This window comes from Salarias fasciatus, chromosome 13, assembly GCF_902148845.1.
Source record: "Salarias fasciatus chromosome 13, fSalaFa1.1, whole genome shotgun sequence".
NCBI lineage: Eukaryota > Metazoa > Chordata > Actinopteri > Blenniiformes > Blenniidae > Salarias > Salarias fasciatus.
Window position 1 is genome coordinate 9,013,344 of NC_043757.1, and position 238,388 is coordinate 9,251,731.

Here is a 238,388-nt window from a genome sequence, read left to right on the forward strand (position 1 = left end):
CAGCACATCCATCCATCTTCATCCAGCTGGATCCAAGTTAAAGGACATTACATCCTGGATATTTCACAGGTCAGGAGAGATAAAAAAATAAGGTTATTTGATTTGACAGTGATAATTATTCATATTTTATGGAAAACTCACAAAGGATATTTCTAGTTTGTGACAAATACTATTGTATTTCTAACAGTATATTTAGAGTTACGGGGTCAGATTTATTTCTCAAGCTGGCGAGCATTAGCTCTGTTTAAAGAGGAGAAAATAATAGTGAGAACAAATTTCTGCTTTACTGGAGAGCGCACGAGACAGAGATAAAGCTTTAAAATGTCTGGAAAAGATCTCAGACTTTTATCTTCAGGCTGCTGCTGAATTACAGGCCAGTACTTCAGTACTTGAGTATTTCAAGAAACTGTGCAGGACATAAGTTCAAAGGAGGCTTTCAAAGAAGCCAGATCCAGATTTCCCAGCATGCACAGCCTGTCAGATAAAAAGATTATGTGATGTAATTTGGGAGGGCAAACAAAAATGAAGCAAAGCAGCTGTTTATCTCGAGCACAGTGAACAGTGAGATGACTGGACCATTAAAGTCCCACATGCTGAATCTTTCCCGTTAACGCCCGGAGCTCTGACTGTACATCTAAGGCAAAAACAAGATATCAAGATAACACACTTCATACATTTAGTAAATCAGGCCTTCAATCTTGACTGTCAACATTATTTCAAGGTACTTAAAAAAAGCTACTAACCGACCAGAAGCAGACTGACCAAAAACTAAAGTGAATCACTGGATTTTGGACTGTGGATTTTCGGAAATGCATTTTAAAGTTACGGCACGATCACGATGCTGCGAGCAACACTTACCGGTTCGACGCGTTCAGCTCACGTCAAGAAACAGCAGATTAATGATCAATACACTCATCCTCACACTTTTAAGGCAGCACTGCCTGTAAAATCTGTATCGCTGACGGACGTTCGTTTTCCAAATTAAAGGATTAGATTTTGTGTGCAAACCACTTATTTTATATAAAAGAAATCATTCCTTCAATTTTCATCTTGTACATTATTTTAGCATAAAAAGTACTTTAGAAATTAGGGTTAAGATTACAAAGATAAGAAAATTAAGTACATTTTTCTATTTTTTGCTATATTTTTTTGTAAAGATTTCCACTCATTAAAGGCGTGATATGAAATCTGACCCTTTTTATGAATGCATGATTAAAGTTTTACATCAACGGATGAATGCTAGGGTTAGGTTAGTCTGCCCTATTTTAAAAATCGAAACAGCAACATTCATGATATCAATTTAACAAGCAAATATTTGCTTTACTGTCATAAAATGAAGTGACCGCAGACACAAAATCCCTCCAGATCATCAAGTATTGCTTGTATATTTTATTTTATGTACAGTACACGTAAAAAAAGAAAACAAAAAAAGTAGCCAATAACATTGACCGACTGCGGGCAACAGTAGATAGCCAAGTTGCTCATATGCGGAGAGCGAGGGAGGAAAAAATAAAACAAAATTTAAAAAAAAAAACTGGAGCACTCAAACACACTTAGGACTCACTTCCACAGTTTGTTGTGTGTTAGAAAGAAAAAAAAAAAAAAAGTGGGAGGAGTGCATCGACCTGCTTCTTCGGTTGGCTGAGCGTGATCTTCATTTGAAAAAAAAAAAAAAAAAAGTCTCCGTTCCCCCCTTCCACCTGCATCCAACAGCTTTCACCACAAAGGTCACCAACGGTTGGAGTCGCTCGCCGACGTCTCGATGGAGCTTCTTTTTTTTTTTTCTTCCACTCCCTCAGCAGTTGGATTCACAGTATTCGTACAGCGTTTGTTTCCTGGTAAAGCTTTAACTGATGATGCATAGGGGAGCGTCGACACATTGCTCCGCTTCCCGGTCCTCCAGTGGAAATGTCTGACGTGGCGTGTGTGTGTGTGTGTGTCTGTGTGTGTGGACAGAAACGTGTTCAGTGTTGAAGCCGTCTCCACCATCCAAGAAAATAAAGCATCCCTCCCCCCTGCTGCCTGTCAGGGCTGCATCTCGCAAATAGTGTTTCAGACAAGTGAGCGTACAGCAGGCCACCGAGGTACAGATAAAGTGCTTCTTTTTTTTTTCCTCCTAAACGATTTAAATAATACAACTAAAAAGAAAAAAAAAATCTGGAAGGGTGGGGGGGGGGATAAAATGACAGGTTGGAGGTAGAGGAGGAGGAGGGGGGGGGGGTTATGTAGACTAGTGAAATCCAAACTAAGTGAAAAGGAAGATGGAAGGGAAAAACATGATTCAGTATAAATACGAACACGAACTACACTCGCAAAGGATGGAACGATTTTGGAAAAAAAAAAACAACAAAAAAACTGCGATCGCTTCGTGGAGAGTCTCTGGATGGAGCCGTTCACATTTTCAGAGGAGGATTGTGGGTAAGACTTTTGTCAGGAGGAGGAGGAGCCTGTTTGCTCCGCCCCCTCCGCACCGTGATGATGGACAGCAGCAGACAAGGAGGTTTTTGTTTTTTTCCTTCTCTTTGTTTGTTTTTTTTTTTGCCACAGCCTGAAGTCAGAAAGGTTGCAGGTAGGTAATAAACAGACAATAAATACATTCTGGTCCTTGTAGTGTTGTTATGCGGCTCTATTTGAAATATGATTAAACCTAAAAGATAAAATAACAAAAAATAACGAGGAACAGTTCAGTCAGTGAGATGCCTGGCGTCTGTTTTGTTTTTTTTTCCTTTACTTTTTTGCTCCCTTATTCAGTCTCTGCAACGCTCCACCTTGGCGGCCATGTTCCACCAGCCTTGTGAAAAAAAAAGTTAAAAAAAAAAAAAAAAAAAAAAGCATATAAATAGTAGCTGTGGCAACCGCACGTACTCCCTCCTGGGCCTTGATGACAGAGTGAGAATCCAGAAAAAAAAAAAAAAAAAAAACCTTGGAGATCTCTTCAGTCGTCAGCTTCTGGAGGAGAGAGAGAGAGAGAGAGCAGAGTTAGGATGAGGAGCAGACATGGGGCAGGTACAGCGTCCCGGGCAGCGAGCTGCTTTCTGGCCCTTCCTTTATGAGGTCTGGAAAAAACACCAAATATAGGCTGCTCTTAACCCCTGGCTGTTTATTCTGAGCTGCCACCGGCCTCCTCTCGCCCTGCTGGGCAAACACCGGGCCTGGAAACCGCCCGTCTGCCTGCTACTTACACGTTAAAGACAATATTTAACATCAGTGAGGAGGGGCGATGCTACGAGAGGTCAACGCTCTCGGGAACAGAGACGAGGTCATGTAAAGACCATGTCAAGGCAATAAAGTTTCAATATTTTCATTTCAGAATAGTTTCACTTTGGTGTGGCGGTGGTTTGTAAAGGTTTGTTCACATAGAAACACCGAAAATGTGCAGTTAGTAAGGATTCAAAAGTTGTGTTTAGCAAGTCCAAATCTCCCTAATGCTGCTTTGACGTCTGGTTCCAGTCCCGCATTATGATTCCTCAGGACACGAGGTAAGTAGAGACGCTGGATTTCAGCCTCGTTTTGTTATGCAAACTCGTAGAAGTACAAAAATGCAGGAAGCTAGCCGGGAGCTGAGAAGCCGCTGCAGCACATGCAGAGGGGTTGAGAGACAGAAGTTCAAAATGCCACCAGCTTCATATAAATCTCTGGTGTGGGTTTCACCGTTTGAAAATGTTGCTTCAAACACATCTCACACGTTAGAGCAAACACATGCAGTATCAGCATGCGCCTCCAGTGTAAGCGCTCCAATGTATCGCTTTCTGACAGGACCTGACAGCTAAAACTTACCAAAACTGTGGCCCAAAAACCGAGGTCCAGACAGAACTGTGGGTGACCAGTCCCGCTGCACCTCTAAGTAGGTAGCACGTGTGCCACAAATGGGCTCTGTTGGTTTTTGTAAAGAAACTAGACACACGTGCACAGAAAAAATGAAGGGTGAAAACACGGCCATTCGCATGAACAGCCGACAAAGTGGGATCACCAGTAAAGGTGAGTCGACTCTTAAACCGAGTCAGACCTTTGATTCTAAAAGTTGCACTTTCCCTTTTTCATGAAGATGGAGTCGAAGTGTTTTCAGAAAGTTTCAGCCTAGTCTTTTCAAAAAGTCGCGCTGTCAGTGGCTGTAAAAGTGGAGAGGAAAACAGGGCCTCAATGTTACAGTTTGAAGTTCGTACTTGGGATGTTCCTGGTGACTACATTTTTTTTTTTAAATGATTCATATTAAATGAAATAATTCCCGACTGTATCGGATTTTAAATGCCGCTGAGGTATGAGACACTGTGTCGAGGTCAGCATTTAGCATCCAAGATCGGCTGGTTCAGACTGAAGTCGATTAAAGCTTCAAAGTTGGAAAACTAGTTCTCACTGCTGGCAGCAGCAGTCACTACTCGGTGCAGCTGAAGAACAACTGAGTCGACGCGGCTTTGCTTCTGTCCGTTTGTTCCTGATATAAATAACCTTATTCTATTTTTCAGATGATCCTTCCATAAGGTCACATGAAAAAAACTTCACAGTTCATCTTTTAGATAGTCAAGTTTAGTTTCACGACACAACATGAAATCATTTCCAACATAAGGTTCACATAAAAATCTAATTTAATGGCGTAGCCGCGCTGAGAGGTTCATCGGGTTTGTACACAGTTTGAACTGCCAGTGCTTGTGATGGATACAAACAAACACAAACAGCTTTGTGGATATGGGCCGTTTGAAGGGTAAAATAGAATGAATAAGCTTAGATATCTGGGAGCATGGAGCCATATTAATGAGTAATTGTGTAAGAGTCTTTTCCTGGTTGTACATTTGTTGTGCTGCCTGTCAGGTGGAAAAAAAAGGCACCGTTCTTAAACAGCTTTTACACCATTTAGATTTTTGTGTTTCAAACTTAAAGCAGAAATGAACTTTTCAATCACTCCCAGCTTCTTAAGATACAGCTCCTTTTTATCAGTCCCACATGACAAAACCCAAAAGAACTGCTGATTGCGGACTGCTGATTGGGATAAAATGACTCACTTTAGGCTCTATGTTTGGGACAGGATGCCATTTTGAAAAGAAAAACGGCTCTTCACTGACAGCCTGATTACAGACATTAGTTGCAGAATTTGCTGAAACTAATGACTATTTACTCCAATTCTGATAAATGCTGTCTTGAATATATTTATTTAATTACAGCAAATCAATGAATTAGCCTTCTCTGATTTCCCCAAAGCTTTCCTTGATTTTAGCTAATGCAGAAGGACAGAAAAAGATATTCAAAAATGTGAAATCTTCAATTTGTTTAAATTCCAGGACACAAACTAAAAAGATATGATGGGCAGAAAAAGATTAAAAAAAAAAAGGCTCTTTCTGATGAGCGGTTCCTTTCTTCAAGCTTCTAATCACTGCAGCTCTGAAGCACATTCACATGACCGTCCTGGCATTTGTACCTTGTGCTAGTTTTACTCATCTTCTCTGCAGCAGCGAACCCCCTCCCCCCCTCTGCCAACCCGCTGACTCACACCGCTCGGTCAAAGTTAATCACACGGCTGAAAATCACAGCTGAGACATTGATGAGTCAACTTTTGGATATTTGGATGAGCCCAGACAAAATGACAGGATGTGACTGACACTGGCTGGCGAGTTGGGATTCAGTTCGCCTCAACACTGAAAGTAAAAATGCATCGATGAGCCTGAATCCAATGAGTGGATCATTAGTAATACCTGCAGAGGCTCGATTATAACGAATTTATTTGAATCAGGCATGTTTGAAAATGAAAAATGTTTTTCTCCATGACCTAGATTGAAAGAAAACATGCTAACTGTGATGATTTGAGCAATGCAGAGGATTGAGCATTACCGTAGAACAATATGTACTTATAGAAATCAGACATGCCACAGCGGCGATCAGATGTGATGCTTGCAGACTGACCTACGTGTCGCAGTGGGAAAGCAGTGACGTGATCTCTGGGCCCATGTGACCGACGGCCTTGGCCGCCTCAAGGATGGCTCTGCGGTACATCCCTTTCTTCTTGCGGTTGAAACGAGACCTGAAGAACTCCCTGAATGGCGACAGTTTGGCGACGGACAGCTGGGAGGTGGTGGGCGAGCCGAACCACGCCACCTTGGCCTGCGGCCACTGGGCCTCGCAGCTGGGCGTCTCCTGCTTGCGGGTACCGCTGATGCTGAGGACCCGCGCGGGCCACCAGGGGAAGCCGTGGATCTTCCCCCACACGATGTCGCCCACCGCCACGGCGTGGCCCTCCTCCGTCACACACTTTGTCATGCTGCGGGTGTGCAGTCGCACCGTGAGCGGCGGCACCGTTTTGCAGTCGTCCCGTGAGGGCACGGAGGATGAAGTAACGGAGAGGTCCTCGCCGGGCGCCAGGTCGCACATCTCGGGGGACGTGCCGTCGGAGCTGAAGGATTTGGACTCGTCCAGGCTGTCGCTGCTGCAAACGGACAGGCTAGACGAGTCCGCCTTGCGCTTACGGAAATTGATGAGAAGGGTGAGGTCGCTGTGGCTGCGCTCCGCTTCCTCCCCAGAACTCCCGGACCAGAGGTCCAGAGAGTTCTTGCCTTCTACTGAGTCCTCCGAGTGGGAGAGGCACGGCCCAGGCGCCCGCGGGCTTCGTCGCCGGGCGTCCCCTACGAGTTCTGCCTCATACTCCACCACACTCTCCTCGCCCTCCCTCTGAGGAGGTTTCAAGCGTATCTTTGGAGAAGGAGAGTCCTGAGCCACGTTTGTAAAAGGCCTGGTTAGTTTGAGTTTGGGAATGGACACAGTGAGGCCAGACCTCGTGGCGTCAAGTATGTGCCGCTGCTCCTTGGTGGGATTAGAAGGCGCCTTTCCATTTTCTCCCACGCCGTTCTGCACCAGCTGTTTGGGGCAGAATGGCTTGACCGACCCATGGACGCGAGAGGGGATCTTCATGACCTCCCCTTTGCCCTGTGGAGTGCTGTAGGAGATCTTAATAACAGGACTATGGGGGATAACGTCACCGACAGGGTACTTCTCCACATCAGACTCAGCCCTTTTATCCTTTCGTAGGCGTTTGCTGTCGAGGCTGGTGCCGTTTTCTCGTCTCTTAGTGTCCTTGCTTGCAACTATGTCCTCTTTTCTCGACAGCTTAGAAGGCAGGTCCTTCTCGTCGCCGTCCTCGTCGCTCTGTAGTGTGTTCTCTTTTCTAGAAGTCTTGGTGTTGCTCATGCCATCTTTGCTGTCCTCGTCGCTGTTCAGTGTGTTCTTGCATTTTTCACACAGCACCTGCCTCGGCCGTAGACGGATAGTGCTCATGGTCATACGGCCGGGTTCTCGCGTCCGCCTCTTCTTCCTCTTGATTGGTCGCGGCGGGGGTTGAGGTACCCATTGGCTATATGTGTGGCGCACCCACAAAGGTTGAGGAAAGGGGGCTCCTTCAAAATAAGGAGGATAAGGAGTCTGTCCAGCGGGCACCGGCGTGGGCACGGGGCCAGGCTGCGGGGCAGGGGGCATGCTGCCTTCAGGGAGAGTGTTTTCATCCTTTGGTCTGTGCGAAGCCTGGCTGGGAGATTTGGAAACCGGCTCCTCACTCAGAACTGCCGCGACTTCACAGGCAGGCATAGGTATCGGACAGTCCCCAAGTTTCGCCGTGAAGTCTGGGAGACAAAAGAGTCCAGTCCTGAAAAGGAAAAACAAAAAACAAGAACAGTACATTATTAACTGGATCAGTTATAGAAAACAGTTAAATGTCACAAGCATTTCCTGCTTAAGCAATTTCCTCATCACGAATGATAGCATGATGCTTCCACTTCTCCATGTCAAATAACTTGTGATCAGTTAGGAGCATTAAATGTGTTCTTGGGGGAAATCGCAAAAAGATTAGTGTCTCTACAATGACTCATTTTCTAAACTTTTGATTTATTCAATTCAATTCAGCTTTATTTTTGTAGTTCCTGCTATTTCTGTTGGGATGAAGGGAATTTATTTGTGGGATTATACACTGAACTTTTCTGAACTGTGGATGCAGGACAGCTAACAAAAAAAAAAAAAAAAAAAAAAAAAAAAAAAAAAAAAAATCGAATGTGATCTACAATCCTTTTTGAGCCCAAAGTTAATTAGGACAGTATTCTAAATTTAACCTAAAATGATTAAGAACCTTCTCTAACTAGCATTTCATGCTGAATTACTGTAGTTGTTGTTTTTTTTTTATATTTTTAAACAAGTAAGCCTCAACCTTAAGTAAACCCTTTGGGATCAGATCAAGCTTTCTTTGTTTTTACACACGTAACTGCAGTATTTTTGTACTGAGCTCCTCTAAAATGCAGTGCACTTCAAGCCATGTCTTTTCCTGCTAATGTCACAATGAATGACACAAAAACTTAACTGGTTTACTTTTTCTTTTACAGGCTGTGAAAACAAAACACTGTAATTAAAGGAAAGACTTTGATTTCATCTACCTTCGGGGTACTTCTGTGAAATTCCTTGTTGGTTCCATTTCTACTTGATGACCAAACTCTGTGGTTCTTCTTGTTTTCTGCATTGTTGCGCCCTGCAGGACCCTGAGCCTCATCTACATCCGTTATAGATGCATTTTTAGATACCTTATAATGGTGAGATTGTGCTGTCCTGCACAAAAATTGATATGGAAATGTACCCCAGACAATCTGAGCATGTTTTTTTGAATGCAAATAATGGAAGTAAGCAAATAAAACCTACGCTATGCATTTAGTAAAAGGGCGGCTGAAGCTTTTGGGAGGTGCTTAAAGCCCTGCGCACAGCAATAAACAAACAGAAGCAGATTAAATGCCAAAGAATCTGCATTTGTTGCAACTCAGTTCAAAACTGATGATGATGTGATACAAATTGAACACAGCAATAACAGTTGAAATGATGTAAATTTGATATTCCTGTCTGGACATTTTAATGGCAGGTGTAAACGGGGTCATTGGGACAGCAATAAAACAAAAAAAAACAAACACGTGTTGCCAATTCAGTGTGGAAAAAAGTCAGGTATATAATTTCCTGAATCTGAAATACTTTAGCCGTTTGTGGACACACTGGAGCCACTCCCGCGTCACCTGTGTGCCGAAAGTTCATAAAAACGTGGGGGTGGGGGTCTGCCAGAGGCAGCAACAGTATCGGTGACTTTCCTCTGAGCTATTTTATTTGTTCTTTTTCCTAGGATCAGCAAACACATCCAGTGAAGGCCCAGCTGCCAAGAAGTCTTAAAGAGAGGTGGCTGGCAGGCAACAGTAACATGGCTGTGCTGCTTTAGTCAGGAGACAGCAGACAAAGAGACTACAGGATGCCCAGGATCTCTCCCTCTCTCTCTCCCTCTTTCTCCCCCTCCCTCCTTCTCTCCCCAACATCTGACTGAACAAAAACAATCCCATGAATCACTCGGGATTCAGAGGTGTGGGGAAGGAGCCAGGAGATTTCAGTTTGTTTTTGCATCCACGTCTACTTGGTGCTTATGTGTGGTGAGATTATTAATTAGCGCACATTTGGGGAGCCCGATTTCCGCCCCAAGAGGAGTAGCTGGCAGGCGTCTCCGAGTAATAGTCTCAGGGTGAGGTTTGCTCCTCTCACCTTTCGTGCGTGTGCTACCTCCCCCTTAAAAACTGCCCAGTATTAGCCGTCCCTGTGACTGACGGGGCACGAGCAGATCCGCCCGTGACGGGGAACAGATAGTGCTAGTTAGGCACAGTACAAGGACACAGCCATGATTCACTGCGCTGTTGCCATTTCACATTGTGTACAGTGTAACTATGAGGTGGAGATCTGCCTGAGTGATAGGAGCAAATGATGACATTAAGAGAGGGAAGAAAAAAAAAGCTGCAGAAGACAATGGCAGGATATGTATTTCCATGAGCTGAAAAGGAAGAAGAAGTCAAATTTTGTCAGTGACAAGGCCTGAAATATAGGCCTATTTTAAGTGATTCCAAGGCCAGCCTTTTCCCATCAGGGTGGGTTATTTTCAGGACAGCTCAGACTCTCGCAATGAAAAACCATCTAAGCATACTGAGGGGCAAAGCTGGTCAGATTCTGATTCTGCTCATCTATAAATAGTCTTAAAGCCAGTAGCTTTTAAGGTGCAGGAGCAACACAAGGCTTACACATGTGACACCAACAGCAAGAGGGCAAAGATAAGACATGTCACTGATACATGGCAATGATACTTTGATGCTATGGAAAAGGCTTGTGATTTCAGGCTGGAAAAGACAAATCAGGGTGAATCACACATCCAACCCAAAGCAAAACTACGTTTGCAAATAAACCAGCAAAAGTTGTGGGGCATTTATTTTCATTAGTGTCTTTTTCTATTGTTTCTACAGGTCAAAAGTGAGTGCTATCAGAGGGTCTGCTTCCCAATACACAGCCATGTAGCATCACTGTTTCAGGGAATCATGACACTTTAAGGTTATTGCACATCCGTTTGAGCATGAGGATATGATACATTTTATATAATAATATAAAGCATAGTGTTCAGTGAAGGCCTGGCTGGTTTCAGCTACTTGATTAGGCTAACAATAAGCTAGGGATGAACCCATTGACAGCAGCTATTGTTTAGTATAAGTCACTAACAATCTCTGTAGATCAAACTAATATCTTCACACGCAGTCTTCCAACACAGTGAAATAATGTATTTAATCCTCTCTTTGTGCTATAAAATGATATCGGGGAGTTAGCACGGAGCCTCCCTGTCAGCTCAGCTCTTTTATATGAGGGCCCAGTGCGCTAGCGGCTAGCTTCGTGCTAGCTCCCGTTAGCATCAAATGGTAGATTAGCTGCTAGCAGAGTTTAGCAAATTCATTTTTAAACTAAATTTAATGGAAGAAATAAAAGAAACGACACTCACTTTTTGCCGCAGTCGAGCAATATCCCCGTGTAGCTCCTTTCTCGATAGGTCAGCGTCACCACCAGTGTGTCGTTAACTATTTGATCGATAGTGACAGGTACCCGAGAGCCGGCCCGCAGCTCCGCGGCCGCAGCCTCCATGTTTCCCGGGGTGAGTTGTCCGGCTCGGCGGTGCTCGATCCCGGCCAAGGGAGCCACGGTCGCTTCGGCCAGAGATCCGTCTCGCCTTCGCTATTGGAGCAGGAGGCTACACCAGGGCATAAAATGACGCCATCGCCCCCTCCGAGTCAATTACAACAGCCCTGCCACCGCTGACATCACGCTGTCGGAGCTCCGGGAGTGAAACATCTCCGCAGACCAGGCCGAGCCTTCCTCTGCCTCACAGCCCGCTCTCAACTCACAGCCACCGACTTTATCTCGGAAATGCCTCGTTTTCTTCCGAGCTGCACACTCATGGCGTGCGGACGGTGGACATGACAGAGACGGACATGATGGTTTTCAGTCAGAGCTGAGAATAAACGACACCCCTGTTAAACAGAACAATGGAAAAATAATACTAATAAAATTAAAGAAATAAATTACATTTATTTCGACAGAATGTGCCAGAACATGACTGCTTAGCTGCAAATGTAAGCTCAAGCAGTTACATTTCAATAACACTATTATATCAAGCCAAAAACAAATAATTTGTCTTTATTTTTGATTATTTGTGTCAGTGATGTCAAACATAAGGCCTGTGAGCCAAAACCGGCCCACCAAATCATAAAGCATGATGGTAAATATATGAAAGAAAACTGGTTAAAGCAGTGCTTGTTTTTTCACCTGATTTTTGGCTTTTTCAATCAGAAATATCCCATAATGTGGATGAGCAGACAGATGGCCCTCTAAAGATTTAAGGATTCTGATTGACTAACATGGCTTCATGCTTCCTGCTGTTGAAATCAGCGTGAAAAATGTTATTTTTGAAACAGAGAGGGGGAATTATGTTTTTGTAAATACCCCGCTATGTGTATATGCAGCCTGAGATATAGTGATCCTGCCAGGAAATACAGCTACCTTGTTGCTATGAAACTAACCTCAAAGCCACACAGTCAGGGTGAGTTTGTAAAAACAGCTATAATGCAACCGTGACAGAAGTATTCTGGACATTTCACTGCATTTTGCATCATAAGCTTTCATTAAACTGGAGTATGCTAAGATCGTATATATTTCTGTCGTAAAGATAACTATTTTCATCACTGTATGTGGATCCTGAGCTAAAATGAGTTTGACACCAGCCATTAGGTTTTATAGCTGAGAGGAAACCCAAACACGATTCTCGACGTTAACACTGTAAATATGCATCGGTATCGGGTTTATTTTGTGCATACAGAGCTACTAAATGTCAGTAAGTCTGGGTAAATGCCAAACGTAAGTAGTTTGTGTTAGAGGGAGAGGAGAAGCAGATAGAAAAAGGTTGAACCACACATGGGTAAACATTTATTTTTCAGATAAGAACATTACAGAGGTCTTTCATGAGAAAATATGTGTTTTCAGTTGATTCAGGATATGAATCCAACACCACAGAGCTCAAACAGCAGGTGTGTCTGTGTGTGTGTTTCCTGTCACTTATCAGTCAAGTCTGACCAGGTGTCTGTATTGAAGATAGTGAAGGTTTTTTCAAGCTCCTTCCCGAGATTTCTCTTCCTCTCCAGAACCAGAGTTTGTAATTTCGTCATCTGTCAGTCAGAAGAGGGGAGAATAAAAGGATCAATCAGACTCGGATTGCAGTTGCAATGCGAGCTGAATGGGTGTAGTTAATCGGGACCTGTCTGACGTCGTCCTCTGCTGCTGCGACCTGCTCGGTGCCGGGGCCTTTCGGGTTACTGCGTCTCTCCTGCATCTTCTCCACGTGTGTGCGGATCTGTCGCTGCAGCTCTGAGGCTGACCTGCAGGAGGTTAGACTTCAGCACATTAAAGGAGGGGAGACTTCCCCCCATAACGTGCCGGCCTGCGGCCTGCGGCCTTGAAGCCTTTCAGGATAAAAGGCCTGACGACAGATCACAAAACGCTGTGCGTCTGACTGATCGCTTGCTCCTTTTGCTGCCATGATAGCAGAAGGGAATAACACCTCCAGTGTAATCTGGTTTGGGTGCTTTTCTAAACACATAAGCTGGCATCAGAAGAACAAAGGGGAAGTTTCCGCCTGCCGTGTGCAGCCTCTCTTTGTCCACTAGATGTCAGGGAGGATGTATTGTGTAATCATCATGACACAGATGAGATGGATACACCGTGATAACATATAAAATTCATATTCATAAAGGATTCAGGCTGACTCAGCTCGCTTCCTATCAGGCTGAGTCATATTTCAGGATCAGTGCTGCTTTTTATAGGGCAATATTCACACTGTTTGTCACTCAGACGTCCGCCTCACCTGTTCTCTTCCACAGACGGAGCACAGTCGCCGCGCTCCAAACCAGATTTAGAGGCTTCTTCCTGCAACAGAGCCAGCGGAGGGGAGATTATATCACTAACACTGACTTTTCTTCTCGACTGCAGAGTTTACACATGTGTAAAGGCTTACACAGCTGCTGTGATGAGTCGTAAAAGCTACAATCTACACGCAGCTGCAGAATTCAGGTTTTTTTCAGTGTATATTTGGGTTGTGTATAAACACAATGGTCTCCCTTTCCGCTCTGTCTGCATGTCTGTGACCAGAGGCAGATCTGAACTGCTGCTGCTGCAGCTCCACCTGGAAACCCCATTCACTTGCATGAAAAGTGACTGATCTCATTCAAATGCATCTCTATTGTTTAAGTCCTCTGGGCCGTGCCACCCCGGTAAGTGATACTCTGCTGCCCCCCGGTGGTCAGAGGGCTGAGAGGCGCGCAAGCATCCACCTCCTCCTGCTTCCTTTGTCTCTCCAGCTTCTTTTTCTTCAGCTCAAACGCTCTCCTCTCCTGGGCCAGTTTGGCTTTGGTGCGCCACTTCTGCAGAGCCTCTCTGCTTCTGTGGGAGAGTCAGACAACAGTGCTTCAGATCCACCTCAAAACATCCAGGGTTATTGTTTCTCAACGGTCACCTGGGGCCCAGTAAACATCGACTGATCCTCGTACTTTTACATTTCATTGATTTTTCAGTGGCCCCATTTGGCCCAGCCGTTTATGAGTCAACATGCTGTCAGAGCGGCGGTATTACAGTTAATCTCATCCAATCTGATGGTTAAAAAACACAGCGGTCCAGGTAATAGAAGACATTATTTGCCCCCATGAAGTTTCAAGATTATTAGTTTTCTTTGAAAAGCATTCATCATTTCTGTCTGGAAACACTTTGAGGGTTAAGCTTTTCAGCCCTCTTAGTAACTAACCTCTCTATTGAGGCATTTTGCAGACCATGTGCTTTAACGTTCACGCTCAGAGGTTTTTAAACTCCAGCTACCACAGTATGAAACAAGTTCGTGAAGGCAAAAGCTGTGAGTTGAGAAAATATCGACACGTTTGATGTGTGCTGAAAGGCAATATCGAGAAAGTTGTGTTTTTTTGGTGAGACATAAAACTTAAACTCTTCACTCATTTTGATGTTTCTAATGTTTGAGAAAGAGGCGTTCAAAGAGGAACACGGTGGGGGGAATCATGAAGTCTTTATTTGTTTCACAATATGGCTCAAGACTCTCTTGAGAAATATCACTACAATACTCTCGAAAGTTTTGATGACTGAGTGAAACGCACAGATCCTGTCATGTCATAAAATCTGAAGGAGCTTCAGTGATTCTGGGATCTGGGGGGTCGCTGGTTGGAATACTATTGCTCGCAGTGGGTCACTCAGTGAGGACCACACTCATCCAGACTAAAACCTGTGCCAAATCAAACATGGAGATCACTTATTCCCAATGCACGAAAGCAGCTAAAATACACCAGAATCCTGTTTCGGGGCGGCACAGCGGTGCAGTGGTTAGACCTCAGCTGGATTCCAGGCTTGTATTCTTGTGTGTTCACAAATGTCTCGCCTCCTCTTCATTGCTCCCATTGTACTGTTTGTATATAAGTATTTCTTGAGCTTATCTAACACTACTTTTTGTCTACATATTGTACATAGTGTACATGGCATTCTCTGTGGACAGCAGAGAAAGATTCCACTGTTCGAAACACTTCAGGACCCCAGTGGGCCTAACATGGTGAAAAGAGACGGACGGATGAATAAGCTTCTGTGTACGAAGTGAAGTAACGTAAGCATGTAAAACAGAAGTCAAATGTTTGTAGAAAAACTTTAAAATGATCAAAGTTTTTCATGGGGGATGAATCATTTGGCTGAATCTTTGTATTGTGCACACAGGAGAGGTGAAGTTAAGGTCAGCTTACTTTCTTCTTTGTTCCAGGACGGCCTGTTTCTCCTTCTCCGCCCGCCTCCTCTCCTCCGGCCTCTCCCCGCTCTCAGTATCAAACAGCGGGAGCTTGGGGATTACTCCCGCCTCTGTGGTTGTCTTTTTCCTGACAAATAAATCGAAACAAAATGATTTCTAATTCCCTCCGGAGCCTCAGCCGAGGCAGGCCGGGGGGATCTTTTTCCTTTTTTCCCCCCTCATCACTCGGTGGAGAATGTCATTAAAAAGTGTTTCGCCATCATTTTCCCAGGCACGGTGCCACGTATCCCTGCCCTCTGCCACAAGTCCAGACCTCAGCAGTAAAGTTAGCTGCCGCAACAAAAAACAATCATCTGATCTTTCAGAGTATAACCTTTTTACTGCGTTAGAGAGAGACGAGTGGGGAGATCTGGTGGATGTGCTCTGCTGAGGCGAAGCTTTCTGCTGCTGTGAACGGGGTCCGCTCATCTCTCGGGAGCCAGAAGAGCCGCAAATTAATGCACACAGTTGTTCTGCATGATCACCTTCATTCTCAGAAGAAACATGTCTGGACTGAAATCACTGAGTGGCCTGATGCGCTTGGAGATGATGCAGACCATAAGCTATTCATTAATCATAATTACTCAGTATAACTGCAGGGACCAACTGCGTTGGTGTACAACAGCGGCCTAAAGCGCTGTTATTAAAATATCAAATGTAATATAAAAAGTCGCCCTGAAGATTTCCACTGACCGATTGAGTGAAGCTCTTGAACCTTTTTTCCCCAGTCATCTCAAATTTGTACTTTTTTCAAAAAGGCCACCAGTTAGCCTTTCCAAACTAAATGGATGGAAAAAGACCACAAAAGAAGACCCGTGTGTCCACATCAAGCACGAGAAGACAAAAACACTGCAGGAGGCAGTACCAGATGTGAAAAACCAGAGAAAAAAAAAAGCACACACTACTTATTTTGTCCTATTTAGTTGCAGCAAGAACAAACATTGGCCTGAACTTCCTTGTCCTCATTAAAGGTACTTGGCATTTAAAAAAAACAACAACTTTTTTTGAAACCAATTTCGCATTTTTTCCATTAGATATGAAGAAAAATTTTTAATGCAGGACAAAGTCTTCACGGAGCAGTGAAGTCAAGCTCCAGTCAGACCACGTGAGGCTCAGCAGCTAACATGCTGAACTTTGCTGTTTCCATCTGTCATCAAAGACGAGTTGCTCTTATATGGGGCATAATGTGCGACTGTCTCCAGGCAAAGACCAGCGAAGACCGCAGGAAGTTACTATTCTCAGCCAAGAGATAATACAGAATAAATAAGCAGGAAAGAATTAATTAGTTCGCTTTCGAGGTGGTGGAAGAGCCGACATTTCATGATCTCGGCCCCTCCTCTCTATTTCCTGCCTTTTTGCACAGTTAATCTCTCTCCCGGCTGCTCACACATCACATTCATTTCCTCCTCATGGAACTCCGGAGAAAACATCAATCTGACCCAACAATCGGCTTATTTGTGCTTCAAAGAAGAAGCCCTTCCTGGTCTCCTCAGCACCTCTTTTGGACTCACCTCCTGTTCGTGGGGAGGGTTTGTGAGTTGGATCTGTTCCGGCCCTGAGCGACGGAGGCCAGCTCGGACCGGTCCAGCAGGGTCAGCCTCTCCTTCAGCTCCCTGAACCTCTGCAGGTCGTCCTCGTCCACCGAGTCCTCCTGCTCGTCCAGCTCCGACAGCTGGAGCTTCTCCAGCGCTGGCAGCTCTGAAACAGCGATCAGGGGCAACACCATCGTCTGAATGCGGCTCACGGAGGCACGGTGATTCCTGGATGACCGGCGGGAAAGACTGATAAGACTAAGGGCTTGTTTGGAAACCGCAGCCCAGATTTATCACCACTTTGAAGGGAGTTTTAGTGCTAACGTTTTATAAGATTCTAATTTTAATGATTTATGTGGACTTGCAGAGGAGAATATGTGATCAGCAAGATTTTATTGAATTATTAGAATTAATGTCTTGGTAAAACTTTCACCCACTGTGGGATAATTAGACTCGCACAGGCCAAATATTCCATTTTTATCAGGGCTGAGAAAGGTTGATGACAGTGCGCTATGTAAATGAACGGCACGCATTCTATCGGATCTACTCGACTCCCACTCCAATTAAAGGAGAGGAGATTTCCCTTCTGAGGACCCGGAGCCCTGTCTTTGTTAATAACCTTGTAGGCGGGCAGATAAATGGCTTGATTGAGGGGGTCTGGCGGCGCTCGCCGTGCGGCGGCGGCCTCTCCCGTGGAGGGCCGTCCTCGGCTCCTCGCAGTGATTACCTCCAGACAGCGCCGGGTGACAGACAGAGCTCCCGTTTAGAGCGCGCAGGTTATCGATCACTTCCATCATCCGGCTAAAAATATTACAGAGCTGGAGACGGGCGGGAGTGAGGACAGGAGTTTAAAAAAGAGAAAGTCATCCGAGTGGCACGCGCTGCCTCCGAGGGAACAGCAGTCACACCAGTGAAGCGGCACCAGGGCAGGGAGCTATTTTTGTGTCCGGCCGTCCTATCTGTGACAAAAAGAGCAGATGGCTGCGATGCACGTGCTCGTGGCGCACTTGGCTGCTGTGGGTTTTTTCTTTTTTTTTTTTCCATGCTCAAAGTTAAGGTGCCTTTCACTCACCTGGAGGGGTTTTGCTGGTGATGACTGGCCGCTGAGCCAGAGCGGTCCTCAGGTACTGGAGGATGACCTGCAGGCCCTGGTGCAGGATGTGCTGCGGGGGGAAACGGACGGGGCAGTCCCTCAGGTTCAGGCCACTCAGGGAAATCACATTTCCTGAAGAACAAAAAAAGATTGTTGTTTCTAACAGCTGAGTTTGTTATTCCCATTAAATTACACCGAAAAATTACAATCTCTGCAGACACTTATGAAGCACTGAAACCAAGCAGTGGGATCATTTCTTCATGTGTCAAGTGATGATGGTTTCTTGTTGCTCCCTCACACCTCGAGGCCTGGACTCCACAGGACCTCTGAAGGTGTGATGTGGTATCTGGCACCAAGACGCTAGCAGCACATTCCTATAGTCCCTCCAGGTGTGTGTGTGTGTGTGTGCGTTGTGGTGGTCGCCATCTAGGACCCTGACGCCTGTTTGCCACCTTTCCTCTGTTGGACCAGTTTCAATGGAGCCTGACCACGACACCGTCTCTTAGTCCACTCGTTGGTGGTGATGGGAGGTCCAAGAAGGCCCAACTCCCACGCACGTTTCAACAAGGATCAAATCTTGTCAGGCTCCCTCAAATCAGGCTCCATTTTCCCTCAACCGATGATTAATTTCTTTAAAAATGCTGCTTGTTGTGGTTTCTGCAGCCTTCAGAACTGTGTTCTCTTCACTTTGCTGCAGTCGGCTAGTGAGTTTTAGACATAGCGATGCAAACACGAGCGCTTTAACGTGTGGGAATGTGGTGTGGCAGCTCGAAAACCCGAGGCCACGTCCGAGCGTGGACAGGTGTGAGGAGGTCAGCAGGCTCTACGGCTTGGAGTGGAGCTCAGGCCGTGTTTAAAAGCAGAAGGTTAACGAGGGAACGAGCCGAGCAAGGGCTGTGGATTTGGGGATGTGAGGAACAGTGACGCTCACAAATCACGACGGGCACAAGTCAGGCCAGAGAGTCGCTTCAAATAATGAGAAACGGTTCTGCGATTTTCAGTGGAAATGAATTCATGGCTCTGCGTGGAAACAATGGCAGCGGATAAATGAGAAGCACAGCATCTTTCCTGCTGCCGCTGTTAATTCCACAAACTGTCTCTGCAGATTTAATTTTTCTTTTTTTGTATAAATAACACAGAGACTTGTGGAGAAGCTGTTTTTGCCTCTGTAAACAGGACATGTTTGAAATGAGAACTTATAACAAGTCAAACTTGGTGTTAAGTCTGTCTTTAAAAAAAACCTTAAAGATCGAAACACAAGGAAACATCGCTGAGAAGTCATGACAAAAAAATCTCATACAATATTTCTCTTTGGGATATGAGAAACAATATAAAATAATTAGTGCTGTCAGTTTTAATCACATTGATCGCAATGAATCGTGATTAATTCATGGAGAACTGTCAACAGTTAACTTTTTTAAAGTTGAGATTAATCGCAATGAAGAATCTAATCCTCATAAATCAGTCCCAATGTTGGGAAAAAGACTATTATCCTCTAGTTCTTTTCTTTAACCCAATTGGCAGACCTCAATGGATTAATCGTGATTAAAACTGACAGCACTAAAAATAATCTAAGATTTCCAGATATAAATTTAATGTTCTCTTCATGAAGCTTTACCTTTTCTCATGTTTCATTGCATTCCATATGTTAAGGAGTTATTTCCATGTTTTCTTGAAACATATGTAATTTTCCAGACATATAGCAGCATTAGCTTCTAATATCTTCAATGAGAAAAGAATTAATAAAATATTGTTTCTTTTGGAATGTGTTTCTCTTGGAAGAATAAGAGCTTTTTAAAAATTCCTTATACATTTCTTTATAAATAAAGTGTTTTCATCTACTAGAAAAACTGGCAATAAATTATAAGAAACCTCAACTGATTCATAGAGATGGATCCTGTGAAATCCCACTTCGTTTTTCATTTGACTAGAAAATGTTGACTAAAGTCGAGCAGGAAGTTAAAGGTCAAAAGTAACCATGTGGATTGGTTCACGACACAAAACAGCAGCTTCAGTCCTTCAGGTTATTGGTCGAGTGAAAGCAGAAGAACGCAGAAAGAAGCACACTTACATGCACTTTGTTATTCAAATATACATGAAAATGATGCGAGACATCCTGTGATTGTCCGTACACGACTCACCAAGCTCAGGGGGAAGTTCTGAGATCGGGTTTCCTTCAAGAAGAAGTGTTTTCAGACACCTGCGGGAATTAAATCGCAGCTGTGAGATTTGGATGTTTGATAAAGGCTGAAAGAGCTGAAATAAACACTTGAAAAGGGTCCAAAGGTTTACTGCATAAAACCCCCAAAGCGCCTGACATTAAAATGTATCTGAAAGAAAGCGTCTGACTCTGTTGAAAGGAATCGCCACAGTGAGTATTTGTAACTTGCGCTGGAGACGAGTTTTTTTTGTTAATGTCAGATGACCTTCTGGCCTCAATTGGGATTCAAACCCAGATTCACTACAACTGAAGGTCAAGACCTAACCGATGCACCACCCGGGGCGAGATCAGGGAGTCTGGAGAACTGTATCTAACCTCGCATCTGTTGCACAGAAGGAGACCTGAGCAGCCAAAGAATTGCTTCAGTTTCAGTCTATTGAAAGAAACGAAGTCGGGCTGCCACTTCACCGGCACCTCAGCTGTCCATCAACCACTTGACAATGCCTTACATTCACCTTTGTTTTTTCTTTTGGGCAAACGTGGATCACGGGCCAACAATGGCCCACAACACAGTCCAATCCAGCCAACATGATGACACGACACAGACTAACAACTGCAATCAAAGCATTATATGTTTTTTTCAGTTACAGTCTGTAAAATCAAACAATTGAATGCAAAAAGGTCCTGGTGAAGCTACATTAGCAGTAGGAGTCAGGAGGAGGAATCAGAGTCAAACACATTTCAGTTTATGGTCATACATGCAGCCCAATTTCACCTCAAGTGTTCCGGACTGGTAAAATAATGCCATATTAACCTTTAAAATCAATTTTTAAAGTTCTGCTTTGTTGTGTTGCAGAGTATATGTTAGGAAAATATCTATATTGTCCCAAAATCAAACAATCAAATACCAAAAATTTCTACAGTTTCAGCAAATAGCAATCTTGGTGATACCCACTGGTGCAAAACTCGGTTGCAAGTTGCATGACTTTATAATCTCAAGCTGGACAGCGTAGCTTTGAGGCTGATGCTATAGTTTCTCAGCTGGACTTTGTGTTGTATTGAGTCTGCTACTCTTCAGAGAAAAAAAAATTATGTGTTTTCTTAGAATTTTTATACAATTTACTTGGTGGTTTGGTGAATCAGATTGGAGCCTCTTGAGGGTCAAATTTGGCCCACGGGCCTTATGTTTGACACCCCTGCTGCAAAACATGCATGCTCAAGAAATTTTGCTTGAGATTGCACATTTTGTCAAAAGACATTTCTAATTATCCAATAAACTCCTGTGGTGGAACCTGGGGTTAAGTCCTGACTTGGAGTGTGTGGGGACCGCGGTTTGAATCATGGTTGCTGCATTCAATGCAAAAAGCTGTTCAACAATGGAAGCTGTAATGTGGAACTGTATGTGGTGACCCTGAGTAAGAAGCAGCTCAACAGAAATGTATTCTATCAGAGGCACACGATCAATATAATGGTGACAACGGCGTATTGATTTCCCCACAGGTATGTGACTTTATGCACAGAGTGTGTGTTTTCTGTGGGGTTTATAAAGTGTTTGTGTTTTGTTAAATCCAGCAGCTGGAGACCTGTCTACTCAGGAAGAATGTGATGACTCCTCTTCAGTAGATTACACTCTGTCTGAAATCAGTGAATATTTTATTTATTACGAACCTGTGTGAGCCGATTTCAGGCGGGAGCGATGTAATTTGGTTTTTTCTCAGGTCCAGCCACAGCAGTTTGGGCAGGCTGATGAACATGGACTCTGGGATACTGGATATGAGGTTCCCTTCCAGACACAAATACTGAAGACAAAACCACAAGCGAGTAAGAAATAAAATACAATGCAGGAGGACTGATGTCATTGGAGTTTCAAACTCTTACAGCCAGCTCAAGATGATTAATTTGACATTTAGGTTAAATATTGTTAGTATAGTGAACAACTAAATGTGTTTAAATGAATTCAAGAGAGAGAGAAATGATCCAATTTAGAGAATTTTTAGAGATATAAATGGTAAATTGAGACTTATTTTGGTGACTTTGACTATCCTCAACACATTTAGTTCCATGCAGCATGTGCATGTACATATATTTACACTATCTTAGCTATCTGAGATTACAATTACAATCAATTACCGGGTATTTTGGCAGGTGCCCTGTGAAGGGTTCAAGTGCTCAGATCCTTATTGTAATAACTGAATACATTACTGCATATTGCATGTTCACCTGATACTGTGCAACAGCGGTGTGATTGTGTCTACATGATGGCCTGGAGATCTGTGGAGACTTGTGTTGAAGCACAGCAGCATGGCCGCGTGCAGCTGGCTCGTATAATAAAGTGAAAGATCAAACTGACCGTCAGGGAGGAGCTCTCCAGGACACTGTCTGGGATCCGTTCCAGCTGAGATCTCCTCAGACTCAAGGTCTCTGCTGGGTGATGCTGTGGCGGTGAGAGGGGGGTCTGCCGGGTGACAGCACAGCCCGCAAACACACAGCTCGCCCCGGGATGACCCCCCTCTCTGTCCGGGGAGCTCATTGCAGCGCCACTGCAGGTGACGACGGAAAACTTTGTTTCTTACACGAGTTACAGCATCTTCTATTTACTTTATTTACATCAACGAGTGATTTAACCACCCCGTACTCACCGCCTTTTTCAGGAAACATCCGTATAAAAGCCTCGAAAGAAGACAAAACGCGGAGCCGAATCATGTCACGTTCATGCTGTACGTCGTTACCATGGCGACGTGTCCCATACAAATGACGTCACGGCTCACATGTCAACAGAATGAAATGGAGCTTATCTTTTAATTTTAACAAGAACATTTTAGGAGAAAAAATCTATTTGTTTATGATTTAACTCAGATTACAAGCGAATTAGGGCCACCTAAAAAAACTGACATTAATTAAAATTTAAAAAATTTAAAGAAAAAAAAAGATCTCTGCTTAACCATCAAAGGGGTTCTGCTGATCACACTAAAACAATTGACAATGAAATATGAATAAAATCAATTGAAGTATTTTTGAATATTTAAATTTAACAAGAAAACGATCATAACAACAAGAAAACTTTTTTCATCAGGGTAAAAATGTGTCAAAATAATGATAAATGTTTTCCCAACAAAAGCCAAAAGCAGAGCAATATATTCCTTCACTGTAGTAGTTCTACGTTTCCATTACAAAATAGATCATATGTTTAGAATAAGGTCTTAATGTAATCTCAAATATAATTCCATTATAGTGAGAATAACAACTGTTTTGTTTAAAATAAAGTTGAGGAGAATGATTATGCAATCAAGGCTTTCCTATACTATTCACATAATCACAACCAAAATGCTCTTCTTGTTTTCTTTCCCTGTCCCCCTTAAATGTCACTTCAACAATAATTTAATTGCATTTGCACTTCATTCTGAATGTACATTCACTTTTTTTGTTAACTACTTTTTATAATGATGTGGCTCTCATCCTGTAAATCTCATGAAAAACTCCAATTCCGACTCAACCAAACCTTGACTTTATTCCATGCAGAACAGCACATGAACCTAAATGTGCATATTGTGGACAAAGTGTTAATCCCTCTGTGATCTGGCTCCACCCAGCCATCATCTGATGAGATTAGGGAGTAATTCAAGGTTCATTTGGGCTCAGATGAATGGTGTGTGTGTGTGTGTGTGTGTGTGTGTGTGTGTGTGTGTGTGTGTGTGTGTGTGTGTGTGTGTGTGTGTGTGTGTGTGTGTGTGTGTGTGTGTGTGTGTCTCTCACTGGAGAGGAACTCATACTCCGCTCACACACACACCTGTCCAGCTCCTCGTAACACTGCAAGAGGACTTCCTCTTTCTCCTTTCAAAATAAAAACACTTCTTTTCAAACAGGAACAAAAAATGACAACAATTTACTTTTTTTTTTATTCCACGCTAAGAAGATTTTTTCATACTCCGAGGCTTTTGTAGGTGAGGAATCTATGACCCATTACAGCTACAAGACAATTCAAAGAGCTTTATATGGACAGACAAGGGTATATGAAAGAAAAATGGATCGAAACAAGGTAATGAAAAATTACAGTTGAAATACAAAAGGCAGTTTAATAGGTGAAAAATATCTCTGATTTAACTTCTGTGTGAAGCCTGTATGTTCTCACTGTGTGTGGGTTTTCTCCAAGCACACTGCTGTTCTTGAACAATCCATCAAATCATGACTGTTCGGTGAATTGGTGACTCGAAGTGTGTGTGTGTGTGTGTGCTTGTGTGTGTGTGTGTGTGTGTGTGTGTGTGTGTGTGTGTGTGTGTGTGTGTTTCATGATGGATTGTGTGTCGCGCATTCACCCATAACTTATCTGGAATTGGCTACAGTGAACTGGTGGTTGGTGTAAAAAGTTAAAATTGCTGATGTTGTACATCAGAGTACGTAAGTCATTACATTGATTTGTTACAATGTTCATAATTAGTGTTGTACAAAATATATAGCTTTTTTTTTTTTTTTTTACTATTTCTAAAATTATAATCCAGCCAGGCTTTTCTTTGTGGAGAGTGCAGATTCTCCCTATGGAACAGTTTTCTCTGGGTCCATCAGTTTCCTTCTGTCCAAAATTACGCATGTGACATTAAAACGCTTAAATGCTTAAATTTTGTCCTGTGATGGACAGGAGACCTGTGAAGATCAAGCCATAAAGAAGATGGATGGATGGGAAGCAGGTGTCTCAACACTAAAATGTGGTGAAATGTGATGAAAACAAAGGTTACCACTGATGTCTCCCTTTATGATTCTCATTGCCAAGTGGAAGCAAACTTGTTCAGTTTATGTATTTATCTTATAGGGGCAAAAGAATCCAGAGATTTAACCATTTTAACAACATGTGGCATTGGGTCACCGCACAGTTGTGCAGTGGTTAAGTGCTCGCAGTGAGAAGGTTTTTTTTATATTCTTTAAAGTTCCCAGCCTTCAAGAGGTTCCATTCCAGCTCAGGAAAGGACCAAGCTGTAAAAATTACAAAGAAACTATCAACTTCGTAACACATTTCTGAAGAGGAGCAGACACAACACTAACACACCTGACTGAGTTTGTAAAAAAACACGCACAATACAACAGTTACACAAGAAGATTTTTGGACATTTCCATTAGACTGGAAAAAATGCAAACCACTTGTTTAGGTAAGGTTCATTGTTTTGTGCACATCGTTTTGCGTACAGTTGTATAAAGGTGTTTTATACATCTTGCTACAGTTGTTATTGTAGATTTGTGTAGTGTAAATGGCATGAACAAAAACGTGTTCGAGCTCCCTGATCTACAGGATGTCAGATCAGTTTTACAGTTATACCAGAGGCGTGGCAGCTTCACGGAATGATTGATATGGCTTTTAACCAATGAGAATTGAGGCGGGACATGGCTCGACCAATCAGATCGCACCAGTAACATATTGGCTCCGCCCCTTAGATTTCCTTCTTCTTATGCGCCTTGTTAATTTCCCACAGAGAAGTGTTTTCCCCCAGATTGTAATATTTACAGCCCCTCTGAGAGATACACTTAGAAAAACAACTTTGCAGCTGATCTCTCGCTCTGATTCGTTACACTTTCCACTAAATCGAAATCCTCGCTGCTTTTATTTCTCTGACGTCCCGCTCGGCTTCATCCGCGCGCGCGTCTGGCTTGACGCAGCCCCGACTCCCAGCCCCGACTAAACACACAAGTCGGTCGGTGTGGCCGCGGAAGACAGCTGAAGGCGATCCGCGGCGACCGAGCGCCCCGGAGCTCGCAACTTTACCGAGCCGCGTCCCGCGTGCACGGCCGGCCGCGGCTCCGTCCGTCAACGCGCCCCCGACGCGCTCCCGCTCCTCCGCCGCCTGGCTCTCCGGCACACTTCAAGACGCGCTGCCTCACGCTGATCGGCCCGGTTTTTTAGTGGGGAGGATAAGAAAAAAAAAGAAAAGAAAAGAAAAAAAAGAAAGGAAATAAACGGGGAGGAGAGTGAAATGGTCTTTTTCTTGAGGATGGTGCCCAAAGCAGAGCTGTAGTTTCTCTTCCAGAGGCGAGGAATGCAAGCTGAGCATCAATGTTTCACTGGGGCAAGTGGAAGAAGAGGATGGGAGCCAATAGTTCTTCAAAGAGACCAGTTTTCGACGAAAAAGAAGATGGTAAGTTGTGGGGAATGTCTCATTAACTTTGGGAGCCGCTGCTGTTCGGGTTTGACAGCTTGCAAAGCCAAGCTGTCAAAGTTTTCAGTGAGAAATTTCATTATCAGCTGAGAAGCTCAGGCTGCAAACACTGTGTCTGTCTGGGGAATAGAGTCCATCTCAGCCAGAGGCGATGAGAAAAGAAGCAAAGCAACCTTGAATCTTTACTTTACCGACATTTCAATGCACTGCATGGAGCACACAAAGTTTCTATACAGATTTGTTTTTTTATATATATTGTTAAAAGCCTGAATGAATGTCTTTTGAAATGTGGGCTGGAGACAGTGCAAATTGTATAATTAGGATCAGATTAGTTTCATGCATGGAGGTAATGGTAATTCACAGATATCATGTCACGTGTATGGGAGGAAATGGCCAATTTAACTGAATCCAGTGTCTTCCAGTGCTTTCATGAAAAATGCACTGACCAAGTTTCAGGAAAAATTTGACTAAATGAGGTCAATTCACTGCAGGGACTTGGTCATATGAGCTGTGGTTGTGCGTGCGTGTGTGCGCGTGCGTGTGTTTAGTACACCTTCCTCCATACAGGGGTAACCCAATTAAGCCTCCTGCTTTTTGCCCTCAGGGAAAGTGTTCAGCTTGAGATTGAAAAAGAAAGAGGTGAGGAAGATTAGATTTTACAGGTATTTGGATGAAAACCCCTCATGGTCATAAGTTGATAGAGTAATGCTGCAATGTGATGCACACACATATGCATTTTTTTATTCTTGTGCAACTGATTTTGTTCCTGTAATATTTGAAAAAGTTTTTCTTATAGCACAATACATCAACATACAGTACATTTTTAATATATGCAAGGTTAATAAAAAACAATCAAAAATGTGTATTTAGTCTTCTCCCACCAAGAAATGACATGGCACAGGTGAACACACAGGTTGTTCATGTTACCTGTGTACCATAAACCGACTTGTGCTTTATCCATTTCATTTCTCCCCTTTATGATTTCAAACCAAAATCAGCCCAGACGTCTGTTTTTAAAAATAAGGGTGTTCTTGATATTTTCCCCGGCATTCAATGCAATCTCTCACTTCCCTTCCTGTTTGAAAAGGAAACTGTCAGAGTGGTATTGATATTGTGATCTGAAATGTAGATATCTTGTAGTTTTTAAAACTATCAATACGTATTGAAGTATCGATAGTTTTGCTCCACGATGTCTTCACCAATTCCCACAAATATAAATGTTATTGATCTATCCAGAGCAGTCTTCCACCATTTACCAAATAATTAGCTTTATGTAAAAAAAAGTCATAAAATTACTCACAAAAGTGCAAAAAAAAAAAACCTCAATCCTTTCCCAGTTTAAACTATAAATCCTGTCTTCAACAACCAACCATTACATCTTTTATGTTTAAACTTTTTTTTTAACTCTAGTTCTGATCTCCCCCTCCATCACATGCATTTCATGACAGTAGCGGTGATTCACTCCTCAGTTTCCAGGGCGATGTACCTCCCATTGAACGTTTTTTTTGCATCCACTTCTCAAATCTACCTTGTCCTCACATCTGGTTGCAATGTTTGCATGTAGTCTTGAGCGCTCTCTCTTCACAGTGAGAAAGTTCTGTGTTTGAGTCTGAGCTTTTTTTGTTTGCATGTTCTCCCTGTGTTTGCATTTGGTGCTTCCATTTCCTCCCACAGTCTCATGAAAACTTCACCATTTCCAGAACGTTGCTGTTTACACGTGGAGTGTTTCTGAAACGGTGCATTTCCACGTGAAACGTTGTCGTGTAAACGGCCCTGAATTTGCTGTTGGTATGAATATGAGTGTGTTCCTCAGTTTGCTCTGCGATGACCTGTTGATAGTCATTAGCTCCCCAAGAATTGAGTGTGATGAAGCGGTCTGGAAGGTGGATCAAATATGGACAGTTTACTGTTAAATCGGATTGTTGAAATTGGTATTGAAAGCCAGACCTTTCCAGTGGATGACAGACACTTTGATATTAGTGTGCGCGCAAGCATTTTTACAGCTGTCATAAGAACTCAAATCTGATCGGACAAAACTCGGCGCATTGAAGTTTGAAACACGATGTCATTGCTCTCGTAATCCCGTGGAAACAGGGTGATTTGATGGAACGGACTGTGCCCTCTCTGAGTGTTATAAGCGCTCTGCTTTCTTTCTCTCATCAAAACCGAAGCCGGAGTCTTTGTGCTCAGAGTTTCCAGAGATGTCCTCGGCCGGTCCGCACAGATTTCACTTGCTTTTGCTGCTCTTTGTGATTAAAAGAGGAACCTTGAGGCTCAGCGCTGAACCTCTCAAGGTTGAGGTCCTGTGCTCCTCGTTTTGTCTGCGGTCAATGTGAAGAGTGTTACAGAGAGAGAGAGAGAGAGAGAGAGAGAGAGAGAATTCACCATTTTCATTACAAGAACGAGTCCTTCTGCGGTATCGTCTGATCACTGCTGGCTCTCCACCACTTACATGTGACCCACAAAACTCTAATAACATCTGCTTTAATTTCAATTTCCGCCGGCGGGGGCAGGAGTCGGTGCCGTTGCATCATCAGCATCATTGCCGCCCTAATCGCCACCTTTGTCATAACTGTCATTACGTGCATGGGTGCGCAGATTGAGGCTGTTCTCTGGGACAACGGGGGGAAAAAAAAAAAAAAGAAAGAAAAGGTCCATTTGATGTAATTACATCGAGGTGTTACTGCATGGATGTGCTCTGGAAAGCCCGCAGTGAGCAGTGTGTGGAGTAAGGCTGGAGGAGGAGGAGGACACAGTAAAGACGACCGTTCGTGTCAGACTGATCACCTTGAACGCTGGCGAAACAGCCGTTCTGCTCAAGTTGAAAAACAGCACCTTGAATAATCGCTCTTCCTCTTCTCTTCGCCTGTCGGTGGTCTGAGAGGCCCCGATGGCGGCGGCACGCCGTGCTGTGGACGCTGACCCGGGCGGTGGACGTCTCCTCCTCCTCCCGCTGCCTGTCATGTCTCTCAGAAACCGAATCCCCCCGGCTTCTTGGAACACGGCGTATGGCCTACATTAGGCAGTAATATTAGAGCGGCGTTTGGCTGGAGAGGCGGCAAACATAATCAGGCGGTCAGGTTGATGTCCAAGCATGGCTGCCAGGCTCCAGGGCCTTTTTTTTTTTTTTTTCTTGTTGGCAGATAGTTTGATTAGCTGTGGAACTGATGGAGGTGCACATCCTGCTGTTTCACCGACTGACTGCAGCGTTCAGGCTGGGAAAGACGTCAAGTTGGTGGTTAGAGAGATCGGGATTAAACGTGTGTGGTCCATCACTCTCTCTTTAATGTGGGAGCGTTGTGTTTTTCTCAGTCGTCACTGAAGATAACTTGTTGGATTTCAAAAGCTGCCACATCCTGTATCACTGATCCCCAGCCTGCCTGTGAAACCCAAACTCTTTGTTTTCTGTTTCGATTTGAATGGATTGTGTGTTCACTCACTTCACTTTTTGACGTGAGAAAAAAGTGTTTAATCCTTCATCGGGCGAATCAAACCTAATTCTTCACTGTGAAATCATTTAATGAGACGGTAGTTAACTTCCTGTCTGGATGGGAGATTTTCAGTGTTGGGAGACGCTCAGCCCGTCCATCACACACCAAGTGCTCCCAACCAGGAAAACTCTTGCAACTGTTAACTATTCTTTATTTTTAACGATTATTCTCTCTTAAACCATTAAATCAGAGTCACCTCCTCTACACATCTGTAGACAGATCCTTAATTTAATAGTCATTTTTTGTTCAGAATACAACTTTAACCGAACATTACAGCAGATTAAATAAAAATGGAGAAATTAAAGAGAAGCCATTAGCCATTCATTCAGAAAATACAGAAAGCCATTTGGTAGCAAATGATGATGATGAAAAGAGACAAAACAGAGAGGGGAATTAAAGCACGGTGACAGAACTCAGCAATAAAACCCTTCTGGATGAATTACAGTCAGCTGATATTAATTTCTCGCTCCAATTTTAAGAGACTCGCAGCAAGAATTCAGTTCAATCGAAAACAAATTAAAGTCGGTTTCTGAGTTTGAACATTTCGTCTCACGGATTTAAAAACCTTCAAAGCAGGATGAATAGGTGATCAGGACAATCTGAAGCCCGTGCTTTCATAATAAGTAATGTATTTCTATAAAATGCCGAAAACCTTGCAGCCGAGCTCTTTCTGAAAAGAAAAACACATACCGCAGTCTCGCCAAGTAACGTCTCAATAGAGGAGGGATGGATGGTATGCAAGGTTTTTAAGGTGGAATTCTTTCAACTCTCATTCGAAATGCATAGTTTCAAGACGGCACGCGACACGCGCGCAGAGAAAAACACGTGCTGAACATGTAGCGACGGTGAGCAGATGTCCGTATGGACGAAAGAGATTTCCTTCAAGCTTTTCAAAGAGATTTTAAGAATTTAATTTATTGTTGAACTCACCATTTTTCATTGACACACAGGAAAGACGTCCTGCTGAAAGGGACCTAGAATGAATGTTTACCCCAAAACATGGCCCCTTTCGGTTCATTCAGAGTGAAAACATGTCTGTCATGGCGGTATAAATGTGTGATTTTTGACTCTCCGAGTCAGTTATTAAAGCTTATCTTAAATCCTGGCAAAGGAAGGCGAACCGCCCTCTTGGACCCGAATCCGGGCAGTAAAATCTGCCCCACCGGCACCTCTTGAAGCTAAAGTGTGAAAAAGTGAGAATTTGCGGCTCTGTTCTGTTCTGGACGGGAGCTTTTTAACCCCCTGTGTCATTTTTACACTCTGTTTTTGTTGGGATGAAACAAACATGACAAAATGTGCCAATTAGTCAGAATCCAAATGCTACGATTATAATTAGTCACGGCGCAGACGAGTAAAGCAACATCTTCAATGGAAGACTGGAAGTACAAGACGGTATCAAAGACATGCTCACATCTGGCAGGGATCTCTTTATATTTTTTTTTTATATTGACATTTTATGAGCCAAATCATTAAAAATCCCACTGCCATGAAGAGAGAGTGAATTAGTAAAAGCATCTTCTGACTGCCTGAATGAGTTGTCGGACTGACTGAGCAGATTTGAGCCGTTCGCTGTGCTTCAGACAAAAAAGAGCACTTTGCTCTCTCCAAGTCCTCGTGTGAACTTGGAACAGCACGAGCGTGTTATTTATTTATCTTTTGAGGGGGGGTTTTTTCGCTGGGAACATTGTGACAAATGCCTCCTTCATCTCAGCGCCGGCGCAGATTTTAATGAAGCTATTAGCTTGTCTCCTCCAAAACGGGCTGCAAAAATATTAAAAACGACGCAAGCGGCGATGAAGACGGTGTTAATTGCGTTGCCTGTTTGCGATGTTGGCTTGTTCGCACCCTTTGATCATCCTTGTCCAGCCAACGGCAGATTTCCACTTCTGTGGACAATCTACTCCTGTTCCTCCGCGTGTGTGTGTGAGAATGTCTGAGTGTGTGCGTGACTTACTCTTCCCATCATGGATAACTGTATGAGGCAGGGAAAGCAGATTTGGTGGAAGATAAAGATAGATGCAGAGGGAGCGAGATGGCTGATTACTCGCGCTGAATACCGAGGCACTCGCTTTCTTTCATCTCCGTTACAGACTCGCCATTTCTCTCGCTGGCTTTATTCAGCTCAACTTCACGGCTGCCTGCAGCGACTGGCCTCCCGTCACAGTGGCAGTCGGACTGTAATTGGCCTTAGCGGTGACTCAAGAGGTGGGAAGGCTGCCCTGCCTGCGTCTCCATGTGGCCTCTGCTCAGTGCGGCACTTGGGTTGAAAATGATCCTCCCGATTGGCAATAATCACGTATTTTGCCAACAGTGGGAAAAATATCGACCGTGAAACGAAACGGACTGTTTTTAGTTTGTGGCGATTTTCTCTCATTTATTCGAGATCACTTAGAACTGGAAAAGACTTCATTTGATATGCTTACAAGTTGAACTGAAGGTGGTGTTTAAAATCACTGAAGATGTTGAAATGGCAGCTTCGGTGTAAATACTGATCTGAGATTAGAGTGTTTCTTAAAATATTATTCAGTCCTCTAAGTGTGGAAAACAGCTGAAGCGCAAGTAGTAACAGAGCTGAATCATTGAGTTCTGAGCACGATAATATGTTGATTTTGTATCATATTTGTTGTCAATGAGTGTATGTCAGGGGTGTCAAACATAAGTCCTGTGAGCCAAAACAGGCCCGCAAGAGGCTCCAACCAGGCCCACCAAGGAAATGATAATAACTTCGATGAAAACATTGATTTTTTTTTTTTAAATTTATTTAGAGAAACAGACAACCTATCAAACAAGCCTTACAGCCATGCTGTCAGAGTGAGTTTGTAAAAACATGCAGAATGCAACAACTATAGGAGACGATTTATGGACATTTCACTGAATGCTGCACCAATTTGAATTTACTTTTTTATGAAGATTGTTTGGCAAAAATCTTGACATTTTCATCATGAATACTCTGAACCACCACAAATAAAGTCTTTACAATTTAAATTTCAATTTGAATGGTATATTATTGCACTATTTTGCTGGTCCAGCCCACTCAAGATTGATCCGCACGTGGCCCCTGAAATGAAATGTGTCCCGAACAGTCGGTCCGATTGGATTTCTGAGTGAGCGGGACTCGTAAAATGACAGGATAAGAATCTATAAATAACTGTAAATTAGTCCAGCTTCATTAAAAGTCAAATCAGTATTTCATAAAGAAGTTCTAAGGATGCCTCCTTTTGCAAAATACTGAAAAAAGTCAAAATATCAGGTTGGAGTTCTTCTCATTAAAGTTTGTTGCAACTAACAAAAAAAAAAAAAAAAAAAAAAGACTTAATTTGTCCATTTTTGGATGTCTAAATCTGTGGAAAGTTTTCTTTAAAAGACTAACTGAAGCTTACAAGTTAACAAACCATCCTTCTGCTATTGTCTTTTAAAGCCACTCTTACCAAAAGCTGCTGTATCGAGTTTGTTCTCGCTCATTAAGAGGAACAATCTCTACAGCCCGGTCTCCGATATCTTGCAATCGCCACTTCCAACTTTCTCCTGGGAGGACATCGTTTAATTAATAGAAAGAAAGCAAAACCGAGCAGCTGTGGCTCTGTTGAAGCCTCTTTAATTTTCTTCAACTTGGTTTCCTTGGAAAACAAACCAAAACTGACAAAGCTTAGCCGGTTAATGTGAAGAGAAAAGACTTTTGGTTTATTACCTCTGGTGGCTGCAATTGGACTGTCGTAGTGAAAGTATTCACATTTGTTCTTTATGTAATGGGAGACACTGTTGAATTTAGAGAGAGGTTTTTAATTCACTGCTTGGCACACACGTTAAAAACCATGCTATGTAGCCTCAACACTGCCACCCATGGCACAAAGTGGTATCGCAAGATGAGAGCTAAATGTGAAAAATCTGAAGCGGAAGCAGTGCAGCCTTCATTTTAGAGCAATGGTTTCCGCAGTGTTGTGAAGCTTGAGAGGGATTCTTCTTCCCAAAACAAACATTTCCCATTTGAGAGTGTTCATATTACAAGAAAAGATCAGTGGCTCTTCATGAAATTCAGCATATAAACAGCAAAAACTGCTGTCAAACCAATGCACGGTTGGATTCTTGCTTGTATAATCCGTACGTTAGACTACTGACCGGCGATGGAGGTTATTTTGGATTACAACTTCAGGAAATGCAGGTCCTCAGATAATTGCACAACATGCTGTTGTGCTTAGTGACGCTATTACCTTCTGGGAGTTTTAGGAAAGTTCCCGCTTTCCCAGTGGGAAGTTCCCAGTTTGGCAAGATTCCACTGCATTCCCACTTCATCAGACTCACAGTTGCAGCGTTCTCTCACCAGGTATTTCAAATTGAAATCATCTAAACAAGCAGGACGAGCTACGCTGTTTTTTTTACTTTACATGCCAGAATCTATTAAGTGTTGAAGTTCATGGAAACTCCCGGTTATCGGGTGAGTGGCTGAGCCTGCTCGCGGCACCGATGGCGGATTGCTTGTAAGTGTCATTTAGCGACGTTTTTACATCTGGCTGACGGAGCCTGCTGTTCTCCTGACAGCGATGCTTCAGCCTTCCTTCACGGCGGACAGTTCGACTCGTCTTCGTGGGGAAATCACAGGTGTTACTACTCGCGTCAACAAACGGCTCTGTTCTATTTAGATGCGTGAGTGAGCGGTGGCGTTCGTGCGCGGCGAGCCCAATAACACCAGCAGCTAAATGGAATCCTGCCGTCGCTCGTTGTATTATTTACACCTCCTGCTCATCCTGCCGTCAGAGCGGCGCCGCCATCATTCATATTGTAAAGGGCCGATATCGCCTTTTCCCAGTCGGCTGCTTTTTTTCATTATGGATTAAAGCTGGCGCTCCACGCAGGATGTAGTATCCCACAAAAAGCCCCCATGTGTACATTTTGTCCGTCTCAGCGGTCTTATGTAATCTTGTTTGCCGCAGGTGATGTGTAGGTGATGACAGTTGCCGCGGCTCTGGAGCCTTCAAAGAGATGAGCTCAGCTTGGCGCTGAGGTGACAACTGAGGGAAGAAAGGTCGCTGTCGCTCGCTGAGGTGTGTGCGTCTGGAAGGATGAGGACGATGGCGGGGGAGGGGGGTTTGTGCGTTTGATGTGGACTTTATGGGGCGAAGGGCTGTCGGCGTGGTTCCTCTTGCTCCCCTCGAATAGTTCTCCTTCGCTTTCTTGACCCTGTCAGATTGCAGCGAGCACGCCGGGCTGGAACGTCGGCCGTGCATCCGCTTTGTCGTTGTCACTCGGAAATGAAACCGGCTCATAAAACAAGCGGCGGCGTTTCCTCTGAGCAGCCTCGCAGTTCCGCTCAATACTTGGCTGTGTTGGTATTGCTGCTTTGGGCCTGCGTTCGGCTCGCTCCCCCGGTTTCCATTGCTGAACTAGATTCATGGATAAGAGTAGAGAAGCCGCTGCCGTCTGGAAAGCTCCTGCGGGAAACCTGAATCAAACTGTGAGTACATCTCGGCCGGGTTCGTGCTCGGGCAGCCTCGCAGCAAATGAGAAGGATCGGAGGCGATAAAAACGCGAACGGCAAATCACAGAGTCAACAGGAGCTGCTTGACAGGCTGACTGATGTGAACTCTCAGTAGTTTGTAATCCCATTCATTACTGAAGCGGTGCATGTCGGTGCGTGCGCGTGCACGTGCACGTGCACTCTCTGAGCTGTGTGCACTGCGGTGAGACCAACTCCAGGCTCCAGTGTTTCATTTAGCAGCGAGCAGAGACATTATTGCCCAAGGAAACCAATTAAACCCAGTTTTCAGATGATCTTGGTATCCCGGCATTGTTTCCATGTCAAATATATGCTCACTTTTTTCTTCTGACTAGTTGGCTTCAAGCACAGAAGTGTCTCAGCTTCACCTTATTGGTTTAAAATATTCAGATGTTTCATGAAGGTTCCGAGTGTTAAAGCACACAATTAAACTCAATAATACTCCTTCATGATGAATTTTTTTTAAAGCACGAATTTGTGCGTTTTCTTAGAAAAGATACTCTTCCTTCAGTCCTCAATCCCAGTTTCATCTCAGACATGAGTGATCATGAAAATGTCTGTTTTGCTTAAAATCTGTGGCCTCGTGTCGTTCAGTGAGACGGGTTTACAGGCAGGCGAAGTCATGGTCTTATGATTACCGACAGCCTGGGATGACTCTCTGACAGAAATTTTGTATCGGCAGACTCGATATCTGCACAGCTGCCAACTTCAAATGATCTCAATGTTGCAGAACGTGATGCAACAATCAATGCAGTGATCGACAGCTTTCTTTGCAGAATTTGACGTCCTTAGTTGTTTTTTTCTTTCCCCCAAGTCCTGACCGCTTCCAGAGTCTTTGCCTCCTCTCGTCTGCGTTTTGTCGGTATCAGTGCATGTTTTCTTTGACCTGACGGCTCAAGCAGGGAACGGTGATGACGTCCACACGGACGCACAGTGCAGTCTGTGTCATCCTTCGTCATTGCATATTGTCAAGTAATGAACTTATCAGACTTACTGTTCAGGAAGTATCATTAAGTCATTAAGCTACTTTAATTTTGAGGCCCAGCCCAGGATCCTGCTGATGCTATCACAGTTAGCATTGACTGGATGGCAGCTGAAACCAGCGGTACAGTGTTCTGTGTTGCGGGTGTTGCCTTTGGACCTCGGGGTACTGAGGACTGTGTTGTGAACGGTTTAGTCTTTGTTCTGTTGGTGTGACAGCTGTGTTCGTGAACTTGGCGTCAGAGCAGACCTGAGTAGGGTGGATACTGGACTTTGCCAAACCAGAGGTCAGAAGAGACGATTGTATGGAAGTCACAGAAAGGTCGTTTCTTTTTTTTTTTTTTTGACTGATGATATCGTCTGTTTGGCTAATGCTCTGAGTCCGGGAGTTTCACCTCGCCATGTCGAGGAAAGATCCTCTATTCTTGGACATCTTGAGTTCTAACTTATGATCGCAGTATTCATTGAGATCAGCTGATGAGTGGAACAAAAAGGCAGACTAGAAATTATTAAACTGGACTGTTGTGATGAGGAGGGAAGCAAAAAGTTAGCCTTTACTTTTTTATGATGTTTGAGTTGTCGCTATAAGAATGACTGAGCGTCTACAACCAGACCAGATGAGTTCTATTCAGTGTGTTTGGACTGAATTGCTAATTCCTGGAATAACTTGCTGTGTGAGGAGTAACAAACAAACAATTGTGTATTCTCGATATTATCGTTCAAACATAGTGAGTAAAAATGATTTTTCATGAGAATTTACAGACACTTTAGATCTCATTACAGTTCATAGGCCACATGCAGCCTGGGTTATTAAAACTATTTGTTTTGCTCAAAGTATTAAATACCCATATTTTTGAAAGTGATGCTTTAGATGTGCAGCACAGTCAATTTACCCAAACCATGTCCTCTCTGTGATCATATTTTTTCTTTTGATTTTGTAGCATCCAAAAGGCAAAAATAAAATTTATTTTATGTTTTAAAAGGCACCAGGAATCAGAGATCCTAAATTGTGTCTACTACAGTGTTTCTTTTCAGACGTCTTCTTTAAAAGCTCATTATTTCTTCTCAGCATAAGTTTTCACTAATCCTCTCACAATGTAACTTTGATGGGAATGCTGCATGGTTTACCAGAGAAGCAGCTGGACTTCATTGATCTTTTGCAATTCTAGATTCTGAATTTGTTCCTGATTTTAGGAACTGTTTACATGCATACATGCAACAGAAGTTGTGAAAACTGTTTACTGTGGCCGTGGCATGCATGCGCAGTCGCAGAGTTTCACAAAAGTTGTGTTTTCCTCAGTGTGCACAGAGACACAGTTGGAGGGTTTTTTTTTTTGTCTCATTTTCAGTGCCTTCTTGCTCTGTTGTCATGTAAACAGACAATGAACTTCTCTGTTTCCACTTTAAAACATTGTCATTTAAACAAGGCTTCATACTTTCCAAGATCATTTGAAGAACCTGACAGACTCCTCTGGGCTGCTTTTGGACTGCGGGCCTTATGTTTGACACCTCTGCTTTAGTTTCATCGTGAAACTGGTGGGACAAACAATCCTTGTTATCACAGTCTATAGAAATAACGGGGAAGCGCCACACTGAGGATCGGTGTGTTTGTGATTTTTCCAGATCTGCCTTTCTGCTGTTAAAAGGTTTCAAAGCTTATTTTGCTTGTTGTTGAACACAAACATGATTTCCTGTGGACGGGGGTCAGCGTTTCTTGCTGGCAGAGATCGGGTTTTGTTTGTTACTGAGCGACGGAGGTCAGTGGAAGGTGACTCTGTTCTTCGTACCTTCGCATCAGGACGGGACGACCGACCTTCCTGCCAGCCTCTGATGTCGGGAAACCACACCGCCCACCTCCTCCGTACCACTTCATGAGGCACTTTGAGCTCATTCGTTGCCGGAGGGCTTTGTCACCCTTGCTCTGTTTATATACACACACACACACACACACACACACACACACACACACACACACACACACCCACAAGAACGGGAGAAGGGCAGGAAACCAGAGGACATGTTGGAGTGTGTAAAACCCAGGTTTACATGGAGTCCAGCAGTAATCACATTTCACTCCTGCTCGCAGGATTGTTTTTAACCGAGGGCTTTGAATTTAATTATTTTGGACACTCGGATGCTCCGCTACACATAATAATCTTCGCTTTCATCCAGCTGCATAAAGCAACGCTCTCCCTGTCTTAAGTCCGTCACGCTAAGTGCTCCTGTGAAAGCTTGCCAAGAAACCCAGTTATTTACATGATGTTTAAGAAAGCCGATTACACTGTGGGGTGATCATGTGCACGTGCACTGACCCGCTCGTGACACACACACGTACACACACACACACCCACACCCACACATACACACATCTATACTGTCATTCTTGAAATACTCTGAATGGACAGTGAAATGTGACACTATTAAATGTGACAGGCTCCTCCCTTCCAGCTGCCCGTGATCCCCCTGAGGGGAGTGTGTATGCAAACAAACCTGCTTTGCTCCATGAATCACCGCTCTATAAAAACAGAACAGGCTCGCTGCTGCTTACAGGTGTCCAAAGAGACGCGCCGCCGTCAGGATGAGAGGCTTAACGCTGTTCGGGGGGGGGGGGGGGGGGGGGGGGGTTGTTTGTAAACTGTTGTTGGGCTGTTGCGTTGGGAGAACACGCCTGACTGCTCTGTCTGGGTTACATGATGCGTCCTGCCTCCACCGCACATCACAGAGGTTAAAGACAAAGAAAATGCTGGTTTTAACTGATGCACGTATCAAATTGGTGTTAATGGAGGCGAGTATTAAACAGCTCCTGCAATCAACACCCTCCCACCGAAGCACATGTGGTCATGTGAAGACAGCTGGTATCAGATCAAAGATGCATTATTCAGTCCTGTGTTCTTATTCGCTGCCGCTCCATACCTCACTACCTGAAGGGTGATACACGCACACACACTGGACATTGGGATTATTTACAGTACACCATCACAATTGTTCTTTTTTTCTTGTGGGCTCTCTGTGACTGCTCTTCCTCGTCTTCCATCCCTGTGCCGCATTCCCTCCCACCGCCTCCCACCGCGCTCTAAATAGATCCCTAATGTTTCCGTTTGTGAACAGTCGAAAGGTTCGCATGGCGTTTTAACCCCGGAGCGTGGTCCGTCTCTTCGCCGCAGTGTGTCCCCGGCACGGCGGTTTGTGAAGCCGGACATGGGTTGCATGTGGCTGCAGTCGCCAGCGGTGGCTCCTAATTGAAGGAACTGGATTGAAATCCACAGGAAGCGTGGAGCAGCTGTCAACAGAGCTGCTTATGGAGGAGGAGGCGGCGTCTGTGTGTACTGCGGAGAATATAGGGATGTTGTGGCTGCTCTCTGAAAGTCCGTTGTCGAACATCACTGTTATCCTGTTGCTTTGTGTGGTGAAGTTGTAGAAGCGTAAAGTGTAAAGCTGAAATCCGATTTATTTGAAACCAGCCATGCAGCAGTTCAATAAGACATTATTCCTGATTTACTGAATCAATGAAACACTTACATGTCAGTTGGGCTTGTGGACCACAGGAGTCAATTGGATGCAGCTCTGCTCTAAATTTAGCCGTTGGTTTCTAATTTGGTGAACTAACGACCCATATATTTCAGCCTCTGTCCGGCTGCCTCAGCTGGAAACTCCTACGTGAGGTCTAGCAAGTCGCCTGCGTTTCTCTGTTCAAAGCAGGTTTTTTATTTCGTGCCACTGTGAAATCAGCCCCAACACTTCATGACATCCTGACATTATGGATGGATTCAGGTTGCTTGGTTTGATAAATACTCTGATCATTTTAAAGTCACTGCATTACTGAGCTTAAAATATCAAATTCACTTATGATGATTTCAATTAGAGAAATAGTTCTATTTTTTCGTGACTTTACCTGCCAGAACTCTATGAAGCATCGTGATAAATCTGCTCAGTGACAGTTGGTGGTGAGGATGTATCAGAGTTGCTCATCTCTGTAGGAAAAAGCATGAATATTGGAAAAAGTGTGTCAGAGCATCTTCAAAAGTGCAGCTCCTGTGTGATGTTTCCTCTGTGGAGTGGTCAATATCCATCAAAAGTGGTTTAGGAGGGTAAAACTCTAATGGATGGTGGGTTGATTGTTAACCAGGACTTATTGCTGCAGGTTAGGATTTGATGGTGATTCAACAGGCGAGATCCCTGCTGTTGGATGAAAACTCAAAAATTGATGCTAATGCTGAGCTCACTGTACCTCAGTCATCCCTGTAAAATTCCCCACAGCGTAAGTACAATAGATTTTGTTGCAGATTTTAGAGTTTTATAGTTTAGCTACTTGCAATATCCAATTTCTGAAAGTGAGCTGTTTGCCAAAGCCTTTATTAAAGTTATGTAGTCATGGAAATATGTGCTGATGCAAAACTGGGCAAACAGAATCAGTATTAATGTGAGGATTTCCATGACTGACGTGGCTTTTTGTCTGCTCAACAATTCAAAAAGCACAGAAGTGATTTAAGATCTGAGACAAAATATGAGACGTGCCCAGATTTCGTGAGATGCTGTGACGCTCGTGTCTGACTCAATTACATGCCTTTGTTGTTTCTTACAATAGACTGATTGTTTCAGCTTTGTAAGAGCAGTGATGCTCGTGTGCTCCCTTCACCTCCGCCAGCGGCTTCCTTGGTTTCATTGTTCTGGTTTTGGTTGATGACCTTTTGTGGAGTGAGGCTGAGCAGGCCAATAAATCCATTGCTTTTTCACAGCGGAAACCTGAAACCACTCTGCAGGAGAACCCTACACCGACGCTGGCTGTCTGTTGACGATCTATACGTTCTGCCTCACCCCTCGTAAGGCCGGTCGGTCCCCGTCTGTCCGCCGCAGTGACTTTTGATGTGCGTCACTGGCAAACCGAACTTGTGAACCACGGGGAATTAATTATCCCAATGAGGAGGCTGGGTGATGCGGCGGCGCTGTGGCGTGGCGCACAAAGAGAAGCACGCACACGCCAAACACTGTCTCACACACACACACACACACACGCAAAGGGATGCGTTGCCATGGAAACCTCCGAAGTTTTCACACGGTCCAGATGATGTTTCTTTGTGACAGAACTGTGCATGCGAGAGCAGAGTGATCCTCTGAAGTGCTCTCGTCTTGCTCCCCGTTGGGCTCGACAGGCTGTAGATGCTCGCCGCGGCGTCCAGTGGTGATTTCTCAGAGCAGGGCCCCAGTTTCACATCTCCTCTCTTCACTCTCTGCTTGTTTGTCGGGATTTACTGGGCGCCTGTGCAGCTGTTTCATGTCTCATTCAACTTTATCAGCGTGAGTACAGACAGTATTCTGAGTTGTAAAGTTTACGGCTGGAGACTTGGAATCATGATGTGATTGCTGTTATTGTCCATCTACTCACCTTTACCTCGGCTGTGGATGTGCACGTTGATTTAATGACATGTTTTTTTTAATAACCCTTTTTCCCTTCAATCCGATTCATCTCATTGTCACCTGGCGGGATTGGTAATGCCCAAAGCCATCTGGGATATTCGATTCTGAGGTAATTCACAAACCAGTGAAAAATGAAGTGGACTTATGCAAAAGACAAAGGAAAAATGTTCAAGGCGGAGGAAATTATGGTTCAGTTTTTCCAGTTTAAAGATGCAGTGTCCATTGAAGACAGATTTGTGAGTGACGGATGTTTGCAGAAGGAGAAAAACAACAGCCTCCATTGGTGGCGAATGCAGCACCTGATAAAACTTTGACAGTTGATGCGAGCATCCCTGATCCGTGTCCTCTATTGATTTTTTTTTTTTTTTTTTCCCTTCAGTCATCAGCCTGCCGATCAGGCTCATTTTAATTTGATGAGTAACCTTAGCAACAAGGTGCGGTGTATAAATCTCACGCCCCGCTGCGTGTTTTCCAAAGGGGCCTCATCACATTAGCGAGGCTCACAAACACGGCCTGAGGGTGGGGGGAAAAAAAGCAAAGACTTAATGGCTGTTTTAATTTTCCAGCAGTGTGGCTCTTTTGTGTTGTTATAAAAGCCGCCCAGCATACGAAGTTAATAAATAGAGAAGAAAAGCATATATTCTTGAGGTAATTAATGCACATGTGAGGAGACTGGGATATTTCACCATGTTCCTCCCTCAGGGAGTGTCGGCCTTCTGCTGGAATTCATGGCGGCGTTGCACCGGCACACCCTCCGTATGAAGCCCCCCCACCCCACACCCCGCCCAATTATCAGATGAGATTCATAGCTGGAATTGTTACGGCTGCAAAGACAATGAGCTCTGTAGTGCCGGTGAATATTCATGAGGTGCTCTGTTTAGAGAGCCTCCAATTAGACTGTATTAGCGCCGGAGTGTACAAGGAGAAAATGATGATGATGGCTGCTCGGCGATGATAGTGATTTAGGTAAACAGATTCATGAAACGTGGCCCTCGGCGTGCCGCAGAGGAACTCTCGTGTCGCGACAGTGTGAGATTTTGAATGGCAAGTCATTAATAAAGTTTTGATGCAAGCGAGTCTTCAAAGTAAACAAGGAAGCACTGCGGGTTTGTCTCTGCTCTGGAACTCTTGGAAAACTTTTTAATGAGTTTGGCAATGTGCTGAAAACTGGCATTTTTAGCCTCTGTTCAACCCCTGGATTCTTCTGCTTGTGGGTTTCTATCTGCTCTTGAAGCAGTGGTTCCCAAACTCTTTCTTAAGGGACCCAAATGTTACCATTTTAAACTCAAAGCAACCCCTCCCCCGCTTTCTTTTCTGAGAAGATCCAAAATGCTCCCAAACTAAATGTGGGACATAAACTCTACAGGTTAGTGTGGTTATCATGTTTATTCCGGCAGCCATGTTTCTCCCCGCGTTGCCACATGCAGCCTTCCCTGCGCTGATCGAAGGAGCGCGAGCCTCTGCAGCGTGCCGTCATAACGAGAGCGCCGTCAATACAGATCAAAGATGATCAGCGCAAGGTCAAGATCGGGACCGCTAAGCGGCCAAATGGACTGAACGGTGCAGCGTCTCTTCCTGCCGCTGCCTTGTTTCAAAGACTTCAGCGCGTCCCAGCAGCATCTCCACTACTACTGCCCATGAAATATGGCTTACTACTGCCATAAAATATTCAGCAATCACGTGGGAGGAGATGCAGCTGTAAAGCAAACAGCGTTTTTTTTCTTTTTTCTTTTTTTTTTTTTTTTTCTTTCTCCCCGAGCAGGTCCCACTGTGAAGTGAGTTTCTCTGTGTAGTGACTCTGATCCTCCTGCCAGCGTCTGTGCGGAGACGCTAAACTGCCGCCGCCAGAACTCGAGCGAAGCACACGGCTGTAAAGCACGGCTCCGCAAAGCCGCCCGACGTGCGGCGCAGGCGCGGCCACGCACGCCGCATATCCAAATAGAAACTTGTCAGCAAAAAAAAAAAAAAAAAAATTAATATATAAATAAGAGGAGTGATCTCGGAGGTGCGCCAGTAACACGGAGCGGAGGGAGCCAGCGCGGGATTGGATTAGAAGCAGAGGCGTATTTTCCAAAGACAGAACAGGAAGGGATCGATGCTAGGAGGTTTTTTGATCCGGGTCCAATGGGCTCCTGCAGTCACTCAGTGTGATTTGATGGCTGGGCTGGATTGTAAATGTGCTCTGCATTAACATTTCAGAGTTCAGTGTCGAGCTGCTTTACATTTTAAAGGGATGAAGCCCCGCGCTGTGGTGTTTGTTCATTACACTTGACTGATATCGTGATCGTCATTCTGCCATCGTTAGACTGAGTGATTAGTGTAGATTTACGGTTCGGATCATTACTTGAAGTGGGTTCTATTAATGAATCATGGATATTCCTAATGCAGCGCTCCCTGAAGGTCAGGACTTCCAGACCTCTGGTTTGAGAATCTAACCTTAAATACATAATATCATCAACATCTTTACATTTTTACACTTAACAGCATTTTCCTGTAATGAGACCATGACTCTTTCAATACTGTTTTCAGAAGGATGAATCTCTACAAATCTTGACTTGTGAGTCTCTGCCTCTCTGAAACGCTCCTTTTACACCTGGTGTTGTGATTCGTCTTGTTAAAGCTTTACTGGGGAAGTGAACTGACCAACAGAATCCAGTTATTGGTAAAATATTTCAGTGAATGTCCTGTGAGTTAAGGAAAACATCACAGTGACAATGTCAACAAGGCTCTCTGCAGTGTGACAAAAGCAATCTTAGTCGCAAGTGTATCAAGAAAAACGGCGAAATCAAGGGTCAGCTCTGAACGCCAATTTTGCTGTGACAAATCACAGAACAGAGTGATCACAGTGTACTTTAACAACACGCACGCACACACACACACACACACACACACACACACACACACACACACACACACACACACAAACTAAACACATCAACTCCGGGGACCAAGGTGAACAATGTCGTCAGCTTTTTATAAATAAAAAGTGACTTGACTTTTTCAAATCTGCAATCTAAAATAAAAAGTTAGTTTCTCTCTACACGAAAACAGTCATTTGTTTCACTGTACCAGAAAGGTTTTTCACCAGTCATCAGGTGGATTTTGTACCGATCAAAACGTTAGCCAGGAAGAGCGAGGAGCTGAGGATGCTGTCTGTCTGTCTGTCTGTCTGTAAAGCATAGCCTCCATGTTTCAGGTCATTTTGTCAGACTTCGGACTGTGGTTCACTGGAACAGAAGATGATGGATGGCAGTTTTTAGAACATGGGAAGAGACTGCAGTTTAACAGGAAAAAAATCTGCACACAAATGTGGAAAATATACAAATTCCAAACATTAAGGCCTCAAAGTCCAAGATTGAACTGTTAAACATCTCATTATGATCTAATTGTGGCGATGCGAACATACTGACCTCTCCACCGCCGTGTCACCCTGCTTCATTACCATCACATTCAAAATAGTCTAAAATTTGTCATGATAAAGTAAAATCTGAACTTTAAACACCTCATATCATCAGTCTCATGAAGTATATTAAAACATTTTATTTCTAAGAATAAAAAAAAACAGAATGAATGGTGTTGAAAACAACATAATGTAATCCAGGCCGAAATAACATGATCTGTTCCAACTAATGGTGCTGTAAATCATTGGTTCCTATTTTTAATTTACACATTGATCACAGCTTCTTTGTATTGTACAGGGTGTGTGTTTATAATTACTATTGGAGCAATCCTGTAATGGTCCAAGCAGGCCATCAATAATCCAAATAAGGAGCATCTCTGTGTGCTCGGGGTCGTTTTGCAGCTTCATCGAAAGCTTTTAAATGGAAGCACATTTGGAGCGAGGCAGTAAATAAGAGAAGTCACTGGAATCCACCGTCTGTGTGTAATTAAAGAACCGTGGTAAATCAAATTCTGGATGAGGCCGATTGACATCTGTATCTATAGCAAAAATTAGAAGTCCAGCTTTAGAGCTTTCCTCAACGGTGATTCCTGTGGGACATTTCCCATCAGCAGAGATTCAAGTGTTTACTCTTCTAATAACGAGAGGACCTTAAGAATCTGTACTTGACTATTTTTAGTTTAAAAGCCTGTGATGCTTTTGAATGGACTCCAAGAACAGAAAAGAGCTATTAGAAAGGTGATTCAAAAACCTGCTTTCATTTTGTTTGAGTAAAGTTGGAAGCCGGCACTTTGAGTTTAATTTGCTCCTTTTCATCTTGAACAGAAAACCCTTTCTTTTCCTTTCAGAGATGTTCGTGGGTTACACTTCTGAGAAGGCCTCGTAAAAACAGCTAAAACTTCTCAAACTGTAAATACAAAACACATTGATCTCAATTTGGATGACTGTGGTCACCCGTGGTTTGAGCAGTAACCCATGGTGAACCCATTACTTTTACGAAACTAGTTGTGCAGAAGTTTCAGTACTTCAGTAAATCTCGTGACGATAAACGTTCATGTCAAATTCTCTGACATCGTTGTTTAATGTTGTTTGAGCAGTCTTGACCGTTGCCTCGAAACTATCGCTGCCATGAGCCACAGTTGGGCATGATCAATAGAAATGTAGCAGAAAATAACGCAGCTGTCACCAGATCACTAGTTTGAAGGTTTTTGAGGAGGTAAAGCGCTGAACCATGTCCATGTTCTCCATTTACATTCATTTTTCCCTGCATATAAATACTAGACCAACATCTGGATTCACTTTACTTTGATTGCTTAATATTGTCCTCTGTGTTAAAAGCTGTTCATTTAGTGGTTCGTTTTGCCGTCACGCAGAGTTTATGAAATCCAGTGGAGCAGCCAATAAACACAAAGACCGCTGAAGTCTTTAGAAGCATTTTCTGGGTAAAAGAGAGCAGCAGAGTTGCCTCATTGTGTCCTGTTTACTGCACTATTACACTATTTTCAGCATTTTCAGGAGCGTTGTTACTATTTACAAGAGGAAATGCCTCATTTATCAGGCACCGACACCATCATCCTGACTTTAAGTGAAATTAGTGACATTATTCACCGATTAGTTTTTGATTATAACTGGGACAACAGCATATTAGGTTAACGTTCATTAAAATGGTTTAGTTAATCACCTATTTTAAAATGATAATATAATTACACTTTCATATTTAAAATTCTGTCCATCTGAATTTGCAGAGCATACATGCACAGTGCATGCACACATCATTTATCACAGTTTATTCATTGTTTCTGGATATGTGCTTTTATATTGCACATAATGATATCATGGCACTGATAAATTCTCAATATTTTGTGCAGAGCTATTTGGAAGGGCCTGAAGTTTCTCGATTTCTCTTGTTATAAAAAAATTGTTTTCTTTCAAGAAGTTCTAGCAGGTGCAGCATTTTCCTTCCTCTCCATTACAGATGTAATTGATGACACTCAAATAAAGACTTTTAGTTTAGCAGTTAATTAGTTACCTTTAATTCCTAGCAAAAGCGAGTTTAATCTGTTACCTTGATTGCATTCTTCAGGAGATTACACAACACGGGGGAATCACACTTCTAAAAAGACAGATTTTGCAGTTTGAACATCTGAGCGAAACAGTTTGAATCCGAGCGCTCCTGTTCTCCCTCTTGACCGACGACACCGCGGTGTGACGCCACGTGATGCAGAGCAGTGATGGAAATCAACCAAGTGAGAGAGGCCAGCCAGCGACGGTGTGGCAGAAAGCTTCTCGCTGAAAGCTTGCATGAAGAAAAAAACCTTGAGGGCAAACTCCTGTGTACCGACCCAGTCTGCTGTACTGTGTTATCGCAGCAGCTCATTTCGAACACCTGATTTAGTGTCAACCAGTCCGAGAGCGTGGACATAAACCACAGAGGGATCTTGACCGGGCTCGCATGCGTGTGAAATTCATTGGTCGCACGTGCTGGCAGGGCTTCGCTGTCGACGCAGCACTGTGAGGCTTGAGCTTTCGGTGAAACGGTATTTCATAGATCAGTGTGTTGAAGCTCTCCTGACATCAAAGGCGTTGGGTTGCCTCCCCATTAGGATGGCGCTCTGCCTCTTCCACAGTAGGTCGGTGTTCCCGCTCTGGATCCTTTTCAGGCGACAGTATCATTGGTTGGGTTTATTGATTCTCGGTGGAACCCACAGTGAAATTGGATGCCACATAGTAGAAAGAGAGGCGTTGCGGAGGGTGTTTTGATTCATTGAGGACTGTATCAGCGCTTCATTGTTCTCTTTTCCAGTGGTTTTCCATTTAATCCATTTAAAGTTTGGCCATTTTCCCAGGTGAATAATCGCTCTGTCTTTTTAAGCTTGTCGTGAAAATTGCACGACATAATGCCTGTTCAGGCATCTGTCTCCAGTTTTCTCCATTTAAAAAAAAAAACCCAAAACAAACAAGAAACCCATGAATGAGCCAGCTGGGATTTGCATTTGTGTGGATGGCACTGCGGCCACGATAACGAGCTGACATTTCCGGGGCAGGTGACGTCGCATGAATAACATTAACTCACGGCGTTCACTGCCAAGCATCTGTTTGTATGGAATCACAGCATAACTCTCCAAGCTGCAGGTATATGCAGCGTGTACGAGTCCAACACATAATTCATGGCTGCTGATCGATTGCCCCCCCCCACTCACCAGCCCTCTTTCTGCCGGGAGCGGTGACTGCGATGGTGATTAATAAAGAACGTCTCATGAAATATATATCGTCCTCGGATTCATAATTGATGCCAAAATAAGACAACGGACACTCTGCGCCACACAACAAATCACTCAATTAATAAAAATATTAGCACGTAATCTTATTGTTTGTGGGCTTGGTGTTAAAAACAGGGTTCATTAAAGTTACCCAGTTGAAGATAAACCGCTTCAGAAGGTTGGGTTTTTTTTTTTTCAGACCCCAAAACTCTTTAATTCAGTATTTCCAAGGGTGTAATTAGCGCTAAGTGTGAGTTAATGATCTCACTGTTGAATTTTTTTTTTTTTTTTTTTTTTTTTTTGTGGTCTTGACGGTGTCCTCCACATGTTCACCTCATCTGGCCGCCCTCCCTGTTTTCTCTTTAATCTTCCCCTCGATTACAGTTGATTAGGTGCAATTGTTATTGAGACGAGTTGAGCTTCAGATGAATATGTATGAAGATCTCTGTTTTAAAGCACCAAGGTTATTGAATGGAAGTTATTTCTCTCAATGCTGATGCCCACCAGCTCTCTTTATATTGTGCAGGAGAACTATTTACTATCGCCATATGGGCAGTACAGCATTTTTAAAAAGCTGTGTTTCCAAGGAGACTGCTTGAATTTCAGTGACTCCGAGAACTGCTTTTGTTTAAACATACCCAAAACCCAAGAAAAGTTTTCTATTTTCACTTGAAAGCATCATCGTTTCAGCGAGGCTTCAGTCAACAAGTCAGGTTGTCGGTCAAAAAGCGTTCAAAACCCATTTGGCTTCCAAACTATGATCAAGCAGAACGTCCAGTGCCCGACCTGAAGCACCTTGTCTGCTTTGGTTAAGATGAAAACAAAGTCATTAGCAGCTTTATTAAAGAAAAAGAAACACTGTGGCGAGCTGAGCGTACAGTTTATGTACATTTAAAGACTCACAGGATGCATATGGGTGAGAAACATCCATTAACAAAGGTTAACGTTCTAGCAGCTGTGGTGTGTAGCGGCGGGTGAAAGTTTATGTTGTTGTGAGAAGTGAAATTAAAGTAAAATTGTCTGCAGCTTGAATCAATTCACTCTGGTATTCTGGGCGAGTGTGGAATGAATTCATTAAATATGACCTTGCATTATACTCTCAGCTGCAGCACTGAAGTATTTACTACATCTGGCTTCCAAAGCAGCAGCAAGGACTTTACAGAAAAATAAAATTGATGTAAAATTGTGTCCTCATTGCGTGAACCTAGTGTCTGCTTTATGGATCTCGATCAAACTGTTTGGAAGACATCTGTTTCTCTTTTGAAGCTGCACAGTAGATGTCATTGGAAGGAAAATAGCAATGGGAGAAAAGTGCGACTGATCTCTGTTTCAATAGTGTCTTCTAGTGAGAACTCAGGAATGACTTCTACTGTGGTTTTCGGGACATGAAGACCCAGCCACACAGACTTGGACCATCTGAAACAGTCTCCATGGCCTCCTCGACATGGGCTTTCTGCCAAGGCCAGCCGCTCCGCAGGAGCCGGACACCCATGGAGGAGCGCCTGTGGAGCCGGCTCAGCATGGCCATCCTGGTGTGTCGGCAGCTCGCTGCCCTGACAGAGGAAGGAGACGTTTTCATTCTCCCGTTGTCTTCTACCGATGTCTTTTCTCTTCTCCTCTGCCCTGGCCCCCTCCCCGTTTAATCTCACTGGCTGCTGTGGACTACCAATTGACACAAGACAAATGAGAAAGACAGAACATTGATTTCAACATAATCTTTGTCGTAAGAAGTGCAAATGAAGGTAATAGAGGTCCTTCTTACTCTGCATAGACGTAGCGTAAAGAGTTTCCCTTTGCTGTGTAAAGAATCGATGCCCCGTGTCCTTTCATCATCTGGTTCTGCACCTGCTGCTGCAGCCGTGTAGAAGTCTAGCACTCGAAGCCAAGAAAGAACAGCTGAAACGTCTGCAGGAGATTATTCTTTGAAATCCACCCGAATAGGCAGTCGTACAGGATTTGTTAAGTGTTTGTCTTTACCTGTCAAATACATTAAGCTCAGATGAAGTTTGTCAAGGCCGCTATTGTACAATAAAGCATTTGAACCCAGCTTTTGAGTGAAGTGTGAACGCTTCACCTCAGGTGTTTGATTCCGCAGCTCAGCTGGCGCGGAGACAGTCCACACTTTGTTGAGATTTTAAGTCGGTGTAGAGCCTGTCTGACATAAAAGACCTGCACTGCCTCCCACATAAATAATTCCTGCTCTCAGCATGTGGATGCCAGTGTGGTGCATGGAGGACCGCTTACAGGAAACCATATGTTTGCACTAATCATCCCCTTAGCATGGAACAAGGCCTGAATCTGTGTTGGCCCTTAATCTGAGGAGCAGCTCCTTTCACCACGCTGGTTCAAAGAGAATCATCAAGAGCGGCGGTATTCAAAGTCTGGAGTGCGTCTTCCCCGGGGACGGCGCAGAGCTCCAGATGAGACGGAATGATGCGAGAGGGTCGGGGGAATGCCGTTTCCCAGCATAACTGATACGTATTCTTTTGAGAAAATGATGCCAAGCATGGCGTATCGAGAGCAGCGATTCTCAACTAGTGGGTGGCAGCACAAAGGTGGGCCGTGAAGCTGTTCTCAGTGGGCTGCAGATGTTTCTCTGGAGAAAATAAAACAACCGATTTAGGCCTCACTGATGTGACAACAGTTCAAATGTTTTTGCGTTTCAATTAAGAAAAGTTTTGCATTTACATGAAAACGTTTTGAAAATGATGTCTCTTTTACACAGAAATGGGAAAATGCAGCAATTGATGTAACTATTTATGATATGTGCGCTAGCAGCGTTTTCCAAAAGTTGTGTTTCCCCTGTTTTCACAGAGATAGAGTTGGAGCATTTTCAAAAAGTTGCAGTTTTTTGGAGTCAAAAAGTTATTTCCAAGCACTGCCATTGTGGAAATGGACACTTGAAAATGCCGTTGTGTAATCGAAGCCTTAAGGCCTCAGTATGCTTCCCCGTCGCAGCGACGTCGTTCCTCCGCCGGCAACCCTACGCCGGCAACCCTACGCCGGCAACCCTACGCCGCCACTGAACATATCTTGCTTCTACGTCAAGGGAATGCCCTCCTCTGCAATTTCACCGCCAAGCCGCTAGGCGGGCGTGGCGGTGTCTTTGTTTCAAAATCGGCAGTCACAACATCAATGCGGCTTCCGTAGCTCTGGCTTTACCTAGACATAGATATCTAGACACGCGTGCACTTACCGAACATATATCTGCATATATGACATATCTGGCGACACCGGGCTGTCGTGGAGGAGAGGCCTGAGCAGACCATGATGAAATATTGGTGAAACTGAGTTTTTGGACGATTAAAGCTGTTTTAGGAGCGGCTATACACATAGCCCCGTCTGCTAACAGTATAGGGATGTGCGCCGCTCAATTTTGGATCTAAATTTCTCCCGAAGCACTGTTCGGATCAGAAAAGCATTTGGAGTTAGTTCTGCTTCATTCTATAAACAACGCGAAAGCGGACCAATCACAGCCCTCGACGTTCACGCACCACGCGTCGCCTCGACGCGAAGTCAGGATTTTTGGGAGGTGCGCGTGAAGTCCTGGCATAGCCCAACGTAGGGCTACGGCGTAGACGTCGTAGGAACGACGTCGTGGCGACGGGGAAGCATACTGAGGCCTTTAATCTCATCCACTCACACTCACTCACAGTAGGTCTCGATAATGAACTTTATTGTGTTTTGAAAACTGTCGTTTCACATTGCAGAAGAAGATTTGCCAGGTTTTTAGTTTACAATTTACCCACTGTAATGGAAGATGCAGGTACGACACAGAACGTCGGTGCTATCACTGAGGTAAATCTCTGTGTGTGAATCACGTCTTTGGTTCAGCTGAAGATCCACAAACTCTGAAGTCTGAGCAACATTTGCAAGTTCTTGCAATTCCACTTTTATACAGAATGTAACAAAAAGTACTTTCTAGAGAAGAAAGTTTGGGTCAAGGTCTTTGTGCTCATTGAACCTCACCAACCTCACTTCTCTCCACAAACCACTGTTTTTTTTTATACAAAATCAAAATAACACAAGTAATCCCCAGTTCTATAAAAGGCTCCATGCAGGAAACTACTGCTGTTTATATCCACTACAGACCGATTCCAAGAAGTTACTGGGATGAGTTTCTGTTCATGCTGCACATCCATGTGTTCAAACCTCTGACTCTGCCTTTCTCAGTAATAGGATATCTCTCAAAGGTATCCCAGGGCTCAAAGGTCTCAAATCATTTTCATCCCGTTTCTGTCTCTCTCAGATGAGTGGATTAAGTGCTGGTGTTCGTTACAGAGGAAACATGCCTGGTCCAGTTTTTTAAGCTGTATATTTCAGGAAAGCATGAATGTTTTATGGTTCAGAAGAGTCATCCCTCCATTGTTGGGATATAATTGGCCCAGTGTCAGTAACAATAATTCAATATTGCTGTTAAAATAAAATATTGATATTGGCCCAAAATGGACATTAGAGCTGATATGAATCTTCCAGACAGTCAAACATAACATGCAAGGGAGCATTGATTTTTCTGAGTAAAAACAAAGGAAATGCAGAACTGCTGTAAAATCCTGCTTGAAAGGGACTAGAACAACATCATCCTCATCTTTAAACAGATCACTTGAACTTTAGGAGGCGCCACACTGTATTTTTCTCTCCATATCTTGGCTTTATCCCCTCTAATACCTCTGGGAGAGTTGTGTTGGTGGCTCAGTGCGTGGCGACCGGGGTGCAGTCGGAGCCCTGCCATATGAGAGGATTAGCCGTGTACAGAAGCCTGAGAGGGGAGAATCCTGCTTGGATTAGGCCGCTGACGTCCAGACCAAACACAGAAAGCACACCTTTCCTTTGTAGGGGAGCACATATCATTGTGTACTTTTTTTTACCCCCCCCCCCCTGCTGCTACCGGGTCGGTCTTCTGCTTTCTTCTCTCCTGATTGCTCCTCTGGCTTCGACAGTGACGTGGGGGCGGGGGGTGCGCACGGATCAGGATGTGAGCTTCAGTGGCTGACTGACTTTTTAAAGGAGGAGCTGCATGAGTTAGCATCATGCCTGCTGTGCCCACATCTGCCTGGGGCACTGACACACACACACACACACACACACACACACACACACACACACACACACACGGAAGCCGGAGTAAGTCTCAATCAGTAACCCACATGACCGGGACGAGGTCAGTCAGAGGAAATCTTCATCAGCCCACATTTTCCACATCGCCGTACGTGCAGCACATAGTGATGACATGCTTAAATCAATAAGGCCTGTAAGTCCGAAGCTTTCACATCCATCAGCTAAAACAATATTAACCCGACCTGAATATTTTTTATTTTAAGTTACTAAAACGGTCTGAAGCAGAAGCAAGTCAAGGTTACCTGTTGGCTGTAATATCTCATTACAGTGATTTATGGAAGTTGCTCTTTGGTTAATAGGCTCTCTGAATACAAACATCATCTCAAGGAGAAACTCCCATCTAAATTTTTATTTGTTTTCAAACATAAAAATTCATCAATGTCGCATTCTTATTTGGAAAGCATCAATGCCAGCAAACATATGTAGCTAATTAGCTTTATAGTCCTATAAATTTTAGGCAGACGGAGGGTAAAGTTGTTGTAAAGTTGTGAATCTGCCGTTATTCCATATACTGTTACCTCTTGTCTCAGGGTTGCTTCTGTGTTAACGTAGCTATCTACAGTGAAGCAACATCACGAAGCAAAAGACTGAGACGTTAAACCCTTTGAATAGCTGTTTCAATGTGAATACTCATACGTAATTTAACTGCATGTTCACCAGAGTGCATTTTGCTAACTTCAGTCTGACTGACATATTTTAACAGACAGACAACAGACACTTCTGTGATGATCTTTCGTTAGATCATGTTTGGTTTTTGTTGTTGCCAAACTCACTGACTTTAACTCACTCTGTTTTTCTTTTCCTTCACAGTAAACTTTGACCACTTCCAGATATTGCGTGCCATTGGAAAGGGGAGCTTTGGAAAGGTAAGGCAGCTTTTATTTTGATAGTTTAGACTTGATGAACATGTTCGATTGAACAGAAAAGCTACTGAAACTCAGACTTTTGGAGAAGGTAATGCTGTTTCTGTTCAGTCGGCGTCAGAATACACAGTTTGTTGTGAATAGTGTGTTAAGGATCTCCACATTGACCCTAAAAACAGGAATAATGGAGATGCCAGAAGACCTGGTCTAATGAATATGAATCACATAATCTTAAAGAACACAACTATAATGTGTTTATAATGTTAAATTTTCCAGGATTTCAAGACAAGGTGCAAAAGATGCAAAAGAGGGTTCAATATGCATGATTTTATCAGTATTATACATTTATTAGCTGACGTTTTGTGCAATGTGGAATTCATAAACTGAGCTACAAAAGCATATTTGAAGCCACAAGGTCTGCCTCTGTCCTTAATGTGACATTTGCTGCCATCTGTCAGAATAGCATTAACATGAGCTCCACATCATGGCCTAATGGACTAAATGCTTCAGAAAAGCTGCGTCCTCATAATAAAACAACAGTCAGAAGAGGAACAATGTAGGGTTCAGTTTGCATTTTTATTCCTAGAGAAATTCTGAGAAACATTTATGATATGTGAACATTTCCATCCTGACTTTAAGGATCTTTTCTGACTTCTCAGTGCCAAATACAGCAACACACCCTCAGAGGTCTTCATGTCTTGATGCATCACAGCTGTTTTATTAGCAAGAGGAGACTCATGTGGTCATAATGTTATGGCTAACAAGTGTGTTTCGCCCCCGACCCATCCAAGACATAATTTGTGAATGAACCGGTGCGTGCGAGGGGGAACAGTCCAGGAGAAAGTACCTTCCGCTTCCTCATCATGCGATGTTCACGAGTCATTTTTCTATTTTAATAGCTGTTATAAATGCAGGTTGTGTAATTCTTTGCATAAAGTCACTTAGAGGAGAGCCAATTTCCTTCTCGTGGAATGCCAGCTGACCTGTTGGGAGATTTTGACCCCGCGTCTCCATTTAATTACTGCACGGCACAACGCTGCGCCTGCATTTGTCATCATGCTCGCTGGCTCGGACGCAGCGGGGAGGGAAAGCAGAATTTGGCACGTCGGAGCGCGCGCCTCCATATTGCGAAACCAAATTACCGCAGTTCCTCTCAGCCACGTCTCAGGTGCCAATATCTCCATCGGCGGCCATTGTTGATAAAACAGACATTTTGGATTAACTTGTGGGCTGTTTGTTTGCGAGCGAATTCCTTTGTGCTCGCGTTGAATGCCTGGATGAGACTTCAAGTAATGAATTCCGAGCGCTCGTGTGTGTGTGTGTGTGTGTGTGTGTGTGTGTGTCTGTGTGTGCTTTTTTTCGTCGACACACGCAAATGAGACTCGTGAGATTGGAACAGTTTATCTTCATTTTGAATCCCAAATATCTCCGCTAATATTTGTTCATTACACTGGTGTCTCTGCGAGTTCTCCCTGCTCTGCTCTTCTCAAAACAACCTTCTTTCTTTCTTTCTTTTTTTTTTTTTTTGTTAAAAAACATGTCCCTCTGTTACAGGGAAGTCATCGCCCGATGCTGAATACATTACCATGTGAATTTATGTAAATTTTTTCCTTATTGCTTTGTTCCCTCAAGCTGCTGTCACCTCCCTTATGATACTGACGGGAATCTGCAGAAAGCCGAGAAGAGGGTAACCCGCGTATTCTGAATCGGCTAAATGAGCACAGCATTCATTCATGGTTGGGTTTTTTTTTTTTTTTGTTGGGTGTGAGTTTCATATGCAAACTGAGATTTTTTTGGCTGAGACGGACGCCTGAAGAAGAAAATTACACGGGTATGACACAAATGGTGTGTCTTCTTTTGGCTGAGGGGCGAGAGGGAAAAACCAGCCAACTGCTTCATCCAGGAGGCCGGGAACACAAAGGGGGGGCTCGTCTGCGAGCTGGCTTCTTCATGTGTTATATCTCTGCTCAGTCATGTTCACAGCCATTTCCTGTGGACACACACACACACACACACACACACACACACACACACACACACACACACACACACACACACCGAGCAGTCAGACAGATGCTCACAGAGACATCCAGATAAAGTTTGTCCTTGTCTGAGGTCGGCTCGTCTCTTGATTTTATTTTTTTTCATCCTGTTTTGTTTTGTTTTTTTTTTTTTGTTGTTTTTTTTTTGGCCACAATCTGTTTTCCTGCTGCTTCTGAGCCCCTAACAGTTCCAGCCTTTAGCCTCCCATAGAGCATGCTGAAACTGTGGGAGCTGTAGTTGGGAATAAATGAGGCGTTTGGACCGTGACAATCACTCAGTATTCATTACAAGACAAAGCCAACGCCAGAGTGGAAAATTATATCTTCACAATCTGATCAGTTCCTGTATTTTTTTAAACCTAAAATATTATATTATCACATATCAGTAATGTCATATATTGTAGAGGTCAGTGACATAATGTATTAAGGTCCTATATTTAATATTTTTAGCTTTAAAATGATCGTTTTAATGTTAGAATACATGGAGTTTAATGACTTCTACATGTTTGTCAGCAGATGTTGGCAACCTGATGAAGTATCCCTGCTTGTAATACCACTTTCTCCCACATGGTGGTACAGTGAGTCACTGTCTTCCAGTTAAAAGCAGCAGGATGGTTTTTAGACCTACTGCTTTGTTCATTCATACATTATCTGTTGAGATGCTTCCATTCAACAGGATGTTCCGTCACAAGGTGTTTCTGGCTCAGCTTTTAGATCGGGTCGCATTCTAATCTAAGGTTGGCAGTTCGATTCCACATTACACCCAGTCCGTGTTTGTTGCTCTGAGTGGAGGTTGAACCCTTTCTATGGCAGCCATATTGATTGATGTGTGTGTGGATAAGAGTGTATCGTGCTGAGACTGCTCAAGCAGTGGAGAAATGCATTCCAAGCTCAGATCATCGTTTCACTACATGGAATCTGTTTCCTAAATTCTGTTTTGAATTGAAATGTTTTGTCATTGTGTGTTTTGCCGTGAGTTGTACGTTTTGAGGTTTAAAATCTGAACTGGAATATTTTTGTCCAGTCACTGAGGTACCTGATGGCCTCTTGTGAGTTACTGCTGCTGCTCGTTCAGTGTTTCATGACACCAGAATAATCGAACTATACGCTCAACAGGCCACTTCATGAGGCACGCCTTGCTCGTACAAAGTTTTCATCGAAAAACGGTTGCAGATTTTGGTCCATACTGACCTGTTGCACCACACAAATTGCTGCAGATTTTTCAGCAGCACATGATGCAAAAAGTTCTCCTGACTGTAGAGCTTCAAGGACAGAGGTGATCTTCTGGTGATTGACTGATTACCAATATACATAAAGAATCGCTGTTTGATTTGTTCTAGTGGACTGGAGTTCACCTCCGCAGACAGTCTTCATCTGAGCATGTACGAAAACTCACCAGTGCTCTGCTGTATACCAAGCAAGTGAACTGTGGTCCTCCTTGAATTGTAGGACTCGGTTCACTTGTACGTTTTGCGTAAGAACTGTTCAGCAGTAGTAGTTTTTTGCTTCTTTGTGCTTTTTTAATTTGAGCTTTTCTGTCTTATTTTGCTGTTCATAGCCTGGGAATTAGACCACGTGATGCCCAAGAGCTGGCGTTTATTTCCTGATTCCATCGACGCAGATGGAATGAGTGATCTTTATGATACGAATTGTGATTTTATCCTTATAATTATAAAGTTTTCATGAGCGTGTTGTAAAGAACAGAAGTCTAAAGTATCAAGAACTAAACTGTATTATTATGAAATCTGTATATGTTGCAGCTTGTGTAGGAGAAAGTGGGTTCATTGGCGTGTGTGTGTGTGTGTGTGCGTGTGTGTGTGTGGGGGGGGGGGTTGCTGTGAGGTGGGTTGGAGCCTTTATGCTTGCGAGAAAATACAATCCCACGTTTTCTAGACTGCTCACAGTACAAAACGAAACGCGAAGCAAAGTGCAAAACCATTTATCACACCGTGTGAGTTAAGCTGTCCCGGATTGACACTCGGCAGTTGCATTAGAGACTCGGTGAAACCTTGAGTCCTCGGTTTGCGCTACGTTTCCAGACACGTCCCCCGGCAGCCAATTAAGAGTATTGGCAGCCAAAGGCTCTGCGTCAAAACCCTCCTAATGTAACTGCTGCTGCACCTGCTGCTTCCTAATGCAGACTGATGCTACAGCTGGCGGCACAATGACTCCGCAGGCCGGACCTGCAAACTGTACGGGGGAAGAGCCTCCGTCCATCGGAAGCTCCTGGGTATCCTAAAAGAACCACACAGTGGAAAGCAGGCACTTTGTTTAAAATGCGGTTATCAAGTTCCCCAAAAAGCTTCTAATGTGTTGTGAAACGTCTTTTGTTGCCATGCCAACTTGCAGCTTAATCCACGCACGCTCAGGGTTTCTCCCTCTAACATCCATAGATTTATGGGCAAAGCTGCTGTGGCGCACTCAACAACTCTTTAAAACTGTGAGCCGTGTTAAACTTACTTTTCTTTCTTCCTTTCTTCTTGTTCTCCTTGATAGTTTGAACCACAAAGCGTTGTCCCCGTCAGCCTTGAGATAAATGACATCCAAACGCGTTTCTCGGGATTTTGCTCTCTGGCATCGTTCCATTGGCACTCTAAAAATTTCTTTAAAAAGGTCCCTTCTTCTTGATGAGCATCTCAGTCGGCATTTCGGTCTCCAGCACAAACCTTTTGAGCTGCATTCTATAGAAATTGTACTTATTTAGTTTAAAATCCTTTGCTTTCTCATATCTATCAATGTGGGCTTTTTTCATGTTTGTCAAAGTTCCGTAGGAAGATTCTTTGGCTCACAAAAGTACAAGGTAAAATACAAAGATCTCATCTAAACACACTTCTCAGTCAAGACTCTGGTCTCCAGTGTGAACTATTTCAGCTTCTTTTCCTTTTGTAGTTTAAATCCATTGCTGTGCTGCACAGGCTTGAAACCACTTATGTGAACTCTTATAATCTAAGAAAGAATAGAGCTTATAAGAGGTTTGCATTTCATCCTGAGATCTGCATTTATCGATTACCGTGTCTGTGGTCATGATTTGATGAAATCTATGTGAAGACAAGCCGGTTACCTTGATAACAAAAGAGCACTGGCATTAGCTCAAAATGAAATATTAGAAATGCAATGAATATTATTGAAAACTTTGCACACTACTTTTTTTTTCTCCTTGACATTCAAAATGCAAATGACCCAAAGTCATGAATGCCTGCTCACTTGATATTCAAATGACCGGGAATAGTTTTTACAGATCGTATCTGTTGTTAAAAAAAAGAAAAAGAAAACACACCTTTTCCATGAAACAAATGACTCCTGCTTCAAATGAACCATAATGAAAGTTGCATCGGGATCGTTATACGATCTACTTTTGATGAATCGGCGCAGGTCCCTTTCCCCCCTCCCACTCTCTGATACAATAAACCTACTTTCTGCCTCCATCTCTCCTCACTTCGCTCACAATTTAATTCAAGAGTGTTTCAGGGACATACCGGCGAGGAATCAATACAGTATTATTAAAGATAAAATATGGCATTAATATGGTGTGAATTCCCACCTCGAACACTGCCTGTCTTCACCTCTGCCTCTGATGTTTGGGAGCATCTGTCCTCCAGCAGACGGCGACCGGAGCGAGGGGAGCTGGTGTGATTATTTCCACAGCGGTGCAGGATAGAGCTCATTTGTAACATGACTGCTACGGGGGCTTGGAAGGCCATCCTCTACCTCAGAGTGAGGATAATTGCCTGCTCCCCCCGTTTCTTTCCTTTCTTACCTTTCTCGCGCCACCCCGTCCTCTTTGTCACTCCATCTTTTGAGCCGCGGCTGCAGAGGATCCGGCGTTTCCACCGCCGGCTCATTAGAGCCCGATCCTGCGGGGTGGGGGTGGGGGGGGGGGGGGGGTGGGGGGGGGGGGGGGGGGTGGGGGGGGTGGGGGGGGGGCTGACAGCAGTTTAGTGACAGCTCCTCTAACGCCAGCGTCACGCGGACAGGTACACCTCTAAATAAAGACAGTAGAGGCGGACGGAGGGAGAGGAAGTGTAGGAGGAGGAGTGGGGGGGGGGGGGGGGGGGGGGGGGTTAAAGGTAGCTGAGGCGCTCAGCTGGTGGTCACCACAGCTTCACCCCCCCCCCTCCCACACTCCCCCGGGGATAAACTCTCATTAGGACAGGAGAGAAACAGGGACAGGCACTGGAAATACAGTGGGAGTGCAGCAGAGATGAGTTGGAAAAGGACATTTAGAGAGTGCCGGCTCATCGTATCAGGAGGAAGGTGCCTGAAAGGTCAGGAGAAGATGAAGCGTCTCCTCTGCAGGTCGTCCGGGCGCCGCGCTCACAGCTCTCCTGCTTCTGAAGGGCCAGATAGCGAAGCTTGAACTTCCTTATTAGTAGTTTCTTCCTCTTTCACTGCGGAGCCGCAGGTGTGAGGACGAGAGGCGTTTCAGCTCGCTGCAGCATCGCCCCCGGCAACCTATTAGCCTAGAAATGTACGCTCTTCCATTACACGGCGTCTCTATAGGTCTCAAGGAACAAAGCGCCACTTCAAAGACGCTAAAAGGAAGCGCAGGCCTGAAAGCATTACCCTAAAAGCCTACCTCCACTCTGATCAAGAGCTTGTTTTAAAAGATAACATTTCAGGGACTATTTTGAATCCTGCAGTGAAAATCGTTCAGAGACGTCAATATTTAACGTTCTTGATCTGGAAAGCTGTCGGATATGTTTGCCTGTGTTCACAAACATACACATTAATGAGCTATGCGTCCTGGGCATTGTAATGTTTCCACTAATAGCAGGGCAAAATTCTTGCTTGTATTCATTACCATTCCAACCATCCGTCCCCTGAGAGGAGCACAAATATCAGCCTTTGCGCGTTCGCCATCATTATTCAGCTTTACTGAGCCAGAAACAGGAGGGAAAGTTTTGCTCCACCTCCACATTGTTTGATATCTGTACCGCTGCATGGAGAATGAATTGCAGAGACTGTGACAGTCGCTGGCATTTCTCGTCGGATAAGGTTACGTTTTCTGATTAAAATCAGATGCGTCTTTGTGATAAAATGACTCTCATTTGGCTTTAAAAGTTCAGATAAGAATTCCATCAACCCACTGAAGTCGGTGTCCTTTCATCATCCGTGCTGCTGCCCCAGGCTGGACTTCAGGGTAGATGAAAGACTTTAAGATATTTATATCTTTATTGCCTTTGAAGATACTATAAATTGACATTATTTTAGATGCAAGGGCCTTCGATTGGCAGGGACTGAAAAACCAGGGAACATTGACTGTGACACGGTGTATTGGTGGGAATCAGGGTGTGTGTTTCACATCTGAGGAGCGAAGAGAAGAGTTACACAACATTTCATCACAATATTAGATTTGGTAGAAGTTGTTGTCTTTCCGTTCCCCCGTCATCAACCTTCCAGATGTTGAAGTGTTCTTCACCGCTGGTGTGCTGGCCAACGGATGATTGTGACGAACAATTTTAACAAATTTAGAAGTGCAGTTTGTCTATGCGATATGCTGGTCGAGAGCGAAGTGTAAAATGACGCTCTGGCAGAGAGACAGGAAGCTGCAAGTACGACAGTATTCAGGTCTGTGTTTCCCCCTTGGAAGTGGTATCATTCCCACTTCCCACTCCCCTCCCCACAATTGCACATCTTCTTTCTTGGTTGTGTAAATACTCTGGAGGACCTTGGAGAATGTCTTTGGCACAGATGTTGGATTGTATTCAAGAATGGACAGATTAGATCACGGGTGTCAGATGTATTTAAATTCAAGGGCCACAAACAGCCCAGTCGTATCCCAGCAGGCCTGGAGCAGAAAGATTCAGTCATGCTGACCAAAGAAAAGAATTCAATTAGAGATGTGATTTTTAAGATGTACAACCATATTTTTCTAAAATCTGTTTTTCTCCAAACTGTTGACTGTTTGTTGTTTTCACTGCGGCAAGCTTTTTCTTAATTAAACTTCAGGCATTACCTTCATGTCTGTTCAACTGTCGGTCTCAGTGATTAAATAAGGAGCAGCAGTTATTGATTATTAGTCGATTGATCAGCAGAGTCCTGGAATCAGTACACATTAAGGCTTTACACGACTCCTCATGACAACCTTTTCAGGTGAAATCACAAAGCTTTTGTTTTTTTTTTTCTGTTTTAAGCTCCATTTAAACGAGGGAAATCTCAACTTTTGGAAAACGCTCCTGCTCCGTCTCTGTGCAGAAGGCAGAAAGCACAGCTGTTTTGAAAGGCCACGACTGTGCATGTGCACTAAGAGTGAATAGTCCTTCTGCAGACACGTTAGATGGACAGTAGCCAATTGAAACTCGAAACTTTGGAACTGAAATGCAAAACGACGTGTTTCCCCTGAGAGGTCGTCCAAACGGGGCCTAAAAGCAGATTACAACTTTGATGCAAAGTTCAACAAAGTTTGCAAAATGCAGCCTTCATATGAGCCTGCATAATCCAATCTGCAAACATTTGACAGAACAATAATAATAATAAAAAGAAAAGAAGAGTACCTGTAAGAACTTGAGGTAGAAAGTCCTTGAAACCTCTTCTTAAACTGCATTTGTACAGAACGGTAGCGGGACTCAAGAAGCCAATCAATCATGTGTGTGAAAGCTAAAGTGCCGGTACATCAGCGCTGTGGCGGGTCCCTCAAGGATGCTAACGGTGAGCTGAGTGACGCTTCCTTTAACAGAGAGCTCTATAAACCAGGGACTGGAGCCGCGAGCCGCCTGACACGTGAGCTGACATTGTTGTAGCTAACGAGGCGTGGATCGAGGTGACGAATCAGCGCGGCGGTCACTTCACCTCCTGACTGACTTTCATTTTAACGGAGGCCGTGCTGCACTGAGGTGTTGAGATCTCAAACGTCTATTTCTGTCACGATGTTCGAGCAAATTGTGACATGTTGATGAATATGGATGACCTGTTGGGTCCTTAACGAAACGCCGCGCTACACCTCAAGTACCTTCAGCGAACCTACGGAGAACACACTCCAGATCAGCCTCCGGGGCCTTCTCCTGCGTCTGTAGCTTCCTCTGCATTCTTTGATGCATGTAATCCTCATTATGCCGTGCCTATATTTTCCCCCACCTTCACACACGAGTGGCTTCAAAGTCTTTCTGTGTATTTAGTATAAATTGGACGTAAGTACAGACTCCAGGCTGGCTTGTTTGTACATTTGCGCTTTGAGAGCAATTTTCTGCCATTTGGTGCCTTTTCCCAGGAGGTGTTTTGGGGATTTTTTTTCTCATGTGAGTTAAATCATGTTTATTTAAAGTTTTTCGTCAGTTCTACACATGCAGCACAGGAGGCTTTTTTACCTCTTTATTGTTCGATTCTTAGTCCCTCGGCATTTCTATTGCCAGATTGTTTGGACCACGTTAGTGATCTGGGAAACAATGATGGCTCTTTGACAGCACTTCTCTTTTTCTAATTCTACCTTTTATCATATTTTTCATAAGCTGCAGCAACCGACTGATATATTTAGACAGCAATTAGTCAGTTAAGTCTTGTTTCTCAAGAATCTACACTTGGTCTCTTTAAAAAAGAAAAACTAAAAAACTAAATGAGCCAATATTATTTTCTATAGTGAAAGGTGAAGGTGCTAAACTGTTCAGGACAGAAGGCCATAAAAGCTGGAAAAACCAGTAATAAGATGGTAAAAACAGTGATAAAAAGGACGCGCGTGTTGTGAGAGAAATGCCAATTTGAATAATTGAGTCTTGAATTGCTTTTTAATCGTCCCCAGTAGAGTCCACAGGTCATAAATCAAGGAGAAGAGTGTTCCACTGTATCAGAGCCACTGTTTTAAAGGCAGCAGTAAGCCCTGCTTCAAAGACGTGCCGCTTTTTTAAATCATGGAGCAGCTACAGGCCACACTGGAGCAGAGCAAGCAGAGCTTATTTTTTTCGGAAATAGAAACAGAAACTGGATGTGAAATACAACATGATGACCAAAGAAACAGCACTGATGGACTAAAAAACCTCTAAAAACATTTTAACCTCTTACAGTTTCGGGATGACTGACTGCTTTTCGCTGTTTGTCTGATTTGAAGACTGATATTACGACTTTAAGGTCACCTTTTTGCTGTTGATTTGCGGAAAGATAAATCTGATCTTTTGCGGTCACGCCATCCAGACACTGACGGCATTACCTTGTATTCTGGGAAACAGTATCAACTGCGTCATTCCAGCTGTCTGCTAACAAAAAGTTACCCTGCAATGGATTGAAGCCTACAAAGGAAATCTGTTGCAGCTGCTCTCTGTGCAGTCTTGGGCTTCATTCTAACATAAACAGCTCCGATGAGGTCCACCTTGTGACTTTTATAGATTTTATGTGAGAGGAAACAGAACTTTGGAATCTGGCAGACACAGATAGCATCTCAAATAGTATGAAGAGAGACAAGACATATTGATTCACCTTTCACTATTGCTCATTTTTTATTCCCAACTCGGAACAACAGCAAAAAAAAACTGTTTTAATTTCTTAAAGGTGAGAAATCCCAGTATAACGTCCAATGAATGCAGCTGACAGAATAATGGATGTTTCTGTATGAAAGTGTCCTTTCGAGTCTAATCCACTCATTCTGCTGGTGTAAACAGAAACATTGTTACTCTGTGTGTTTATCTGCACTCCAGATGAGATTATGAGCAGAAAGCAGCACAAGCCTTCATTCTGCCCGGCTCAGTTTCAGAAGTCCAATCCACGACGGTGCTGATTAACGGTCCTGCCTCCTGTAATAGTGCATCCTGGAGCTCGGCAAATGGACGGCCGAGCTCAGTAAACACTTTCATTTCCTGCAGGCTGACAGCAGCCGCTGCGGAGCGGGAGACATCCAGCGGAATGAACCAAATGAAAGTGCAAATTATTCCTCCTTCTCCCTGGATGACATGTTTATCAGACCCGGAAAGTGTGTGTTTGCCTCACTCGCCTCGCTCAAAGCAGCTCTCTTCCAAAATGAGAGGGAGTGTGCACATGTGTGTGTGTGTGTGTGTGTGTGTGTGTGTGTGTGTGTGTGTGTGTGTGTGAGAGAGAGAGAGCATGGCGGTGTTCACACGCTCTGAGCTCGTTCAGCACTTCATCAACCGGGACTCGCTAACGACGAGCGCTAAGGAAGTTAACCTGAGGGGACTGATGGATGCCGTCGCCTAATGCACAGTGATTCTGCTGAAGCTAAGTGGGAAGACATAAGGTGCTCTCTTCCCCCCCTCCCCTCCCCTCCCCTCCCCTCCCCCCCCAGGCTGTGGTCTTATATCCGTGCTTGTTTTCCCCGTGTGTCTCAGTCGGAGGCTTCTGGCCGAGTTGGCACTTACCTGACCTAGAAAACAGAAAATGTGCTGCTTCCTGAATGCGTCCAGTGAATTTACCGACCAACCTTTTTCTCCTTGCTGCAAGCCCGGCGGTCCCCAGAGCTTCAGACCTTCTGGCCATAACTGATAGGACAGCGGACTGTCGGAGAAACACGGAATGTGAATGAGGAGACGGCGGCCGTCCTGTGGAATCAACAGTGATGCTCCACTTAGATATACAACATGCAGCTTTTTATATTTCAATGAGAAACACTCATAAAAAAGACATTTTGTTTTTCAAGAAACATCTTGTTAAGACCCAATAGAGGGAGTCCTGTCGAGTCAGAGAGGACATGGAGGTTGATACATGAGGCTGATCACCATTTTCTGATTAACTTTAAAAAAGTTTCAGAGTCGTAAAAAGAGGAATAACTTATTTTTCTAGGTTGAGATTCCTTCCTAAAGGTTGGGCAGACAAGGACGCAGACAGTAGCTATCGGTCAGTTTGCTCTGAAACTGTATCGGACCACAGCTCCCAAAGATAACTTTCTACCTGACACTTCATGAAGGTTGAACATTGGTAAGAGAGTCCGTCCCAAGACTTTGACCTTATCTCTGCTTTATCAGCATTGAAATTGGTTTTCTTGTGCCATCTCTGGACATCGTATTCTTCACTTGTTACTTGTTAAATGACGATGAGAGTTGATCGGTTAATGAAAGCTGAAATAGCATCTAAGCGGGAGTTACAAACATAGAGACTCTAGAATCGCTCGTCAACTCAACCCATGAAGGGATTTAAACTGTTAATCCAGAATGGAAGGTTTTGGTCCAGGATGTCTTCCCCCGGTTGGATTTGTTTTTGCTGAATCAATTCTAATATATACAGACCTAAAAAGGGGTATATTTAGTTTTCCTCTTATCACAATTCTTTCTCCTCCAGCTCTGCTCGCTGCTGTATTTTGCCGGCTAATCTGCATTTTGTCCTCCTCAGATAAAACCCATTATCCAGCGTCTGAAGTCACTTCTCAGACTTTGATATTTCCATCTGGATTTAAGTGGAAACAGCATGAAAGCAGCAACAGTATGTGTTCGTATGAACAGAGTGTACAAATGCTCCTGAATTATGGAGAGTAGACCTGTTTTTGTTTCTGTTTTCAGTTGTTGACACATGATTACAGAATCGGTTATCCCTTCATTTATTCAAGCAGTCACAGCCTCACCTTAAGCCACCATTGAGAGAAAACCCAACAATTTACACACTGGATCAATTTTGGGTCCTACTTTCAATTTAAAAAATAAATAAATAAAAGTTTCACCCCAACACATTTTACTGATCACAAAAAGAAGTCCCTAAACTCCACATGGCATCTGCTGGTTTCTCAGGAATGTGACTGGCAGACTGGCATTTTGGCATTTCTTGGATTTTGGAGGTTAAATTAGAACACACTTTAGCATGTAATGTACTTCTGAAAAGATTGAGGTGTTGCTCATTCTTAAAGTGTTTTTTTTTTTCTCTCCACGTTTATGTGTCCTCATTTAATTATTCTTTTTAGAATTATCTCAGTATATTTTGCAGAGAGAGGCACAGACTCCCCCGGATGACGCCGCTGCTTTGAACATTGGATTCGGGCACCGGTGTTATTTATTTTCATCCTAGTTTCAGAGAAGCCCTCCATAATGATCCATTTCAGTTATATTAAAAGTTAAAAAAGGGGGGTTAATTTATATTTGTTTTGCAATAATATTTTGTCTCATTTTTCTCGAGTCAGAAGATGTGGTGTGTAACAGTCAGCTGGTGGCGTCAAAGTTTTTTTTAACATCTCAGCGACGTCAATGATGCAAACTGTAGTGAACTGCAGCCTGACTCAAGTTGCATGATGGGAAGTGTTGGAGCCAATGCGTATGGTGTGCAGCACACATGCACACACACAAACACACACACACACACACACAGTCTGAAGTTTCATGGTACTTTTTTTTAAATGACTGGATGGTCTGATGTTGAGCTTTTCTTTCACTCTTCTTCCTTTCATGATGATTGAGACTCCTCAGATCTCTATCCTATACATGTGTGTCTAGCAAGCACCCGGGCTTCATAAGCATGTAATAAACGACAAACTGTTTATACTCCCAGATAGGGAACGTTTTAGACTTCACCGTCATCATCATGTGGACCAGAACCATCACAACCTGCAGGTTGACTTGACTGGAATTTGCATCTTCTGTCTTCTAGATGAAAGAATATTTGTTCTGCATTTCAGTGAGTCAAGTCCAGGTTGGACCTCTCCCTTTACCGCTCGTTAGCTTGGATTGATCCCTGATCCTGTACATTAAGGAGATTCTTTGTGCACCTTCTTTGAAGGTGTTTATATTTTGAATGGAGCACAGCATCCTTGAGGAATTCTCAGAGACGGATAGATGAAAGACGGATGACGTTGATTTGTCTCTTGCAAGTCTCATAAACGTAAACGGCTTCAGAACGGCTTCCAGTGTAGCAAATGAATCTGTAACCGTTTGTTGGCCTTTTTGAGTGATTCGTGTCTGTTAGTGCACAGTTTAACACTGACCACAACACACACACACACTCGGGATGACAAAAAGGTAGAATTTTAATGGCAGATAGCCAGAAAACTAAAACTTCCTCTGCCAAATGGTATTCAGCCGTCATTCCGTTTGCAATTATTTACTTTATTGCTCGCCTTCCTTTGGTTCCAGCTACGTTTGTCCATATTCTCGGCACTAATGAGGACGTCCTCCTTTGGATTATCAGCTGGGTTTAGCGCCAGATCCTTGGAACATTGTTAATTTGTACTTCTCGCTGAGGGAGACTGCTAATTTGCATTTTGCTGTGTCATCTATACCATCGGCTTTAAAAAGCACTGAACCATGCGTCTGTTATATTTACATAATGTATGTACGGATTGTAGGGAATGATCGCCTTGGCTAAGGTGCTGGTGAAATAGGAAAGCCACAGACAGGCCGTATCAAACCACGCGGCGGGATTTTATTGTCAGAGAGACTGACTGAGACTCTTGAGACATACATTTGCATTTGAGCATCTGGATGAGTGATTACAGTGAATAGTTTGTGTAATTATGGTGTACTCTACTAATTCAGCAGTCCCAGTAAACTTTACAGAATCAATCACATTCATCTATTCATTCATGCGATCACCAATGCTGATAGATCCAAGGTGTTCGGAACATTTTCCAGCAGTTCGCTGGACTCAAAAGGCCGTTGGCTACTGTACAGTCGTAGTCAATCGTTTGTGTTTTCCGAACCAAGACTCTGAGCGATTGGCCGCTCTGCTCTGAAGTCCTGCGGCGGCGTGTTTCACACCACTGCATCCTGCTCCCGGAATTAAGATGTTAGCTGTGAGTGCAGCCGCTCAGGCATGTGAGCTCACGCCGTGAAGCTCCCAGCTCTAAGTTTTAGTGCCTACATTAATGCAGGAGTAGGTTTCAGGCTGCATTTATTGAGTCAGTGGAGGTATTGGCGACTTTTACCTGAGCGCCGGCTGACCTCGCTCTGGCACTCTGTGTTGCTTCGGCTTCTAAGCTCAGCTGATGGTGAACATGTAGGAGGAAATAAATGACTTTTTGCCTCCTGTTGCTGACCTATGGTGGATTTCAATGAGCTCTTCACAGCAAGGTCTGTTTAGGCAGCCTACATGGGGCACAGCTTGATCTCATACCGGCTGAATGAAACTCCTGATTTCCATGATTAACAGCTGAAGACCAACACTTAAATTGGCATATCGTGCCTCATTGTGACAACCCACAACCTTTACATACTCCACTCTCCTTTAATGTGAGGCTACGTAGCCTCGCTGTGTTATTACACGCCATTAATCACTTTGTAACGCCTTGGCAAACATCATTCACTCCGGAGGGCGCTGGTGCCAAGGTTTACAGCCACTGCCATTAGATTCAATGGCTGCTGTGCGTCAGGCGTCCTTCAGATGGACTCGGCGCTCTGACCCGTCGGTTTCTCACACAAAGCGCCGCCTTGCTGGTGCCGTGAATGTCTGAGGCGTGCATGCGGTTAAGGGCCTGACTAAGAGAGTGCTGCTCTGTAGGGCGTAATCTCTCCCCGGTGATGGATGAAACATGTTATTAAAGGGTAGTAATGAACTCTGCGCTTTCCTATTTTAGTTCCAGGCTCTCGCCTCCGGGCCCGTCAGTCTCAACCCCCCCCCCCCAAATTCATAACTGTGGATTCAGGTAAGAGGTTCAGCCCTCAAAGCGTCGTTCGTCATGAAGTTACTTCACATGGAGCTTATCTTCTTATTGTGTTGTGACCTGTGGGCGCCCCGAGTCCAGGTGAAGTTTTAATGAAACTGAAACAGGAAACGGCCCCTGGGTTTAATTAAACCCGGCAAAAAGAATTACCTGCATGAGAATGCAGAGGCTGGACGCATGCTGGTGACATTCAGAAACATTTTCTCCCTCCCCACCCGGATCGGATGCTTTCTGGTGGAGAGACTGAATCTTGTCCTTTATTTCTTTCTTTTGTTCTTCTTCTTTTTTTTTTTTTTAAATTGCAAATTCTCCAACGCCCCGTGAAATCATTATCCAGTGACCCTCTGAATTAACATCCTCCACTCCTGCAGCGGCCGGGTAAAAACAGTTGGAGTTATGGCCGCGCGCATGATCTCAGTGGAAGATATAATTAGTCTCTGCAGTGGAGGGGTCACACTGGCACACGGGTCAAACGGAGACTCGGGGGATTGCTTTGTTCTCTCCAAATGTATGTTATTTTATGGTTTCTGAGCAGAGTTTGCATGTTCTCCCTGTGTGTGGGTTTTCCCCCATTGTTCAAAAACTGTGCAATATTTGGAGCATAAACCATACAAGAAGGGCCTTGAAATGAGGAAAATCTCTACTTTAGATGTTTATTTAAGGAAGAAAATGGAAAAGGGCTGAAACTAAATGCCAAGGGAAAAAAAGGAAGTTATTTGATTTTGCATGTTTTCACAAAAATGCCTTTTAGTTCACGCATAATTATGTTGGTTCATATAACAGTAATTGAATAAATACTGCTCGGTTTGCAAGTCTCTCTACATCTGTGTGTGAATCTACATGTACTTATGGATTTTTGACAGTCCTCTGGTGGGATTTGATCCATAAATGCAACTTGGAGTCTGGAGCCAATTGGCCGGTATTGTTTCGCTTGAAGATAAATTGGTTTACTTGAGAAATTCTCCAATGTCAGTGAATGCAAGGGTTGCAAAATTGCAGTGCACAGTGTGATCAAATGGACACAAGACATCAGTTTTGGTTTAGTGTTTTGTTGAAGTTTGTTTCCCTTCCCTTTGTTTACAGTCAATGGGTGGCACGCCCTCGAATGGGAAACTTACTTCAAGAAAAAAAAAAAGTCTGAATTTAGATCATATGAAGAGCATCAGAGATCATAGGAAGAAATTAAATGAACTCTTGAGCAAACAGAACAAATTTGCCCTCTGACCAGTTTTCGGCGCCTGTGCCTGATGTTCTGATGAGTACGGATCGTTGAATTATTAATCAGTCACCGTTGGGTTACTGCTGGTTTTGCCGGCCTGATCACTGTTATCGTGTAATTGCTGCCTGTATTGCCTCATTAGGGATCCTTAAAAAGTTTCCAGGAGATATCGGTGAGTAACTGCAGACTGCTTCAGACTGGCGGGTGTTTCAGCGTGTTGTTCAGTGGTGGAACGGTGTCCGTGTGGCTGCGCAGCTCCTGGTCGATACTGAGATCCCCCAAGATCAAAATATCAGCAGTTTGATCAATTTGAATGTAACGAAGTCAAACAATGTTGCAGCTATGACATTTTAAGTCTCTTTTTGTTCAGCTTTTACAAGTTTTATTAAGTTCATTTACCTTTTCTCTTCCGTCTCTTCCTGTTAAACATTTGTGATTCCAGTAGTAATAAAAATATATATGACAAGACCGTCATGTAAATAAGCAGCCCATGATGGCAGATGGTCTTATTGGCTATATTACATCTAAAATGTTTAATTAAATGACTTTTTTTGTTCATTCTAGCAGTATTAGTTTCCACAGTGAGCCTCAGAGGCTGATCAGGCGGGCCCTGTGTGTTGACAGGTGCTCTCATCCGTGACTTCAGGTGCCTTCATCCTTGCCTTTAAACACATCTGTACTTCCAACACCGCCTCCCCGCCAATCAGCAGCTCCCACCTTCATGTTTAATGCGGCTGTGTGTCTGACCACCCCGGAAAAAGCTCTCTTCTGGAGAGATAAACAGGTGCGGCGTGCAGCTGGTGGTCAGAGATTACAGCCAAACGCTGTGACAGCATCTCGCCCCCGAGCCAAGCGCTGTCGTCCGGAGACGTGCGATCCAGAGCGGAGCGTCAGCCCTGGACCCGGCTCGGGTTTTTTCCCTCCGATTGTGTTTGCTCATTAACCGCAACGCCATTCAAGTTCTGTGGTGCATGAGAAAAGAGCCGACTGTTAGCAGCGGCGCTGAATTCATTGCCACCTGGCCTGGAACAGCCAGCATCGCTCACGGGCTGTATGTAAATACAGAGGCCGGAAAACACAGCCAGGCACTCAGAGCGGCGCTGGAACGGGTTCCCTTAAAGCCTCAGACCGCAAAAATATGACAGAGATCTGTGGAAATGAAGCTGAAACAAAGTAGAAGTGGTGCTTTCATAGAATATCCCACATGAAAAGCACGGTTTCAAAAAGAGAGTCAAACAGTCCTGTCCTGATAAAACAGAAGTCTTATCAAACAAGATCATAAAGTAAAAGACCAAATACACCAAAGTTTAATGACAATAGGGTTAGAACATTTAAAAAAGCACATTTTATTGAAAATGTTCAACAGTTAAAGGTGCTGTAGGCAGGATTCGGCATCTAGATGGCGATTCGAAACCCAGCACAGCCAGTCCTGTCCTGTTTTCCTCGACATCACCCTTACGCAAGTTAAGCCCCTCCCACAAGAACGTGCGACGAACGCCCCTCGACCAATCACGGTTAGAGCCTCAGGGGCTCTTCTGATTGGTCAAAGATACCGGGAGCAGTTGAGATTCCTTTTCAGCTCAGAACAGAGACAGATGGAAACGCTGCGCCCTCGCGGTAGTGCAGTTATACTACACTCCTAAAGGATTATCAATGGATACTCTAACATTTAATCCAAAGAAAACACAGAAAAAGTAGCATTGACTAGCAAAATCCTGCCTACAGCAGCTTTAAATACTTTTCACAAAACCTAACACAAATTACCTGGGATTTCTTTAAAAAAGATACTAATGGTTTGTCAAAGTGAGTCTCTTCAGACTTCCTGTAGAAAAATAAATACATAAAAGAAAATAAATGATTAAAGATAACAGAAAGCACAAAAGCACTGAAGTAAAAATTAGGAATTTATTTAAAGCGATACAATAAATACAGTACATAAAAGTAAGTGTCATACATCTCCAAGAGGCGCTTTAATGGAAGTTACTGTTATTGCCCGTCTACTCCCTCTGGTACAGCTGTGTAATCACAGTGTTTCAGAAAAGTAGTGTTTTCAAAAAGTTGCTCCATTGCACTGTTGTTATGTAACCGAACACCTGTAACGCAGTGAAAGTTTTTCGTCATTTGAAAACGTCCTGGTGTAAAGACATCCCTCTTTATGCAAAGTGACTGAAAACCAAACAAATAAAGGTGAATTAAGATGTAAGTGAAGCAGAGCTGCGGCCGTATGGTCGCTAATCACAGTGGAGATTATCAAGCTTTTTCTGCGGTTGGATCTTGTTTTGTTTACCAGCATCGTGCCTTTTGTTATTTTTATTTTCTCCTGCTGGATGACTCACGCTGTCTTCAGGCTGGTGAATCCAGAGTCGGATCTGGTCAGCGTGCCAGTGCGTCAGCCGGCTCTTTCTCCAGATGCACAGACCGTCAGCTGGGCCGGCGACTTGGCGCCAGCATCAGACTCGCCTTTCAGCTCCCGCCCTGCCAGCTAGAAAACAAAATGACCTTTATCTCGGACAAATATCCAAAGATGATCTGAACAGCAGGTGGTCCTAAATTAGAATTTAACAGGAAAAGCCTCCTGTGTGTGTGTGTGTGTGTGAGTGTATGGACGTTGGACTGGGCTGGCCCATTAACATTTTGGAGATAATGTTACAGAATTAATTAGTGACACTTTAGCGTCCAAGAGAAACGTTCTCCGAAGGTATCGCTGTCTGTGCGTCTCCGCAGCGCGCCTGCACGTCACGGTACGGCCTTCCCATCGCCTCTGATTTCAATCTAGGTGAGAACGTCTCCATTCACATGCAAATAGCTCTCCAAACACTCGGTCTCACACCTCTCGCCTCAAAATTGTTGCTTTTTCCCCGCCCTGTACTAAACTGCTCTAATGCATTGAATTGCTAATATACTCTATGAATAAATGAATAAATCCTTTTTAAAAGTCATCATTTCGCGGCGCTGACGGGCTCCTGAGGATTCCAGATAAAGCCGGGGCGAGAGGGGAAGATGACAGACATGTGAGATGTGATTGTCTGGGAAGATGCAGTGTTTTACACTCCTCCCACCGACCGCACCGCCGGCAACAAAGAAAATATGAAAATACTGCCAAACGTCCCCACAGCAGCAGCAGAACCGACACAGGACAGTGAAGCAACACGAAATCAGAGTCACAGAATGACACAGGTTAAGTGTTTTATAGTCAGTTTTACTTGAGATACTGTATTTGAACTTGGAAAAGTAAATGTATTACTTTTTTTGACATATATTCAAGTGCAACTTAAAGCCTGTTTAAGATTCTTGAGTTCTTGGGTTTTGGATGTTAACGTGTTTGAGCTTTGGGACTGAAATGACAACGCTCCTGAACTTTCTCCCCTCAGAAACAAATCAACAGGTTTATGGTCATTCTTGTCTTGCTTTTTTTAAGCATTTGGACTTCTTGCCCCGCCCCTTCGTTGTGTGTGGTTTGGTGGACTTTGTTTAGCCTGAGCTGGACGTGTTCGATATCAAAACCATGAAAAATGACTTCGCTGAGTGAAAATGACTTTGATTCCAACGCGATTCGGAGCATTTTGAATCGGTGTTTGACAGGCTATCACAACTGATTAATGAGCACAAATTAAAAACTTGTTTCACAGATTGAAGGACAGCAAAGGAATGAGGTGTGGCGTTAAAAGACACGACTTATTGAATGAGGACACATATCAAGACATAGATATTTATATTCAGAGTGAGGAGAGAGCACGTAATGACCGCTGCTTCCAAAACCACAACCTGAGATTTTTTATATTTTAATCTTGTTTTCTGCATTCCTGTTATTAGATTTCATCCATTTTTCATTCTGTGGTGTGAATCTTGCTTTTAATACCAAGTGTCATCCACTTCAGTGAACATTCTGCGTTTGATAAAGAAGTCATTACAGTCGGATCGTGACGGAGTCGAGTGCAGGGACCATTTTTCTGAAACACTCCCTTATTCAGCTGAACAGGCCACATCTCCCTGAAAAGTGTGTTTGATGCCGTTAATAGGAAACTGTTTCACCGCCGCTGGATTCCACTGATCGGGACACGGCTGGCTTTCATGCGTCACTCAAGCGATTCACACAGCTAAGTCGCATTTGTCTTAATAGCGGGAGGATTGTTTGGAAGAGTCTCTTTTTAGGATGTATTTACCTTCCAGCGCTGTGCAGATGGCTCAGGCTGGCCTGGCGGAGAGAAACTGGGTCTGTTCGGAGCTCAGTGATGGAAAAAGGGAGGGCCCGGAGCTGCACGCCATCCTGCCCAGGGCTCATAAAAAGAGGCTGAAAGCGAGATATGAGGTTTGTTTGAAGTGAGACTTGAAATACGATAACAAGGCGTGTGGATCTAACCTGGTAAAAGCCAATATATATTTTTTTTCCGTCTGGAATTCAGGCTTTTTTTTAAACTGGCGAATGTTTGTATCGAACATTTAGTTTGGGTTTTATCTCCTTGGTGTCATAATAATAGGAGTTTTTATTGTGTGGCATGAATACCAATGGACAGCAGTGAGTGACGGTGGCAATAATGTGGAGAATATCACACACAGCAGGCACAGTTATGGACAAAACCATAATCGTCATCATTTTAATCAGCATTGACATCACGACCATTATGCATTGATCACACAGTAACTTCTGGGAAAACATTATTTTCAAAATGGTATTTTAGTTGCAGTTCTCAGTTGATCCAGGTCATTAAATTAAAATGAGATGCAGTTTAAATCCAAGATAGTCCAAGTCAGTACCACACTATGCCAGCAACACATTTAAAAAAACAATCAGGCTGCAGAGAGAAATATTGCCTTCATGCTTAATTATCTGCTTTTTGAAAAAAACAAACTAACTAACCCAAAACACAGGAATCAGTGCAGTACAGCGTCCGGCTGAGATCTGAGATCTGCATGGCAGAATCCTAAAGCGGCGCGTGAGAAAAAGCTTCCATGAGGTCTGAACCAGGTTTTCTGGTGATAGCTGCAGTTTGAAAAGCGAAGGGAACACACCGTGAAGAGAGAAATCTGAGTTATCAGCACAAAGTGTGCATGTCCAGCCTTTAAAACCCTCCAGCTTATCCGGAAAGGTCAGCGGGGCTGGGAGGCTGGGAGGCCGGTCGGCGTGGGAGGCCTCCGCCGCCGCCGCCGCCGCCGCCGCCTCCATCAGGACCGTCTGACGCTCGGTGAGGCAGAAGGAGCTGATCTGATGAGCTTCACTCCTGATGAGCTAATGAAAGTGACAGAAGCAAGGGGAAATCTGAACTTGGATCCGATCCAGACGGGAGAAATAAGAGAAGCAGGCGCGTCACTGCTGGCACACTCCGCCGCTCCGTGCTGCAGGGGAAACCATGAGCACAATTAAAGAGCCGCTGTTTTACACAGTAACGGCTTTCCTCCTGTCACCACTCACCTAATGTCTGCTTTAGCACCTCATTTGACTCGCTGTTGTTTCTGAAAACCTTTTTTTTTCTTCCCTTTAAATCAAGTGGAGGGGGGGAAACGAACTTGCTGCAAAGGAGACTCTTCTGGAACATTTGTAATTTAAACGTTGGTTTCAGAGAGGCTCATTTTCTTGAGAAATGTCAAAGCTGGCATCTGCACAGCGGCACAAACATCCATCTGGAGGGAGACGAGGGAGGAACACTATTGGCAATTTTATAGAAAATACAAAGTCAAAAATCAGAAAATGACTATCGGAGACGTTTTTTTTTTTTGTTTTGTTTTTTTGTGGTGCGTTAGCACTGGAGTAAAGCAGCCATCTGTCTGAATGTAACGACAAACCTGCAAGAGAAGCTTCTGTGGATGCTTCAGCTGAGCAAATATACCACAATACCAGGTGAATGTGTAATGATGTTTTAAAAAAAAACTAATTATTCTAAAGTTATTCCATTTGTATATTGGTGATTTCTGGCATGAGGCCTTTTATATCCGTGGAGGCTGTGAGAGATTGCTGTTTTCTCTGCTGCTGTTTAAATGAGATTTTCACATTTCAACGGAAACTCGGTGGACATGACTTGTACTCTGTGATATAGCTGCTACAATAATGAGCTAAATGCCACATAATTACACTATTGTAGGGTGTTATTTACAGGTAACATTCACTTAAAGTCAATAAAACTCACGAGTCAAAGCAGCAGCAGGGATTCCTCCGTCAGTTACCGGCTTTATGAAAGGACACAGTGTTCGTTTGTTTGGTTTTTGCTGCTTTCAGACTTCAATCAAACTGCATCGAATTTCTTTTGCAAATGGACTGAGAGCTCGTTTTCCTCCTCAGGGTGACGTCTTCCACCTGTTTGGTTTGCACCGTAGTGAGTGTGGAAACACTTGGTGTGTTACTGATGAACTGTTCCATTAATCTTGGAGCAGCGTTGGAAATAAAGGTTATTATAAAGCAATTAGAAAGCAGTAGATCCATCCATCCATCTTCTCTGCAGCTTCGTGCAGCTCAGATCAGCTCTGCAGGCCGCTGGATTCGTTTCCAGCTGACTGTGAGCGAAGGCAGGATCCAGCTTGGACAGAGCAAACACACACACACACGCACACACACACTCACACACATACAGGCAATAAACCTCAAATGTATGTTTTTGGACTGTGGAAGGAAATCCATGCATGTACAGGATGAACATGCAAACTCCACTCAGAGAGGCGCAGGACTCTGACACACATGTGCAGCATTGACACAGCCACTGTTACTAGTTCACTAAACTCCTGTTTGAAAGCGAAAGGGTGCTGATCCCGACTTAAATCTACCTTGAGTGCCTTTAATGACGAACTAGTATCTCTTTAGAAATTATTAAAGTAACTCTCGAGTGAGACAAGCAGCTCTCTGGGTGATCCAGTCAGACCCTTCATATTTTTAGTTTTTCACTGCTGTTCCTTTAACTGCTTTTTCTTTTTTTTTTCAACGTCTGCTACACTGTAGTTCATATTAAAAGAAACTGGAGACACTTAGTATTTTCTCCTTCCATTTGGATCCTCTGATATCAAGCAGGGCCGCATGCTTGACACTGTTCTCCATGACAACTGCAGGCATCCAGCCGGCGGCTCTACAACCAACTCCAACTTCTAATAACGGTGAATCGGCAGACGTGCGAGGCTGGGCCGAAGGGCCGGACCGGCTCCGCGTCGAGCGATCGCGCAGTCGCTGTCGTCTGCTGAGGGTTTCAGAGCGGTCATGTTTTTTCATGCTCTCTGGATGTCAGGTTATTGGGGAGAAAAAAAAAAATCAAATTAAGGAGGGGAAAAAGCAGTGCACGCTTGTAAAATGCAGGTGGTCTGTAATCAGATTCCACCCTGACCCCCAACCGGAGCGCCCAACCACAGCAGGCGTTTTTTAAATCCATTACAAGGATGAGTAATGATGTTCCTGCTGGCACTGCGATGCTCTTCCTGTCTCAAGTGTTTGAAAAAATAAATAAATAAAAGGAAATAAACACGAACTTCCAGCTGACAGACAAAGCAGCCGCCTCCATTAGAAATCCAGACGAGCGTCCACGTTTCTCTAAATCCCAGATTATGAAAGCCGGTCTTGCTGCTGCCATGAAGTATTATTGAACATGTATGTTGTGTGGGAGTTTCTCCTGCGGCTCCACAGTCCTGAAAAACCAAACCTCAGCATCTTCTAGAGGCCGCGGAGACAGATTATAGCAGAGATTCATGGCTATATTAAAAATGCACGTGCCATGTGTGGTATTGATTCCATATCCATTCCCTCTTTGTGCAGAGGCCCTGAAGCGATGCTGTGGAGATTTATAGTGAGATATGATGCACTTGGTGAAAAGCCTGATTCCAATGCAGCAGAATATAACTGCATGAATGGATGGATGAAGCCTTAGACTGGATTACACTGGGGAGAAAAAAAAAAAAAACCCTTAGTTTTTAAAGACGGATCAATAAAACCAAGAGAATTTAAACTGTTCAGCCATAACATTATGAACACCTGCTAAAATCATGCAGCATTTCTAAAAACTGCAAAAACAGAGAAAAGGTTTCGTTCTGATCTGAAAACCACATTTTATTACTGAAATACCCACCTGTTGCAGGGATGGTTTGACTGATTACAGCAGATAACATCTTGAATCCACTCTTACTCTGTTTCTCTTTTTTAAATTGACATTTCTTCTCAAGCAGAAAAGAGGATAACAAGCACGTTTGTCAAACAAAAATTAGATTCTGACTCACGTTTCAAGAATTTCCCGCTGGGATTATTCAAGTGTTTCTATTGTAGTGCATTTCTGTTATTTGTTTACCTGATAAACCTGTGTAATAGTGAGACAGGTCAAGATTTATAATCTAAGTTACACCATGTTACAGATGCTCATGAGTCTCAGCTGTGATTGGACGGTCGCTCTGCAGAGGTACTGTAATGAACGATAAACTTTCTCTGCTTTCTGGCAGTTTGTGCAACCTGGACCATCACACACACAGATGCACACACACACACACGGATAACAGTACTTTCCCCTCATGTCCACGTCTTTGTGTTGTTAAAGAAACCTGACGTCCAAACTTCACAGAGAAAAGTTCTCAAACCCAAATGGGAGTTTTCTAACCGTCGGTGTAGAGCGCAACAGCACAGAAAAAAAATCTAACCTGTCTGTGAGTTTTGACTGGAAAATATCCATTTTGGCTGTTTAGTGAACCTAATGACTGCAGACGCCGGCGTTGCGGTGCTGACTGCGTCCTCTCAGGCTCCTGACCTTTCGCAGCCACTTCCTGACCAAACAAAGCAAGCAAACCAAAAAAAAAAAAAAAAAAGAAAAACCCCACAAACAGTGTTACTCAATAAATAATGAGGTGATTTGTTCACCACAAACTTCTGTGTTATAGACCAAAGTTCATTAGCGCTGTGGGGCGCGTCAGCACTTTACGCGTCGGTAAAGGCGATCCATCCCCGCGGCGGCATTAAATCAACAGCTGAAAGATGCTGAGGGCTATTTTGAAAACATGTTTTTATTCGCTGGCCAGCATGGCCTCGTTTCTGAAGCCTGAAGCTTGGCTCAGCCGTCCGAGCGGTGACGCAGCGCTCCATCCCTCGCCTCTTCGTAACTCTGTTTATTGTCATTTCTGACAAAATTGCGTCCAAATCGGATGTGCAAAGTGTATAAATATGTTTTTTTTTTTTTTCTTGCACTAATGCGTTTCCTCTCTGCCCCCCCTCCCTCTCTGTTCTGTAATTGTTTCCTGCAGGTATGCATCGTGCAAAAGAGGGACACAGAGAAGATGTACGCCATGAAGTACATGAACAAACAGCAGTGCATAGAGAGAGATGAGGTCCGAAACGTCTTTAGAGAGCTTGAGATCCTTCAGGAAATTGAACATGTTTTTTTAGTAAATCTCTGGTGACTATCCTATGTTTTTACACTTTCTGTGTGGCCTGATGTGTGTCGTGCTGCTTTTCGTGCGTGTGTGCGCTCACCTTTTCGACGGGGGTGCATGCCTGCCGGCCTCCCGACTGGCTTCATGTGCTTTGTGTGAATATCCTGTCTGTTGTTGTGCATGTACTTCATTCATTGCATTCAGCACAAAGAAATTTAAGAAAAGCTATTTTCAGGGCTGCATGTTATGTCGCAGATTTATCAAAATCATTGCCAAAAAAAAAGACTTGATTGCTTTAAATTGTGTTTCCCTGCTTGATGCTCTGCAAAAGGCATCTTACATATGATGCAAAAGTGTTAATAATCACAATTTATTCCCTGAAGATTAACTCACTTCATGCCTGCTGACCACATTGCAGAAATCAGAAGCACAAAAATCAAGAGTGTCGATAAATTGCTACACTTCTGAAACGCTGCTCATGGATGGTGTAAAAAAATGGAGAAGGAGCCGTTGTTTTGGTAGAACAAACATTCCGTGAGATATTCATTCATTGTGAACCATGTTGCTGCAGTGCTCACTGTTATCATGCAGCCTTTGATATCCTTTATAAAGCTACAGTCAAAGACACAATCTGATGACCTTTAGCAGTCACGACAGTTGTGTAGGATTATCTCCTGACATTGACAAGTTAATCAGTTGACCCGGGACTCAGCGATTGGCCTCTCGGTGCTGTGAGAGAACAGGTTATCATGTTTTCATGCACGCTAAATACAACAGTACTGTAACTGCAGCTCCCTGCAACGTGTTAGGAAGTGAGTTTTAACACCTTGGACCTTTGAACCCCCTAATAATACATCACACTCCGTTAATTTAAAAGCTGATTTCTAACAACCAACTCGCTGAGCTCTGACACCACTGTGAGTTTGTCGGCAGATGCTGAATGATTATCAATGTTTCTCCACAGCAGCGGCGTGTTGATCAAAACCATGGCAATGAAACTGTAAATGTCTGTTTACGGCTCAGTTTTCAACCTGAAATATGTGTTTTTAGATGAACTCGAGCTTTTTCATACAAAGTTAAGTCAGAAGCATCATTTAATCTGTGTTTAGTTAGTAAGAAAAAAACGATTAGCGTAGCACCTTGGCAGAGTGATAAAAACAGAAATGAAATCAGTATAAAAATAGAAGCATCATGTAGTAAAACTGATAAAATGGGAGCAATAGCCAAGACACAGAGCAGTGAAAACACACACAAAAACAATAAGCGGAATACGTAAAATTCAGCAGCTACAGGTCAAGCAAAGGCCTGTCTGAATAGAAGTGTTTTCAACTGGCTCATAAAAGTTTCACAAGACTCGACTGATCTCAGCTGTAGAGGAAGAGCATTCCACAGCTTGAAAGGCACAGTCACCACGGGATTTGTACTTGGTTTGAGACCGCAAGTAGTTTTTCAAGGGCAGACCTGAGAGCTCTTTTTGAGGCTTCAGAGTGAAGGAGGTTGGTTTATATACCAGGGTGTTTGATCATGCAAGGACCTGAAGATTAGCACCAGGGGATTGGACAGGGGTCATGTGGGATCTCCGGTTTATTTCTGTGCAAAAGGTGAGCCGCTGCATTTTGGACTGTTTGAAGGTGGTTAAGAGGCGACTGACGTAAAAATTGACGTCATATTAATCGAAATGAGAAGAGACAAAAGAAGCATGGAAGATCATCTCCAGTTCTACCGTAGATTCTGAGTGATGTTACACATATGGAAAAATCAGGACCACGAGGCCGTATAATGACAGACTGGTTAAAAGACGCATCAACATTAAAGAGGCAAAATAGATTTATTTGTCATCAGCACACAAATTATATGATTTCCATAAAAATGGCTAATTGTCTGATCTAGAGGCAACAAATACAATGAAAACCGTATTGTACCCAGGACAGAACCCTGAAGGACACCAGAAGACCGAGGGACTGTGTTGGATATCAGTGACCCACCAAAATAGACAACTTCCCTATGACAGAGTTCGGATGAGAACCAGTTCAAACCTGAGATACTAACAGCGTCAAAAGCAGAGCCGAGGTCACAAAATACCAATAATGAGCATTCCCCATCGTCTGCCGCCGCCATCAGAAGATCCTCAGTGACTTTAGTGAGAGCTGATTCTGTTGAATGCTGTTTATGGCAGCCAGACTGGACTGGGTCATACCTGCCATGTACATCTAGAGCAGCTTGTACCACTGAACCACAGAGGCTGAAACTCCAGATCCATGTGTTCAGGTGACGGCTGGCTGATAAAACAGTTTGAAGTTGAAAATTTGTGTTTTAAATGCTTTGTTTCAACACATAAGCTGAGGGTAAGAGTTAGGGTTAAACACGTCAGGCTGTTGCACCGATACCAGCTGTGGAGCGTGCCGTACATGTTCTTCTGATATCTCTTGAAGTACGATAGTTTTTTCGGAAGGCTTCATCCTGAGTTGGATAAAACTGGAAAGACAATAAGAAAAGATAGTAACTCCATGGATCCTGTTCAATTTTGATTCAGATCTTTATTCTAAAGTGTTCCAGAGATCTGTTTACATGACAATGTTTCAGCTAAAAATGACTGTTTTTTTGCATTTTTTTGTTTCAGAAAAGTTTTGAAAATGATGTCCGTTTGCACTGAAGTTGGAAATTATGTAGTTTTCATGTCAGATTTCTGAAAAGCTCCACTTTGGAAGTTGTTTTCCAAAGTTGCATTTGCAGTGGATTCGGCTAAAGTTGAGTAAACAGAACTTTTGTTTTTTTGCAGTAAATAGGGGGAAAGAACAAAAACAGAGGTACAAGGTCATGAAAACATTTTCCTGATTCTTGTTTTTGTGTACCATACCAAGATTTTCTCAGAGCTCAGACGTTATCTCACATAAAGATGCCAGTGACCCACTGCTGCCATCTATTGCTCAACAGCAGTACTACATCAATCTAAAATATCGTATCTTGAAACAAATTCCTCTCAAGAAACAAACCTCTATTGCCCCTTAAGAAACAATTTGTACAGGAGAGCTATTTCTGGATATTAATTTAGACTGGGGGCCCACGGAGCACACATTTGATAATTACTGCGGTTTGAAATGACCTGACTCTTCCCTTGAGTCTGATATGTGGAATGGAGGCTGCGTTCATTATTCAACACTCATCTCCAGGCGGGACACATTTTCTAAATGTAATTGGGGACCTGGCACGCCATTCACGGCATATTACACAAAGCACTTTACTCCCCCCCCCCCCCCCCCCCCCCCCCCCCCCCCCCCGCCCCCCGTAATTGGTGGAATGAGCCTATGAGTGCATGTGCCTATCTGCTCGGAGCGATCGCCGCCAGAATTTTGTTATTCACAGTTTCCGTGGCGAACTGATTAAGTGTGGAGGGCGGGCGGACGAACCGAGGCAGCCGGGTCCCGGGGTTTTTGAATGGTTTAGGTTCAGTCTGCAGGATGTTTTCACCTCATGAAGAAGACACTCCACCAGAACAAACTGAGGGCTTTTTAATGAGCGTACAGTAGTAGCTGTGTGTATTTTTTATAATTCCCTGCAGGAGCGCAGCACTGCCAAAGCCTTCTGTGTTCTAGTTTTCCGTGTGCTGTGCCGCTCCGCTCTCTTCCTCTCACACTCTGGATCCAGCACTTTTTCTCGATGCCCATTAGTGATAAAAGCGCTCATTGGCGGCTGTGTGGGAACAGGAATCTTCACACCTCCTCTTTTTGTTTTAAGAAGCTCCAGAAAGTGCCTGTCTGTCTTACAGAGAGGACATAGCAACCGCATACTCATCCAGATTTCCTCTTTTTAAACTCATTAAGTGGAAATAAATTTTAACCAGATCTGGAATAGCTTGTGAGGAATTAATGAAGATTACACAAAGAACTGACCGTTTCACCTGAGTCAAGTCTTGCTTGAGGTTTACACAGAACCGGTTTGTCATCAGATTCTGTTTTTATGTGATCGCAGCGAGACTTTCTAGTTTTCTGTCGATGTGACTGACAAGAGTCCCTTCAAAACATCTGCCAACATTAGTCTGTAATCTGTCAGGTTGAAGGACGGCTGTGCAATTTTTCTGTCAACAGTCAATCACGGGAATTATTCGGCTAAAAACCTCTGCAAAGCCAGGTTTGAGACTGTCCACATTAGAATGCTGGTGGGAATGCGTTGAGACTGGATTGTGGTCAAAAAGTAGTCGTGTCTGTTTTGCAATGATAATGAGCAATTTGACACAAACTGAAGTCATTCACCTTTCGGTTATTCTCATGAATCTCAGTTCTCCAGGCGTTTAGATAGCTGCTGTTTCTACCCGTCCCTGAAAAGGTGGTCTTCCGGTCTTCCGTCCGGACTGGGTTCGTAGCATCTGTTGCAGAACTCCTCCTCCTCCTTCTTTAAGACTCTGGCTGTGCGTTGGGGGTCATTGTCTTTGGAATGAATTCGGCTGCGATGTGACACTTTCTCTTCAGCTTGGTTTCTGCCTGTGGGCGTTTGAGCCGCGCAAACAAATGTGTTGATTAAACCTCCACCTAAAAACGAAGAACACTAAAGCCTTATTCAGCAGTGCTCTTGGCTGGCGGATTGCTTCATTCTGAATTGCGTGGGGTGCTTGGACTTGCTTTCCTTCTTGTACGTCTTGTTTTCTGTAACTGGGAATGAACCAGACCTTTAAGGACAGAAATATATCTGTGTCTGCTTTACATCAGTCGATTGAATAGAAAATCTAATTTGTCTCAGTGGTTTAGCGGTCCCGAGTCCTCACCAGACCTCAGTGCTGTGCAGCTTTTGTTAAAGCTATCATGGTAGAAATCAGGTGGCTTTGTGAAACGGCAGCATCTCATTGCGATCCCTCCTGCTTCTGGTTGGGTAGCGCTCTTAAAAAGTGCAGGCTGATCGCTGTCAAATCTGTAGGAAAAATAAAGGCTCACAGTGAGGGATGCAGGAGGCGTTATCAACAGGCTGCTACCGCCTGCTGCCAAGCTGTGTGACAAGTGTGATATGCCAGGTAAAACCAGCTGTTATCTGAGCCGGATGCAGCTGCAGTGGTCTGAGAGCTTGAACTGTGTGTGTGTGTGTGTGTGTGTGTGTGTGTGTGTGTGTGTGTGTGTGTGTGTGTGTGTGTGTTTCAGATTATTCCAATGAGCTGAGATGTGTCTCAAACCACCAGAGAGAGGTCAAAACAATCTCAAAATCACTTTTTTTTTTTGTCTCTTGCCACTTGTTGTTTGTGACATTTAAATCTTTTATCTCCTTAGAAATGAAAGACACAGTTTAATGCTTTCTACTAATGCTGTGTGAAGAGCGCAGAAAAGCTTGATGTGTGTGTTTAAACTTGAAATGTATTTATGGTGGGTCTTTATCTGAGCACATCTCGTCCTCTGATATGATCATCCTGAGGTTCCCGTCATGTGTGATGTATTGATACAGCTGTGTCAGCATCGCTAATCTCATGTGGAAGGAGAAGTTACACAAACTTGCTAGAAATAGGATTGAAATAAGATAAAGTTGATGGAAAAACAACAGGTGATGCTTTGACCCTACTTCAATCCACATATGCAGATGATATGAGCTTCTGCAAACCACCTCCAGCCTGATCCAGATGCTCGGGATGCAGTTTATTGGACAAATGTGCACTTTATTGGAGAAGCGCTGTTAAGTTCCATAGTGAACCAGACACACCGGCCAGGGGCCTGTGGTGCCGTCCAAAATCCTTCACATGCCTCTGATAATATGGAAGACACCGTTCAGGAAGCGAGTGTGTTGCTCACCGCTACAGTCTGCAGACTTAGCACCTGAAGTAAACGTTCATCTCGCTACTCTCAATCTTTGTGCCAAATTATGACCGAAAAATAAACACTACCAAGGAGTTTCATGTGGTTTTACACATTATGCTGGTGAACTACTTTGTGTACAAGCTCGATCCAGGGATGAAGTGACGGGGCCGAGGCTTCCAATAAAACAGGGACCAACATATATGTTTGTTAGAATACTGTATTTTTGCTCAATAAAGCCGATGTGCTGTCAGAATGTGACCAGATACACAGTTTAAATTACTCACATCCTCATTAAATAAGCTCTGGGTATCGTCTTCGGGGACTGAAGTCTGGTTATGATGAGTGCGCTCTCTGGAAAAAAAAAAAAAAAGCTTCAGAAGAAAAGAAATTTTTTTTCTGCCTTTTAATGCTGGATAGAGGAGAACACAGAGACATAAAGAAAATCGATTTCTAGCTGAAGTCTATAGTAAGTTTTGTTATTTCTGCCCCAGTTTTTGAAATACTGTGCGGGCATGTGTGCGTGACGGCGGCAGCGCAGGTTATTTGTTTTCCACACCTGCATACATCTCACAAGCCGCGTGCTTCATTTATCTGCTCCTTGAGACGCCTCGGCCGGGCGGCTAATGAGATAGGACTGATGAGAACGCTTGCTTCATCTTGCCGTCGTAGCTCGTGCCGTATAACCACTCAGAAAATAATTGGTTGGCTGGATGGGCGCGCTGTGCAACCAGTACACCCCCACATCCCACAGTATTCATGGGCTCGCCGGGCGCTGTGATTCTCAGCACTTGGCCTTCGAATACTTTGGGTATTATTAATGGATGTGGAGTGGACCAAATGGGATTGTTGGGAATTACCTATTTCCAGATGCAAACGAGAGAAAATAGAGAGAAAAAAAAGAAACCCATGAGACGTATCAGCTTTGATGAAGCTTCAGAGGAGCGATTTTATTGATATGGAGCCAGAAAGGAGCTGAAGAGAGAGGCGGCCGGAGTCGAGAGAGGAGGAAGAAGAATCCACCGAACGGCTGTCAAAGGAATCGCACAGAGAGAGGAGGATTCATGGAGTCAAGAGGAGGGGTGCGCAGGACGGCACCAAGAAAGTATTTGGCACTGGTTTGTTTTGTGAAGGAAGAGATATGCAGACTAAGAGGATTAAAGTTTTCTTCAGCCTCTACCTACACACACCAGGTTGCTTTTCACTGAGACCTGCCGAGTTTCCAACAGCTCCCTCTGCGCTGCGAGAAAAAATTCATTACAAACCACACTGTTAAAGCCCACACTGAGTCCCAACATCGAGGAGCTGGGGAAAAAAACCAGTAGTGAGCTGGGCGGATGTCAAGCTAGCAGCACAGTGACACACCTGAGTGACGTATAGAAATGCAGGATTGAGTGAATGGATTACCCCAAGATGAAGCAAAAATTACCCATCATCTGCTCTGCACGACAAATCCACATCAGTCCTCATCAGGACTTGTGGCACGGACCTCTTTTTCCCTCGGGATGTTTGAAACCCCTGAAGCACGGGGCTGACCTCGGCTCGCCCAGCAGGCCGGGCATGGCGGCGGATCGGGTCTCTTGCTCCATAGAGTATATTACATCATTATGAGAGCATGTTTCTGCCTTAAGCGGTACATCACAACAGATCACTCTCAAGCAGCGTCGTTCGTTCTCCCCGAGGGCCCCGAGACGCACCAGTAAATCACCGCCAAATGGACGCCGCCGCAGCGCCGTTGGAAACTGTTGAAGAATGGCGGCGATGGCTGCGGCGGGCGTTGTTGTCTCGGCTGTCGTGAAAGACTTAGAGCCCTCCCAGTCCCCCTCGGGATCGTCTTAAAGGATTTCAAAGGTTGCAGAACCAAAACAGGGGTGAGTCATGTGGAAGGAGAGCGTAGTGCCTGCATGGCGTGGTCCGTTCCTCCGTCAGAAAGCGAGTGAGCAGAGTGGCGGGGATGGATGTGGCCCATCCTGTTCAGCCTCCATTAGGGATATTGATTTCGGACCTGAATGGAGCAAGGCCTTGGGAGACCGTGGAGCAAATTAGCGTCCATACCCCCAGTCAGCAGTTATAACAAGGAGGCGGGGGGGCTTGCCTTTTAAAGGTGAAATATGGAATTATTAGCAGAGTTTCTCCGGTAAATAATTATTTTACCTTCGACTTGCAACCTTGAAGGACTTTGAGTAAACTGACCCACAAACTGCTTTTAAAGAAGAACTTTTTAGTAGGACAAGGCTTTCAGAGTGTACCTTGTGAAAGCAGGCCAGCGGAGGTGTCTTCAGGCGAGCGGCCGGACGCCGCTGTGAGGAGAGGCAGCGCTCACTCACACAGTTGTTGTTGAAATCCTCGGAGGAGGAGCACGCGAGCCGTCTCGTGACTGAGTCACGTAGCCGACTCCAGCCAGTCATCGACTTTATGTAGGCCAGTGAAACTTTGCAGACCGGCTCAGGCCAACACGATCACAAACTCCTCTTTCCTTTTTTTTTTCCCTCGCACACCGTCCCTCTTTTTGCTCCTTCCCTCCCGGCCTCCCTGGACTCATTTGTCACTGTGGCCTGATTGTTTCAGCCTCACACCTTGTTCTCCTTTACTGCCAGCTAACCTTCCTTTTTCCGAGCTTCTGTGACTGCCGCAGATTGGTCCTGTCCTGGACGTCTCCATATTGCCCTCCTCGTGGTTTTTTTGACAGCACCGGCTCTCACTTGACCTTAAAAAAACTCCCATTTTCCCCGCCATACGTTTGAACATCTGTTTCTTTGTCCTCATTATGTTGCTCAAAGTGCAGCTGAGGTGCTCACGGAATCTGATTGCATTCTTAACCATATTTGTGTCTCCATCTTGAGCACAGATGAAGCATTTTTGAAGAGTCACTGTTTGGTCTTAATCCACCCCAAGCTTCCACACAATCTTATCCTAAAATACTACATCAGCAACATGCACTGGGCAATTCCACTCCCTACAATCAGTAAAATTGAAACGGTCTTCAGCACAGTTGGCTTAAATGAGGAATTGAGTTGCACACCTTATTACCTAATAGTATTAAATAGCTGGACTCTTCAAACTGAGTACTTTCTGTTGACCATTCAAGACTTCCTCACAGAGTAAATCCTGCGTTTTAATCACTGTTTTGAATGAGGTTTTTTTCACATGGAGCATCAGTGATTCTTCTTATTGAAACCAGAGAATGCCCGATTTCTTTGGTAAGGTGAAAATCCTGAACAGTTTTGCTACCTCAGTGAAATACGAACCATCATTTGGTAAATTAAATAATTGTCTGGTACACTGCCCATAACAAATTTGATGTTGGCTTTATACCCTCATGCACTGTCACCAAAATACCAAAATATCCACTAATTGTAGTTTGTAGTTAAAAAATAAGTACGGCTTAAATTTCCAGACACATTTCCAGCGTTTTGCTAAATGCTGACCAAAACATCAGCTTTTGAATATAAATCACAAACCGACAAGCTTCATCTGTCTTTCTCTAAATCCACCCCTTGTGAATTCCGTCCTCTCAGAGCAGCACTGCCCTTGAATACTAGCAGGGTTTTTCGATGTTGTTGAAACCTTCAGTCACAAAGTCATCCAGAAAGAGACCGTGTGGGGGGTTTTAAAAAAAGGTTTTTGCTTCAGTTTTGGCATCTCATTCTGATTTCAGGGCACTTTCCCGCAAAAGCATTCTAGGATGAGACTCAGGGGAAGAGCAATGCATGCTGGATAAATTGTACATAGTTTAAAGTAAAGAATACCTCGGAGTGTTTGAAGAAAACACTTTAGGAACTGGCCAGAAGGTGGAGGTGGGCTTGAGCTACTTTACTTGAATCTAAAAACGTGCATGACCTGCTTTTGACCACACTGTCTGGAAAAACATCCTAGTTTCACTCATAAGAAGAATGGTCAGTTTCTTGAAGAGGGGAAATAAAGGATATGGGGGAGTAGCTTCTGCACCCGAGTAAAACACACACTGGATGAAAAGTTGCAATCACTGTCGGACAATCGTTTTGGCTGAAGCACTCTGCCTCCACGGCCTGCTGCTGCTGTAACTGAGACTGAAGCAAAAGCCAGAAAACAAATGGTGAGATGACTGCCTTCAAATACCTTTCAGCAAATAGACCTCGCTTGTTTCTCCACGCTCCCTGCACCGGTGTTCCCTCCCCCTCCTGGACCTCGGGACGTCTTTTATTTGATGTTTTGGACTGTCAGATCTGCAGTCGTCACATTTGGAAGATTTGGGACTAAATGTTCCTGAATATGTCGGGGAATAAAGTAGTTTGTGTTCCCCCCCAAAACCCTGTACTTTGGCAAGAGTCTCAAAGGTGACATGGCTTGTCAGCACCGGAGCTCTCATATGCTGCAGTTGTCGACCTGTATCTGACATCTCCTTGTCACCTGGGTGAAGGCGGGGAAGGAAGTGACAACCGGACCCGAGTCGCTGCTTCTCTCTCTCTCTCTCTCTCTCCTCCTTTTTAAGCACTCGAACTGGGGAGACCGTTTTGTGGAGCGCTGAGATAGCGGGGGCGGCCTCAGAGGAAGCTCATCTGTCAACCAGATAGTAGGTATCAGACTGTGACAATGAGGTGATAAAAAGGTGACAGTGTGGAATCCCTGCCAAAGGCAGACAGCATCCCGCGGCTGGCCATCTGCTGAGGCCGTGCTGTTTTAATAGCCGAGCTGATCTTTAACGGGTCGTGGCAGGTTAGTTTACAGTCTGATGAAGGTGGACTTTGCTGTCACTTTCTATTGAGTGCGAGCAGCACGTCGAGGAAGGAGCGAGTGATTCATGACTCAGCTTAGCTGCTGAGAAGCTGAATCATGGCGCAAGCTTGGTGTTATCTAATGTGTAATTAAAGCTTTTAGTGCATCTGTCCACCATCAGCTGCATGCCTGTTCTGCTGTGATTTCAACTTAAACATCTCTGGCAAAATTTCCAAAATGATTTGTGGAGGTTTCTTCAAATTCAGCTCAGATAATCACAGATGTGGAACAGTTTATTTTTAATATCTATATTCAATACAAGGTTCACCTGATATTGGGTTGAGCTTTTCAGATATTCAATGTAAATACCTAATAAGCCAATCGATCCCTCATTGATGAAGATAAGATGCTGAAGTTCAAACCTGACATGATAATGAGGAAGAAAGATGATTGAATTCATTTTGATTCTGGCGTGGTTGTCGGTTCCAGAGAGTATTTCACAAACTGCTGATCTGCTCGACACAACCATTTCTAGGGTTTATAGAGACGAGTCTGAAAGAGTGAAAATATCCAGTGAGCGGCAGTTCTCCGGGTGAAAATGCCTCACTGATGCCACAGGTCAGAGGAAAATGGACAGACTGATTCGTGACGATAGGGAGGCAACAGGAACTCAAAGGTTCTCTTGTTACAGCTAAATTATGCAAAAGGGCGTCTCTGACGCACTTCACATGTTCGCCTATTAAAGTTAATTTAGTCCGTTTAAAGAATTTATTTTTTGATTCGCTGTTTGTCATGATGGTCGAAGGTAAAGAATAATGTCGTGAAAATCAATTTCAACTTAAACGTGATGATCACAGTGCAGTCACGTCTTTTCAAAGGACACATTATTTCTACAACATTTATATTTTACATGTACCGTTCAAACCTTTCACTCTTCACTGTATCATTTCCTTTCAATATTGCTACATTATGTTTGTTGATCAGTGCTTATTTGTTTTTCCACACTAGTGGTAGTATATTTAGTTAATGGTGTCATTTGTTTTCTGAAAGGCTGTGAAACAAAAAGACAATTCCACTGATCTGAATGCACAAATGTATGTTTTTGGGTCATTTCACTTTGGCTTTGTTCAGATTTTGATAAAAACAGACGCATGGCATATGACTGTATACTATATTGAATTTTCACTCTGGTTTCGTGATATGTGCCATAACACAAAGCTCTCACCAACTCACAACAGAAGCTGCTTCAGTGGTTTTTAGAGAATCGCTCTGGAAAGACGTTAATGTGGACATTTCACCGGTTGGTAAAGGCACACAGCCACAGCCTGGACACGGTAGTTTTATTCTCCGACTTCGTGATAAAGTTCTTAATCCATCGCATTTTTTTGAAAAAGCTGCGTTATTTATTGTGTTGCCTGAATCGCGGTGCGTCTCTCCGCCCGTTATCTGTCCTGTCACCTGAAAGGCCAGGCGGTTTCATCCATTAATCTACGCCACGTTTCAGAAGAGCAAAAAGCAGTCAACACTCCAGCAAATGGGTTTTTTTTTCTTCTCAGGCAGAACCTCCATTCTGCGGATGAGATGTGAATGATTTTCACTCTGTGCCAAACACAGGGGCCCCTGTTCTCACTTATAGAGTGGAAGGAAATTGCGGCTGAATGAGACCAATCAGAAACCCCCCCTGAGTCTTCAGGGCCAAGCTTGGAGACGCAAAAGGAACCTGCAGCTATAAAAAGAAGTAATACCGAGACAGTATCAGTGCTTCTATAATGGAGGAAAACAAAGAATTGGCTCGGTAGCAGGTACATTAAGCTGGGTTTGATAGAAGATATCGCCAAGGCTTTGTTTGTTTTCCCTCCTTTGCAGCGAGTTGACTTGGAGGGACTATTAAGATATCATTCTTCCATAAGAAAGTGCATCTGCTCCTGCAAAAACTGTTTGCTCATTTGTGCAGCGTCTTGTATTTTTGCTCAGCATCTGGGACAGAATTGTGGAGTGGAGTGTTACAAATCTCCACCCCGATCACTGAGAGGCTGTGTTTTAATTTGATGTGCATGATTAGTAAGCCTGATTGACAAAAATGTTTAGTGGACCACAATCGGCCCTCAATTAGGTCACATCGAGCAAAGACGAGCTTCAATCTCATCCTCTCTGTTTGCATGGCCTTTAAAAATGCTGCATGCTGTTTGGCTAATAGTGCATGTTACTCTGACTGAAATGTGCACATTCAGACACAAGCCAGCTCAAGCATGCACCGACATGGGTAGATATGCATTATGCATCAGTCGTAACTCATCCATGTGTTTGTTTTGGTAAGAGTCTATAAAAAAAAAACATGTACAGCATGCTGTCTTCTGATTCTGCACAGATATTACTGATGACCCTGTTTGTCCATGTGTGGCTTCTGCATCAGTTGCGCTCATGCATTGCACTGTGTGTGTGTGTGCATGCAAGTGCATGTTCTGTCTGTGTTCGCTGCGCCTGTGCAAAGTTTTTGCATTTGTCGGTGCAGCTTGAGTTCCCTCCCTGTGCCGCACCTCGACTGAAGGTCTCTGTGTCGCCCCGCTGGCCCCAGGTACTCCTTCCAGGATGAGGAGGACATGTTCATGGTGGTGGATCTCCTGCTGGGAGGAGACCTGCGCTACCACCTGCAGCAGAACGTCCAGTTCAGCGAGGACGCCGTCAAACTCTACCTGTGTGAGATGACGCTGGCGCTGGACTACCTGCAGAGCCAGCACATCATCCACAGGTACGGCTCTTTCAGCACCGGTCGAGCTCTTTAACGGCTGCCTACTTCAAAGAGACAAACATAACTGTCTAACAAGGAGCAGGACATCTCTAAAAACACCATTGAAATTGCATATTTTATACCTTTTTGTGAATAAGTTTAATGTTTGTATAATTTCATATATTTTCAAATTGATGTAATTTTTATAAAACGACTTTCCACCTAGAAAGAGCTGTAGGTCATCTGGTGGGAGACAAAGCGCGGTGTGAGAATCATCATATAGATTGGGATTATCACAGTTCTTCACTGAAATTTAAAAGTTATGAGACTGTAGAACAATAAAGCAGCAATGAAGGTGTCGATTTGAGGAAAACGTCTGTGATCAATGCTAGATTCTAAACATTTGTCAGTAAAAGGAAATGTAGAACGAGGACTCTCCATTTATCTCAGAACTCTGGATTACGGGCTTATTTCAGAGATGTGACAGGAGAACTTAACATGGATGCATACAGCATGACAGTGCTTTAAAGATGTTTTCATAGTACTTGCTATTGTGTTTTTTGTAATAATTTCCAATGACTTGTGCATGTAGTTCTGTCATGGTGGGGCCATTACAATGTTCTTGTGAATGATATATAGTTGTATAACAGCTTTGGATATATCCATACTCTCCTCCACCTGTCTCCAATGAGACCTTCGCCTCTCCAGGTCCGTTTTTAGAATACAGTGTCATCTGCAAACGTGGTGATCCGACTTCCTGGCCTCACCTGTTATCTGCTCCTCAACTTCTACAAACGAGAAAGGTCTCAGAGCTGCTCCTTGATGTTACTTTACCTTTACCCTGAATTTAGCTACAAAACGTTGCAGAGGAGGATCACATGCCCTCCCATTGTATTCATCACAGAGATTCATAAAGCAACGGACAGGCTGAATCCCGAAATAGATCCATTAAAAAGTTATCATCCTCTGCACTCACCTATGAAATACACCAGTGTCGTCCCGTTGCATCATTGCTACACTTCAAAGCCTACATCTTTTTTCTGTAACAGAAAAAAAAAAAACACTGAAGATCAGCTCAAGGTTTGTAAGTTTTTTATAAAAAGTTGTGCTTCTTGTTGCTCTTCCTCTCCAACCTGAAATTCTCATTGGTTACTTGTGTCTTCCGTCATCTGCAATTCTCGACAGAACTCAACCACCAGGAAGACTTTAAGTGTTTCCTTGCTTCCAGATTTGCACAAGTGCGTTATCTCTGTTTGGTACCAGGGGGAATATGGCAGTAATCTGGTGTTTTCTTGTTGTGTAAGCATTCTATTAGGCCCACAAAGTCAGCGTGTCTTTCTAACTGGTGTTACATGCAGTTCTTCAGACCAGAAACATGACTCAAGTGTCTGAGTGTGGCCTTTTCCTCTTGCCCTCACCTCCATCACGTCCTGTTGACTAATCTCACCTACTTCCACTTTGACCTCCCGCTTTAGTCCTGTCAGCTGACACCACATTATTCTTCCAGAGGAGCAGTGTGTCCTACAGCTCCCCGAAGAGGACAGTGGAAACAGTTTCACTGTGGAGTACAATTTACGCTTCACATATATCAGCCATAGCATGAATACCTGATATTGTGTTGTTGACACCAAGAGGTTATCAGCAGATTATTTGTGAAGTAGAGGATTTTTCAAAATAGTTGGGACAGGGACATGTTTGCTGCTGTACTTCCAACAGCTCTGCTTAAGCAGTTGAAAGCTGAAAACCGAAGGTGTGTCAAATCTCTCCAATCATTGACCGGTCTGGATGTCACACAGGTCAGGTTTGGTACATTGACTCTTTTATGCTAAATATTTGCAGAATGACCTGCAGGTAAAAAACAAGTAGTATAGTCTGGATGGAGGCACATTATACCTCCAAACTTGCATTTTTCAGTATTAAGGTATCATTTGCAGATGCACGAGTACTTTAATGCTTGGTGCAGCATGCTGGTTTTTAAAATTACAGATGAAAACAAGCTGCATGACTCCGCTTTCCTTCGGAATTGAAGATACTTTAAGCACCATTTCACCAAAAATGTTCTAATTTGATTTTATCGGACTGTGGGATCATTTTATTTGCCTCCTCTATTTCAGATGTGCCTCTTTTTCAAAAGGAGGACATTTCTTCATCTTGTTTAGAGGAGAATGTGTTTGTATTTTCTTTGCACAAGCTGAGTTTCAACACATTGTTGCACACAGTGTTGCACTATGTTTACAGAGGACAGTGAAGTCCTGCTTTTTTAAAGCAATGCTGCCTGTGGACCTTCCATGGTTACCGTATAACAAATCTTTTTTTTTTTTTTTTTGTCCCCTGCGTCTCTCTAGTCTGTGTCTCATGATATTCTGCAGTCACCATGATGAAATGTTTAAGTTCTTGACAATTCTATCACATTAAATCATTGCTTCATTTCACAAAATGACAAACGCATATGATTGGTTTTGCCAGTCACCACATAAACTCAAGCTTTACTTTTGTCAGCGTCGTTTATCTTAAAAATCTTAAAGTCACATTGATGTTCCTTTGTGTCTTCAGAGGCCTCGGAGAATTACTTCACACAAACAATTTCACGCCCTTGTTTTCAGTGACAATTACTTTACATATCTAATACAGCACACACACACACACACGCAGGTTTTCCCATTATTGTTCCCATCCATCATCTTCTAGCAGGGTGGACTCTCTGTCCGAGGCGCTTTGTCCAAACCTGCTGAGCGCAGCAGGAAGTGTGTGTGCAGTCCAGAGTAAAGTGAGAGAGCTGGGTCCCTGCAGACTGCAGATTTAGTGCCACAGATGGCTGAAAAACTGTTTGAACCTCGTTCAGAAACCTTATTTGGGTTACCTTCCAGCCTTCAAACAGCAGTGTGTGTGTGTGTTTTGAGTATGTTGCGGGGACCATACCTTTGTTTTGCAGACATATTATGAGGACCTGCTGCAAAAACAGGTTTTGACTGTAGGAAACTTTACATTTTGTTACAGATGTTTGGATAAGATTGGGGTGATTATTGAATGTTTTTGATGTAGTGGAAACATAATAGTCTTCTGTTTGTCCTGCCATGCTGATAGAAAATGATTTATACAATTTCAATTCAATTCAAAATTTTCAGCACCACGGACAGCGACAGACAATTGAAAGGAATCGATGCAGACGCTGTGAGAAAGGACGGACAAAATAAGATGTAGCTCCAAACAGGATATTACCTTTTCTTTTTTCTTATCTCTGTTTGGTCTGCTCTGATTTTTAATTACATATGTTGTGTCTATTATGAAAAAAATGATAAAATCAGAAAAGCTAAAGTGGAAAAAACGTGTTATTTACATGGAATTCATAATTCATAATCTTTTGGGGTAGATTCTAAGTGGATAAGTTGTGCAGAAGCACAAAAGAGGCTCATTACTCCTGAAAATGTGTCAGACATTATGAATGGGAGCAGATCAGGGATAATGACACAAAGAGTCTGGCAAGAGGTACACTGCTTTAAACTCCTCACTGTTATTTCCAGTTGACTCTATATATAAAATGAAATATCGATCTGAAACATTTTATCTAGACCGGCGGTGAGCAATGAATTAGGATTATTAGGAATGTTGTTATGGACTGTATTGCTCTGCATTGATCGAGTTGTATCTGTTTGCATGTTTCACTGATGAAGGTCAGTGAAAATGAAATCTTTCAACATAGTTAAAGACATAATGTAGCAACTCATAATGTGATCATTTCCAATACCATTATCATTCAGTTCATTTTGAATGTAAAGAAGTAAAGCAATGTATTAATTTGCTAATAATGTAATACAAAAAGGCAAAAAATCTTCAATGAATGAGGATTTTTTTTGCACAAGACCCACAACAAATATTTTATTTGCTAGAAATGCAGTCATAATTATGTAATATTGGCTGCTTCGGTTACATTTTAAAAGAATAATATCTTTTAATGTAATATAATATAATAATAGAATTAGAATATAATGTAATTACAATAATCACTCAAATATTCTAATACACTATTAGCAAGTTTAGTACATTTTAAATGAACAAAGTTACAACATTCATTGCTATTAAACGTGCCAACAACTATTCTCTGAAACAAAAAAGCTGCAGAGCTGGCACTTTCTTGCATTATGCTAACTTTTTTTTTTTTTTTGAGTTTCATGGTTCGATATCCACACAATATTTCCCCTGGATTACAGAAGTCAGGCATCGACTTCAGTTGAGTCACTGCCGTTCAGATCTCATACCAGCCAAGCAAAGTCTGTATTTTACGACCTCTCAGCACCTTCCAGTGGAGCTGATGTGTTCAGTCTGCGCCTGCTGCCCACACACACCGGTAACACACACTACAAACCTCATGGTTGAAGCAGCAGCCTGACTCTTTCACAAATCTGCTGACTTGCAATTTTATCGAGACTTAAGCATCCTTTCTCACGTTGGTGCATCGAATCGAACGAAGCCCAGCCCGGAGTTCGGAGGAGATAACTTTTGCACAGGGAATCAGCTGCTCTGGCTCCTTCCCGGGCTTAAACCTCCACCTACCGAGCACCTCCATCCTTCAGACACCCTAATCTGCTCAAAACCACGGGATTAAAAAACATGCACAAGTAGCATTTTTGCGGCTCGCTTTCTCTCCTGGCTGCGCGGTGAAAGCCAGAGATCGCACGAGAGGCTGGGAGATGATGACCGCAGCCTTACTGATGTGTATCTGCTGCTATTTTTAGGCACATGTGGGGAATCTGCATATGAGCACAACGACACCTCGGAGTGGAGTCTGACAGTAACAACAGACAAGAACCCAAGTGAAAAAAAAAAAAAAAAAAAAAAAAACAATTAAAATGTCTTACACTTTTACAGATAAAAATAGATTTCCATTCTACAAACATACACACAGATAGATGTGCATCTGCGTGTCTTGCTCTGCAGATTTCCAGATTCTCCTGACGGGTAATTTCATTGTGTCACTCCTTCGCTTTACAACATGACAGGTAGCTTTATTTTTTCCCTCTTTCCTCCTTCATCTCCTCCTCTACATGACAGAGACGTCCACATTTCCAAACCGCTGTTAGAAACAGGTGACAGATGCTCCCTCCTCTTGACTCTGGGGTTTTTTTTGTTTTTTTTTTCTCCTCTGACATGTGTGTGTCTGCTCCCGGAGCCATAATCCAATCCCCGGGTATCCGCCGCCTCCCCCAGCGCCACCATTTTTATTCCACCCTATAAGTTTTTGACAGGAGAATACTATACAATTATTTTGTTGCACCAACTGAAAGACGAAGGGTCTCCGGTCTCCTAGCAACAGTAAGCTGCCACCGTGCCCGAGGAGGTAAAATTAGTCCTGTGAGTAGAAGACGAAGAAGGGGAAGTACAACCGAAGAGTCCCTTTTCTTCCCCCCTCTTTTCTCTCCTCTTCCTCATTTCCTCCTCCTCCTCCTCCTCCTCCTCGCACCACGTCGCTTCATTTATCTTCTGGTGTGAAAGACTCAGCTTGTTAGATCACCCCACGCCACGCTGCAGAATAAGACTCCACTCTACGTGCAGTTTTCATGTCAGACTGCTGCTTCTCGTGCTTCCCGCAAAACAAATTAAGCGAGTTCTTCCCTTCAAACGACGTCGCCGTGCGGCGGCCGGTTCTCCTCCTGTGAACATCCATGTGTGTTTTGTACTACTGGGTAAATCCTCACCTCCTCCTCCTCCTCCTCATCATCATCATCTTCCTCCTCCACACTCCACCAAGAGTTTTGGCAGATGATATTAGCATCAAGTTAACGTTGCGTAGCCGCAGCGAGGGCAGGCGTCCTGCGGGGCGTGTCGACGCTCTCTGCGGGCCGCGAGTGTTCTCCACACCAGTGTGATGTGCAGCGTAATTAAATAAGCTGTGTGCGCTCTGCTAATTGCCTGTGGAGCGCTGGAAGAGATGGGAACTGTTGTGTGTGTGTGTGTGTGTGTGTGTGTGTGTGTGTCCATGCCCGGTGTAATGAGCATGTGCAGACAAAACCTTGTGGTGGACTTCAGGGACGAACCTGCAGAAGCCTCCTGGGAAGGTCGACCGGCTGCGCTCACCATGTGAAATACAGGGGAGAAGGGAGATACCACCTGCTTGTTCTCTCCAAAACACACACACACACACGCACCAACGTGCAATTCACACATGCCCCAGTCTTCAGAAACCACAGGTTTTTCACATTTACACACACTGAGCACCAAACCACCAAATACCAACGCAGAGAAAATCATCACATCCAATGTGTGAGCTTTTCAAAGTGTGTCGGAGAACCAGCCGGAAACACATCTGTCCTCCCTCCTCTCACTCTGCACATCGTCTTGGCTCATTGAAAGTAGAGATGTTTGGTTAAATGCCATATTTCCCTCAAAGTAACGGCTGTTTTTATTCATATCTGATGCTTCTTTGTAGACGCTGTGCAAACGTCATGATTGCTTTTTTTTCCTGTATTTGTCACCATGAGAATGTGTTTTAATGTTTTGCGTCTTGTATGTTGGTCCTATCATGGACTGGTGTCTTGTTTAGGCTGAATGCTTGCAATCACCCATAAATGGCTGGGATCTACACTAGTTTGTTTCAACAGAAAAAAAAAAAAGAAGAAAATGCACAAAATGTTTATTTTAAGATTTGGTATGAGACTCTTTTCTCCAATGCATGTCTCTTTTTTGTCTTTTTTAGAGATGTCAAGCCTGACAACATCTTATTGGATGAGCAAGGTGAGGAGATGAGCCAGTGACTCTTTATGTATCTGAATATACAGTTCATGAAACACATGGGCTGATCCAGCAGAGCTCAGATTGTCTCATCCCTGCTGTTCAGTGACAGAAACCGTCTTACCATCAAAATGCTTTCATGCTGGAACCGTAATGAGGCTGATTTCACGGACGCAGGACAAAAACGACACAACTGTTTGAAAAGTGTGGCAATTAAAGCTTTAGAAACAAAGTAAACATTGTGACAAATGCGAGACACAAAAAAATGACCCTTTTGGGCGACTAATGAGTCACGACAGGACGCAGGTGAGCGGGCGCAGGAATGTTTGACTGACACATGAAATAATGAGGCCACATCGATCCGGTGCACCCAAACACTCCCCACAAAGGCGTGTGTTTGAAAAGTTTTGATGGATTCCTTTGTCTGAAAGTTCATTTTGTGTTTCTTAGGTCACGCTCACCTGACGGACTTCAACATAGCAACGATAATAAAGGACGGGGAACGAGCAACAGCCTTGGCTGGAACAAAGCCCTACATGGGTAACTTTGCTTTTCACAGGAGAAGTGACATCTGGCTTTATTTCAAACTGTGCTGAAAACCTGAGAATCATACTGATACTCTGGGTTATCTTATTATCGAGCTAAAACACAAAATGATATGTAGCTCTTCCAGTTAAATCCCAAATGTCATAGGATAATGGCCTCTGTTGAGGTTTATGAGTAGTGGATTTAAACAGTTATGGCGTCTGGTAGGCCAAATTCTGTACTTTGCTAAATCAGTGAAAGTGAAAACTAACTTATGAGTGAAATTATTGGATTAACACACGTTTCATTAAGAGCGTTTACTCTTGTCCTGGCTTTCCTGCTGTGTGTTGGAGTTTCATTTGTATGGCATTGTCTGAGTCCGGTTCTCTCCAGGATTCGATCACTTCCTTCCTCTGACCGAAACTCCATTGAGTTTCATTAAAAGTTCTGACTCTGCACTCCCGTTCTTCACTGACATCCGATGAGTTTCATGTTATATGAAAGAACCAGCTTCTAAATGTAACTTGTCGTTCGTCACACACTGCTCCATCAAACTCTAAAAAGAATCCAGATTGTCAGTTTTCATTCATCCGGCTGACAGACGAGACACCAACACACTCTCCAGTCTGATCATTAAGCATCTAAACTCTTCGGCTGTCTGTTTCGTTATCTTAAATGTTTAAATTTGCCTCGAGCAGAGGCGTTTTAGTTGATTTGAGCAAACATTCTCTGGCATTGTTGTCGAAAACAACTTTCGGCGAGATGTAACAAAGCGCCCAGAATTAATCGCGAGCGTGTGAAAACCTTCGAGTGGGGAAGCGATCCAAATGAGATGATGAAGGTGCCAGACTTGGATATGTGCTCGCTTTTCTGAATACTCTTGTGAGAATGAAATCACGGAAATGACAGATGTTATGTTTATTTGTGAAAATGCGAAGCGAATGTCCCTTTGTGTTTTGTGATTAGGAAGTGAAAACGAGCCGTTTTTTGCTGGCATTCAGCAGAAAAAGGTTCCTTTACTCTCTCACTCAGCTTCCAGAGGCTGTAGTTAGAAAAGCTTTTCATGCTCCACAGAGTGTGTGTGTGTGTGTGTGTGTGTGTGTGTGTGTGTCTTGCTGTGCTTTCAGCCCCAGAGATCTTCCAGTCTTTTGTAAGTGGAGGGACGGGCTACGCCTTTGAAGTGGACTGGTGGTCACTTGGGGTGACGGTCTTCGAAGTGCTGCGCGGATGGGTGAGGCGGGACGGCGGCTCCCTCTTATTTAATTCTTCCTCGTCTCTTTCTCGCGTTCACCCGAAGCCGCCGTTCTTCTTTTTTCTTTCTTTTGTTGTGTCACTCCAGAGGCCCTACGACATCCACGCCAGCAACTCGGTGGAGTCCCTGATTCAGCTCTTCAGTACGGTCAGTGTCCAGTACAGCCCCGCCTGGCCCAAGGACCTGGTCGCCCTCATGAGGAAGGTGAGCCGCACACAACCCGATGTCGAACAGCCCCGGTTTATCCACCAGAATACAGGAGAAGGAAACACACGTTTACAAATAAACAAAGGAGAAACAAATAACAGTTTTCATCATTAACAGGACGCTCATGAATCATCATAATCGGGTGTTTTATGGACGTTCCCTTGACAAAGTCAGTAATTGCTCCACTTTTTCCAAACATTGCATGAAAACTTCAGCGCTAAGCTTAACAGAGAAAGTTATTTTCACATGAATCCAATCACTCACAGGCAGTGCAGATGAGTCATCCGTCTTTTTGTCAAAGTTTTATTATTCCTTCCAGTAATGTACCCATATACATACCTTTGAGTTGTGGAGGAATAAATCCCAGGCACTGAAGGTTTTTATGTGTTGAAAATGCTTTTTATGCTTTCTGTATTTCTATTCAATGGTTTTATAAGCTTTGGTATTCAACCTCAGAGGCTCCAACTGTATTTATTCACTGTTTTTACACCCAGTGCCTTCTTTCATACGAGCCATTAAATTTATTTGGTTTGTTCGATGTTTGCAAGATGGTCAAATTAGAAATTCTCTACTTTTCAAGTGGAAATTATTAACTGTTTAATTGACCACAGATGGACAGAAAACCTTCAAATGTATTTTTTTAACTGTTCAGAATTAAGAGGCAGCCAGTTTAAAAGCACAACATAGATATGAAACTACTCAAGGAGACGAAACCATCTGCAGGAAAGATTTATTTTACATGTAAATAGGTAAGTTTAATTCCTAATTGGCTCCCAGTGGGTTCGGTAGAGCTCCAAAGATTCACCAGAGGTCGCAAAGCCTTGATTTTAAGGAGCATAATCATTTTCATAATGAACAGGCGAGTCAGCATTAAATCCATTTATATCACAAAACTGCTCATCGGGCCATCAGGCATTGAAACTTGTTGAAGTTCTCAGGTGAAATACAATCTGTCTTCAACACAACATGACCAGATTACCGGATTAACACTTCCTTTTACGTCTCAGCTTCCTGTTTGGCCCGATCTTCTCTGCCAACTGGACGTAGCTTCTGTGAATGGCAGAGATATTGTCAACGGTGCAGAACAGATGGAATGACGAACATTGTCTTGGATCAGTGAATTGAATCTGATCAGGAATGACTGTGATCCCCCTCTCCCCCCCAAAGCTCCATCTGAGGTGACTTCGGGTTTAACCAGGAGTTCTTTTTCATCTAGATTCTATCTCCAGTCTTCTTTTTCCTGTCAGAACGCTCACGACGTTCTGTCGACACACTCTGGCCTCAGTCATTCAGATCTACTTCTGGACCTCCACAGATCTGGTTTGGCTGAATATGCTGGCATGAATCCACGTGTTGATATCACGCTGACGATAAAACTACGATTCACTGTGCAACTCTAGAAAGTTTTTTGGACTGACTGACTCACAGCTTATTGGGAAAGAATTTAATGCAGATTCTTGGATCGTGGTTTATTTTCAACTTTGACTTCAGGTGAAGTCAGTCTCCAGCTCTGTTTTGAGGTAAAAAGTGAGCGAAGCGGCACGAAGACAGGTCGTAATGGAAGGGCAGGTGGGATCAGATCCTCGGGCTTCAGGAGGGGAAGACGTGACAGATGGGAATCTGAAGGACGAAGCACGGAAACAGAGAAAGTTTGTGAGAGCAGAGAGATTTTGGAGGTGTGTGTGTGTGTGTGTCTGTGTTCTTATAATCATCCGAACAAGTAATTCAGCCTACTATGGAGGCATGAAATACTTTTCTTTTCTTCCAAGTGAAAATGTCGCCAGTTGGATGAGATAATTCCCGTCGAATAGCAAAAAAAATAAATCTTCAGGGCATCGTTCTTGAATCAGGTTCATTTTGCCTGAAATAAGGACGCCGTGCGTGACGTTGCCTTCAGAACAAGTCAAACTGTGCTGGGAAGAAGTTATCTTGTCCCTGCTGGCAGGATTGAGTGAGCGAGCGCAAAGCAAAACAGAAGCTGCAGCTCGTTCGGCAGGGATTTTTTTGGGGCGGCGTTTGCAGACAGAGACAGGCGGTCTGAGCGTGAGTGCGTGCATGTGCTCGGTGTCTGAGTGACTGAGCGCTCTGGACTCAGCGATGGTCTCTTCCGCTCCGCTGCTGATCGATTACCGCGTCTGGACTCCGCCGAGGCAGACCTAGCCCTGCAGGAGGAAACTGAATCAGCCCGTTACTGAGAAATGAAAAGGAATCGCAGGAAGAGAGCCAACGTGGCGACAGAGGCCACATCCTGCTATCTTCTCTAACCATCAGTGAAGAATGGGGCCGATTGTAATCCATTAAAACTGTGTCGGAACCGGCCTTCATCTATTCTGCTCTGAAATAAATGACACTTTGGTGACTGGTTTGATAAAAGAGCGCCCCCTGTTGGATGCTGCACTAAAAAGAGCTTCAGATGAGGAATAAAATGCATTTAAAGTCAATAAACTGACCCAAATCCCATAAAGTTTCCATTTCTATCTTGGAAATAATCTGTAAGTTGACATTTGTTTGCATTATTAATATAGCATATGGTTTATTATGTGTGAATATGATTTACTATTGGTTAAAAAGGTCCGTTTGAACAGCTTTAATCGGCAGAAGTTCAGTTCTGACTTTCTCCACTCAGTCCCCAAGTCAGTGAATGCAACACCAATACCACTACCACTACACACTCACACACACACCTGTTTCAGATGAGTCAGGCCTTATCAGGCCGCCGCAGAGCTTGTTAACAATCCCTTGATGTGATACCTGTGTGTTCCTTTGAATAATTTTGTTAATTCAGTCATTGTTTGGAGTCAGACTCACCCCTGAAACTACACAAAACATTTCAAATGTGACGGTTTTAGACCGACACGTTTAACCCACGAATGACATTCATGTTGAATTCAGCCTTGCTCCACACTGAGTGGGCACGCATTATTCATTGTTGAGGGATTATTTGGAATTCAGTAGTGAAACGGAAAGACGCTGTCACATCAAATTTCATTTTTTCCACCTAGAATTTCTCAAGTTTCCTTCACCTCCCAGGGAGAGGAGAGAGGAGGGCCGGGCTGTGAGTGAGGAGTAGTGACGGTGTTGTCAATGGTGTGTGTGCGTGCGTGTGTGTGTGTGTGTGTGTGTGTGTGTGTGCGTGTTCCTTCCAGCTGCTGACGGTGAACCCAGAGCATCGATTCTCGGGACTGTCTGACATGCAGACGTCTCCGTACCTCGCTGACGTCAACTGGGATGCTGTGTTTGAGAAGAAGACTGAGGCTGGATTTGTTCCGAATGTTAGTATGAAGCCATCAGATAACACACACACACACACACACACACACACACACACACACACACACACAATAAACATTAAAAAGTACACACAGGCCCTCCCTCGTGTTTGCAGATCATAATGACCGTGTGTGGTCTCCTAATCAACTGGATGCAGCTGCTTTCCTGCACCTCACTGCAGTGTGTGTGTGTGTGTGTGTGTGTGTGTGTGTGTGTGTGTGTGTGTGTGTGTGTGTGTGTGTGTGTGTGTGTGTGTGTGTGTGTGTGTGTGTGTGTGTGTGATTTGTGATGCTGTGCGCCTGTGTTTGTGCCTCTAATTATCTCCGGCGTCTCTCCCTCCTGCAGAAAGGTCGGCTCCACTGCGACCCCACCTTCGAGCTGGAGGAGATGATCCTGGAGTCACGTCCGCTCCACAAGAAGAAGAAGCGGCTGGCCAAGAACCGCTCTCGAGACAACAGCAAGGATTCGCAGTCGGTGAGCGACGAGCGCGGAGGCCAGGCTCAGCCCGTAGACGTGTTAGCTGTTCCACCAGAAGCCTTTTGTAATCACTGTTTGTTTATCATATGTTCCACCACAACTCCAATTACGAAGGACTGATCTCCCGTTAATGATCTTAACACTCCTGAGACTTTCAAACGTCGTCGTGTGTCCCTGCCTTCGTCTTGCCATGCGTCCCTTTTCAGTTTGTACGGTTGTTAAGCAACGCCTCCGGTCGACAGCCGTGCACTTTAAAATAATGTGACGTAGAAGAACCATCCCACAAACTGTATTTTATAGCTTCTTTGTCCTGATATACACATGCATTGTCTTCATGTTTCCATCGTCTTCTTTGTTCCTTTTGCCGGCTGCACATGCGCTACAGTGATCAACACTCCCCCTACTGGTCATCAGGGGTACTTCTGCGTCCAGAAATTTACCTAAAAAACACGATTAATGATCACAGAACATGGACTGAAGGCTTTATCTGCCTGTCTGCATCTTAATATCACGCAACATAGAGACTGAAGTGGTGATTGGAGTCGTTAAGGAAAGTGTTCTGCATGCAGGCACGTTTCTAACAGCAACGCTGAGAAAATGGAGACACCGAAAAGGAAGACTGCAGCTGCGGTTCAGGATGATGACATGAGTGAAGTATAATATCTGCTAACATGCAGATACTCATCTTAACTTAGCAGGAACATTTATATAACTTGATTGAAAAGCCTTGTTCGGAGTAGATTGATGTCGTCCATCTTTGCAACAGTCCCTGAAGGGAATTTGACATAAAAGATGCATTACATGCGAGTATTGTGTTGAGAGGTCCACTGGCGTATCGCCCACATATACAGTATGAATGTTAATTTTCCAGCATAGCTGCAGTGAAAAACAGCTATTATACCCTTAAAATGATGAGAACACTGTTCATAAAGTTCTATATGGAGCAGGAAAACTGTATCTTATGTTCGATTTATGGAAACTTACGATACTTTTTTAACTGCTGTTACTTTTCAATCCTCTCTCGTAATTTTTTGCCTTTTTTAAGCCATTTTTTTCCTTCCAATTTTTCGAGTTAATTTGATCATTTTAGCTGTTCTAGCTGCTGCCTCTTTTATTGTTAGTTATATTCAACATATAATTACCGTGAGGTTTCTTTTTTTGCGTCGAGACAGGAAGAAGCACCTCAAGGATCCAGCTGAGCGACAACAATTCATAAATACAGTGATTTAACAAAAAATTCAAAATAATAAAGACAAATACCACTTTAAATTATAAAATTGTGAAGTTATGTTAATATCACCTTTGTTGCAGACGGTAAATAGATTCCAGCAGATTGCCACTGATGCTGATCACTGTCTTCCCTTTCTGTGATCCCGCCGTGACGCCTCTGACCACTAAAGATCCACCGCAAAAGCATGAAGGCGCTAATGAGAAAAAGACAAGCTTCCACCTCTGTTATGAACTAATTTGTCCTTCACATTTCGTATTTCCATCCGACAGATAAAAAGCTTCATCAAATCTGCATTAAAAGCTTTGAGGATGAAGGTGTAATTCAAAATGCATCTGTTAAAAAGCCTTTTTTTTTCCACTTTGAATGGTCCAATTTAGGGCTTTTTTTCCCCTCTCTGTGGAGTGCTGCAGTTTACAAATTATCCAGCAGATTAGTGTGATTCTCGGCATGAATGTGCTAAAAGCAGGAGTGACGGTGTGTGTAGTAAAGAGCCGTGGCTGGTGGGGGGATCACAATGCAGCTCAGGTTTACCTTGGTCTTCGTTCTGTCAGCTCCTGTCAAAACTGCATATTTTTAGATTGGCTCGGAGCCAAATCCCACAATCCCTTTTTTTTCCCTCTCCCCTCAGCTGTTGAGAATTACCTCTATTCTCGGCTCAGCAGACAAAACGAATAACTCTGTGCTCTGCTGCTGACAACAACAAAAACCTGACTCTTACTGTACAAGTGTGCTAACTGCAGGCATCTTGCATATACTTTATGTACTTTATGTGCTTTTTTTTCTGTCCTAAATATTCCCTAATAGGCAATAATGGCTCCCTTGGTGGCGCACATCGCATATTTTACAACTCCTCAATAATCAATTAAACTGCTGACAGTCTTTGAAAAACTCTCTCTCCCTATCAGTGGTTAATCACAAACACATACAACTCAAAACAACCCTCAAAGTCATTTTACAGAGGATTTTGAGAAATTAGAGCACATTTGAGCTGCTAATGTCAGCAAACGTTCTTCAGGATGGATGGATGGATAGCATGATCCAAATGTCTAAAACAATGACATGATATAAAAAGATAATGTATTTTTCTGGATATCGTCTTCCTGTTCACTGATAAGATTATGAACCACTGCAAACTATAGTTTCACAACTTTTAGATTGTACAAGCTGACCCAAAGAAGTGATCGGGGAGAGTGTGCAAGTGTGCAAATTGTGCCTTTAAGAAGGATTAGCGGCAGCTGGTTGAGCAGATTACTCGTCGGTTGCAGCTTCATAAATCTGTGTTTGCTATCCTCATTAGGATTTTTAGGAAGTGGATGGGCTATTTGTCTCAAGGATTAATTGTTTAATCAAGATAATGATTAAGAGATTAGGCAATTGTTAGAATATCAGTGCTGATAATTTTGCTTCACTGAGAAAAATTGATTATAATATCATTATTATGGGCTTAGCGCAGATAAAATGATTACAGTAAAACAGAAGGGTTTAGGAGGAGCAGCAACACGAAATATCCCCTTCGTTTGATAATGTAATTAATGTATGATAACGCCTGAGCTCCTGATTGGTTTGAGAAGGCAGGAGCGGAGTCTCTCTGTCTCATCCGTCTCGGCCTCACGTTTGATTGAGACATTATTTACCGCAGACAGGAGATTTCCTCTCTGATGGGAACAGGCCGGCTCTCATAAATACAGACAGTCATCATGACATCAGTGTTATCAGCGTCAGCCGGTGTGCGTGCGTGCGTGCGTGCGTGCGTGCGTGCGTGCGTGCGTGCGTGCGTGCGTGTGTGTGTGTGTGTGTGCACGTCACGTGTCGTCGCAGCTGATCAGCGCGTGCAAAACACCGCACACGTCTAACAATAGCAGGTTTGACACGTTTTGTGTGTATGTGTATGTGTGTGTGTGTGTGTGTGTGTGTGTGTGTGTGTGTGTGTGTGTGTGTGTGTGTTTCGCTTGTGTGCGCTCACACTGCGTTATTACAGAGATTATTAAATTATGAAGCCTCCAGTGCTGTTGTCATGCCCCCGAGTGCTTTCGGAAATATGAGCTTCTATTTTTGTCTCGGGCCAAACATCCAATTTGAGGAGGGCTCACAAACAATTCATGACTTGTTTAAAAAGAGCAACGGAGAGGAAGAAAGAAAAAGAAACAGACGTTTCCACCTCGGAGGTCCCCATCTGACTGATTGAAGCTGACGTTAAGTATTTTCTGAGGTTCGTGATGAGGCTGATGTGCAGCATGACGATGACGGTGACGATGATGACGATGATGTTTTGTGTGCTGATTGCCTCCAGGAGAATGACTACCTACAGGAGTGCCTTGAAGTGGTGCAGCAGGAGTTCATGATCTTCAACCGGGAGAGGTAAGGCGGCACGGGAGCAGCAGACCAGCGATAACGTGAGCTAAAAGCAGAGTTTCCTCTCCGCTCGTCCCGGAGCCGCTGCGGGAAACCTCGTCCTCACAGGACAAAAATAATCATCTCACCACATTTAACCTGAAGGAAACACACTCAGTCCAAGATTTTAACGTCTCTTTTCTCCGACGCTCCAGTCACACTGAAGGAAAAAGTGGCTCAAAGCAACTTTTTTGACCACATTTGACCCGAATCAGTTGTTTTTTTAATGGCAGCTCCCTTTTTTTTTTTTCAATCCAACACAGATCACTTTCAGAGGTGCTCTTCTTTCTATATCTGAAATATTTTATGATTCCGTTTCTGTCTGGATGACACCTTCACATTTTGTCAGCATGATAATTCTGAAGCAGAAGTTATAGATGTTTAGAAATAGACCAGAAACATTGTAGAAGCAGACTCTGGAGATATGTAAAAATGAAGATCTTAAACATGTAGAACTAATCCATATGTAGACCGTGAACATAAGAACAGTATAGACATATGTCAGTAGACTGTGTACATTTAGAAGTAGCTCTTTGTAATGTGAAAACGTTGAACCAGGGATGTCAAACATAAGGTTTGTGGGCCAAAACTGGCCAACAAAAGGCTCGAATACAGCCCACCAAACCACCAAGCAAAGTGTAAAAATTTACAAAGAAAACATTTTTTTTGACTGACACTCCGCGGATTATGAGCATCTGTGGTTTTCATAGGGTCAAAGGTCATTATGCTGTCGCGTTACTCCAGATCGAACAGGACTGGAATGAGTCTGAGTCGATCATCAATCGGGAGAATTGACGAGCAGTGATATTTTGTTTCGTTATCAATCAAGTCGTGTTTGTCTCGGTTTTGTTTTTGGGAAAAGCAGTGCCTCCCCCCGTGGGGTTTGTTTGAAGCCCGTCTGATCACCTGCCTCTGCCTGTTACCCTCGCCGTCACACGTCGGCGCGGAGCTATCAGCGTTTTCCTCCCAGCTGTCGAAAACAAACTGGGAGCTCCACTTTTCATCCCAGCAAGCGCGGGATTTGATGGGACGACGGCATGAAAATAAACCTCCGTCTCTTTTGAAAAAACAAAACTGCACTTCAAAGGGAGGCTTGAAGAAAGCCCTCGCTGTCACCTGAGCTTAAGCCGTGACGGCGTGAAAGCCGGCGCCGGAAATACCCCCGGAAGAACGCCGAGGGGACGCCGTCAGGAGATGAGCGAAGCCGAAAACTCTCCGGGTGAAAAGGCAACAGCAAATACTAATGTCGGCCGGGCTGTAACACAGAAGCGGAGAGCGTGCAGCGAGTCTGATGGACTGACGCGTCGCGCTAACAGCACTTTCCATCGCTTCATTTTTCTAACCTGTGACAGTCAGGCCTCCTTAATGAAATGTCTTGTTTATGCAAATCAGACATGACAGAAGGCTTTTTAAGACCCTACAGAGCCCCGGCTCAATGAGATGCATCTAATCTTTCGCATATGTCAGTGGAATATGCGCGGCTCATCACAAGAATCGGCTGTAAAGCTTTAAATCAGAGCCAGTATTCTCTGCGATGCAAAGGGAGGGACGTCGGCTCACTGCTGCTCTGAATTATTGCCTCATTTATTATTGACCAGGTCCCGCTACTGCAGTGTTACTGAAATCCCGCTCCATGGCAAATGTCTTATTATGTCCCATTGCTTTAATTAATGGCAATCGACTTCTATTTATAAAGGAGGACATGGTGTGTGGAGTTATGCACAGCGGGGACAAACAGTGAAACCCTCTCGTGATGTTTAAATGCTGGTTTCAATATGCTGCACAGAGGTTTTATTTTATTTTATTTGAGTTGCAAAGGCCAAATGTGCCCATAAAGATGGAAATATTAAATGAAGCTTACATTGTGTCTACAGTTACCTTGAATTTTGTTGTTGAATTTCAGAGCAGTAGATAGATTTGCAGATATATATTAGCAAATCTAAACAACCCCTGAGCAAACGTATGGCCTGACTCCTCTGGTCCGGTCCGCTGATACATCCTGATTACACAGGAGCAGGTTTACGCCACAAGCTCTCCCTCATTTACAACATTGTTCCTTCTTCTCTGTCAAGAAAATTCAATTATCCCCCTTCAGAGAGTCGCGCTCGATCACAGCTGACCTCCGCTGAACCCAGCGTGACTCATTTTACTGCATTGAAAATGGTTAAAACACAGCAGAGTGTCAGCGAGCGACACCAACATAGAAGGAGCCGTTAGCGTTTAAAACCTGGGGTGAAACACCCGAAGACTTCAAACATCCCAGCTCAACAGCACTCAGACGAGCCAGCTTAGGAAGGGAATGTCGTGAACCGACGAAGCCATTTGGAAAAGGAACAAAACGTCTTCTGAGACATAGAAAAGTTAGCCTTCTGAAATTATAATTGTATTTATATATTTATGTATTTATATATTTTTTTTGTCTCTCAATCCAACACAAACGTAGAAATCATCCATTTCTAAATGATCTGCTGAAAGAAAAATTAACGGACCAAAATCAGCCCTATTTCATCTCCTCAACATACACAAGACCGCCACAAGAATGGAAACAGAACTAAAGAATGGAGTAGAGAAAGATGAATGGGGACAAGGGAGCATTCATACTGTCACACGCCTTGAGCAGTGTCCCATCAGACAGCAGGGGTCGAGGCCAGTCTGACAAACATGACTGGTCGGTCACACGCCACCACAAGATGGCGTTTCTGACACCAGAGCAGTTACTAAAATCTACTTTCCTGTAAAGAAGAAAGCAAAATACTTTTTGGGCATTTTTGTCTTGAATTTTTAGTGTCATTTGATTGAGGCGCCCATTATTGCAGTTTGATTTAGTTACAATTCACACAGCGTACCGACTTCCCCGAAGCAGCAAATCATGTGGTTGAAACTGAGATGAAATTGTACTTCCGTGTCTGTCTTGTCCGCCTGTCTCAGGTTGAAAAAGCGTCCGGACGAGGGTCAGTCGGAGGCCGGGGCCGACGACGCCAGCGGAGACGGCGAAACGGAGACGGGCGTCACCGACGAGGAGGCCACTGTGCCGGCGGCAGAACCGGATCCGGATCCGGAGCCGGAGCCCGAGTCCTCCTCCAAACTGAGCATGTGCGGATCGGTCTGCTCCTCCCCCGGAAGCTGCTAACGCCACCGTCGCCCTGACAGTGACGATGGCAGGCCCCCCTCTCTCTCTCTCTCTCTCTCTCTCTCTCTCTCTCTCTCTCTCTCTCGCTCTCTCTCTCTCCCCTCCCCGACCCGCTGTAGTGTTTGTGCCATGCCAATAAGATACGTTCACACCTCCGTCCTCCGTCGTCGCCTGCAGCGGAGGAATCGCACAGCGGAGCGACTTAAGACGCACAGCACGACCCAAAAACGGCTCCCACCAGTCCCCGCCCCCTCTTTCTTCCCTCGTTTCCTGTAGCATCCTTCTGGTAAGGCATGAATGAAACAGAGAGCCCCTGCCTACTGTACCCGTCCACCCTAGAGTAAGCTCTAACTTCTATGCAATGTTACAGTATAGCATGAATTTTAAGGTATCCCTGACTAGGAATCGTCGTCGGTACGCAGAAGAAAAAAAAAATAAAATAAAAGCTCCACGAGCATGATGACATCCCCGGTAATAGCAGTACACAGTGTTAACGGGGGTTCGTTGGGTTTTTTTTGGCGGAGGCGCCTCCCGTTTCTCCTCAGACTCCCTCGTTTCCAAATCTGACGGGGGACAGCTGAATTATTCAAGGCGCCGCGAAGGCACTCAGTTTGTGTTATTGCCTGCATCTTCAGTTCGCTCTTCCCTTCAGCTTGTTTCATCTAGCGTCTGCCCCAGTTCAGTACAATAGCCCTTCATCCTGCTCCAACACCTTTCCAGTCAGTGTTGAGGTTTTCCGCTTCTGACCGGCCAGCGTCGGATTGGTCGACGCGCTGAAAGGCGCGCCTGTCGATGATAATCAGTATTTGTCAGTCGCACTACAGCCATTGATGCATTATAGATCTCAACGTTGGTCTTTAAATGCTAGCCACTTCCTCTTTTACCCAGTCTTCTTGCTTCTTGAAGATGATAAGATACTGTAATTTATGGAAAATCCGTACAGCAATCAGAGGGAAAGGTTACGCTTGTCACGGTGGGTAATGGCTACAAAGACGTAGTGTTTTAGCTCTGACTCAACGAGCAATCCCAACCTGAGCTGCGGGAGATTAATGCCGCTCACATTTAAGAACCTATTAGAAAACTTTATTTGTTTCATCATCTGGATAAGTGCTTGTTTAGAGTAAAGATCGTCCCTCCCGTAGAGCTCGGTTTGGGGGGTGGGGGTTGTACATTAAGGCGACGGTCGCGGTGATAGCGCTACGTGTGAGGTGGCACCATGAACTCCCGGGAATATGTAGCAAAAGACCACCTTTAAAAACCCTGAGGCCTAACACAAGGACAAATAGTGTAAATAACGTTCAGTGTAGGGAATTAAACTCACCACAGTTTTATGTGGGACTGCGAAGTCGACGCGTAAACTTCAGGAAGAGCCGCGTGAAGCCGCCCGCCGCTTCATTCGACTCTTCCTCCCAAGTGTGCGGGCACAACTTGTAGGCAAAATATGCCAAAGCTTTTCTACCATTTGCATAATCATTTCTAAGAAACTTGTGAGTGTATGAATGTATGTCTCTTTTTCCTGTATAACATAGTCAGCCCCCGCCCAAATGTAATTTGTACAAGCATAATGGGATTATGTAAACTATCTATTTCAGGTAATGGGGGAACCCTAAAGTAAGCAACGCCTTGGGAAATATGCCTACTTGCTGTTTTAAGGAGAGTCTAACAAAATTCCCCTCTTGCACTCTTGTAATAAATGGACCCTTGGCTTCATGGTCACTGTTACTTTGTTCTCTGACAGCTCTGTTGATAGATTATTATTAGCTTAGCACATAGCCTGGTGGTGCAGTGAGGCTGGTACGTACAGCAAGATGGCTTCCCATCCTAACGCCATCCATTCAAGTCAAAATGAGGATTTCAGACGTCTTCATTATCCTTCTGATGACAAATGATTTCACGGTTTCCGCTTCGCTGTGTGTGAGGCTTCTCATCACAGCTTCCGCCTAGTCGGAGCTGTAACTGAGGACGTCTGAAGCTGCGCTTTGACTTGGCAGAAATTCAGTAACTGTCACAGATATCTTCCACTTTCAGACGTCACTGACTGGAACGCTGACCAGTTACAGAGAAGCTGGTTGTCTTGTAAAATAATTTCGTGTTGACAGTTTATTTGCAGGCATGTGATTTGTGGATGCTTCTTCCCACACTTCACAAAGCAGCAAAGTGAAACTTTAGCTGCCTTTTCCATCAGGCCTTATCTGCTTAAAGTTTGCACTTATAAAGTGAATAGATGAATTGATCTTGGTTCAGTAAGCATTACAATATGAATCCACAACATGCAGTGTTTTTGCTGTGTCCGTTTTTGAAAAGCAGATGAGAATCAGCTCAGCTTTCAGCAGAGATGCTGCTGTTATAGTAGAGAATAATTTCCCCACTTGGCTCACCACGACTTTTATTAGTGGACTTTATTTCAGGATTTTGTCTGTACCCCTTCTTATGTCTTTCAGTCTGCAACCTGTCACTTTATGTTTTACAGGTTTCTCCATCAATCACAGAGCTAAAGTAATGAGCACGCAGTTAATGAATCAGTCCCACCACAGCTGTAAAGGACAGCATTGAACTGGAGGTCTGATCATTCAATTATGACTTTTATGAGTCTGATCGATGTTAGCGGATGTTGTGAATATTAACACAGACGAACAAGCAGACGTAAGCTCTATAATTATGTGAACATTGCCCGAGTTTCTACCAAAAGACGCTTAAATTGCTCTTTTTCCATATTTGCTGCTTGCGGTTGTTTGCTGATTTTCAGGAATGTCATCACCACAGCAGATTTACGGCCCCGATGAAGCTTTTTATAATTCATATTTAAGAATTCTACCCCTTTCCTTTTGAGAGGTTTTTGTGTTATCTTGTTGTTTGACACCAGCCTCATTGTCGACTAATGTACTCAAATCAGTTTAAGTCACATGACTGTAAGAAGTGTGAAGTCTTGAATTTCTACTTGTAGCAGTTTCTTCAACATGTGGTCAATTTTATTTTGTTCACAGTTAATATGAACCTTGAATAATGGATCAAGTCATTTCACAGGTAAAATAAAGCTCCATTAACTGGCTGTTAGTTCGACCTGCAGAATAGCTGTCGAGCAAATCTCCTCTTCCTTAAAAAAAAAGCAAATATGCGTATTTCCCTTAAAGTGTATTTCTTTGAATTGTATACATAATGATTAGATTAAGAAGCTTAAGTTGAAGCCAAATCTGCCAAGATATCTGATGACTTTATAGTCTTTGGTTTTTATTTCCTGCATGTACATTTCCAGTATAAGCCTGTTTTTGCCAAAGCCTGGAGCTTGAGCCTCACCGGCTGATTCGTGCATGCACAAGCTTTCCGGTGATCGCATTACCTCGACTCTCACCCGATGATCCACGCAGCCCACAGTCAGGGTACAATCGGCCTGCGCGACTCTTCCCGGACATTTATTTTCCTTTTTTCTTTTTTTTTTTTGTAAACTTTGAAACTGTACAAACCGTATAATCCCAGTGTTAAATGGACGGCATGGTATCTCTTTACTTTTCGGTGATATGCAGTACCTTCTCGACATCCTGTAGGTCGTCTTAAAAAAACGCTTCGTTCCAGTGTAACAGGCTCGTACCGTGGTGAATGAGTGGATTCTGTGTTGCATTATTGTCTGAGCAGCAGAGGAAAGATATTTTGAACTGGGGCAAGTTTTCACTTCAGCCCTGAACAGAAAATGCTGCATTATTGAAAAAAGAAAATACGATTATTGATATTGATTCGAACAATAAATTTGAATGTGTTCGTGAAAAAGAAGGTTCTGGTTACTTCAGCCTCATTGCAGCAGTTGTCCCAGCATTGGAAGAGTGTGTAATTACATGTTAGCCACTTGTAATTGGATGATAATTGAGTTAGTTTAAGTGTAGCTTCTCTTACAGTGCTGATCTGCGACTTTGGTGACCTTTCCTGATTGGACCGTGCTTGCACAACCTTCCTGACATGTTTCTCTATGTGTTTTAATGTTCTGGATGCTGTTAGGTGTTTTTTAAAAAGACAAAAAAAGGCTACATAGAAAAAAAAAGGCATTGTGCTTGTGTTTGACCAGCAACCAGCATGTCTCCTGTGGGATTCTCCTCGGAAAGCTAACGATCCATCGCCACTTTGTTTTTCCTTTTCCGTGGTCCTCTTTTGCTCCTCTTGTGCTGCAGGATTTTTACAGGGAGTCGGTGAAAAAGCCTTGTTACCGTTCCAACTGGAAACCGCTCTGTGTGTGTTCAAGAGAGGAAAAAAAACAAACATGCTGCTTTAACTGCTTTGATAAAGAAATAAAACTCCTTCCAGTAATTTACCTTCTCTGTGTGTGTTTTTCAGTGAAGGACAATCTTTGTTTCTGCCAACTCAACTGTGATAAATCTTTGACCTTACCAGAAGAATTCTTTGAATATCATTAATGTTTCTGTTTTCGACAGTTCAGTATAAATCGTGATGCTTGATCAGTGCAAACATTAAAACTTACTGAACAAGACAGAATCTCAGTGTTTATTTTTATGGTTAATTAATCTTTCAGATTTAAATATTTTCATTATATGACAAGACTGGTGAACATCAGCTGGAGAGCCGAGACACAACTGGTTTCCCTGTTACTGAAACCAGAAAATAAAGTCAGGATAATAAAGTATTTGTTTTTTTTAAACTAATATTTTCCTTTTCTGCAGTATTACATGATGACTTGTTTCTTTTTCCACTGCTGACTGCAGACAGGAACACATAATGTATTTTCAGGGCTATTAGTGGCACCTAAAGTTAAATCTGTGAAAAACCACAGAGTGTATCTATTACCTTCTTTCTTCAGTGGAATTTCCATACGTATTCAGTTTCATTTAGCTGGTTTGGCATTAAAATTTAATTGTTTTTGGTTTGTCAGTTTTTTATTGAAAAAAAATCACTAAATAAAAAAAAAATTCTTAAGGATTCTGTTTTTGCTCACACATCTATCTATCTAGTTATCACACTACATTCTTGGCTAAGCTGTTGTTTTAATTTGGTAAAATCCTCCAACACTCCCACATCACTTTTTACTTATTATTTCACGTCGTTATTTTGTCTGTAGTTGTTTTTCCATGAGGGTTTTTTTCTCTCTTTTTTTTTTTTCATGGTCCTTTTTGTTCCTCCACAAAACGGCTCACAGTTGTGGTTTTTCAATCGAATGCAGAGAGGAACATCAGCGAGTAAATGCAAATGATAAAACAGACCTCAGTTATGAGAAATATTACCATAAATTAATGTAGCACATTTCTTCAGGGTAAAACGTTCATTTCAGAGCTGTTTGTAGCACCTGGATAGACAGACTTGACGACCCCTGTTGGGACCATCAGGATGTCTTTTCTAACAAGTGAATGGGGGATAAAACAGTCTTTGAAGGCAGTGATTCCCAGCTTTTTTCTTGAGGAACCCAGATTTCACCATTGTAAACTCAGATCACCCTGCACAAACCAAAAAAATCTCATAACACAGTACATCTTCTTGTCCTCTCCTCCTTATGTCTGATTGCTGCCCTGATGTGTTTCACCTGTGCCTGAGTGTGCGACTGGCGTCACCTGGTGGTTTGGCTATTTAATGGCTTTGTCTGATTTGCTCTGTTCTGGTTGTCAGTCCGTCTGTGTATCTCTGTCTTTGACCTCTTTCCGTTCGTTTCTGGTCACGCTCCCTAAATCTTGAAGACCTTTGTAGAATTTTGGTTTCACCTGTTTGCTGTTAAAACGGGTTTCTCCACAGCCGTGTCTGGATTCAACATCCCAACATCCTCGTGATCTTTTAAAACTTTCTGATATTCAAAAAAAATAAATGAATCCATGTTTTCCGGTATACATTGATCAAATGCCAACTTACCCATTTTTTAAACCTTTAAAAGTTATACTGCTTAAATCAAAGTGGGCTTTGCGACCCCACCGCTCCCCTGGTTGGTAATCGTTCTTTTAAGGCATTCTTGGAATGAAATCTTTCAGTCAGCACAATGTAAACGGTTACTTAAAGTGTCCAGAATGAATAAACCTTTTAGAAGAGCAGTGTAAACATGAGCTGCTGACTGCAGGAAGAATCTGAGAATCTTTGACTGGAAACTAGACAAAGCCTCCACAGGATCAGTTTGAGTAAATAATGCAGAGACGCTTCGCTCTGTGCAAAAAGCTGCCTCCTCTTTTAATATAAACACTTTAGTTTGATATGCGGAATATATTTGTTAAACACGTTTTCTACAAAAGATGTGGTTTGACTGGTTCAAAGCAGGATCAGAGTCCTCCTTCAGGACCGGCCTCTCTTCTCTGGATCCTCCAGGATGTCCACAGTCGTCTTTCCTGCTCTGTCCAACAGGGGGCGCCACTCTGGAGACTCCATAGCGTCCAGAAGGGAAGCAAGCTCAACCTCCAACTTCTCAACTGTGTCTTCCACGTTCTGCCGGAGACACAAGGCATGTGTGCATGTTTGACATATGAATAATACATTAATAAGTTGTTGTATGAATAATAGAATCATCACTCATGAATTATACAATCGCATGAATAAAACAGCTGCCCAAAACTGCTAGTGAGGTAAGGTCAGAGTTAGTCTGAGGTCTGTCGCATGAGGAGAAGGTTCAGGTTTCACACACTTATTGGGAAAATATACTTTTTTTTTACACACTACATAGATGCAAGAGAGTGATGATCCACAACAGTGCGCATTTCTTCCCTGTAACGTGACATTTTTCAGGATTTTTGGGCAGCCTGTGATGGAGAGGCGTTTAATAATGGAGTTAACTGCAGAGGAAGGGCTGAATGAGAGAGAGGGTTCAGAGTCATTACCTTCTCCACTACATCCAGGCGCTCATGAAGATTTGTGTGCTCCTGACAGGCACTTGAACGCACCGCCCGCGGCTGCAGGTCAGGCTCCGGTCCTGAAAATACAATATTTATCACTGCAGTGAATATTCATCACTGCAGATAATGAATATGAGCTTCTTACAAAGGTATTTAAAGTGTGTATCACTGGGATAAATATTTTGCTATTCACAGCAGGAGAAACTAAATTTTACTTATTGGAAAATGATGAACATCTAAACTTAAATAAAAGATGACTGAAGTAGCCAATAATGTAAATAACTTTTGGAAGAAGATCTACTGGATCTACTAAGACTGAAACAAATGGCACAGAAATGTTAGAGTCCTACAAAGATATTAGGAATACACTGTATATTAGAATACAGGAAAGAGATCCTGTGGTAAGACCAAACAGCCACATGGTAGAGCAAGAACGAACAAATATCTCAGCAAATACCCTGAAAGTGACCCAAAATCAAACTGAAAAATAAAAATGAATACAAACGACAACAAAGAAACAGAAGACAACTTCAAAGAGATGCTAAATAAACACAAGATCCACAAATGAACCACAAGGTGATGCAAAATCAATCGATAAAAACACTAAACTCTCAAAAAGTGATGCAATCACGATCAAAAGACAAAGCAGCCACAAAATGAATGAAGAAATAACACAGCTAACAACTACAAAATTAGACAAAACAACTTCAAAATTACAAAAGTATCTAATCGACATTTAATATTAATCAAGAAAAGACATTTAATAACTATGAAGTAATGCAACACTATCAAAAATTACAGTAAATAACAAGAAGTCATGAAACACAAAATAAAATCACACTATTCAGCATATTTTAATACAAAATGACTACAGAGTAGCCTAAAAAAATAATCCGGGCTTTTCAATGTATAGCTTTAACCTGAAAATGACAAATGAAAACAAAATCTCACATATAAAGTCGGCGAATAAAAGCGGTGACAGGCCAGTAGAAAAAAAATGCCCCAAATAGCAGCAGCTTTTCTGAAGATAAGCCCCTACTTTTAACCAAGTTAAACAAAGACACAATGAAATCTCTTCAGACGCCACCTTGAAAATGATTCTTCAACTATAAACTTTAAAAAAAAAGAGAGAGAAAAGCACAATCATATTCATGAGGACCAATGCACTGAGTCGATGGTAAGTGCACCTTGTTAATATAATAATCACCTCAAACTCAATTTACACCCATTTCAATGACTGCAGACTTCAGCTGATCAGGCCCCACATCTCCAAGAACAATGAATCCTGCAGGTACAGCCTCTGAGAGCTGTGCTGAGGTCCTCTCTCTGAGGAACGTTGCATGGCGTCTCTTCACCACACTTCATGAAGTATCCTCAGATGACTGCGCTGCGAGTCGGTGCCACAGTAATGAAGCTAAAGTGGATCGAGATTACACGACTTTTCTCGCTGTGGCAACAGTAGAGAGCTCTTCCTCTCTCATGTAAGCTCCGAAATGGGTATAAACCCATTCAACGCCGGTGTAAATCCACGGGAGCGCGGTGGGGAGGGCCGCGCACATTGTTCCTGCCGCTTCCTCCTCGCACTCATGCTTCCAATTATCTGTTTCTCTTTGAAGCCTGCAGATTTGAGAGGAAGCCCGCCGTTCACCGGCGGGACTCTGCTCCCATTTTCTAACACCTTCTTAGTGGCGACGGGCCAGGATCCCACTGACTGTACTTATTCTTTATAAATGAGCGCTCGTCTCATCCATTGACTGACTGCTGGCTGCAGACGGAGCGTTCAGAGAGCTCGGGGACAGGCGGCGGTCGGCATTAGCAGGACTGAAGCGGTGCCGGGTTTCCTCTACGGAGAAGCCGTGTCAGGATCATTCCTCGGCGCAGCTTGCCAGGAACCAAACAAGGACCGAGTTCAGGGTTTATTCCTTGCAGAAACGCTTTGGCGCTCATTTGAAGTAATTTAGCCAGCAGGCAAAAGACTGCTAACCTCCGTGTTGCAGTTTGCAACAATTCCAGCTTTTCAGGTGTTTTTTTAACCGTTGTCTCCATCGCAGACCTGTCCGCATTACTGCTTCTTATCCTGCTGGAAATAATTCACCTGAGAACTAAACCGCCGGCTGGCGGTCTGCAGCTGCAACACACACCCAGGTTTGGTTCAGGTTCTCAGCAGAAGCATCACAGCTGCTCATTTCACCAGATCCACAGTTGGGATCATTATTCAGGAAAAAAAAAAGTCATGCAGATATATTTTATTCCCCTTGGATTTTCTAAAAAGGTATTTATACTCGGGTATGATTTTCCCTCACCCAGTCCTCACTTTCTAACTTTCAAAATTGACTGTTCAGCATTCGTCGTTTTTTGAGAAGAAATCATGAAAAGAACTGAATAAATGGAGCATGAAACTTTAAAATTTTTCAAAAGGCAAATTTAAGAATGAACTTAGTTAAAAGTGAAATGGAGACAAGCCAAAATTCTAAAACAAGCTTCAGAGCAAAATTATGAGTACAAACGTGATGGTTGCAGACAAAATGTAAATAGCAGTTATTCTGAGGAGCATCGGCAGAGTTGTGCTTCCCATCGTTCGTACGGTTTGCACATTTTGTGTTGTGATAAACATGAGGAAGCTTGGAAACAAACAAAAAGGACTCTACTTGGCATGAGATAAAACATGTGCTGTGTGACAGTTGGTGGGTGCAAAGTGGTTCAAGCTGCATGAGGGGGTTTATCTTCCCACACTTTAAAACTCCTGCTGCAGGGAAATTCTATTTTTTACTCTTATATTTGTAGCAAAACATACAACATTCGTGTATGTGTAAGCCCTTTCATTTGATTAATTTCTTATAATATAAAAAAGCCTTTATGAGTAGATTTATGTAAATGAAGTCCAGTACACAACAATGTGATCAATACTGAGCTGAAAGAGTTCAGGTTCTGGTCCAGCTCAGTCTTCTTCTGCTCCTTATTCAATCTACCTTTAAATGTATAAACATGATTTAAATGTTGTTGGGTTGAGTATCAATCAGAAATGGAGGGAAAAATGTTTTGCTGATGCAAAGTAAAAATAAATAGCATGACTTTTGTTAGTTTTGTCAAACGTAAAACTTTCATTTTGAATAATTGGTGCAGACAAACCTGTTTATCTGACCTGCAGTGTCGACTGGAGCAAACTCAGTGGTTAACCATCAGAATCCGGATGATCCTGTGTATTTAAAAACTAATTTACTGTCTTCAATCAGAATTCAGCAGTCAAAACATTTTCTGTTCTTCCTTCTTGTTACAAACTATCTTTTACACATCAAACTCCCAATTTTCAAGAAATCCATTTCAACCTGATCGTGGTGTGATTTCCGAGTGGAGCAGTTCTGCGCATTCTTCCCCTTCTGCTCAACTCAAAGGCCACAAAGGAGCTGCCGGTTTGACGTCCTGCAGGAAGTGATGCATCAAGACGTGATTCGATTGCTGCGCAGGCATGCATGAAAGGCAATTTCCATGCACTGATTGTGCAGATAATCGAAGACACTGTGCAAGTCAAGTAATGATAGAATGATTAATTGCTCTAATGCGTCTACAGTAACATGTAGCAAGTCAAAGGTAAGGTCATTCCACTTTGTGGTTTCACCATCAGTGTGCGCAGAGAGTGGTGCTGCAAGCAGCGTCCATGCTAACAAGTGTTTCAGCTCCTAATCAACAAACCTTGAAGCTGCACCAGCAGGAATAATGCTCACATCTCATTCTGCACGCCGTCCTCCTGTGGATGGCCGTGCCTGAGCATCCAGCCGCCTTCATTTCACCACAGTATCTCATGGACACAGTTCAGGGAATCCATTATGGAGGCTGAAGGGGCGCCAGGTTCAGTACAGGAAGGGAGCAGGCCAGCAGAGAGGAACGACTGGATGGACTGATGGGTGGATGGAAGGTAAGTGCACACAAAATAGTCCACAAATAGAAGTCGTGGGGAGCCAGCTGAAGAAAAGCCTCAGATCGTCATCACAGTCACTCAGACATTGTGAATCACATTCTGTGTTGTACATTAATCAGTGAGCACGAACTCCTCACAGGATTTTATATAACCGACTCTCTGAGCTCCAACTTGAACGTGCCTGTTATTCTGAGCGTCTCTCACACTCGGTTCTCAGTCAATCAGCTTTCAGTATCAAGCTCGCACCCAGTTCTGCATGTGTGAACCTCTCGAGGCTCGTCGCCTGCTTTTCGCAGCAGCGCTCTTGTTTTTTTGCAAACCAACCTTCACAGTGTGTCTCTGATGCTGCTGCTGCTGATGCTTCACAATTAATAAGAGATCTTTTCACTGCCGCACCACTGATCTCTCAGCTGGAGTCTCGCTGCGGTGCTATTTCCACTCCTCTCGCTGAAACGCCAAAATCCTCGCCACATAAATTAGCAACTCGCGGTTAAATTTAACAAAACTTCCAGTCAGTGCTTTCTTTATTGTTTGACAAAATCCTCCTGTAGGGTTGGATTTGACCCTCCGGAGGGCCAGTTTTGGCCCGAGGCCCACATATTTGACACCCTTATTCTGATGGGAGTGTACAGAGTGGATTTCTGCTCCATTACTTGTTGTTGAGTTTACTCAGGCTTGGAAAACCTCAGCCTGCCTTGACTTGACACTGACAGATGAGCTTTCGGAAGTCTGTAAAAAGCACCAAGATTTCCCAAACGCCAGATCTCAAACTCCAGAATCGGATGTAGATTTACAAAAACACCCATCTTTAGCCGAGACTGAGTGAACAGGGGGGGATGAGAGGAGGAAGCGGAGCCATGCGTGTCTGAGGCGTTTTCTACAAGCTGCAGACACAATTAATGATGCAAAGCAACCAACTGGCTGTGGATGTTTGATCCTCGTGCGCTGGCTCAGCCAGAAGGCTTTTGTTCTTGTTTGTCTGCTTTGTTGTTTTGTTTTTGTTCGAGTACGGGTCCAAGAGGTTCACAAATCAGAGTCACATCAGCCTCCAACCAAAAGAACAGAAACACGCCAGGGGATGAGCAGGCGCAGATCGGGTGACTCAGCCGACCTCTCCCACCCGGGGACGGAGGTGAACGCTCGGGCGTGAGCGTGCGTGCCGTGTACACAATCTCTGCCTCTGGAAATGCGAGCGAGAGTTCAGCCCAGCGGGGCAAAAACTGAGGAGTCAGCGTGGGTCAGAGCGCCGGTTCACAACAACACGGTTCGTACAAACGGAGCTCTGGCAAGCCGACAGAGTCGGTGCGATCGGTGTGCAGCACGCGCATTCTGGCGCTCGGCTCAGGCTCCTGCCAACAACGCTGGCAACGTACGTGTTTGCACACTGGAGGAAGAATGACCGGGACTGTTTGGAGGCTGGAAACATGTTGATTTCACTGCTGCACGTCTCGTGGCCATGTGATCATAACCGGCGTGACACAGAGAAGAAGGTGGAGCTCAAAGGAGGCCAACGTTTAAACCAACAACTAGAACCGCATGAACATTTACACTGCGTTATGCAAACTGATAAAGGCTGCCTGGACTGCGATCAAGTGCTTCCATACATAATCAGAAGCACAGGAAAAAAGACAAACTGCAGAGGAAAACATGACGGAAACGGGGAAAAATGAAACTTTTCTGAAACGCTGTTATTGCACGTGTGCACCGTGGCCACAGTAAATTGTTCTGCTCATGGATGAATCGATGGACAATAACAACGCATGACTTCCAGTCCTTATTCACCTGGAACTAGTAATTGAAACATCTAATAACAGTCCAGCTTGATCATCGGTCCATACCAATGCCTGGATATATTCACCATCCTCATGTTTGTAAGGCTTTTTTCACTGGTTTCATTACAGAAACAACCAGCAGCGCCTCCTAGTGGCCCAACATGCTAATTACTGCTGTTTCCTCTAAACCAACATCATTTTCAAACTGTTCCTTGTTGACAATACAGTTATGTTTAACTTCCATTTCGATGAATGAAAGTAAGACGTTACCTAAATCTAACCTCTTTAGAATCCCAAATATGTTTTTTTTTCTTCTTTTGACTGAAACCTTTGAAACGACATGTTTCAAATCAAAGTTATCTCTGGTATCTAACCCAATACTGACAAAAGCTTAGTAGTAGGAATCTATTAAATAAAGAAATGTAATTAATTTGACTTTTAATGAATTATTTATAATCAATCAAATTTCAATTACATCTCATTATTAGACAAATTTTTTTTTCAATTCAAACTAATTTTAGTAAATTAATGAATTAACTCTTATAAAAAAGTCATGTTTATTCATTGGTATTAAGCTCAATTAAATCTACCTGTTCTGTAACAAGTTTTTGTTTCTGTGATCAGTTATTCAGTTAAGATGCCAAATTCCCTGCTCAAATTAACATTTTAAAAACATTCCGTTTTCTTTCTTTTTTTTTTTTTTGTTAATTTGTTTTGTTTTTTCTCAACAGACTAACCTTGGGTGGTTTTGGCACCGAGTTGACTCCAAAATATGGCTGAATGATTTGAATTTACCAGATTCTTATTCCCATCATGGACTTTTTGTTTTTATCAAATACGTCAGGGAACGACACTTTGCTTTTTAGAGAAATGTTTAACTGGATTTAGCTGATTTATTTAGCACTTTTAGCCCTTCTTGTCATTTTTAACAGTTTAACCTTTCTCCAGCTGTTTCTATTGGTTTATTTTTCCTCTGAGACCCCTTCTTAATTAATTGGATTAAATTTTACTGAGAGGTTAAATTGGAAACTCAACATTCACCACCCATCCCCACAGCTCACGGACTGGTAATGTAGTGAAAGCTTCAGCCCCACGTGGCTCCACAGCTGCAGCTTGAAGCATCGACGCGCCAAGCAACGCGTCAACCACAAGTCAGATATTTTCCTCGATTGTTTTTTCACTTTCAGTTCTTCAGCTGCGTACTTCCCAGCATGCACCGAGACGTCTGCAGATATCTGTTTCCAGTTGGTCCAGTCCTCGCTTGTGCTCCCTGACTCTACATCTGTGGATATTTTCAGCATTTCAGCTGCTTCCACTAACAACCCGTCAGTTCGTGCCTCAGCAGTGAATTTTCTCCAGTAGATCTCCGACAGACTTCTGATTTCAACTGACTTCTTTAGCTTTCCAAAGCACTTCAGCCACTTTCAAAGGATGAAACTTCTGAAGGTCTTTGGTGAACATGGAACATTTCAGCTTTCAAAGCTGTTAATAAACTCTCCAACTTGACTACTTCAAAAATGACTCACCTGAACTGAAATGAGTTGAGTGAAGCCTTTTAATTTGAGTTTTGTTGCATCTTCAGCTGCGAACAACAACAACAACAACACCTGCATTCGCTTCTGTCAGTTTGCCTGAATTTCTTTTCACAAATGAGGGATTTAGACAAACACTAATCGCAGTAATCAGAATGTTTACCTGCATCAAGAATATCATGGAGACTCAGGCTGTTTGTTGGTTGGGAGCCTGATCACACATCCAGCTTCACCGATTTCACTAACCGGACTTATCGAGCTTGTCGGGTTACTTTGGAAACAGTCTCCTCGTTCGGATTCTCATCAGGAAGAGACTTGCTTTGCTTCAGCCATGTTTATCCACCACCGCCTCGTATGAGGCCAAGCAGTGTGGTTTCCATGATCAGGTCCCATAAAGAGGACTACACCTCCTCTTCAGGCCCGATCAGACAGTCTGATCGTACTGACGTTTACATGACGCGATTAGCTCGACTGAATACATCGCAAACTGAACCAATAGTTTATCGACACTGATTCAAATAAACAGATCAAATAAACTGAACTTCCTTCAACTCTTTCCTCTTCATCAGCCAGAGAGAAATCCACCCGTTTGCACATTTCTCTTGGTTTTGTCTCCTGCTGTTAAACCTGTTTGTAACATTGACAACCAAATTTCCTTCGAGCCAAACCACACTTCTTCTTCACAGCCTTTTCCAGGATTTTTCCCTTCATTTTTTGGTCTTGTGAATCTTTGAGAGGCTTTTTGTGAGAACAGCACCACCGCATGAACATTCAGCTGTGTTCTGTAAAACAAGGTGTAACTTTTCAGTGTGTGTGTGCGTGTGTGTGTGTGTGTGTGTGTGTGTGTGTGTGTGTGTGTGTGTGTGGCGCTGGCCATTCTTGTGTTATGAAGTCAGTGTAATTCACACACAGATTGGACTGTGGAGGCCTGGCCCTTGTTTTCCGTCGGCTTTGGAGCGGCGCCGGTAAACAGAGCTGAAAACTCTGGAGGTGGAGGCAGAAAGACCAACACCACCCGTCAGCTGGCTGCTGCGAACTGTGCTGACAGTGTGTTAGATTAAGTGCAGCCAGAGCTGCAGTCAAATTAGTAACAGATGTGCTGGCAAGGCGCTCAACACACATTTACACACACACACACACACACACACCATTCTCTTGTTCACACACATCCATGAAGTATCTGAAACTCCATGTAAAGTGTGATGATGGACGTATTTTATATTTCTGCTTCCTTTATCTCAACGCTCGCTCTGCCTCTCTGACCTCTGAACCCTCCACACACACCTCCCGCCTTCACCCCTTACCTGCAGCGGCGCAGCCAATCAAGAGGAGGAGGAGTCCAGCTGAGAGGGAGGCGGGACGGATCATGGCGAAGTCTGGAGAGAGGCTGGCAGCAAAGGAGCGGCGTACTCACACACGATCGGGAAAAGGATCTGAAAGTTAGGGCCCCAAAAATTCCTCTTTAATCCAAAACCAGATGAAGAAGCAGAAGAATCTCTGCCTCCCGTCTTTCCCTCGCTCTCTCTGTCGGATCCTTCCCTCCTGACTTGGTTGCTCCCAGTTTCCCAATGAAAACATGAGGTGCAGACCGAACGCTCAGGATCTGGGAGGAGGAGGTGGGAGGGATGGGACCGGGTCGGGGAGGGGACTCTTTTCTTGGCCCAACTCAACCACACACACACACACACACACACACACACACACACACACACACACACACACACACACACACACACACACACACACACAACTCAATTTTATTCAAAACATGCTGTAAACTCTTCTTTTTTTCCCCCCTTTTTCTTTTGTTTCAATTTTCAACCAGTCGCCAGAGGGCGGAACAGTGCTTAGTGTTCTCATTCCAAAAGTCTGTGGGTTAAAATGCAAACTCAGCAAGTCTGTGTTGAGTTTGCATGTTCTACCCATGTATGGATGTGAGTTTATTTTCCTCCCACCCTCCTATGAAACAAGCATGTGAGTCTCGGGCTGACCTGTCCAGGGTGGGTCGATAAAACCTGGAACTTTTAGTCCCTGAACGGGATCAAGCAGATGAATAAAAGCAAACCAAACAATAAAGTTAACGTTAAAAATGAACATATATGTTTTGGACTATAAGAGCCATCTGTTTATAAAATGCATCCCAATGGAGGAAAAACGAACTACATGCTAATCAGTTGGTAATTTTGTTCCAGAACCATCTGTGAATTTATTCCTCCAGCTCTGAGCATCCTGCTTTTTATCCCACCATTCTCTGTTTTCCACACTTTCTCTGCTGTTCTTCAGTCTCTCACAAGCCTCTCAGACGCTCTGGACTCTTTCTCATGCTGCTTCCTCCCTCTGCTGCACATTTTATCATTTTTAATTCATACTCTGCTGTGTAGTCTTTTCTTTCTGGCGTCGCTTTTCTTGTGCTGTCAGTCAAGCCCAGCAGTAATGGAGTTTCATCTGTAGCAGCTTTCTGTTGTCACACAGTGATATCTGGTGGTAACAGAAGGGAGTGACCAGTGTGTCTGAGGTACATTTAACTGAAAACATTACAAAGTGGCTTAGTGCAAGGCCAAAAAACAGGCACTCCCATAGTGTCCAGCATTAATTCATTTTATTTTAATCTCGATTGTAACAAAGTATCAGAGCAGATTATTTCAATCGAATTCTTTCCTTTTCTGTCACTGTGTTGTTGATTTGTTTGCTTTACAGGTGTGAAATATATAAATAAATACTTGCATTTTATTGTGAACTGAAATAATAATAAAATAAAAAAACAGGTTAATGGGAAATTTCTCCTTTTTCATCCAAACGTATTTTGCCAGAAGTTTAAATCTATGTGAGGAAGTGTGGGACAGTGCTGTGCTGAGTAAAAGTCATATTTTTGTCATCTCCATCACATTTTCATAAGAAGATAATATCAACAGCTGATCAAAAAGAAAATAAACTCTTATTTTCTAGTTAAAAAGCTTTAAATCTAAAATATCTGGTCAGTTTTATGTATAGTCTGTCTTTAATCCATCACCCACAACAAATTCACCCAGAATACTGTACATTTTAATGACATTATTCAGAGAATAAACCTAAAAATGGATTTATATCAGAAGATGAAGAGGTCAGAGGTGAAGCTCTCTGTCGCCCCCACCTGGTGACCTGCAGCACTGCAACCTGCTCATTGTTTACAGTGGAAGCTATGTCACAAAGATTCTCATGTGTTTGTAAAACAAACCTAATAGTTGTACTGATACCTGGTGTCAGTGCTGTGTTTCCCTCTCTTGCATCACTACACACACACACACACACACACACACACACACACACACACACACACACACACACACCCACACCCACACAGAGCTTTATTTTCTGATAAAGATCCAGAGGCAGTCAGGAGCAGCCGAGGCCGCCGTGCTCTTTCTGGGAAAATCAGCTTGTATTTTTTTTGTGTCGAGCAGGAAGACTGAGAAATAATCAAAAATCAATTCAGGCGCACAGAATGCCCTTTATAATAGCATTGATTGGTTCCTGTTATTCATGCTGGATTGACTCCTCCGGCTCGCTCTGTGACTCACACACCTTCCCACACACACAGCCCGGACTGTTACGTAGTAAAAATGTGGTTATCTTCATTAAGCCTGGCCGTCTACAGCCTCCTCCCCCCCCCCCCCCCCCCCCCCCCCCCCCCCCCCTCCCGCTCCATCACTCGTCTGGCCTTCGTAAACAGATCCGCAGGTTAAGAAGCAGACAAACACAAGTGAGCGAGGCTGATCAGCAAAGAAGCGACGGAACGGTGAGGAGACGTCGCAGGTTGAGAACATGAGCAGAACAGCAGCCGAATGTCACGTTTCACAGCTTCAGATCATTTTCATCAACGTTTGAAAAGCTCACTCATCCTTGGAGGAACAAAAAAACTCGTTTAAAAAGAGGCAATACAAGAAGGGGAACAATAATTTCATGCTGCCTGAATAAATTTGACACGCTAAACATCACAGAGGGGAGAAATTTAAAGTTTTAACATTTGATGAAACACTATTTAATTTATTCATTTAACATGAAATTCCCTCTGGGTGTGAAAAACTTCTACAGTGTTAATCCATTTAAGCCCACATGCTATGAAAACATCCAAATATTGTGTCTTTAGTGCCATTTAAAAAGTCAGTCACAGTTTTGAATGAAAATTGTTGAAAAATAGATTAAAAACTGTGTTTTTTGATGTTGAAATTACCATGTTATAAATGTAATTTTAAGATGACGAAATGTCTTTTTTAGTAAAAAATAATCACTATAATTTTACAGCAATCATTGAAATTGTGATTACCAAATTAGGAACCTTTAATTCTGATATATGATTTTTTTTTTCTTTTTTTTAAAGATCATTATTAATTTGCACTGAACATAACAAATTTAGGAACCATATCCTGTGCAGTATATAAATCCAGGCAGATGAGAAGCAGATATAAAAAGGTCGGCCTTAAAGCAAGGCTTTCTTTGCTTAGTAACAACAGATCGGTATTGTTGTATTTTTTTTAATGTGCAGCGATGCTTTGCATTTCTCGCACGCACAAGTGGTGCATTCATCTCAGAGATGACGCCTCAGGAACTGATTTCCTGCATTGATCGGCCAGTGAGCGGTTTGGTCACATCGTGGCTCATCTTGCCGGTCAGTCGAGATCTCCTTCTGTGGCTCAGTGGCTTAGTGTCAAAAGAGACGGCACCACTACCACCACACTGACACACCACATTAATTGTAGGACATAATGAATATATAGACATATTGAAGATCATATGTACTCAAAATTGTTGCATTATTTTGATGTTAATACACTTTCTTGACCTTTTCTTTGAGCGCTCTGCAGCAGATATCACCTCCTCACGGTGCTTTCAGGAAGTTAACAGATCATTTACTTAACACAACTTTTCATCACAACACTATGTTATTGTGGGAATTCCGTAAAATGCATTGAAAATCAGTCACATTTTCTTGAGGCTTTTACACTGAAGATACTTTTTTTGGCCACTGTTGTGGCCGATGGGATGAAACGGCTTCGTGTCTGCCGCCTCACGTCGTCTGCTGTGAGCTGCATGGACAGATGGATCCTGTCACTTTGCTTTAAGGAGTGCATGATGATGTGCTGCAACACTGATGTATAGATTATGCATGCGTGAATATCACCGCACGCGTGAACACAGGAGCTTGAAAAAAAAAATTCGGTAAAAATGTTAAGACATGCATGTAGAGCATCTTCGTTGCTCTGTCACTGGATCAGCTGGAGCATCCACCTGTAGATATGTGTCAGAGTTCACGGAGTGACCTTGGGTTCAGGTGTGCACACGCGGTGAAGGAGCGAGCGTCCACGCTGAGACACAGGCAGGGGATCATGGCGGCATCCAGTCGCCAGGCGTCACGCTGATCCTCGCTGTGACAGCCTGCCGGAGGCGGGGTCACCTTCTCATCGCCTATTTCTGTCCCCGCCGTCCATACCGTTCGGCGTGGCGCCTCCCGCCAGCAGTTATGACGGGCAGATGTCGCCGGCGAAGCGACCCCTCCACGGCGCTCGTCTCGTCCACTCAACCAGATCACTCCAAGTCGGCGTGACCCTCATTAAATCCTTGTTGTTGCCAAGATGTGAGCTGAGCTCCCGGCGCCCGCCTGGCCCCTGGCATCCGCCGCCTTCCTGCCACTTTTTTAAGAAGCTAAATCTAATCTGAACGAGATGTGTGGTGGTGAGTGTGAAGTCTGCCTTTAAGACAAGTCACTAATTGACCTCCGGTTTCCCTTGGCTGTGTGTTAATCCTATTGTGAGGTAGATGTACTTACACACACCATCAGCACAACCTGACGGAGAGGAAATAAAATAGAAATAAAGGTTACGTCAGTGTTGGTCTGTCATGGGTCAGTATTGTGTCTGTCTTTCTTGCTGAGTTTCTTGAACTTTCTCAGCTCAGAAGCTTGAAAGTTTTAATATTAAATTCAATTTGAAGCGAAAACTTCACATCAGATGTCTGGAATCGATGATTGATTTGCTCCTATTTTCTTGGAGTCGTGGTTGACCAGCTCACTGGAATGATTGCAGATACTTGTGCGTTTCAAACAAAGCTTCTTTGTCTTTGGATTTATCCCCACTCTCCGGATGTTGGGATGTCAGGTGGTGTTGAGCTGCCCTGATCTGCCAGACGCCGATCAGCCATCATTCATTGTGGTGTCTGCTTGTTTTCCACTCAGTGACGGTCAGTCGTTTCGGTCGGGTTTTTTTTAGCCTCTCTTGTTCAGTTTTCCAGATTTCTAAGAACCATTTCATGGATCATATGGATAAAGGACAAAATAAGTTTCCCTGAGATCATATTTTATATCCATCCATCAATTTACAAATGCTACTACAGTCTGCAACAAACGTGTTTGACACCGATGCTGTACAATCCTGACTGACACAGCAAGGCTGGAAATCATGTTTATGAAAGTTCAGAAAGGCCTCGCTTGAAAAGGCCATGAAAGGTATCAGTGGAAGATGGATGACCCTCCGTGCTGAATCTCTGTTCCACTCTGTTGGGCATCATGTAAGAGTAAGAGTGTGTCAAGAGTGATGAAGGGGAGCTGAGAGACGTCTCCTCCAGCTGTGAAGAGGGTGTGAATGTCAAGTCATCTCTTCTGTCTTTGGACACCAATGAGATGAAGTTCAACGCAACATCCCAACAAATCCCTTCGGAGCTGTGCTGGTTAGTGCGAGCATGAGCTGACCGACGCTCACGGTGAGCAAATTTACTGTTATTACTCTACGTGTTGCAGAAGACTGACGAGTCTGCATTAGACCCTGTTTCTACGCTGTGCGTTCATATTCTGCACGGTGATATATTCAACAACCAGATGGAGCCCTGGTTCAAGACACCGTGTTTGAAGAAGGATTTCACTTTTCTTTTTTTTTTTTTTTTAGCATGCCTGGTGGCAACAGTCCAGAAGTCAGAAACACAAATACTGAGGAAAAATCACCAAAAACAGTAAAGTCAACAAACTGCTCCGCTTCTGAAACTCTGCTGGTGGGAACGGCAAAAAAAAAAAAGAAGCGTATCAAATAAACAAAACAAAACAAAAAAAAGAGCATCTGCATCTGGTTAAAATTGAGTCCAAGTAGAGAAGGAGCACTATTATCTAAAAGTACAAGCAAAGAAAAAATCAACCTGAAATTCCAAAGTGCTCGTTCATCTATATATCACATCTTGATCACAATACTGAACATCATTACACATAGTTAATTAATACCCTGCAACCCTAGAGAATACTTTGTTAATTTAAAAATAGAAAATCTCAAATGAAAATGAGTGCAGCTGAGAATCAGAGTCTGGAGATCAGTTTGCGTTAAAGAGGTCACATCTTGGATATCCATCTGTTATACCGCTGTGGACTAAAGCAGAGAACAACCTGAACGGGCCACCATTCCATCACAGAGACGCAAACAACCACACACACCACCATCAGATAACATGAAACACATGTTTCTGGACTGCGGTTGGAGAAATCCCATGCAAGCATTCAGAGAACATACCAAAGAGAGCTGTGCACCAACAGCAGAGTGGAGCTCAGTGATCCAACTGATCACAGGAACTGAAAGAATCCTGTCAGTGAAAATTATTCATTTTGAATGGATTACCAAAAAAACGAGTGTTACTGTCAAGATGAGTTTGGTGACGGAGGTGAAGGCGTGTTAGCGCCGCCTCTTTTTCACTCCATTCACGACGCTCACATCCAGCAGCCGGTACTGTTTGAGCCATGTCTGCTAAAGGGATTATCTGTGATTATACACGTTCCTGTAGTGAAGTGGGTTGGGCCGCGCTCATTACCTTGAAGAAGCCCGTCCACTGAACGCCGGAATTACTGTCACTCTTTAGCGCAGATTTGAGGGACACTTTGGACACCTGATCAGAGCTGAACAGGATGCGGAGCGCCTGCTGGGTGCTGGCAGCAGCCACTTTCCCTGCTCTCCTCTCACTCATAAGACTGATGTCTGGATGGCTGAAAGCCTGTTTCTGTCTACAGTTATCCTGCACATGCTGCTTCAGTGTGGCGCATACCAGTCCAGGGACGCCTCCCCACCTTACAGAGGCAGTTTTTTTATTTAGTTTCCTGTAGACGTAAACACTGATGTGAGTATCACTTAGAGGTAGTACTTAAAACAAAGGCAAACGTGCTCCTGTTGGTCCTTTTCTGACTGATCCAGACAAGGTCTCGAGATAAATCAAGTCCCTTATTTCCATGCTCACTCTCACTGTGGAAGCCTTCATTTCTGAGCCTCCTGATCACGGCTTCCCTGTTAAACCCTAAGTCTTCATCTATCGCCTTAGACCGTCTGATTAGCCCTGCGTCACAGAAAGGAGAAGTAATCCCGGTCTGGGACCAGAAATAGAGCCCCCAGGGAGGGGCCAGGCCTCCAGAGAGGTGGCCACCGTACATGTGTCCGCAGGTAATCCCTTTTAAAATAGCCCCTGGCCATCAATAAGGAGGGAGCAGGGAGGAGGGGGGGCGTTACACCGTGGCAGCAGCAGCAGTCAGTGCCCTCTTATGCCTCGGACACTGCGCGGCGGCCGGAGCAGGACAGGGATTCGGAAACAGACGCTGGTCGGACTATCGGGGTGAAAGCGCTTCGACCACGATGAACTTTGCCGCTCAGTTATTCTACTCAAGCTACTTGAGCGAGCGACTGGAGCGTTTGTACTCGCCGAGGCCGGCACTCAAAGACAGCGAGGAGAATGACCCCTTCTGGCAAAGGTGGGACACTGCAACGCGTCCCTTCCCCCGGATGACCCTGACCTCTCCCCTGCCCTGCTGATGCCTAGACCTGTAGTTACAGATCCACCCTCTCTGCTGAGTTTGGAGGTCTCCTGATCCCACGTCTCCCGTGCAGCCCACCCTGAAACCTCCTCAACATCTCAGATCTCCGTCTCACCCCGATTCTTCTAGAGGATAGGTGCCGCCAAGCTAAATCCTGTCGCTTTTCAAACAGTGTTGATGAGGCTAGATTAGGACAAAGAAATGTCAAAAGGATCACTCAACTACAGACGTTCATTTCCCGAGAGCCACAGATTGTACAAGACAACAAAATACCTTGCCATGCGTGTTTAAACCTTCTGGTAACTTTTTGCACTCTGCAAAAGAGGAAGAAAAAAAAAGAACAAGCGTGCTGAAGGATGCAAGAAAAGTTTCTAAATGTGGAACTGAGGGGATGCAGAGCTAAATTACAACTATGTCAGCAATCAGGGTCACAAAGTGCTCACAGACATAATCTTCCCCCAGATGAACGTGTTTCCAGTTGGAAAAGGAAGCAGCGGCTGCCACTTCGGGCATTTGGTTTTCAAAAGGACATTAAGGCGAAGATATAGAGCAATGATGAAAGCCCGGTGGCTGTAATATCATTACACTTTCCTCTACTTTCTCTTCACTTTTCATGTTTTGGGCCATTTGGAAGCCTTTTTTTTTTATTATTTTTTTCACTGTTTTGTCCCTTCATCTCTTCTTTTGATGAAGCTTTTTGAGGTTGACATGTTGCTCTTTTCACCTCCTTTGATGTTGTTTTTCTGAACTCTGCCTTTGAACCAATGCACCTTAATCAGGGTGCAGACTCGGTCCTGCCGCGGCGAGCACGCCGTGGGCGCGTATGGTGGGTCGAAAAGTCAAGGACGGGTAGGACAGAGGGCAGTGATATACCTCGGATAAGGTGAAAGGTCAGAGTCTTCATGACAGGTCACTGTGACATAAATAGAGCTAAACATTGTCTGCAGGAACCACTGACTGAAAAATCACTGTTGATCAGGACGGCTGCGCCCCCTGCTGGCCTCTTGATGGTATTTAGACAAACTTGGGCACTTGATTGAATAATTTTCAATCTATATGGTTTTTGAGTGGATAATCCAAGAAATCCCTCATAATGCTCATACACACGCCCACACACACACACACACACACACACACACTATGGTCCATTGTCTGCAAAGGACATAAGATGAACCACGACCGAGTCGGAGTCATTTCTCTGCTCAATCATTCGAGAAATTAAAGTACATTTGAAAAGATATTAAACTGGCTGGAGGATGCCCATCCGTGTAATGTAATAAATCAAACTCTCCTGCTTTTAGCCCCGAATTGCTGCTTTGATCATCCAACATCTCCTAAAGGTACGAACCAATGAATCATAAGTTGACTTCTGGATGTAATCCATCAAAAAGAGGAAGCTGGGCGGACATGAGAGGTGAAGTGATTCATCTTAACCTGAGGAATGAGCGGCTGCATCCCTTCTGATCAGATCAATCCCTTTTTTTTTTTAACAAATCAACAAAATTGCCATAAACTTTTAAAAGTTTTCTGCATTTAATTTGGAACGTCAAGGCTGCAATTTAACAGATGCTGTACTGATAATAGTGCTCTCCTCCAGCAAAAGAGAAAGAAAAATCCGTTTCTTGAGGATGGTGTTTGCTCGCAGTCTGTGCCAGCTGCTGCTCTGCGACAATGTCAATAATCCTTTAAATGAATCAACCAATTTAATCTCCCTCACTTGCACGTCTTCATCACTGCACGCTTACTGACATGTTATCAAAAACTACTCACAAGAAATTAGGATGTAAAGCTGACTCTGGATTTCCTGGAATTAAAACTGTAAATGTGAATTTGTGAGTTTCATGACTTGGAAGTTTCAGAAGTGATCAGGTTTTATCGTCACGTGGCTGTGGTGGATCATGAACATTTGGTATCGAACAGAACAGAACAGAATAGAATAGAATAGATTAGAATAGAAGGATCTTTGTTGTCATTGAATACAACGAACAGAACATTGTGAAACAACGTAATTAGATGTGGCTCTCCATGAATAATATATAAGAATAATTTAAAAGATAAAATATACAATAAAAAAAGTGTTTTTCAAATAAACAGCAGGGTTAGCAGCGACATATGAGCAAAATAAGAATAAAAAGGATCTCTATAAATAGGAAGTGGTCCAAGTATTGCACCGGTTTATTCACAGTTACATGAGGTTGTAGTAATACACCATAATATTGCATAGGTTGAGGAGCATTTGTGGGAGGTTCACAGTCATTTGTGCTTATTTAAGGTGGTGATGGCTCTGGGGAAAAAACGGTCTCTGAGCCTGTTAGTTCTTGTTTTGTGGGACCTGTAGCGTCTGCCAGAGGGCAGCAGGTCAAAAGGGTGGTGGCCAGGGTGAGAAGAGTCCTTAATAATGTTATTAGCTCTGCTGAGGTAGCGAGAGCAGGCAATGTTCTCCAGACTGGGCAGAGAGCAGCCAATGATTTTCTGGGCTGTATTGATGACTCTCCGCAGGGTTCTTCTGTCTGCTGCCGTGCACCCAGCATACCACACCGTGATGCAGTACGCCAGGATGCTCTCCACAGTGGCTCTGTAGAAGGATACCAGCAGCTTTTGCTCCAGATTGTTTTTCCTGAGCACTCTCGGGAAGTGGAGTCGCTGCTGGACCTTCCCCACCACTGCTCTGGTGCTGGCAGACCAGGAGAGGTCATCGGAGACATGTACTCCCAGGAAGTTGAAGGACTGGACTCTCTCTACACGATCCTCATTGATGATGAGTGGTGCTGAGTCAGTGCTTTTCTTCCTGAAGTCGAATACGACTTCCTTGGTTTTTGTGGTGTTCAGTATGAGGTTGTTCTCTGAACGTTTCTCCACCTCCTCTCTGTGTGCTGCCTCATCCCCCTCAGAGATAAGGCCGACCACAGTAGTGTCGTCGGCGTACTTGACAATTGTGTTCGAGAGGTGGGTCGGTGAGCAGTCAAAGGCGTAGAGGGTGATAAGCAGAGGACTCGGTACACATCCTTGGGGGGAGCCAGTGCTCAGTGTTAGGGTGGAAGAAACGTGGTGGCCGAGTTTTACAGACTGCGGGCGGTTTGAGAGAAAGTTCCTAATCCAGTGGCAGATGGAGGAGGAGAGCCTCCGCTAGGATCTCCGGGATAATGGTATTAAAAGCCGAGCTGAAGTCTAGTAAGTGCATCCTAACGTAGCTCCCCCTATGCTCCAGGTGGTGTCATCAGTGGAGCGGTTTGCCCTGTAAGCGAACTGATGAGGGTCCAGTGTGGGAGATCAGCAGTCCTTGATGTGCTGGGACACATGGTTACATTTGGTTACATGGTTACCATTTAATGATTTTACCTGTCAGTGTTTATCTTAATCACAGAAAACATTCCACTTTACTCAAATACAGAGCATCAGAACAGTCTTAAGATTTAATTTCAAGGAACAAATGATGTGACAGTTTGAGGATTGAGGCCTAACTATTCCATGAAATTTCATCCTGCAATGAAAATTTAGACCTGCTAAAACAGGCAGTTAAAATCTGTACCTGAACAGTATGAATGTGGGCTGTAGTGCTATAAATACCTTGTGCACTTCTGCCCCGTCACTGCTGTAGTTGTTAAGATGAATGCTGATGTTGGATTCGAACTTTTTCCACAACTGTTAGCCAGTAACACTGACTGTCTGTCTGATCTGATGGCGTCTAAATAATGTGAGCTGGCTGTTCGCACACCAATCTGTCAAATTTCATTGTTCATGAAGTTGCTGGGTTTTGAGGGTCAAGAGACTTTGAGTAATAAGACTTAATTAGCTTTGTCAGTCTTTTTTTCTGCCTGATTTTCTTTCCTGTATTGTTTTTTGTCTTCACTCAGGGATTTATTTGTTTTACCTGTTGAGCTTGATTGGGGTTGCCGTCAATGTGTTACAATAAACACTCAAGATAAGTCGGAGGCTTGATTACAACCAGTAAAGACATCATGTTATCTCTTCCAGAACAAACCTGCTCCTGATCAGTTTTTCACCGTATCTTCTGTCTTGATTTGTTTTGCAGAGAGGAGTTGCGTCTGGGACCCTCTCAGCCCGGCTGCCCTTTTAAACCCGGCCCCGTCAGCAACGGCGCCGCGGGCCGCAGGCCCACCCTCATTGAACCCGAGCGTCTGAAGGACTTTGGCGAGGAGGATCTCCTCAACGGGGACGTGAAAGTTTATGAAACCAAAGTGGTGGGGTGTCCAGAGATCGTGCTCATGGAACCCCCGAAAACCCGGCGCCTCAGCGAGTTCAGGATCGTCCCCAGGCCTCCTGCTCAGTACCTGCGCTTCGAAGACATCAGCGCGGCCGCCTTCAGGATCCAGGCGGGGATTCAGAAAACGCCGTGCACGGTACATAAGCACAGCATGAGCAGCGGGCAAGGGGCATGATGGGAAAGAAAGAGGAGGGAAACCTCTGATCCTCCAGAGGGGCTGGACACACGAAGGCCTCAAATCAGCAAGGACAGTCCAGGACAGCCTAAAGAAATGAATGATTCTCTGGAGTGAAATAGAAGTTCTTGAAAACGGCCAACACATTTCGTTAATAAGATTGAAAGTGAGGTTCCCCCTCCAGGTAAACGGCCAGTCAGACTGGAACAGGACTCGATGTTCTGAGCTGGAGCGTTGAGCTAAATCCTGACCCCAAAGTCCAACATCATATTGCTAACTTTTCAGCTTTCCAATGTTCATCATACTAAATTCAGTAGTTCAGTGAACTGCTAGATGACTTCTTCACTTCATTTTTGAAGTTTTGTCCACAGACATCCATCCGACCAACCGATGTCAGATCAGAAACACGTCTCGCCATGTTCTGACTGTGACTTGAAACAGCCTTTTTATTTTCTAACTTTCAGGCTTTCCACCTGACAGCCAGGTTTCTTGCCCTGCTTTGTCTCACATCAAGCATTGATTCATAGTTTGATAAAACATCTGTTAGGATAAACCAGTAATAAAAGAGAACGTTTGTTAGTATCAACAATCACTCACAATACACACCATTCTAAAAGTTATTTTGACACTGCTTTAACCTACATTTTTCATCACGATTAACAGGAAGGTATTTCAAAAAGGAAATCCCCTTTTCCTCCACATGTTTTCATTTTTATTACCTGTTGTTGCCTTCTCTGACGACTGTCCCACCGTGTGGCCTAAAACATGCCAAAACAAGTTCAAAAAGTACACTTTTTTTCTTACTGTGTAGTAGTAAAACTGTTTAGAAAACTAATTACGATTCCCAACAGGAGAAACATAAACTCCAACTTTCTATAGACCACGAATATTAAGTGTGTTTTAGATGTGTTGCAGGTTTTCAACATTTTTATGGGAATAAAAACACAGTTTCCTCGTATTACATCAGTTTCTGTTTACAACATAAAGCACAATTTTTTTTTTATTTCTGCAGAAAATGCTTTTAATGGTGAATTTAAACCAGTGTGTGTGTGTGTGTGTGTGTGTGCAGTACTCCAGACTGTCGAAGCAGTACGGGATGGAGATCTACCTGAAGAAGGAGCACCTGCACTACACGGGCTCGGTGAAGGAGCGGGGAGCGCTGTACCTGCTCACCTCGCTCACACAGGTGACTCCCTCTTCTCAACACCAGGAATCCTCCAAAGCTTTCAGGATTCCCTCGTGAGGAACCACGACCCCCACAGTGTGCTCCGCCTGTACTGACCTGATGTAGCTTCATGTTAGAGGTTATGTAACGGCCTGACCCCGTCCCCGCAGGAGCAGCAGAGGAAGGGCGTGATCGTGGCCTCCGACTGTAACTTCTCCATGGCGGTGGCGCACCACGCCGTGGAGCTGAAGATCCCGGTGTTTGTCATCATGCCGTCGTGCTGCTCCTCGCCGCGCCTCCGGATCTACAGGGACTACGGCGCCATGGTCATCTCCTACGGCAGCACCAGCCACGACTCCCAGAACCACGCCCGCCACCTGGCCAAAGAGAACGGATACCTGTACCTGGAAGAGTCAGTGACCTCCACGCCTCACGCACGCGTGCGCGCGCACGTGCGCACGCACGCAGACACACACACACACACACATCCCAAAAGTGAGACTGTGATGAAAACAGTGATCTGCTGAAACTTTACCTTCAACTGATCCGTCAACAAGTGACAAAGAAAAGTTACTCATTTGTTGCAGGACCTTTAAGGAGCAGTGTTTTGGTCAGTTACTGACAAGTTTTCACCCAGGAGTCGTCACTTTTAGGCAGTTTGGTTTGTTCCTGATGTCACAAATGGATTTAAAATCAAAGATAGTTGGGTTTTGGAGGACTGATTCAGGTTGGAATGTGTGTCCAATGTGTCCAATACTTCTTCGTGAAAGATGTGGTTTTTCATTCACCTTCTGAGTTTTTTTTCCCCGGACAAGACTATTCTGCTCCTCAAGAACTGCTCTCGACGTGTTTCTCTCTGCTGCTGCTCAGGGATGAAAGCCCGGCGTACCTGGCGGGTCTGGGCACGGTGGGCATGGAGATCTTCGAACAAGTGCCCAAAGTGGATGCAGTGGTTGTCCCTGCGGCGGGGCAGTACGGCCTGCTGGCCAGCACGGCCGCGGCCGTCAAACACCTCAACTCCCGCATCCTGGTCATAGTAAGTTGACGGGAAGGTGCTGCTTCAAACAGTCGGCACAGGCAGTCCTGTCCATTTTTTATGCTGCGTCTCACATTTTTAGAAATGGAACTAGATGTTCTAGTGAGATGATATCTTAAATGTATTGTCGCAGCTTCTGAGTGTGTCAGGACGAGGTTTATAACAAAAATAAATGAAAATTCTACAGGAGCTGTTTCCTGCTGCTGGTCTGTGTTACTGTGTGACACACTTTTGTTACTTCAAGGTCTGAAAAATGTGAGATTTTTAAGAAACTTACATACATTTCTGATAATTCCATCCACATAAAGATCTTTCTGCTCCTACAACTCAGACAAATGTTCATGTCGTAGCCTGCACTCACAGTTGATGCTTTTACTCATTAAAACTGTCACCAGGAGAAAATAATTACACCAATGACAATGAGATCAGCATGTTAGCATTTAGGTCAAAGCCATTACACAAGGCTGCGAACATTTTCTCATTTTCTGAAACATTAATGTGAAGTATGATAGTAAACCCTGGAGAATAATAATACAATGGACTTTCCTCCACAGGGAATCGAACCGGAAGGCTTCCCTCTGCTCTTACAGTCTCTGAAAACAGACGGCCCGGTCAAAGACATGCACAGCAACCCCAATAAGAAGCTCTACGGAGGTAAACCACACGTCCTCGGCTGTGACTGTGGAATGAAACCCATCGCCATGTGCACGTTTGTGCAGCCCGAAGCTCTTGAGTTTCTGCCCTGCAGTGAACATGTGATGCTTCTCCGTGTTGCCAGACCTCATGGAGCGTTCGCTCGGCGTCAACACCTTCCAGCTGGCCAAGAAACTGGTAGATAGAGTCATCTCTGTCAGGTACAGGAGCAGGACATTCTCATCTTACGACACTGTCGCTATGTCCAGAAGTGAAAGTCAGCAGGCCTGGCTGCAGATCTCCTCCCAGGTTCAGTTTTCTCTCTTTGCACACAGTGAGGAAGACTCTTTGGTGGCCATGCTGCGGTTTCAGGAGTTTGAACGCTCCACCGTGGACACCGAGGGCGCCATGGGACTGGCGGCCATCTTGGCCGGACAGCTACCAGAACTGAGAGGCAAGAAGTAGGTCGAATAAAAAGTCCAAGTCCAAGACTCTGTAAAAGTGTAAATAAAAACCGTGTTGAGTGTTGAGATGTGGCTGCTCCTGACCGTGCCGCAGGGTGGCTGTGGTGGTGAGCAGCGCCAACATGGAGCTGGAGGTGGTGAGGCAGTGCGTGGACCGAGCTCTGGTGCTGGACGAGCGGGTCAGCAAGTTCTCGGTGCAGCTGGGGGAGTGGCCCGGGGACATGGCCAAGCTGCTGGACTTCCTGTCCAGAGAGGACGTCAGGTAGCAGAGCCACACCCCCTCACAGGCTTAAAGACGCTTCCTTGGTTTATATCTGAAGGCTCCTTTCATTCTGCCCCCTCTCCGCGGTTCAGGCTGCTGGATGTCTGCCATCGGCGGCACAGTGACAAGGTCGACCTCTTCAATGCGAAGGTAGCAGAACGATGCATGTGTTTGGTTTAATTACAAATAACAGCGCCAACTAGTGGCCCTCTATACGAACTACAATGATTTCAATATTTCTGCCATTTCTGTGTCAAATTTAACTTATAGGTGAAATTCAACTGGAAAACAAGTGAAATTGGGTCATTAACCCTTCACTGGTGTCAAAAGGTTAATAAACCCTCGCTGGCCTAATTCCACCGTGTGTGTGTGTGTGCGTAGGTGGAGTGTGTGGTGGAGACCAGGGATAAGGCACAGAGCTCTCAGCTGCGAAAGACGCTGAGCGAGCGCTACCCGTCTTTATGCTGGCTGGATCGGTGATCAGAGGAAACGCCACCGCAGTGGAAATGTGGTGAAACTCCGAGGCGACCTGCACACCTGTACGGCACACCGGCACAACTCAAGACGTTTCCTCACCGGTGTGAGACTCTAGAGCAAAATAATCAAATATTAAGGATGTTTCTTCACCTACTGTTGCTGCTGTTGTTCCCATTCATCTCCCATCTCTGTTGATATAGACCAGCTCTCTTCTTCTCCCTGCGACACAAACATAACCTTCATTTTTCATTCCGAGTTGTTTTTAAAATGCTGTGTATATATAAATATATATTTCTGTGTATTTATACTGTCTTCTGTGGTAGAATCGGCCCCCCGGTAAATAAAACGCTCCAACCTGAGTGGATTTGTGTTTTTATCCCCGAGAGTAAACGTGAGCCTGAGACGGGCGCGGTGCAGAGCGGGCCGTTTAAGACGGCTTAGCGCTCTGACGCTGCTGAGCAGAGGACACGGTGACCCCAGGCCTCCTGCAGGTGCTCGGCCTCCAGGGCGGCACAAACAGAAAAGGCTGCTGCTCTGATGATTTTCAGCCTTGCTACAGGCTGAAAAGTGAGAAATGGCAGTTGTATCGGTACTCAGTATCAGCAAGATGGGAAAGGTTATTATTCGTCCTTTAAAAAAAGTTTCCCTGTTTGTTTTTGTCGTGGGCTGTTGTGAAATAAATGGTGGAGAAATAAAGAATTACAATCTTGACAGATGTAATATTCAACTTTGACTTATATTCAGTGAAAATACTAATTAGAGACCAGAAAATATGAATTTGCGTCCAGGAATATACTATTTTGAAGCCATAAACTGTTAATTTACAGTCATGAAATAATCATTTTTAAGTTTATCTGTTTAAAAATCCAAAAAGAGAAAGAACACTGTTATTTGGAGGTAGAAATCTCACAACCACATTTTATACTTAAGTGTTTATCATGAGTCTTATCCTGATATTCAACAAATCAACCACACTGATTTTTTTTCTTCTTCATAAAAATGCTTCAGTCAGATTATTTGTACTGTTTTTATTTCATTACAACTTGTTCAGAATTAGAAGATGTTCTCATTATTTTGCAGGCGGAGTGGAAAGTCAGCTGAAGCTGTTGCTTTGGCCTGAGGCTGATCAGATTGTATGAAATGAGATGGATTCATCAGCATAACCCCAGTCAGAAAACAGAAGGACCTCACATGTAGTTCATAAGGCACTCTTTATTAAATTTCATTTGATATTAAGACTTTCAGCATTTTTCAAAATTTTTCAGTGTGAGAAAAAAAACACACTACAGAAAGAATGTATGAAAACTTTCAACAAATCCAGCTTCAGAATTCAATTCATCAAAAAAAAACAAAGATCCTATAAAGTCTTCAGTGAGTCTTATCATTAATAACCGTTTCAAAAACTGTACAATTTCACTTCAACTGTAAGTACAGAATAAACACGGAATGAAAGAATTAGCGGAATGAAAACTGTAGTGTCTGTTTGAGAGGTTTAATTTCACAGTAACATGATGAGAAACGAGGCCTGAATGTTCTTCTCCACTCCAGAGGAGCAGTGAGGAGGTAAAGAGGAAACACCAGCAGAATGACTCCTGTGTTCAGATGCTCCTCGATGTGTGTGTGATTGAGTTTTGCGGCTGTAAATGTCTCCACCTCGGCTCCCGGCTGTGTTCGTACACATTTAGCTGATCTCGCGTGTTGCCACTGATTGATCGGACCTCGGTCTAAACTTTCCGGCCCGTGTAGTTAAAATGCTGCACTAACGCGGCTCATTTTTTGAATTTTGTACGGTTAATCACATCAGTTTCACACGACGAGAAACGGTGTCCTCAGCGGCGTGGTGACCTGACTGCTGAATAAAGCCAGCGTTGTTACGATCTGCATGAAAACCCACAAAGTGTGCAAAACTCAGAGAGTGATTGTGATTTTCAGCTTGTTTAAAAAAAAAAAGAAAAAAAAAGTGAATCTGTGTCTGAATCGGGGGTCAGTGCTGTTTGGGCCGCTTGGGGTCGTATTTGAGGAGCAGGCCGAGGGAGGCGAAGCCGAACAGGAAGGTCTGGAAGAACCACAGGAAGCGAGAGGCGGCGCTGGTGATGCCTTTATCGCTGTGGGGGGCAACATGGAAAGAGTGTCAGACGGGCTGGTGGAGGTGAGCAAACCGGAGCGGCAGCACCACCTCGTGGGTGTGAAGAGCGTCACTCTTACCTGCACACCTTCAGAGAAACGCAGGCCTCAAAGACGTGGATGGCCCAGGCAGCCCACCACCTGCAACACAACTCACCAGGTGAAAATATGCTGACGGAAGAGTCTGTTCAGAAATTCCATCGAAGCACAATGGAGATAAATGAAGGAGGAAAAAAAAAAAAAAAAAAAACACCAGCAGGTTTTTCTTTGTTTTTTTTTTTTTGAAGGGTGAAATAAGACCTCACCACTGATTATCTAATCACATCTGATCTGAAAGATCCCTTTGTCATTTAGCCCCATAACTAACTTTTGATCTTAATTTCCAAACTTCCAGCAACGTCTCGTGGTATTTCCGGGTTGTGCGGTCAAAATGCAGCTCGACAAATCAGATTAAAAGAAAATCAGATGTCAAAACAAATCCAGCGATTCACACACTCAGTGTGACAAGCAGCTTCCGTCAGAGATGAAGAACTCAAAACGAGCAGCACGTTTCTCTTTGATGGCGGTCTCCACGTTGATGAGACCCTGTGAGGAGGCGCAGACCCTCGTTAGCTCACTTCAAAAGGCAGGGAGCCCGCGCTACGGTTCACAAGCATCCGAACAGCCTGAGTGTTTCTGTCAGGAATGTGAAACGACAAAGGGAGAGGAATTTGAAAACATGGCTTCACTGCTGGTTTGGCAACTTTAACAGTGGTAAGATTGTGGGAGTTGATCAGATCTGTGCGACAGGTGAACCATCAGAAAGGCTGACGCCGTCCTCTGCAACACCATGTGTTTGTAATCTAACTTTCATACTTTGCTGCAACACAAACTGCCCTACGGAGACACAAATACTCAAAACAATTTTGACTCAACTTCATCTATATAGCACTTCATCACATGCTTTTACTAAGCGTGTGATAAGTGTGTTTTCCCAGAACCAATCAGCAGATTTTACAGTGTTTTCATAACTGATTGTGTCTGATTTGCTTTCAACTCTATGATGCGTACCGGAGACGAGGAGCCCTGACGGAGAACCTCGGCTGTCGTCTGAAGATCCCTCATGTCTCGTCTCAAACTGCTGTGTGAACAGCTTAATCATCACACAGAGCTCGTCCTGAGGAGCCCCGGTGGAGAAAACAGCACTCACCCTTTGTACATGACGTCAGCATAGTTCTCCACGAGGTAACTGCAGAAGGTGCCGAACAGACCCAGGTACTGGAACGGGATATTCTCTGGTGCGAACACGATCAACTGCAAAACACAACCACAGCAGATGAACATTAACGCTGCTTCTGTAAACATTCAATAAGTTTTTGGTCTCTTAAGTTCTGTAACCAGCAGCAAACACTCAGAGCTGTGTCACAGAGTCAAAGGCTCTGTGTTTCTAATGGTTGCGTGGTAATTTGGCGTGCATTTTGTGGCCGATGGAAAGCCTATTCTGCGTACAAGGAAGGTTCTGGTGGATTTGCGAGTTCAAGAACAGTGGCTAACACAGAAAACCACCCATCTGCTCTCAGGCAACTGAGAGGGACGGTAATCAAGTGTAGGATTTTATATGAATCCCCCTTTCTTTGGAGTAGACAGGATCATTGAGGAGAGCTTTAATCGAATTGCTCACAGACTCATATTGATCCGTTCTGCAGATGGCTTGTTGTGAACATATTGCCACAAACAGGCGAAATAAGCAGGCAGAGTTCTGGGATCTGAATGTGTCAGTGTTTCCAATTCACTGGTATCTTCTAGATCTGTTCTGGTTCTAATTCATTTGTTTTCTTTTTAAACGGGATAGACATAAATTAGCACTGAAAAATGAGTTAGCTTATGAAAGGGAATTACTTGTTCAGAATGAGAACAACTCACTGAAGTGGTCCAGACCACTGTTGAGGTCCAGTGAAGGACCCTAAAGGGTGAGCTGGAGGAAGTTTGAGACAATCAACACAATCCTTCCTGGAAGAACTGTGAAAGGAAAATGTCAGAAAATTCCAAACACATGAGTGGAGCTACATCATCACTGCCTGCAGTGGAGTTCAGGTCAGTGACCTGCTTCACCCTGCAGATAAAAAGCCTTTTGTTGGAAGGGCCCCACAGTGGTTTAGGTGTTGAATACACCTGTACTACTGTTAGTATGAAACATGCAGTGATTGTTCAGTCTGTAACTCACATGTTAGCCAGACATTTGTTTACATATAAAACACATTATTTAAAAAATTATTCGGTGTATTAAGCATGGCTGGCGCTTAATTGTTAATCTGGGAGGAAGATGCATGTGAGGGGGAAAAAACAACTTGTTTTTTGGGTTAATTTTTACAGAGTTTCTGGGTCACTCTCTTTTTGAGTGGACTTGAAGTTTGAACTTTGCTCAGACTGATAAGTGAATGCCTCCTCAAATTTTAGCTAACAAGATACGGCTATGGAAAAACCTTGGAAAACGATTACCCAGATTGTTTTTTTTTTTTAAAGAGAACAATCGTTGGAAAAAAAAAAGAAAGACAAAGTCCAGAGGTTGGAATTTTGTGGCCAATTAGACGACACGGAGGATTTTCCACGCAACACAACCCGACTCTGAGAGCAAAATGAAATAAGTAAGTCGACTAATGTCATTGGTCAGTCAGTTTTAGTGTTTTGAATAAACTCACGGTAAAATATCCCATCCCGAAAGTCACCGACACGATCCAGAAGAGGCTGGTTCTTCTGAAAAAGTCGCTTCCATCACTTTTAGCCATCGTCGCTGCTTTCGCTGCTGCTCGCTATGGGTCCCGCAGTCTAATGTGTCCGGGTAACAACAACAAGCAGCGGACCGAGAAGACGGGGCCGGGGGTGATGGACACGTGGACAGAGCTTTTATAATGTTTTAAAATAACAAACTCATGACTTCAATTATCGTGATTTCAATACAGAAATAAAACTTGATCGACTAATTTGAAGGGAAAATGTGGGGATATGATACTTTACTCTTCATAAAAATAGGTTAGAGTTGGGTTATGTAGTCATTTCACAGCACAGTCACGGACATTTCTAAAGCTTAAATTAATCAAATCACAAATATAATGTTGAATTATGTTTTAAATGCAGCTTACTTTTCGAAGCACACATACTACTTTTGATTGTCCTCAAGAAAAGACAAGAGGAAAAGCACACAGTTTTATCAAGACCTCATCAATTGTTTAGTTTCCCCTTTAATTTATTCCTCATTTTATTCTCAATTGTCGATCAATTTCTTAATAGTATTTGTACTTTGTGGAGAATTCCTCCTGTGCTTAGGTCAATCTGTTTCAGAGCTCTGCTGCCCTCCTGTGTGCAAACAGACCTATGAGTTCTTGTGAAGAAGAGGCCTGTTCCCTGCCTCAACTGGCATGAAAACCAAACATAATCAAAACTAATTGAAACAAACAGAATTATCATCCAAGACAACTTTGTTCATTAAAATTATGAAGCTGAAATTACTTTTTTTTTTTTTTCATTTGGAGAATGGAGTCCTGGGATTTTTTTTTTTTTTATATTCTCTCTGTCAAAAAAAAACAAAAAAAAAAAACAAAAAAACTTAGAAAAAGAAAGTGTACATATAAGTATTGATTATGCAAAGCTTTGCAGTATTGTTATTAGTAATCGTTGAAGATGAAGGAGTGTGGAAATATATTTACATTATGTGTAATGCAAGTTGGTGGCCCCTTTATTATAAACAGAAGGAGCTGACAATGTTTTATTTAAAGCTTGTATTGTTGTTGAGTTTGTGCTCCATATTATAGAGGCATATGCTTGATGACTTGTATCACAAACTGAGACAGTTTTTAGCTGCTGGAGGGGGCAATTTTTTATTTATTTATTTTTTTGCAACAGAAATGTTTTATTTCAAGAAAAAATATACATAATAATGCATAAATCATTTTTTTTAATATAGTAAATTGATAACAAGCCAACCAGTTTTGGGTAAGTTACTTTAAAAAATAGTAATTATAGTTATTATTAGTTACTTCTTCAAAACAGTAATAGAGTTAGTAACTGAGATAAAATATTTTAAAAGTAATTAATCACTTGGCAAAGCACATTACTGAAAAAACATGATTAAATATGCGGAATTTGGATCTCCTCTTAACTGAACTTAAAGATGCATGCTCATTTATGTATTATAAAAAACTGAAAATATGATCAATGAAATAAATGAATGCTTGACGGAATAAATTAAAAGGAATTACAGGAAACACTACATTGATCTCAATTATTCAAATGTGCGATAATATGAGATAAGACACAAATCAACTCACTGCAGATAACTGTAGATAGCATCTCCACATGTGTGAAAGAATAACTAGCCACAATAGATTCATGTCAATACTTCCATTTGAAAGCTGCCTTTGAATGATCGGAGCTCTCTGTGGTTCTATCTGATCTGTCACATCATGTGATGCACTCTGTACCAATAAGGTTCATTCTTTTTGTACATGCTCCGTAGGCTCCTCTGGACTCTGGAGGAGGAAAAACCAGCAAAGGTAAATTACAGTAACGGAACCACGCCTCATATTATTGTCAGTACTTAAAAAGTAGTTAGTTAGATTACTCCTTATTCAAAATACCAGCACTGTTTATTTTAACACTATTACTCCCATCACTGGTCTTACAGTCTTACTGACTTCCATATGCAATGAGCAGCAATGCAAATTAGATGATGACGTAATTTAGAGCGGTCCTGACTTAGGAGTTTGCAACAATGTATCAGTTTTAAATGACGTCATCATCTACTTTGACCAAGATATGCAAAGAAGCAGCAATACAAATTAGACGATGATGTCATATAACACTTTCCCCAAGAGGAGTTGTAAACAATGTGTCAGTTTTAAACCCACTTCTTTTTTTTTAATAAAACACAATAAAGTGCATCATATTAAATTCAATTATCAAGCATTTAAAGCAGAACTATGCAAGATTTGCTTTAGCGCTCCCCCTACTGGTCTCCTATGAAAGCTCACTGTCGTAAACGTTCTCCGCATCACCCCCCTCCCCCACCCCCGCCCCCGCGTGCAGAGAGCGTCCCACTCCCGTTTCATTTTTTTTCCCGCTCGTTAGACAAAGTTTTTTTCTGTCTTTTTGGTTCTGCCATCCGTGAGCACCTCAGGGTGGCGTTGTTAACGTTAGCGAGGGTTTCATGTTTGTTTTACGCGCTTTTGTTAAATCTTCTGCAGCGGCAGTTCCTCGCGCTTCCCGGGAACTTCCCCCAGTTGCTCCCTCTGTCGTAGACATGCCTGCCACGCACACTCAGACTTATTGGAAAACAAACACACTCGGAGACATCCTGCTTTCAGCTCAGTGCAGCGAACTCATTCGGTGTCACTTCGTCGAGAGGAGGTGCCACTCCTCTTTATTTTTCAGTTACCAAACGAAAATTAGAACCAATCAACACATAATGCAAAGATCGTCTATTGCAACACAACGACAGATATCGCACTCCGACAGCTTTTATACTTGTAATCCCGTATGAGTGCCGTAAAGCAGGTTTGTTCTCGCGAGATGTAGTCGGTCCGCTCCTCTGAAATTGCAAGCGCTGTTTTCAGGACATAGACCCCAGGGAGAGTGAAGGGACAGGCGAATCGCCGTGACAAGTGTTTGTTTACCCCCACAGGGATTCTGAAACACATTTATTGAGGTAAAAAAGTTGCATAGTTCTGCTTTAATAATAAAGACACTCACTTCATTCACCTTGCATTTAAAATATCCAAATATAACATGTTTATAACAGAAGATATTGTCCTTATATACATTTTCCATCACAAAACTGCCTTCTGAAGCCTATCATGAAATCTATATTCTTGTATTTTTTTCATTTAAATCATTCAGTATGCAAAACATGCTGAAACATCACACCTGAACACACTGCTTTCATTACCAACCTCTATAAAGCCACTCTAGACATATATTTAACATTTATGCTGCAATTTTATGTATGAAAAATAAACTTTTCCATTTCTGTCTTTGTTTTTTTTTTTTGTTTTTGTTTCATATGACACTCTGAAATTTCACATTTTGTCAACATACAGAGCATAGTGGGCTACTAGCAGGAGGCTCCTCATCTCACCCCGAAAGAAGAAATTCCATCATTGTGCAAACCCACATTCTCCGCTGACAAGATTACCGTCCACTGTGCTCCAGCATTGCAAAGGGCAGAAGTCAGCAGATAACTTCACTCAAAGGATGGAGAGCCATCAGATTGTCTCCGATGGTGTATTTACCTAATTATCACAGAGTGGTGAAGTGCACTGGGCGTCTGATAACAGTTGATACTGTTGAGTATCAGAGCCGGACGCTGCGTGTTTAAAGCAAACACCTTGATTCAGCAGAATTTCGACCTTTGACTGGGACTGTGATGAACATCGAGAAACGCTGTCGTCGACCACGAGTAACGCGTGGCGGGGTGTAGAATGTCGTCCGCCTGTTTAGCTGAATATTTCCATTGCAGAATGGAACAATGAAATCAACAAGTTGCTTCAAATAGTTTTATTTTACACACTAAAAAATGTTGGGTCATTTTGTTAACCCAATCGCTGGGTTATGAAATCAGTAACCCAATGATACATTTGGAGTTATTTATTGCAACTCTTGTGTTGGGTTCGAGTCCATCAGACCCAACACAGATTTTTAAACTCAGCACATGGGTTGTTTTGACCACTGTTGGGTTGTCCATGGGTCCGTGTGTCACTTCTGTTCTTCTGCAACACAGAAGAACAGAAGTGGTCCTCTGGCTCTCTGATGCAGTACAGGGTTGTGCTTGTTTACATTACATATCTAATTCACACGACTGTGCGGCGTCACGTCATGTGAATTAGATATGTAATGTAAATAAGCATGTCATCATGTAATGTCATCCACAGAAAAATTTGCTTGAGCGAGCGCCCTCCATGTAGTTAGTGTTAACCAAATAGCTAGCTAACGCATGGAGCTTGCTAGCTACACTATGTATAACGTTTGCTTTTCCAGCTGTCGGCACGGCTGTGGTTTAGTGGGGCGCGCAGTCGTCTTACAATCGGGAAGTTGTTGAGACTCCTGTCTCCCCCTGTCTGCATGTCGCAACCCCCCAGCTATGGGTAAAATAGCACCATTGCCTTGTGGTCATCATGGCAAAGGCTGAGGGAGAATCCCGTACAGAAAAAATCCGGAGTGGAGCCCTGAAGGTAGTTGGTCCTTGGATTGTGGCACCTTCCAGCAACTCCTGTGGCCAAGCTGGTACCAACTGTAAGAGCCTGTCCCTTCTGCTGGACACTACCAGTGAGGCTGAGGAGGGGGATCTGTCGGTTGTATTAATTTAATTTATCTATGAATCAAAATTTTTGGAAGACTAAACCAATGTTTTTAGTTGAATTCACACAGAATTATAGTTAATTTGACCCAGAATTTGGGCACATTCAACCAATATATGGTAAAATTGACCCAGGGCTGAAATTAAAGGTGCTGTAGGCAGGATTCCGCATCTCCGCCATCTTGCTTAGGGTTACCTAAGCAAGATGGCGATTTGACCCATCTAAGATGGCGATTTGAAACCCAGCACAGCCAATCCTGTCCTGTTTTCTCTGACATCACGCCCTTACGCAAGTTAAGCCCCTCCCACAAGAACGTGCGACGAACGCCCTTCGACCAATCATGGTTAGAGCCTCATGGGCTCTTCTGATTGGTCAAAGATACCTGGAGCTGTCGAGATTCCTTTTCAGCTCAGAACAGAGGCAGATGGAAACGCTGCGCCCTCGCGGTAGTGCAATTATACTACACTCCTAAAGGATTATCAATGGATACTCTAACATTTAATCAAAAGAAAACACAGAAAAATTAGCATTGACTAGCAAAATCCTGCCTACAGCACTTTTAATTTGATGCAACAGTTGGGTTAAAAATGAGCACAATATTCAACCCAATCATATGGTAGAATCAACCTAATAGAATCAATCTAAAACTGATTTGACCAGTGACTGGATTAAATCTGTGAACCCATCTGTTGGGTTAAAAAGACCAACCCATTTTGTTGGGTAAAAATGACTACTGTTGGGCTGGTCCAATATTGATTAAGTGTTGGGTTAAAAAATAAACCAGTTTGGGTTGTTTTTTGCCATTCATTTTTTTAGGGTGTAGTATCAGAAGAAAGCACTGCTATAAACTCTTCTGATTCAACCTTAAAAATTCCAGGAACAATCTGTTTCACTGTGAGGAGCACGTTTTGGTTGGTTTTGATCAAATAATGTGGTAAAATCATTCGTACCAAAGGCTTTTTCTTTAAAAAAAAAAAGACCTTTATATCTGAATCGGTAGAATCAAACCACCAAATTATAAATGCATTCCATCCATTGTGCCGCGTTACAAATATATAAAGAGGTAGAAGGTTGAATGATAAACACAGAAAACTCTTCTAAAATGATACATCACATCCAAAAATATAACCAGAAGTTCAGTATATTGTTGTATGCAGGCCTGCAGCCATCATACATGATAAAATCACTTTGAATTGTGGCGGTGTTTTGGAATCTGAGTAAATATGAATCTTATTTAATTTTCGAGCATCAAAACATGTATGAGTCTGTCGAAACGTCTTTACGTCTCCAGTTACTGATCTGTTTCCCATTAAACTACTTTCTTGTGTTATAACATTGCAATAATCTATCTCTGAATCAAATTCAATCCTGCCATAATTCAGAGATACAAGAGGCAAGTTACTGTTCTGGTGTTTTATGAAAAGACGATGAAATGACTCCTTTTTGCATTGAAAGACTTTGGAAAACAACAATAGCAAATATTTTTGCTCTTGTTAATTAAAACTGGCTATGAATTTATTGTAAATAAAGAGACTGTTTGGTCAAATTATCGCTTCCAAAATACAAAAAAAAAAACCCCAAAAAATTCATCTTTAAAAGAACAAGAAGACACCAGCAGAGAAATGATGCGGATGCAGCAACTTAGCTGCCATACTTGTTTTTTGTTGGTTTTTTTTTTGTTTGTTTTTTTTTTTGGGGGGGGGGGAACAATCAACTCTCTGTTATAATAGACAGCTGCGCCCTCTAGTGACCGCAGAGAGTCTGATGAAGGATAAGAGGGTTATAAACCAGATTACTGAGTACTCAGTTAGCTGTATTTATACTTCATGTTCCGGAATTGGCGCCAATCGCAGGTTAGGATGAGTGAAGGCGAGGTCCACCCTGCAAAGGTCATCAGAAAACAATCTCTCAACTCAGTTTTAATTCAGTGCGTTTACGTGGGACTGTTCATTTCTGTTTAAATCCCAATAAAGGTGAATTCCGCTCTAAAAATGACCACGTAAACGCCTGAAAACTTTGTACAGAATGAAGTTTGAAGCTGAATAAGCCTGCTGGTTTCGGTAGCGAAATTATCTGTAAATTAAGAATGACTTCATTCCAGTGGTTCTGCACATGCTCTGTCGCAATGACAAAATATTCCACGATGGCGGCCGGCGGTTCGACTCGTATGGAGACAAGTCACTTAGCGGGAGTCTCAGAAAAAATAGATACAACGAAGAGAGCGGATGGACGGGCGAATAGTGGACATTTTCAAAGCTGTAGCATCAAAGTTAATCAAGCGAGAAAAGAAAGAGAGAAAAATCACCAGCGGCGTGTTCAGTTTACTTCCAGCAGACGTCACTGTGTCACGACCGCCGCCTGTCCAATCAGAAGACGATTTAACCCTTGTTTTTACCATGTAAACATGAAGCTCATGAATATAATTCAGAATTGCTGAGTTTAGAATCCACCGATTTCAAATTAAAAACGCTCATGACACTAATTGTGTCTGTCTTTAGACGACAAGGCAAATCTGAGCTCCCACATGCAAAGAGCATGCGAACTCCACTAAGCTGGTCCACATGCTCAGATTTCAATCATACATGATTCATTGTGTAGAAGAAAAGTGTAAAATACTTGTTTTATGTGAGTTATTTATTCAGTGGCAAAATTCCTGAGAGTCTAAAATCTGACAGGGATATGAGTCTTCATCCACACTGACGGATTAGAGAGTTATTAAACAAGGCGCTTGGGACAGAGGGGAGAGTTAGCTTCATCCATCCATACATCATCCATCCATCCCTACCGCCGTCCATCCGTCCGTCTGCCATCCATGAAGCAGCTCAAGGATGAATCCACCACCAGACAGATACACACAGTCTTCCACACACACCTTCACAGATACAATTCATGTATGTTTTTTTTGGGGGGGAGGGGTCTTGGAAACTTTAAAAAACAACTTTGAATGGAAGCATTCTGTCCTGACTGTGAGGCTCCTCAAACACTAATGAATCAGCCGATTGTCTAGCAATTCAGGCAAATTTTGATTGAGCCAAACAAAACAATTTGCCGTGAATCTGAATGACCAGAAGCAGTTATTCATGTTTTCGCTTTGACGCCACTCGGAGCTGACATCAAAACCTCAGCATGGGATTATGTTAACCCTTCAGAAGGCAGCAGTCAGCTGATCGTTCCTGACGAGCTGCAGTGGAGGCTTGCGAAAATCATGAGTCATCACTCCTGAGAAAACGTTAATTAGCGCCTCCAGATAAGGACAAGAGCTGAATGGCGGTGTGGTATCAGGAAGCTGTGATGCGCTTACTGGAGCATTGTCTCCGAGTCTGCTGAAATCAGGCTCTCAGGCCTGTGAACTTTGGACCATTGAACCGATGTTCAGTTCAGAGATCACAGCAGGGCGGATCACATGACAAGACAAGACGTCTTCAAAAATGTGACATGAGTGAGGATAGAGGGAAACATGGATGAATATGTCCATGAAATAAAACATTTTATCATACATTAAATAGTCGACTGGTGGTTTTTTTTTTTCCAATTCTTCTTGTTAAAATTTTAATTCAGTGCAAATGGAAGCACTGTGTAGACCGAACTGAACGGAGCCTTCAGTGATGAGAAGGTGAGAAACTGCTGGCTTCAAGGCAGCTCAACTGTTTTCTAGGAGAAAACACACACACACCGAACTTTACACCACGAGAGACCTTCAGTTCCCCACAGAGCTGAAAAAAACTAGGCCCACACATCTGGATCAAAGTTCCCTCAGTATCGGGTCAGACAAGACCCGGACATGTTGACGAAGCTGTCATGACCGAACTCCAGATTAATCAAAGGGAAGTCACTTCTGACCCCAATCAGGCAGCCCGTGGCCTCTTGCGCATACGAAAAGAAAAGACAGCAAGGCACTGATAAGGCTCCACTCCACCGCTCTGCAAGTCACGAAAAAATCAACAGCTCGGGGTTTTTATGACTGCTGATCAAGGCTCTGGTGAAATCTGTGCACAGTGAAGACAGATGAATGGATGAAATAAAGCGCTTGCAAAGCTGCATTTGTACATCAATGAGTTAAAAAGATTCACAAACTCTTTGGGTCAAAATCAAACCATAAAACATGTAGACAAAAAATTTAAATATTTCACATTTTTATACTTTTGAACCAATTTCACCAGAACTTTGACCATCAGTTGAACCATTGGTCATATTATTTCATGAAACGATTTTCCCATAAAATGCATTGAAAAACTTTAAAAAAAAAAACTGAAATGAACACACTCCATGCTCTCTAAAACGTTTACTAGAAATCAGTCAATGCCATATGGATTTTTTTTTTTTTTTTTTTTTTTTTTCAAATTTCTAGTGATGAGGGAATTTGTGGCCACATTGTGAAAAACACCAAAAGTAAATAAAATCTTCACTGGAAGCTTGTTAGAACAGCATGCTGTCATGGCCCTCAAACCCGTCAGTGATACCAACACCTTCAAGGCTGTGAAGTGGCGGCTGATGAAGCCATCTCCATAACAATAGACTTCGACATGACTCTAATTACAGATGTGAAGAATGCAAAAAAAATCCACAATCAGCCAACTCAAATGCACTATGAACATCAATAAAATAATTAATTCTGCAAGCTCAGAAAGCCCTTTTCTTTAATCATTCTGCTGCATGCATTGTGCGCTGCACCACCTGACTGGTTGGAGTATTGCAATCGCATTGACTTATTGGGGGTGGGGGTGGGGGTGGGGGGGGGGCTGAGGAGATACCCACGATAAAGCGGGCCTCGGACTCACGAGACCCGAAGGCGCTAACACTATAAATACAGAGGGGAGGAACATTCTGACGGCAGAGTCCCACCGAAATCCCCGAAGGACGGAGAGCATCTTCACCTGTGGCTCGGACCTGGAGGCGCTCGGACCTTCACGGCTTTTCACCATTTCGCCATGTGGGCTTCCTCCAAAGGTACGAATTCACGCTTCGCGGCTGCAATGCACGAAAACTTTCTATATACAGATTTATACTGGTTTGAATGGCTTTTTGTGCAGTTTGGAACATTTTTTTTTCCCTCATTTTTGTTTGGGATCGCATTCTGAGTAAATTTACAGTAGTCTGCTGCAGCAATTAATTTCTAAAGTTTATTTTTTTTAGGAATACAATTGCAAAAGTGCATTTCTTCAATAACGTGCACTTTATTTTTGGTAATATTGCTGTTTTCACTGTTTTTTTCCCCCCATTGCAAAATCCTTTAGCCATAAGCTAACGGCGAGAAACGATTTGTTTTTTTAAACTGTATTTTGTAAATATTTCACAGGGACTGAAGATAATAGTAAAATAGAATAACATAATAGAAATACAACTGAACCACAGAGAGAAATTCTTTATCTTTAATCTGTTCAAAATTCACTTATTGGCTTGTTTAAAAAATACAATGCTACATGTTGGAATTTTGCAAGAAACTTAAAAGCCTCTATGAAGTCATTTTTTTCTTAAATTTCTCTATTCTGCTCTCTGTATAATTATTTTTTAATTTTCTGTAGCTCGTTAACAGTCTAATTAAGATCCTCAGGCATAATTTTACTGCATTTGCTTCCAGAATCCTTAGCCTGTTGCTAAGTCATTTGAAAATATATTTAGTTTAGAGGGAATTAGAAATATTTAGTTTGGGATTTTGAAGTTGTTGTTTTTCCTATTTTAGATACAATATTGGTTTTAGCTTGTTTAATATAAATTTGTACGTCTCATATTAATTAAACCAGCTGAACAGCTGAACTTTTTTCTTTAATGTGCAGTATTAATGTTTTAGAAGGGGTAGAAACATTCAAAATAACTAAACATGAGGTATTTGTCCCATACTGCAATGACGTGTGATTAACTGTTAAACGACTTGTTTACCTCGTTTTAGCGGTGGCGATCTAGTGCACTTCCCCCTTGTGGCCACAGGAGGCAGCATTCTAGTGTTCAGTTTAGGGTTAGTAGTAAAGCAGTAGTAGTAGTAGTAGTAGTAGTAAAGCAGCTGCTTTGTTTTGTTTGTTTGTTTCTAAATAGAATAATTGCTTTGTTACCCCCCAAAAAAAAACGTTACTAAGAGGTTTTATGAACATGATCCCGTTTTTCTCCACAGCAAATGGCAAGTCCAAGAACAGTGGAGGGACTCCTCGAAATGCCACCCGCAGGAAGAGGACCAGCTTCTCCAAGTCCAACGTGGAACTCCTGCTCAAAACCTTCGCCACTGACCCGTACCCCGGCATCGTGCTGAGGGAGAGACTGTCCCAACAGACCGGCCTGCCAGAGTCCCGCATTCAGGTACGAGCCACCAGCTGAGTCAGCACAACACACACACACACACACACACACACACACACACACACAGTCTCGTATTTCTATCCTTGTGGGGACCTTCCATTGACTCCCATTCATGTCTAGCCCCTAACCCTGACCCTTACCCTAACCCTAACCCACACCACAACAAAGCCTAACCCTAAAGAAATGTTTTTGCACTTTTACTTTTTTCAGTAACAACAACATGGTCAAGAAAACACTGTTTCTCCTACTTAGGACCGGAAAAAGGTCCCCACAAGGCACGTCGTTTCACGTTTTGCTATCCTTGTGGGGACATTTGGCCCCAACAAGGATAGAAATACGAGAACACACACACACACACACACACACACACACACACACACACACACACACACACACACACAGAGTTTGCTCCATCATGGCCTGTTTGAATATCTTCATGTATGTCATCCCCCATTTGAAGCTGAAGTCTTCTCTTTATGTGCTGCTTTAGGTTTGGTTTCAGAACAAACGGGCTCGCACCCTGAAGGGCGGAGTCAACAAACCCGAAGCAGCTGATCGGAAGCCTGCCTCTGTGGCTCCTACTATTGCCCCCAAGAAGAAACAGCAGAGGGGCTCACAGGCCTCCCAAACCCAGATGATGCAGAATATGGGCAACAACTTTTACTATGGACCGGGTCCTTCTCTTGCATACTCTACCAGTCACAGCCAGGGCAGTTATGGGAACATGTTCCCCCCTCAGGGGACCCCGATGGGCGGCATGACCAGCACTGAGGGCTCCTGGAACCAGGGAGGAGCTACCCAGGCCACCCCAGTCACATCCATGTGGGGTCATTCCTCCATGGCTATGCCGAGTAGCAATGTGTTCATGCAGGGGGGCTTCAGCTCTGCACAGCCGGTTATGCAGCAGGCGTACGAGACCCCCTCCACCTCCTTCAGCCGGGTCTACCAGCCTGAGGCTCAGACGTCTGGAAGAGAAGACAACACCATGGGAAACGGCCTGGTCAACATTCCTGACAACACCCTGGCCAGCGGCCTGGGCAGCGGCCTGAGCAGCGGCCTGGGCAGCGGCCTGGGCAGCGGCCTGGGCAGCGGCCTGGTCAACACCATGGGCAACATTCCTGACAACACCCTGGCCAGCAGCCTGGTCAACACCCTGGCCAGCGGCCTGGTCAACACCCTGGCCAGCGGCCTGGGCAACAGCCTGGTCAACACCCTGGGCAGCGGCCTTGGCAGTGGCCTGGGCAGCAGCCTGGGCAGCGGCCTGGTCAACACCATGGGCAACATTCCTGACAACACCCTGGCCAGCGGCCTGGTCAACACCCTGGCCAGCGGTCTGGGCAGCGGCCTGGGCAGCGGCCTGGGCAACACCGTGGGCAGCGGCCTGGTCAACACCGTGGGCAACACTCCTGACAACACCCTGGGCAGCGGCCTGGTCAACACCATGGGCAGCGGCCTGGTCAACACCGTGGGCAGCGGCCTGGTCAACACCGTGGGCAGCGGCCTGGGCAGCGGCCTGGTCAACACCGTGGGCAACACTCCTGACAACACCCTGGGCAGCGGCCTGGGCAGTGGCCTGGTCAACACCGTGGGCAGCGGCCTGGGCAGTGGCCTGGTCAACACCGTGGGCAGCGGCCTGGGCAGTGGCCTGGTCAACACCGTGGGCAGCGGCCTGGGCAGCGGCCTGGGCAGCGGCCTGGTCAACACCGTGGGAAACACTCCTGACAACACCCTGGGCAGTGGCCTGGGCAGTGGCCTGGTCAACACCGTGGGCAGTGGCCTGGGCAGTGGCCTGGTCAACACCGTGGGCAGCGGCCTGGGCAGTGGCCTGGTCAACACCGTGGGCAACACTCCTGACAACACCCTGGGCAGCGGCCTGGGCAGTGGCCTGGTCAACACCGTGGGCAATATTCCTGACAACACCCTGGCCAGCGGCCTGGGCAGTTGCCTGGGCAAAGGCCTGGTCAACACCGTGGGCAACACTCCTGACAACACCCTGGGCAGCGGCCTGGGCAGCGGCCTGGGCAGCGGCCTGGGCAGCGGCCTGGGCAGTGGCCTGGGCAAAGGCCTGGTCAACACCGTGGGCAACACTCCTGACAACACCCTGGGCAGCGGCCTGGGCAGCGGCCTGGGCAGCGGCCTGGGCAGCGGCCTGGGCAGTGGCCTGGGCAAAGGCCTGGTCAACACCGTGGGCAACACTCCTGACAACACCCTGGGCAGCGGCCTGGGCAGTGGCCTGGGCAACGGCCTGGGCAACACCGTGGGCAACACTCCTGACAACACCCTGGGCAGCGGCCTGGTCAACACCGTGGGCAACACTCCTGACAACACCCTGGGCAGCGGCCTGGTCAACACCGTGGGCAACACTCCTGACAACACCCTGGGCAGCAGCCTGGATAACAACCTGTATGATGGCCTGGACAACGTGCTCAATGTTGGGAATGATGGCGTGTCCAACATAGAAGACGTGTTCGACCTGCTCCTTGATGACGACTTCCTGATGAATGGAGGTCAGGAGAGGCAACAGGGGCAGCGGCAGGAGCAGCCGAATTTGCCCGAAAGGCCCAATGGTCCACAGGCCGTGGTTCCTGGGCCTGAGCAGGACCTCAGCCTGAGTGCAATTCTGGATGAGCTCACTGAAGATTGGCTGGCACCGTCAAACAGGGCTTGACGGTCGCGAGTCCCTGGCTTATTGAATTAATAGTTTGATGCTTATTTTATAATTATTTTAACTATTAACTAATCAGAACACTACCCTAATTTATTCCTTTAATTTAAAATCAAAACACATCACACTTCAATACGCTGGTCACTTTTACATCCCTCATGCAGAATTTGTGACTTTGTTTGGCCATTTTGCACAAATAAAACCACAAATGCACACACTCACACACACATAAACCCCCTTTAATTTCCCTTTGACTTTCCCTGTGAGAGAGTTCTTTCTGGAGGTGGTTTCAGAGGAGCGCTCTGTTAACTTTGTCCACCTCATCAGATCGAACTTCGTCACACAAACTCCCCCGGAGTCCAGATGTGGCAGCTTGGAGCTTAACATGGTCACACACCACAGCCACCAGAGGGCGCCTGCGAGCTGTGGAAGTGACGAGAAGAGGCTCTGAGTGACTTTGCAGAAGACTCCTGACTTTAATTTTTCAAGCTTTGATAAACCCATTGCCGTTTATTTTCAACACAAATCATTCATGGATTTGAATCTGTATCCGCCTTCTCCCATAGTTGACTTGGATCCTCCATATGATCCACCAGCCAAGGGACAACAATTGCAATGTGTTACAAAAAGTTTAAAAAAAAAATGTAAAAACTAAAACCAGGATCAGGTGTTTGTTTGCTTTGAGCAGATGATTTGATTTGGCCTCACACGCAGCGTTTGTCTCACATCAACTGTAACCGAGTCTTCGTTTGCCTGCGGTTGTTGTGTCAGTCCAGTCTGATTGTGTTTGGAGATTCAAGTCGTTTGTGAAGTAAGAACAGACGGTGTGCATCTGACATGTATCACGGAAGAAAGTCAAATAAAGCATCTGGCCTACATCACTGTGGTTTGCTTCCTTTGTCTTATAAAATGCATCAGATGTTCATTTCAGTGCCTCATTTTCTAGTGTTCTGGGATTTAATACAAATTTATTTTTTATTGCAGTTGTTAAAACTTAAAGGTATTGATAATAAAAAGTAACTAATTTCCCCCAAATATAGTTTTGCTTGCAACTTCAAATTGTGTCTCTAAATTAGGATGTGCTCATAATGACAAAATGCTTTGGAAGCATCTTTCAGCTTTAACATTTTTTATTATAAATTTTTTTTGTCTTCATTCTTTTTTTTAAAACATAACTAAACACAACATTGAAATAATAATACTCTTTTTTTTAATCTAACTGACTTCAAGGAATCTTGTCCAAACATACTGAATGATTTTATTTTATAAAACAAAATCTTACAGTAGAAAATGAGTCATTTTAAACTAAAATTTTAAACAACCTGCTTTCTGTGTGCTGGATTTTTCACATCACACACACAGCAACAACAACAGATTACTCATTGTAAATCCAACAGCATGTTTTAGTATGTGAAATTAAATTTTAAAAAGTTACAATGTAATGTATTTTGAGAGAAAATTACTATTCAGTTAAAGTTGTAGCTCATTTTTAGCTCATTTTCTTCAACTTAACCTCATGTCTTATTACAAACTAATGACTTCAGCGCCTCCGAGCACTGCTGTCCGCCCAACACACACGCCCAACAAGCTTTTCCACTTGGAATTGTTGCCGTGTAAACAGGAGGCCCTGACAGAGTTTTCCTTTTGTCTTTGAAACATCCAAAAAGATTTGGCACTTGAGACAAATGTTTTGACTTTCCATCAATCTCTTGCTCATGCATGTTCTGTCTCCATCGGTGGGGCACGCAAAGCAGGACAGAATGTTTCAGGAATCCCCCCCAATGAGGTCCACAAACTTAATATGGCAACGATGGGTCACATCAGATACAGCTGACATTTGCTTTGTATCTCTGATTCCAATGATGGCTCTTGAATCGCTGTCAGACTGACAGACTCCTGCTCGCTGCTTTAGATTCTCTCAAGGCACCTTCTGTCTGGAGCTCTAAAGCTGCCTAGAAATGATTGTGTTGCTCAAAGGGTTAAAGGCAATTCAGCACAGAGGAAAAAAAAAAACAACAACACATGATTTGATCATTTTCAGCCCCCAGTGTGGATCAACCACCTTGGCTGTTAAAACAGCGTCTCTGTTCAAGTGATTCACAGAAAACTGGACAGCTGGTTTGTGTGATATTCTCTCGTTAGACACTATTAGTCACTTGATCTAACTCCAGCCTCCTTTCAAAGTACAGAGGGTCAAACTGTGGTCAAGATTAAAGAAAAGTCCCATCTGTGTGGATCGGCCATGTTTCCCAGCGCCTCCCCCGACCTGTTGACCAGAACACATCCACATCCCAGTCCACAGGAAGCTCCGCGCTCCCTCCAGCCGCGGAACCTGCACGTGTTGTTTGGACTGTTTGGGCCTCCTGCCGTCATCCTCGAGATGAGAGGAAGGGTGTCGTCCTTTTGTCAGCGCTGGACGTGGGTTCCTGTCTGCAGGGGAACAAAAAAAAACACAAACACACAACAGGAGGGGGCGGTTTCTGCAGCCGGCTGGACGGAGCAGAGGAAACGCTGCAGACGAGCTGGTGTCCGGCAGGTGCTGAGGCTCCCGGCACACAATGTCCCTTCCTAAGTTTGAAACACGATGAGCGAAGTCAAGTGCAAAAGGAGGGGTTTGGGGTTATTAATGTCTGTTTCCATGAGAACAGTCTGTGTGGGTTCTGGGGTGGTTTGCTTGGGTTCAATATAGAGTGAGTGTGTGGAAGTGTTGGTGGAGGAAGTTATCAAACATATAAGAAGCAGCGAGCTGCAGGAGATGATCGGTCACAAAGTGAAAACTGAGGGAACAGGAAGAGAAAGAGGAGATTCGGAAAAGATTGCGAGACCTGAGAATCATTTGATCAATCTTCATATATAGAGTAGTTTTTAAACACACACGAAAGAATGTTGGGTTATTTTGGTAACCTAATTTATGTGTCACTTTAAATTTTTGGGGTTACTTTTTATAAAAACGAACCCCAAAAGTAACCCATTATCTGGGTTATAGAGCTATTGTTTTAACCAAATTTATGGGTTGTCAAGGTTATGTATCATTGTTGGGTTATTTTTCAGAGAGAAACCCATTTTTTGTGTAGAGGCTTGTTTATTCATTTATTTTTTAATTAAAAAAATATTTTTTTGTTGAAGGGGAGTATATTATCGAGTGATGTTATTATTATTATTTATAATATCACATTTTATGTATATGAAATGTATTCTGCACCTGTTAAAGAGGTACTAAGCATTTAAGTATGCTATATGTGACCACTATGAACATACACAGCAGTGTTGTTGCTGATAATAATAATAACAGTGACTGTCTACCGTTTGAAAGAAATTATCTGGAAAGGATGGGCAGTGCTTCCAAACAGGGCCTTAGATCCGAGAAGAAGAAGTGGGCAGAGTTACAACATCCACATACTCTTGTAAAAATTGCATGGTGGCTCCGTGATTCGGTGTATCCCAAGTTAACAGGACTGTATATCTAAATGAATCTTATTCAACTGAACTGAAGAGTCTAATGTCAAATAAACATTTTGATTTCTACCAAAATACATTTTTGTTATTTTTTTTCACCTTTGGTGTCCAAAAACTTTGAAGCAATGATTCCTGCCATTTCAAAATGAGAATCCACAAGCATTTTTTGCACCTTCACAAATGGTTTCTCCCCGGAAATCCCCGGACGTCCCGTTAACAGTACAATGGGATTTGAGCAGGCAGCATTAATGCAGTGTGAGTTCAGTCATTTCAGACTCATGTCTCCCACAGAGGACTGAAACGAACGGCTGGGTCTCAGAAGAGAGGCGGCTGCAGACGGTCGTACCGCCACAGACGGCATCACTGCACAGCGTGACTGCTGCTGCAAGAAAATAATGACTAAAGCAACACCAGCGCTGCACAAAATGACAGACTGCAGAGCTTCAAGAAAGAAAAACGCTTGACTGAATCGATTTTCTGCTTCTAGCGACAGATTCTCGGTCAGTTATACTAACTTCTAACAAATTCAATTTAATTATTTGAGTTGAAGCGATAAAAAACAAATAATGTTGTTTGATAAAGTGTGGTGAAAAGCAATAGAATATGTTAATAAGTCACATTATGGATGAAATTAGCTGCAGTCAGATGCCGATACACCTGATGAAACACGTCACACTGCAAAATAAACACCAAAAAAAGAACCAATCGCTCATGTTCAAAGCCTAAACTTGCTATAGATTATGAGAATTGATCTTCCCGGAAGCGTTTCAGTCGTTTTATAACAGTTCTGAGGTTCAGAAACAGGTACAGACTTTTCTCATATGTACAAGACACTGTGTTCAACTCACATTAATGAAATCCACACGGTACAGGGAACCAGGTGAGACACCAGATTGTCAGATTTTCTCTTTATTTCTGACAGCAAGATATTTCCCAAACTTCACTTATTTGGCCAAAATTTGAATGTCATTCTCATCGTTGCCTTCCATAGGTAAAGGAATGTGTTTAAGTATTTCAGTGGTGTTTAAAACTATCAATAACAACACAAGACGAACTCTCTGGTATGTCTGTATGTCCACAAGCTAAGAAAACAAATACTCAGACCCCGAGGACAGGAGAATGTGGGTTATGTCAAACATTCTGCCCATACCAAGATGTCACTGGATACTTCGCCAGCACACACACACACACACTCACACGGACACATGATGAAGCGAAAGACGAACCTTGATTTTATTTCGGAGCCCTGAAACACATGATGGAGCTCACGGTGGAAGCCGGTTTCACAGTACGCGAGCGTGTTTTGAGGAAATGTTTCTGTTGAGTAATCGCGTTGACCGTAAGGTCAAGATTAGCAGATGTAAGCTGAGGCATTTACAGCAAACAGAGGCAGACGAGTAGCACCACAAATATTCCCCACATGAAGAAAAGCTTGTTTACGGCAACACAGAAGGTCTGAGAGAAAAGCTTTTTCCATGGCTGAGTCATCCTCTTCAGCGTGGGAGCTGTGAAAATGATACCATCAGACTTGGCTTCAAAGCAGGGACACAGGAATATAAGGCCCACTTGTTTCTGTGATTCGCTGTTTGAATCCAGTTGAGGTCAGACCATGAAGCCTCGGAGAGAAGGTGCAGTGTTTCGGTCAAGGTGGTCACTCGCTTTAACGCTGCCCCTCGAGGTTGTTCTTTAACATCATCCAGAAATGGTCTGATTCCTCACATGAGTGTGAACAGGCCGAGGCGTGAGTGATGGTCCTCAGCTGCTGGCTTTTCCAGGGATGAAGCCTGGCCTTCACTAAAAATACGGCCTGTAATTGAGCCGAGCCCTCGGTGGGAGCCGAGTCCCGGCCGGCTCTAATTTAGGAGCTCGTCCGAGCGCTTTGTGATTGCACTGCGACGCTCTCGCCCGTCCAGCGCCTCACGCTCGACTTGCTCTTCCCACACCGTGATTGATGTTGGCCACTGACAGGAAGTGTGTGTGTGTGTATCGGCTCGCTAGTGAGTGTGTGTGTACTATAGGATCTGAAAGATAGGATCTGGTAAGTGGATAGGAGACGTGAGAGTTTGCATTTGTTTGCCTTTCCTAAAATAGAGCTGCAGGCTGGACAGCTATTGTTAGACGGAGGAAATGCTCCACTGCTTATTGCTTATGCTCTTCTTGATTCACTAAATGTTTCTTTTCAAGCATGAGCAGATCCGCCGGGAGCACACAGAACGCCCCGCGTTAGTGTCTACAGGTGGATGTGCAGTATATTTCATCCGGGCCTCCCACCTCTAAACTTAGCTCCGCACAGAAATAGGCGGTTGATATTAAATGTCATGCACATGGGAAATAAGGTCAGCCGCTCGCTAATGAACTCCCGGGCAGCCAAGATTTCAAGTACCTGCCAGCGCCAACGCGCTCTGCAGCGGCCTAATAAGCCCGACACAGCACAGGAGCAGAACAAGTCCGAAAAGGAATAATGGAAGCCTCACATTAAAGCACCGCCTCAGGAATATGATGGGACTGTTAACACGACGCGACTGGAAGAGTCACAATTAAACTTCGTTCCACAAGTCTGCTTCTGTTTTCACTAAAACAGTTATTTTTGTCGACGCTCAGTCAAATGAAAGCCATCTGGAGCTTTTAGCTAAGCTGTAGCTTCATGTTCGTGGCATTTCTGTACATAGTTGTTGTCGTTTGGTTTTTTTCAGCAGCTTCACCTTTACAGCAGTCTCTAGCCCAACGTTTCAAGTGAAAACATAGTTTGTTTCGTTTCAGAGCGTCTTCTTCGTCTGACCCCCATAGCGGTGTACGTTATGCGTCAAAGCAACAATAATGGATATGAATTAAAAAATGGAGAAACATTTTCTCAGCCGGCCCTTCAGGACTTCTACATATAACTTTATTATGAGATATTTTCTGTCTTCTACATCAGGTTTTACACTTCTTGGAGACAGATCATCAAACAAACTGACTTTTTTCTTCCCAATTTCAGATGGAATGGCATGCAACGTCCATCACATCATATTTCTGTGCCTGGTTCGCTCATCGTTCCAATCATTCTCTCCATGGTGAACGCCAGCAAATGACTACTGAAGCCGTATCTTTTCCAGCAGATTGATCTTATGTAAACAGAGTCTGAAGTGTGAAAAACCTACATTTGAATTCTGCTGTTTGCTCCCGATGTCAGTCATAATAAATCACCTACAGCACATGAACCCAGTACCATGTATTTATACAAGTGTGAATCTAAACATGCAGCATTTCATTAAATCAGGCCCTAAAGGAGGCCGAAAACTTTGAGTAAAGCAGTTATGTTCCTGTATTTTATTAGTAAAGTAAGTCCACTGCTTACTGAAGAGTGTAGCACATGGAGGTTATGGCAAAAAGAAAACCTTGTGACGACTGAAGGCAACCTTTTTATTTATACCTGAGTGATTGATGTGGACTATCAGAGATCTCATATCCCAGGAGGCTGAGATCTCCTCCTCCTCCTCCTCCTCCTCCTCCTCCTCCTCCTCTGGCCCAGCTCTCAGGGAACAGGGAGCGGTGTCTCCAATGCAACACCTTCAGCGGTTGTACTACATGTATGAGGTAATTGTTGTTTGGTCATGTGAACTGCTGCAGCAGCTGTCAAGTGTGATGATAGCAGGAGGATCTCTGGCCCTCCTCCGCCTGCAGCTGATTGGACGGCCGGCAGCCACCTAGGGACCATCACACAAGAGATGAGGCTCCACAGACATGGAGCTCAGCGGCTGGGAGGAAGAGAAGGGAAAAAATGGGTACTGTACAATATATGTCAGGTTCACAGTGAAACTGTACAAATAGAGCAGATAGAAAATCATTAATATGTGACTGTAAGAATGCATGTTAAACAATGCTTTGGATTGATTGTGGTATTTTAGCATCATCTCACAAACTGAACATGAAGAACAACTTTTTTTTCCAATGCTGGTTAGAGGTGATTTTGAGTGAAAGCACAGATAAAACTGATTCAGCTTCTGCATTCAGGTAAAAACCTCAAACTATGAATACCTCGATGAGGCCATGGATGGAGAACCTTCGCTGCTGTGAAGTCTCCATCTTCCCACTCGTTCTAAAAAAATACATTTTTGAAGAATTTGACTCAAAACTGGTCTTCCCTCTCTCTCTGTCTGTTTCTCTGTGTCTCTCTCTCTCTTGCTCTCTCTCGTCTCTCATGCAGATGAAAGCTCTGCTGCTCATCCCACAAATTCATCTTCCTTACAAAGAGAAAGGAATTAAAGATTTAATAGAATTTCTTGCCCATATGCGTTGTGACAAGACAATCTTTTGTACATTTATATATAAAAAGTGTTCCATGACATGATGTTTTGAAGGGAAGGTAATTCTGTATTTTGCATAAAAATTAGGCATCTTGTGTTTTTTTTTTCTTTTCCTTTTTTGGCATTTATTATGTCTCGTATGCAGAGAGATTGCCTTTTCTATGTGCTGCTCATGCTCACACAGATGTGAAAAAAATCCATCCATTTTCAGTCCTGTTCGGGGTTCAGGGTGCTGGAGCCAGTCCCACCTGGACAGGTCTCCAGTTCATCACAGCACAAACACACAGAGACAGACGGCCACACACACTCGCTTTCACACCCAGAGACAATCTCAGGTCATCGGTTAACCTCACACGCATGTTTAACATTCAAACTCCACTCTGACAGAACCCACTCAACATTTAGCCCATGGCTGTAAAGTGAGAGTAAACAATGTAGATAAAAAAATCATGAAATGTGAAAAAATGTTAAAGCTAAAGTCACAAACCTATTGTGAAAATAGAAAAAGTAAAGAAAAAACATTCCATAAAAGTTAGAAAAGCCTGAGAAAAGGGTAGAATGAACTTCAGTGATGGCGCGTTGCACCACCTGGCTAATATCCCTTCACAGCATGTTGATTATTAGGATTTCACTGAGTTGCTAAATATAGTTTTCTGTCAGGACTTGTGGGCAGGTGTTCGTCCAGATACAATAATCCATCTTTGTGTTCTTGGTGAATTATCATCATTTCTTGAGTCACGCTGGTTCCCCTGCAGCGTTCCTGGAGCCCTCCGAGGCCCCTGATGTTTAAGGAATGTGGCCCAGAGTAAACAGATTGGAAGAGACAGACAAATAGTGTGCACGTGTGTCCGTGCGTGCTCCTTCCTCCGCAAAGAAAAGATTATTAAGAAGGTTTAAAGCCCCTTAACTCATAGAGACAGGCCACACCTGGTCAACTGCACCGCAGAGGTCGAACCTGAGCACCTCCTCCTGTGGCGGCTCCATCTGCAGCACGCACACACACACGCACGCACGCTCGCACGCACGCACGCACACACACAGCAGCACAGTAAGGATGGATCATCTATTCACTTCCTCAGCTGCAAAGTCATGTGAAAAGCACCCAGACAGGCTCCTAAATTTAGCGAGCTTTACGACTCGGACTTGGGTTACCACATGTCACAACCTAAACAAACCGGCGGCGACGCTGTAAAAATAAACACACACTTTCAACTAAGAATAACACGTCAGCCGGATGATCTTTATGAGTCGAGCTGAGAAAACTGAAGCGGCTTCACACTGGAAATAAAGACTGAGGGGAATCAGTGTGTCCAACAAGTTGTTGTTTTTTTTTTTTTTTTAATTTACAATCACTTTGTTTACACTTGATCTCTAAAACTAACAGCATGAAATGATGATCCAACTTGGAGGAAGTTAGAATCAGTACATGCTCCTCTTAAACACTTTGTCAAAAGAGTTTGGGGATTGCTAAAGGAACTCAAATTCTGAAGCTGTATTGATATTTGCTCAGAAACAGCAAGAAATTTCCCAGCTCTGCTTCACAGTCCAGACAGAATCTCGACACATTTCACTTTCAATTCCATTTGAGTGACACATTTCCCTCCTGGTTCAAAGTTTGACTGATCATCGCATGGCGAATGCTAATAGCTGCATGTCTTTCAATGGAGCCGCATAATTATTCCAAATAGTCTCACAGAGCTGAAATCTTTTTTGTGAGTAATTGATTAAAATAATGATTGAAATATTGATAACATAATGAACAACTCAGCCCACAATGAAACACCTTGCAAAGTGGTTAAAAAGTGACATTTTCAGCTCTTCAAAACAGTTAAAACTGTTTTTCTTCCTCATCATGTTCATTCTTTACATTGTTTTGAGCTAAAAATACTAAATAATATTCCTTTAACACTGGACTAAATGTCACCTCGACTTATTGTCTAAGCACAGGCAGCAAATATTTAGTTATTTCAAAAATATTTTCAAACAGCACTTGTACACATTATTCTCCGAAGCAAAGACAAAACACAGCAGTGTTCAATGTAACTGCCAGTCGGCATCCTTTCACAAAAACTGAGAGCCACTTCATTGCTCTAAATTGACGCGAAATCCGATACAGAAATGTCATTTCTCTGCTTTAGGTGGCAGTAGTGAGTCTTTTCTTCCTGTTAGCTGCTGAAGTCTCAGCCATTTCACCACTTTGAAAAAAAAAAACAGAAGCAAACTTTGAATTAAACTAATTGCTGCTGGTGGCATTTCATGCAGGGGAAAGTGTTCTTGAGAAAGTGGAGAATGTGGGGGTAATCCAACATGTCATCTCTTTGGTCATCGAAAACACACACACACACACACACACACACACACACACACACTGAAATGTATAGTAATAAATGACGAACTGATCTGTACAACATTAATTCTTATTTTGAGCTCCCTTGGTAAAATTGTTGTCCCAAGTTGGCCTCTCTTTCTGAGCCACGATGGCTCGAGATTCTCCTCCATCGTCTTTTTTCTGGATTTCTCTGAAATACCAAAACGCTTCGAAGGCTCCGTTCATGCTTCACTAGTCTTTTTCATGGATGGATGCTGCACATGTATGATTTTTTTATTCTTGCTTGATCCCGCTGGCTTCTGCAGTGTGGCTCGCTCTGAACTTTAAAAATTGTTGAAATTGCACATGTAGCCAGCCGTAGACTCAATCTGTCACATTGCCTGTCTTTAAGGTCAAAATAAACCCTTCGACCAACACAGTGACTTGGGTCTAATTTACTATGAATCTGTGTCAAGTGTAACGCTTATCAGGGGGTGTAACAATGGAATTAAAGTAAATAAACGTTAGGGCGGAGTTATGGCAATGGAGGGGTGTATCTGACTTAACAAAAGAAACCAGGTTCGCTATGGGAGCTCGGTATGTGAATGAAAAACCAGTGGAAACAGAAATTAAGTTTTTGGTAAATTGTATTGAATGAAAAATGTATTGACAGACATAAACAATAATGAACAACAAAGGGCCCAACACAACAGAAAATTCACAGATGGGAAAAAAAAACCCAAAGGGAGAAAAAAAAAAAACCCTTCAACCTTATTCACAGTTAAACTGTTGGTCGTTCCGTATAATGCTCTTCCGTAGATTTGAGGCAGAAATGAGTCGGTTCTCTGTCACCATAAGGAGACAAGGCTAAGTTACCCACGAGTGCCAGTTGCGATCAATTGCATAAGCAGAGTGGAATATTTTGAGATGGTGGCACATAGGAAGAGTGGGGTAACTTAGCATTACCGGGTGGGATTCCTGATCTCAGAGTTTACGCTTGATTTTGCAGCAGAGCGGGCAATCTCTCAACAGAGAGGGTTCACCGCAACGACACAGTCACAGCCGGAAAAACCCGAAGTTTTTGTTTAGCGCCCTCTAGTGGCCTGGGCCAACCAGTGCGTGGTGCGTTCTTGGGCAGTCAGGCGACATGGGTTACACAGGTGTTTGAAAAAAACAAGCTCATGCAAATATATTGCATTTTAAGTTTTTATCCATTGTGCAAGTGATTATTTGAACTTTGTGAATCTTTTTCCATAGTCTCCTCAATCTGAAGTTAATTGGTGGTTATAAATTAGTCCTGGCTTTTGCCCTGTAAAAGACTGCTGACCTTTACAGGGTGTACCTTTCCTTTGGCCATAGTTGGCTGTGACCCAGAAATGGATAAAGCAGGATGCAAGATGGATGGATGGATGTTTAAGATCTATTTTCCTGGAGGTGTGGGCCGCAGTGTTAGATTACATTTACATTTTTTTTCCAGGAGAAAAATAGTATGTCTTCAGCTGTTTTTCACTCCGTTTTATGATCCCATTGTTCAAACAATGTCTTTTATCTCATCTCCCTCCTCTCCAGCAGCCATGTGATAGTCTATTTGCATATATATGGGCCGGGGAGGATTTCTGTATTTGCGCACCGTCTCCGTGTAGAAACGCGGCGCTCGGAAGGCTATGATGTAATTTCTTAAGACTCCTGGATCCACACATCCTCGGCAGGCGGAGTGTACTTTATCCAGAGCCCCTTGGTTTCAAATCCAAGCCCCGCCTCTCCAGCAAGCGCACCCACCTTGTGGAGCAGGCAGCGGCTCCGTGCGCCAGCAGAGCGGAGACGCACGCAGAGGGAGGCGGGCGACGGGAGCGCAGCGGAGCCGGGAGGAGGAGACCCAAGCGGGGGAAAGCGCCTCTTTCGAGGCTTGGGGGATTCCGGATCTGAGAGTGAAATACATACGAAGGGTGGGGAGCCGAGTCTCGGGGAAATTGTGGGAGTACCGTAACCGCTGGAGGAGGATGCAGCCCGGCTCGGCGCGCCGCGCAGTCCGCCTCCGACGCTGCTGATGCCCGCCGTACGGAGACCGGCAGCGGCGGCAGCAGCAGCAGCAGGCGGAGGAGGAGGAGGAGGAGGAGGAGGAGGAGGAGGGCTACAGGGGACGACAGGGCGGCGGGGTGGCCGATGATGAGGGTGGCGGTCAGGTCGGGATCATGGCGAACGGAACCGGTACGATCATGCTGAAGTGCGTCGTGGTGGGAGACGGCGCGGTGGGCAAGACGTGTCTCCTGATGAGCTACGCCAACGACGCCTTTCCCGAGGAGTACGTCCCCACGGTGTTTGATCATTATGCAGGTAGGGAGTCACGATTTCCCACGATCTCATGCAGCGGGGGACACGGGGGAGGGAGGACGGGAGTCACGCGCGGAGTGGTCCCCCGGTCCTCTTCTCCTCCAACTGCATTGCATCTGTTGCTATAATCAAAACCACTTGTTTGCCTCCCTTCGCAGCACGGAGGGGTTGGGGACCCTCCCTCCCCCTCCCTCCTCTGCCCCCCCCCCCCCCCCCTGCTTCCTCCCCTCAACTGGCTCTTTATCATTTTCCTTGCAGTGAGCGTCAACGTCGGAGGGAAGCAGTACTTGCTGGGACTGTACGACACAGCTGGTCAGGTAACAGTTTATTTTTTGCCCCCTCCCTCCTCTTCCAGCCCTGGCCAGACTCCAAGCATGCCAAGGACGCACAGACACTCCAGCTCTCTTTCCCTTATCTCTGATCCCTCACGCCCTCCTCCCTCCCCACCAGCACATGTGCTCCTGGGACCAGTATGTGTCCCACTGGAGTCTTTTTTGGAAAAACGCCCACAGGCCTCGTACTCAGGCCAGACACTAAGCTGCAACAGGTGATGGTTTTCGCACAGACACACACACACGGGGTTTACTGCCAGAGTCTGGCCTGCTACGGACAGTGATGGTGGTGGTGTTAGTGCAGGGGGGGGCTTCAATAGTTCTATTATGTGGAGGAACAGGGCTCCTATGTCCAGTACTGATGTCACAGGTTTGTTAATGGGGCGGCTTAACGCCGGGCTTTTCCTTTTACAATGTGCCTTTCAGTGGGCGAGAGTTAGAAACTGTACTGAAAACGCGCTGGTCTGCACATACACACACACACACACACACACACACACACACACACACACACACACACACACACACACACTCACATGCACACCCACACGGGGAAAACCATGCAAAACACATGGCTCACACCAAGGTTTGGAAAACACCCAGAATCGTTTGATTGGTTTTTATCACTTCAGCATTTTTAATGTCTGGACGCTTTGGAAAGTCCAGAAGAAATAGCATGTTGTATATTTTGCGCTGACTGGAAGTGGGAGATTCTCTTTACTTGTCTTTTTACGAGAAGTGAAAGGATTTTTAAAGCTAGACCACATGTGGCAGTGCAGCGCAGAAGTTATTATACGTGAGAATATAGTAAAAGTACGGCAACATGGTGAGACCTGCACTTAGAATGGGATCATCTCTGTTCTGAGACTTCAGCTGTTAATATAATACTATACAATGATAATATCTTTAAAGGCTTTGGATCTGATTCATGAATCAGCTGTTTTCGTCGCTTGAGCCATGAGGCAGCGGCTTCCACATCTGTCCACATCTGTCCACGGCCATTCCTTCCAGAGAAGAAGTCAGTGTGAGCAAGCTGAGCTCAGGATTAACAAACCCGGCTGACAAGCCATTAACTTCAGTAAAGATCTGTCAATTGATGAAAATAAGCAAATGAATGTTTTTGAAAAATAGCACATTTTTGCAGGACACTGTAACCTCATCATATAGAGGAAGAGGCAATCTGGTTTTTTAGGATACAAACTCAGAATTTCATGAAATTTTGAGTTTTTAAAAGTTGTAAAATATGAATCCATTTCTTTATTTTTTATGAAAAGTTGCCACTTTAAAATATTTCAGTGAGCGCCCTGTTCAAGGATAATCAGTACTATCATTTTGATCTCATTATATAGTTTCATGTAATGCTAAAAAAATACATCTTGAATTACTGCTGGCCACTTAGCGTGAGAAGAACAGACATGAACTTCATGATAAAACTGGATTATTCGGTGAAAACTGAGCAGCAATTTCTTTATTTAATTCACAAATTCTGTTTTCCTTACGAACAAAAATGGATTGAGCAGCCTTCTCAAGCTTCAAACACCTATAGCATGTTGGGACAAGTGATCAATACTGAAATTAGCATCATTTATTACCTCCGCCAGGAGGTTATGTAATCATGTCGGTTTGTTGGTTGGTTGGTTTGTTAGCAAGATCCCGGAAAAAGTAATTGACGGATTGCAATGGAACTTTGTGGAAAGGTGGGTCTTGGGCTAACTTAGAATTGATTACATTTTGGTGATGATCCGGATCACTGTCTGGATCCAGGAATTTTTTAAAGGATTCTTTTTCATTGACAGATAGGGAGTCTTTCACATGGTTGGGCAGGCCCGCCGACAGGGGGGGACAAACGCCTGGTTCACACAGGACGCGCCGCTTCCGACGCGGAAGTGGAAATCGCCGCGCACCGACTGTCAGATCGGCGCCCCTGTTAACCTATCTGACGGTTCATACAGGAGGCGCGGGACGGCGCCGCGTGCGTAGCGGCTCGCGCCGTGGACCGCGGCCGCTCCGCTCCTCTCTATTTTCTCCGCGAGCCTCACGCGCCGTGCACCGCCAGTTGTAAAGCTGGACAGAGCAGATCGCACCACACAGGAAGTCGGGAACAGAAAATACGAGAGAATCCGGTCAATTTTCAAATTAAAATGAAGTAAAATAACATAAATTATGTTGCTTTTCGGTTTTCCTTTTCAGATAGACACACACACAGGGAGAGAGGGCGAGAGAGAGAGGCACCGCACGCTGCAGCGCTCGGCTCCGATCACTCCCCTGACCACAATGTTGTATGATTATATATGGTGTTCTTATGGTTGTTGGTGACTGATTTGAGCTGTGGCGGAGGTCTGCGCTCTCTGAGTGCCAAGTTCTAGTGTTTTCAATGAAACGACTGTTTGGTTTAGACCGTTTCTCAAAAAGATTATGCTAAAAGAACAGAGCAGAAGTCTGTTAACCCTGAAGCAAAAATACAGCAAAACTATGCGACGACTGAGCTTCCAAGATGAATCGTCCTGTTTCAGCTCTGAACTTGACCTTGAAAATCCTCTAATAAATCTACAAACGGACATCAGACATGCAGTTTGCCAGTATAGACATGATGAGCTTGTTTTAATCAGTGTTTGGAGTGATAATGCAACAGAACTGAAAGCCTCTGATTCCTAATGATGTTATTAAAGATGGCCTTCTACTGCTGGATGCCGAAATGTGATCAGTAGTTCTTTAATGAGTGAGTTACAAGCTGCAGGTTTGCAGAAGGGTGAATGTAAACATTGCATAACTGAAAACATATTAAATAAAGAACCGCTTTGCAACTGTTTGAGGAAGGAAACTGATTCAGCACCTTTTAATACGTGCATGACAGAACGTTTGCAGTCTAAAATCATCCACATCTCTGATATTGAGGAGTTGACGCCCGGTGAACGTATGCTCGTTTTTCAGTTTTGGGGCTGAAAAGAGATTATCTGCCAGAGGTCAGCCAGAGAGGCGTTCAGCTGTTCTTGTCTTCTTTTCATTCGTGAATGATAAATGTAGGAGTCTGGCGAACAGCAAATCACAGCTGTCCTCCTCAGCCGAACAGCTACCTGTGGCTGCAGAAAGCAGATGACAGAAGTGTTACTACTCGCTTGTGTGAAAAAAGGAGAACACAACCTCATTGTCTATTCTGCCGTGTTTAATACGATGTCTCTGTGTGTGTGTGTGTGTGTGTGTGTGTGAGAGACAGAGAGAGAAGAGGGTTTGTTTTTAGCTGATTCAGAGTGTCTCTGAAATGGAGAAGTCCTCCCAGATGTCTGCCGTGGGTGCCTGCCGGCCTGCCGAGAGGAGAGGAGAGGAGAGTAGAGTTACCGCATTTGAAAATGCGGCCTCCTCCGCCCCCGACTCGGCTGACCTCTTTATGTGGAGCGCAGGGCCAGCTGGTAATGTTTATAGCTCCAGCGCCTGATCAAAGACCCGGTGCCCCAAAGAGAGAGGGAGCGAGAGCAGCGAAGGGAGGGAGAGAGACAGAAAGAGGAAGAGAGAGTGACACAGACGGGATTGGGGGGGGGGGTTGAATTGCTCCGAAAGTGTATAAAGTCAATGCACTCAGTTTCATTTTCCTTTCCCGTTGTCGTCAGTGTAAACCTCTCCCTCCGCCGTCTCCTCCGGCCTGTGCTACACATGTTCTTTTGCCTTCCAGCTGTATGTAATATTTATACCGCCGGCAGGGCTGGCGCTCTCGACAGCGCTTTGTTGTTCTGTACGGGCATCTAAACCTCTGCACCTCCCAGCAGTTACATTTCAGGAGCTACACGATCACGACCGTTTGCTCCTCGTTGCCGGTGATACTGTGTTCGTTTTTGTGTGCCACGTCGAGCGCAGCCCCCCCACCCCCCCCCCCCCCCCCCCCCCCCCCTTCTCCCTCCGGAGCAGCCGATTGAATAATTCCATATGGAAGGTCTGTGACAGTCTGTTCTGCTGAATGTGACGAGGGGAGCAGAGGGTGAAGTCTTTACTTATTCATTCCGTCTCCTACTGCCGCTGCACTCCAGAAAATCCGGCATCGCCGCTCAAAGACGCCGGCGAGGAAACGGGAGTGGGCTGTAAGTGCCGCCGTGCCCATGGAAACCCTCCGGAGACAGGAACTGTCGGGAGTTTACGACCCGTGGAGACTCGTGTCCCGCTGCCCCGTTAACCCTCCCGCCTTTTGTCATCAGGCTGTTCCTCATTTACTCGTCGCTGTCAGATGCCGTCACACTCAACTGCACATCCTGTAATCACTTTTACCACTTGGCTTCACCCATTACGCCCTCGCTCCCTCCGCCGTTTGGTACAGTCTGATGAATCTTTTTTGACTCAGCAGCTCGGAGTGGCCTAGTGACCGTGTGACGTCCCAGTGGAGGCGGGTGTTGGGGGGGGGGGGGGGGGGGGCGGCAGCTGGGGGATGGCGGTGAGGGGTGGGCCGGGATTGCTGTAAATGGTTTTACCCAGCTGGGCACCAGTCACCGTTCAGCTGCTCACACAAATTCAAGCTCCCCTCAATGGAAGAAAAACTCATTTGGGGCCCTGGATCAGGGAGTCAGTTGGTTTTCCATCAGCTTCATTCCCATTCTTGCCTTCATAAAATGGCAGAAGAGGGAACTTTTGCCGGCAGACTTTCAGAAAGCCCAAGGCAAAAGGCTGAAATTCCAACCAGACGAAGCCGCCAAATGTCACAGGACCTCAGACCCTGAGGGGGGGCCGCAGGCTGCAGGTACACTCCGGCAATTAGCAAAGCTAAAACAAAAACCTCAACTGGCCTACATTTTCTCTGCTTCTTGGCTGGTCTAGCTGCGATCTCATAGTGTAGAAATGCAGTTTCCTTCACTTTTCACACCAGAAGCAGCCCACAGAGCACGTTCTCATACAAACTAGAGATGTTTCTGGAAAATTATTTCTCCACTTTGTAAGAGAAAACTCGAGGTAAGACTAGCCAATTAAATAAAATAAAAAAAAAAAACAGATTTTTTTGGTCTCTTGTTCTCGTAGAGTTCATGCCTTTTTTTTTGACATACTCTTTATACTCCGTTGTACCTAAATGACAAAATAACTGATGAATGTGTATGGTGATGACAAGTGAGAGGGCAGACATTTAATGTTTTTGAGTTGTTGAGGAAGTCTGTAAAAAGTAGACACTTGTCTCACTCGGTATCATCGCATTAGCTCCTGGATTCAGAGAATTTGGATCCCTGATTAAAATTAATTCAGTGAGAAAAAAATCTGATGAATTACAAGCTTAGTTTAAGATGCTTAGTTTAAGCAGTTCAGATGGTTTTTAGGTTTTGCGACACAGAAGATTGGTAGTAATTTACTTAACAAGTAGAGGAAAATGGGTAGCCAGTTCTTATGAAAAGATAACATGATGGAGGCCTTCATGAAACCGACCAAGTCAATCAGTCCAAATCCTGATCCAGGTATCTGTATGAGAGATTATCAAAAAGGAGTACACGGGTGACTCGGTAGTGAAAACCTCATTTGAAATGCTGTTTGTGGTACTTCTGGTCCTCTAAGAGCAGCTAAGGAGTTGTCCTCATTTACATGTTGTGTTGTCTGCAGTTCTGATGCTTTTTGGTCTGTTGAGAATCACATTTAAATTAAACAGGTGCACAGTTTGTTTGAAGGTATACTGAGACTTGTTCCTGAATGATTCCACTCGTTTTTGCACAATGGTTGGCTTGCAAGTGCTCAGTTTTGCCTTTTTAACAAAGCTATTTTTTTGTGGGAGCAGCTGTGTGCTGTAGTTTTTGTTTTTTGTTTTTTTTTTTGAAGGAGAACCAGTTGGGGAGTATAATCTGCCAACTATGCACTCTAGTAATTAAGGAGTCATTATCAAACTTCTGCAGATGTTCACTATCACCTCATTTATTTGAAGCTATGAATAAAACACCTTTCTTGAGAGAAATGCTACTGAAACATTCCCCCAGAACTGAAAAGTTCTCTAATCTTTTATTGCCTTCTTTTGCAGCACTGGCGGCGACTCTGAAATGACGTAACACTACGTAAGCAGAGCTCACTGATGTGTTTGACTTTTGTGGTTCCTTTTTGTTGGATTGAAGCCAGCTTGAATTTCCCTGAAGGCTTAAAGGCTTAATAAAGCCCGGACTGTGCTGTTGCGCAATTCTCATCCTTCTCGCTCCATTTGCTACTGTATTTGGGCGACTGGAGCCGTTTTCTCTGCTCCTCAACCCCCACATCCTCACCGTCATGCAGTCAGAACCGGAGAAATGTTTAATTTTATCTCAGAGTCTCAGGTCGCTGAAGACACAGACCTGAATGCACGACTTATACGGAAGCTGAAAATCTCAGTTTAGTGTCGTACAGATGAAAGCAAGATTCAGACATGTAATAGTATCCGAAAGGCAAAAGGAAGTAACGGGGTGAGGATCAATGCCAAAAGACCCAGAAACAAAAGAGAGATTAGGCCAGCCCAAACCACAGATCAGCCAAGAGATGGAGTCGATTACAAATGTCTAACCTTAACCACTGAAAGAGTCGTTTTCATCAGCTCAACACACACACACAAAAAATAATAATAATCATCTGAGGCCACAAAATATTTTCATTCCTCACTGTGCTAGTTGCTAATAGAGAAATGGTTATAAGTAAGGAGTTTGGATCAATACTGCGTGCCTTCTTTCTTCTTCACCTTCTTCCTAGTTATAGATACAAGTGATTAATCAGTGAAATGATCAAAACTGATCCACGGCAATTGTGTGGCATGTAGGTTAAAAAACAGAAATGACATGAACCACTGGATTAATGAACACACACACACACACACACACACACACACACACACACATTCACACAACACGCACCTTCAGCTCAAGCGTAGAACCATTAACCTGAATAGGAAGCAGTTCGTGGTTCCTATGCTTGTTTGTGTTTTCTCAGAAAATGCAGCAGTTCAGTGCCACACTGACCCTACAATACCTGCTTGTCCTCCACTTTGGCACGGTTAAATACTTCAAGGAGTGAACAGCATACATTTAACCCGAATGCACAGTATAGCCACATAAAATGATACCCTCCGGGGTACCACAGTGCAGAGAACCCCGTACTTCAGCAGCATTTATGATCCAGTGTAGTTATTGAAGACCTGAATAAAGGCTTCAAAGCAGCTCTTATAACACACATTTTAACTTATGTTTAGGGACAGTGTTTAAAATAATTGACAGATGTGTTATTTTTTTACTTTTTTCTGAGTATTCTTCTTTTTTTAGAGTGGTTTTAATTCCAATTTTTGTATTTTCCATAATTTTTTCACAGGTATAAAATGTTGGCAGCAGCAGCCGACAGGTCCAAATGCAAACTTGACCAAAGAGATGGGCACTTCTAGTGAAATCCATAATGGTTATTTTATGCATTGTAAGAACATATTCATCCACAGAAAGTTTGACATCTACCTCTAAAGACAACACTTGAGTGGTCTTCATTATCCTGTACAGAGTTTGAGAGGATACAACCATCAAATGTTTGCTCCACGTTCTGTTGATCCATCAGTTATTTATCATTCCAGCGCTGCACTCTTCCCTTCCCATTAATGTTGATTTTTGGAGAAAGGGGAGAGCCGGTCTTCAAAGGCTGGGTGCAAAATTAGAAAGGAGCTCCTAATGATTCATTAAAGTGATGTTGTGTCAGGCACCGCCGATGCGCCGCCATCATTAACAGGCATTAAAGGCGGCATTAAACTGTCAGATTTCTGAATGGAGTCTGGCAGGAAGTTCCCATCACGAAGGCATGAATGGACAAGAGGGGAGTGCATTAGCACTCCGGCTACGATTAGTGAGCATTAATCACCATTAAAAGCCACGTGGAATTGAAACGGGCATGAAAAAGGCTTTTTTTTCTTCAATTCTCAGGATTGAATCCAGTCGTGCAAAAATGTACAAATTTGCAGGTTTGTGGCAGAAGTTGACACGCAGGCGCCGATCTGTGTCTGGGTTTGTGTGAGCGCCTGGCGGCCGTGTTGGAGCAGGTATTTCTGACTCTGTTGATGTCGGGGTTTTGCAGAACCCTGAAGAGTGCGATTGCAGAAAAGAAAAAAAACGATAGGAAAGCGAGAGCGGAGCTGGGGGAGGGAATGACTCACCGATACCATAGCACTCATATGTCACCGAGTCAACAGCTCTCGCCGGCACAGCGGGGCGCACACAGTGAAATGTATGGATGTGCATACAGAGATGTTGCAAGAGGGCCTCTGCCGTCACCGGCGATCATAATATTTACCACACACTCCCGACTACCCCAGACGGTGTTATGAAATGCCCCAGCTTCGTATTCCTGACCTGTTCAACTGCACAAATAAAACCACGCATGATATTTCTGCTCGAAACTTTGATTCGAAGAAGCTTTTACCAGAAGCAGGAGGGTGTAAACATTTCTGGACAGAGGACTGATTAAACTGTGTAGGAAGAGCATCCAGCGAGCAGACCGACTGGCTGCCTCTGGACCGTAATGTCGGGAGAGCAGCTCAGAGACGGGCCTCCGACAAGCTCCAGGCCTGTTTACAGTAAACTGCTGAGTGGCTGGCAGTGTGTCTGCGGCTCGCCGGGGAGTCACTTGTGCAAGCAGAGGTCATAAACACACAGAATTCGCATAAAGACGCGCTGTGCTCGGTCCCATGTGGCAGATAAAGTGTGTGTGCAAGGACAGAAGAGCATGCCTGTTCTTCCTCGCAGAGTGAAATGAGCTGAATAAAGGTACAACAGCATCTGTTTATGGCAGGTAATATGATATATACGGCACAAAGTATATCTCACAATGATATGTCAAATTCCAGAACTACTGGTTGCCATTAGCTTCAGTTTAACTTGTCAATGATGATTGTTATATATGGGCACAACTGTATTGTAACAAATAATGCATGGATATAAATAGAATTAACCAACCAGTCTATTCTCTAACACGAGACGGTGGCATGAACACGGAAGGGGATCTGAGAAACATGAGCCTGAACCTGGGTCCTGTAAACCAGAACCTGAAACCTAAACCATGAGGGAATACTGCATAAACACACCGGAGGTTACACAAATGACAGAGCTGCAGTAAATCCTGTTTCCATTCACTGTGCACGGTTTTAAAGTGAGAGTTTTACAATGTGTGACAGTTTTAGAGTGATTGTTTCTGCACTGAACTGAGTCTATTAATAAGTAACCTTGACTTCACGTAGCGGGGAGCTGCTGGGGTGAAACTTCAACCTGACTAAAAATGGTTAAAAAAGATGTGAGAAATGATCATGAAAACAGACAAGATGTAGTGTTGGCTCACCGCAGAGAGATAAAATATTACAAAAGGAAGCCAGAAGTATGTTTTCTTTTACATCTTTATGCTCCTTGATCTTTCTTTAGCTTTTAAAAAGAGAACTCTGTAACTTCTTGACACATTGAATGCATATGAAGTCATATACTTATCTTATGAATGAAATATAAATCTAGAAAAAAATAAACGGAACCTCTTGTATCCAGTGAACTAGCAAGAACTGTCCAAAGTCTTCCAGAATAGACTTTTGGCTTCATGGTTGTTGTTCCCGGGGCAGAGATCCCAGAGGAGACTCAGGATTTTCCTGTGCATAGATTTACACAACTGACGAAATGATAATAAGACACTTACTGGAACCTAGAGCAGCTCTCTGACTTTTCATGACTTTTTAATTGAAGGCTCCCGTCTGAAGGATCATGATCGTGGACGCCACTGGCAGCGTCGAGAACACTGTGGTGGAAGAAAGACGAGAGAAAGAGTTCTGCAGGTTTTTCCAGTTACTGCTGTGGATAAAGTTTTTTTTTTTATTGATAACTATTCCAAATCAGGCAGGGGGAGCATGCAAACTCCATCCACCCACAGAGGCCCCTCAGCCCCTCCCAGACTCAGACTGGGACGTCCTCATTATGACTTGAGAGGACTAATCACTGCACCACCGAGCGGCGCTCCTATAGGCAATAATTAATTAACCTTATACTGCAGCTCATTATAGCTGTTTTCTTTCATCCTAACATTATGTGCTGCTGCTGTATTTAATCACTGTGGTGTGATTGGTAATCAATCACCCGCCGAGCGGAATCAGACAGACCGATGATGACACTTCAGTCACTTACCAGGCTTATTAGATACGTGGCCTTTGCTGTGTGACGTTGGACCAAACCTCTTTTTATAGATGGTGACATGCTGTACATTAGCTTCATTACCGGAACATTGTAAAACGTATAAATGTGCAGTAATCGACTGTTCTGGCATTAGTGAAGCTAGTTGTTATTGAATACTGGGTGTGGACAACAGGTATAAAGCGCTGCTGCAGTGCAAATGAATCTCTTGTGGTTAATGTGGGATCGTCGGGCTGCTGCACCTGTTCCTCATTGTCCTTTGCCCTGAGTGTTTCTACTCAATGTCTTCCTCTCCCTGATTTTTTTTGGCTCACTGTTTCAGGAGGATTTCCAGTCAGCTTTCCTTCAGTTTTTTTACTCTGCTCCTTCTTCTTCTTTTTTTTTAATTCAATCATTGAAGCAAGCCTTCAACCTTTCCTGTTTGAAAATCATGCCTCTGGATTTTGTTCGGGAAACTGTTTGATTTTCTGAAAGCTCCTTTATTTTTTATTTAAACAGATAGTTTAAGTTTGATTTTTGTCCATCCGATGATCTGATCAGGTTGGCACCTGCAAGATCTCTAGCTTCTCCAAACATTTAGCCAGAATCACAAAAAAAGAAGAAAAAAAACATAAGACTATTCCCGAGGAAGCACATATCCACTTTGTTTTTGCAAGTTTCTTCGATGTTGAAAATCAAATGAAAAATATTTCATAATGAATCATAATCAGACAGTATTGGTTACATTGTGAATGAAATATGTTGCACTTCATGCTACTTTATCATGATTAAGACCCTGTTTTAAGTGAAAACACAGTTTTTTATGGATTTTCATTTCATAAAAGTTTTGCATTTACACGGCAGTGTTTTGGAAATGATGTCAGGTTACACAGAAACAGCAGAAACATTGAAAGCGATGCAGTACAGCCATGAGTTGGCGCTGTTGTTTGCTTTTATAATGAAACCACACACAAGCACGCAGAAAACAATATGCTAGAAATATTAACAGTGGTTTCACTTAAAAATGTCACACTAATGGTTCTCCAGTCCCAGAATGACAACGAGGATGTTGAATTGTCTTAGACGGTCTTAGTTGTCTCTGCATAAGTTCATCAGGTAGATGTTCATTTTACACAGTGTGTCGTCAGTTTCAGAGTGAATGATCCTGAAAACACTGGCTCAGCATCTACGTCTTTATGATGGAAATGATGAGAGATGCTGGACATCGTGACCCGCCTCCCCCTGCATGCGGTCAAACTCTTAACAATACAGCGGCCCATTAAAAAGTCATGATATTACAGCAAATATTCACATTTGAATTGGAAACTTTTTGGTCTCCATGTGGATGAAACCCCCAGTGTGGCTCCGTCAGAAGATTCATGTCCTCATGAAAGATATTTTCAAGAGGCAAAATAAAAGCAGCGAAGGCGAGAATTCAGTGACTTCCTGTCCTCTGGTGGATGAAGATGGCCACACTCGTGTCCGACGCTGCAGCTCCCTGCCTCCCGGGGCTTCATCACAGTCGGCGGATATGATCCAATTATTCTGGAGTGATTTCTGCCTTCCTTGTGGTTCATTTGAACGAGTTTACGATCTGTAATTTGGCACCTTGAGGACAGAGACGAACCTCGGTGCGGTCCTGTGTGGCCCCACGTTGACCGAAGACATAAACCGAAGACAGGATATTAACGACTGAGCTGGAACTGCCTTTGTGCTGCAGTATATCTTTGTTAGGGCGTGTTTCAAAAGGAATTTCTGCTGCTTGGACTCATTTATGAATTGTTTGGTCTTCAGTTGGAGTCAAGGGAAGCTGACGTATTGTTACCTCATTAATCAGCTCAGTCATTCCAAAGAGCAGCAAATAACTTTTATTGAATAAAGTACAATCAGGAGATGACAAGACATGAGCATGGTTCACATCTCGACTGTATAAACTTTTTTTTTTTTTTACAATTTTTGAGTATTAGCAATATCTAGATATGAGAGAGTAATATATTCAGTTAAGATAGCAAAGGGAGGGTCTCACTCTGGAAGCTTTAGTAAGTCAATAGAAAAAATGAATCTGTTTTTCTTATTTCTAAATAACTTGAGCTCATTTTGAACGCGTCGATGTGGTGCGTAACCCTGTGGTAAGTGGAAGGATTTCCCCAGTGGACTCGCATTGTTTACCAGGAAGTCCAGGTTCTTCTCCTGTAATAGTACTCCAGCTTTTAGAGACATCCATTGCAACGGGGTGCATTGTTATTTGTCTGGTCAAAAGCCAGCTTCTGAACAATGACCGAAAATCCTGTCAGCAGACGGCTCTTATAAAGGCTTATCTGCAGCTACAAATGCATCACTGATAATGTCGATACAGTCAGATTGTCTGTCTAAAAGGCATTATTGTGCCTAACACTGTTGATGAGGAACAAACTTAAACTTTTTAAAAGACAAAAAAATGCAAATATTTCCCAATATATTTACATTTCGTTTGACTGAGCCTGGCACTAGAAGCAGACATTCTCTCGGATGTTCAGTTTTAGCATAGCTGCAGTGATGTCCAGACTCCTTTGGTCCAGTGATAAGAATATAACTTTGAAAACGTTTGAGTGATCCAGGACTGAAACGTGACGACGACATTAGACAGAGAGAACCGTGTTTCCGGGTGGTCTGTCCATCTGTTCATCTCGTTAACATGATACCTCTGCAAGGCTTTGAGGGAATTTAAACAAATGTGGATGCATATGTTGACTCTCATTTAGAGATGAAGCGAGGTAAATTTAGGTTTCCAAATGTCAAAAGCAGCTGTGACAGTGACTGCATGTACTGTGCTTGTTAATAACTCAGAAAATGTTAACCTTATAGTAATGCAAAGAGACAGAACTCAGGAAGCTGAGCTTTAATTATGCTCAGAGGCAGCCATGCTAACTTTTGAAAAGACCCCTGTGAAGTCGTTCAGCTGTGTGACAAAAACGCCCCGTCGAACTGCACAGCTGAAAACCGACGCATGTCGCACGATGTTTGCAAACCGTCCCCGCCGTTTGTCTCTGTTGCTCGGAGCACCAGGTGGTTTGCATGCATAATTGATTCATCACTTCAGGAAGTTCAGACGGTGTCAGGTAAGCTGTCAGTCACAGGGACATTGCTGTAAAAACGCTCGGTTGCACCACTTGACTCCCAGAGAGTCATGGGAAACTTCTCCATGAGGAGTCTGTACTCATCTGGAAGTAAGAGGATGAGAAACTCACATTTATTGAGTTATATGCACTTGACCGACTCCAGTGAGGTGTAGTTGAATCGCCCTCCAGTCCAAACACAAGCATGAAGACCTGTTGCTGTTTTCATCTTCTCCAGCCCAAAGTCATTTATCTCAATATTGTATTTCTGGGGTTGCACGATGTACTCGAAATTTATCATTATCGCAAGATCAGCATTTGCAATAAAGTGTTCTGTCCAACAGAAAAACTAGCAGGACAGAAGAGAAAGCACTCATATTCAGAAGTGAAAATCTACATCATATACTCAGTGTTTGTTTCTGTGTGATAATACGATCAGGAAGACTCAGCAAGGCCAACACACGTCGCATCTGTGGCCCTGAATAACACCGATGCCATTTCATTCTCCCACTCTGCTCATTCCCAGATTCTCTCTCTCTCTCTCTGAACTGACAACAGGAGAAAGACTTGTCAGAGTGGTTGTAGCAGTGTGATGAAACTGGACTGTGTGTCCGTGAGAGAGCTGGACTGAGCGACGGCCTCAGAGCGGGCGACTCGCGTGCCAGCGCTCCGTTGTTCCATCGCAGCCATCTCGAGCGCAGTCCCACACTCTGTCCGATTCTGCTCTGATCTGAGAAACACACATTTTTCCAAGACAAGAAATGAAAAGTGATTCAGTGTGTGTCGGTCTGGTTGAGTCATGTGTAATTACTGGAGATCCGTTGAGTCACCGCGGCTTGGAGGCAGCGGCAGCAGCGAGCGAGCCGTGTGGACGAGAGAGCGCTCATGAATATTCATACGCGTGCGTGTCGGACACTCTTGTCGCAAAGGGTTTATCTTCGGCGGGGACAAGGGAGCGCCTGATCGGGCGCACAAAGGGCAGCCGTTCACACCACCGCCAGTATCGGAGATGGCAGCGCGTCAGGCTTTCGCCGTCCTGTGGCGACGACTTGAGCTCAGCTCATGTTAAAGGAATGGAAATGTGAAATAATCCCCAACTGTTTCAGCTGAAAGGGCAAGGCACAGAAAGAAGTTGTTTCTCCATTGAAGAGCTCAGAAGCCACCACTGCTCACTGAACTTTAGCTCTCTGTTGAAGAATTAACGCTCTCTATAGTCGTGGCACATTTTTCATGCTTTGATTATTGATGAGTGATCATTTGTTGAAGAATGTAAATGAACCATGTCTGCTGTGAGTGATGCCCGTTGCTCCTTCCTCCAGGAGGACTATGACCGCCTGAGGCCGCTGTCCTACCCCATGACCGATGTCTTCCTCATCTGCTTCTCGGTGGTCAACCCGGCCAGTTTCCAGAATGTGCGAGAGGAGTGGGTGCCCGAGCTGCAGGAGTACGCTCCCAGCGTCCCCTACCTGCTGATTGGAACCCAGGTCAGTCCCTGAAGGTGGTTACAGATCCGTCATTAGATATTTCCATAGCGCTGCTGCTGAGCCCAGCAAAGTCTGATTCTGTTTGCATCAAATTCGCAGGCATGTTTCCAAATCTTAAAGGAGGTTACATAACACTCAGAAGACTGAAATGTGAATTCATTTCATTGGCTTACACTCTGGAAAGTCGCAGAATGATGTGTGTGGACACAGTTTTTGCCATAGAGCCAGAATAAAACCTTTCCAGTTGTTGAGGTGGAGACAGAATATCAGTTTAGTAGACATCACTAAATGTCAGGTAGCCTATATACCAGAATCTTTTAATGGATCTGGAATATTCTGGCTGTTGTAGATAGCGAAGCACTTTAAAGATATTATTGGAAGGTTTATCATTTGTAACTGGAATTGGCCAACTCTCCTGACCTTCATGTATGGTTCGCCTTTTGCTGTGTAAACAGGGTAAAAATTAGAGCGATAAAGGTTTGGTAATAACAGCTGGAAAAGGCTCATACTAACATGAGAGGCAAAGATCAATTTATAAATCACATTGTGCAGCTTTAGCATTACATTCAGGCTTGTCCGGCTCTTTTAGAGGGTCTTTTTCTCAATACTGGAGTCTTTTCTGTGTTAAATCATATCATTAAATCAAAAGAAAGAGTCGGCACAGCGAAAGCAAAGCTAATCTTTTCTTTTACAGATACATTATCAGAGGCAGACCAACATTCAGAGATGATATTATCTCAAAGTCCTTAAAACACACTGCCAGCACCATATGTCCTCATAAATCTCAGTGTAGACTCGTGGGTAATTTTTTTTTCCCTTCCTCTTTTCTTTTTTTTTTATTTTCGGTTGGTGTTCCCTGGCAACGAAATGCCAGCGCAGCCAAGGCCTGGTGGTGATGAGGAGGATGGAGTGGGAGTCTGATTTATCTCGTGTCAGCTGATGTTTACTGCTGGGTTTTTTTTTTGGTTTTTTTTTCCAATCATTTCCTGTCATAACTCAGTCGCTGCGGTTTGCCTGCTCGCGTACGTGTTTCATGGCGAGCCGCTCCGCCACGAAGGAGTGATACCGAAGACTGCTACTCCCCTCGTAGCATTCAGCAGGTGGATGGGCTCATTTAGGCTGGTGTGTGAGTGTGTGTGAGTGTGTGAGTGTGTGTGTGTGTGTGTGTGTGTGTGTGTGTGTGTGTGTGTGTGTGTGTGTGTGTGTGTGTGTGTGTGTGTGTGTGTGTGTGTGTGTGTGTGTTAAAGAGGAGCGAGGAACCATGTGGTTCGCTGTGAAATCGCTTTACACAAGAGCAGGAAGTGTGGGTCAACATGGTCTTGTTTCAAAATGGGAAATCAAACCGTCAGTTATGCACTTCAGATGTTTGACACGACACTCTCAGAAGCCGACAAAAGCTTCAGAACACCCCACGCAACGAAATGAGCCATGGAATAACCTCAATGTCGTGTACTGAGAAGGTTTCTGGCTGCCATAGTTCAGAAAGGTTTCTGAAAGTCTGTCGAAGCAGGACGCAGTCACGATCAGAAAACATGAGCCCTTTCTATCCTCCATATTCCAATTTTGTCTCAACTAACAGGATTTGCCTTCTATATTTCTTGGAGTGTCAAAAATATGGTCCATGGCCCAAAACTGACCGTCCAGAACAGGGTTTTACAACCTTTTTGAGTCGTTTTCACAATTTTCCACCAAATTTTTTTTTTTTTTCTGGAGATACAGAATATGCTTATTATATGAAATAAAGAAAAACATGTATGACACTGGCATGACACACCGTTGAAACTCTGGCTGACACACTGGGAATGCAGCAGTTTCCTTATTGTTGGCATTCTTTTAAATGTTTCAATTTTTCAGAAATATTTTCTAAAAACTTTTAAATAAATGCAAACTTTCCCTCCTGTATTTGTGCCACTTTATACCCAAACAAAGGATTCTTTCAATAATTTGGATGAAAAGGCTATTATGTACTGGAAAATGAAACAATTTCACCTGTCCATTCACATGGTACATTTCCACAGTGATAAAGAAAACTAAACAGTCAGTCTGGTCATGAGATGTTTGAATAGCTTCGGTTTGCATTCGTGGAGTTCCTGTCGTCACAGGTCATAATTACTGGAAGTGATCCTGAGCCCATGAAGGGTTTCCAAGTGCGGAATCGTGTCTGTTCCTGATGCAGTGCGTCATCAGGAACGTGCAGAAGATCACAATCTGAGAGTCCTGCTCTTGAACTGGGGAAAGCACATGCTATGTTTAAAAACGGAGGTCTGTAGAAACAACATGTTTAGAAAAATGTGGGAGTTAATAACTTCTTTAAATGTGGGATTTAGTTTTGGGTCAAAGCTCTGATATGTGGAAGAACAGATCTCAAAGCATAAAGACGATAACATCATCTGCATAAGTGTTTGTATTTATTGAAAATGCTGCCACATAACACCGTGTCAGTATTGTCTCTCTCCTTACATGCTCATATGGAATTTTGGGGGCTTAAAGATCTCTGGAAAAAATGTGTCTCTTCTTTTTCAGATTGACCTTCGCGACGACCCCAAGACGATCGCCAAACTGAACGACATGAAGGAGAAGCCCATTGCCACAGAGCAGGGACAGAAACTGGCAAAGGAGGTTTGTGTTTTTTTTTTTGTCCTGTTGCTGAAAACAAATCAACACAGCTGCGAGCTGGAGAAGCTTCTATTCTCACCCTGGATATTGTCGAGTTGAGCTGTCAGGCCCACTTTGACTTCTGTGTGCTGAAGTGACTCTGGAATGTCTCGTAGGAATGTAATTTCCTCACTGAAATGCCAGGAATCGGACCTCCGCGTGTTCTGAAATAAATCTAGGAATACAGCGCTGGTGTCCAGCTGGAGTCCGAAGGATGCAGACACAAAGTATGGCCGGTGATTAATAGCTGTTGTCAGACAGAAAGGAAGAAGAAAAGTCATCCTTTCTCTAAATTACACTCTGGGGTCAGTGAGTGGTTGATATCTGTGTAGTTTTGGCAGCATGAGCTCACAATTGGATACTTCTCCTTTCGGGAAGTTTCCCGACTCCACAAGGAGATAATTCAAGAAAATGAGTGCTATTAGAAGTATTTTCCTCAGTTGGAACAGAATTGTATCAAGGGTTTTATTACCTAGTGGATTATCTGTCTTCTGTGATCCATGTTAATGTTAAAAATGAAAAAAAAAAAACAAAAAGTGATGAATTGTTTCAATTAGTGTTTTGTCAGTGTTATAAAATTGTTCTATCAAAGGTTCATTAGCAAAACATCTTGCTTCATAAAAGAAGTTGGTTATTTTTGTATTTTTGTGCCTTTTTCATAACTGGCTGTGAGTGATGCGTGGTCTTTCTCGGTCTTCCTCACCCAGATCGGCGCTTGTTGCTACATGGAATGTTCCGCCTTGACCCAGAAGGGCCTGAAGACGGTGTTCGACGAGGCCATCATCGCCATCCTGGCCCCCAAGCGAAAGAAGGGATCCCTGAAGAGGAGGCTGGGGCCCCGCTGCATCAACTGCTGTCTGATTACGTGATGCACAAACTGAGCACGTCACACCACCAAAACCAAACCTGGACTGGAGGCGAAACATGGGGCAAAAAACAAACAAGCAAACAAAAAAAAAAGGGCCTAAAGAGAGGACAGAACAAGAGCTACTTTTTACGCTGCACAGCTCTTGAAAGGCCCAAAATCTTCTTGCTCCAGCTCCAGTGGCTTGAAGATGCAGTTTACTACCAAAGGAGCACAAAAGCCCAAGTCAGTTCCTTCTTCTGATAGACTTTTGCCTCAAAAGTACCTTCTTTTATAACCATTTTTAATCATTTTTTTTCCTGTACAATGTTGTTGTATGCTGTCATACGAAAAAACTCATGTTTCAGTTTGAAGAGAAATACTACATTTTAAAGAGTTAATAGTATTTCTGGTTTTTGGATTAACGGATGATCCATTTGTGAACCTCTCGCTGCAAGATCACACGAAGAGAGAAGAAAATGCTGCAGCTGATGAGCAACGAGAGGCTGACTCCAGCGTCACTGTGTTTCTTCAAAAACTTGAGCCCAAAATGTCCGTCTCTCGATTCTTCATCGTGTGAAGACCTGAAAATGAAACCCACACTCGACAGTACTGAATTGTCACTGGGACGACGACTTTTTCGGACCTAGAAATGTATCATTTTAAAGCAGGGGTGTCAAACATAAAGCCCGCAGGCCAGGCTCCAGCCTGGCAGAGGGTCCGCTCCGGCCCGCTGGCCGTGCTGCCATAATGTACGAATTTAAAAAAGCACCATCTTATGTTTGTTTTTGGGTTTTTTTTCTGTACAAGCAGCTGCTGTTTTAAACTTATTCAGTGTGGATCACAATGTTTGGAACAAAGAAAAGTTGACAAAGCAGTACCTGAGCGGAACAGCAGGATTACTCATTGATAGCAAAGTAGCATTAGCGTCACATGTTCTGAATTCTGCAGAAAAAAAAAGATATGGCAAAAGGATTTCAGATCTTTCATCACATCTGGATGCAAAAAGAGCCTAATTTACTAAGACAGTGCATGAAACGTGTTTCTTTTTAATGGGCTTTTAGTTTGCATGAGATGCTGTGCTGTGACTTGTTCACTCCGGAGTGAACTGGGCTGGAGTGAGTTTGACACCCCTGTTACAAAGTCTGGTTTTCTTGCCTTATGGAAACTCCATTGTTTTATGGTGTGGCATGCCAAAACATATTGTAAGTTAATATGGAGGCTGATTCCTTCATGAAGAATGGGAGAGGATTACTATCCATTTTTTTAAAAAAAAGAAACTATATTATCTAGAGTTTATCGTTATATATCTAAAAGAAGATCATCTATTCTGTGCAGATAGCTTTTTGCCAGCCGATGAATTATTTTACTTTCTATCATATTTTGGTTACTCCGCAATAATGTGTTATCCTTATATCACCTTTAAGAAGGTTGTGAAGAGAGAAAAAGCGGGATCTCATTTTAGAAATGAAGCTCGATTATATCGGTGCCCAAAGAATCAAACGCACACACTTTCATCTGAATCAGGTGGCCAAGACGACCCGATACTGTAGTAAGTAATGCACAACGTGAGGCAACGCCAGGCGCTTCATGATCGCAGCACAACAAAGCACATTCCTCTGCTTTCAGACGCCGAGCCGTCCCGGAAAAGAAGCCGACTGCAGCACAGAAGATGCGTCAGGAAGCAGTTCGGCTTGAGCACAGCGCACAATTGGGCCTAATGGCGTCTCTAAAGTCCAGCTGGAAAGTTTCCTGAAAGGGGGGAGAAATTAACAGTTATTGAAAAAGTGAAAGATGGGGTTGCACCAGCTCTTCGTGAGTTGCAGACACAAATTTGGGAAATTATTGATCAACAAAACCAAAAAAATGTAATGTACCACCTGTCATATATGTTTAAATGAAGTTTAGATGCAGATAGGTGTTCATGCATCCAGGTAATGCTGTCACAGAGTTTTCACACTGATCTCCGACTGCTGTCTGATTGTTTTAAACTGATTATTTCAAGCAGAATGACTCAAACAGCACAGTGCTTGAAAAATAACCAGATTTCGTCCAGTGAAGTGCTGCAGAAAGTACAAGCATGTCGGCATTTGAGCTCATCTGTTTACGTCAGGATTGTATTGAAGGGTTTTCAAAGTGTGTGAGAATGAGTTGGTTAGACTGTTATTCATGATTTTGCATTGAAACTGATTTTGCCACTTTAATTTCCCCCAATTACAAAATATTGTGTTTTAATTTAAAAAAAAAAAAAAAATAGAATTTTTTTTTATCCTGAATTTGTCATAAAATTAAAAGGGAAAAATGTATTCCGTAAAGGGTTTTCCCCTGATCCGCAGAGTTTTCCATTTTTACATTACAACTTTTTTTAAAACAGAAAACTTTCCTTGTGTTTTGGGTGTTGGTTTTCATGACGATGCTCTGAGCCGCTGTAAACACAACTTTTTGAAAACACCTGAAGCTGTTCCTTCATTTTAGAATACTCCTTTTTGCAAATTACAAGACTAAAACTATCTTAACAAGGTAATCTTAGAATTGCGGTCAGCGGTTGATTAACGAAAAGCTGGTGCAACCAAGTTGTCAAACAAAAAATGTATAACTTAAATCCAAGTGATCTTCCTGTTTTAGAAAATGAGTTTCCTACATGAGGGAGTTACAGTGTATGAAATGTCTGATCCCCACCATGTGTTTTCGTTTGGTCTCGCAAAGGCTGACATTCATTCATTCATATTTTAAACACGAACTGCGATGATATGTAAAGTTTATCAAGATTTAGAGAATAGCTTAAATACCTTTGAGCCCCTAAAACAAGTGTATGCAACAGAGGTTTGAAGTCTCCATGTCTATCGTAGGTGCTGTAGGTAAAACCTTGAGGTTGTGACTGAACTTTTCTCGCAAGCCAAACATCCAGAACATCAGCTCTGCTTGTTTGTATGCATTTGGCTTTTTCTAACTTTTTTTATTTAAAAAGAAAAAGAAAGAAAGAAAGAAGCTAATCAAAGGTGCCAACTCTTGCTGTTACTCTTCTGTTCCGAGTCAGATATGATTAAAGCTTTAATGTAAAAGGTGCTCCTCCTCTCTGTCCCGGCCTGCCGTTGTATGATTTGTCTTCGTGAGCAGCAGAGACGACTGCGGGGCGAGCGGCCTTCTCTCTATGGACAGTTTTTTGCTCGCTTACTGTTTTTTTTTTTTTGTGTGTGAAGGTCCTCCCTCAGGATCCGGCGCCTGAAGTGCCGCAGCCACCAATGCATTCTCCCATTGACTACTCCTCTCTTCTCAATAAATGTGTTTACTGTGATAACAAGCCGGCTTGAGGGGGTTTAACTGGGAGGGCGGTGGACGCATTTGCGAAATTAACTTTTCCTGTGTTTATTCCTGGAAATGAGAGCATTCATGTGCGTAATGACCCAGGCCTCACTTCATAAGCAGGTCAGTGGAATTAAAATTTGAGGCATCTACATGAAAACACTCCTGAGTTCTATTTGACGACTTGATCTGTGGAGCGTGAGCGCCACTTGCTGGGTGAAGTTTTATAGCAACACTTCAATTTCTGCTCTGCTTCACAACTACTTAACACATCTAATCCTGTGGATGTTTAGCAAATTGCTTGCAAGGTTTTATGCCCTGAATCCAATACATGCAAGTCAAATGGATGATTTGTGCAGCAACATTTAATTAAGTAAAAAGGACTGTATGTTTGCTGAGGATTAGGTTAAGTTCACGCTGTCTTTCATGGATTCATCTTATATTTCTAGCTAAGTGAGAGAGATGGTGACAAAGGAAACATGAGCAGCCATTATGTCGACTTCTGTGTGTTCTGAAAGGACGACTTCGTTCACAAAAAAACAGAGATTAAACCGGCTCCTGACCTGCTCTTTAACAGTAAGTCCATGAATATCACAATCAGAATGAAAGACGAGGAACACGCCTCTGATCCGCCTCAGACAAAGACATGTCAAAGAATGTGGCTGCATACCTTCACCAGTCCAGTCTAAACGAATCTTAAACATTGGGAGAACTCTCATTCCCCTTCAGTGAACTACTTTCATACTTAACTCCATCGCTGCCCTGCAGGTTCCTGGACAGCACTTGTCACAAAGTCGAAGGGCTTCCTGAGCAGGATCCCCCTCCACTTCCTTCTGTGGATTTGGTTTGTAATCTCCCATACATCTTCATTATGGATTACTAAAGGCCATTGGATCTGAAGGCTAACAATCACCTGGACTCCGTCTGTCTTGAGTGAATTAGAGGGTAAATAGCTGTTCGGTCCCATCTGGAGTCTTCTTTCCGGTATCTTGACATAAATTTGTAAAAAAAAACCAAAAACAAAAACAACAACATTAATCTGATACTTCCTAGAATTCTGATACACTGTGGAACTTTAACACTTTCCAGAACCCTTCCAGATTGTGGAACGTTGACTCATTGCATTGCAGAACATTAAAGCATGAGAGCGTTGCCACAATATAATTGTCACACTTTGTAGAATCCTGGCATTTTCCACGAGCTGCCATCTTAGTGTTTGACATCCTCCTTCCTGCTGTACTCCGAGACTGCCATCAACTCATCAGTGTGAGGTTGGGAGGAAAAACAAAAAGAAATGTAATATGGTCACCAGTGTTGGGCAAGTTACTTTTTAAAAGTAACTAGTTATAGGTGACATGCTGTACATTTTCTACCAGTCTGTTGTGGCAAGTGCTGTTTTCTTTGGGGTTGTCTGTTGGGGCGGCAGTATGACAAAAAGAGACAGCAATCGGCTGGACAGACTGATCAGGAGGTGTGTGTCTGTGATGGGGAGGAAGGTGGACTCTGTTGGAGCAGTCTTGGAGAGGAGGATGGGGGCTCTAATGCAGAGTATCTTGAGGAACTCCAAACATCCACTGCACGACACAGTTGCAGCTCAAAAAAGTGAGCGGAGTAACAGGCTCCTGTCATTGCGCTGCAGAACTGAGCGCTTCAAGAGGTCGTTCATCCCCTCAGCAATCAGGCTGTATAACAGATGTGCCTGAGCCAAACCAAGTACAATCCGAGCACTTGTATTTATTGTACTGTTATTTATTTGCATGTGTATGATCTGTGTGCTGCTGGACACTGGAATTTCTCCCTTGGGAGATTAATAAAGTTTTTATCTATCTATCTATCTATCTATCTAGTTATTTCTTCAAAATAGTAACTGATTTAATAACTGAGTTATAACATTTTAAAAGTAACTATTTACTAGGCAGAGTAACTATTGGATTACTTTAAAAAAGCATGTTTAAATATGTCAAAGAATTTGGATTCCCTCTTAATGGAACTTTAAGATGCATGTTCACTTATTTATTATAAAACTGAATGTATGATTAATGTAATAAATGGACACTTGACTGAATAAATTACAAACAGGAAATACTGAATTAATATAAGTTATTCAAATTTGCCGTTTGATAATATGAGACAAAAAGCCAATGAAATTAAGTTTGTAACTTCATGGCATTGCTTCGTTTGACTAGAAGAGAGACACATTGGTCACTTAACCAAGACAAAAATCCAGTTGACTATTTGGTAAATTAAAAAAAAATTGCTTCCACATCAGTATTTACATGTTACAGCCAGTGCTCCTCTTTGACCTGGGAGGGAGTCACTCAAAAAGAGCAAGAAGCTGTGAGGGCAGAGAATGAAAACATTGGCTATTTCAATATATCTGCTCTACATTCCTGAATGTGTTTTGTTGTTTGAAATGTGCCTCACTTGTACGTTTTTTTTTCCAGTGTGGAGATAAGAAAGAGAAGCTGAAGAAAACTCAGCACACTCCAGATGCTTCACACAGAAACTTCCAGTCACCTCCAAATAGTGCAGCACAAACATTAACGCCACAGTAACAGTAAACTACTGAAGGGGCGTGTATGGAAATTTTAAATACAATTTCACTTTATTTCTACTCTGCTGCCACAAGATGGCAACACCGTCTTTGTCACCATATAAACGCTGAACTCCAATGTTTCCAGAAGAGTTGAGTCTGTTGAAATAATGTTGACCTTTTCTTGGTTTTACAACACTTTATTGGTATTAGTTAAAAAAAAAAAAAATCATTGTATTCGTAGTCTGCTGCATTAGTTTTTGTTGTACTTCAAAAGCAGTGAATTTTGTTTAAATTATAGAAGATGTTGAAATCATATAAGAGGATTTCTACAGGTGAGATAAACAAGTCTTACAGTGGTGTGGGATGTTTTGAAAAAGCAGTGTATGGTGTAATTCACAGTTTGGGACTGAGATTCAAACAAATCCTACTTTTTTTTGTGAAGTGAGTTTTTTTGCTGTGAGTTGCTAAAAGAGCAAAATCATTACAGCACTGTGTCGTCAGATAGCATATACTTTGGAGTATAAAGATTAAATGCATCCACCATGTAAGTCTACATTCCTTGTAAAATATGCTCACAGGCATTCTTTAAGTCCAGCCTTCTATTCATCCAGGGTGAACCACGGTCAGGTCGCTGCTCCTTTGCAGGGCGAACACAGTCTCGCAGGTGCATTCACAACAACAGACATTGAGAAAATATGAAACCACTATTCTGTTAACCTGCTCTCTTTCAGTGCATCTACGTGTTTTTTGCTGCCTAACTCAACAGATTTCACTGCGGTGTGTCCTCTGGATGTTTTTCTCCTCAAACCTGAGAGGAAGAAGTAGTAAAACTGCACTGGCTTTCAAACCTTTGTGATGCCGTGGATCCTGACAGAAATAAAGTTAGAAACATCCTTTCTTCAGCCGACGGATACAAAACTACTGTATCTGCAATTGATGAACATGGTTACATCAGCCTTCACAGTGAGGCCTTTAGATTTAACAAGAAGAGAAACATGATTCCTGCTGAAGGCCGAGCTCAGTTTCACAATTTCGAAATGAAACCCGAACAGCACAACACGCTAAATAAAAATCCTGACAGACTTTTCTAGGTGACTTTCCAAAGATATAGACCATGGGCCATTAAACACCATGATACCCCTCTATTCAATACGGTGTCTGATCTATATCCAGATCTATTCCTGAACTGAGCGACTGCCATGGCTTGGATGTTACCTGTCAACACTTGTCGACATGTATTCATTCATTTGGAAGTCGGATTGGTGGCTCGCTGCAATAACTTTGAATTTATTATACTGTGCCGGTTCGCCACATTCACCGTGGATGACCCCTCGCGTGAAACTCGGCAAGTCAACAGCACAAACGTTCAGGATATTTGCTGATCATTTCTTTGTTGGAACAATGCCCCTTTTCAAAAGAATTTAATAAAGTTGGAGAAGTCTGTTTATTTCCTCTGTAAAGGTGGGCCGGACGTCTGAGGTCTGAAGAGTATTTGCACGTATTTCCGCTTGAAATGTTGTCGCGTAAACAGTTTGACATGCTTCTTACAAACGTAGCTGCAATTAAAAGGGATATGAGCAGGATTTCTGTTTCAGTCCATGAACATTGTTCCCAGAAAAAAAAAAAAAAACACTCCACCAGACAGTGCAGTTTGGTCAAAGAAGCGTTTCTCACTGACTGCAGTCAAACTGGCGTGAGTCTCGGCTACCGTCAGAGCTCTCCCTCCTCCAGCTCAATCATTCCTCGTGGAAGCCGTGCCTGACTTCTCATATCCTCGCCTGTGGATTGCTTGCAGATGACACCGCAGCAACCTGGTTGGAAAGGTCCATGTTGCCTAAAAACACTGTGAATCACTGCTGGCAAGACAATCGGCGCTAATGCAATTCCCTTTCATTTCCTTTCATAAGAGCAAATTAGATCAAGCATCTCGGAGATGTAAAAGCTAATGTGTTCAGACTGCTGGTGAATTCCCCCCCTGAAGTCAGCCTCAGCTTGGGCTAACTACTGCATTACTCACAGCACTTCCACTTCCCATTACGCCTGGTGTCATGTGCTCATGAGCGCTCGGCTCCAGGAGATGACCTCATGTGTGGGTGCTGCACAGACTGAGTGCTCCTTTGAGTCATTTTAATTGTTTCTTAGTCAAGGTGAAGACATATTGACTAACTCCTCAGCTCTTGAGTTCTTGGGAATTTGGGAATGAATCATGTTTTACGATCACTTGAGGAAAAAAAAAATACACGAGAAAGAACGTCAGATTATCACTGTGGATTCAGTAATACAGCTATAATCACCGAGGTTTCTCTGAGCCTGCTGCTGCTTGTCGTTGGGACTTGTTCATGAATGGGTATTTACTACAGCTGTGGTGCGTACGCGCAGTAGTAGCGTTTCTACCGTCCACACAAAGACAGGGACAGAGCCCGAGCGGCTGCAGAAAGTTGCGTTTTCGCCCACTCACACTGAGATGGAGCCAGACTGATGTTTAAAATACTGGGAGCTGTTCGCAAAAAGTTGCAACTAAAGTTTTGCAGTTTGACTTGAAAATGTTGTCACGTAAACAGGGTCTGGAACAGCTAACACTGAGGAATATAAGCTTATTGTGTGCTCTTGCAGCTTGGTACTGGGAAATTACAGGTTGGAAAGGTCATTTTTCCCAGTTTACAGAGTACAGACTAATTAAATAATTAACAGGACAATGTGACTTTCTTTTTCCTTTTTTAAGATAAAATAATCTATGTTTGGTTCAGTTTTTCTGTGCTTTTGGAAACAAAATTCTTTAAAAAATCATCTTCAGCATAAATATCGAACAGTTGCCACTGTTACAAGGCTTCATTGTTACAAAGTCACTCACTGGAAGAATTGGAGTCTGTGAGTACAAATATTAATCAAATTAAAATAGCTCTTTTGTACATGGAGCAAGTATATTTTTCATTTTTCAGAAGAAAGAAAGTCAGGTCAGATCTGGCTTTGGGGATTCCCTGAAACCAAAAATCCTTATCTGAAGGCAGTTCAATACAATTCTCCTATTACTCACAAACCACAGTGATGCTGTTATATCCATATCATTAAGAAAGGAAAACACAAGCAATTCAAGAGTTTCTCAAGTAACTCATAAGCGCATTGCTTTGTAAGAAGACGGCTTTTATATGTTTAAAGGTGATTTGAAAACACAGATTAATAAAAAGTTTTGTGCAGAGCTTGAAATTTTCAGTTTTGTCTCATTGGAAAGCATTTACAGAGCATTTACTTTAGGAATTTTTGCAATGTTTGTAAGTTCAAACAAAGCTGATTAAATAAAGGATGTAGTTTGAATTGTTTGGGCTGGAATGAACATTTTCAGGGCTCCATTTTGGTATTTGAAGCAATAAAATAATGAAAATTGTATTAATGTTTAGAATGCTTTAAGTGTAAATGATTCTCCATCGGCATGCTGTGGATGCACAGGGACCTCAAACACATAAATGCTACAACTTGTTTCATATTTTTACGAATAAAAGTACTGCTGTATCTGCTGTTTTTTTTTTTGAGAAAGTGAATTTAATATATATATATATATATATATATATATATATATATATATATATATATATATATATATATACAATATGTATGCATCTTTGTAAGATAATGAAACTGAATTTGGTCATTGGACATTGTTTAGATTGAGGTTTAATCGGTTTCATGTTTCAATGTATTCAAACTTTAAAATACACAAAGGTATTGAAATTGCTTTAACAGATTATTTTTCCTTCCTCTTCTTCTTTTTTTTTTGCGATTATAACAAAAGTTTCCTTTCTGCCATTTCGTTCCTTGGAGCTTCCATTCCTCCAATAGATTATTTTTAAAGTATCATATGTTCGGTTCAAACTACTGCATGTGGCACTGGAGGAAAACACAATAACCAATACTAATAAACAATGGAGCATAACGTTGAAACCATAAACCTAGACTTGAACTCATGGATTCTGCAGCACAGACTCTGAAGAGTGTTTATTAATGGAAATGTGTTACTACTGGCTGGCTCCTGCTGGTGACTTGAGACTTCGATTGTTCTCCTCTCTGTTGATTCTGGATGGTCTGGAGTGCGTTGCCAGGAAATGACTTATAACCTAAGATTTGTAAATTTGTACACCCAACTTAACATTTTGTTCATCTGAGGATTACACATATCTGGGACTGTACACAGGCAATAAGCTGGACTGCGTGGAAGGAAGGAGGAACAAGGAAGAGCCAAAGTCGTCTCAATTTTATAATTCGGCTGAGGTCTTTCAACATCTGCCACACTATGCTGAAGGTCAAGGATGTCAAACATAAGGTTCAGGGGGTCAAAACTCACCCACTAGAGCTGTGTTTCCCAATTCTGGACCTCAGGCCTCTCTGTCCAACATGTTTTAGACGGTTCCTTCCTCTAGCACACCTGATTCAAATGCTCTGCTTGTCATCAAGCTCTGCAGAATGTGTTGGAAGAAGGAAACATCTAAAACATGCTGGACGGAGAGGCCTGAGGACCGGAACTGAGAAACACTGCACTACACTAGAGGATCTCGTCTGGCCTGCACTGTTGAGAGAAGACCAAACTGACTGGACAAAGTCTTGCAATTAGAATAACTGGGGGCGCTCTAGCCTAAAATGAACTATGCTTTTACAGATAAAAGTACTGCTAAATATTTTGTGTTACTATTGCAACAACACATCATCAGTAGGGTAAACCTTTCTGCCAGAGAGGCAGTAATGCATGAAGAAGAAAAATGGGCCACTGATTGGTCTAGACGAATAGCGGAAGTCCCTCCTCGCCGGCTAGTGGTGAGCCACAAGCTGTGATGTATAACCTTCTGACCATCTATTGATGAACACTTGCTCTTCCTCACCACTACATGTGTGCCCATCAGACTTTTTCCAACTTTGTGCATCTGCTTCTTCTGACTTCACTTGTTTTTGCTACCCAAAATGCATTGTGCCGTGTCCTCTGACTATGTTCATTTGGAAGTCCACTTTTGCAAGGGAACTCAGATCCATTTTTTCAAGTAGACCCGTGTTCACTTGTTTGATCCAAATCAGAGTTCAGGGGAGTTTTCGCACATGCCCAAATGAATTGGGCTTTCCCAGAAAGTCCCTTAAGAGAACACTGGTCCGGATTAAACAGGACTGGTGTGAAAACATCACCAAAGGCATTCTGTCAGGGTGTGTTTGTGAAAACATGCATAATACAACAGCAATAGCGGATACACTCTTTTTGACATGCCACTGTACTTTGCACCAGAAGGTATCATTCACATTGGTTTTATGTTACTGTCAGGGTCAGTCCTGGGCATAGGCCACCTACGTGGCTGCCTAGGGCACCATGTACTGGGAGAGGGGGGGCCAAATTGTTGTTCCAGAATTTTTGGGGGGTCAGGTGGATAGTCATTGTCTTGTGCCACCCTGTTGGCACATGGAAGAATAAATGAAATGTATATGTGGGACATGATGTGCAGCGATATCACCTCCCTGCTTTAAATACTGAGACAAGAATGCAGACAGAAATGCAAAAGGGAGACACATCAATAAATAAGCATGGAAAGAAAAATAGAGGAAAAGAGTGCAAGATTGGAAATATTGAAGGCATAAATGTCACATCGAATAAAAAAATGTTATTAAATAATAACAAAAGTCAGATGAAACTAAAACGCAGAAATATATCACTTAGTGAAAAGAAAATGTGAAAGTAAAATGATACAAAAAAAAATTCAGGCATAAAAATTAATGAGGACAGAAATTTAAAAAAATCACCAAAGAAATTGAAGTGAAAATGACCAAATAAATGTATATTTTAGTCACATTTCATAGGTTTATACATAAAATACAAATGTATTTCTGTTGTAAGATTTTTTTTTTGGCATATAAATTCATTTATTGAGTCACTTTTATATTTCTGCATTAATTTTTATTCACAGTAGTTTTGGTCCTCCATACAGTGTTGTATCCTGTCTGCAACTCTTGAGAGTTTTTTTTTAATCATGTTTTTCACAATTTTTTACAATTAGCTTGTTTTTCAGGCCAGATTGCAGCCTCTTGCGGGCCGGCTTTGGTCCACGGGCCCTATGTTTGACACTCCCGGCCTGGCCCGGCCCGGCCCGGCCCGGGACAACTCCAGCATCCCTTCGCCTCTCCACGTTTCCAAGTAGCGGCCAGCGGAGCGCTCTTCCTCCCTCTCCGCGCTCATTGGCGACACGCTACGCCCATCACCACGGAACCAGCTCCGGGGCTTTCCCCATCCGCCTGCCCCGTCGGAAGTGGTCGCCCTCCCCCCTCGCTCCATTGGCCCGTGCCCCCGTCACTCGGCCTCCCTCACGGGGAGTCCCGGTCCGCCTCTCCGGCTCTCTGTCTGCGGAGACCGCCGTCATATTGGTTGCTAGAAGCAGGAGCGACCACGGCAGAAAAAGAAGACCCCCACCATGACGAGGAACGGGCTTCTGCGGCACCGAAAGACCATTTTAGGATTTAAATTATTTGACTAGTATTTTTTAAAGACTATATATTTAAAACGATCCGGGATGGTACCGCCAGGGATCCGTTCAGCGCTTTCATCCGTCGCCGTGGTCCGTGAGGGGGATCTATGCCTGACTTCTCTTAATAGCCATTTTTTGCAGACAAAGAGCGCTGTTGAATAGGGCTTTCACAAGGAAAGCGGGTAAGATATTACCTCCAGAAACAAACCATTTATGGTCTTACATGTCACTTTTGTCTGCTCGGTACGTTTAAGCCACACAACACCGCCTGGTTTATTTGTTTTAGATTTTTATTCAGATTTTTTTCCCCCTCAAGCTAACACGCTAACCCCGCTAGCTGGTTAGTTAGCCGAAGCTAGCCGAAACGCTGGGATCTCCCATTGCGGGGAGTGCTAACAGTTAGCATTTTTGACAGCTTGTAAGCCTTCTCACGGTAAATTTAGGACCTCTTTTACCAGCTTGTAGGAAGTGGTCTGTGGTTTGATTCCTACAAGCCACCGTGGAGATAATAGGAGTTTGCATCTTTGTTCATGAATTGGAGTCCGGAGGACGATAACTGTCTGCGGCTACATTTAGCGGTGTGTCGGGAATGGTTAGCACGGCAGCTAACTTGTCTGGTAGCAGGGGGAAAGTGGGGCCTCCACAAACCCTAAAGGCCTCCCAATATTTCTACAGAGCAGCCACGATAACGTAAAACTTGTTGACATTAACGGTAAAACTCAACGGGAATTACTTCTGTTTTCTACTGAGGGTTATAACGTGAAATGCTGCACATGTACAGCTGAAATAGGAGGATTTTTGAATGTTGTATGCACAACTTTGGACCGTGATTAATGACTGGAGACACATTTCGATCTTCAAATGCATGTTGATGATAAAATCCTACTTGTGTAGAATTAAAACTAACTTATAATTATTGATGCACTCCAAATCTTGACTTGCATTGTGATTGTGTAGCCTGTAAGATGTGTGTGCAGCCTCCAAAATCTCATTTTGGCTCCAGATTTGCAAAGATCAGAATGGATCATGTGGAACTTATCAAATCTTGGAATGTTTGTTGAACTCCAATTGATTAAAGTGAGAATCACTGTGTATTATCAGTCATTTGCAGACCTTGTATGGCTTGCAGCCATTCTACATATCTTTCTGAAAGCAAGGCGCTGCAAATATCTCATTAACTGTGGTCTGGTCTGAGCAGGGAAGGCGTCCTCCCTTAATCTTGTCTTCTCTCCAGCCCTCTCTTAGATCAGTCTGATCCCAGGAGAATGGGTGTGTAAGGCTGCCGGAGAGCAGAAGTAGCCTAGTTCTGACACAGGACAGCTTAAAATGGATGTGAACTGGATTGCACTATTGGTGTGGCCATTGTTATCAATGACCGCAGTTGCAGAGTTGCTCTGGAGGACTGTTGCTCTCTTGAATTAGCTGAGCAGAGATAATTGTAGACAGAAATCCGCAATATGAGATGCCCTTGCATTGTGCGTCCTCTGTATGTGTGAGGCCCTTTTAGGTAATCATTTTGACAAATGTGAAACTACTAAGTAAGAACTTCTCTTTGAAACGTGACTGGGGCGTTTTAAAACACAGGAATGCCGACTAAAATCGAGTCATATAAGGTGCTCGAGGGTTATTGCTTGTTTTTATTGTGGATGACCACATGTAATATCAATTTAACTCTTTTTGAACACTTCTGGAGGCCTTGTGGCCTTTTAACTGTTGCCGAACTAATAGATAGGCAGTGCTTGCCATGTTCTGTGGTAGTTTTGAATGGGCCATTCTCAACGTCTACTCTTTCATTTGATAGTTAACAGTACATTCATAACAAACATATGCATCCATGCCGTTTAGTGTTAGTGAGCGTGAATGCACCGTGCATGGAAAGACATTTATCATAGTTTTGTTAATCTAGCGATATCTATTTTGTTTGTGTTGATATCGCAATAAGGATAAATATCTGTTAACTGGGATCATTCACTCATAGTATTTGTATGATTCAGAGTTTAGCGCACAGTTCATATCTTAATCTCATCACATTTTAATGAGTGATTACTTTGGGAGTATTTTGAAGAGCCTGGTCTGGTACGTGTCACTGTTTGTGTTTTTGAAATAATTAGCAGGCTAAGAGATAAAATACTGCAACCCGAATGGAAAATGCTGCCTCCTGAGATGTAGCTGATACAAGCATATCCTCACAATTCCAGTTCATCTCGGAGGGAGGGTGGCAGGGTGTGAACGCTGTGCTTTCGACTTTATATGAGCATTTTCAACTTGAAAGTATAGTTACAGAATCCAGACGAACAATAACTTGCCAGTAACTTTGCTGGATGTGAAAAAGTGTCAAAGAAGTGATCTTGAACGAAGTTCAACAATCCGAACCTGTAGTTCAAAAACAAGACACTGTGATGGATACAAAGCACTTCATTTATGGGCTTGTGCATCTTTTAGGGACCTGAAGCTTCAGACAGTGCAGATCCCTTTTATAACCCGAGGAAATCTTCCCAGAGCCTGTTCTGTGGGCACAGTGTTGGTGGTTTTATGACACAATAGGAACAATAAGAGGTGTTGCTTGCTTTGGTGACATGTGGCAGGTTTGAGTTCACAAAACTGGAGTCTAGCCAGGCCCAACTGCCTTCACACTTAACAATACTCCATTTTTTTCCTACTCTAATTACTGGCAATGGAAATGTGTCTTACTTTTTCAGGATAATTTGGTATTTAGGAAAGCTGCGTTTAAAAAGCAATGGCTTGAGCTGCACGTTCATTAAAAAAAAAAAAAAAGCTCCATCTCCCCACCAGGGCAGACGAGACAGGCTGGTGGTACGCCCGCGGGGGGGCCCCGGGATCCCACCTCAGCCGGTGTGCGCCGGCCCTGCCTTTCATCGCACCTTTCATTCACCCTCTGACTCACACGTTTGTGTTTCAAGACGGCTCGCGTGACCGTGACGGGTCGCTGCAGATCCCGTTCAGCTTGTGGTACGTGAGCCTCTCCCCACCTTGGCGCCACGACACGGTCGGGGTTCACTGAGGGGCGCCTGTCCTGGGGGGTGAGCAGAGAGCACTCGCTTTGGTAGCGGCAAGTTCCAGACGAGGGAAAGCTAGCATGAGCCACCTTAACCCTGAACTCCTCCAAGCTAAATGTTGAGCTTAGTGTTTACGTAGTATGGTGGCCTGGAGGCGTGCGAGAGAGAGAGCCTGTGTGTCCTGCTGTAATTAACACAGTGAATTGATTTTTAACAGTACACTTTCTGTTTTTGTTTTCCTTTCCTGGCCCAATGTTAACCAAATGCAAGTGGGCCTTTATTATATGTTTATTAAATTGGAAGCTTATCTGTAATCATTTCTCATCATGGTTTTTCATTTTGGTGGTTCTGACCTCTGCAAAGCTAAAAGAAATGTAATTTATCTACTGTTCAAACTGGGCTTACGCAATATATTTCTTAATTTTTGTGATACCAGTATACACAAATGCGTTTTACAAAACCCTTATCTGTGATACGTCATGTTTTCATGCCCTCTGCAGTCATGCTCTGCATGTTGGGATATTTAGACAATCAGATGGAGCTAAACTGGTCGTATTACTGTTATTCTTTCAACATTATTTCATACCTGGTGGCCACAGGCCGAAGGTTAGAAGTGAAATCAGAAAAATTACATTTAAAAAAAGCCATACCTTGCTGTTTAAATTGGTCCCAAGAAAAGACTCAAAAGACATAAGCATGATTGACCTAAGTGGTTATGTTTATCAGATCCTGCAGTGCTAATTCAGCCAGTCTTTGGTGATACATGTAATTTGTAGCACATTTATATTATACAGCCCTTGTGTTAAACTATTACATTACTTAGGATTGGCATCACTATATCGCATTTGAAGTGGGGACTTTTAATGGTGATAATCCCACAGTGAGATTCAATAAACATTGGAAATGTTGAAAAGCAAATATTTTCAATGTTTTACTATAAAACATGTATGCTCTTGTGAAAGCTGTTATTGTAGAATAAAAAATGAAACTCGGTCATGTGATGATAGCTTTGTTATGAAGCTTTGGCCACAGCTTTCTTTGAGCAAAAGTTAAGGTATGAGGTGATAAGCACAGAATTTAAAGTAGTGTGAGGGTGTATGTTGTGATGCATCCATGTAGTGAAATAATGTGAAGTGTTCACTGTTCAGATGTCTAATGAACTCCATTGCTGAGCATGCTGATGGTGCTGGAAAAACCGTGGGCGCTGCGCCTTGGGTGTTGCCGTTAGCTTGAATTAATGTCTACTTACTCAGTGGTGGACTGTGAAGTGATTTGCTTTAGATTTCTTCATTGGGCGGCTGGTTGCGACAGTGAGAGGAAGCTGATGAACAGACCAGGGTTCAACCTGGGTTATGGTTCACAAAAACCCCGCACAGAAAATAAAAAATAAACCACAGCAGATAATTCCAGCCACTTCTGGCAGTGTGTCTTCTATTGCCGGCTGTTCCAGGCGTCTACATTCACACTGGTTCTGAATATCAAATAGAGAAAACTTGTCTTCCTTTTTCCGACAAAATGAGTCAATAAGTAGGATGATTTAGGCCACAGTCTGGCACGCACACATCATGTGTATGTTTCTGAGAGACTCTGAACTTCCCTTTAGCAAATGAACTGAAGTCGTGCGCTGAAGCCCAATCTGGCTTCCTCCTGTGTATCAAAGAGTCACAGCTGACGGTGCAAATCCATGTCTTTATCAGAATTTACAGGCAGACTTCACGCTGCACGCTGGTTGACATGGTGCCAGGTAGTCGCAGGGCAGCCTGGGCAGATCCACTTAGCTTCTTGAACAGTTTAGCGGTCAACCACTGGAAATTCGACAGTAATTAGTGTTATCTTTTTATATTTTGATGCTATCAAAACCCGCATATGAAAGCTATAATTTAACTGACTGCTGAGTATGTCAGGCACAAGCACGGAGGCTCAGTATTCTCTTCATGAAAGCATAGCAGAAAACTGCATTTCATATAGCCGTTTCAGTTCTTGCTTGTGCTGTGACTTCCTGTGCAGGTTTTAAGGAAACAAAAGCTTTCTGTTGTTTCGTTGTCCGGTCCTTCTACTTGGCCTTTGCATTTATGTTGTGTATGCTGCTTATTACATGAATAGTATGTTGTTGTTGTTTTTAATCCATTAAATGTTGTTATTCAATTGTGTAAAACATTCTTTTCACAAATAAATACCAATAGAAGTTTATGGTAGCATAACATTCAAATATATCAATAGATTCCGAATCAATTAAAATGTCATGGCCAGTGCCTGCAGAAAAACTTTTTTTTGTTTGTTTTTTTAAACAAAGTGAGTTTTGTGATTTTTATATGCCTCAATGATTTTGATGAGCCTGTTTGTTTTTTTTTAATCTCAGATGGCTATTATGTAGCCATCCCACATAATTTGAGTCACTCATCTGGGCTACATGTGTTTTGTTTGCTCTAAAATTGATTAAAGGATGAAAAACTTAAAAAAAAAAAAAAAAAAAAATGAACACGGGGATGTCGAAGATTTTTTTTTTAACCAAAATGGTTGTGTGTGATGGAGGAGTACTGAGTGGTTTTGTAGCATCGAGTAGTTTACTGCAAATGGCAAAATGTGTTTGCGTATAAATCAGTGAAGTCCAGAAGCAGCAAATAAACTGTGTGTGAGGGAATCCTTGAAAGCTCTGTGCTTGGCAGGGTACCATCCAGTGTGACTGTGCTCCCTGCAACATTTGTATCACTCAAATCGTTTTCAGTGCTGCCTTTTTCAAATCCCTGTCAGATTTCAGCAGAGTGATAAATCACCTGTGTGTGTGTGTGTGTGTGTGCGCGCGTGCATACGCGCGCTGCAGTTACAGGGAAAGTTTTTGGTCAGGTCTAGACTGGCTCTGTAATACAGTACATACCAGCAGATCAGCTGTGAGCAGATCCTGGGTTCATTTATAGCCGTGGCCTTGTGTCCCTGCACGTCTGCCTGGCAACTCCTAACTTTGCTGTTCCAACTACTCCAGCTCGCCCACCTCTCAGACACTTTGGCCCCGTTACGCTCTCGCCTCGTCTAATTACAAGATGCACAGTAGCCTGGGGAATTTAAATGTGGGGCATTCTTTATGCAGCTTGTACCTGGGTGTTAAATGTTGGTGCCGTTGATGTTGTGCGAAATCTCTACCTGTGAGTTAATCAGTCTAATGTCCGTTTGTCTGCAGGTCCCAGGGGCTCCCATTGATGAAGAAAACGGGCAACATGTGGAGCAACCTGAAGAGCAGATGCCAGACACTGTTCCACAACAGCAGTTCAGGACCCAGTGAGAGCCGGGTGGAGGAAGAAACCGTCCACTGTGTGGTGGATCTCAGTCAAGCAGGTAGCTCAGGTGAGGCTCAGGCGTCAGGATCCTCCAGCCCGTCACGGAGCCTCCTACCAGTGCCAATGGTGACAGTAGGACGCCGCCATCACAACTGTGTGTCGGACAGCCCGCAGATCGTAGAGATTACGATCGACAAGGACACCGAGGATGGGCGGGGCGGGGCGGGCGGTGTGCCCCTTGCTCGGAGGGACTCCTATTCACGTCATGCTCCATGGGGGGGCAAGAAGAAACACTCATGTTCCACCAAAACCCAGAGCTCTTTGGAGGCTGACAGGCGGTCTGGGCGCTTACGAGCAAGCGGGAACCGGAGGGACAGGCGTTACGGGGTCAGCTCCATCCAGGAGATGAGCGATTCTGTATCTGGAGGACGCAGTCTGAATGCCCGTTCATTGCGCCAGCGGCTAAGTGACACAGTCGGCCTGTGCTTACCTCTGCCTGCTCGTAGGCGCTCCCGCTCTTCAAAGAACCCTGTCACTTCCAAACGAAAGATTCATCTAACGGAGCTCATGCTAGAGACCTGCCCCTTCCCAACCGGATCAGACCTCGCTCACAAGTGGCACTTGATCAAACAGCACACGGCACCGGTCAGCCCGCATTCCTCCACTGCACTTCTGGATGCTTTTGACCCAGCCTACCCCTCTCCAGAAGATGAGGAGGAACGTCTGCGTGAGCGTCGCCGACTCAGCATAGAGGAAGGTGTGGACCCACCACCTAATGCACAGATCCATACTCTGGAGGCCTCGGTGTCGGGCTCCTCTCTCTACAAACTGGGACCAAAGATGGCGCCTGGCATGGGAGAGGCCTCTGGGGAAAGCAGGGCCTCAGGAACTGGGAGTTCTGCAGGTGCCGGGCCATCGGGGGCCAGTGGACAGGTGTTGGGGGCTGCAGCTGCAGTCCAGGACTGTGACTCTGAGGAGGATTCTACCACGCTGTGTCTGCAGGCCCGGAGGCCCAAGCAGAGGCACGCTTCAGGGGACGGTCACCTGAGCCGGCAGCAGCCTGGTCCCTGGAAGGTTCACACCCAGATAGACTACATCCACTGCCTGGTGCCAGACCTGTTGCAGATTACAGCTCTGCCCTGCTACTGGGGCGTCATGGACCGCTACGAGGCCGAGTCACTGCTGGACGGGCGCCCGGAGGGCACCTTCCTGCTGCGTGACTCGGCCCAAGAGGACTACCTCTTCTCTGTCAGCTTCCGCCGTTACAACCGGTCCTTGCACGCACGCATCGAGCAGTGGAACCACAACTTCAGCTTCGACGCTCACGACCCTTGTGTTTTCCACTCTTCCACCGTCACAGGACTGTTGGAGCACTACAAGGACCCCAGCGCCTGCATGTTCTTTGAGCCGTTGCTCACAGCGCCTCTCCATCGGACTTTTCCCTTCGGCCTGCAGCATCTGGCACGAGCCGCCATCTGCCGCTGGACCACTTACGATGGTATAGGCTCTCTGCCGTTGCCGCCTGCCCTGCAGGACTTCCTCAAGGAGTATCACTATAAACAGAAAGTACGAGTCCGCTGGCTGGAGAGGGAACCGCCACTCAAGGTCAAATAGGGCGGGCTCTCCGTCGCCTGTACACACACTGCAGGAGGATTACAGAACTTTAGAAATTCCTCAATAACCAGTCTGGAGGCTGTCCTGACACAGCTTTCTTTCTGCTGGTGAGGGTGGAATTTAAATGTAACAAGCTATACAAGATTCATTCTAATCTTTGTTTTAGTTATTACTTACATCACAGAAAAATACATATGATTATATTCAGTATAACGCTGTTTGGCAAGCACATGTTTTGTGTTGAACAGGTTGTTTTGACAGGGAGGTGAGACACAAATATCACCGTTTTGTGTCTTTTCTCCCCTGCTCTGTGCTGAACGTCTGCCTGATCCCACAACGTCGCCCTGCCTGTAGCCCTGCCTGCATGCCTCCCTCTGTCCATCCCAGAACTGCTACTTTAGGCCCACAAGGCGTGTGTTGTACAACTCACTGTGCTTTCTCTTTTCTTTCCTTTTTTTTTTTCCCCCCCCTTTGGCTTGTCAAAGCACCTAGTGGATCACCTTTCCAAGAGAAGGTGTGTGTGCATGTGTGAATGTGAGTTGAGAGGGCATCTGGAGGTGCAAATGGTATATTGCAGTTGGAGCTTTTCCCATGGATAGAGCTACATAAGGCACATCGTTTTGCCATCTTGTTGCACGCATTAGAATCAGCTGAAGCCGGAGATGAGCACAGAGTCTGAGAGGGTCCATAGACTTTAAGGACAGCACATCAGGGAAATCAAGTGCTTTCTAAAGACTATAGATTAGTCTTTAAAGAACACTACTTCCTCTCTAAGCAGTAACGAGCGGTGATTTATAAATCATCTTACTTTGTCCTACATGAGCAAAATACACTTTGTCAGGTTTCTTCCAACCGTAAGGCTTTGCTTCTGAAAACACAAGGGACAGATCATCAGGAAATGTTTGAGCAATTCTTGCCATTGTTACAGATGTCAAAGCAGCCTGTCAGTCTGTCAGCAGCCACAGACAGTTCAGCTCTGCACACGCAGTTGTGCGTACGGAGGCCAGTTCAGATCTCGCTGTATTTGCAGGTTTTGATAGACTGCTGTTTTTTTTTTTTTCTCTCTCTCTCTCTATACATGCACCTTGCATGTACTATCCTTAATCTGGTGGTATAACGGATCACACTTTGATACAGATCAGATTCTCCCCCACAACGCCTGAATCCACAGACGAATGGCTGTTTTACTTCATTAGTCTGAAATTGAGTTTTAAGTGCTGCTGCAAATGCTCAAAGCAGAGTGTTCAAAGATCAGACGAAGCAGCCCATAGCATCATTACGACTGTGGACGTAAAAACCCATGAGTTAGAGCCACATCAGTTATTAAATCGCTCCATTTTGTTTTAAAATTAAAAGCCAGATAATTTTTAAAAAAGAATAAATAAATCCCATCCTCTTTTGCTGATAACACATCTGATTTGAATTGTGAGTATTGTGATCTGTTACACTGCAGCTATAAGCAGGTTGAATATATTTCATCAGCAGAATTTTCAAGATGGGTGCAGCCAACTGTTACCCTGTAGCTTTAATAATGAACCCCAACAAGTCTCTTCAGTGGAAGTGTGGGCATGTGTGACTGATCATTGAAGACAATCAGTGGAAATTCAGAATGCCATCATCATCGTCATCATCATCGTCGTCGTCTTTCAGGGTTTGCACCAGTGTGTTGTCAGCCCGGTAGTCCCATGGAAAAAAAACGTTGATTTTTATCAACCGAGGCTCCTTTCAGCCAGAATTGGGTTCATATTGCTTCAAGCCGAGGTCAATGTTTGTTGGACATCCAAAATGGATGGCTGATTTGAAGAACAGTTGGTGACTTTGTGAAACAACACCAAACTGAAGCCTTTTGTTGGCTCATGCAACAAAACTACTAGACCCAACAACATTTCTGGTGGAAACCCAGACTCTTTAAACACGGTCTGCTGACAGTAGTGGGTTTTCTTAAGAATTGGATTTCAGAGACTGGTGTATTTGTTACTATGAAGAACTACAACATCCATGTTGAAATTGTAAATTGTTGCCAGCAAATCGAGCCCCGAAAAATCTCATCATTGAGCTCTCAAAGAAACATCTCTTGAGAGCTCGGGATATATATATTTAAAAAAAAAAAAAAAAAAAATCTGGAACCCTGTCATTTCTCCTCGTGAGGATGAAATGTGGAGTGTAACCTATGTGCCTTTTTAGATGACCATTTTGTCTCATCCCATAATCGGTTCCCATCATTGGCAGTGACAGGAAGCGGCGTCGGTGCGGTCCACTCAGATGCCATGAAGCAAGACTGAAAAAAAGCTAAGAGGTGCATGAGCTGTGAGCTCACTTACTGAAGGTGCACGTTAAAGATTTCATAAGCCGATTTAGTGGTGCTATGTTGATAAAGCTGTCAGATGACTGAAAAAATTAGTTCAGTCCGTCGTCACTCACTAATGCATGCGTTCGTTCGTCTGTCTCTGTGTGGTAGCGTTAGGTTGTTTGCGGGGTCCGAAGCCAGCCGTGGTGCTGCAGCATATTTCAGTGCGAGATAACTGTGTCCAGCCCATCATACACACAGCTTCTGGTGCGTAGATCTGATGAGAGGCCAAGAAAAAGGCTCACCTCCTGATGGCGGCAGCATTTGTTCTCTTCAGTTTGTCCTAAATGTGCATTTTTATTGAGTTTCTGTTTGAGGGACATCAGCTGAACCTGTGTGCTCATGCCCTGTGGGATGGCACAGCCGGTGGAGGTGAGCAGAGAGGCTGAGTCGATCCTTTTTGACAAAATTGAGTGAAATTCAGAAAGTGTAAAAGTTTTTGAACCTCAGCCAATCACTGGAGATGTTTCAGTGACTCACGATCAAATGTCAGCCTCCTGATCTGAACATGAATCTGTGACCAAAGCTCCTGCACCACTGGGCGCAAGCTAATTGTCGAGCTCAGCAAGTAACTCACGTTCATTGTTTAATCATAGGATTTAGAATAGAAGAGTCCGTATGTACCTAATTTAAGATACGTGGGGCGCAATGGTGGAACAGTGAAACTGTCAGGTACATTGGCATCAGCTCATTTATTCTTAACAATGATCATATCTTCTTATCTGTGGCTTGATTGCGGCCATGTTCAGACATTATTAAAACATTTGAGACTCTTTTGTAAATACAAGTGCCACATCTGAGGACGTAGGCCCTTTTTTCTATTAGGTTTGTCAGCACAAAAGCTTCAGAAATGGTGCTTTGGAAAATGTTTTCCAACATAATATTTAGGATTTAAAAAAAAAAATCTGTTCTCAGTATTTTATGACCTTCATGCTCACAGCCTACATTTGGTGCTCTGTACCCTTCTTTCCAGGAAAGATAATAAAATGTCATTTGTTTGAGGATTCAGATGAGTTTTCTCTACACATGGGCTGGAAGTGTAGCATTGCCGTGTGCATCAGGCTCCGTTTCACTGCCACCTGTCTCACACAGCAGTCCCTCTGCAGGCGCTGGTCACAGGCTCACGCTAACATCCACGGAGCTCTGAGAGGGCCGCTCTTCGTTCTTCATTCAGCCTTTTGCTCCTGCCGTCAACTTCTCCATCTAGTTCCGACGGGCTGAAGCAAACTTGAAGGAGGCTCCTGAAGTTGGCGTCGGTGTGATCACAGACAGGGCAAAGGACTTTAAAGCACTTTACTTGTTTTCTACAGTGCAGTTTGCATGAATTGGGACGGCGAAACATGTAGTTAGCTTGCTCTTTTTTTTTTTTTTTAATGCAGAATATTAGACAGTGGAGCTAAGGGCACTCATATGGGTTTGGTGTCCATGATGGGGATCATTGCAATTTTTCTCAAGATTCTTCTAGAAAACATTTTACACCTGAAGTTGTCATCTTTGAAGATTAATCCTGACTGGATTCTGAATTCAGGGTTCCCCCCCCCCTCAACAAAATCTGTGAAGATTCTCTCACTTTCTTAAGCGTCTTCTTTAATTTTCTTCATTTCTTTAGATTTCATTTTAATTTTCGGAGTTTAGCCTTTTTAGCAGATGTTAATCATGTTGTGCATAAATAATAAAAGCAATTCCATAAGGAAATATGAGAGGATGCAGATACCATTGGTAAAAATGTAGTTCTGCTGGCTGATACTGATGGATAGTGAAGTGCTGTATGTGAACGCCTCCAGAGATGTAATGAAGGTGCCACCGGTGCTACTTTTCAGGAATAGGCCATCATTCATTTGGCTCAGTGGAAAATTTATTGGCATGTCTCCAAGTTTGATCCCATCTGTGTTTTTTCCTTATCGTGGAAATGGTGGCTCTTGGAGCGTAGGAGGAAAAAGGCTGCTTTTGTTGCCCCCTTTGGACACATTGCAATAAGTTTCTGTACCGCAGACACTAAGTGGCGGCGGTTTGGCTACATGCTTTATTCCAGCGATCTGATCTCCTAAAAGTGTAAAGAAAACCAGTTTCTTAAAGCCCTCAGGAGGTCGGTGGGAGGTGTGTTGCCCGTTGGGCAGGGGCTAAATCTTATGAATTGACACTATGTCTGAACCTACGACCTGAGATCAGCTTCTTTTTCGTGCTTGTTGAGCCGACTACGGTGTAAAATCGGGGCATTGCACTATACACACCCCGCCCCTTTTTAGCCCAACTCAACAGGAGACGTCCAAGTCATTGTTAGATCACCAGTATGCTGCACTACAGAGCCAACTGTTCCAAATACGTGTTGACCGCACTGTGTGTGTTTGTGTGTGTGTGTGTGTGTGTGTGTGTGTGTGTATGTGAGTGTGTGTGTTTGCTCCAGATGGCGAGACTTGGGTGTACGTCAGCCGGTTCGGTCCCGAAATGTTTCATTTGGTTTATTCCAGCACCAAAGCTGCTCCAGCGGAGAATCACACCCTCCTCGGCCGCAGCTTCGGTGTGGGAAGTCATTAGCCTTCGGATAGAGCCGAGGGTCTCGGCGATGTGGGACGTAGAGTCGAGTGTGAGGGGTGACGTGACAGTGACTCCCATGAACGACGTCTCACCGTCCCCTCTCCTGATCACCTAATTCTCAGGCAACCCCACCACCACCACCACCACCACCCCGCCCCACGCCCCACACCACGGAGAGTCCCAGTGACTCTCTCAACTCTCTCAAAGTTATTCCCCATGGGAAATATCTGTCGTTAACTGTAGCACGTTTGCCATATAACCCCATAGACTTAGACTTAAGAGAATTAAAACCCTTGTTTGTATGAGGAGTGATGGATAAATGTTAACAACTTGATGGAAACTGTGTGGAACACGCCTACATTTGCACCCATACTTTGTTTGGACACTAGCCACCAGGTATTGACACTTTGCCACGCCCCCCCTCATCCAGGGATGTGTCGTGAACACGGACCACTTTCCTGTGGGACGCTCCCCCCTCCCCCACACAGACGGAGGGGAGAGTGGGGGGTGGGCGTTAGCGCGCACGTTCTATTTTCAGCTGATGTTGTGGTTTAGCGTGACGCTAGCTAGCTGCACTATGAGAGCCTGACATCTGAATCTACGTGCGATAGGATGTTCACGGCGCGTTCTGTCCCACGAAAGAAACCGCCTCCCCCTCCCTGGACGTTTGACACCCTCACCCCCTCGCCTCGGTACGTACGACAACTAGTCTCAAGATCTTAGAAGACAACGAAAAGAGATTTATTTAAGAAATGTTTTCATGTTCCCATATATATATTTTAGAAAGCTGGGTTAAGTGCTATATGCAGGCAGAAAGAAAATGACCTATTATTTTTCATGATTACTTCTCCCGAATATGCAATGGAGTGTAGTGTAACAATGGTTGCAATCCTGTCACTTTAATGCTGTATGTGCACATTGGTTGCTGTGTGGATGTGGGTGCCGAGGCAACGGGTCTCGACAATGATGGGAACGAATGGTCGTCAGTCCTCCAGCGCCGCCGCCACCGTGTTCCCACACCGCCCCCTTCGTTCTGGCCAATCTAAATTTAGGGGAGGGGGGCAGAAGCCACCCAATATGGCCGTGGCGTTTCATTCTGCCTCCACTCCCTTCACGTTCTCCTTTTCTTTTCTTGAGCTGACAGGTAGGATGCGGAGCGTGTAAATGGCATAATCATGTTCCCATTTCACTGTCTGTTCTGTGTATCTGCTTCACCGTTTAACGAGTGAGACGGAGAGGGGGAAAATAAAAGAAACCGTTGTTTTCCAGTATAACCTGTTCATTTTTAAGAGCCGTATGATGCGACACTTGTAGCTGTCACTCTTGGTGCTTGGCTTATGCTTCATTGTCTTAATATTCCAAATAAAACTGTTAAGTGTAATCCACACTGGCCCATGATACAGTCTGGAGTGTGTTTTCTTTTCTTTGGCATTGCAGAATACGTCTGCGCGTGAGCGTAGAGTTGGTTGTTGCACACATGCTATTTTCTCACCTTTCCTGTTGATTACATAAGGTTTAAATCATAATGTGAACAACAGCTGCCCGCGAGGCACATTTTCCTTCATTCAAAGCTTCGCCCTCAAGTAACATGTTTCTGCTTGTGGTTGGTTGAAAACCTAATGAAAAGTTTTATGGGAAAAACAGTTTCAAACTGAGCGAAAGCATGCATAGATTTATATTGAAACCTTTATGAGTGACACTGCAGCCCCAAAGCGATAAATATAAATTTAGATTGCTTTATCAGTGCTACATAGAAATAGCTTGCAGTCGTGTTCATGGTCTTTTCAAGGTCATACCTCCTGCTGGTTCTTCATCTCTGGGGGCGAACTGAAGACCCTCCTTGTCAGCAGTCCCTCTTGGTCAAGTTGCTGAATTTGTGAAGCCGTCACTGTACCCCAAGCTTCAGAAATGGTTTCGTGCACTCAACCCATGCAATCCCAGAATCCTCCGTGGAGACACCGGATTCGACGGCAGCCTGGGTCCTGGAGGGTCGTCGGCGTCGAAGTCTTCCTGCTCAAACTCACCTCGCTCTTATAAGTGTCTCTGTGATCCTTTTCACCCCTTCTGAACTCGTTTACTTCTCAAAGGCTACCAGCCCCATTTTTCAGTTTTTCATGGGATTCTTGTGAAATTTACCCCTTTTAAATATTTACCCGTATTTGCATGCTCACTTTTATATCGATTTTAAATATTTAATAAACACTGAATGAAATGATCAGAATCATCATCAGAGTGTCAAATACTGAAGCATTTTCCCAGCTTTTCATGTACTTTATGTTTAGCAATGAAGACTCATCAATTGATCTCCAAACCAACCCTTTGCAAAAAGGAATTGAAGCATACTGCAAGTATACTTATTTGATACTTAACCTGAGGCAGTATGCTTGAAGTTTACTTTTTTATAAACTGTATATCCTTCATAGTGTAGTGAAGTTTACTAGACTTGCACTGAACAGTATCGAGGAAAGTCAGACTAAGTTCATCAATGCAACAACTTAGACTTATATTTTAACAATTAAACTTGTATAGTTTTACTTCGTTCTACCACAAAATACTAGCAGTGTATCTTGATCGAGTACAGAATGAGGTCAAGTCATTGATTCATGTTTACATTTAATTCAGCAGAATAAAAAGTATTTTCCATTACACAGTTAAGAACTGTTAAGAATCGTGGTGAAGATCAGAAAGTGCGGGAGTGTAAAAGTTTACAGTAAATAGTATATGTGCTCAATCTTACTGGTCCCTAAAAAGTTACACAATAAGAGAAACATCTGACCGACTTTATTAAGTTCTTGTCCCTTTTCATCAGGGTTTGGTGTTGTGTACACGACATCCTCTGTTTCAACAAGAACACATTGAGTTTTAATCATGTCAGGCCAGACAGCATTAACACTTCCTCAAATTTGAAAGTACATTGATCTATGAATCTTAACTTCTACGCCTGTCTGATTTACTAAGTTCCTCAACTAAAACAACACAGCATGTCACGTGAACAAAAAGCAGAAATCAGATGTGAACAAGTCTGTTTAAAAATAACCAAGTCATTAATTAAGCAAAGTGTACAAAATACTGAAAGTATAACCAGTAAACTCGTATAAGGTATAAAATAGTGTGGTCTATATTACTGCCGGTGGCAAATTTAAATTGGAAACCCTCTGTTCTTATTCCAATCCCTATGATTCATCTCAATAGCATCTTTTTAGATTTAGTAGAATTCTACTTAACATGCATAACAATAAACTACAACGTGGTCTATGGCAGTATATACAGTGGAAGAGTGTACCTGCATACTTAAAAATATACTTTTATAAACCTAAAATGTTCCAGTAGCGCAATGTTAGTTTGAAGTAAGCTTTCTAATACACTAAGTGCATGGTCTGTATTGTACTTACTAGCACTGATAATAAACTCCAAATGTACTACTTTTTGCTGAGGGAAAATGTATGTAATGATTCTGCAGAATACCAAGCTTCACAAACTGTGTGCTGATCCTCCACCTCGTCGAACCCTGAGCAGATTCTTTTAAATGTCGGTGTGAAGACTGATTACAGCTGGAGGTTTGTCATTTGGATCTGGAAGCCTCCTGAGGAGATGTGAAAATGTCCCAACTGTGAAATGGAGTCTTTCTGCTGGGTGGGCTCACCTCTGTGGCAGAGCTGCTGATTCAATCCTTTCCCACCCTGATAGAAGGACAGACGACGACAATGCCGCCGCATTGCACTTCCCGGCCCTCCCCGCTCTGCTGTGCCCGGCAGCAGCTATGCAGACAGACACGACTGAGCTGCATGGAACTTCACAGTTAAGTATTTGTTCATTTGAAATGTAGTATAAATAGCATGTGGGTTATCGGTTTCAAGTTAGCTACCCGAGGCTTATGAATAATTGACACTCAGGAGGAGTGTGTGTGCGTGTGTGTGTGTGTGTGTGGGGGGGGGGGGGGTTCTTGCTGCCATACAGGGCAGGAAACTTTCAGAAAGGACAAAATCTGAGTGTAACTCAAAACATAACCAATGCCTCAGCAGCAATAAGTCGAGGAATCCGGGGTCGGACGCGGGTGCAGATGATGAAGGTCTTTGTCAGTTTATCGGCAGGCCAAACCCTCCAGATTCGATCTCCGTGCAGCCGAGTCAGCTCTATGAAAGACGCCTCCTTATCAGCCCGGAGCACCGGCCTCCACCGTGCACTCCACCGCACTATCTCGCGCTGGCACGTTGAGCTGCAATGAGCAGTTGTTGTTGGCAGGAACATCAAGCGATACGTCAAGGGTGAGAAACATCACGCCGCTATCAAGATCAACTTTTTTCCTTTGGTCTGCCGTTCGTCATTGAGAATGTTGAACATGCAGCACTTTATAGTGGTGAAACACACTTATCCAGCACTTAGGGTAAATGCACTGCTTTTCTATGCAGCGTAGTCTGCGTGGCTAAATTTGATGTGGGAAAGTAGAAAATGTTCTGATGTAGCAACAGTTGCGCACCCGTTTGCTTCCTTGCCAGAAGTTTTGAGAAGATTTGATTGCACTTTTATCTACGTACGGAGCTGCAGGAGCGTGAACGATTAGCAACTCCTAGGACGGGAGGTCAACAGCTACTGTCGATCTGCCCAAAATACACAAAGTTCCCCCATCAGCACGCATCCAAAATTAACAAACATATGTGATTATTTCCAGTCCTACATCTGTCTGAAATTAATGAAATGGGGATCGTCTAATAACGAGGTTGGGTTAAAATGTCAAAGAAAATGACAAAACAGTGATTACCATCCATTGCAACAATTGAAAAAACAAAAAAAAAAAGACCTTAAAATTTACTGAATGTATTTAAAACTAACAAAAATCATTCCTAATTTTCTCCTGCAGGAAATTTCGGTTTTAAAGGACACTGCTAATGAAATACTAGCCCGAAAACGAGAGAGGCTGAGTCACTGTTTCACGATCAGGCCAGGACTCATCAGCCTGCTGCTCTGGAGCCACATGTTGCTCTTCAGCTCCTCTGTAGTGGCTCGGTGCAGATTTTACAGAATTGTGGCAATAATACTTTTTTTTTTTTTTTTTTTTTTTTTTAAGCCTCAAGCTGAAAATGCTAAATGTTGTTTTTTTTTTATGTAACAGCCTCAGTGGCTAAATGGAGTGGCTACAGCGATGATGGAGTAATTTGTTAGAAGAAACTGAATTGAAAAATACTGAATGCTAAACCGAGGTGATGTATTCACATCTACCAGGAGTAAAAAAATACTCCAGTGATTTTTTTTCCCTCTCTCTTTCTTTATGGATTCACTTTTATGCTGAAGTTTTTAAAAGCTCCTAATTTTGACATTTTTATGCTTCCGTCCATCCGTCCACTCTTTCAGCATATCCATTTCTTCTAAGGCTCCAGAAATTGTCTCTGTTCGAATCCGACACTTGTCCATCTTGAAATATGTGCGCGTTATGACAGGACAAGGGAAACGAGCAGGCTCAGAACAACCGGAATTAACTTGAAACAGAATGAAGGCATACATGATCGATGAATTATTTCATTCCACGTTAAAATCAGAATAAACCCACCACTTTCTTCAGAACTGAGTTTAATTTGGAATAATCCTTTCATTTGGAATTAGGTGTTTACAAGGTCATTTTAAAGCAGAACTAACTTTGATTTGGAATCAGAACCGTCATGTACATGTGGCCGTTGTCTGGAAACAGTAGGACGGTTAGCCTAAATCACATGCAGCTAAATCCAGCTGGTTGATCTTTGGAAAATCACACATCTATACATAACTGAGCAGTGGTCGTTCAGAGATGCTGACTGGCAGTTTGTCATAACTTCAGAGCTAGGTTCTTGATCCAGTGCTAAGCTAGGCTAACTTCCAGCCAAAACACCGTTTTTTTTTCTTTCTGTTCTGAAATGAGCAATAATTTCTTATATAACTCCGTTAGAAAGAAAATGCGCCTCGTAAAATGCTTTGTCTACTTTAAGTCGTCTAGCAAAGAGGTCAGCGTTGCTTAGTATTTTTAGATTTTACTACACCAATAATACCTGCAGGGCCAGTTTTACAGCCCCGTTTCTTGAAACCCTCAGCAGCATGTAGGGAAAACTTTCTTGTTGTTACCCTCTGGAGGGCTCATCCGACTCCTGTTTCAAACTAGTTAGGCTTTTCATTTCCTCCGCTCCTCGTGCTCCTCAGCCCAGTGTTTCTCACCACACACACACGGCGCTAAGCCGCTAGCTCAGCGTGGACACACGCCACTGGGCTTGCACGCTAACTGCACTTATAGCGAAGAGGAAAAAGAGCGCAGGGAGCAAGAGACAGGACAGGGGGGTGAGCTGCTTCTGCTTTTCCAGCCGTGGAGCGCTGCCAAGTCTGTGGCGGCAAAGTGAGCGCTGACCTCCGTTTAACCTTTTCGCAGACGCACGCGCACGGTCGGGGCGTGCGCTCACACACTAAGCGTACATCCATATTTCATAGCAGAAATATATCCGCCCAGCAGTTTTTTTTTTTTTTTTTTTACTTTACACCCACTGCGGAGCTCTCCTCCCAGTGGCTGAGCGGAGCCGAAGAGGGCGGGGCCTGGAGGCCGCTCGTCTTCCAGCGGTCGAGCCAAGAGCAACAGGACCGATCTCACACTCATCTGGAGCAGGAAAGTCAAGGCAAGCCGAAAGAAGAAGCTCCATCATTGTGTGTTCCAGCTCCGTCTCGCTTTGCCACACTGTAAATCTCAAGGAAGGGTAGCTCGGATAGAACCGGGCCTGTACAGTCACTGAACAGTCAGCAGCCTCCTGACCTTTGACCCCCCCCCCGTGCAAATTCAAAGGCGACTCCCCACCTGTCCAACATCTGCTCGCCAAATGCAGCCCAGCTTCAGCCTAACTTGATTAAAACCAACCCGCCGTCGACCGTCTTCTCCCCTTCACTCCGTCGGTCTCTCCACCCCTCAGCTCCACAGAAGTTGGAGCACATGTGAACTTTTTTTTTTTTTTTTCGGGTTGTTCTCTGGCAGAGACGTTGGAAAATTTCAGTGGGCATGTCCTTTTAATTCCTCTGTCTTTCCCTCCTCCTCTCTCACTCGCCCTCCCTGCCTCAGATCCTATCTTCCTATGTGTTGTGTATATACAGACGCCCCGTCGGGTTGGCCGTGCCCTGCCCGTCCTCTGACTTCTCTCTGATTCTCTGCTTTCCACTCCGCCACTTTTTTCTTTTCGGTGTCCTTCTCCCCCAGCGGCAGTGTATCATTGCTGCTTGGCTGGCCTCTGTGTAAACCCTGTGCTCGCTCTCACCCCTCGTCCTCCCCGCCGCTCCACGAGCCTCCGGAAAGTTTCTGGGAGCACTGGCATCGGAAGACCAGTCCCTCTATGTGTTTATGGAGTTCCGACAAATTCCTTCCTCCTCGCTCGCGTCGCCGACTTGACATGCGAGCTTTGTATTTAATCCCTCGTTCCCCGTGCAGGCAGAGGCAGTGTGGTGGAGTGGCCATGAGCCTGAAGCTGGAGCCGTGGCCTCTGCGGTGGCTGGTGCACCATTATGGAGGCAGCGGTACAAGCGGGTGATGGGTTCAAATCGGCCCTGTGGTGGGGCTGGAACATGTGGGGAAGTGGTATTTTCTTATGGCAGAGTATGCCTGGGTCATTGGGATTAGGAATACTGGTCACTCTGTAATTAATTGAATTATACAAACTGCAGTCGACATGGCCGAGGTTAGAAAAAGAGAAAACGATAGAGCTGTGCCTTCTTATGAGTTAACTTGGATCACGTGAACCCCATTGGGTCTGACAGCTGGAGTTACCAAAGACTTGAACACCCCCGTCATGCTGGAAGCAGACGTTCAAACCAGTCTCCAGAAAAAATGTTGCCCCCATGCCTTTGAGTGAATCATACATTTGTGGAGTTTCCACAATTCAGAGCCAGAGAAAAAGGTTTTGCACCAACATTTCAGAGATCAAGCAACAGTGTATGTCCGTTGTTATGGTAACGGTACTGAAACAGGGAGTTCAGTTTGGTCGGATTCAGGCACCACTTCTGCTGGGCCAGGTTCAGTCATCTCCGATCATCACCCTCCAACGTAAAACCTTTGACATTCCACATTACCTGGACTGCTGGATGTCATATTCAGATTGAGTCGCTGGATCAGGGGTGTCGGGTTCTTATGATAATTATCAGGATTTTTTTTTATATGTTGAATCTCATTGAGATGCAAGGTGTCAGTCTCATGAGAGATCTGTTTCACTCTAACGGACCCTTTCCATGTTGTACAATAAGATCAACACAAACTTCAAGTTTTCAACCATTTTTTTTCCACGACATTCTAATGATCCCTTTAAAATCCCCTACTGCAGAGTCCCACTGTGTGGGCCGAGGCGCCCCTGTTGCTCTGTGAAGGTCCTGCAAAAATATACATTGATGTTTCTGTCAAGAAATGGTGAAAACCGATAATACAGTGGGAATAAATTCTGTTGTAGGTCATTTCTCTGACCGATATTCACCAATTTTTTTCTTGAGGTTGGTTTTCCATTGAAAGTTGTTGCTCATTCTGACTTCAAATAGTTATAGTTAGACTTATGAGTGTAATGCAGACTTCAACGCAACACTAGACTGTAGTTAGTAAAGCTAAACCAGGTTCCCTCACTATGTTTCTTGAAACACAGTGTTCAGACTCTTGACTCATTTTATTTTTTTATTATATCTGGGATGGAACATGTATCTATGCCTGATGTTTTTTAATCGGCATTGAACTGTTTGTTGCATGTTGCTTAATTAATATGTGAATGAGATGTGGACATTTCTGGAATCCATCATCTTCAGTCTTGAGATTTTTTAGTTGGGTGGACTCAAAGATGTTTTAAGTGGTGCGCTGCACTCTGTAGTCAAATGGAATCAAGCTGGACACATTTTGCTTGTTGTGTAAATTGTCCTCACTTAGAAATGCAGAGTAATAAAATACCCCTTTTGTTTCCCAGGCTCTGTACCTTCAGAAGGAACGCCTCAGGTAATGTCAGCCTGGGAACTCAGACTGTAACAACACTGACTACGTGACATATAGAAGGAGATCTATGAGGGCAGCAGTCCAGTGATTGATTTAAAGATAAAGCTGTACCAATACAGAAACCTGTGTGTGGATAATGCTGAGCGGTGGACCGGAAAATCCAGAGTGCAGAGAGTGGTGAGGTGGCTACAGACAGCTTTGAATCCCCAGCTCTGCATTAGACACCATGTAGAGCGCTGGCAGCAGTATTTATGTAAACACTGTCATCATAATCAACGACCGGCTGAAGGTGGCAGCTGCAAGACTTCCCCTGACGTGAAATGTCAGACAAGAGTCGTTCTTGAAGAAGAATCTGAGTTCTGGTTGCAACTTCTTTAAAAGATTTCCAATATAGGACTGAAAAAAAATGAACACCTCTGGTAGATGTAGGAAATGGAAAGACAGCAAACTCTTTGTATTTTTGGTATTTAACAGAATTTTGACTCCATGACTGAATACTTTCAAATACAAACTGGATTTTCAGCAACAGTGAACGACCATCAACGTAAAGATCCATCAGAAATGGTATGACCCACATTGTGTAAGTAGATGGTGAAATTGGGTGGTCCTGAAACCGAGCCCTGTGGCACACCACCAATAACTTTGAATCGTCTGGATATTTGACTCTGCAAGCTGTAAAAAACAAAACAAAAAAACAAAAACAAATGGAATTTCTTCCATAAAATTTAATTGATTTGTCCAATTTCTTGCAATGTTCTTCTGAGAGAAACATAGGACAACACTGAGATCCCTTTTACCTATAGGCAATGTATTTGACACTCCAGACTTCCAAAATACCCATAAAATTGGTTTTGAGGGAATGTCATACTAAAGAAGCTACAATCCGTACATAAACAGAAAATACTGTTAGAGCTTTGTGACAAGATGCTGGGTGCTCACATCTGCAGTTGGCTGCAAAGATACATCAGCCCTGCAACACTCAACAGCTAGGATTTCTCTCGCATGATTCAGAGTCATGCAAATGTGTCCAGCTTTAAATGAGCTGAGTCACCGACTGAACTTGGAAGTGCCTTGAAAAAAAATGCTGTTAGTCATGTTTAGTAATGGAAACCTCACTGACAGCGAGGGGATCCTGTGCAGCTCGGACAATGAAAAGAGCGGCCGGATTTTCCCCCGAAAGGACACAAAAGAGAAAAGCCCGAGAGGGCAACGAGAAGTGACAGTGAGAAACGAGGCAGCTCTGTGGTTTCCTCCACGAACCGGCCTTCCCAGAAGAGTGAATCAGCAATGCCACAAAGAATCCCAGAGGCTTCTCATCTGTTCCCCGGGTCTCTTCCAGGATGATTGTGAGGGGGGTTGAGGGGGGCGGAGGATGAGTGGACCACTACCACCACCCGTGTCGGTGTTTCCTGGTGACTCACGCAGCTGCCGTCACACCACACCAGCGTTCCTGTGACCACAACCCACCCAGGTTGAGCGAAGGTTCACTGGATTTCTTAATGTGTTGACATATTTCCCGCGGCCTCAAGTCCCACATCGGCTGTTTACACGCTGCTGACATGGGTTTTGTTTTGTCTGGCATCTCCAACACATGAAACTCTCCTCCAGCAACATAAACATCATGTATGAGCCTCTGTGGCGCTCAGTGTTTTCCAGGGTTTTTGTCTTGACCTCATATACATCCACGATAGATGTTCAACATTATTTTCCCTACACAGCTACAGCTCTGGAACCCTTTAGCCCCTCTGTAGTGGCTCCCTGAAGCTTTCAGAATCTCTGAGGTAAATAAACATGTACATCCTATTTTATTTTATTTGCACTCCAAACCCAACAATGAGAACCCTTTCTTTTTTTTTTTGCTGGGTGAAAAAGTCTAAAACAGATTTGAAAAATAACTCGAATGGCTCACGACAAAAGGCAAGATGCCTGGAAAAATGAAACGGCTGAAACAGTGTAAACCGCTAGAAACAGTACAAATTGTCTGAAAGGTCTGAAAGTTCATGTGATGATCACGTTTTGATGATCAACCAATCAGACCTTGTCTGATCAGCGGTTTGCTGTGCAGCTGCAGCCGTCCTGCCGCTGCTGCATGTATATTTGTACAGTCATCTGTATAGTCTACTGTCTTTGCACTGCATGTGAGGTCTTATGGTTCAGGGTAGCGTTCGTCTCTGCACCAGTGGAAGGTTTTTGTTCTTACAGATGAACTAAAATCAGGAAGAATCTTTGAGCGTTGCACATCTGTAGTTCTCTAATTCAAGTGACTACAATCACTGAATCATGAAATTAAAAACAAAAATTAACGCACAGAAAGATATAGAAGTACAATACCTCTGAACAGCTTTTTTAAAAAAAGTGAAAACATGCTATATATTTATGTGACTACACTTACAAAAACGTAAAATTGCATTACATGTGATGTAACATTCAAAACAATGAAACAACGTGATAAAACCAACTAAAGGAATCTGTAACAGGCCTTAGTAGCAAAAGAATGGCAAAGGAAATGATAAAATTACAACAATTGGTCTCAGTTTTAGTGCAAAGCGCAATGAAAAAAATGAACCCTAAATAAGATTAAACCATTAATACTGTGGAAACAGTTTCGAAATCTTAAAGTGCAAAAAAGTTAAAAAAGAAGAAAATTATAAAAATGGCTTAAAGATAAAATTGCTCATATGGCTAAAACATATTAAAATACTTCAATAGTCCAGATTGCCTCAATGGCTAGAATAAAACAACTCTAGAAATGGTAAAGAGGGGGAAAAATAAGCTAAATGACTGAAAATAACTGAAACAGGTGAAGTTGCTAAAACTTAAAATTGTTCAAAAAACTGAAATTCCTTGATTGAAGCAGCTGAAAAATTCATGAAAAAGCTCAAATCGGTTAACTTTCTAAAATCATCCAGACGTAACGTGATCTCAGACTGATGATTCTTAATCTCAGCCACAATCAAGGCTTGTAATGTGTCTCCCCTCTGGGGATCTTTTCTATTCGGTTCAATTTTATTGACATAGCTCCAATTACAACGTGTGACCATGTGACACTTTTACATGAGCAAAGCTGAGAGGAAAAACTCTTTTTACCACGAAGAAACTTGCAGAGCCAGTTGGCTTTTGAGGATCGAGAGAAGGCTGGATTTTATAGCAGAAACCGTGTTACCCTGAGGACTGGAAGCTCTTTCTGGACCCTGTTCAAGCTACTTGCAGTACCACTGTTCGCCTGGGGGGCAGTGTTGACACAAGCGACTGGCAAAATTAGCAGCTTCTTCTGGCTGATGGTGATTGTTGGTACTGACATCAGTTTTGAAGACTTTCTTCTGACTCTTCTTGGTATTCGATCAGCTCTGGTGGAGATTTAATCCAATGCATTGGGGAAACTTTTACATTGTTTGTCGCTCATTTGTGTTTTCTCGTGAAAACATGTTTCCGAAACTGAGCTGTCAGCTGTCAGTGCTGTGTGAGCCCCAGCGGAGGTTTACAGAGTGAAGACGGGGAGGACGGGCCGCTGAAGCACAGTGTCGGAGTCTGCTTGTGGTCGAGCCCTCGCAACAGGAAATGACAGAACTCGGTGCGGCGGCTAAAAATAATGGCCGTTGTTAAGGGAGAGCAGAGCTGGGAGACACAGCGGAGTACAGCAAATATTATTTCAATTAAACCGCAGGAGAGGGAGGGAAATAACAGGTTGGTGAGGAGGTGAAGTCAAAGGTCAGAGCGCCGAGTCAGACGCAAGTTTCAGCTGAAGCGGGGAGGGGTGCACTTTGCCTCCATCACCGACTTCCCTGAATTTACTATTGTTGCCGAGAGGAGGGCGGAGAAGTTGGCAAACACACGCGCACACACACACACACACACACACACTGGCAGCCTCCGCACAGCCCGGCGCTTGGCGGCTCTGAGCTAAGAATGGAGCGCTCCTCCGGCTCACGCAATGCGGTGTGGCTGAAATTTCCTGCAATAAAAAGTGTGATTGGGAAGATACCCATTAAAAATGTGTGAGGGGGGAGAGGAGAGCACCGAGGGGCCCGCGAGCTGGAAGAGAGGGATCAGGGAGGGATATTCTCCTCGCTGACCACTGCCTACCCTGCGAACCTTCTGCTTTGGCTTCTTCTCCTCCTGTTTTTTTTTTTTTTTTTTTCAAATCCTGTTTTCATTTAGCACATGGCAGCACTCCCTCAAACTCTTGAGTTTCCCAAACCAAAAGCTATTTCCTGATTCACTCCCTCTCTCATATAATTATTCCACTGGACCGTGTTCTCTGCGTTTTCTTTTTTTTTTTTCAGGGCGCTTCTTTTCCAGCACTGCCTGTTCTGTTCTTGGGTGACATCACGGCTTTGGCGGCGGGTGGAGGGGGGGGGGCGGGGGCAAAAGGTGGCCCCCGGCCCGGGTCAAGAATCGGGGGGCTGCTCCCACTCGTTCACACATACTTAATCCTTGTACGACACCCAGGACCTGATGTCATTTCTCTGTTTAAAGTCCCCAGCTGGATTTTCAGCAACGTTTTAATCGCTGGGCTAACATGCTAACAGTCACACGCTCGATATGTTAAGGGCTCTTGTTAACGGCTGCGGCATTCACCCCGTAAATGGCCACATTGTTCCCGCGCACACACTGAGGCTTTTTATGCCGTTCTGAATCGGCCTTAACGTGCACGCTCACATCGGTGAGCGCGTTTCAGCTGAGGAACCTGTCCGCTGTTTGTTTTCCGGCCGGCGTGAGGCTCTGCAGACACACCGCGCCGTCTGGATCCCCGACTCCAGCTGTGGCTCTCTCTCTCTCTCTCTCTCTCTCCAGCTGCCTGGGTGTGGTTGCTGCTGTTGGCACCAGCCGAAACCTTCACAGTCCAGGAAGTTGTGCTCATTAATTGACTGCTGGAGGCTGCAGAACTGCAAAATGCTAAATGTGCGAGCTCGCGTCATGGTATGTGTTCACATTGTAATCTCACATGGACCTTGTCACGTTGACATTGATTTGCAATGATAAAAAAAGTTACAAAAAATTTGCCCTGTATTAACAGAAGCCAGTGCTGGTAGGATGTTTAGTTTTTTTCAAGCTATTCCTATTCTTGACCCTTTGGCAGCATGGATAAGAAGCTTATTTGGTTCTTGTTCTCGATTTGAAGCTGTTGCTGAAGAGTACGTGCGACCAACAACAATCATGCCCTGACTGGGCATGATTGTTGCTGATCCACAAAGCTTAATCTTTATATTTCTTTCAAACTTAAACAGCAGGTGGATAACACACATTACTTCCATTAACCCCGTCAAGGAGATCAGCGTAGCTTGAGAAGGATTTTAAAATTAAAGAAAGAAGATGGCAAATTTCTCTAAACTTTCCATAATCGTGGAAATCTTGGAAACAAGATAAAGGTTCAGGTAAATACTCAGACGTTTGCTCCAGCGTGGGAATGGACATGAAGCCAGCTGACTAACAAGCGTGACTGGCTGAATGATCGACCTCTCCAGCCTCAAAAAACACGCTGACGTCAGTACAGAAGGTGTAAATATGAATGATGGACTTATGAACAAGTTGGCCAGGATGTCTTGTGACACAATGTCCAGCATGACCTTCTGTTGGTGATTTCAAGTGAATAAAAATGATTGTTTACCAAAGTGAAGGCCAAACAGTAGCTGTGGAGTAACTCGGGGACAGCGGATTATATTTAGGAGCCTTCGTACCGCTATTTATGAGCAGAATCTTTCACGCCAGGTTACCTCCGTTGAAGAGAAGCCGAGAATTGCTTTCAGAGCAGGTTCAACTTCCGTGAACTTTCTATATGCAAACGATAACATGAGCCATTAATAAAGCTGCTCTGATTTTGACTTCATGACCTGAAAAAAACCCCCAAAAGAATTCAACATGCCGTCACTGTTGAAGAAAGGGTATTGATGTTTTTTTTTTGTTTTGTTTTTTTTAATGTTGGTTGATCTTAAGGTTTTAAATCAGTCTTGTGACTTCAGTGTCTGTAAAATAGGTTCTAATGTATCGTGGAGGTCTGAACTGCTCTGACCACTTTGGTCTCACTTCCTGTTTTGTTTTGCGCCCAGACACTGCGCTCATGGTCTGGAGCTTCACTTCCTGTTTTCCTCCCACGCCACACCTGCACCTCATTACTAATCAGCCTCTCACGGTACTAATACACTCACTCATCAGTTGTTTTCCAGATTGTCCTTGTGTTTGTTTGAAGCCGTTCCAGCACTTGGCTTGTGGATCCTTGTGGATTTTTTTCATGTGAAGTTCAAGACTTCTTTCTTAAGCTTCCCACAACTTGATCTCATAAATCGAGGAGACAGCTCCAGTCTACACTGATGATCCATCGAGTCTTCGTGATTAAAAGCCAGAACTGCTAAAGACAGCAATTATTATACAGAGGCATTGATAGATTTCATTTAATGTTCCATAATTGGGAAATTTGCAATGTTACAGCAACCAAACAGGAGATAAAAAAAAAGGGGAAGAAAAGACTAACACTTGTTGAACTTTGATATGAGTGAATAAAATGTGCTGCTGACTGCAGCATTATGAAGACGGTACCTTATACATGGATTTTATTACACTTTCACTCCAGTAACTAGTTGAAGAAGCAAAAAATATTTGCAATTTATTCTGCGAATGTGGAAGGTTTTTTTTGAGTCAATTTAAAAAACTACATTTGTCCTTCATTTATTTGTTTTATTTATTTTGCAGAATCGAAGAAATTCTTAACATCTGTTTGTGATATATTCCTTATAAAATTATATATAATTTAATTATAATACATTATATAATAGCATATGTTGGTGCAGTACTGTTGGTTTCTCAGAATCACATCGCATGCAGTTAATTTCTGCAGCATGTGTCCTGTGAACCAATGAAAGAAGGACATTTCCAGTAATTAAAAAAAAAACCTAATGGAATAAGTACTCATGTTGGGAAAAAATAGGATGTTGGATCATCCTTTAAACTAGAATGCGCGTGCTCTGTTGAGTCTGTGTTTAAACACATATTTGACCGACAGCAGTTATTCACGGGGTGATCCTAATATATTGTCTAATCAGTGTGTGTCTGTCTTTGACTTTGTAGAGCTGCTCAAAAGCTTTCTGGAGTTAGGGTCCGGACTGGTTTGATCAGCCGATCGGCTGAGATGTGCAGCACGCGTCTGATGCACAGCCTTTCAGACCCCTGCAACATTCCCTCCTCATGGTTTCACTTATGGCGCTGCTAAGAATAGCCGGCAGACCAGACTACAATATGCACTGTAATAGCAGCAGAAATCCTACACTCGGCCAGAGGTCACACAGTGAGTGTGCGAGGGGCACACACACACACTCATGCTCTCATTTGCGAGGCAATATATAGCACACGTGTGTGTGTGTGTGTGTGTGTTAAGTTGGGAAGCGTGCATGTGCACACTCGGCGTTACGATGGGCAGCCATCCTGGAGGCGTGAAAGGCCGGTGACTGCGCTGCAACTGAGTGGAGACCTGCAGAGAGCTTCTGGACCAGCTGCTGCTGCACACACACACACACACACACACACACACACACACACACATGCACCGCCCAGGAAAAGCAAGAGGAAGTGCCTGCAGACGCATGCTCGCAAACAAGGCTGCACAAGCAGAAAGAGGTTGTGGAATAAAGATATTTAGAGGGTCAGGAGTCAAAAATGATCAGGCAAGAGGCCATATTTGGTCATTTTTTTATGTCTCTTTTTTTCCTTCTTAACTTACAATGGTGAATTGAAGGAAACACTAGAAAACGCTATTGAAATACGCTATTGAGTTATTTCTGTAGTATTTCTTAATAGAGATGTCCTGATCAGATCAAGCCGATCCAGAGTGGCTAAATGTGAGAGAGAAAAGCATCCATCGTGTTATTTTATAAACCATAAAACCAAGTAGCAAGTAAGATGCTCAACCCTCAAAAGTCTGATTAGGACTGTGAGTTGAAATCCTCTCTATGACATACTTTGCTTTAGCAAATTTTAATGATGTGAAGTAAAATTTTAAGATGTCAAATCAAATCCACTCCAGAGCAAAAAGACAACTAGTTTCCACATTTAGTTACAATGGCTGATAATAAACAGCAGTTCATGTTAGAGAAATATTCTTATTATTAAATATCTTGAATAAATCTCTTGATACTGTTCAGGCCTTCGAGACTCGATCAAAGATCAGACTTTAAAGCGAGCCAGACACATTTGGTGTAAATATATTCTACTGTGGCGCTGTCTGTTTTTGATAATTGGAGGATTTGCTTTTCCCGGCAGCTCTGCTGAGTGACATAGACTATATTACTTCATCCCTGAAACAGCTCGTAACACTTTCACTGGTTTTTCACTTTGAAGCATGGAAATATTGCTTTTCAGACATGTTGGAATTTTCTTTTCAGTCCATTTAGGCTCAGTCGCTTGTTGGAAAAACCAGTGTAGTTAAACACCAAGCTGGGAACATGGAACTCTAATGGCAGGGTGCCTCAGTAGATGCAGTTTATTTGACCTCATTTGAGGACAATCATGCATTTCAGGCTGCTGTGTGTTTGACACAATATTCTCGCAGGCCTGTTTTTGGCTTCTGGACCTCATATTTGACACCCCTGACGTGAGGAATTGCTTGGGTATCGTGTGTGTGTGAACTGGTGAATGTGATAGGGAAAAAAATGCATTCTGGGGACTCAAGTGGTGGAAAAGCTCTATATGAGTAAAATCCAGGCAGGTCACAGCAAAACAGAGAGATTCGTACCGTATCTACGGGCGTTTACTCGGACTAGAACCCAGGAACTTCTCTCCACGAGGACACAGTGCTAACCGCTGCACCGCCCTGCAGCCCTGTGGGAACTCTTACCACGGCTTTAAAAGGCTGGTTATACAGCTGCTGACTGATAATATCCAATCTGCAGCGGTAATTTGAGGTCACTTCATCCCCGTGCTGATTCCTGTGTTCAGAGCAGCAGCTGCTCTGTTGAAGCTGAGCCGTCCAGGTATAATGAGAGGTGTCATGAGGAAACCCAGGCGGAGCGAGGATAATTATACCCGCGCCGCCGCGCTCTGCCTTCACTTCCTCCCCGGCGGCGGTGGAGGAGGGTGAGAGGGGAAGGGGCACAAGCATCCAGCTCGGGTTTGGACCGCGGTGGGCTTGTGGCACCGATAAACAACGGTTGTCGGGTGTCTTGGTTGTGGGTGGGTGGGTGGGTGGCGGGGGGCAGCAGCGCCGAGGGAGTCTGGAGCAGGAGGAGGCATCCAGACAGGAGCTCGGCAGAATCCCGCCAGACAGCTGAGCCTCAGACGGCTCGCACGGGGCAGGCTGCCACACGCCACCATTATCGCAATCCCTGCACAGCGAAGCCCACATTTACGTTGCGCCGTAACAGACACCGCCACCAGAAAAATGTATGGTCACACATAAAGCGCCGGACGCAGAAGTGGGGGACGAAACACGAGGTCCCTGCGGCGCCCGGAACGGCCCGTCCGGTCCAGACCGGACTGCCTTGGCTTCGCCTGCGCTGCCAGGAAAGATGAGATTCCCTGGGCGCAGGGTCATGTGACCTCCCCGATGATTCAAATATCATTAGGAGGACACAGAGTCCTCAGGGGGGGGGGGGGGGGCGCAGCATGCTGCAGTGGTCTGCTGAGTCATAGCGATGGCGCTGAGGGTCCCGGTCCAGCCTGTCGACCGCCCCACCAAGAATCAGAGAGAGCGGGGCAGACTGAGCGGATTGACTCAATCTGGGGCCCAAAGTCCAACTTTAACAAGCAGAAAATCACTTTGAAAAACATGGAGAGAGTCGACTGCTCAAGCTGAGGAGGTTTCTGCTGAAATAGACTGATGAGACGGTAACGATGAGGAGATAAAGCCACACAGCTCGGTTATATTTAGACTTCACTTCTGAGAAAAAAACAAGAGAAGTTGATCCAGGGTTACTGGAGATTTCGTCAGCACCAATTTAACATTCTTCTTTTTTTTTTCCAGTGAGTAAACTTTGATTAGAGTTACTCCTAAGAAATTACTTTTGGAGTTATTGCAAGTAAAAAGGAGCCAGTTACCTGTGAGACCCGTTCAGAATGTGTTATTAAAGCGATGCTGGGACGCATGAGCTGTCAACTGATCGACCGATTCTCTCATCACGTTCAGTCGAAGTCACATCACGAGAGGAAAAAACAGGAAAAACCAGCAAGCAGGACTTACAGGGGCGCTTGCAGTGATACTAACCACAAAGTGTTTCAGTGAAATTGGTAAACTTCCATCACATTTTGGTTGTTTTCTTGACAGCTGCACCACAGTTGCCATCTGATTTTTTTCTGCATAATTTGAACGAAAGCAGCGTCAGATTTATAGAGTTGTGTTTGCATTGCTCACCTCTGTGAAGCACTTCTCCAACGACGTGTTGGCTCATTATCATTTACCTGAATTGTTTGAATCTTTACATCGTACATGTTGCTGTCAGGAGTACAAAGGTCCTGTTTATATTGCGTCTTTGAAGACGGAACTAGTATCTATAACTGATTACCTTTTTAAATGTAACCCGCACAACTCTGCTAACTAATGACCTACAGATATTTAAAACTGCATCTAAATGGTATTAAATGACTTTAAGAACGAACATCTTTGTATCCAGTGAAGCTCCTCAGAGAAGAACCACCAGAGGAATAAATGAACCGTCTCTGAAACAGAGAGTTTGAAACTTTCCTCTGAAGCATTATTGTTCTGTTTGCGATGCTCACTGCTTCCCTCCTCCTGCTGTCTGCTGATCGTCCTCACACAGCTGGGTCGGAGGGGGACCGGGTGAGCGGGGTGGGATGTGGGGGTGGGGGGGAGGGGGGGGGGCAGAGTTACATTCCTTCCATTGGGGCTGTGTGTCTGCCAACCAGGTCACTCCCAGTTCAGTCCCTGGAAATTGGGAGAGAAGAATTTCCTCTATGTGTCCATACTGGACATAGAGGGGCTGCAGCCACACAGGGGCCTGTGTGCAGAGCGGGGGCACGAGTGTGTGTGTGTGTGTGTGTGTGTGTGTGTGAGAGAGAGAGAGAGAGAGTGAGAGATACTGGAAACTGAGTGCCCAGTATAATATGACTTGTGTGTGTTATTTTCTTACACTGTAGGAGACGCAGGGTTGGACGTAGTGTGCTGAGTGAGCACATGTGTGAGCTGGATCAGTGTGTGTGTGTGTGTGTG

General features: G+C 43.7%; 8 protein-coding genes across 10 annotated transcripts; 4 read left to right on the plus strand and 4 right to left on the minus strand.

Annotated features, from left to right (window-relative positions):
- Nucleotides 1-1,374: 1,374 nt before the first annotated feature.
- pwwp2b (PWWP domain containing 2B) lies at nucleotides 1,375-11,196 on the minus strand. 2 transcript variants are annotated; one of them, XM_030106185.1, is made up of 3 exons: nucleotides 10,802-11,196; nucleotides 5,893-7,621; nucleotides 1,375-2,791 (listed from the first exon to the last, which is right to left on the minus strand). In XM_030106185.1, the coding sequence occupies exons 1-2, from the start codon at nucleotides 10,939-10,941 to the stop codon at nucleotides 5,893-5,895; spliced, it is 1,869 nt and encodes a 622-aa protein (XP_029962045.1). In that variant the 5' UTR covers nucleotides 10,942-11,196; the 3' UTR covers nucleotides 1,375-2,791. The 2 variants fall into 2 exon arrangements, with proteins under 2 accessions (XP_029962045.1, XP_029962044.1); XM_030106184.1 differs by having other exon boundaries at nucleotides 1,375-2,949.
- Nucleotides 11,197-12,393: 1,197 nt separating this feature from the next.
- LOC115399251 (leucine-rich repeat-containing protein 27-like) lies at nucleotides 12,394-22,494 on the minus strand. The gene is made up of 10 exons (XM_030106531.1): nucleotides 22,315-22,494; nucleotides 21,633-21,763; nucleotides 19,945-20,003; nucleotides 17,779-17,935; nucleotides 16,691-16,917; nucleotides 15,138-15,279; nucleotides 13,680-13,788; nucleotides 13,214-13,275; nucleotides 12,608-12,728; nucleotides 12,394-12,518 (listed from the first exon to the last, which is right to left on the minus strand). Exons 1-10 carry the CDS (start codon nucleotides 22,492-22,494, stop codon nucleotides 12,405-12,407), a joined length of 1,302 nt encoding a protein of 433 aa, XP_029962391.1. The 3' UTR covers nucleotides 12,394-12,404.
- Nucleotides 22,495-25,503: 3,009 nt separating this feature from the next.
- Nucleotides 25,504-113,876, plus strand: stk32c (serine/threonine kinase 32C). Its single transcript, XM_030106189.1, has 12 exons — nucleotides 25,504-26,083; nucleotides 54,071-54,126; nucleotides 80,090-80,241; nucleotides 93,257-93,430; nucleotides 100,101-100,138; nucleotides 100,586-100,675; nucleotides 101,788-101,891; nucleotides 102,000-102,116; nucleotides 105,266-105,391; nucleotides 105,735-105,863; nucleotides 109,388-109,455; nucleotides 112,417-113,876. The coding sequence occupies exons 1-12, from the start codon at nucleotides 26,002-26,004 to the stop codon at nucleotides 112,616-112,618; spliced, it is 1,338 nt and encodes a 445-aa protein (XP_029962049.1). The 5' UTR covers nucleotides 25,504-26,001; the 3' UTR covers nucleotides 112,619-113,876.
- A 4,863-nt stretch (nucleotides 113,877-118,739) lies between these two features.
- Nucleotides 118,740-128,243, minus strand: LOC115399053 (placenta-specific protein 9-like). The gene is made up of 3 exons (XM_030106195.1): nucleotides 127,946-128,243; nucleotides 119,407-119,498; nucleotides 118,740-119,017 (listed from the first exon to the last, which is right to left on the minus strand). The coding sequence occupies exons 1-3, from the start codon at nucleotides 128,007-128,009 to the stop codon at nucleotides 118,868-118,870; spliced, it is 306 nt and encodes a 101-aa protein (XP_029962055.1). The 5' UTR covers nucleotides 128,010-128,243; the 3' UTR covers nucleotides 118,740-118,867.
- A 6,944-nt stretch (nucleotides 128,244-135,187) lies between these two features.
- Nucleotides 135,188-143,913, plus strand: LOC115399048 (L-threonine ammonia-lyase). The gene is made up of 11 exons (XM_030106188.1): nucleotides 135,188-135,384; nucleotides 139,481-139,808; nucleotides 140,917-141,033; nucleotides 141,183-141,424; nucleotides 141,883-142,048; nucleotides 142,603-142,702; nucleotides 142,827-142,902; nucleotides 143,017-143,142; nucleotides 143,240-143,407; nucleotides 143,500-143,557; nucleotides 143,789-143,913. The coding sequence occupies exons 1-11, from the start codon at nucleotides 135,269-135,271 to the stop codon at nucleotides 143,885-143,887; spliced, it is 1,596 nt and encodes a 531-aa protein (XP_029962048.1). The 5' UTR covers nucleotides 135,188-135,268; the 3' UTR covers nucleotides 143,888-143,913.
- Nucleotides 143,914-145,076: 1,163 nt separating this feature from the next.
- Nucleotides 145,077-148,813, minus strand: tmem254 (transmembrane protein 254). The gene is made up of 4 exons (XM_030106194.1): nucleotides 148,687-148,813; nucleotides 147,198-147,301; nucleotides 146,090-146,149; nucleotides 145,077-145,989 (listed from the first exon to the last, which is right to left on the minus strand). The coding sequence occupies exons 1-4, from the start codon at nucleotides 148,771-148,773 to the stop codon at nucleotides 145,869-145,871; spliced, it is 372 nt and encodes a 123-aa protein (XP_029962054.1). The 5' UTR covers nucleotides 148,774-148,813; the 3' UTR covers nucleotides 145,077-145,868.
- A 25,330-nt stretch (nucleotides 148,814-174,143) lies between these two features.
- rhoq (ras homolog family member Q) lies at nucleotides 174,144-194,448 on the plus strand. The gene is made up of 5 exons (XM_030106192.1): nucleotides 174,144-174,673; nucleotides 174,929-174,987; nucleotides 189,502-189,666; nucleotides 192,190-192,285; nucleotides 193,029-194,448. The coding sequence occupies exons 1-5, from the start codon at nucleotides 174,532-174,534 to the stop codon at nucleotides 193,188-193,190; spliced, it is 624 nt and encodes a 207-aa protein (XP_029962052.1). The 5' UTR covers nucleotides 174,144-174,531; the 3' UTR covers nucleotides 193,191-194,448.
- Nucleotides 194,449-205,350: 10,902 nt separating this feature from the next.
- Nucleotides 205,351-222,214, plus strand: socs5b (suppressor of cytokine signaling 5b). 2 transcript variants are annotated; one of them, XR_003932625.1, is made up of 3 exons: nucleotides 205,351-205,674; nucleotides 211,685-213,913; nucleotides 222,174-222,214. XR_003932625.1 is itself a non-coding variant. In XM_030106187.1 (2 exons), the coding sequence occupies exon 2, from the start codon at nucleotides 211,704-211,706 to the stop codon at nucleotides 213,393-213,395; it is 1,692 nt and encodes a 563-aa protein (XP_029962047.1). In that variant the 5' UTR covers nucleotides 205,382-205,674; nucleotides 211,685-211,703; the 3' UTR covers nucleotides 213,396-215,538. The 2 variants fall into 2 exon arrangements, 1 of the variants encoding a protein (XP_029962047.1); XM_030106187.1 differs by lacking the exon at nucleotides 222,174-222,214 and having other exon boundaries at nucleotides 205,382-205,674; nucleotides 211,685-215,538.
- Nucleotides 222,215-238,388: the final 16,174 nt, after the last annotated feature.

Coding starts and splice junctions, on each gene's coding strand:
- tmem254 (XM_030106194.1), bottom strand. CDS start 148,773: ATGGCTAAAAGTGATGGAAGCGACTTTTTCAGAAGAACCAGCCTCTTC. Junction 147,302..148,686: donor TCGGGATGGGATATTTTACC/GTGAGTTTATTC, acceptor TGTGTTTTGCAG/TTGATCGTGTTCGCACCAGA. Junction 145,990..146,089: donor GTTTCTCTGAAGGTGTGCAG/GTAAGAGTGACG, acceptor TGCCCCCCACAG/CGATAAAGGCATCACCAGCG.
- LOC115399048 (XM_030106188.1), top strand. CDS start 135,269: ATGAACTTTGCCGCTCAGTTATTCTACTCAAGCTACTTGAGCGAGCGA. Junction 139,809..140,916: donor TTCAGAAAACGCCGTGCACG/GTACATAAGCAC, acceptor GTGTGTGTGCAG/TACTCCAGACTGTCGAAGCA. Junction 143,408..143,499: donor CTGTCCAGAGAGGACGTCAG/GTAGCAGAGCCA, acceptor TCCGCGGTTCAG/GCTGCTGGATGTCTGCCATC.
- pwwp2b (XM_030106185.1), bottom strand. CDS start 10,941: ATGGAGGCTGCGGCCGCGGAGCTGCGGGCCGGCTCTCGGGTACCTGTC. Junction 7,622..10,801: donor TTGCTCGACTGCGGCAAAAA/GTGAGTGTCGTT, acceptor TTTCCTTTTCAG/GACTGGACTCTTTTGTCTCC.
- LOC115399251 (XM_030106531.1), bottom strand. CDS start 22,494: ATGAGCTCCCCGGACAGAGAGGGGGGTCATCCCGGGGCGAGCTGTGTG. Junction 21,764..22,314: donor TGGAGAGCTCCTCCCTGACG/GTCAGTTTGATC, acceptor TTTTGTCTTCAG/TATTTGTGTCTGGAAGGGAA. Junction 17,936..19,944: donor AGAACTTCCCCCTGAGCTTG/GTGAGTCGTGTA, acceptor TTTGTTCTTCAG/GAAATGTGATTTCCCTGAGT.
- stk32c (XM_030106189.1), top strand. CDS start 26,002: ATGTTTCACTGGGGCAAGTGGAAGAAGAGGATGGGAGCCAATAGTTCT. Junction 26,084..54,070: donor TTTCGACGAAAAAGAAGATG/GTAAGTTGTGGG, acceptor TTTCCTTCACAG/TAAACTTTGACCACTTCCAG. Junction 93,431..100,100: donor AGCCAGCACATCATCCACAG/GTACGGCTCTTT, acceptor TGTCTTTTTTAG/AGATGTCAAGCCTGACAACA.
- LOC115399053 (XM_030106195.1), bottom strand. CDS start 128,009: ATGATCCGTCCCGCCTCCCTCTCAGCTGGACTCCTCCTCCTCTTGATT. Junction 119,499..127,945: donor GATTGGCTGCGCCGCTGCAG/GTAAGGGGTGAA, acceptor TTGTATTTTCAG/GACCGGAGCCTGACCTGCAG. Junction 119,018..119,406: donor GCCTGGATGTAGTGGAGAAG/GTAATGACTCTG, acceptor TGTCTCCGGCAG/AACGTGGAAGACACAGTTGA.
- socs5b (XM_030106187.1), top strand. CDS start 211,704: ATGAAGAAAACGGGCAACATGTGGAGCAACCTGAAGAGCAGATGCCAG.
- rhoq (XM_030106192.1), top strand. CDS start 174,532: ATGGCGAACGGAACCGGTACGATCATGCTGAAGTGCGTCGTGGTGGGA. Junction 174,988..189,501: donor TGTACGACACAGCTGGTCAG/GTAACAGTTTAT, acceptor TCCTTCCTCCAG/GAGGACTATGACCGCCTGAG. Junction 189,667..192,189: donor ACCTGCTGATTGGAACCCAG/GTCAGTCCCTGA, acceptor CTTCTTTTTCAG/ATTGACCTTCGCGACGACCC.